This window comes from Salvelinus alpinus, chromosome 8 (genome assembly GCF_045679555.1).
Source record: "Salvelinus alpinus chromosome 8, SLU_Salpinus.1, whole genome shotgun sequence".
NCBI lineage: Eukaryota > Metazoa > Chordata > Actinopteri > Salmoniformes > Salmonidae > Salvelinus > Salvelinus alpinus.
Genome location: NC_092093.1, coordinates 24,423,351 through 24,711,708, shown reverse-complemented (window position 1 = coordinate 24,711,708; position 288,358 = coordinate 24,423,351). Strand labels below are relative to the sequence as shown.

Sequence of the window (288,358 nt, the reverse complement as noted above, 5' to 3'; positions counted from 1 at the left end):
TGTGAAAAATGGCTAGATTCTTTATAGTGTTGTTTGCCGTAAAAATGTCCACCAAATGTTAAACAGTTAGCAAATCAAGTGACATTGTGAATACTGAATAGTGTCGTTAGCGTTGTTGTCAGTTTGTCACAGACAACAACCCAGTAGATATTGCCATCTAATGTAAAGCATTCTATCACAATTCATACATTTTTAAGCAAATACATATGTTAACATATTTACCGCCCCTATTTGCAAACGTCTCATCAGGAGATAATCTCCCAGCATTCAACAGCATCCCATGGTGGCCATCCATAATGGCTAGGAAGGAAATGGTCCTCGTTATGAGCAGAAATCTACCACGTCGCCTGGCACCCACCGCAGACTTCATCATTATTATTTATCAAAGGAATTGATTGCGCCGCGTGAGGTTCTGCCATTATAATATGTTACAAGAGGAACGGTCTGAGTGGGAAATGAGAGAACAACTGCATGGTGGGAAGTAATTAGACAAGGAATCCAGCTTCCTGCCTCCCAGCCCGTGCAGTCCACAGTTACGCTGTACCACGTTACATACTTCTTTCACCAGAGTATTACTCACATCCAGAAGCATTCATCACTTATTCCCCACACCCTTTATTTAAAGAGTATGTGATATCCTATTCATGTTCATAGCCAACAACACCATAAATTAGATTTCACTTGTGAATTCATTAAAGTGGCACTGAAACTGTTCATGTATACTCATTGCTTTTTACTGTACACCAATATGTGTATCATTTTGAATAGTGAGATTAGGTTATCAATTACTCCTGTTTTACTTCTTTCCTTCCCTTCTTCCATTGAAAGGTTAGTATGATAGATTCAAAACTCTGTCAGGTAAAAGCAGCATGATGGAAACCTAACCACTCGTCTAATTCCCCTCACCAATCTCTTCCAGCACAGTGGTCCACCATAGGAAAGGAGTACTCAGACTTTAACATTACTCAGACGGACCCCTTGATCATTTCCGTAAAGGGATACTTCGGAATTTTGGCAATGGGTGCCTGCTATCATGCTAGTAGATACCCATAGACTTCCAGTCATTGTGCTAAGGCTAGTTAGCATTGGCTCGCAAAACTACCTTTAACTTCCTTCATACTGGTCACAGAGACATAAAAATGGTATCCATGAGTACATCTGACTATAGGGAAGTAGATACTGGACATTATTGTCAAAATCTCAAAGTATCCCTTTAATCTTTTTGTAGAGCGGCCAGCACGTAGCTCAGTCACTAATTAGTTTCAGTAGTGCAGCTAGACTGGATGAGTCTGTGCTTCATCTACAGTGACACTACTGGCCAGCCTTCTTCCAACAGTTCAATAATTCAACAGCAGCCTACATGCAGTACACAGTAAGTGGAGCAAGGGGTGAGTCTGTTGATTTCTTAGACACTTTTTAAATCGATATATTTCTTCCTCTGATGTCTCAGGGGTGTGTCAAGTAGTGAAACACACCCAGTTTGTACCCCAGTGATGTTCTCACTTGTAAAGATTAATTAATTAATAAGTAATGAACTTGTCTACCCAGAGGAGGCTCTTCACTGGAATATACAGTTTCAACACAGACTGAAATATCTACAGTAAGTATAGACCGAGTTATATTCAAATATATGTGGTCCCTTGTGGTTCAGTTGGTAGAGCATGGCACTTGCAACACCAGGGTTGTCCGTTCGATTCCCATGGGGAACCAGTATGAAAATGTGTGCACGCACTACTCTAGGTCACTCTGGATAAGCATGCCTGCTAAATAACTAACATGTAAATGTAAGTAATGATATGATCACCAGGGGATATGAGAATCGAAGACAACATGGTTTTAGAACTAATTGATTCACCTTCATGTGCAAAACCTACCATTTCTTGATCATATGTTATACTGCCTCATTAGAAGTACCTGCTTTCAGTATCACTGACCGTTAAAAGGCAGAGGCGTAGCAGGAACAACTTACTTAGTATCCATGGTTCCTCTGAATGCATGTACTCGGACCAAGGTGTGCCAACTTTGAGTTTGATAGTGGATTTGCTCACGTTTCTTTTTTAGCTGTTCAAAGGTCACCAAAAACATCTTACCATCCAATCTGAAACTAAAGTGCCAAAATGTTCAATGTCAGCCTTGGAAACATGCTTTGACCTTTCTGCCAAGGCTAAACTAGCTATTACTAGCTATGACCCTGATCTGTTTCACCTGTCTTGTGCTTGTCTCCACCCCGTACCAGGTGTCTCCTATTTTTCCCCATTATTCCCTGTGTATTTATACCTGCGTTTTCTGTTTGTTTGTTGCCAGTTCGTCTTGTCAAGTCGTCCCAGCGTGTTTTCCGTGTGTTACCTTATCTCTAGTTCTTGTTTTCTAGTCTTCCCGGTTACGACCTTTCTGCCTGCACTGACCCTGAGCCTGCCTGCTGGTCTGTCCATTTTTTACTCTGCCTTGAACTACGAACCCCTGCCTGCCCTCGACCTGTCCTTTTGCCTGCCCCTTTTTCATAATAAATATTCGGAGAACCGAACCATCCGCCTCCTGTGTCTGCATCTGGGTCATATCCTGAGTCGTGATACTGACGTCCAAGGATGAATACCTCATGCTCACATAGTACAACAGTGTAGCATTGCAGTAAGCCTGGACCAGTCATAATCCGCTAACTGGTAGTTCCAGTGGATTGTAGTGCTGCTTGTACTTTAATCTGTCATGGTGTAGCATAAAATCAGCTTGGCAGTTAGATCAATCATCAGCCTACATCATCATCTGAATCGCTCAATAAGAAGCTCTACTGGGCATCCAAACAATAAAAGGCTCATTTAATTCCTTATTCTCTTCCCTCGTGTATCACAATCTGTTTGTACTAATTGTCTTTTTTACTGAGTAAAACAACAGCAAAACAACAATCCTCTCAGCTTTTACCTCAACTCCCTCAGCTGTCCTCCCACGGGCTTGCTGTGAAGTGGCCGGTCGTCATTATGGATCCAGCACAGGGGACAGGACGGGGGAGATGGGTCGTTTTTTGGACCCTGCGTGGTGTGGCTGGCACGCGGGACCCCTCTGCCCGTCTCCTTTGAGCAGATGCCTGGCAACGGTGTGTGTGTGGTGGCAGTGGTGGTGGACGGGCAAGGATATGCCTCCTGGCACGGAGGAGGGACAGGGAACAGATGCAGAGAGAGACGGGGAGAGAGGCTGGCTGGCCATGACGACGCTGGTGTGGGCCGGAAACCTGCAGGATGGAGGAGAGAGGGAGGGAGGGGGGTGGGGGTTACATAAGGAAAGAGGAAGTAACAGAGGGATGGAGAGAGACGGGGACACTATACAGTGAGACTAAAAAAACTGTGTAAGAGTGGGAGGGAGAGAGATGTGGAGATGGGGAAACTTTAAAGTCCCTTAATCACCTTAAGTGGCTAAGTATCTTAATGTGAAGTTCCATATGATCACTTACTCTGCAAAGAGATGGTACATACTGTATCTAAAATCTGTTGACTATAGAGCAGCGGTAGCTTTAGCTGCATCTTTGCCTCTCCCTCTTACTGTACTGTATGGGAAAGTGCTGTTAATGGATCTGGGGTCAACACTGCCCTGAGGATGAGGCTGCCTGGCGGGCTGCTACACACAGTTTGTCCTATAGTCAGCATGTTTAGCTAAAGGCCTTAAGTAAAGGGAGGGGGGCTGAGATATGGAAAGGGGAGGAGAGGGCACTACACCTCCCTTTCTTCAGATATATCACGGCTGTCTAATGCACTTCATTAACACTCTCACTAATATGACAGAGTGCTGGCTGAGAGTGCCAGGCAGGCACAGCCACCACGCTGCTGCTTTAACATAAATCGCACTCATCTGCTCATCTCTCCCTCCTCTCATTCACTCATTTTCATTTCTAGTACATCTTTCTCCTTTCTCTCTTAATTAATGTTCTCTCTCTCCACACCTCTCGTGCTTTTTCTCCTTAACGCGTTTTTCCTCAATGCTCTATCCATTTTCCCATTCTATTTCACCTCTCTCTCTCTCCTCTCTCTACTGTGCCCTCAGATTCACACTCTACCGAGCAATTAGCGCTAGCAATCATCCACACATTTATTATCCATCTTTTACAACATGATTGGATTGCCCCTTTGTGTGTGTGTCAATCCCTCTTTCTCTTCACACCTTCCCTGCAGCCATGACAGATCAATAGAGGTTTCTAACACTGTTTAGTTCTGGTTCTACTCCTCTTCTCTTCTGTCACGGCTCTTTCCCTACCGCCCAGCACAGCCCTGGACCTAATGGGGGGAGACAAATAGAAATCAGTGTGTCGGGGGTGGAGGTATTTGGGAGAGGTGCTGGGATCAGTCAATATCCCCGTATTGCCATTACAGTATGGGTCGTTAGCTACGGTCTGATCATCGGCATTCACGGTGCTAAGAGCCCTGCCACATCGCTAGCATGAGCAAATCACAGCAATAAACAACAGGCGATTATTTACTTTCTGTTTATTCCAATTTTTACCCTTCTGTCTTTCCAGGCTGCACAGGGTGAACTGGGCCTGGAGGTACAAACTTAAACATTGACTGACATGTCTTGTTCTATTTTTACAATAGAAAATGATTCAGGCAAGTAATTCATAATTACCCTAATGGTTCAGTGAACAATAACATTATTGATAGCTTACATATGATTGATGGCAACACTTTGTATTAAGTTCTGAGAATAATTATTCAAACTTTTAACAAGTTTTGTTAAAAGTGACTGTCTTGTGTTTAGTCCCTGGGGTCATGTTGGCAAAAACAAAGTAAATCTAAAAAGACAGAATACAAAACTATTGCATTCCCTAACAAGTTCATCTGCATAATATATACTATTAATGTTAGCAGAAGGCCTGCTGCTGTCTTCTAAGGCAGATGTGTTTAACCACACACCAATGTAGCTATGTTGGCCCTGTGGGTGTATGAATGAAAGACTCTCTCACTCTCTCTCAATTCAATTCAATTTAAGGGGCTTTATTGGCATGGGAAACATATGTTAACATTGCCAAAGCAAGTGAAGTAGAAAATAAACAAACGTGAAATAAACAATAAAAATGAACAGTAAACATTACACTCACAGAAGTTCCAAAAGAATAAAGACATTTCAAATGTCATATTATGTATATGTGCAGTGTTGTAACGATGTACAAATGGTTAAAGTACAAAAGGGAAAATAAATATGTGGTCTGTCGTACGATAATTTGGTAAAAAGCCAATTTGGCATTTGCTCAGTACATTGTTTTCACTGAGGAAATGTACAAGTCTGCTGTTAATGATAATGCAGAGGATTTTCCCAAGGTTGCTGTTGACGCGTATCCCACGGTAGTTATTGGGGTCAAATTTGTCTCCACTTTTGTGGATTGGGGTGATCAGTCCTTGGTTCCAAATATTGGGGAAGATGCCAGAGCTAAGGATGATGTTAAAGAATTTTAGTATATCCAACTGGAATTTGTGGTCTGTATATTTGATCATTTCATTGAGGATACCATTAACACCACAGGTCTTTTTGGTTGGAGGGTTTTTATTTTGTCCTGTAGTTCATTCAAGGTAATTGGAGAATCCAGTTTGTTCTGGTAGTCTTTAATTGTAGATTCTAAGATTTGTATTTGATCATGTATATGTTTTTGCTGTTTGTTTGTTGTTATAGAGCCAAAAAGATTGGAGAAGTGGTTTACCCATACATCTCCATTTTGGATCGATAACTCTTCCTGTTGTTGTTTGTTTAGTGTTTTCCAATTTTCCCAGAAGTGGTTAGAGTCTATGGATCTTCAATTACATTGAGCTGATTTCTGATGTGCTGTTCCTTCTTTTTCCGTAGTGTATTTCTGTATTTTTTAAGTGATTCACCATAGTGAAGGCGTAGACTCAGGTTTTCTGGGTCTCTATGTTTTTGGTTGGACAGGTTTCTCAATTTCTTTCTTAGGTTTTTGCATTCATCATCAAACCATTTGTCATTGTTGTTAATTTTCTTCGGTTTTCTGTTTGACATTTTTAGATTTGATAGGGAAGCTGAGAGGTCAAATATACTGTTTAGATTTTCTACTGCCAAGTTTACACCTTCACTATTACAGTGGAACATTTTGTCCAGGAAGTTGTCTAAAAGGGATTGAATTTGTTGTTGCTTAACTGTTTTTTGGTAGGTTTCCAAACTACATTCCTTCCATCTATAGCATTTCTTAATATTACTCAGTTCCTTTGGCTTTGATGCCTCATGATTGAGTATTGCTCTGTTCAAGAAGACTGTGATTTTGCTGTGATCTGATAGGGGTGTCAGTGGGCTGATTGTGAATGCTATGAGAGACTCTGGGTTGAGGTCAGTGATAAAGTAGTCTACAGTACTACTGCCAAGAGATGAGCTCTAAGTGTACCTACCATAGGAGTCCCCTCAAAGCCTACCATTGACTATGTACATACCCAACGTGCGACAGAGCGGCAGGAGTTATAACCCACTTTTGTTGGTTATGTTGTCATAGTTGTGCCTAGGGGGATATATGGGGAAGGGAATGCTGTCACCTCCAGGGAGGTGTTTGTCCCCCTGTGTGCTGAGAGTGTCAGGTTATTGTCCGGTTCTGGCATTTAGGTCGCCACAGACTAGTACATGTCACTGGAAATTATTGATTTCCCCCTCCAGGATGGAGAAGCTGTCTTCATTAAAGTATGTGGATTCTAGTGGGGGGATATAGGTAGCACACATGAGGACATTTTTGTCTGTTAAGATAATTTAATTTTGAATTCCTAGCCAAATTTAAAATGTTCCTGTTTTGATTAATTTAGTAGAGTGAGTTAGGTCTGCTCTATACCAAATTAGCATACCCCCTGAGTCCCTTCCCTGTTTCACACCTGGTAGTTTGGTGGATGGGACTACCAGCTCTCTGTAACCTAGAGGGAAACCAGTGGGTCCGTCTACTCTATACCATGTTTCTTGTAGGATGACAATATCTGTATTTCCGATTTATTTGGTGAATTCCAGGTTCCTGCACTTTAGGGCAAAGGCAGATGACCTCAGGCCTGGGATATTACAGGATGAGATAGTGAAGGCTTTGTGTTCCATAAAGTGTCAAGTGTTGTTGGTTGTGTGGTTTGGCCTCAGGCCAGTAAGTGTGAGGAGAGCATGCTGGGCATCTGGTACATGCAATTGGCTTGGGCTAGTGTAAGAGTCGGGGTTGGGCCTGTTTGCCTGCTCACGGCCTGGGCGTATGTGTGACTTCCATTTTGAGGCCCTCTTTGCTGGAGTGGGGGGCATGGGGTGGGCAGGAGGGGCACAGGTCTGATCCGAGGGGGCCTAAATGGGGTATGGGCATGGTTGACTTGGGGGGGTTGATTGGTTGGGGTGGGGGTGTGTATGTGGCTGGTGGCGTTGTGGTCTGGATGTAGGTCCTCTCTCTGTTGTTTCTGTGTGAAGTGTTGTGGCTGCGTTTGAGAGCGATGTCCTTTAGGGTCCAGGCGAGGATGGGCACCGCTGCCTTTAAAAAAAATATATATTTCACCTTTATTTAACCAGGTAGGCTAGTTGAGAACAAGTTCTCATTTACAACTGCGACCTGGCCAAGATAAAGCAAAGCAGTTCGACACATACAACAACACAGAGTTACACATGGAATAAACAAACATACAGTCAATAATACAGTAGAAAAAAGTCTATACAGTGTGTGCAAATGAGGTAAGATAAGGAAGGTAAGGCAATAAATAGGCCATAGTGGCAAGGTAATTACGATATAGCAATTAAACATTGGAGTGATAGATGTGCAGAAGTTTAATGTGCAAGTAGAGATACTGGGGTGCAAAGGAGCAAAATAAATAAATACAGTATGGGGATGAGGTAGTTGGATGGGCTATGTACAGGTGCAATGATCTGTGAGCTGCTCTGACAGCTGGGCACTGCTGCCTTGTATAGGTGGACCTGGTCATAAAGGGTGGAGCGGTGGGCCGGGTAAACATTTGGTTTTGAGGCACAGTCACGGGAAATACTTGTGTTTACCCTCTCTCTCTCTCTCTCTCTCTCTCTCTCTCTCTCTCTCTCTCTCTCAACGTTAGGGCATTTCATATTTTTTTTCACCCAACTTTTAACCTAAATGACATGGTAAAATGTTTGTTGACAACTCAACCAAATGTAAATCAAACCTAGATGTTGAACTGACATCTGTGCCCAGTGTGCTGTGACACTGACAGGGTATTTGAGCTTTTTGTTGGATGAATATGGTTCTAAACTTTGAGAAATGGAAATTGGTACTCTGGCTTGTTGCAAAGGGTCATAGAAAGGTTTGCCTTGTGTGTAACAGAGATCGCAATGGCTGAGAGGGGAATAGAATGGAAGAGAGGTAAGCAAGCAGGGGAAATGGCTGAGAGTGGAATAGAATGGAAGAGAGGTAAACAAGCAGGGGAAATGGCTGAGAGGGGAATAGAATGGAAGAGAGGTAAGCAAGCAGGGGAAATGGCTCAGAGGGGAATAGAATGGAAGAGAGGTAAGCAAGCAGGGGAAATGGCTCAGAGTGGAATAGAATGGAAGAGAGGTAAGCAAGCAGGGGAAATGGCTGAGAGGGGAATAGAATGGAAGAGAGGTAAACAAGCAGGGGAAATGGCTCAGAGGGGAATAGAATGGAAGAGAGGTAAACAAGCAGGGGAAATGGCTGAGTGGAATAGAATGGAAGAGAGGTAAGCAAGCAGGGGAAATGGCTGAGTGGAATAGAATGGAAGAGAGGTAAGCAAGCAGGGGAAATGGCTCAGAGTGGAATAGAATGGAAGAGAGGTAAACAAGCAGGGGAAATGGCTGAGAGGGGAATAGAATGGAAGAGAGGTAAGCAAGCAGGGGAAATGGCTGAGAGGGGAATAGAATGGAAGAGATGTAAACAAGCAGGGGTAATGGCTGAGGGGAATAGAATGGAAGAGAGGTAAACAAGCAGGGGAAATGGCTGAGGGGAATAGAATGGAAGAGAGGTAAGCAAGCAGGGGAAATGGCTCAGAGTGGAATAGAATGGAAGAGAGGTAAGCAAGCAGGGGAAATGGCTCAGAGTGGAATAGAATGGAAGAGAGGTAAACAAGCAGGGGAAATGGCTGAGAGGGGAATAGAATGGAAGAGAGGTAAGCAAGCAGGGGAAATGGCTGAGAGGGGAATAGAATGGAAGAGAGGTAAACAAGCAGGGGAAATGGCTGAGGGGAATAGAATGGAAGAGAGGTAAACAAGCAGGGGAAATGGCTGAGGGGAATAGAATGGAAGAGAGGTAAGCAAGCAGGGGAAATGGCTGAGTGGAATAGAATGGAAGAGAGGTAAGCAAGCAGGGGAAATGGCTGAGGGGAATAGAATGGAAGAGAGGTAAGCAAGCAGGGGAAATGGCTCATAGTGGAATAGAATGGAAGAGAGGTAAACAAGCAGGGGAAATGGCTGAGTGGAATAGAATGGAAGAGAGGTAAGCAAGCAGGGGAAATGGCTGAGGGGAATAGAATGGAAGAGAGGTAAGCAAGCAGGGGAAATGGCTGAGTGGAATAGAATGGAAGAGAGGTAAGCAAGCAGGGGAAATGGCTGAGAGGGGAATAGAATGGAAGAGAGGTAAACAAGCAGGGGAAATGGCTGAGAGGGGAATAGAATGGAAGAGAGGTAAGCAAGCAGGGGAAATGGCTGAGTGTGGAAGAAATGATGGATGAGAAGAAAGTCAGAGGAAAGTGTGGAGGGATTGGTAAGAACTAAAGAAAGGGGAGGGTGGAGCAGAGAAAAGGAAATAATCAAGCTTTGAAGAAGAGAGAGAAAGAGAGAGAGAAGTGGCACCCCACTGACTGCCTTAAAGCCTATCTGAATCAGTCTTTTTGTGTTATGACTGAATAGTGCAATCATACCATTTCTTTGAAAAACGGACTTGACACTAGAAAAGCCGGGCCTCGAAGGACCCTCCTTTGAGCCAATGAGCAGTCATTTTGACTTAAACATTCTAACAGTCTAATAAATACATTTCATAAATGCTATCGGAAAAATAATCCTTTGGTTGTGTTTATGACGGCTCGGGTAACATCAGAACACAATAGCATTTTCATTAGTTTATGTTACTGTAGGCAATCTGTTGCCGCGATCTCACGTGTGGAGCGCATGGAACAATGATTATCCTTGGAAGATCTGCTCTTTTTATGATTCTACAGTATAGGGGAAAACATGACATGTCTTCTTAACTGCTTATTACACAAATTCTGTTTGAGATATTTAAATTCTGACAATATTCTTCGGTTGAATAAACGTATTATTAAGGAAAGTCAAGGACGAAGGGGGACATGACTTTAAAAATGGCAGAGATATTTGATTTTAAATTCATATTGAGTCAAAACTACTCACTCGGCTCTTCTAGTGTTAAGCGAAACCTTCCTCTTGCATTTGAAAAATAGTCTGGAACAAGCCTTTCAACTGCATCACCATAATTGTTTCCCAGTCTGCTAGGCATTCTGCCTGCTCTGTCTGTCACATATTCATTAATCCATCCATCTACTGTAACTCTTGACCCTGATGGTACTACTGCTGTTCTCTCTCTCTCTTCCCCCCCCCCCATTTTTTATCTTTGTAAACCATTCTCTCCTTCTCTTTCCCCTTCTTTCACCATTACAGTCCATGTCTCCCTCCTTTACTCCATGTCTATATCCCAGTGTTTAGTAACAAGGCTGATGGCCTATATCATAGTATCACAGTGTATGGCTCTCATAAACGACTGTAATCTCTCTTCTAGTGGTGTTTCTTCTTACACTCTCCTAACACTCCCTGAGAGCAGCAATTCTCTTAATCTTCTGTTGATATCAATCTCCCATTCCTTTCATTCTCATTCAAAGAAGGAGGAGGGAGAGGAGAGGGGGAAGAGGGTGTGGTGGGAACCTGAAATAAAAAGGAAATCTCTAAGTTAGCAATAAGTTTCCCATATTGACTGTGTCTCCTGCTGTTCCATTATTCATAGTTACAGCAGTTGCCAGGAACACTGCTGCCCCACTTCCACTGCACCCCACTCCACTCCACTCTAGTCAGCATGTGTTGAGAGGGAAGTGAAACCTATTGAGTAAGAATTCACTCAGTCGAGCCCACTCCTCATTACTTCACTTCTCTAAGCAATTCCATTCCATCTGAATGGCTTTCATGAGAATATATGCAAACTGACTGGAGTTAGAATCATTAGAGGTAAACCAGGTTATCGATTCACATGAAAAATAGATATGACACTTCTCTGTCCCTAAATCCTCAGTGTGAACACAGTGTGTGGAGGGGAAAGTTGGGCTTATGGAGCGCCTCTTCTCTCCTCCTATCTATTGTGAGCACTCTGATTTCTGCTGACTCGGGACGCGCTAAAGTGGAGCAGCACATGACTACATATAACAATACCCTCTATACTGCCAGATATTTAATGAGTGCTGCAGTGTGTGTGTGTGTGAGTGTGAGTAAGGAGAGGGAATAGCTTGGGACCTGGAATCGACCAGAATATTCCACACATCCTGTTTGATACTACGCTCCTACTGTGACAGAGCTGGGAAACCATTTAACATATAACATTGTAGGATTGTAGGTCCCATATTTTTTGAACCGTGAGTAAAAACAAACACATTATAAACTCATTATAATCTAGCCATGCTGTAGCTTAAAGGGTCAATCTACAGTTGAAAGAATAACAAAGTGTACTCCCTGCCCGTTTTGGTAAAAAGCTGAGGGATGGAGCTGGAGAAATGTAACCACTCTCAAATTCATAAACAGAGCTATGGATACAAGGACTGACCATCCATGATATCAGTGTTAGTGTTTGTTTACATTTACTTTGTTTACATACATTGGAGCTTATGTTTGGGTTCTGATGGGGTATGACAGTTTAACTAAGCTCATGGGGCATGTATAACTTATGTTCTTTAAGAATCAATGGGCACATATCATTAATTTATATCAGAAAATGGATGAAGCACCTGCAGATTGCCTCTTTAAAAACCTATAGTCCGCAACTAAGGCCCAGAGTTTTTCCTGGTGATATCACATGGCCAATTATTTATTTAACTAGGCAAGTCAGTTAAGAACAAATTCTTATTTACAATGACAGCCTACTGGGGAACAGTGGGTTAACTGCCTTGTTCAGGGGCAGAACGACAGATTTTTACCTTGCCAGCTCGGGGATTCGATCCAGCAAACTTTCGGTTATTAGTCCAACGCTCTAACTACTAGGCTACGTGCCGCCCCAAAGACAAACTCCTGGTCTTACACATTTTGTACATCAGCCGTTGGTCTGCAAATGTTCACTGAAGTTCAGGATTTCTTGAGAAACGTAATATGAAACATGATTCAGTTAATCAGAATTTCATTGAGTAATGATGCAAACAGAATTTTGGTAAAGGTTCATCTACAGTTCAATACCAAAAGGTCAGACTGTTTATACTGACTTTGTATACTTTGATTTTACATCAAATTGAGTGGAAATTGAACCAGGAAGTTAAATTGTAACATCAAAGTGTGAAATGAAACGCAACTAATGAATTCATCATTCCATGTCTAAATTAACAAGCACCATGAGTAGAGAAGGTCTAATTGAGGTGAGCTCGTCAAAGTGAACACACATTTACATCCAGGAAATAGCAACAAACACATAAAAGGAGCATAAGGTGTATTGCTTCCAAATGAGCACACACACAGCAGCCGAGTGATCATTCTGTAGATGACTCTGCTTATTCTCTTTAACAATGACCTCAGAGAGAGGGAGTGTGTGTGTGTGTGTGTGTGAGACTAATTTCTAAAGCATCCTGATTACCATAGTTCCTTTGTGCCTTTTTCTCTCTCCAACCATACGGTAAATGGCTGCTGGTGAGTTAGGAAGCTCTGAGAGTCTGATTGGGAAGCATAAGAGCAATATGCTAATGGTTCGTATCCATCCACAACATTAACTTCTCTCTCTCTTTGTGCACTTTGAGGACGTATGTCTTCCTCTCCTAACAGCAATGAAACACACTCCTCCTCCTCCTCTGCCCAGAACATAAAAAGTAGCCACTGATGTTGAAAGGCACTCTCTTTTTATTTCTCTAAGTAAACAGTCACATCGTTCACTGTGATTACAATTGCAGAGGAACACAATCAGAAGGTTGAGTTTGATCAATGGCTTGCACTACCGTTAGATCAGGGGTTACCAAACGTTTCACTCAGGCCCCCCTTGCAGCATTGGGGAATGGGGAACACACCTGCAATTCTACACATTTTTTATTTTTTAATTTCACCTTTATTTAACCAGGTAGGCTAGTTGAGAACAAATTCTCATTTGCAACTGCGACCTGGCCAAGATAAAGCATAGCAATTCGACACATACAACAACACAGTTACACATGGAATAAACAAAACATCGTCAATAATACAGTAGAACAAAAGAAAACCAAAAGTCTATATACAGTGAGTGCAAATGAGGTAAGATAAGGGAGTTAAGGCAATAAATAGGCCATGGTGGCGAAGTAATTACAATATAGCAATTAAACACTGGAATGGTATCCTAATGGTTCGTATCATCCACATTTGGATGGGGTGCACAGAATCTTGCTGTTTTAAAGCAAATGTTCGTGCAATTCTATACATTTTGCCATGTCTAATGTGTATTCATGTGATAATTGAGTGACTCAAACAGTAGAACAAAATCTATGGGCAAAAAATTCTAGCTAAAAAACGTTAGCTGACATGGGATAGTTGATCTGGACATTTACAAATAGCTCTATAAGGTATGCAATGACTGACATGACAAGAGGAACTGATGATGCACTACCCTATTACAACTTTCAAGAGTATTTCATTTTTTTATTTTGTATTTAACCTTTATTTAACTAGGCAAGTCAGTTAAGAACAAACTCTTATTTACAATGACGGCCTACAGTTGAAAGTAAGTTGAAAGCTGGACTGTGTTCCTTTAAAAAAAAGTTTGGGAACTGCTTTAGATTTTGTGTTGGCATGGCGTGAGTGGGGAGAGAGGAGTTGGAAAGTAGATTCTCCAATGAGAAGTTCGATCCGGTGTGGCTTTGTAACACGTGAGTTATCTAAGCTGCACTGAAAAGTAATTCAGTTTTGGAGAAAATACTGCAGTTGTTTAGACACGGCCACCGAAGAGATTTGAGGTACAGTAATACAGTATGTGAGAAATCAATACTTTTTTTTGCCATTATGTCCAAAGATATATCTATTTATGTCAGTCAATTCTACACTTTGTGACATCAATCAAGTTATAGTACGAGATATTCTGCTAGTAATGTCATTGTGACAATGGGGTTTTCTGTGTATCACATCAACAATGCATCGAAACAATTAATCATTTTGTCACATCTATCCGATAATGGAATCTTGCTTTTGTGACATCATACTTAAATGAATTATTTTTGTGACCTTCGTTTAATAATTTTTCTGCCATTATGGAATGCCGTTTGGGTCTTTGCGTGTCAAAAAAGATACGCATCAAATAAAACTATATGACACGTCAAATAACACAATTCTATTATAGAATATTGTGTGTGCTGTATTTGCATGTGCAAGCCAATCGCAGATACAGATGTTATTAGCAACTTCTGGGGTAGCTAGCTAGCTTAGGCTTGGTACCTAGCTAGCACCAATGCAACCAGCCTGAAAACAACATTTTCAATATTCTTAGCAATGATTTAGGAATCCTTGTGAGTAAGTATTAGCTAGGTAGCCACTTGTTTTTCTCCGATCGAAATCGAACTTCAGTTAATGAAAATAACTAGCTAGCCAGCTACTTACTTAACCCTGTTGCCCAAAGCTAACGTTATAAACAGCAAGCTAGTTTAATATAGCTAGTGAGGCTTGACCGGACATGCTGTGAAGCTAGCCACAATAAGGATTAGCCACACTAGTGCAATTTGCGGTTCGACTTCAAAATAAAAGTCCATGTTGAAAGTGACGCAGAAGGTTACAATTGCTCGAATCATGACATATTTAGACGAGATAATGTTGAACAAGTTTGAAGTGTTGGAATGTGGAGCAATGAAATTGGGTATCAGTCTACTCATTGACACCCACAGAATATAACTGAAGAGTTTATGTAAATATGAGCATTGTAGCTTTTATGGGAACCATAGTACCCTTTCAAGCTCATCATTAAGCTCGGGGCCCAGGGTCGGAACCCCACCCTGTGCAACTGGGTCTTGGACTTCCTGATGGGCCGCCCCCAGGCGGTGAAGGTAGGAAACAACACCTCCACTTCGCTGATCCTCAACATGGGTCCCACAAGGGTGCGTGCTCAGCCCCCTCCTGTACTCCCTGTTCACCCATGACTGCGTGGCCATGCACGCCTCCAACTCAATCATCAACTTTGCAGACGACACAACAGTAGTAGGCCTGATTACCAACAATGACGAGACAGTCTACAGGGAGAAGGTGAAGCCCCTGGCGGAGTAGTGCCAGGAAAATAATCTCTCAACGTCAACAAAACGAAGGAGCTGATCGTGGACTTTAGGAAAAGGCAGAGGGAGCACGCCCCTATCCACATTGACGGGACCGCAGTGGAGAAGGTGGAACATTTCCTCAGCGTACACATCACTGACGATCTGAAATGGTCCAACCACACAGACAGCGTGGTGAAGAAGCTGCAACAGCACCTCTTCAAACTCAGGAGGCTGAAGAAATTCGGCTATGCTCCCAAAACCCTCAAACTTTTACAGATGCACATTTGAGAGCGTCCTGTCGGGCTGTATCACCGCCTGGTATGGAAACTGCACCGCCCGCACCCGCAGGGCTCTCCAGAGGGTGGTATGGTCTACCCAACGCATCCCCGGGGGCACACTGTCTGCCCTCCAGGACACCGACAGCACCCGATGTCACAGGAAGTCCAAACAGATCATCAAGGATATCAACCACCTGAGCCACGGCCTGTTCATCCCGTTATCATCCAGAAAGCGAGGTCAGTACAGGTGCAACAAAGCTGGGACCTCATTTCATATGTATATACTGTATTTTAGTCAATGCCACTCCAACATTGTTGGTCCTAATATTTATATATTTCTTTATTCCATTATTTTACTTTTAGATTTGTGTGTGTTGTTGTGAATTGTTAGATACTGCTGCACTGTTGGAGCTACAGTAGGAACACAAGCATTTCACTACACCCGCAACAACATCTGCTAAATATGTGTATGTGACCAATACAATTAGATTTGATTTGTAAAGTCCTCCTCAAAGTTATCAGACTCCAAAACATCCACGTTGTATTGTTTTCCTCTGGAACAGGGTTCAATACATAGTGGATTAACTGGTACAATACATAGTGGGTTGACTGGTACAATACACAGTGGGTTGACTGGTACAATACACAGTGGGTTGACTGGTCCAATACACAGTGGGTTGACTGGTGCAATACACAGAGGATTGACTGGTACAATACACAGTGGGTTGACTGGTACAATACACAGTGGGTTGACTGGGACAATACACAGTGGGTTGACTGGGACAATACACAGTGGGTTGACTGGTACAATAGGAAAGGCTGTACAGTGAAATAAGTATGTCCCCAATGCAATTCTATAGTCTAATAGATCCACAGTGTGATTTCAACAGATTGTTGTCAAATTAACAGATTGTTGTCGTTTGTTGAATTTATATAACAACTTTCCTACCTCGTTTAGCTTGATCTATTCCATTTTGGCATGATTCCACTATTCAAATTCATTTGCATCGCTTTCAATAAGATACCTTTATTTTGAAGGCACATTCTCAAATTCCACTATTGTGGCTAATCCCTCTAGTGGCTAGCTTCACGTAGGTGGGTCCGACCAACATTAATCAAATAAGAACGGTTTTATAAATTAGGGGTATTTTAGATGATGACACCTAGCTCGATAGTTAGAAAGCTTTCTATAGCTACTGAAACAGATGATGTCGTTTTGCTATAGTTTTGGGGAAGAACATCGTTTGCATCCATCAGCCAGCTAATTTTTGGGGGACCAGCAGTGTCCTAGAGTTTGGGGAAGTGTCTGCGCTCATGCGACAGCGGCAGGTGCGCGATACAAAACTTTACCAGCATCATAGCATACGTATCGATGAATCGTTGTGACATGTGAAATACGAGTGATATGGTAAACAATGTGTGATAACCACGTAAAACCTTTATGAACGTGTTACACTATTGTGTGACGTGCAGTCATATTCAGGTCCTGATTGGTCAACAAGTTTATTTGACATCTTTTTTGACATGCAAAGACCCATAATTAATGACACAATATAATTTATATTTGTGACACCATAATACCACAGTATTAACGTTGCATTTTAAAGGCCTTAGTGTGTCTAAGCAAAAGGTGTAGTTAAAGAATTCTGCTCTGAAAGGTAGATAGATCCCTGGTGACTTTGTCTGCTCATGGAAAGACTGGGTCACTATTGATTCTCTGTAATCCTCCTGAATTGGTAGGATTATCCGTATCTGACACTGTATAAACCACTGTTTACAAAAGACAGCACATCAATGAAAGTCTTTTTTTTCTTTTTACTGTATTTCAATCAGCCTAGCAGCTAAACCGATCCATCCTAATCCTAATTGTAATCCAGCCAATGACAGCACGGCAGAGGGAACAGGTCGTTATGGACACAGGGTTTAGGTTTTATGATTATGGGATGTTTTGACTGGTCCTGTACTGATAGTGTGTTCTGGCCATGGTGTATTCTCTCCACCAGTATTCTCCTTGTCCCGCTCTGGGCAGAGCAGCTCGCTCCACTCCTAAACATTGAGAGCTGACGGAAATAACAATAGACTAGGCCTCTGAGACACATACAGGGACAGACTGACTGGAGCACAGCCATCTGAACAGTCCATTAGGGTTTACAACAACAAGAGGAGAGGGACTGGTGCTCTACACACACATCAACACACACAATTGATATATTCCCGTAATTTAGAATGAATGCTGTTTTTATTTCTGTACCAAGTGAGCAGAAAGTTGTTTTATTTTGTGCCACACACACACGGGCTTGTTGGTATGCATTGATGTGTGTAGCCTATGTTTGTTTGTGTAGTGTAGTTCTGTTTTCAAGTAAATGAATAGTACTAGCAGCTAAACCGATCCATCCTAATCCTAATTGTGCTTCTACACCTGCTTCTACACGTGCTTCTACACCTGCATTACTAGCTGTTTGGGGTTTTAGGCTGGGTGTCTGTACAGCACTTCGAGATATTAGCTGATGTACGAAGGGCTATATAAAATAAAATTGATTGATTGATTGATACTAGGACAATGGCCTGGGGATCAGCCCAGTGTGTGTTGTGGGAGGCTGGGATGTGGTCTGTTCATTTTGGTGGTTCCAGTACGACTATTTCATGCTAATGTGGTGTGGCAGAGATGGATGGATGCAGCACTCCTCTGCTTCCTCATTCCCTCTCTCACTCTAACAGATGTCCGTGGGCTAATGACTTGTTTTGACTTGTTTTGTGTGTGTGTCTCTGTGTGCGTGTGTAGATATGCACCGAAAATTATGTTTTACTCTCCCCCTGCCCTCTATTTCTGTGAAATTGGTCAACTTGTTTGTGTGGGAGCAGATCTGAGCAAAGGCCATATTTTTCATAATGGTTTTATATCTTGACTTAGTAATCACACAGATGATGGTCTTCTAATGAAAGCTCCCAAAAGACTAAGACTATAGCAATAATAAAATGCAGCAATAATGCAAACGCCCTGCAATGTACGCTGCGATTACCATGGTGATAAATACTGCAGCAGTGCTGAAAGCTAGCAATAGGCCTATAGTAATATGATGGAGGGGCTACTGCTGGAAATATGACTTTAAACATGTCAGGACTGTGAATGACAAGGGAAAATGACAGGACTGTGAATGATGTACCTTAAAAAGTCAAATCATGATAGAGCTCATTGCAAACCCCCCCCCTCCTTGCAGTGATGTAAGCTGTGTAGGCTCTCTCTACTGGAGGTATACAGAGCCTCTGGGTCCTCCAGGTTCAGACAAAAATGATTCCTCATCTTTATACAGACAATTATTTATACAGACAAAGGCGAATCCCAGGGGAAGCATAGACAAAAATACATGTTGAGTGACCTTTGTCTCGCTCCCCCAAGATTACCTGTCAACTGTGTCAAGAATGTGTTTGCGCGTGCGTGTGTGCCTGCGTGTGTGTGTGTGCTTAATTTCTTGCGCGTGTTCCCGTTTGTGTGTTTGCTACTGTACGTGCAAATGTGTGTGCAGTGGTGTAAAAAGTACCCAATTGTCATACTAAGGTTAAAAGTAAAGATACCTTAATAGAAAATAACTCAAGTAAAAGTCACCCAGTAAAATATTACTTGAGTAAAAGTCTAAAAGTATTTGATTTTAAATATACTTAAGTATCAAAAGTAAAAATATAAATTCAAATTCCTTATATTAAGGAAATCTTTTTAATTTACGGATACCCAGGGGCACACTCCAACACTCAGACATAATTTACAAATCAAGCATTTGTGTTTTGTGAGTCTGCAAGACCAGCGGCAGTAGGGATGACCAGAGATGTTCTCTTGATTGGTGCGTGAATTGGACCATTTCCTGTCCTGCTAAGCATAAAAAAAATGTACAAGTCAAATTCTGAAACCACTGTGAATTGAGCCACATGTATTGTACCAGTCAATCCACTATGTATTGTACCAGTCAACCCACTGTGTATTGTACCAGTCAACCCACTGTGTATTGTACCAGTCAACCCACTGTGTATTGTACCAGTCAATCCACTATGTATTGTACCAGTTAATCCACTATGTATTGAACACTGTTCCAGAGGAAAACAATACAACGTGGATGTTTTGGAGTCTGATAACTTTGAGGAGGACTTTACAAATCAAATCTAATTGTATTGGTCACATACACATATTTAGCAGATGTTGTTGCGGGTGTAGTGAAATGCTTGTGTTCCTACTGTAGCTCCAACACTGCAGTAGTATCTAACAATTCACAACAATACACACAAATCTAAAAGTGAAAGAATGGAATTAAGAAATATATAAATATTAGGATGATCATTGTCGGAGTGGCATTGACTAAAATACAGTAGAATAGAATACAGTATATGCATATGAAATGAGTAAAATAGTATGTAAGCATGATTAAAGTGACCAGTGATTTCATGTCTATGTACATAGGGCAGCAGCCTCTAAGGTGCAGGGTTGAGTAACTGTGGTAGCCGGCTACCAACAGTGACTAAATTCAGGGCAGGGTACTGGGTGGAGGCCGGCTACTAACAGTGACTAAGTTCAGGGCAGGGTACTGGGTGGAGGCCGGCTACTAACAGTGACTAAGTTCAGGGCAGGGTACTGGGTGGAGGCCGGCTACTAACAGTGACTAAGTTCAGGGCAGGGTACTGGGTGGAAGTAGTGATGGCTATTTAACAGTCTGATGGACTTGAGATAGAAGCTGTTTTTCAGTCTCTCGGTCCCAGCTTTGATGCACCTGTACTGACCTCGCCTTCGGGATGATAACGGGGTGAACAGGCCGTGGCTCGGGTGGTTGATGTCCTTGATGATCTTTATGGCCTTCCTGTGACACCGGGTGCTGTCGGTGTCCTGGAGGGCAGACAGTGTGCCCCCAGTGATGAGTTGGGCAGACCACACCACCCTCAATGAGAGCCCTGCGGTTGCGGGCGGTGCAGTTGCCGTACCAGGCGGTGATACAGCCCGACAGGATGCTCTCAATTGTGGGTGGACCATTTCAGATAGTCAGTGATGTGTACACTGAGGAGCTTTTTACCTTCTCCACTGCAGTCCCGTCGGTCCCGTCGAGTATTTTGGGTGTCAGGAAAAATGTATGGAGTAAAAAGTACATACTTTTCTTTAAGAATGTAGTGAAGTAAAAGTTGTCAAAAACATAAATAGTAAAGTACAGAGACCCCCAAAAACGACTTAAGTAGTACTTGAAAGTATTTTTACTTAAGTACTTTACACCACTCTCTGTGTGTGTGTGTGTGTGTGTGTTTGCATGTGTGTGTGTTGGGCATTCTTGGTCTCAAGCATTACATAAGCACCTAAGAGGTTTCTTGGAGACGGAGGAAGAACATGTTGGGTCTAAGGCTTTAACTGGGAGTTTGGTAACACTGTGCTTCAGTGTGTAGAACCCCCAGGGTGCTAATGTTTCTAAATGAATGGCCTCCTATGCTGCCTATTCTGAAACATGACCCAATTCCTCACGAACACTCAAACTGACTTAGGGCTCTGATCAATCTGCGTTGCGGAAGTTCAGCTTTACAGCGTGATTGAATTTTAAAGGAAATGTTCCCGCTTTAGTGGAGGTTGCATTCACGGTAAATGGTGCGTATGTTGGCTCAATTGGAAATTACCTTTACATTTATATTGCGGAATCTGTAACGCTTCAGCTTCACAGATTGAATAGAGCCAGGGTTGCCATGTCCGCTGTTTTCTGGCAAGTTGGGCTACTTTGAAAACAATGTTGTGTGTGAAGATGTTATTGGTTGCAGGTTTTTGGGCTACTTCTAAATTGCACTGCGGTCATCATGGCATACATAAAAATAAAAATAAATATATAAATAAAAATGTCTGTTATTCGCTGCTGCTGACTATCAGGCAGTGAGGCAGGCTGTTGTGTGTTGAGAGAGTGCTGAAGTCAGCAGGGTGCTGAGTGAGTGAGAGGAGAGCAGCGCCAGCACGTGCGCACGTTGTGACAAGTGATGTGTGAACAATGAACTAGCTAAAGTGCCGTTAGAAACTATTCTTACCCCTTGACTTATTCAACATTTTGTTGTGTTACAGCCTGAATTCGACATTGATTAAATTGTTGTTGTTTTTCACCGCTCTACACACACTACCCCATAATTACAAAGTGAAAACATGTTTTTAAACCATTATTTCCTCCCTCTCCGGCCAATGAGTTAGGAACGACGCCTGTATCTGTGTAGTGACTGGGTGTATTGATACACCATCCAAAGTGTCATTAATAACTTCACCATGATCAAAGGGATATGTAATGTCTGTATTTTTATTTATTTTTTCAAATCTACCAATAGGTGCCCTTCATTACGAGGCATTGGAAAAGCTCCCTGGTCTTTGTGGTTGAATCTGTGTTTGAAATGTACAGCTCAACTGAGGGACCTTACAGATAATTGTATGTGTAGGGTACAGAGGTAAGGTAGTCATTAAAAAATATATGTTAAACACTATTATTGGACACAGTGAGTCCATGCAACTTACAGTATTATGTGACTTGTTAAGCAAATGTTTACACCTGAACTTATTTAGGGATGCCATAACAAAGGGGCTGAATACTTATTGACTCAAGACATTTCAGGTTTTCAATTATTTTGTAAAAATGTGTAAAAACATAATTCCACATTGACCGTATAGGGTATTGTGTGTAGGCCAGTGACACAAAATCTCAATTTAATCCATTTTAAATTCAGGCTGTAACACAACAAAATGTGGAAAATGTCAAGGTGTGTGAATACTTTCTGAAGGCACATCTACCTCATGTGGCAACTCCTCTCTTGCTGGGCTAGTTTCCTGGCCTTGTGGGTGGGTTTTGAGTTGTCGTTGTATTAGGGATTTTAGCTAGACCTGGCAACCCTCAATAGAGCCCTTAAACGGAGAGAGCATGAACATTATGCATAAAGATGGAGCCGTCTTGAATGCACCACCAGTACCATTTCACACAAGCCAATGCACAGAAGGGAGAAGGGAAAAAACACTCCACATCTCTCACTTTTCTCGCTGCCTTTTCTTGTTCTCTCAGGTTTCTCAGCTTTTTAGTATTCAAATGATGACACAGACACATGAATCATTGTAATTCAAATTCACAAACGCCTCCACTAAACAATAATCATATACAGTGTATTCATAACAGATGATGGAGAGCGTCTGCTAAATTATTGTTTAGAATTTTTGCCAGTGTCGAATCAATTCCTTTTAAACCCAAATTCCGAGGGTTCAGAAGTTCAAAGTTATTGTGGGGATACCGCTTACAGACTCCCCTTTTGTTTTGGATCACTTAAATATAACAAATTATGCATTTTGGAGAACATATGAGATGGGACCTATGAGGTTAGGTCTGTAGGGAAGAGAGTGCTTTCTGGAAACCCTGAGGTATAACCCTAACAATCCAATTTACTGTGGTGGATCAGCACCAAACTACGCAAAACACTGATTGCTTTGTGTCATTTTGTTTCTCCTCCTCCTCCTCTCTCTTAGTCTTCCCTTTCATCACAATAATGAGGATTTTATCCGCACAGCCTCAGATCCAACATTTGTTGACACTGTATTACAGTCTCTAAAACAATCATTCCAAGTCACTCTCTTTTGTGGGAATCTACGCACTGTTTCTCTAAACTACGTGGACATTTTCTGTCTTTAACCCCAGCTGGCGAACCATGTAATGGGCTGTTACTGTCTAAAACAGGCAGCCAGGCGGAGACCTCAGAACAATCCTCCATCTTGTCCAAGCCAGACAAACCTAGGGAAACAGTATAACTTTAGACCGTCCCCTCGCCCCGACACGGGCGCGAACCAGGGACCTTCTGCACACATCAACAACAGTCACCCACGAAGCATCGTTACCCATCGCTCCACAAAAGCCGCGGCCCTTGCAGAGCAAGGGGCAACACTACTTCTAGGTTTCAGAGCAAGTGACATAACTGATTGAAACGCTATTAGCGCGTACCCGCTAACTAGCTAGCCATTTCACATCCGTTACACTCACCCCCCTTTCAACCTCCTCCTTTTCCGCAGCAACCAGTAATCCGGGTCAACAGCATCAATGTAACAGTATAACTTTAAACCGTCCCCTCGCCCCGACACGGGCGCGAACCAGGGACCTTCTGCACACATCAACAACGGTCGCCCACAAAGCATCGTTACCCATCGCTCCACATTAGCCGCGGCCCTTGCAGAGCAAGGGGCAACACTACTTCTAGGTTTCAGAGCAAGTGACGTAACTGATTGAAATGCTATTAGCGCGTACCCGCTAACTAGCTAGCCATTTCACATCCGTTACAACAGCACCCCTGCATTTCTTAAAGACAGGCACATTACACACAGGACAGTTTTAGCCAGTTGTTATTCCAACCAATCTGTGACTCAGAGCTCCAATGGTTTGACTTCATATTTATTCTGCAGTGCATGCTTATCTTCTCTATGTCCTCCAATCCTCCGCCACCTGCTTCTGATAGCATGGTTAAGTTGATCACAGTGTGTGAGATTACTGTGCTCTGAACTCACCCTTTTTAAACAGGGGTTGATGGTTTCATGTTAGCCTTCACAGTGCAATCCCCCAGACTCCTCTAACATTCCAGTGATGGATGGTGTTTTGATGGCCTCCTCATACCCTGTAGCATCCCACAGTGCTCTTCAGACTGTACGAATGAATCTCTCAAGCCATTACTCTTGATGTACTAAAGCATACCGTGTTATTGTGGGTCAATAGTGTGCTAGCTACATCATGTAGTGTCTTTATTTTTGACCCAAAGCGAAGGCAGGATAGCATTAGATCTATGTAGAAATGGTTGTGCCTAGTGCCTACACACTGGGCACACCACATCATTTCAACGTGGATAATTGGGTAATATTTTGTTGCGAGTTGATCAATGAGATTACAAGCTATATTCACCCAGTCAGAAAGACAGCCAATAGTTAGTTGAATGTTCACTGTGTTATCGCTATGCTTTCAACCGGTTAAAAGCACAGCAAAGTTCAAATAGAAATACAATGTCAGATATTTTGTTTATTTATTGAACAATTAATGTGTTATCACTGCTCTAATAGCAGAACCAAATGACCTGGATTGCAGTTGAGATTACATTCAAATTACATGGTGCAAGTGATCAATGCCGTTTGAGATTCTGCGCACATTATTACAGCACTGGTGAAGATCTCCACAGACGTGACGACCTATGCATGCTATCTTGAACATGCATGGATAATATGATTACATAACAAGACATTTAAAGTTACAGTAACCTCAAAATGTGGCCATGGATGTGTTACTCATTTTAAGGTTGAATGCTACATTATCTTGTAAGATATATTAGAAAAGTAAAATTGAATTGTGTTTGGTTGACAATGCCTTAACTTTAGTCTTTATTGTACTATAAAAGTATTATTGAGTTGTGCTTGGTTGACAATGCAACCGAATATCAACATTTAAAGGAGATCTATCTTTTGCTTGAATAGTTCCATCTGTGCCACTTATTTAGTCTGGCTTTAATTCCAGTTTGTCTACAAATGAATCATTGATATGTTGGATTCAAGTCTCCATCTCAACCAAAAATGTAAGTTAAAGAATAGGACTAAATTAAGTTAAATCATACTTAAAATGGACTTTCAATAAAGTTTGTTTTGATTTAGTCCTATTCTTTTACTTTGATTTTTGGTTGAGATGGAGACATGAATCCAACATATCAATTATTAATTGACCACCAAGCACAATTCAATATCACTAAATATCATTCCATTTGAAATCAACCAGAGCATGAAACCCTAGGTCTATGTGTTGTCTATTTTTAGTTGAATCCTGGCTTGAATTGAAATAATAGCTGTTGATGACTTTGTAACTGCTGTATAGGCCTTAACAGCATCATTGATAATAGATGAGTGAGAAAGTATCATCAAATTTCATTTGCTCAGTTAAACCTACCCTTTGTAATGACTTCGATAGCAACAATGAATCTACTTAGATTTCTCAACAATCATTGTCACAATAGCACATTGGTAATAGTCAGCGACAAATATCATGGCTGGGCTTGGTTAAAACCCATGGATGGGAGACCAAAGGATGGCTGTAGATAGATACATTCTCCAGAAGGAGGTGCTGGCCAGCATATCATTTTTTTTCTTCTAATAGTGTTTATAATGTTGTTTTAAAGGTACAAATTCAACATATTTTATACAAGCTTTGTTTATGTTGAGATTTGGTTACCATGATGACATAATCCTGTGGTTGAAATGTCAGTTGACGTTGATTACTTTTCTCAAATCCAATGTACATTTTCCATGTATATTCCACGTCACAACACATTGACAAATTACGTTGAATAACATTGAATCAACCAGTTTGTGCCCAGTGGGTAGTGCCTACAACAACTTGATACCATGAAATCAGGAAAAACAATGTGATCTATTTAATATGATAATGTACCTTCAAACACAACAAAGGGACACATCATAATGCTCTCAAATGTCTACCCTCCAGAATGACTGTTTACCTGTCATGTCCTGTTGAAAAGGCCACTGCTTTGTCCTCAGAGTTAAGTATGTACCGCAGGGTGGACGGTCGATAACTGACACAAACAAAAACAAAGGTAAATGTCTTCTGTTTCTGTCCACTCCCTTTATTGAGCCGTTTGAAGCCATTTTTCATCTGTTTAAGCCCCTCAAATGTCCCTCATCATCTACTGAAGCGCTGGCATTACCATACACTCAAAGAAAATATTTTTCTGTTTACGTCTGGTTGTATTTATTTCTATATAAATCCTTGGCAGCCATTTTATTAGATGTGGGAGAGTGGATGAATGGCTTCCATTAGATTTCATGAATAAATAATTAGGTTTGATGGTGCTGTGCTGGAGGTTTCCTCAGGAAATTGGATAAACATGAGTGTGTTCACACATGCACGTACACACACACACACACACAGCAGGTTATTACCAGTCTAGGGTTATGGTTAGGGGACATCGCCTTAGGTTTAGGGCTATGGGTTAGGGTTAGAATCAGGACTAAGGTTAGGGTTGTTACTGTTATTTTGATGTTGATGATCACTATGTTGTTGGTAATCCTAACCATATGATTGGCCTTAACTCTAACTCTAAACCTAGATTCATGTCCACATCCTTGCTCAACCCTATCTCACACACACACACACTGCCCCACAGTAAGAGGCCTACTAGAGTGGAGATAATCAAAAGACCTTGTGACGGAGCACACGTCACTCTCACCAACGACAGCATCTCTCACATATCTAACAGATGTTAGGAAAAGCTAGAGACAAATGTCACCCGGTGGTGTTCTCCGTTTAAGGGCCAAAAGTAGACCATCTGACAACTTAACGAGATTGCCATGGATTGGCTCCACTGGGGCTAGACAGGGTCGTCCACCCCTGTCACCTAGAGCCTGGCCAGGGATGGGGTGAGGCAGAGAAATAAAGGCTGGGGGTTTTCACAAATAGAATGAAACCTTTTTTACTGTGACTGCCAGCCATTTGGATGAATGGAATTAGATTAGCGTGTCAGTGGGCTGTAATAAGAGTGTGTGTGTGTGTGTCTCACAGCAGATGCTCCTGATCCCACCGTGGCCAAATAAAGTCAGTTCCTACCCCATATGAATCATATGAATGCTCTCACACACCAATCTGATATTCATGTTCATATTCATCATATTCATAGGATGAAAACCAGCCAAGACTAGAGGAGAAAAAAAACTTTAAGGAAATGTCAGCCAGTGCTGAATTCAATTTACTAAAGGTGGTAAAGGCCAGATGATAAACAGACCAGCAGTGTATTAAATAAAACAATAACCATCTGTTTTGGTTGCAGTTTTTTCCCCTTCCTTGATTAGGAAATTGGGACATTTCAGTGGTGGAAAATTGTGAGATGAATGATATTGAAAACATGTAACATGATTCCTTGGAAACAGTGGAAGCAACAGGTGTTTTCCAGCTTAAGGCTGATGAATGCGTAAGGCTGATGAAGGCTTACTGTAATGTTACACACCTCTTTAGGGCCCTACCTTACCTATTATAGCTTATTCAGGTTTTTTCATCTCCAATATTGTGTGCGTGCGGATCTGTGTTGAGTTTTGGCTGCGCCCGTATATAAACAGTAGATGTGTCTATGTCCATATAATGCTAGATTTGGTTGTGGTTCATAGAGAATGAATAAGAAGTCATTGAAGTGTCTCTGGTCCAAACAAATAAGAAATTGATTTTTTGTTAAGGTCCTTTACTGTACCTCCAGAGTGGTTTTGGATATCTCCTGGAACTTGTCCTTTCCTACAACAATAACAAAACCTCACCAACATCTGGTAAGCAAATATAGTGTAGCCTTAACACAAGCCTTCAAGATTTATCATGTACAATCTTTTAGTAAAAGATATGGGTAGTGAATACTACGTGCGCACGCACGCACATTTAATGGATGTCACGCTGCTTGATTAGCGAGTAGCACTTCCTCCTGTGCGCGACATTCATCCCTCAAACTTACTCAACAGCGACCCCAGTGTTCAGCTGAGTGCAACTGCATATTCGAGTCACAGCACCATCATAATGGACGTCACACTGCTTGCTTAGCGAGTACCACTTCCTCCTGATCCGACTCACTCTGAGGCTCAAACTCAGGACCTCTGCCTTGCTAGCACACGTGACCACCCTCCCGAGGCCTCTTACCAGTTGGCACCACCGAGAAGTTCCTGCTGGTTGCTAGCATTAGTGGATCATATTAAGCAATAATTGTGCAATAATTTGCAGCCTATTGTAATCATTATGGAAGTCAGACCACGTAACAGGTTAAACCTGGAGCCTGGCGCACGGTTCACCACGACTGGACTGTTATCATACAGTTCCATGATTAGTGAGAATTGGGGTTGATTTACAGGACTATTGTAAAAGAAATTCCACCTTCCAATATTTCAAGGTGGAACTTGAAATTGACAACTTTCAGGATGAATCAAACCACTCTATTGTTTATTAATCAATATATTTTGTGAGTAAAGGCTCTCCAAATGTGTTTTTTATGATTCATACATACTTTCCTAACTATACAATTTGCCTAAATAATCTACAAGATCAGAGTATTTTTAAATCTACCAGTTGGTGCTGAAACGGAGATGAAGATGCATAGATGGCATTCTTTCATTGATCCCTATATTCTGAACCCGTTCTCTCCATGTATTCTATTGTCTGTCGGCAAAATTTGAGTTAAAGTTACACCGTATTTAAAGGGATGGCTTAAGATAAATTAACTGAAAACCCTATTGAATGAAAACTGCAATAGAATCTGTTGGCCAGCCAGTGGGAGGGTTTTCAGTGGTTGAATTAAATGTATTCAGAGAGCGCAAGGGTGCCACACCTGCAGAGAGTATTACTCGACTGAATAAGGTAAGTCTGAATACCAAGTATGGAGAAGTGCATAGGAAAGGCATGAATTCCTGTCGGAATCGGCCCCTTAACGAGTACCACTTACTCAAGATTCGGCTCGAACTCAGGACCTCTGCCTTACTAGCACACGTGACCACCCTCCCAAAGTGTCTTACCAGTCGGCTGCGCAAGTAGCAAAACTGCAGGCTGAGGAGTAAGTTTCACACATCCCCACGTGCCACGCACACACACACACACACACACACACACGTCTTCTGTCTAAGATACATTTACAGCAAAGCACCTGTACATATTTCTATTAAAAGTGACAATGTCAACTCTCACTCTGACTTGTTCTGGGCGGACTGGCTCTGAGGCAGATGTCAGTTTGAACAGGGAGAGAATATCAAATGAGTCAGGGACATTGCCATGATGAATATTAGTGACAACAGCAGGAGCTGGAGGGGAGAGCAGGGAGAATTGAAAGTGGAAACTCTGGAAGTGGAAAATCTTAAGTCTTTCCTACTATGTGGTCCTGCTGCTGGAGAGGATGCTATGCTATGATGAGGTAGGCAGATCACACGGAAGAGTTGGGCCCTTTTTAATCAATCTGTTTCTCTCTGTCTATCACTGTGCTTTGGTCTGTCTCTCCCATCACTTTCTTTGGATCTACCCATCTGTCTCTCCCATTACATACTCTGGATCTGCCCGTCTGTCTCTCTCCATGACTTTCTTTCCTCTGTCCCTCTCTGTCTCAGTCTACATTTTGCCCGTTGGTGTGAGGGCAGTGTGAGGAAGTAACCCCAATGCCATCCATCTACCCCCTCTCAGAGCGATCCTGTCTTAATGAACACGGCCACTCGTTAAATCTTGAGAAATGGACGCTCCAGCTCTCAACGAGGAGAGGGGTCCGCATTCATTACCAGCCGCGCATATTCACTGAGCTAATGCTAATATGAAGAAGGCTTTAATGAGGGTTGCCTTGACAACTTAAAGGCTGTTATACAGCGTCCAGTAGCCCGACATGAATTCATAACAAGGCTGATCACCTCTCTTTTTCTCTTTCTCTCCCTCTCTCTTTCTCTCAGGTTCATCTTGTGTGAATTTTAGACAATCGTGCAAAAAGCACAACCAATGCATGTCATTTTCTCTCCATCTATGCCATGAAGCAGCATTTCATACAAACCAACCCACTTTACCTTCATGATTAAAAGTCAAGCTCACAGGGTCATACCGCCCTGAATCCTTCACACCCACACAAAGCCCTGACCCGCACAGTTATTCAGGATGAAATTAATTAAAGTGGCCCTCTGATGAAACTGGCACAGAGTTTGAGCCAAGATGATAATCGCTGGTACGGAATGAGAAGTAGGGCAGCAGCTGGACGGAGGGAGAGGACTAGAATAACAAGATCCTGCTCTGGGTCCCGGGGAGGAGAATGGATCCACCCTCCCTGAATGGAAAGGCTGTCAGGGGGACGGGAAGCTCCCTTCTCCTCTCATTTGGGTGTTGAGAGAGGGGGAATGGACAAGGACAGGGAGTCCGGCATAAAGACTTGAAAGGAACCTGTCCAATGGGGGCCATAACACCAACTTCTCCCTAACTAACAAAGAGAGTCACCTAGCTATATCCTCTCTAATTAAGTAGCTCTCCAACCACTCATACTGAACGTTAGTGATTCATACTGATCAGTCTTTTAAATGCAGGACCTTAATTACAGCAACTGGCATTTTCTCTGCTACCAACACTGTCTAAAAATGAGCTTTTAGTCACTAAAGTCATTGGTTTTTAATGAGTGACTGTAATTCCACTGGCCTTATTATGTATCTCAAACATCACCTAATCAGCCCTATCAGACAGGACTGTTTAATCTAGTAATTACTTAAAGTTGTAGCTGCTTTTTAAGAATTCTGCAGCCAGGAAACAAGGACTAAATTACCATTTGAACCTATTGTAATATATTCATAAAACTGCCTTGAGCAAATGAGCACTGATAGCCTTAGGGCCTCTCTACCTCTGTGAGGCACTCTACCCTTGCCTGCCAGTAACATCACAATGAACCCAGTGTGGAAGGGACAGCAGCCAATTAGAAAACAGTATTATGCATCTCTAAGGCCTTTTAAAGATAGAGTTGGAGGGAGAAAGAGAGGAGAGAGAGAACAAGAAAGAGAGGAGGAGAGAGAGCAGCAATATTTGTGTCTTGTTGCCATGGGAAAATGGCAACCAGTGGAGCACAAACAACATTGTAAATACAAACTATATTTATCTGTTTATTTAACTACTTGCAAATTGTTACAACACTGTACATAGCCAATATTATAACATTTGAAATATCTATTAGTAAACTTTTGTCATGTTTACTAATGTTTCCCTTGCTTATTTCCCTTTTGTTTATTGTCTATTCCATTTGCTTTGGCAATGTAAACATGTTTCCCATGCCAATACACCCCTTTGAATTGAACTGTATTGAGCGAGAGAAAGAGAGAGAGAGAGCACGCTATAAGTGGTACAGTGTGTTCCTTCCAGCTGTTGTAATGATTCATTCAGCGGGAAATACTCTGAGTGTCTTATGTAGTACTGAGACCACTTAATGCAGATGGCGAGACTTGCTGTGTTATGGCGTCTCTTTATGATATATGAGAATATGGTGGGTAGGTTATGTCTCTAAGGTAAATAACACAATAGGACACTAATCTTTGTTTGTATCCACACTACAAAATGGGTAGATCAGTGTAGCAGTGAAGCAGTGTACAGTAGCATAACTTGTAGCTTGAAGTGATATTAAAGGCAGTAGAGAAATAGCAGGTTTAACTTTATAATTTTTTCCGTTGATTGATAATGTAAATCAGTAGAGATTGGTGTGACTTTTTAAAATTGCCCTGGCTATTCATGAGGGCAGTACAGTAAACTCCTACACCAAAACCCTAATTGCTCATTGTAAGTTGCTCTGGATAAGAGTGTCTGCTAAATGACGTAAATCACAGGAGGTTGGTGACACATTAATTGGGTAGAACGGGCTCGTGGTAATGACTGGAGCGGAATTAATGGAATGGTAAAATATAAATCAAACGCATGGTTTTCAGGTGTTTGATGTCATCCCATTTGCGCCGTTCCGGCCATTATTATGAGCCATCCTCCCCTCAGCAGCCTCCTGTGATGTAAATGGAAAAATACTTTTGCAAATGGTAAAAGTGGGGAATACTAGATGCAGAAGAACATATGCAAACATTGGATCAGCTCAGTGATGGCCGGAGTTGAATGTCCACTCATAAATAACCCAGGCAGTGCAGTAATGATAATTGTCCATTACTCTGCACAACACAAAAGGTAGATCGATGTCTTGTATGATGTCATAATTGACGCCTATCGACCGGGTGCGGACTCAGAGCAGTGTCATTAGGACAGAATCCCCGGTAGGGGCACAATCGCAATACCATTAAAACGCAATTGTCCTAAATTAAAATGGGAAACACGAGCTGCAGTAGCCAAATAGGCCTGTCTAGCAGACAACAATCTGAATTGGATGCCTCCCTGAAGATAAGCCATTTTACTGCAGAACATGATGATGTCTTTATCGGCATGACGATAAACAATAGGCTTTTCACAGCCAGGGGACGCAGACTAATTCAAGTCTTGAAGAAACACCAGGAAGATGTGCAGTGCTGCAAATCCCACAGGGACCAGAGGGATGGGCCTTTAAAGGGGTTCTGCAAGTGAACATGAAAATAAGGATATGGCCCAGGCCAAACAAAGGTGACATTCACTGTTGTTGTGTACAATTTACTATCATTGTGTTTTGCCTATTTTTGTTTCCCCAGCATTGCAGTTATCATGTAAAGTATGTACAGTCCTTGGGAGAACAGTCTCTTCAAGGAGACCAAGAGCAGTGCTGAACAATAAAATATGTTTAGTGGTAAATTGCAAGGTTTGTGTTAAATCCACTCTCCACTCCTTTAAAGGAGAAAAAGTTCCTTCCTTTCTTGTCTGTTCTTTCCCCACCAAGGTCAATTGTTTCTGTGAAGTGATGTTATGCCATTGTTTCCTTGTACTGTGCCTTCCACTGAATCCCTTCAGTACATCACTCTGATATCAAACCGTTTTTTTCAGTGACATTTAAACCACAATGATAGATAAAATCCTCGGGGTTGTCTTGATGACATGTCTATTCAGATCTATTCAACTCTTGACAGGTACAAAATATGAGTACCAATAGAACAAATAAATTGCACAATTGTGGTGACGTGGTTGTATTGTGAGGTCTGTCTTTAAGAAGAAGTTCTCATCCATCCGACCAGGTGTCATGCTTCGTAAGCACTTCAATTAAGTAGTACAGGCTTTGTTTTTCTTAATCCTCTTCCTCTTCCACCATCTCTTTTCTGCTTACTTTATAAAATTCGATACTCGTTTTGGAAGCCTCTTGCTAAGTACTCTTGTGAAATGCTATCAGCCAAAGATAAGTTTATCGAAGGGGGAGTATTTGGAGGGGGAGGGGGGTTGTTGGAGTACAAAAACAGTGATAAAGGCAAAAAGCACTGTTTGTGTGTGGTCCAACTTGATGAGATGAAATAGGGGGTTGGAGGAGGAGTGGTGCACGTGTGTACTTGTGTGTGTTTGTTGCAAGCTGTGTTATACATTGGTAATGGCCAGTCTAGTAATGGGTAGCTGCTTATGTGGTGTATTTTGGGGCCTTTTCTCCTGAGGCCATTTGGTCTGTGTAATTAAAGAGCCCTGTGCTCAGAGCACCTAAGTGGAACGCTTTGCCATATCCAAAGCCAGGTGCCATTAATCTTGCTGCTTCGCTCTCAGACGGTGTATGTGTGTGTATGCTCATTTGTGTGTGTTTAGTATCATGCTGTAGAAGACTAGCCGTGACACCCCCCTTCCCCTCCTCACACACATAGATACAACAATACCATTAAGCAGACTCTCATTACGCACATACACAGACACACTCTCTCACACACACACACATACACAATCACGCACACACACACACACACACACTCCTCCTGAAGTTATTACACCTCTATGGCCAGATGGTCTCAGTAAGGGTGACCTTCCTCCCAGCAGATACAATTAGGATTAAATGTATTTCTCATCTTCCTCGCCTTGCTCCTGCAAGCAGAATCACTTTGCTACCACAAACAGAATATTTACAATATTGGTTTACTTCCACAGATAATTCCTTTACAAATTGTAGAATTATACATTTTCTCTCTTTCCATCTCTTGCAGATTAGTGATCTCATTGTATATTTCATAATTGTTTTTACATCTGTGCTGCTGTTTCTCAGCACAAACTAATTATTCTCCTTTCTATACGACTCTGTAATTTTTTGTGAAATGAAGACAGTGAATTGTATTCCGCCGGTATGTTTCAGTTAATTGCGCCATGTTACATTTAATTATGCAAATCAGCCAAGTGGAATTTAGTTTTTTAGAATAAATCCATGTTTGTGTGTTGGTGCTTTGCAGTGCTTGGTTCTGATAGTAGATGTGTCCGTAACAGTGCATATTAACACAGTTACAACAACATGTAGGCCTGGAATTATTTATAGACACACATATGATCCAGTCACACAGAATTATAGCAGCCAATGGGTGTAAGGTGGGTTTGAATGTATACTAGTAGTGGGGGTAGCGTAGTGAATCCCAGGTCTGACGGTAAAAATCTTGTGGGAAGTGAGCTGGCAACCGGGAGTGAGCTGGTAACTGGAGGGTTGCTCGTATCCTAGATGCCATTGCCTGCTGTTGTGCTCTTGAACAAGGCACTTAAGCCCCACAACAACAGCTCCCTGGGCGCCCAGTGTGGCAGCCCTCTGTACCTCTCCACCCCCCCCAAAAATCCATCTCGGTTGGACAATAAAGTTATATTCTATTCTATATGTAAGTGTCTGTACAGTAAGTCTCAAGCCTGTCTCAAGACTGTCTCAAGACAGAAAAAATGCTCTTTACCTGACTCGCTTTTCAAAGAATGCCTAGAAATGTACACGTTTGTGCTCTTGTAGGAGGCAATCACTCCCCTATTGCTGACTACAAATGATCTATAACTAGGTTAATAACTCATTAACTAGCATAGGATATGAACAAAATGTGCACAGGTGGCTACATGCAGGTCTCACTTTGATCTCAAAACAAGCGCATCTACTCACAACCACTCATGCTGTAAACACAGTCCAGCTCAAAGTAAATGGCACAGATCCATATATGGCAATGGTCTATTTACATATAGGCCTACTGCAGCTGTGATTGTTTATACCGCACCGGTCTGTGTAGATTATGAGCTGAGTAGTGCGTGTCAATGCAATAGAATCCTACTCCGATGCCAGGTAGGTAGGACTGGCCCGCCGGCCAGCCAGGTAGGTAGATCCGGCCAGCTGGACAACCAGGTAGGCAGGTTTGGCTAGATAGGACCGACCGGCCGGCCAGATGGGATGGGCAGGCCGACTGGCCAGGTAGGCGGGTCCGGCCGCTGGCCTGCCAAGTAGATCCAAACATCCGATTTGCCAAGTAGGTAGGTCTAGCTGTCTGACTGGCCCAATCTGGTCGGTTGGGCCAATCTACCAACCTGACCTAATATACCTGGCCAGCCGGCCGGAACCAATTGGCCAGCTAAGTAGGCAGGTCCGGCAGGCCAGCCTGCCAGGTATTTAGGTCCAGCCGACCAGCCAGAGAGCTAGGTCCGGCCGGCTGGCCAGAGAGCTATGTCCGACAGCCTAGCGGGCCTGAGAGCTAGGTCCGGATGGCCGGGCAGAGAGCTAGGTCGGGCCAGAGAGCTAGGTCCGGCCTGAGAGCTAGGTCTGGCAGGCCGGCCAGAGAGCTAGGTCCGGCCGGCTAGCAAGATAACTAGGCTAGGTCCGGCCAGAGAGCTAGGTCCGGAAAGAAAGCTACGTCCGGCTGGCTGGCCAGAAAGCTAGGTCAGGTCAGAGAGCCGGCCAGATAGCTAGGTCCGTCCGTCCTGAACTACCCGTCTGGCCGGCCTGCCGGACCTACCTATCTGGACCTAACTGTCTGGCCGGCAAGACAGGTAGGTCCGTCCGGCCGTTCAGATAGCTAGGTCCAGCCAGCCGGCAAAAACACTTAGCTCTGGCCAGCTGATCAAATAGGGCATTGCGAATGGTGATATACGGCTTGTGTTCGGCTGCTCGGTCATGGAAACCCAATTTATGAAGCTCCCGACGAACAGTTCTTGTGCTGACGTTGCTTCCAGAGGCTGTTTGGAACTCGGTAGTGAGTATTGCAACTGAGGACAGATGATTTTTACCTCCTTCAGCACTCGGCGGTCCCATCATGTGAGCTTGTGTGGCCTACCACTTTCCGGCTGAGCTGTTGTTGCTCCTAGACTTTTCCACTTCACAATAACAGCACTTACAATTGACCGGGGAAGCTCTAGCAAGGCAGAAATTTGACGAACTGACTTTTTGGAAAGGTGCCACGTTGAAAGTCACTGAGCTATTCAGCCATTTTACTGCCAATGTTTGTCTATGGAGATAGCATGGCTGTGTGCTCGATTTTATACACCTGTCAGCAAAGTGTGTGGCTGAAATTGTCGAATTCACTCATTTGAAGGGTGTCCACCTGGCACCCTAATTTGAAGAGTGTCCACATACTTTTGTATACATAGTGTATATCGTGTGCCAGTAAAAAGAGCTACAGTACTATTAGGCCTATGATATGAATTGCGGTGCCCTCTGTCATTATTGGGACAGTGAAGCATTTTTATTCTTTTGGCTCTATACTTCGAAAGTTTGGATTGGAAATCAATGATAACTATGAAGTTAAAGTGCAGACTGTCAACTTTAATTTTAAGGTACTTTCATCCATGTCGGGTGAACCATTTAGCAATTACTGCATTGCTTTGTACATAGTCCCCCATTTTAGGGGAGCAAAAGTATTGGGACAAATTCACTGTTCGTTTTGGTTGTGTTTCAGATTATTTTGTGCCCAATAGGAATGAATGGTAAATCATTTATTGTGTCATTTTAATTGTACATAAGAATATAATATGTTTTTAAACACTTCTACATTAATGTGGATGCTACCATGATTACGGATAATCCTGAATGAATCGTGAATAATGATGAGTGAGAAACTTATAGATATATAATATCATACCTCAAAGAAATGCTAACCTCGACTGTTATTGTAATGGTGAGAGGTTAGTCTAGTTCTTTCCGGTGGGAGGTAACAGAGCTAGCTATGGGAGCACTGCCTCAGCTAGGTAATGATAGGGGAAACAGTGCGTGTTGCGGGTGGGATGACTTTGAGAGCTGGCATTCTTCTTCACCAGATCCAGGACTTCATTGGTGAGCAAGAAGAGTTGGGGACGACAGCGAGGATATGTTCATCATGGCTCAACGTTAAATAATGTACAGTATGTGCAGGCCTGAAGTACAGTACACTGAGTATGCTTCCTCAGTAACTGTCCCAGTAAGCGTGGTGTGGTACTTTAAATACCACACACTCAAAATACAACATTTGGTTGAGTGTAACTCTGTAACTAAACATACCATTGGTTGGGTGTAAATTAACATACCATTGGTTGGGTGTTACTCTGTAACTAAACATGTTATTGGTTGGGTGTAACTCTGTAACTAAACATACCATTGGTTGGGTGTTACTCTGTAACTAAACATGTCATTGGTTGGGTGTAAATTAACATACCATTGGTTGGGTGTAACTAAACATGCCATTGGTTGGGTGTAACTCTGTAACTAAACATGCCATTGGTTGGGTGTAACTCTGTAACTAAACATGCCATTGGTTGGGTGTAACTCTGTAACTAAACATGCCATTGGTTGGGTGTAACTCTGTAACTAAACATGCCATTGGTTGGGTGTAACTCTGTAACTAAACATGCCATTGGTTGGGTGTAACTCTGTGTAACGTAACATGCCATTGTAGTGAACATGCAGTACATGTGATTGATGTCGTGGAATGGTCTGAGGAGTTTGAGGGAACCTGTCTGAATTATAGTGTGTATGTGATTGTTTGTGTATAAGGTGTATGAGTAAGCTGTGTTAGCTACCTGTCTAGGCTGGTCGGGAAGGCAGGGATGGCTGTAGATATGTTTTAAAGGCTGAACAATCTTTATACCTCCTAGGTCAGCCCTCATTCCCTTCACCTTCTGCAGAGCCTCATTCATAGTCTTCTGGGTGTACTCTACACTCTTACTGACCGCCAGAAAGACACACACAAGGTCAAAGGGTCATCACGATAACATATTCCAAACCCACGCCATGCACATTTGATTATTTTCCTTATTTATTACTTGGCCGGCCGACTGGTCCCATCTAGCCGGCCAGGCGACTGGTACTATCTGGCTGGATGACTGGTACTATCTGGCCTGCTGACTGGTTCTATTTTGGCCTGCTGACTGGTCCTATCTGGCCAGCCAACTGGTCCTATCTGGCCGGCCTACTGGTCTTATCTGGGATGCCGACTGTTCCTATTTGACCTGCTGACTGGTCCTATCTGGCCTGCTGACTGGTCCTATCTGGCCTGCCGACTGGTACTATCTGGCCGGCTGATCGGTAATGTTCCCTCAAACTTGAACGTTGTGAAAATTCTGTGCAACTTCCAGAGCTGTGAACACAGAGGCTGTACCCGCTTTAAATAATAGCTGTTCTATCATTCAGCCTACAGAAGCAGCCAATGTGTGGTGTTCAATGTAGGCCTACATTCCATGAGACTTTTGAAAAAAAACATGCAGGGTTTGGCATGAACCTGTTTATCCACCTGTCCTTCAGACAAGGAGATGCCTGAAAATATTGTTGTGTTGTTTGATGCAAGAAACCACTTTACAAAATAAAATACATTATTGTTCCTATACCATTATTAAAGAAAATCGGCCAAATTATGTTACCCTTTGCCCATTTCCAATCCCCCATATATATTTTTTGTAAATGTACTGTGCTTCTGGAAAATATTCAGACCCCTTGATTTTTTCCACATTTTATGTTATAGGCGTATTCTAAAATTGATTAAATAATTGTTTTCTGCAATCTACACACAATACCCCATAATGACGAAGCAAAGACAGTTTTTAGAAATGTTTGCAAAAAATTAAAAAAATAAACAGAAAAACCTTATTTACATAACTATTCAGACCCTTTGCTATGAGACTTGAAATTGTGCTCAGGTGCATCCTGTTTCCAATGATCATCCTTGAGATGTTTCTACAACTTCATTGGAGTCCACTTGTGGGAAATTCAATTGATTGGACATGATTTGGAAAGGCACATATCTGTCTATATAAGGTCCCACAGTTGAAAGTGCATGTCAGAGCAAAAACCAAGCCATGAGGTCGAAGGAATTGTCCGTAGATCTTGTCGAGTTACAGATCTGGGGAAGGGTACCAACAAATTCCTGCAGCATTGAAGGTCCCCAAGAACACAGTGTTCTCCATCATTCTTAAATGGAAGAAGATTGGAACCACCAAGACTCTTCCCAGAGCTGGCCGCCCGGCCAAATTGAGCAATTTGGGAGAAGGGCCTTGGTCAGGGAGGTAACCAAAAACATGATGGTCACATTGACCAGAGCTTCAGAGTTCTTCTGTGGATATGGGAAAACCTTCCAGAAGGACAACCATCTCTGCAGCATGCCTTTATGGTAGAGTGGCTAGACGGAGCCACTCCTCAGTAAAAGGCACATGACAGCTGCCGTGGTAATTTCCTGTATTACTCAATGATGAGAGAGCCAACCACACACAAGTCAGAGTTATATTATAAATTCCATCTTTAATAATATATAAGCTTCACCATAGCCCTTTTTGACTCTCAGATCAATTCAGTGTCTATAAATTAATTCTCTGAGTCCTTACAAAACAATTCTTAGTTTCATTTATAGCCAAGATACACCCCTCTCAACTTACAAAGAACCCTTTACTTGAAAGAGGAGTATCCCATAGCTAGATAGCATTAGCTATAAATTATCGTTCAGTTTGGTCTCCTAAGACGAGGTTTCAATCTCATGCTTGGTACCACAACATTACCTCATCCAATGGCATATATCAATTGTCAAGTCTAGATACTCCGATCTAAAATACACCCCTTCCTGGATAAGCTCAGAAAAGACAGTGAGCCTCTTAGGTCATATACTAGGTCAAGATAAGGGCAACCTCAGAGGGGACATACAATGGTTCCAGACACTGCCATACTCCTTCCCCCAATGAGAAAAGTAGGGAGTGACTGGCGTACAGACATTGTATGAGATAACTAACTGGTTCCCCATTAATAACGCCATCCCTTCACATGGTTTAGGAATAGTTACAGACACATTCCCATAAGAAAACAATGTTCCATTCTGTCCCCCTCCCCTTCTGATATTCTACATAGCACCACATGGTTTAACAGATACATTGACAATTGAAGACAAGCCTGACCTCTCCCCTCTCTGGGCCCCAAGTGACTAAGCCCTAGCTCAGAAGGGGAAAATGCACTGCCAACCCTATAGTCCAAAAGGAACCATTCTAATGACAAGTATCTCACAAGCATATGATGAAAATAACATCTTATCTATCTATGTTACCTAACTAATTATGATTCAGCCACGACACAGCCCACTTGGAGTTTGCCAAAAGGCACCTTCAGGACTCTCAGACCACGAGAAACAAGATTATCTGGTCTGATGAAACCAAGATTGAACTCTTTGGCCTGAATGCCAAGCGTCACATCTGGAGAATACCTGGCACCATCCCTACGGTGAAGCATGGTGGTGGCAGCATCATGCTGTGGGGATGTTTTTCAGTGGCAGAGACTGGGAGATTAGTCAGGATTGGGGGAAAGATAAACGGAGCAAAGTACTGAGAGATCCTTGATGAAAACCTGCTCCAGAGCGCTCAGGACCTCAGACTGGGTCGAAGGTTCACCTTCCAACAGGACAACAACCCTTAACACACAGCCAAGACAATGTAGGAGTGGCTTCGGGACACGTCTCTGAATATCCTCGAGTGGACCAGCCAGAGCCCGTAGCCATAAATCTGTTTATGGTCCAACAACATATTTAAAATAATCATTCTACCTTGCGGATCTGTTTGAACTATTTGCACATCCAGATCAAAATGACTGTTCATTAATATCATCACCCTTTTTGAGTTTCTTTGCCCATGGGATAAGTATTTCTTAAGAGAGAACTTGATGTGCGAATGCATATACAGTTGTAGCTGTTTGAGAAAGAATGCAAAAATTAAGCAAGAATGGGAAGATTTGATTAACCAATGTCAAGTCCTAGCTGATGGCGCTCAGATACACCCCCCTACCCTGAAACACACACACGCTGGTCCCCCGTTTTGACCATTTTCTCAAGCATCTCTGTGCAATCAGACCTTTTGATTATTTTGTGCTACCAGGGCCACAATCATTTGCCCCCTCTCTGATTGTCTGAGTGTGACCCTCTCCCCATGGGTTACTGCAGCTAGTGTTGCTAGTACTGCCATTACCTGGGTGGGGGCACTAGGTATAAGGTCATCAAGGTTCTCATTAGCAGCTTTGAGAAATCCCTCGTATATTATGTTCACCCATCTGGGTGCTTTGGCTTTGTTGGACCAACCCTGCCAGACAGGCTCAGGCTCTTGAGGGGGCAGTGCTGCTTTAGTGGGTCTCTGACCGCATTAATCTTTCTGTCTTGGCTGCATATAGGCTACTTGCAGTAGGCATATAAAACAGATAAGGACTTCTCCTTAGTGTGTGGGTCGCTCAGGTGGGTGTCTAGGGTATATGTTTGGGGACCCGTTCCATCATGATTGGACAATAAATAAATAAACTATATTTATAATCTATTTTAAAATGTATATTCCATATCTGGCTCCCGAGTGACACAGCTGTCTAAGGCACTGCATCTCAGTGCAAGAGGCATCACTACAGTCCCTGGTTCGATTCCAGGCTATATCACATCCGGACATGATTGGGAGTCCCATAGGGCAGAGCACAATTGGCCCAGCGCTGTCCGGGTTTGGCCAGGGTAGGCCGTCGTAAATAAGAATTTGTTCTTAACTGACTTGCCTAGTGAAATAAAAGTTCAATAAAAATAAAAAATCTGCACAAAATTTAAAGCTCTCTCTGTCACAACTCCTGCTCGCAGAGACACACACATGGGCTCTGGCATTTGCAACCATTTTCCCTTTTCACTCACTTAACTCCACACTTTTCCAAACACCAAAACACACCCCACCTTCCATCACAATACACCCGCACATACCCACATAATGTGCCTTCTACAGTATGTCTTCTGTTTGCTGTGTTTTTATCCCAATCATGTTGATTCCTATCTAATTTCCAGCTTTTAAGTACTTTTGTGTTCCAGTTCCTTATGTTTGAAGATGTACTGTATTATTTCAATCATTATCCTTTCTTCTAATGCTGTCTTTTATCTATTTATAATACTAGAAAGTCGAATACTATTTATTTTACAACATTCCCAATCTTGAATGCTATCGTGTATTTCTAGTTTATTTCCTTAATAATTGTTGTATTTTATTGTTTTCCTGATTTTTTTTTTTATTACAATCCCTACCATGGATAGTATTGGGTGTTTCATTATTCGACTACTCTATGGAAACATTGTTTTATTAAGAATAACCATGGAGTAGTCTTTGTGTCTTGGAGCAGTTGGTTATCAATGTACAGTTTATTGACTAGGAGAGCTACACGTTTCCCTTTAAGTCTATTCACCTTGAAGTGTGGGTACAGAACTTTCATTCATTGTTATTTTTGTGCCAGCGAATCTTTTGCCCAGGCTTTTAACCATTCTTTTATCTTTAAAGAACGCAAATTTGCCAACGATTGTCACGCCCTGACCATAGAGAGCCCTCGGGGTTCTCTATGGTGTAATAGGTCGGAGCGTGACTAGGGGGGTTTTCTAGTTATTATAGTTCTATGTTGGTGTGTGAGTATGGTTACCAATTGGAGGCAGCTGAATATCGTTCCCTCTAATTGGGGATCATACTTAGTGTGTTCCTTTTCCCACCTGCGAGGTGGGATATTGTTTAGAGTTAGTGCCTATGTGTGCTACGTATTTGCACATTCGTTAATCTTTGTTCTTTTGAAGTTTCACTGTAATAAATATGTGGAACTCTACTCACGCTGCGCCTTGGTCCACTCATTCTTACGACGAACGTGACAGAATATCCCACCACTACAGGACCAAGCAGCGTGCCCAGGAGGTAAAGGAGAGTTATATAAGGAAATACAGGAAATACTGGGTGGATGCGAGACCCTTCCTTGGCGGGAGTCGCCAAAGAGTATAGGAGGACAGCGATGACGCCGGGGTCCGCGGCCACAAACAGCCCAAGGGCAACCCCAAGATACTTTTTTTGGGGGGTGGCACAAGGGGCGGTCGGTCGAGCCAAGGAGAGAGCCAGAGACCGTCTGGGAGTCGATGGAGCAGCGTGAGGAGGGATATCGGAGAGAAATGTATGCTGCAGCGCAGGCGTCCTGAAGAGCGTGTCATCAGTCCGGTGAAACCTGTGCCGGCTCCACGCACCAGGCCTCCAGTGCGCCTCCCCAGCCCGGTACGTCCTGTGCCGGCTCCCCGCACTCGCCCTGAAGAGCGTGTCATCAGTCCGGTGAAACCTGTGCCGGCTCCACGCACCAGGCCTCCAGTGCGCCTCCCCAGCCCGGTACGTCCTGTGCCGGCTCCCCGCACTCACCCTGAAGAGCGTGTCATCAGTCCGGTGAAACCTGTGCCGGCTCCACGCACCAGGCCTCCAGTGCGCCTCCCCAGCCCGGTACGTCCTGTGCCGGCTCCCCGCACTCGCCCTGAAGAGCGTGTCATCAGTCCGGTGAAACCTGTGCCGGCTCCACGCACCAGGCCTCCAGTGCGCCTCCCCAGCCCGGTACGTCCTGTGCCGGCTCCCCGCACTCGCCCTGAAGAGCGTGTCATCAGTCCGGTGAAACCTGTGCCGGCTCCACGCACCAGGCCTCCAGTGCGCCTCCCCAGCCCGGTACGTCCTGTGCCGGCTCCCCGCACTCGTCCTGAAGAGCGTGTCATCAGTCCGGTGAAACCTGTGCCGGCTCCACGCACCAGGCCTCCAGTGCGCCTCCCCAGCCCGGTACGTCCTGTGCCGGCTCCCCGCACTCGCCCTGAAGAGCGTGTCATCAGTCCGGTGAAACCTGTACCGGCTCCACGCACCAGGCCTCCAGTGCGCCTCCCCAGCCCGGTACATCCTGTGCCGGCTCCCCGCACTCGTCCTGAAGAGCGTGTCATCAGTCCGGTGAAACCTGTGCCGGCTCCACGCACCAGGCCTCCAGTGCGCCTCCCCAGCCCGGTACGTCCTGTGCCGGCTCCCCGCACTCGCCCTGAAGAGCGTGTCACCAGCCCTGAGTCTCCAGCGACGGTCTACAGCCCGGAGCTTCCAGGGACGGTTCACAGTCCAGAGCCTCCAGTGACGGTCAACGGCCCGGAGCTTCCGGCGCCGGTGCCATGGCTGGAGCCTTCCTCTGCGCCGGTGCCCAGTTCAGGCACGGCGTCCAGTCCAGCTCCATGGCCGGAGCTTTCCTCTGCGCCGGTGCCTAGTCCAGGCACGGTGTCCAGTCCTGCTCCATGGCCGGAGCCTTCCTCTGCTCCGGTGCCCAGTCCGGGCATGGCGTTCAGCCCGGCTTCATGGCCGGATCCGCGGTCTGAGCGGGTGCTACGTCCCGCACCGGAGCCGCCACCGACGCTAGTTGCCCACCCTAACCCTCCCCATCTAGGTTCAGGTTTTGCGGTCGGAGTCCGCACCTTTGGGGGGAGGCGGGGGTACTGTCACGCCCTTGTTATTTTTGTGCCAGCGAGTCATTTGCCCAGGCTTTTAACCATTCTTTTATTATCTTTAAAGATCGCAAGTTTGCCAACGATTGTCACGCCCTGACCATAGAGAGCCCCCGGGGTTCTCTATGGTGTAATAGGTCAGAGCGTGACTAGGGGGGTTTTCTAGTTATTATAGTTCTATGTTGGTGTGTGAGTATGGTTCCCAATTGGAGGCAGCTGAATATCGTTCCCTCTAATTGGGGATCATACTTAGTGTGTTCCTTTTCCCACCTGCAAGGTGGGATATTGTTTAGAGTTAGTGCCATTGTTCGCTACGTATTTGCACATTCGTTAATCTTTGTTGTTTTAAAGTTTCACTGTAATAAATATATGGAACTCTACTCACGCTGCGCCTTGGTCCGATTTATTTAAACGACGGACGTGACAACGATTGGGCGCTCATATCGCTGTACTCTCTGTCCGAAATGGTGTACACGTTCAAGTTTGATTAAATTTTGATTTTGTCGACAGTATCATCTGGGATCTGTTGCACTTTAAAGAGGAATTCTTTCACCATGCTTTCAGGATCTTCACCCTCATTTTCTTTAATACCAGTAACTACCAGATTTTCTCACATGGATCTAGTCTGTATTCCAAGTAAGGCTTCTTTCAGAAAGATGTTCTCCTTTTTAAGTTCTTTAATGTCCATTTCAATAGTATTGACTGTATCTTTTAGCTTGTTTGTTTCTTTCTCCATTGTAGCAGCTTTTTCGTCACTAATTCTATATTTCTTTACTGACAAGGTCAAGTACAACCAGGTTATACGTTATTGATTTTAGCAGGTTGGTTTCCATTCTTACTGTACCAGGTTGTGAAAAGCATAAATCATTGGTGTCTGCCGAGGAATCTCATAGTTTTCTCTTGGAGTTTTGTTCTCCTTTTTCCCCCTGGTTCCACACTGACATGTTTTGACCTTGACTGTGTTCCTAATATTTATCAATGAACTTCTGTAGCCTTATATGTTTTTGGGGGTTATTATCCAGCTTGAATGTTATTGCCCACGAGTAAATGGAAATGCTACTATTTAGTCCGTTTTAGAGATAATTAATATTGCGATTTCTCATGAGGCATTCTGCACCACCATCTTCAGTCCTCCAACACACTTTCTCTTCCTCTCTGGCTATTGGCTACTTAGCTTATTTAAGCCTTTCTCAAAATAAAACACTGCCCCTTTAAGACAAAAAAAAAGCTCTTTACCTGACTCGCTTTTCAAAGATGTCTAGAAATGTCCACGTTTTGTGCTCTTGTAGGAAGCAATCACTCCCCCATTGCTGACTACAAATGATTTATAACTGGACTATTAACTCACTAACTAGCAAAGGATATGAACTAAATGCGCACACGTGGCTACATGCATCTCTTGCTTTGATCTTAAAACAAAGGCATGTACACAAGAACACAGCTGTAAACACAGTCCAGTTGAAACTAAATGGCACAGATCCATAAATGGGAAAGTTCGATTTGCATATAGCCCTACTGCATCTCTGATTGGTAATGCTGCACCGGTTTGTGTAGAGTACAGCCTGAGTCCTGCCCAATAGAATCCTACTCCGATGTGTTTTGCCTACAACAAAATCTATTGCATAGTTTGTTTTGTTTCGGTATGTTGAAAGTGGCTAACACTGCGTTGATTCGATCACAATTGCCACAGTAGAGGGAAACATTGATAGTGGTGTTAACTAACAGGGAAAACTCTAGAAAGTTGAGTGAAGTTCAATCTTGTGCTTCTCTCCATGGGCTGATATTTCTTCTGCGCTCTGCACGGCAGTCTTGGGAGCTGCATGGCATCCTCGGGTTACTGCTTGCCCAAGCACAGGAGCAGCTTAGAGGGAACATTCTATCTGGCAAGCCAACTGGTCCTATCTGGCCGGACAACAGGTCCTATCTGGCATGCTGACTGGTCTTATCTGGCCGGCCGGCCGACTGGTCCTATCTGGTCAGATGACTGGTCCTATCTGGCCTGCCGACTGGCCTTATCTGGCTAGCCGGCCAACCAGTCATATCTGTCTGGCCGACTGGTCCCATCTGATAGAACCAGTTGGCTGGCCAGATAGAACCAGTTGGCTGGCCAGATAGAACCAGTTGGCTGGCCAGATAGGACGAGGACTGGGTTGTAAGCTCCACTGTGGCTCCACTGTTATTACCTGAGTGATCTGTGAAATTATATTCAACTGATTTCCTTCATTCATAAAACTTCCTCTGCACCTCTCACGATGACTGTGTAGCTTGTAAGTCTTTGCAAAATAGATCACTCAGTCAAGTAAGAATCAAATACAACTTAATTAAATATCACAGAATGCTTTTGTATTTGAGTGTTATCTCAGTGAACGTTGCTACTCGCTAGCACTGTCACATAACAATGTTATTGTCATATCTCTCTTGTTACAGGTGTCCTGCTTAATCCTGATATTAACATATGGTGTCTCAGTGACACTACTCATGTTGCCATGTGAGTGAGGGCGGCTAGCACTGTTACATGCTGATGTTATTGTCATATCTATAGGAAACTTGTTGAATAGGTTTTTCCTGTTCTCTTGTATTGTTACAGATCTCCTGGTCCAGCCTGATATCTCCCTGACTCAATGGGAGGGGTCTCCAGGGGCCACCAGGAGCCTGAGGTGTTCAGGGGCCACAGCTTCACCCTCACCTATTCCACTTAGCCACAGTACCCAGGAGGCTCCTTCCTCCTCACGTTCCCCGGCTCCAACAGAACCCAGACAGCTGTCAATCACTCTGCTGCCTTCCTCTTCCCCGCTGTAAATGACTCCCACCAAAAGAATTACAGCTGTGTTTATGAGAATTATGTTTTCTCTCATAACTTCTACTCTGAGAGTTCCTCTCCCTCACAGGTAACTGAATTTGAATCAGACTTATAACTTTTTCATTGACAGATTTCCCACAGATCTATCTGATGATGATCAGTCCCTTCATTAAACGTGCTTCCGTTTGCAGCCTCTCCTCTGCCCACCTTCATCATCAGACATGTTGTAGTGCTGCTGATCCTACTGACAGCCATCACTGCCTTCTACTTGTACTTCAAGGTAATGACATTTACTCAGACGTGACAAGTCATTTGAACTAGAAGGGGGGGGGGGGGGGCATGGGGAGAGGGAGAGGGAGAATGAGAGGGAGAATGAGAGGGAGAGGTCTGACTCTTGGTGCTGTGTCTCCCTAGACCACCAGAAGGCAGAAGAGTGAGTGACTCACAGCAAGGACTGACCAACACAGGAGGAAAAACAGAATACACAAATATCAAAAGTCCTATTTTTTTATTTTGTTTTTTTTAAATACAGAAATCCAATAGAAATCACATTGGAACCCAAATAAGAGAGGGGAAAAATATGTAAAGGGAGAAAAAATAAGAAAAAAAGAACAGAAAACATTTGCCACTCATACTGCACTCCTGGTAACCTTTTGACCTCTTGTCACCGTGGGAAACAGGCTTCATCTGATCTTTTAAGGAGCTCCTCTGATTGGCTGAGACAGAGTCCAAGCAAAGAGAAAGCATGAAGTATTGACCAATTCCATATCGAGATGCGTCACAAGATGGCGGGTACGCCCGAATGGTTGTCAGACTTAGAGATGGAGTCAGGGGAACCCATAGAGGACGGTAAGAAGATGGGAGGAAAAAAGGAAGAAAGTGGAGCATAATAGGATGAATTAACTGCGGTGGCAGGTGCAGTGAAGAACGCTGAGTTTGAGCCTCATTCAGATGGTGATAAAGATGATTTTTCCCCAGTGGGAGTGAGATTTTTGTAGAGAATGGGTCCTTGCCTTCTGGCTGATCTATATGTGGTGTCAGGTTGGTTGGGGAATGTTGGGTCGGTGAAAGTGACTCGAAGTGGAATCGTGTCGATTTTTGCGTTTCTGCCGTCCAGAGGGAGTATGTGCTCCACAGCACACCACTGGGGGACTGTGACTTGCTTTCCTCTCCGGAGCAGGGCACCATTGAAAGCACTGATAACTGGAGTGGCGTTAAAGGGGAATTTCACCCTGGGGAATCTGGCCTTTTTTCATCGTATGAGGCATTTCTAGGTCAGTGAAATGTGTTTCACACATAATTGCCCAGGAGGAAGGCACGTCTGGCTTTGCACACTGAATGATACACCATAGGCGGCTTCCGGTGTATTGATGGGAGGCTTTTTTGAAAGGGAGGGGGACACTAACAACACAATCCATTGGGAAAAACTGAAAGTACTGACCAGACCACATGACTTCAAGTGATACCTCTCATCAACACAAATTCGAAGATGACATTCAACCATACATGTTTCAACCTGAATATAGTGAAGAAGATTCGAAACAAAGAGTTGGATTTAGCTAGAAGCTCAGCTAAAGCTTATGCCAGTACCTAGAGGGCAGATGACAAATAAGGTGGCTAGCTAAGTACGTTATTCTTCCTGGAAGCCACCTAGATAGCTAGCTAACTTGAGTTTATTTACTGAAACCTATATTGTGTATTGCAGGCTAACATACTACTGCGTTACAGTGGGGATAAATCTATTTCTAGGTAGCTAGGTAGGTAGGTAGCTAGCTAGTCTGGCTAAGTTAGCTAAACAACTACAGGTAGCCATATCTAGGCCAAAAAATAGAAGGGGTTTTACAATCAGAGATCTATTGTATCTTGATTGTAAAACCTCTTCTCTTTTTAATTGTAGATATGGCTATTAAACAGCAAGCTATAACATTACAACCAGCCACCTAAAGCTAGGTTACCAGTAAATGTTAGCACATGACTGGAGTTGGCTAGCTAGTTAGCACGTTTGTAACTTTTTAGCAAATGTAAATAGTCAGCAACTGTAAATAGTTTTACTAGCTAGCTATGTAACATAATTGACAAGGGTTGACATTGATTATGATTATGACCGTGGATGCATTTTAAAATCACAAAATTATAGGCATGACGCAATATAGGATTCCAAACAGATGTAAATAACAATTATTGACTATTCAGCAAGCTAGCTAGCTAAGTTAACCATCTAACAGTGAGGAGAAACAATAATACAAACATTTAACTGTTGTAAATCTCTAAAACTGATAAGCTGGTTTTACTATCAAATATTTACCTATGCATGCCTGTTAGACATGGCTGTAGCTAGATATTGTCTGCCTACCTACCTAGGTACATATGTCCAGCCTGGTCACTGTGCAAAGCTTGAGGGTTATGCCATATTTCTTTCTATTAGGCTAGATATTGTTCTAAATGTCATCTCTGTGCCTATGCACATGTATGCATGTTCAACTAGTCTACCCTAATGGTGTTACGCTGGCACAGTTCAACTGTCGTTCAAACCTTGCAATGGATATCATTTATCTTTTTTGTCTTACAGACAATAATGTGTGGTGCCTGGGTTTCTTTCTGGAGTGGATTCTTGGAGTGAAACATAATTCATTTACCTACGTGTCATTGTAGCAGAACTGTGAATTTAGAAAATGTTCCGTTATTAAAATAAATGTTTTTCTCCATTAAGTAATCCATCACCATCTTATCTGTTTCTTCTCTCAATGATCAAGACAGGTGAGTGTCCACCCCAAAGTGCTGCATGTCATGATGACAGACACCTGTCTCGATCAATAAAATACTTTAAATAGACAAGATGGCGGCTTGGAGCAAAACAAATTATTTCTCAAATCAAACTGACCCCCTGCAACTGGACACAGACATTTTATGAGATTCCTGTTTCCAAGACAGCGTCGCCAAGCTAAGGTTGGTCAAATTCTTTGTGCTACACCAAACAGTACCCATCCTGTAACTCCAATTAACTTCTCTAGGGTATGTGGGACGCTAGCGCCAAATTCAAAACAACAGAAATCCCATAATTTAAATTCCTCAAACATACAAGTATTTTACACCATTTTAAAGATACACTTGTTGTAAATCCAGCCACAGTGTCCGATTTCAAAAAGGTTTTACGACGAAAGCACACCAAACGATTATGTTAGGCATGAGCCAAGTCACAGAAAAAGACAGACATTTTTCCAGCCAAAGAGAGCAGAAACAAAAAGCATAAATAGAGATAAAATGAATCACTAACCTTTGATGATCTTCATCAGATGACACTCATAGAACTTCATGTTACACAATAGATGTATGTTTTGTTCGGTAAAGTTCATATTTATATCCAAAAATCTGAGTTTAGGCGGGACGCTACTGTCTCACTTGGCCAAAATTCAGAGAAAATGCAGCGCCAAATTTAAATAAATTACTACAACAATCAAACTTTCATTAAATCACACATGAAAGATATCAAATTAAAGCTACACTGGTTGTGAATCCAGCCAACATGTCAGAATTCAAATAGGCTTTTCGGCGAAAGCAAACGATGCTATTATCTGAGGATAGCACCATAGTAAACAAAGAGAGAGAAGCATATTTCAACCCTGCAGGCGCAACACAAAACGCAGAAATAAAATATAATTCATGCCTTACCTTTGACAAGCTTCTGTTGTTGGCACTCCAATATGTCCCATAAACATCACAAATGGTCCTTTTGTTCGATTAATTCCGTCGATATATATCCAAAATGTCCATTTATTTGGTGCGTTTGATCCAGAAAAACACCGGTTCCAACTTGTGAAACGTGACTACAAAATATCTCAAAGGTTACCTGTAAACTTTGCCAAAACATTTCAAACCACTTTTGTAATACAACTTTAGGTATTTTTTACGTAAATAATCGATAAAATTGAAGACGGGATGATCTGTGTTCAATACAGGATTAAAACAAACTGTAGCTAGCTTTCTGGTCATGCGCCTCTAACAAACAGGACACTTCGAGTGACCCTCGTTCAAGATGGCCGTACTTCTTCATTACACAAAGGAATAACCTCAACCAATTTCTAAAGACTGTTGACATCCAGTGGAAGCGGTAGGAACTGCAAGAAGCTCCCTTAGAAATCTGGATTCCCAATGAAAATCCATTGAAATGAGAGTGACTTCAAAAAAATTCTGAATGGTTTGTCCTCGGGGTTTCGCCTGCTAAATAAGTTCTGTTATACTCACAGACATGATTCAAACAGTTTTAAAAACTTCAGAGTGTTTTCTATCCAAATCTACTAATAATATGCATATCTTATCTTCTGGGGATGAGTAGCTGGCAGTTTAATTTGGGCATGCTTTTCATCCAAACTTCCGAATGCTGCCCCCTACCCTAGAGAAGTTAATGGATACTAAAAATCTTAGGTTGAATTACATTATCTTTTGTAACAATCTGTAGCGACAGTTCTCTGCACTTTACTACACCTGAGACGCACTGAACTGTACTGCACAGTTCATACTGTATTTTTGTATGTTACTTTTACCATATAACATCCTTGTTGAGTACCCAGTTATTTTTCAGTTGGCATTAAATATTGTAGATACACATTCTTTGGATATCTCTGCATGGCTAACATCTGTTTGATGCTACAGAACCCTGTACGGCTTATATAAATATCTTCTGTAAATCCATAAAGGCAGACACATTTTGAGTATTGATCGAAAATATCCATTTACATTTTTTTGGTCCTTTTTCGGCCAAGGGTGGGCTGTGGAAGCAGAGTGCTTGTGGCGAATGCTCTTGTCCCGTCTGAGGTGTACGGCCAACTGGATAAGACTGCCGAAACCGGTGTAGGGCTCGTAGACCTTAACCACCAACTGTTTGGATCTCTTCCAGAAGATTTGCTGGTACTGCACGTGTCCTGGAAAGACATGGTTGTGGTGTTACCATTTTACACTTTTTGTGGAAGGGTAGTAGGGCAAAACACCTTTGTTGGTAAAGATGTCAACCGATTGGTACCTAAGTGTTTAGATAGACTAGTGCATTGTTTAGGGACAATGAGGGACATTGGGAGCTGCTTTGAGAGGAAAGATTAGTCAACAAAGCGAATGGGCTGAGGGACTGCAGAAGTCATGAAAAGTCTTAGGAGGGCCTTTCTTACACATGATGTATTGCTGTGTATGGAACATTTAGATGAAATGGCACCTTTAAATTGTTCTCATAGACAACAATACACTTACTATTGTTAGGGGTGTGTACGGGAGGCAAAGTCAGGTGCAGGAGAGCAGAGTGTAGTAAACAGGCACACTTTAATTCCGTTCCAAAAACGACAGCACATAAAAACATAAACGTGCCAAAAACACAAAAAAGTATGGCGCCTGACAATATCCACCTAACAATAAACAATTACACACAAAGACATGGAGGGGAGCAGAGGACTAAATACATGCAGTGTGATTATGGAATGAAAACCAAGTGTGTATGGAACAAGACAAAACAAATGGACATATGAGAAATGGAGCGGCGATGGCTAGAAAGCCGGTGACGTCGATCGCCGCCTGAACAAGGAGAGGAGCCGACTTCGGCGGAAGTCGTGACATCTATCTCTAAGTACAACCCCATTCCTCATCTCAAAGACCTATCTGTAAATCTCCCCCAGCTCATTGACTTTGACAGATCATTCTTATCAATAGTAGCAGGGGATGTTTGTAGACATGTCTTCCTATTGTCTTTTGAGAATCTGCAGAGCAAATAATGAGGTGGTTGTGTCATTGCTGTGTCTTGATTTTATACCTTTTGGTGTCTCACTTGTTTTTGACTCACAATTGTGTTGTGCTCCATAACCGCAAGGTGGGTCCCCTCCCTCATGCCGCCACTTTGGAGTATTTTTCAGCAGGGCCTGTGGAAGGACTCCAGATAACCTGAGTGTTACAAAGGGAAAAGGTAAGAAGAGAAAAGGTGTAGACTAAATTGATTACATGTTCTGGAAGGTACTCTGTGGTCCTCAGGCTACATCTAACCACCTGTAACCCCATAACACAAAACAACAACTTACAAATACTACCCAAATCACGTTTATGCCATGCTTACTTTTTTTATTTTTTATTATTATTCTATATATTTTTTTATCCCATTTTCTCCCCAATTTTCGTGGTATCCAATCGCTAGTAATTACTATCTTGTCTCATCGCTACAACTCCCGTACGGGCTCGGGAGAGACGAAGGTCGAAAGCCATGCGTCCTCCGAAGCACAACCCAACCAAGCCGCACTGCTTCTTAACACAGCGTGCCTCCAACCCAGAAGCCAGCCGCACCAATGTGTCGGAGGAAACACCGTGTACCTGGCCCCCTTGGTTAGCGCGCACTGCGCCCGGCCCGCCACAGGAGTCGCTGGAGCGCGATGAGACAAGGATATCCCTACCGGCCAAACCCTCCCTAACCCAGACGACGCTATGCCAATTGTGTGTCGCCCCACGGACCTCCCGGTCGCGGCCGGCTGCGACAGAGCCTGGGCGCGAACCCAGAGACTCTGGTGGCGCAGCTAGCACTGCGATGCAGTGCCCTAGACCACTGCGCCACCCGGGAGGCGTTTATGCCATGCTTACAGTAAATTTAGCTATTTTAACCGTCAGCTTGTAAACATTTTTACCAACTTACCTTCACCTTGTGCAGAGCTTCAGGTTGGAAACGCATGTTGGTTGAATCAGATTATGTACCACTTCCAATACAACAAAACACACAACAATACACAATTTAAGCACCCCTTAGCATATTTAACATGGACATTTCAATATTTTCAGCTTGCTCTTAGCTAGTTAGCGTCATTAAATTGGCAGCAAGATTGCTAGCCAGCTGAGAACCAACTAACCAACCATAGACAATATATACAGATTCATCATTACTACCGTCACACCAAGGGTGTCACACCCTGATCTGTTTCACCTGTCTTTGTGCTTGTCTCCATCCCCCTCCTGTCACTCCCTGACCTTAGAGATCCTTTTTATGTCTCTATTTTGGTTTGGTCAGGGCGTGAGTTGGGGTGGGTATTCTATGTTTTGTGTTCTATGTTTTCTATTTCTGTGTGTTTGGCCGGGTGTGGTTTTCAATGGCTACCAGATTGAGTTACTCATATTTGTTAAAATTAGCCAGCTTACTTGGGCTAACGTTAGTCAAAGTTATAACGAACAGACAAACATGTTTACTCTGCTGAAGGTAGCTACTGTACCAGTCTAGCAGTGACTACCAGGACTGTAACGTCAGCTAACATATCTAATTTACCTAGTCCAGCTAACATGTTACATCTAACTGAGAATTGCATCACTTCTCAGCTGTCATTGTTTATAATTAGCACAGCCAAACAGAACACCACACAGGCATGATGACAAACATTAGTGAAAAACAAACATTTTCTAAATAAATTGCTTAGAGAAATTATGAGATTACTATGTGCTGGTCGTTTGAACTAAACAATGCCATGAACCAAGATTGTGGTTCATGGCAAACTGGCTCTCATTAGGATCGCCACAGGAATGGAAGACCCAGAGTTACCTCTGCTGCAGAGGATAAGTTCATTAGAGTTACCAGTCTCAGAAACTGCAGCCCAAATAAATGTTTCACAGAGTTCAAGTAACAGACACATCTCAACATCAACTGTTCAGAGGTGTGACGCTCGTCGGAAGGATGAGACCAAGGTGCAGCGTTGTACGTGTTCATGATTCTTTATTAAAACCGAACACCAAACAACAAAAGAACAACGAACGTCACGTCTTGAACGCTACACAGAGCTAACAAAAAACAACATCCCACAACCTAAAGTGCCAAAACAGGCTGCCTAAGTATGATTCCCAATCAGAGACAACGATAGACAGCTGTCCCCGATTAAGAACCATACCAGGCCAAAACATAGAATCACAAAACCTAGAAATAAAGAACATAGAATGCCCACCCAAATCACGTGACAAGAGGAGACTGTGTGAATCAGGCCTTCAATTGCTGCAAAGAAACCACTCCTAAAGGACACCAATAATAAGAAGAGAATTGCTTGGGCCAAGAAACAATGGACATTAGACCGGTGGAAATTTGTCCTTTGCTCTGGAGTCCAAATTTGAGATTTTTGGCTCCAACCACCGTGTCTTTGTGAGACGCGGTGTGAGTGAACAGATGATCTCTCCATGTGTATTTCCCTCTATGAAGCATGGAGGAGGAGGTGTTATGGTGTGGGGGTGCTTTGCTGTTGGCACTGTCTGTGATTTATTTAGAATTCAAGGCACACTTTACCAGCATGGCTACCACAGCATTATTTTTTGGTTACTACATGTGTTATTTCATAGTGTTGATGTCTTCACTATTATTCTACAATGTAGAAAACAGTAAAAATAAAGAAAAACCCTTGAATGATTAGGTGTTTTGACCGGTAGTGTATGTGTTGTGATAATTGCGTTGTTTGATCTGTAACAGGGGTTCCCAGACTTTTTTGGCCTACGACCCCATTTTTATTTCTGAACATTTTCACGACCCCAACCACAGCTCCCTGGGTGCCCAGTGTGGCAGCCCTCCGTACCTCTCCAAAAAAACAGAATGTATCTGTATGTATCTGTGTCTTTCGGAGGGGTTGGGTTAGAAGCGGAAGTCAAATTTTGTTTGTAAAGTAATTTTGACTAGTAAAGTAATCTTAGTGTTTGTTGTAGAGCTGCTGAGCAACGTTAAATGGGTGTTTGTTGTTGGTCTTCCTATTCTAAGAGCTATTCAAAGACATACCAACCACTGATGGTTATTTACATTTAGAGCATAAACACTCGTTAACCCTGGTATTGTATTAATAAGGAAACAGTCCCCAGGTTGCTAAATATAGAATTATCTCTAAATTATCTCATTTGAAAATAATAATATTCATACACACCTTTGGGTACAACCCACTGGGCACACACTGGTTGAACCAACGTGGAATAGAAGTTGAATTGTCTGTGCCCAGTGGGAAGGTAGTCTACATCACACTGCAATAACTGTATCAGACATGGACTGTCTGTCTGGCTGTCTGGCTGTCTGGCTGTCTGTCTGGCTGGCTGGCTGTCACTTGTTCTGGTATGGAGTAATATATGCTGACCAATGACGGCACATGTTGTTAAATCTACTCTTTAATCTCTCTTATGCACGTTACACTGTTTTAAAGAGTCGATTGACCAGCCCGCAAGTCAATCTAATGAACATAATTACAAAAATCCCCATTGAAATCCGTCTGATTAAGCTAGAGATACGTTTGTTTGTATAGGCTGCATCTCAAGGCCTATGTTGGCCTACCATGTCTGTGGTGGAAGGTGGCAGAGCTAGCCTGGAGCTCCGTTTGTCAGATCAGTACACTTCCCGGAAACTTCCCTTCTCATGAAAACCTCTGTAACATCTGAACGGTTTGGGCTACACGCTAATATTGCACCCTGTTATTGCTGCTGTTATCTTACCTGTTGTTTTAGCTAGCTCTCCCAATCAAGACCTGCAATCACTTTATGCCTTATTGTATGTCTCTCTCAAATATCAATATGCCTTGCATACTGTTGTTCAGGCTAGTTATCATTATCATTGTTTTGGTTTGCAATGGACCCCGTAGTTCCACTCTCCGTACCTCTGATACCTCCTTTGTCCCACCCCCCACACATGCGGTGACCTCACCCATTGAGACCAGCATGTCCAGAGATACAACCTCTCTTATCATCACCCAGTGCCTGGGCTTGCCTCCGCTGTACCCGCGCCCCACCATACCCCTGTCTGCACATTATGCCCAGAATCTATTCTACCACGCCCATAAATCTGCTCCTTTTATTCTTTGTCCCCAACGCTCTAGGCGACCAGTTTTGATAGCCTTTAGCCGCACCCTCATCCTACTACTCCTCTGTTCCTCGGGTGATGTGGAGGTAAACCCAGGCCCTGCATGTCCCCAGTCACCCTCATTTGTTGACTTCTGTGATCGAAAAAGCCTTGGCCTCATGCATGTCAACATCAGAAGCCTCCTCCCTAAGTTTGCCTTACTCACCGCTTTAGCACACTCTGCCAACCCTGATGTCCTTGCCGTGTCCGAATCCTGGCTTAGGAAGGCCACCAAAAATTCTGGGATTTCTATACCCAACTATAACACTTTCCGTCAAGATAGAACTGCCAAAGGGGGCGGAGTTGCAATCTACTGCAGAGATAGCCTGAAAAGTTCTGTCATACTTTCCAGGTCTATGCCCAAACAGTTCGAACTTCTAATTTTAAAAATTAATCTCTCCAGAAATAAGTCTCTCACTGTTGCCGCCTGCTACCGACCCCCCTCAGCTCCCAGCTGTGCCCTGGACACCATCTGTGAATTGATCGCTCCCCATCTAGCTTCAGAGTTTGTTCTGTTAGGTGACCTAAACTGGGATATGCTTAACACCCCGGCAGTCCTACAATCCAAGCTTGATGCCCTCAATCTCACACAAATCATCAAGGAACCCACCAGGTACAACCCTAAATCCGTAAACATGGGCACCCTAATAGACATTATCCTGACCAACCTGCCCTCCAAATACACCTCTGCTGTCTTCAATCAAGATCTCAGCGATCACTGCCTCATTGCCTGTATCCGCCACGGGTCCGCGGTCAAACGACCACCCCTCATCACTGTCAAACGCTCCCTAAAACACTTCTGCGAGCAGGCCTTTCTAATCGACCTGGCCCGGGTACCCTGGAAGGATATTGACCTCATCCCGTCAGTTGAGGATGCCTGGTCATTCTTTAAAAGTTACTTCCTCACCATATTAGACAAGCATGCTCCGTTCAAAAAATGCAGAACCAAGAACAGATATAGCCCTTGGTTCACTCCAGACCTGACTGCCCTCGACCAGCACAAAAACATCCTGTGGCGAACTGCAATAGCATCGAAGAGCCCCCGCGATATGCAACTGTTCAGGGAAGTCAGGAACCAATACACGCAGTCAGTCAGGAAAGCAAAGGCCAGCTTTTTCAAGCAGAAATTTGCATCCTGTAGCTCTAACTCCAAAAAGTTCTGGGATACTGTAAAGTCCATGGAGAACAAGAGCACCTCCTCCCAGCTGCCCACTGCACTGAGGCTAGGTAACACGGTCACCACCGATAAATCCGTGATAATCGAAGACTTCAACAAGCATTTCTCAATGGCTGGCCATGCCTTCCTCCTGGCGACTCCAACCTTGGCCAACAGCCCCGCCCCCCCCGCTGCTACTCGCCCAAGCCTCCCCAGCTTCTCCTTTACCCAAATCCAGATAGCAGATGTTCTGAAAGAGCTGGAAAACCTGGACCCATACAAATCAGCTGGGCTTGACAATCTGGACCCCCTATTTCTGAAACTGTCCGCCGCCATTGTCGCACCTCCTATTACCAGCCTGTTCAACCTCTCCTTCGTATCATCTGAGATCCCCAAGGATTGGAAAGCTGCCGCGGTCATCCCCCTCTTCAAAGGGGGAGACACCCTGGACCCAAACTGTTACAGACCTATATCCATCCTGCCCTGCCTATCTAAGGTCTTCGAAAGCCAAGTCAACAAACAGATCACTGACCATCTCGAATCCCACCGTACCTTCTCCGCTGTGCAATCCGGTTTCCGAGCCGGTCACGGGTGCACCTCAGCCACGCTCAAGGTACTAAACGATATCATAACCGCCATCGATAAAAGACATTACTGTGCAGCCGTCTTCATCGACCTGGCCAAGGCTTTCGACTCTGTCAATCACCATATTCTTATCGGCAGACTCAGTAGCCTCGGTTTTTCTAATGACTGCCTTGCCTGGTTCACCAACTACTTCTCAGATAGAGTTCAGTGTGTCAAATCGGAGGGCATGTTGTCCGGTCCTCTGGCAGTCTCTATGGGGGTACCACAGGGTTCAATTCTCGGGCCGACTCTTTTCTCTGTATACATCAATGATGTTGCTCTTGCTGCGGGCGATTCCCTGATCCACCTCTACGCAGACGACACCATTCTATATACTTCCGGCCCTTCCTTGGACACTGTGCTATCTAACCTCCAAACGAGCTTCAATGCCATACAACACTCCTTCCGTGGCCTCCAACTGCTCTTAAACGCTAGTAAAACCAAATGCATGCTTTTCAACCGTTCGCTGCCTGCACCCGCACGCCCGACTAGCATCACCACCCTGGACGGTTCCGACCTAGAATATGTGGACATCTATAAGTACCTAGGTGTCTGGCTAGACTGCAAACTCTCCTTCCAGACTCATATCAAACATCTCCAATCCAAAATCAAATCAAGAATCGGCTTTCTATTCCGCAACAAAGCCTCCTTCACTCACGCCGCCAAACTTACCCTAGTAAAACTGACTATCCTACCGATCCTCGACTTCGGCGATGTCATCTACAAAATAGCTTCCAATACTCTACTCAGCAAACTGGATGCAGTTTATCACAGTGCCATTCGTTTTGTTACTAAAGCACCTTATACGACCCACCACTGCGACCTGTATGCCCTAGTCGGCTGGCCCTCGCTACATGTTCGTCGTCAGACCCACTGGCTCCAGGTCATCTACAAGGCTATGCTAGGTAAAGTGCCGCCTTATCTCAGTTCACTGGTCACGATGGCTACACCCACCCGCAGCACGCGCTCCAGCAGGTGTATCTCACTGATCATCCCTAAAGCCAAAACCTCATTTGGGCGCCTTTCCTTCCAGTTCTCTGCTGCCTGCGACTGGAACGAATTGCAAAAATCTCTGAAGTTGGAGACTTTTATCTCCCTCAACAACTTTAAAAATCTGCTATCCGAGCAGCTAACCGATCGCTGCAGCTGTACATAGTCCATCTGTAAACTACCCACCCAATTAACCTACCTCACCCCCCATACTGCTTTCATTTATTTACTTTTCTGCTCTTTTGCACACCAGTATCTCTTCTTGCACATGATCATCTGATGATTTATCACTCCAGTGTTAATCTGCTAAATTGTAATTATTCGATTTATTGCCTACCTCATGCCTTTTGCACACATTGTATATAGATTCTCTTTTTTTTTTCTACCATGTTATTGACTTGTTTATTGTTTACTCCATGTGTAACTCTGTGTTGTCTGTTCACACTGCTATGCTTTATCTTGGCCAGGTCGCAGTTGCAAATGAGAACTTGTTCTCAACTAGCCTACCTGGTTAAATAAAGGTGAAATAAATAAATAAAATAAAAAAATATGACCACTCTATGGAAAGATGAGACTGTCACAAACACAATGGTGTTCTTTGTTTTGCTCACCACAAGTGACATGGGACTCTGAAGTCAGAAGTTCTGAAGGTCAGTAGCGTGGGTAAAATCACTTGGGATGCCAAGGCAGAAGAAAAAGCCATATTACAACCTGTGATAATTGCGTTGTTTGCTCTATAACAGGGGTTTCCACATTTTTGGGGCCCACGACCCATTTTGATATCTGAAAATTCTTGCAACCGCAACCATGTGAAAAGAATAATGTAATTAACAGCCCATGTTTAATTTCTTATTTGGTGTTATGGCAGTCAATTGAAAACCCTTCTAACAGCATTTCTGACTGTCTTCTCAACTCACCATCACATGCTTTTAATGTGGGGCTATGACAATCAATTGCAAATTAGTCTGACATGGTATATCTTATCTCACCACCACTAATGAGATGGGTGTGTTTGATCCATGTCACTTCAGAGCTTCTCTAAGTCAGGGGGCGTGGTTGACATTGCGCACCTTATATCTGCTGTCACATCCAACCTGGTTCGATATTTGGTTTTAATGCAGACGAGAGCACCGAGGGTGCTTTCAATACAACTGGGAACTCTGAAAAATACGAGGTCAAATTATAACATGAGTGATCTTCAGGTCGGAAAGTTGGCGCTCTAGAAAGAGGCCTGAGTTCCCAAGTTGGATGACCGTTCAAAACGAGTGCCCAGTTGTCTCGAACGCACTGAAGTTGAAAGTCTGAGATTTCCAAGTTCCCAGTTGTTTTAAAGGCAGCATTAATGCTCAGAGGGAAAAGGCAGGGTATTATTCCCTTTGAGTCAGGAACCAAAAATCCTCCGCAGTGACCCTTGAATTCATTTGGTCACATGACAGCTCGATCAGCTTTTCGATTTCACTTACCGCTATGTCAACTGAGCCAGGATCACAGTCAAACAAATCAAAACAATCAGATTTTGGTTTGGGAAGTAGTAGTGCTCTTCCTAGCGTTGGAGGTGAGCAGTCATCACTCGTGTGGGACACTTACTGATGCTGTTATCTGTTAGAAACATGCACAGCCGAGGGAAGGGGGCATAGTTCGCTTTTGAAGACTCTCTCCAATAATAATTTTTTCATCTGGATGCATGATTTGGTCACTCATCTGTAGAATGTTTTTGTATTTGCCCTGCATGTTTGTGTTCAGTTCGTTCAGTTTCCCAAGTACGTTTATTACAATGGTAAGGAGACACATTTTCTGTTCATTACACAGAAAGTCAATCAAGTCTGTTTTTTTCTTTTTACATCCATTGTGAAAGAAGCTGTTGTCAATCTCAATGCGAAAAATCTTTCCAACACTCCCCCTCGAGTGAAAGAGAACACAGTTATTTTGCCTCCAGTTGCTCTCAGTGTATCATACAATAGAGAGGGAGACACATTCATATCCAGAGTGCAGAGGTCTCTTGCTCCCACCCTCTCTCACCCCTGTCTAATCATGGCCCATCTTGTCTCTCCTCTCGTCCAGATTACTGAAATCAATCAGGGGGCTTGTTCAAGAGATCTCATACCACTATCACCACCACCACCACACAGATGGGTCTCGCTTTTTCTATATCACCTTACTGTGTATCTCTATATGAACCATCCCACAGATACATGTTGCTGTTCAAGTCAATAAATACATGTTCAAGTGTGGTAATTCATAACCGTGTAATACTTTTTGACACTTTTATAGTGGCATATTTGTTATGAGAGATGTCATCCTACGTACATCAACAGAACTTCTGATAAACTCTCGAGTTGTGACGTCTTGAGTGTATCTCCCATCAATCTCTCTCCCAGCACAATACATTAAGTAATTGAAAGCTTCATAGAAAGTAGTCAACAGGCTTCAGCTGTAAACTCCAGATAAAGATCTGTGCTCAGCTCCCCCACTCTACACCTATGGTGTCTATCTAATTGGAAAGAGGAGGCGACAGTGGCAGCATGCTTTTAATATAGCCTAAAACGTTGTTTCTTATCGAACGCTGCTCTGTTCTGTTTCTATACATCCCTCTCTTAGAGACATATAGTTGTGATTAAAGACCATCCTCAGTTCCCACGACAACCCTCCATTGTGCTTCTGAATACAGTTAAGAAATACAGCAGCATGGGAAATACAATCACTTACAGTGCTGTCTGGGTCTGAAGCATGGGGCTGCATAGGCGGCTGGTCTGGTTACATTCGGCTGTTTATTAAATAAAGAGAGACGGAGTAGAGGCCTGTTCGTGATGGTTATGTAAGGCCTTGGATCTCCAGAGCTCTTGTTTAAGTGCCCAGGGCTCTGGGCTGTAAAGGGCTGAGGAGCGTCTCCCTCTAATGTGTTTGTGACGTTGTCACAAACTCTCTCTCTGTCTCTGTCTCTCTCTCTGTCTCTCTCTCTCTCTCTCGGGGTGGGGGCGTTAGATTGGAAGAGCTGGAAGAAGGGCCATTGGTGAGCAGAGAGAGGATGAGAAAAAGAAGTGGCTGTCAGAGCAGAGCACTGAACCAGCCAAACCATTCCTCAGCGCTGGAAAGGAGATGGCTATTAGAGTGAATAAGTGCCAGGTCACTGCTGAACTGTGACAGGCGTGCGGGAGGGCTGAAGTGTTTACTGGCCTTTATAGTCAGGCCCACTCACAGGACGCTCCGGGGTCCTCACAGGGATGACTGTTCAAATTATAAGAGACAGATTTACTACGTGTTTACACTGGGCAAAGTTCTCACCTGGATTTTTCGGTTGGAAATATATCAAATGTGTCATTCTAAAATGATATATTAAGGCTAAGAGAAGGATTGAGACCTCAAATGGAGGTAAGACTAAAGAATGGTTTGGCTTTGTTTTTTCATTATTTTTCATCTCTGAAAACAAACTTTGGACTGGTGCAAAAGCTTAATGTTCCTATTGGTAGTTTGGAAGAGAGAGGATTTTGGACAGAGACTGTTCTGAGAGTACTTTGAGTCTTCTTAAACTTGGCTCTCAAAGGTCTTCCGCTCAGAACGATCATTCATGGCTGAAGTAAACACATCTATTTTCTTACAGTTCTTGTCAGGGAGCTTCAGTTGGGTGCAAATTATTTTTGGGTACCAAAGATTGACAGGCAGGCTTTTATAAAGAAACACAGCGGATATATCTAGCCCTCAGAAAGGGGTAGGATATTGTGCCAAAACATTGCATAAGAGACAAGGAAAGGAAAACATGTTTATTGATGTTGAAATGTTTGGGACTGATTGATATTGGTGGAATATCAAAATTGTATGTACAAGCTGGTAGTAGAATTCTAAGTGTTGTTTTCCATTAGTTTACTCCAATTAGGGGAGGGGTGGTAGGGTTAGGGGGAAATATATATATATATGGGGGATAGGAAATGATGCAGATAATTACATTGATGGAAGCCACAATCTATCTGTAATATTAAAGCTGATCTACCCCCTAAAATAGTATTTGTGTTATTTGTCCACCATGAAAGAACAACTCATGGTTTCATATCCGAACACTGAACTGAGGTCTCTATTCATACTCCTTTAATTTGCTGCACATCACTGTTTTAATCTCTCTCTTCCCCCCCATTAGTTAACGAGTTCAAACACAGCCTCTCTCTTGGCAAAATTGCAATAGTTTTTTTGTGTCACAGCCCTTTCTTTTCTGAGTGTGCCAAAGCGTAAAGGCTTTATCGGCTTCTACGATCACATGTGTCCTAAGGCCCATTGTGTGAGGAAGATGTGCCATTTATCGTGCCCGCTGAAGCATGGCACCAAACACATTCTAATTTTCTGCCTGTGGCGATGCCAAACTAAATTAACCGCAAATACACAAAACAAGACAGTCATCAGCCGAGCCATTTTCTAAAGCAACCAGCGTTCTTGTGTTTCCTCTTTGTGGCTCTGCTCATCCCTAATATGTTTTATAAATCATGGTTGTTTTCAGAATACACTCTGAGAACAGAGAAGCCAACAGCCAAACATTCAGAGTAGAAGATGGAGTGAAGTACACCAGAGGTGGAGAGGAAAGAAGGAGTGAGAGAAGGACTAAAAGGAGAGCCAGGATAGAGAGAGTGAGAAGAAGAAGAGATGATGAGGGGATGTTAAGAGTGAAGGGGAAGGAGAGGTTAGAGAGGATGAGGGGATGTTAAGGGGAAGGAGATGTTAGAGAGGATGAGGGGATGTTAAGGGGAAGGAGAGGTTAGAGAGGATTAGGGGATGTTAAGAGTGAAGAGGAAGGAGAGGTTTGAGGGGATTAGGGGATGTTAAGAGTGAAGAGGAAGGAGAGATTTGAGGGGATGTTAAGAGTGAAGGGGAAGGAGAGGTTAGAGAGGATGAGGTGATGTGAAGGGGAAGGAGAGGTTAGAGAGGATGAGGGGATGTGAAGGGGAAGGAGAGGTTAGAGAGGATTAGGGGATGTTAAGAGTGAAGAGGAAGGAGAGGTTTGAGGGGATTAGGGGATGTTAAGAGTGAAGAGGAAGGAGAGATTTGAGGGGATGTTAAGAGTGAAGGGGAAGGAGAGGTTAGAGAGGATGAGGGGATGTGAAGGGGAAGGAGGTGTTAGATAGGATGAGGTGATGTTAAGGGGAAGAGAGGTTAGAGAGGATTAGGGGATGTTAAGGGGAAGGAGATGTTAGATAGGATGAGGTGATGTGAAGGGGAAGGAGAGGTTAGAGAGGATGAGGGGATGTGAAGGGGAAGGAGAGGTTAGAGAGGATGAGGGGATGTTAAGAGTGAAGGGGAAGGAGAGGTTAAAGAGGATGAGGGGATGTGAAGGGGAAGGAGAGGTTGGAGAGGATGAAGGGATGTTAAGAGTGAAGGGGAAGGAGAGGTTAGAGAGGATGAGGGGATGTTAAGAGTGAAGGGGAAGGAGAGGTTAGAGAGGATGAGGGGATGTTAAGAGTGAAGAGGAAGGAGAGGTTAGAGCGGATGAGGTGATGTGAAGGGGAAGAGAGGTTAGAGAGGATGGGGATAAATAATTGGGTAGGAGGAAAAGAGCGTGGCAAAGGAGAGAATGAGTAGAAAAGAGGAGAGAGATTCAAAAGAGGGAAAACAGAAACAGCGAGTTGGGAATAAGAGATAAGGAGAGTGAAGAGAAGGAGAATGAGGAAGACATTCTAGAGTCTGAGGAGAGAGAACATGGCATTGGTGGATTAGAGGAGAGAGAGGATGAGGAGAGAGAGGGAATGAGTAGAAAACAGTGGGGAGAAAAAGAGAGAAGAGAGTGGAGAATGAAACGTGTTCTAAGATGCTAGAGGCCCAGATTAGATCATTGATTCTGCTGAGGGAAACGAGAGTCTCATCTGAGCGATCTGAAATGTGACCAGAGAGACAGTACAAAATACTAAATTAAACAAGGGAAGAGGGAGGTGACAGAGAGAAGAGAGGAACTAGAGAAAATGAGCAGAGAAGGAAGTAAGAAAGGATGCAGAGGAAGAGTAGGATGAGGGTGAGAGGAGGAAAATGGGGCGAGGAGAAGAGAAGTGGAATTTTTTGGGGGACAGGTTTAATTATGACATGCCAAATCTGTTCTGGAAAGAGACTCACGTGGTGGTAGACCATGTGCAACCTTGACGATAATTTGATGTTGGCTGACCGTTTATGCAGTCTGGGTTTTGGTACACGGATGGTTCAGGTTTGGTCAGGTTTGGTCTCTGCCCGATTTGGACTGGTTAATGCGTTTTTAAATGAGCCTTGGTCTGGTTCGGTCTGGTGTCCAGTTTGGCCAGGGAGATCTAGCCTGGTGGATATGCCACAGTTCTGTTATGTGACCATGTCTCTCTGAGCCCAACTACAAACATCCAGACAGACAAGAGGAGATGGGCTGAACTTTCAACACTACAGCTTTTATTTAACCTCTTTGGGCTAGGGGGCAGAATTCGGAAGTTTGGATGACTAACGTGCCCAAAGTAAACTGCCTTTTACTCAGGCCCAGAAGCTAGGGTATGCATATAATTGGTAGCATTGGATCGAAAACACTCTGACGTTTCTAAAACTGTTAACTTCTTATGGCTGCAGGGGCAGTATTGAGTAGCTTGGATGAAAAGGTGCACAGAGGTGCCCAGAGTAAACTGCCTGCTCCTCAGTCCCAGTTGCTAATATATGCATATTATTATTAGTATTGGATAGAAAACACTCTGAAATTTCTAAAACTGTTTGAATTATGTCTGTGAGTATAACATAACTCATATGGCAGGCAAAAACCTGAGAAGAAAATTTTCCAGATGGATTCTCGTCGGGTTTCTGCCTGCCATATCAGTTCTGTTATACTCACAGACATTATCTTAAAACTTCTTATGGCTGCAATCCCGTTAACGGGATCGATATGACAACAGTCAGTGAAAGTGCAGGGCGCCAAATTCAAACAACAGAAATGTCATAATTAAAATTCCTCAAGCATACAAGTATTTCACACCATTTTAAAGATACACTTCTTGTTAATCCCACCACAGTGTCCGATTTCAAAAAGGCTTTACAGCGAAAGCACCACAAACGATTATGTTAGGTCACCGCAAAATCACAGAAAAACACAGCCATTTTTCCCTCATGGACCCTCATGGAGTCTGTTTCTGACCGTTTGAGCAGACACATGCACATTTGTGGCCTGCTGGAGGTCATTTTGCAGGGCTCTGGCAGTGCTCCTCCTGCTCCTCCTTGCACAAAGGCGGAGGTAGCGGTCCTGCTGCTGGGTTGTTGCCCTCCACCGGCTCCTCCATGTCTCCTGATGTACTGGCCTGTCTCCTGGTAGCGCCTCCATGCTCTGGACACTACGCTGACAGACACAGCAAACCTTCTTGCCACAGCTCGCATTGATGTGCCATCCTGGATGAGCTGCACTACCTGAGCCACTTGTGTGGGTTGTAGACTCCGTCTCATGCTACCACTAGAGTGAGAGCACCGCCAGCATTCAAAAGTGACCAAAACATCAGCCAGGAAGCATAGGAACTGAGAAGTGGTCTGTGGTCACCACCTGCAGAATCACTCCTTTATTGGGGGTCTCTTGCTAATTGCCTATAATTTCCACCTTTTGTCTATTCCATTTGCACAACAGCATGTGAAATTTATTGTCAATCAGTGTTGCTTCCTAAGTGGACAGTTTGATTTCACAGAAGTGTGATTGACTTGGAGTTACATTGTGTTGTTTAAGTGTTCCCTTTATTTTTTTGAGCAGTGTATCTCTGAGCAAATTTGCGATTAAAAAAATTACACTGAACAAAAATATAAAGTCAACATGTAAAGTGTTGATCCCATATTTCATGAGCTAAAATAAAATATCCCAGAAATGTTCCATATGCACAAAAAGCTTATTTCTCTTAAATTGTGTGCACAAATTTGTTTACATCCTTGTTAGTGAGCATTTCTCCTTTGTCAAGATAATCCATCCACCTGACAGGTGTGGCATATCAAGAAGCTGATTAAACAGCATGATCATTACACAGGTGCACCTTGTGCTGGGGACAATAAAAGGCCAAATTGCATGCTGACTGCAGAAATGTCCACCAGAGCTGTTGCCAGAGGATATAATGTTAATTTCTCTACCTTAAGCCGTCTCCAACATCGTTTTAGAGAATTTGGCAGAATGTCCAACCGGCCTCACACCCGCAGATCATGTGTAACCACGCTAGCCCAGGACCTCCACATCCGGCTTCTTCACCTGTGGGACCGTCTGAGAACAGCCACCCGGGCAGCTGATGAAACTGTGAGTTTGCGCAACCGAAGAATATCTGCACAAACTGTCAGAAACCGTCTCAGGGAAGCTCATCTGAGTGCTCGTCGTCCTCACCAAGGTCTTGACCTGACTGAAGTTCGGCGTCATAACCGACTTCAGTGGACAAATGCTCACCTTCAATGGCAACTGGCACGCTAGCAAAGTGTGCTCTTACCGGTTTCAACTGTACCGGGCAGGTGGCAGACAGCATGTATGGAGTTGTGTGAGCGAGCGGTTTACTGATGTCAACGTTGAGAACAGAGTGCCTCATGGTGGTGGGGTTATAGGATGGACCCATAAGCTACGGCAATGAACACAATAGCATTTTATAATTTTTTTCCCTCCCCAAATTCGTGGTATCCAATTGGTAGTAGTTACAGTCTTGTCTCATCGCTGCAACTCCTGTACGGACTCGGGAGAGGCGAAGGTCGAGAGCCATGCGTCCTCCGAAACACAACCCAACCAAGCCGCACTGCTTCTTGACACAACGCACACCCAACCCGGAAGCCCCGCACCAATGTGTCGGAGGAAACACCGTACACCTGGTGACCTGGTCAGCGTGCACTGCGCCCGGCCTGCCACAGGAGTCGCTAGTGCGCGATGAGACAAGGATATCCCTGCCGGCCAAACCCTCCCTAACCCGGACGACGCTGGGTCAATTGTGCGTCGCCCCATGGACCTCCCGGTCGCGGCCGGCTGCGACAGAGCCTGGTGGCACAGCTAGCACTGCGATGCTGTGCCTTAGACCACTGGCAGGCCACAATAGCATTTGATCAATGGCAATTTGAATGCACAGAGATACCCATTGAGGCCCATTGTGTGTGTGACGGTATACCCTCCCCTATGTTCATGCAGTGATGAACTGACTTTAAAAGTCAGCAGGGAATGGAACATTCTCTCCGGAGTGATTGAGCATAACATCAGACCTCTCTTTACAGGCTGATTTGCAAGGGGGTAATGGACTCCTTACATATTTGCAGAGTGATTGGCAGGGTAAGTAACTTGTACTTTTATTAAATACTTTATGATTTTGTGAACAGATTTACTCTCTCAACTTAGTCTGACAGAAAGCATCACACTATCCATGGTGGAAGTATAGCTGACCGGGTATCAAGCCTGTTGAGCTAAAGCCTCTAGAAGCTTACACGTTTCAGGACTCAGGTAAGGTTGTCATATCAAGAGAACATTGCCCAGTAAGCTACTTCCACCACAGAAGCTTGAAAGACATTGACTGGTGTCCAATGGGCATGGAGTGGATGGATGAGTTTGTGTTGTGACTGGGTATTGAAGACATGCTTGGTCCCCAGCAGTGGAGGAAAAAGTACCCATTGTCATACTAAAAGTAAAGATACCTTATTAATAGAAAATGACTCAAGTAAAATACTATGTGAGAAAAAGTCTAAAAGTATTTGGTTTTAAATATACGTATCAAAAGTAAAAGTATAAACCATTTCAAATTCCTTATATTAAGCAAGCCAGACGGCACCATTTTCTTGTTTATTTGATTTACTGATAGCCACAGGCTATCTCCAACACTCAGACATCATTTACAAACGAAGCATCTGTGTTTAGTGAGTTCGCCAGATTAAAGGCAGCAGGGATGACAAGGGAAGTTCTCTTGATAACTGCATGAATTGGTAAATTTCCTGTCCTGCTAAGCATTCAAAATACAAAGAGTACTTTTGGGTGTCAGGGAAAATACATGGAGTAAAAAGTAAGTAATTTTTATTATGAATGTAGTGAAGTAAAATTAAAAGTAGTAAAAAATATAAATAGTAAAGTACAGATACTACAAAAAACTACTAAAATTGTACTTTAAAGTATTTTTACTTACTTTACACAACTGGTCCCCAGCCTCTGGATGAGCCTCATCTCCTTTCATATGTCTATGTATGACGGGCCAGATGTGCTGTGGATGAATGATTATGAAGGGTAGGACAGATAGAGAGATAGCATATCAGTTAGTATACTTGAATCACGCCATAATGCTAAGCTATGCTAAGCTATCTCTCTATCTGTCCTACCCTTCATAATCATTCATCCACAGCACATCTGGCCCGTCATACATAGACATATGAAAGGAGATGAGGCTCATCCAGAGGCTGGGGACCAGTTGTGTAAAGTAAGTAAAAAATACTTTAAAGTACAATTTTAGTAGTTTTTTGTAGTATCTGTACTTTACTATTTATAGGCCCCCAGAGGCCCCCAGAGAGATACAGTGCTTTTGGAAAGTATTCAGACCGCTTAACTTTTTTCACATTTTGTTACGTTGAAGCCTTATTCTAAAATTAATGAAATTGTTTTTTCTCTCATCAATCTACACACAATACCCCATAATGACAAACCGAAAACAGATTTTTACACATTTTTCTAATTGATTAAAAATAGACAACAGAAAGACCTTATTTACATTAGTATTCAGACTCTTTGCTATGAGACTCGAAATTGAGCTCAAGTGCATCCTGTTTCCATTTACCATCCTTGAGATGTTCCTAAAACTTGATTGGAGTCCACCTGTGGTACATTCAACTAATTGGACATGATTTGGAAAGGCACACGCCTGTCTATATAACGTCCCACAGTTGACAATGCATGTCAGAACAAAAACCAAACCATGAGGTCAAAGGAATTGTCCGTAGAGCTCCAAGACAGGATCGTGTCAAGGCGTGGGTCTGGGAAAGGCTACCAAAATATTCCCTCAGCATTGAAGGTCCCCAAGAACACAGCGGCCTCTATCATTCTTAAATTGAAGAAGTTTGGAACCACCAAGACTACTTCTAGAGCTGTCCGCCCGGCCAAACTGAGCAATTGGGAGAGAAGGGCCTTGGTCAGGGAGGTAACCAAGAATCCAATGGTCACTCAGACAGAGCTCCAGAGTTCCTCTGTGGAGATGGGAGAACCTTCCAGAAGGACAACAATCTCTACAGCACTCCACCAATCAGGCCTGTATGGTAGAGTGGCCAGACGGAAGCCACTCCTCAGTAAAAGGCGCATGACAGTCCGCTTGGAGTTTGCCAAAAGGCAGCTAAAGGACTCTCAGACCATGAGAAACAAGATTCTCTAGTCTGATGAAACCAAGATTGAACTCTTTGGCCTGAAATCCAAGCGTCACGTCTGGAGGAAACCTGGCACCATGCCTACGGTGAAGCATGGCTGTGGCAGCATCATGATGTGGGGATGTCTTTCAGCGGTAGGAAATGGGAGACTAGTCAGGATCGAGGGAAAGATGAGCGGAGCAAAGTACAGAGAGATCCTTGATGAAAACCTGCTCCAGAGCGCTCAGGACCTCAGACTGGGGCAAAGGTTCACCTTCCAACAGGACAACGACCCTAACCACACAGCCAAAACAATGCAGGAGTGGCTTCAGGACAAGTCTCTGAATGTCTTTCAGTGGCCCAGCGAGAGCCTGGACTTGAACCCGATCGAACATCTCTAGAGACCTGAAAATAGCTGTACAGCAACGCTCCCCATCCAACCTGACAGAGCTTGAGAGGATCTGTAGAGAAGAATGGGAGAAGCTCCCCAAATACAGGTGTGCCAAGCTTGTAACGTCATACCCAAGAAGACTCAAGGCTGTAATCACTGCCAAAGTTGCTTCAACAAAGTACTGAGTAAAGGGTCTCAACACTTATGTAAATATGATATTTCCGGGTTTTTTCAAAGAAATTTGCAAAAATCTGTTTGCGCTGTCATAATGGTGTAACGTGTGTAGATTGATGAGGGGAACGTAACGTAACAAAATGTGGGAAAAGTCAAGGGGACTGAATACATTGTGAATGCACTGTAGATGCATAAAATTAGGCTGTGTCTAGACTTGATAGTTCATGCAGCTTTTGTATTGCTGATAATGGAGTTCTGATCATGGAATTCCAAACACGTCATGCATCTACTTTACATTTAAATGTAAATGACTACTGTAGCTCTGTAGCTAGCTAGCAAGCATTGCTAAAGGGATTGCAAACGATTTAGCAAAAGTCTAACCAAACATTTTTTTATAAATGTTTTTTATTTGCTAGCTGGCTAGCATTTATGAGGCCAGCAAACATGTTCCCCGCACGCTAGGAATGTATTTCCTCCAACGTTATAATGAAAAGGTGTCTCTCGATCCTAAAACACTTGTGGGAGGAGTGCTGATGACGTCGTCCACTGTTTGCACTTTCGGTATCCTGATTGCGCCAAGACTAAGGAGAAATCTGCACCCAATGCATCCCTGACCCCCTCCACAATCAGACCACAAAGCGACTTTTGTGCATCTAGACCCGTCTTTTCAATGTTAGCTTCGTATTCTGATAGCAGAAGTCGCATGTACTGTAAGTGTCAAGTGTAGACACAACTTTAGAGACCAGAGTTTCCTTGACAGGCAACCATATCCCTACCCCAATTTGTTCCTATTCCTGACCTTGATAATGTTACCTATTAAGCAGTGGCAGCTGCTGATTGGCTGAATACCCGGGACGCGAGGTGGTTGGAGTTGTCAACAAAGCAGTGTAACCGGTGTAGATTGCCTCTGCATTGTGTTTTGATTGGCGTACATACTGTATGACCAAAGGATCAGGGTTGGTGTTAATCTTTTATTCTCTGATAAAGAAACAAACATCATCCATAAATGAAATGTTGTGCTGCCCCTATGCACCAACTCCTCTCTTCCACATGGATACAGTAGACAGGACAAAAATAAGAATACCAATCGTCTTGTTTGATAATGATACAATAGTGGAGGCTCCTCAGATGAGGAAGGGGAGGACCATCCTCAGTGAATTTCATAAAAATAGTGAAACATTAAAAAAAAGTTATAATTTTTAGATTAAACTAAATATATTCACGTCACCAAATAATTGATTAAAACACACTGTTTTGCCATGAAGGTCTATAGAAGCCTCAGCAGCAGTCTGTAGGGTAGCACCATGGTGTGGGCGGAGGACAGCTAGTTTCCGTCCTCCTCTGCATACATTGACTTCAATACAAAACCTCATGGTTCTCACCCCCTTCCAAAGACTTACACAGTAATTATGACAACTTCTGGAGGAATCCTGTGGAGAGAGAAAGACAATAGTTGAACAGTTTCCAACAAACACATTTCTTTCAAAAATAAGGAGAAGGAAGGAAGGAAGGAAGGAAGGAAGGAAGGGAGTTAGAGAGAGTGAGAGAGAGAGTGAGAGAGAGAGAGAGAGAGAGAGAGAGAGAGAGAGAGAGAGAGAGAGAGAGAGAGAGAGAGAGAGAGAGAGAGAGAGAGAGAGAGAGAGAGAGAGAGAGAGAGAGAGAGAGAGAGAGAGAGAGAGAGAGAGAGAGAGAGAGAGAGAGAGAGAATGTACATGACGTGCACTTGCGAACTAACAGTAAAACATAGTCAAAATATTACAAAAACACATGACAAAGAAATTGCCAATCCCAACGTCCCCACACTGGGACCTCTTTGATTATTGGATGCATCATCCAAAGACACATTAAATATTCCAAATGACCTTTTAATGGCATCGACTACCAAATATTCCTCCGTTTCTCTCCTGACTCATCCGACATTGCTCACCTAGCAAAACCCACAAGATGATGATTTGGAAGCAAATAAGCTATGTGTAGCAATTCTCTGGGCCTATTGCACTTCCCAAACTGCAACACAAAAACTGCCTTTTACCTTTTCTGTGTTGAGTGTCCGCCAGCTTTGTATCAGATCATGTTAATGTAGTTATCACATTACACCTGAAGAAGCCCATTCAGCTGGGACCACTCTCAATATTTCTCCCATTATGTTCAGTGGTTCATTATCTGTTTAGCCCCTTGCATACCATGGAGATGGTTAGCTGCACAGCATCAGGTTTGGGATTTCTCTGTGCTGATGTCTATAGCCCCAATTATACCTGGTGCCAACACACGTCCTGTGTTCTGATCTTGTCCACATTCTGATTGTGCCCACATTTTCAGAAATGTGTCTACACATGGCATTAACATGTGTCTCATATCCGTCCATTGTGTCTGCACCGTGACCATATTTCCTGGTCCTTCCCTGTATGCGAATTATTTGACAGCTATTCTTTCATAATAATATTTAATTATTTATCTCAAAACACTTATTGATTCTCATAAGTCAATGGTGTCACCTGCCAACGATTTTAGAGGGCGGGGTAATGACGATTTAAATTGTTTTACTGTTCAGATCCATCTACACACAATGCGTGCCTAATTACCTCCAGAGGTGGTCAGGAAGATCTGATCACAATCAGATGACAATGCGTCTTTGTATCATCTAAACCTGTGTAAAAATGAGGGCACAATCAGAATGTGGACAAAATCAAGACAAAGTTTGCATGTTAGCACCAAGTATAAACAGGGCTTATGTGTCAGTGGTCCAGAAAACAACATTGACAGTGCTACCTCCTGTGAAGCGGTGCTGTGCTCATCTCTACTGTGCAGAGTGTTATCAGCATTGGCAGGGTCTCTGTGTTTAACACACTGACGGCGAGTAGGGTGAAAGAGGGGGTGAGTAGGGTAAGGAGGAGGAGGGAGGGTGAGGAAGCTCCAAGTCCACTCTCTGTCCCTGTCAGGGTTCCTTACATCTCACTGTCTCCGCGGCCTCCCAACTCCATCACTGACAGGACAGCAGGGAGAACATTGGGACATCAGACTGACTGGGGTCACAAGGTGGGCATCTTAGTTCCCTGAGGCTCTATCTCTGTGTGACACACATCCTGCTTGACAGGAAGTAGGTAGGTGTTGAGGCAAGAGAGACTACACTTTGTTTTGTGTGTGAGATTAGACTCTGGATAAGAATATGACAGAATATTGGATAGATAAATGCACTTTTCAAATCTAACCAGGATCAGAGGTCAATGCTCCTTTCATTCAATAGGATGTGTGTATACTTTATAGTAACTATTATTAGTTTATTATGAACATTCAATAGGATGTGTGTACACTTTATAGTAACTATTATTAGTTTATTATGAACATTCAATAGGATGTGTGTACACTTTATAGTAACTATTATTAGTTTATTATGAACATTCAATAGGATGTGTGTACACTTTATAGTAACTATTATTAGTTTATTATGAACATTCAATCACTTAACATAAGCTCCTCCTAACCAGTGGTACTTTTAAAGCTAGTGTTTTAAAAGTCTCCATGCTGACTATGATATACAGTGCATTTTGGAATTATTCAGACCCCTTGACTTTTTCCACATTTTGTTACATTACATCCTTATTCTAAAATTGATTAACTTGTTTTTTCCCCCTAGCAAAAACAGGTTTTTATAAAACAAATCAAATTTATAAAAACATGAAAACTGAAATATCACATATACATAAGTATTTAGAAGTATTGGACAGTCCAACCAATTGAATTTACCACAGGTGGACTCCAAAAAAGTTGTAGAATCATCTCAAGGATGATCAATGGAAACAGGATGCACTTGACCTTAATTTCGAGGCTCATTACAAAGGGTCTGAATACTTATGTAAATAAGGTATTCTGTTTTAATTTTTAATACATTTGCAAAAATGTCTAAACTTGTTTTCACTTTGTCATTATGTTGTATTGTGTGTAGATTGATGGGGTAAATGTTTTATATTATCCATTTTAGAAAAAGGCTGCAACGTAACAAAATGTGGAAAAAGTCAAGAGGTCTGAATAGTTTCCAAATGCACTGTGTATCTTATTTTAGCTATCCCCTATGGAACTATAGCAGGATGATGGACGTCTCTCTCATTGAATTGTTTAGCTCCCATTGATCTCATGATTACCATATTAACCGAGCTGTCAGCTCTGGCATCTGGCGTCAGTGCAGGGCCGTGCACAACTTTCAGAGGGCAGGTGCTCAAAATGAAAATATTTCGAAATTCATAACACACTAACTGCCTCTGTAGTGAACATGTTATACTTTTTTAACATAGGCCTATTTATTTATGCAACAACACACTCACTCATCACAAATTGTAAGTAAGCTAGATATGGTGCTTTCTAAAGACAGGAAAAGGGGGTAGGCTGTCAGTTGATCATTGATGTTCATGAGTGATGTAAATCCGCTAGTTAGCTAGCTCGTTTAAAAAAAAAATGATTGTGATTTATCTTCAATGCTCTTAATTAATAACTTCATAGTCATCATCTTCTAACTCATCATATATCGCTAGTGGCTTGTGTGGATATTTTAGTATATGGTGGTTAGCTAGAGTTTACAGTGATTCAGCCAGGGAGAAAGAAAGAAGAGAGGTAAACACAGCCATGCAGCCTCTCTCATTCCTCCTCTCTGTTTCTATACCTCAGCCAGCTCAATTACCTGGTAAAAACAGGCTAATGCTCCCAGAATACATGTGGGTCCAATTGTAATGTTCACACTTGCATTTTTAAACTATTGTAGGGCCTAGCTGAACATTGAACAATGATGTGGAAAGAAACACACACACACACTAGCATTTTAGTCATTTAGCAGAAGCTTTTATCCAGAGCGACTTACAAGAGCAATGAGTTAAGTGCCTTGCTCAAGAAAGCGAGAGAGAAAGCAAGAGTGAGCCCACCCACACCCTTGAGACATGTTTAATATGTCATTAAGATCCTGTGTGATGTTCCCAGCCATTGTGTTCCTTCCCAGGAAGTAGTGTGAGGATCAGCGGGACAGACAGGCCACAATATACCAAAATTAAGTGCAAAATTAAAATGCGAGAAATGATTTAGAGAAACATGACTGATGTGTTTTGATAAACCTGTCAAACGTCCGCCTCTCTCTCTCGCCGGGGCGGATGAGGCGAGGAGTTGTTTGGATTGGTAGCAGCAATAACAGTTTAATGATACCAACTTATAGCATCCTGTCACGATCGTTATAATGAGTGGACCAAGATGCAGCGTGGTATGGTTCCATCCTCTTTATTTGGAATTGAAACTCAAAGAAAACAAACAAATGCAACAACAAAACGTGAAGCCGCTGTAGTGCTCACAGGCAACTAACTATACATAGTCAAGATCCCACAAAGCACAAAGGGGAAATGGCTGACTAAACATGATCCCCAATCAGATAAACAGCTGACTCTGATTGGGAACCATACCAGGTCAACATAGAAATATAATCACCTAGATGACCCACCCTAGTCACACCCTGACCTAACCAACATAGAGAATAAAAAGCTCTCTATGGTCAGGGCGTGACACATCCAGGGCTTGGGATTTACACAGTAGTAAATCCAAAAGGCCTATAGAGAGCTAGCACCTGATTCATTAAAACATCTTTAAGGCAGCCCTATTTGATTAACATTACTGTAATTTAAAGCCAGTTTTTAGTTGGATTAAAATGCAGAAAACAATGCACGTGGTTTGCTGTAATTTTGTCAAATTGCCCTTCACTGGAGCCCAGTGTTTTGTTCTCTGAAACACAGTATGAGATAAAAGCAACAGAGTATTTCATTAAAATAATTACCTTCTCCTCCCTCAGCTAATGTTTTTCTCTCAAGCCAATGTTCCAGCCGGCACCATTTCCGCTACACTCTGGCTACTGAGCTGCTCGCTTTCAAAATAAAAAACAATGAATAATTCACTTCAAAATTCTTATAGGAACAAAACGCGTCGCCTTTCAAAAATAAAACACCATCATCCCAAGCTTGAAATTTTTATTTGTTTCAAGTAAATAACTGATAAGGATTACCTAAGAAATCAAATCCCAAAGCACTTTGAGGACGCATATAAACTTTGTTTTTAATGTGTTACCTGTTTCATTCATTTAATTGATTACAAAAGCATGGACTGCATAACATCCAAAGACAGATCTTTGATAGAAGATTGAGTGCCATTGAGTGTCAGTGTGTTCCACAGTTGCCCTTACAGGTCTCAGTTCTCTCTGAACACTCCATTAAGGTCAACTGGAGGTCAAGGTAATCATTTCTGAGGTCACCCTTTATCTTTACTTCCCTGTCTGTCTCTGATTGGCTATTTAGCCTTTTCCACCACTCAGGTCACAGAGAGAGAGCAGTGACTCAGAGGTGCCATAGTCAACAACATCAGCAGCAAGCTTTCATCAGTTTATGGCCCTTCTTTTACAGGAGAAATTCAATAGCTTTGATAAACACCGGGCGGCCTTACGATCCACAGGGAGCAGAAGATGTAACGTAAGACAATAATAAACAGAGGACTCTGGGTCGTATAAACTGTACAGGGAGAGGAAGAGCTAGTACACTTATTGGATGATGCCAAATACATTTATGGCTCCCAGGTAAGAAATGGAATTAATCGATTCTTGATACATCTTTATTTTTAGAGACCAAGGTCAATGAACTGCAGCACAACCTGCAAAGTGAGAGTGCTGTCTAATCTGGCTTGGTGAGGACAAATGACATGTCAGCCAGAGTGAATGAAAATGTGATTCAACATAGCATAATTTCATTTCTCATGCAAACTGTATACAGCAGGGGAAGGGTGATTTATCTAAATCTAGAACACGTGTCAAACTCATTCCACGGAGTTCCAAATGTCTGCGCTCCACCCTTGTGACTACTACAGTTTTTTTAATAGCATCATTTTTTATATTTGGGCTTGGGGAGGGTATCAAGTCAGGTCGAGTCATAAGGCTCAAGTCCAAGTCAAGTCACGAGTCATTGGTGTTAACGTCAAAGTCGAGTTGCAAATCATCATATTTGCGACCACACCTCTGGTAACTGCTGTCCAAAACTGAACTAAGTAGATCCAAATACTTATTTTTTTTATTGTGGACAGCTGGAGATGACAAGTTCAGGGCCCGGTTTCCCAAAAGCCTCTAAATTCATTTTAGAAACATATGGTTCTAAGATTAACTTAACCTCAAGATGCTTTTGGGAAACTGGGCCCAGGCACATAATATTCTGTCTTTCTGCCTAGGAACTTCAAAATACATTTCTCTTCTGCATAACAAATGACAGGACCTGTTTTCTAAAGAGGACCATTTGTGAAAAATATTACAGCAAAAAGTCCAACACAAAGGATCCATTGTTGAAAAATACCTTTTCTTTCAGGTTTTCAGAATTTTTATGCTGCCAAGATTATTTTCATTGCTCAAGTGCTCAGCTCGTTTGAAATACATAACTGTTCATCAAAGGAAAATGAAAGAGAGTGGTAGAATGGGGGGATAAATAGATAGAGCAAGTTATTTTCTACCCCCAATCAGTGGCTGACTGCTGTCAGTCCCAGCTAGGCTCCTGTGGAGAATCTGTCTTGTCAATAGCTGTGTGTGGTTCAATAGCTGTCTGTGGTCCTCTTCGTCTTACACAAAATGTCCTATATGGACGTGAGAGGCGACTGACTGATCCCTGCAGTTTGCAGTGACTAGTGTGTTTGTGTTGTGCCTACGTAAGGGTAGGTGTGTGAGAGTGTGTGTGTTTTGTGTGTTTTTAGGAGAGAGATTCTTTATGTGTTGTCACGAACCGGCTCAAAGCCCGTAACAAAAGGGAGACGACGTGGAGATAAGGAATAACAAAACATATATTTATTAAATAAAGTAAACTAAGTACAATATACAATGGTGTGTGTAATCAGTAATGTAAGGGAGTGTTTAGCATGCATGAATGTGATAATGCAGGGTGTTGAAAGGTGCCAAAGCAAACAACCAAAAACCACCAAGATACACAACAAAATCTATGAAGGTGTCTGCATGGAGAGAGTCTCTTCCATGAATGGGGAAGTGGTGTATTTATCCTATGACACAGCGGGCCCAGGTGTTTCCCATGTAGCTGACGACCCTCCCAACTCCGCCCACCGGCATCCTAATAAGGAAACAAGAACAAAGAGAGAATACAGCAGACAGAGTGGGAGGGTCGTCACAGTGTTGGCTTTAATGTGTATTTTGAGTGTAATGCGTATGTGAATTTACAAACACACAAGTGTCTAGATCAGGGGTGTCAAACTCATTCCATGGAGGGCCGAGTGTCTGCAGGTTTTTTCTTTAATTAAGACCTAGACGACCAGGTGAGGGGTTCCTTACTAATTACTGACCTTAATTCATCAAACAATTAATTAATTAGAGGAAGGCATCCAATCAGCCAACATCAGAACAACAGAAAATAAGTCAAGCTGAGGTAATGTAGCTAATGTTACCTATCTAAACCAAAATCTAGTTAGCTAGCTTTCATAATATGCTGGCTAGACATTCCAAAGCATATCAATGTAATTAGCCAGCTGCTATCTGGGGATGTGATTTGTAAGTTTGCAAGCTAACGTTAGCATCGTTAGGTTACATTAGCAAACTGTTAGCTAGCTAGGTACCTAACTACCGCAGAGGCTAACGTGACTACTTTCTGCTTTAGTTTTTGCTGGTAAGCAGGAATAAGGAGAATATAATTATGGTCAGATTTGCCAAATGGAGGGTGAGGGAGACCTTTGTATGTGTCTGTGTGTGGTGTAAAGGTGGTCTTGACATGATGGTATAAATTAGGTAAAACAGATTTATTTTGCCTGCATTAAATCAATCAATCAAATGTATTTATAAAGCCTTTTTTACATCAGTCGATGTCACAAAGTGCTGTACAGAAACCAAGCCTAAAACCCCAAACAGCAAGCAATGCAGATGTAGAAGCACAAAGTCCTCAGCCACTAGGAGCGCTGCCGTTTCTGGATGAGCATTTCCTCGTTTGCTTATGGCCTTACACAGCTCGTTGAGTGCGGTTTTAGTGCCAGCTTCGGTTTGTGGTGTTAAATAGACAGCTACAAAAAATATAGATAAACTCTCTCGGTAGATAGTGTGGTCTACAGCAGCGGTCCCCAACCACATTAGCTGCCGGGCCGCACGGAAAGGATAAATATATATATATATTTTTTACAGATGTATTAAAAAAATTATAGGCTATTTGTGCAGTAATTACATTGAACTTGGTGCAGTCTGTTGGTCCTTTTCTCACCACTCTAATATCTCACGCCCACAACAGTTTACAGATTTTGAACTTGAGTAATGTGCACGCCGCGAGTTCATCACGGTCTGCGTGAGCTGTGTTACCCGACAACTTTGTACTAGCTAGCTATGTTAGCTGACATGAATAAAAACAAACAAACGTCACTGGAGAGCTTCTTCAGGAAGGGGTAAGGGAGATAAAAGTCCCAACAACGATGTTGATAATGCAGAGACAGCAGAGCCAGAGACTGCAAAAAAAAAAGCCTCATTCAAATATGATGAGTCCTACATAAAATATGGATTTATTGCGACAGGTGACTCGCATGCTCCAAGCCCCCTATGCGTAGCATGTGGAGATAGGCAATCTAACGAGGCAATGAAGCCCTCAAAACTGCTTCGGCACATCGAATCCAAGCACCCTGCACTTAACGACAAACCTGATGAATTCTTTGAACGAAGAAAACGTGAACAAGAAGAACAGAAGCAAGTCTTGAAAGCCACCGCATCAACAAATGTGGCTGCACTGAGAGTGTCATACTTAGTGGCTAGCCGTATTGCTAAGGCCAAGAAGCCTTTCACTATTGGCGAGCAGTTGATTCTACCTGCTGGACATTTGCTGTGAACTCTTAGGAGAGGCTGCAGCTAAAAAGATAGCACAGGTTTCTCTTTCGGCTACCACCGTCACTAGGCGAATTGATGAAATAGCGGAGGACGTTGAGGCATAATTGTTAGAGGCTTAACGAGTCACTGTGGTATGCAATCCAGGTTGACGAATATACCGACGTCGACAGCAAGGCAATACTGCTTGTTTATGTGCGATATATATTTCAGGATGATGTGCATGAGGATATGTTGTGTGTGCTTCCCTGCCTACTAACACAACGGCCACAGAACTATTCAAGTCTTTGGATGACTACATGTCAGGAAAATTGGATTAGTCATTCTGTGTTGGTGTATGCACAGATGGGGCTGCTGCCATGACTGAATGGTTGTCTGGTTTCACTACCTGGGTTAAATAGGTTGCGCCTGAATGTGAGTCTACGCGCTGTCATTCACAGAGAAATGCTGGCTAGCCGAAAAATGTCACCTGAATTTAACTTCGTATTGAATGATGTTATTAAAATTATCAATCACATCAAAGCACACGCCCTTAACTTGCGTCTGTTTGGGCAGCTTTGTGAGGAAATGGACGCAGAACACAAACGCCTTCTCTTATACACAGAAGTCAGACGGCTATCCACGGGGAGATCGCTTGCCAGAGAGTTTGAGTTACGAGAGCCACTGCAGAGATTTCTTTCAGAAAAAAAGTCACCGCTGACTGTGTCGTGAACCCAATCCCCCCCACCCCTCGTCTTACAAATAGACACACCCCCACCCCTCGTCTTACCGGACGTAGCTGTTCTGTCCTGCTGATGCACGGAAAGTCCAGCCAACTGTATATTATTGGTCGGTAGGATAGTCTCAAACGGAGCTCATCCAGTTTATTCTCCAGTGATTGCACGTTGGCCAATAGAACAGATGGTAGAGGCGGGTTACTCACTCGCCGACAAATTCTCACAAGGCACCCCGATCTCCGCCCCCTGTACCTCCATCTTTTCTTCACGTGAATGACAGGGATTTGGTCTCAGAGAAATAGTACATCCTTCGCGTCGGACTCATTAAAGTTCACTAAAGTTCGAATCTCTGTGATGAGATTCGAACTTGCAACCTTTGGGTTGCCAGACGTTCGCATTATACGGTCAACCACCCACCCTAATTTCGATTTTGCCTTAAGTAACCATCTGTCTTATGTAACCATATGAAACGTAACATATCACACTAAATGGAGTGTCTCAGATTTACGTACAGAATTATACAAAATGAGACCAGGTTGGTCACCACAACACCGCTCTCCAAACACACACCTTAGGACATACATGTGGGATCACTGAAGCAATAAGACCGCTTTATAATCGATTCAGGAGTCCAGAAGTTAATGTGATAAATATATAACATGGATGGCTTTTTGAGCGACAGGCAAGGAAGAGCCATTGCAGGTACGAAAGCTCTACCTCTCGTGATGATGAATGACTGTCCCACAGAAGACAGACGCAAGCTAGAAGAGCCCACTGAAAGATGAATGAGACGATTGTGAAAAGCTCATACTACCCAGCTGAAATGACCCAAATGCCCGTCAACAAAATATACCTTTCTCCTTAAAGTCAGACTGAGGTTAAAATTAGAAAGAAACATTCACGTTTCATAGTATGGCAGCACCTTATACCATTGCTGTGTGACATATAGCCTATTATGTTCATTTGGTGGGTTAAGAGATCATTGATTTGTCACAGAAAACCTTTGAAATCCATCTTGTATTTAGTCTGCCTGTCAATCTCACAAGGACTGAGGACTAGAGGGTGAAAGAATGAGATAAGAAGTTAAACTATGGGCTGCTGAGCCATTGAAGTTAGTGGCTGGCTGTACCTTCCTTTCACACACAGGCAATGTGGTTCCCCTCAGGCGAATTAGTTTTCTGATTTGCTGGTCGGTCTACAGCTTGAAAGAAATTAATACTTCACCAGCAGGTAATGACTGTATAGCCTAGGCCTATCCGCTGGCCAAGTAGTTATGATTCTATGGATATATAATTTGTGAAATTGAAATTGTCATGGGATGAGAAGTCCTTAATTTAAATAGACCTACTGTGAAGGCATATATATATTTGTATAAATTTGCCTGCCACGAAACTACAAACCGTGCTACAGACTTTTGTTTTTCTGAGACCATCGGTCGATGACAAAGTTGTTTTGTTTCACATGACATTTAGGCTATTTAAAGATACATGACAATATTATCGTCGACTTTGAACACAGTCTGTGTTCTGTCTGAGAAATGCAACCCTGTTAGACCAGTGGTTCTCAATCCTGGTCCTGGGGACTCAAAGGGGTGCACGTTTTTGCGATAGCAGTACACACCTGATTCAAATCATCAACTCATCATCAGGCTTGGATTATTTGAATCAAGTGTGTAGTGCAGGGTAAAAACAAAAATGTGCACCCCTTTGCGTTCCTAGGACCAGGATTGCGAACCAATGCTGTAGACACATTTAAGAAAAAGTTTTGTTCTATTTTGACCAATGATCAAAATTGAAATATAAACATGATCATCCTATACATGTTAATGGTTGTGATATAAATGCATAAGATTCCCTTGGGCTATCGTTGAGAATAAAGGTCAATTTCAACCCTCTATCTTACCCTCCCGTCTAGGAAATATCACCAAGCCCCCGTAAACGCTGCTGGAGGGTTTGATTGGTCCATAAACTGTGTATTTGACCCAGTGGGTGTTTTCCGTCTTGAATTTGATTTAATAACATTTTACTGGAGCGCGAACAGGAAAGGATCCATCTTCACTGCGGCTCCACCACTAAATCATTTGGAAGGCGAATTAGAAGAATGGATCTGTGTTATGGATTAAATCACATAAATTAATGCAGAAATAATAAATACATGCTGATAGCTGCCAGGGACAACTGCCTAGAACAGGCAACAGAAACAAGATAAACACAAACTCTTAATTTAAGCTATTTATGGATTAAATTTCACGAAAGCATTACTATGATTTGCTCCACGCTGTCTCTCGCCCTCACAAACACACACAGCTTTTTAAATTCTAAATGTTTCTCTTGGCTCTCGCCCTCACAAACACACACAGCTTTTTAAATTCTAAATGTTTCTCTTGGCTCTCGCCCTCACAAACACACACAGCTTTTTAAATTCTAAATGTTTCTCTTGGCTCTCGTTCTCACTCACACACACTTCTGACCACTACAGTAGCGATGCTTTATGGCCCTATAACAACTGGTCTAAGGTTTTACTGTATAGCTTGGTATGGGTAAGGTATGGTCTAGGTAGGGTCACCTGGGCTGCATTCAGTATGTTTTTAAGTTCTGGAATGTTCAATTGAATGAAAGCGATGCTGTATGGAACAACCAGTTGAAAAACGGGGATGGGTTGGGTTGTGGAACACTGACAGCATGGCCACTGCCCATTTAATACACCACTCATTGCTTCAAGCCACATCTCGCCAGACCCACCAAACGGGAAGAAACGTACCTCAAAGTCTGTTCAAGAACGTCCCAAAAACATTTTGGGAAAACGTGTTGTTCAATACAAACCGTTCTGCAACGTAGAAAATGTCCAAACAAACTCAACGCACCTCTGTTGTTTGTGCGTTCTGGGCACCAAGTAACCACTCAGTAAAATAACATTCTGTACCACAGAGCATTATGGGTAAACAACAACATTCCGCCCGTGGCGGCATCATGGGAGAAAGTTGGCTGCTTCAAACCTATCCAGCACTCTCAGCTCCTTTGAAGTTGGCCACAGAGAGGCGAGTCTCCACATGAACTCAGTTCTTATTATGCATGCATTAGAAGTGGTCTGGAGGAAATGTTGTTTTGTTACTTACACATAAGGACCTGAATAATATTGCATTGTTGGGATATGTAAACAAATATGACTTCTAAAAAGAAGTTTGGAGGAGTCTTATTCTTCCTCTGGCAGCAGCCTCTTCCTTCAGACGGAGAGGGAGAGAGAGAGAGTGCAGGCTGTCTTTTTATTTATTTTTATTTTGCAGGAAATTACATTTTCCTATTTGCAACAGCATTAAGGCTTATACATAACAAAAGCAACCATCATTTGTATTTGCAGGGAGCCACCATTGACTATGAAAAGACACAATTTCTCTCAGAAGGTAGCGGAGGTGACACAGCAGTAATCCCTTCTTACTGAGGAGTATAATGTAGAGAGAAGATAGGCTGAGAGCAAAAGAGGAGCAGTTTATATTTCTCTTCTTTCCTAAACTCACCCTCATGACAGTGAAATTCTCACCTTGCCACCGACTTTGTGCCTGACCCAGTTTATATTTACTGTTGTCTGGATCCGCAACTCAGGCTGGATCCTGCAGGAGCTACAAGCCTCAGTCAGTCATAAGTATTCCATTAGCAGCTCTGCAGTCACCACAACAGCTTCAAGGTGCCTTTTTGAAATGTCAGCTCTGTTCATTGATTAATAAAAACAAGGGTTGAACAAAAGGTCCTTCTAAAACCCCAGCAGACAACAACAGAAATCTACAGACAATGTTCTGGACTCAACTGCCTTTTCACGACACAATTAGAAATAATACCAACCCCAAAGCTACAAAACAAACACATCACAATGAGAAGTATTAATAGCTTTCTGAACCTGTTGGCAGCAGCTAGTAGAATTCCCTCCGGGTTCCTCGTCATTGGCCAGTTTATGACAGCCACTCAACTAAACTGGTCATTTGCATTGGATCAAATCAGTGCAGAGGTTGATATTCACTTAAGTTATTTCACCTTCTGGCATCTTCCGCACAAATCATGCCGGGTGTACAGATGATTAATGCAGTACTTCAACTAAACATATTTTCTCCACTGTCTCTATGGCAGACTGGCAGACAGCCATGCACAGCTAGGCAGCAACACTCCACACCACAGGGGGCTCTACCCTCATGTTTGCGGGTAGCAAACAGAGGTGCGCAGGCGTCCAAACTTCTGCATGAAGTCCTCCTGGGCATTTACCAGTGCCTCCTCGTCGATGTACACCGCCGCCCTCCTGGCTGTGACAAAGTACTGCACCTTCCTCTTGCTCCAGCCCAGGACGTACATGAGAAGACCGCACACGGCTGCGGTGGAGCGCCCAACGCCAGCATTACAGTGAACGTAGACCGTGTGACCGTTCTCCAGGAGACCGTGCAGCAGGAAGACAGCCTGGGGAAGCACCCTAGTCCGGCCTGCAGGGGGCGACATACAAAGATATGTCAGAGGAGGGCTTTCTGACTATTCTTTACTAATCCTGGACATTTCCCAGATCCATACAAGGATCCATAAATGAGGGCTTCATGACTGTCTACTTCACTCCTGGAGAGACACAGTTGCAGTCCTGAACCTACCCCAGACCCCCCTCTCCTTCCTCACCTTCAGTGCTCATGTCTGGTGTTGGGATCCACACGTACGCTAGGCCACAGTCCCTGTACAGGTGCATCATGGTCTCTGGGGTCATTTCTTGCCCGGGGTCGCGGCGGCAGCCGGACGAGTTGTTGACCATATCCCCCTCCGTCTGAAAGTTCATCACTGCGGTAACACCCAGCTCTTCCTTCAGCTTGAGGGTCACATGCTCCACCTGGCGAGGGCAGCTACCCAGAAACACCCGGGGCAGGACTCTGGAAAACGAGCAGAGGGAACAGTGGGGTGAGGGAGACAAAGAGGGGGTGACAGAGTTGGCTTGATGCTCAGCCATACCCGGTGAAGGACCCTGGTAGCAGATAGGGGCACAGGAGTTGAGGGAGTGGGGTTGATTGAGTTGATGTGGTTGAGGGAGTGGGGTTGATGAGGGAGTGGGGTTAGGGAGTGGGGTTGATAGGGTTGATGTGGTTGAGGGAGTGGGGTTGATGGAGTGGGGTTTATGGGGTTGATGGAGTTCAGGGAGTTGGGTTGATGGGGTTGAGGGAGTGTGGTTGATGGAGTGGGGTTTATGGGGTTGATGGAGTTCAGGGAGTTGGGTTGATGGGGTTGATGGGATTGAGGGATTGAGGGAGTGGGGTTGATGAGGTTGAGGGAGTGGGGTTGATTGGTTGAAGGAGTGGGGTTGATGAAGTTGAGGAGGTTGGGTTGATGGGGTTGATGGGGTTGAGGGAGTGGGGTTGATGAGGTTGAGGGAGTGGGGTTGATGTGATTGAGGGAGTGCGGTTGAGGGGGTGAGGTTGATGGAGTAGATGGAGTGGGGTTGATGGAGTTGGGTTGATGGGGTTGATGTGGTTGAGGGAGTGGGGTTGATGGGGTTGAGGGAGTGTAGTATGGGGAGGTAAGAGAAGCGCAGAGGGTTGAGGGGTTGGAATGTGGAAGGTAATATGCCCAGGGGGTGAGAGAGAGCTAAAAGGCACTAGTCTGATTCCTGGGGAGAGCGGGGGTATTTTTTAGAAACTCTCCCAGACAGACCACAGGCAAGTGATCTAAAGCTGTTTTCGCTCATCAAATTTCTTTCTCCACACAAAAGATACAAAAATTCCCCACTTCTCGGAAAAGCGATCTCTGTCCTTCATCTCATCGCTCTGTCCCTCTCCTGTCATTTTCCCCAGCTGTTTTTGTCCCCTGACCTCCTCCCTTCATTTTGTGCCCTGTCACTCTCAGCCAGACTCCATTTAGAGCTCATTAGCATGCTTCAAATCAACAGTCAGTGGGAGGAGGTGACACATAAAAGCATGGACAGCTTCACAGAGTGATGTCCTCGAGTGACACCAAAGATGGTGGATAAATGAAGATAGTTCACACAGGCCGTTAACCATTGAAAGAAAAAGTCAGTTCTGGTCTACTTAACTGGGTGTGCCTCCCATAGACACCAATGCAATAGCAGCTGGTCTGGTCTACTTAGTTCATTGACTTTTATTGAACCAGAAAAAAACAGAGTGAGGTGTCTCGCTTCCTCTTTCGTCTCTGATGACATCACAGGGATGGCTCTAGTTGAGCCAGCAGCTGGTGGCTGGTGCCCACAGACCTCTGGGTTTTAATGGAAAACCAGGGCTGTGGCACTCAAAGACAGATGCTGCTGATTTGATTAAGAGCTCAATGGGGATTATTCAGGAACTTTTGCCTCCACATTAGATTTAGAGCTGGTTGTTTTTCTAAGAAAGCCTCTCTCTACATCCGGAAACTCTATTCGGTTCTGCTAAAATCCAGTGGAATTGAGTGATTCACATCTCTCATAGAAATGGGCATATTGATTCAACACAAGGGTACAGTGTAAATTTCTCAAAAAAATCCCAAGTGTGTATTTTTGTATTTAGTAGCATCTACAGTAGGTTTTCGTGTTCTCCTCACTGTGAATCAGCTTTAAAACATGGTTTAAAGGCTTAACTGGCCCATTTGGTACAGATGAAGGTGTGGGCTGGTGTGAGATCATATTCTATCCCACTGGGTAAACTTGGCCAGCCCTGGCATGGCAGTAAACAGAAGATTACAACAGAAACAAACATATCTAAACTATTGAAATAGCCCAACTGTACAAACATGTTTGAATTTCATTAGCAAGACAACAGTAAAGTCATTGGGAGTCACCTCTGATCAATGCATAGCAGACATTGCTCCTGTAAAGTGCATGAACCTCTCTTTCAGATAAACAATGATACATGTATTAGAGAATGAGGTGTATATGATACCAGTGGCTACACTGATACCAGCCTGGAATTCTCATTTAAAAAGCTAATTTGCCTCCTGCAGCACAGAGGTCCTTGACAAAATCTTGTAAGGTCATGGGCCACAAATGACAAATGAAAGCCAGCTGGACCTAGCCAGTGGCCACCCTCTCTCTCATTTTCATGCAAGGTGTGTGTCCAGAGCTTCAGGGGGACCAGGCTAATTTCCGCTGTGTCCTGCAGCTCAGCGCAGGGTGTGTGTGTTACCTGAGCAAAGAGGGCAAATGTGTGTGTGCGTATTTGCTACTGTAATGGGTCTTTGTCATTTATTTCACCCCACTTTTTCCTATTGCCCGTATTCAGAGGGGTTGGGTTAAATGCAGAAGACACATTTCAGTCGAATACATTCAGTTGGACAACTGACTAGGTATCCCCCTTTCTCTTTCACCCATAATTATCAAAGTCAAAGAATCACACATCCAGCACAAAAATGTACTGCTCAACTCTATTTCCAATCAGAACATTGAATGACTACATTGAATACAACCTCTCAATCTGCTGTTAGTAAATTACTTAATTTAGTCCAACGTGCCACTGAATTGTTATGACACAGCCAAATGAAATGACTCGCCATCTCTCTCACAGTTTGTGAAGAGAAGGAGGGAACAAAAATAAGAAAATAAATGATGGTGACAGTCTGGCTGTCACATTGGAAAGGATTATTATCAGTGACCTCCCCTAGGCTTTGCCCTCCTCTTTACAACAATCTATTTAAGGTCTTTAACACTTTTAATCTTTCATTACTCTAATGGATTTGGCAAGCTATCGTTAACGAAATGAGCTATCTATGAGGTGCCCAGAGGACATAACTAAATATTGACCTCCCCATCTCTCCAACAAGTGAAAAGAGAAGGTCATGGGGTTGATGCGATACAACCACTAATGGTTTAACTTCTGAAAAGCCCTTGAATGCGTTGTCCCACTGAATTAATTGCTGAGTGCCTTACAAAACCCAGTTCCCATAGTAATTAAAATGGTGTGTGAGAGAGCAAAGCTTAAAAAGGAAGGAGGAGAGTAATCATGGCTGGCTGTCGCTGCTTGGAGATTGAAGAGGGTGAAGCATCACACTCATGACATGAGGATGTGGTGGGAGGAGCCATTCACCTCAGGATAAATACAGGTAACTGACAAAATAAAGGAAACATCAACAAAGTGTCTTAATTTTAATTTAATTTTAACCATTATTTAACTAGGTAAGTGAGTTAAGAACAAATTCTTATTTATAATGACGGCCTACCAAAAGGCAAAAGAACTCCTGCGGGGACAGGGGCTGGGATTAAAAATAAAAAATAAATAACATATAAATATAGGACAAAACACACATCACAACAAGAGAGACAACACAACACAACACTACATAAAGAGAGACCTAAGACAACAACATAGCAAGGCAGCAACACATGACAACACAGCATGGTAGCAACACAACATGACAACAACACGGTAGCAAAACAACATGGTAGCAGCACAAAACATGGTAGAAACATTATTGGGCACAGACAACAGCACAAAGGGCAAGAAGGTAGAGACAACAAGGCATCACACAAAGCAGCCACAACTGTCAGTTAGTGTCCATGATTGAGTCTTTGAATGAAGAGATTGAGATAAAACTGTCCAGTTTTCAGTGTTTGTTGCAGCTCGTTCCAGTCGCTAGCTGCAGCGAACTGAAAAGAGGAGCGACCCAGGGATGTGTGTGCTTTTGAGGACCTTTAACAGAATGTGACTGGCAGAACGGGTGTTATATGTGGAGGATGAGAACTGCAGTAGATATCTCAGATAGGGGGGAGTGAGGCCTAAGAGGGTTTTATAAATAAGCATTAACCAGTGAGTCTTGCGACGGGTATACAGAGATGACCATCTATACAGAGATGAGGAGTATAGAGTGCAGTGATATGTCCTATAAGGAGCATTGGTGGAAAATCTGATGGCCGAGTGGTAAAGAACATCTAGCCGCTCGAGAGTACCCTTACCTGCTGATCTCCATAATCTAGCATGAGTAGGATGGTCATCTGAATCAGGGTTAGTTTGGCAGCTGGGGTGAAAGAGGAGCGATTACGATAGAGGAAACCAAGTCTAGATTTAACTTCAGCCTGCAGCTTTGATATGTGCTGAGAGAAGGACAGTGCACCGTCTAGCCATACTCCCAAGTACTTGTATGAGGTGAGTAACTTGAGCTCTAAACCCTCAGAGGTAGTAATCACACCTGTGGGGAGAGGGGCATTCTTCTTACCAAACCACATGACCTTTGTTTTGGAGGTGTTCAGAACAAGGTTAAGGGTAGAGAAAGCTTGTTGGTCACTAAGAAAGATTTGTTGTAGAGAGTTTAACACAAAATCTAGGGAGGAGCCAGCTGAGTATAATACTATCATCTGCATATAAATGGATGAGAGAGCTTCCTACTGCCTGAGCTATGTTGTTGATGTAAATTGAGAAGAGAGTGGGGCCTAGGATTGAGCCTTGGGGTACTTAATAGGGTGTTGGGGCACCATAAGCTGCCAGAATAGCTTCAGTGCGCCTTGGCATATATTCTACAAGTGTCTTGAACTCTATTGAAGGGATGCAACACCATTCTTCAACAAGAAATTCCATAATTTGGTGTTTTGTTGATGGTGGTGGAAAACGCTGTCTCAAGCACCGCTCCAGAATCTCCCATAAGTGTTCAATAGGGCTGAGATCTGGTGACTGAGACACACACACCCTTTAAACCCCCTATGATCCTTTGAGACTCCTCTCAAAGTCACTGAGATCTCTTCTTCTAGCCATGGTAGCTAAAATAATGGGCAACTGGGCATTTTTATACATGTCCCTAAGCATGATGGGATATTAATTGCTTAATTAACTCAGGAACCACACGTGTGTGGAAGCACCTGCTTTCAATATAGTTTGTATAACTCATTTACAACGTGTTTCCTTTATTTTGGCAGTTACTGCACTGAAGTTACAGGGAGCACATTTTTGGGAACATTAAGTTAATAGTCATAAATTATTCCAAGACAAAATAATACCAAGACAAAATAAAATCTACATCTTATTGAAAGAAGCTCTTTTGCTTTGAAAGGGGCAACTTAAATTGGCAGAATGTGGAAGAGAGCTCCATTAAAAAAGCTGTCCCACTTACCAGGGAAACACACCCCCTCAGGGGAACTCATTAACTTTTACAGCATTATCAAATTATGTACACACCAGTTTTCACATCACAAAAGGCAGGCAAACAATAACTTACAACAAGCGTCTCATTTCATTACTGGGGGAAGGGGTGCTGTAGTTAAACTCACTAGGATACAAGTCTGTCTCTAGTGTTTGCTTGGAGGCACAGCTATCCACTGATGCCTCAAAGAAAAGAAGGAGGAAACTGATTATTTGAATAATGCAAATAGCCAACTCTCTCTCGCACGTGGGATGGCTACAGACAACCTCAAACACTCATGAGCGTTGCAAAGGAGTCATGCCACCTGTGGGAAGACAATGGGGTCAGGTATTATGTTACCTGTTGAAATGCATGGCCTGCTGGCCGGCCACACCAAAGTAGAAGTCAGTCGTGTGCTTCATCTCGTCCGTATGACCTGTCTCCTCGATCCAGTGGCCAATAGGGTGGCAGTACACCCCGTCCACCAGGTTGCTCTGGTCGTACACACAACATCTGTCGTGGTGGGAACCGTTGCCTGGGAATAAAGCAAATAAAGCATGTTTGTATTAAAGGCAAAGATGATCTATTATATTGACAAGATAGCCAGTGACCGCTCTAACAAGGTCGAGATCAGGTGGGACCATTGTAGCCAATGAGAGGTCAGATACCTGTGTGAACAGGCACAACTAAGTTGTTTTTCTCAAAGTTGCCAGAATACCACGTGCATCCACTTATATTAGTACATTTGTAACAGCTTAACATTACGAAACTTCTATTCGATCAAATAAACCTAATGTAATTCGACACTCTCATAGAATAGACCTCTATACAAAAACAGGCTTGTATCACGAAGACAGATTTTGGGCGGTGTAAATTCTCTTCTCACTTTAAGGTGATGTGTGCTGGTAGGTACTGTAATAGCCCTTCAAGTAAGCTTATAAAAAAAGTTATTCATGAAGTTATTAGTCCTATTCACTGTTAATCCAATCATTTGCAAATAGGCCTAGAGGACTTCGAGCTAGGCTTCATGGAAACCATTCACATGTGTATCTTTATCAAGAAGATATAGCAGGTGCCGGGGGCTGATCTACTGGTAGTGCTGCAACGGTTAGATCCCCCACTCACTTTCTGAACTGTCCCTCTCATCCATCTCATATTCTAATCTATCTTCCAACAAAACTTCAAAATACCGCCCCAAAACATATTTATTTAAAGAAGATACAGCAGATGAGTGAGATTGCAGGGAATGATGGACGAGATATTGCAATTTGGTGGGCCATTGTAAGACGTTCCTTCCGTCCTGGTATTCATTAATGTGGTAATGGGACAAGCATGCTATAATCACCGTGCGCCGCCCTTTCTGTCAAAAAGTGCCAACCCCCTGAGCCTGTGCAATTCAAAGATGTGCCTTTGCCACCATCAAGTGGTTAAATGGCTTATTACAGATGAAAGAGGCAGAATAATTCATACTGAACTTGTAGTCATCTAGGCAATAACTTGGTAAAAGAAAATTACATTGGATACTTTGAAGAATTTGTTTAACACTTTTTTGGTTACTACATGATTCCATATGTGTTATTTCATAGTTTTGATATCTTCACTATTATTCTACAATGTAGAAAATAGTACAAATAAAGAAAAACCCTTGAATGAGTGGGTGTGTCCAAACTTTTGAATGGTACTGTAAATTGAATGGTACTGATTTTGATTTCAATCTTAAATAGGTCTTACACAAAGCATTCCATGACTATGAAAATTATTCTGAATCAGGGAAGGATGGAGATTTTTTTCTGTTGTAATAAACAAGCAACAATATATATACAGTGGGGAGAACAAGTATTTGATACACTGACGATTTTGCAGGTTTTCCTACTTACAAAGCATGTAGAGGTCTGTAATTTTTATCATAGGTACACTTCAACTATGAGAGACGGAATCTAAAACAAAAATCCAGAAAATCACATTGTATGATTTTTAAGTAATTAATTTGCATTTTATTGCATGACATAAGTATTTGATACATCAGAAAAGCAGAACTTAATATTTGGTACAGAAACCTTTGTTTGCAATTACAGAGATCATACGTTTCCTGTAGTTCTTGACTAGGTTTGCACACACTGCAGCAGGGATTTTGGCCCACTCCTCCCTACAGATCTTCTCCAGATCCTTCAGGTTTCGGGGCTGTCGCTGGGCAATACGGACTTTCAGCTCCCTCCAAAGATTTTCTATTGGGTTCAGGTCTGGAGACTGGCTAGGCCACTCCAGGACCTTGAGATGCTTCTTACGGAGCCACTCCTTAGTTGCCATGGCTGTGTGCTTTGTGTCGTTGTCATGCTGGAAGACCCAGCCACGACCCATCTTCAATGCTCTTACTGAGGGAAGGAGGTTGTTGGCCAAGATCTCGCGATACATGGCCCCATCCATCCTCCCCTCAATACGGTGCAGTCGTCCTGTCCCCTTTGCAGAAAAGCATCCCCAAAGAATGATGTTTCCACCTCCATGCTTCACGGTTGGGATGGTGTTCTTGGGGTTGTACTCATACTTCTTCTTCCTCCAAACACGGCGAGTGGAGTTAGACCAAAAAGCTCTATTTTTGTCTCATCAGACCACATGACCTTCTCCCATTCCTCCTCTGGATCATCCAGATGGTCATTGGCAAACTTCAGACGGGCCTGGACATGCACTGGCTTAAGCAGGGGGACCTTGCGTGCGCTGCAGGATTTTAATCCATGACGGCGTAGTGTGTTACTAATGGTTTTCTTTGAGACTGTGGTCCCAGCTCTCTTCAGGTCATTGACCAGGTCCTGCCGTGTAGTTCTGGGCTGATCCCTCACCTTCCTCATGATCATTGATGCCCCACGAGGTGAAATCCTGCATGGAGCCCCAGACCGAGGGTGATTGACCGTCATCTTGAACTTCTTCCATTTTCAAATAATTGCGCCAACAGTTGTTTCCTTCTCACCAAGCTGCTTGCCTATTGTCCTGTAGCCCATCCCAGCCTTGTGCAGGTCTACAATTTTATCCCTGATGTCCTTACACAGCTCTCTGGTCTTGGCCATTGTGGAGAGGTTGGAATCTGTTTGATTGTGTGTGGACAGGTGTCTTTTATACAGGTAACGAGTTCAAACAGGTGCAGTTAATACAGGTAATGAGTGGAGAACAGGAGGGCTTCTTAAAGAAAAACTAACAGGTCTGTGAGAGCCGGAATTCTTACTGGTTGGTAGGTGATCAAATACTTATGTCATGCAATAAAATGCAAATGAATTATTTAAAAATCATACAATGTGATTTTCTGGATTTTTGTTTTAGATTCCGTCTCTCACAGTTGAAGTGTACCTATGATAAAAATTACAGACCTCTACATGCTTTGTAAGTAGGAAAACCTGCAAAATCGGCAGTGTATCAAATACTTGTTCTCCCCACTGTATATATATCGAAATTTAAACAACAATAAAAGCATTGGATTTTTCTCCAACCTTCCCTGATTCAGAATATATAATTGTCATAGTCCTGGCACACTTTATGTATTGAAGATTGAAATCCAAAATATAATTATAATTATTATTATTGTTATTACTATTATATATTTTTCCGTGTGGATTGTTCTGCATCCACTCCTGTTTCAGAATATGCCATCTTCATAGTCATTGCAGGCTTGGTTTAGAGGTCTGTGCTGCCATGAGGTCGAAGGAATTGTCCGTAGAGCTCCGAGACAGGATCGTGTCGAGGCACAGATCTGGGAAAGGGCACCAAAAAATGTCTCCTGCATTTTAGGTCCCCAAGAACACAGTGGTCTCCGTCATTTTTCAATGAAAAAAGTTTGGAACCACCAAGACTCTTCTTAGAGCTGACCACCCGGCCAAACTGAGCAATCGGGAGAGAAGGGCCTTGGTCAGGGAGGTGACCAAGTACCCGATGGTCAGACTGACAGAGCTCCAGAGTTCTTCCGTGGAGAAGGGAAAACCTTCAAGGAGGAAAGCCATCTCTGCTGCACTCCACCAATCAGGCCTTTATGGTAGAGTGGCCAGATGGAAGCCGCTCTTCAGTAAAATGCACATGACAGCCCGCTTGGAGTTTGCCAAAAGGCACTCAGACAATGAGAAACAAAATTCTCTGGACTGATGAAACCAAGATTGAACTCTTTGGCCTGAATGCCAAGCGTCACATCGGGAGGAAACCTGGCACCATCCCTATGGTGAAGCACGGTGCTAGCAACATTATGCTTTGGGGATGTTCTTCAGCGGCAGGGACTGGGAGACTAGTCAGGATTGAGGGCAGGATGAACGGAGCAAAGTACAGAGAGATCCTCGATTAAAACTTGCTCCAGAGTGCTCAGAACCTCAGACTGGGGAGAAAGTTCACCTACAGGACAACAACCCGAAGCACACAGCCAAGACAACGCATGAGTGGCTTCGGGACAAGTCTCTGAATGTCCTTGACTGGCCCAGCCAGAGCCCGGACTTGAACCTGATGAAATATCTCTGGAGAAACATGAAAATAGCTGTGGAGCGACACTCCCCATCCAACCTGGCAGCGCTTTAGAGGATCTGCAGCGACAAATGGGAGAAACTCCCCTATATCCGGTTGTGCCAAGCTTGTAGCGTCATACCCAAGACACAAGGCTGTAATTGCTGCCAAAGGTGCTTCAACAAAGTACTGAGTAAAGGGTCTGAATATTTATGTAAATGTGATACGTTTTTTATGTTTAATACATTTGCAAAAAATTCAAAAAAAATATTTTTGCTTTGTCATTATAGGGTATTGTGTATAGATTGTTTTTTCCCTCATCAATTTAATCAATTTTAGAATAAGGCTGTAACATAACAAAATGTGGAGCAAGTCAAGGGGTCTGAATACTCTCGGAATGCGCTGTATATTAGGCTGTTTGCATTACTGGGCTATATCAGCCAATATACTAGATGTAGTTTGAAGAGAGCAGAGTTGGAGAGACTTGCACTCTCTTGAGCTATTTTTATAGCCTACCTTTTAGTAGTGGAACAGAGAAATATGGGTGATCAATATTTATTTTCAGGCAATGTAGTAAACTATAGCCTAGTCATATTTAGGGAGTACATTTTCTTGGAAAGACAACTGCCCCTTGCATCTGCACCCATGTATAGGCTATAGCCTACTCTATTTAATTGAGACCACATGCACACCTGATCTGGCAGGTATGGCTACTGAACAAGAAGCAGCAAGAATGACGACAGCGACACTTGCTATGTTTTGCATATAGGATATAGCCTACCTTTTAGGAGGACAATTTGCAGGCAGAGACAAATAGGTAATCAATAGTTATTGAAAATGAAAAAGCATTGTACCATTGCCTTTTTGATTGCACTTCAACTCACGTTGGTTGAGCGCCCACCACTTCTTTCTATTGTCAATATGTATTTACATATTTAAATATTGTAGTTCATTTCATATTTAAGTTAATTGCCACGTGATTGCCTGCCCATGTAGGTAGCCTACTCTATTTCAATGAGACCACACATAGGCACACTTGAACTCGCACCCCCAATTCGGAACCGAGGTAAAGACAGTTTCAAGTTGGATATTCGAAGGATATTCACATTTTCAAACCACTTGAGCCACAGTCTCCAAATAAGTGTCATGATGTTGGAATAATTGCGCACAACATTGCACAGGTCTTATTTTCATGATTTGGACATTCATTCGCTTTCCAAAGCTAATAAACACGTGGAAATGTGAGCAGCATTTTGTATTCCTAGATGAAAGTACAAACTTGTTTTACATTCAAATTTCAATAGCTTCCTTGGTCATGTGACCTAATGACTTCAAACAAGGTTCAGAATGTCCACTGATTTACCCTTCTATATTGCACACCCTTTAGTTTGTTCATTTTCATCTCACAAGATTTTACATGTATTTTTCAAAATGTAAAATTTCAATAGCTCCTTGGTCATGTGACCTACCTCAAACAAGGTTCAGAATGTCCACTGACTATACCTTCATATCGCACACTCTGATGTTTGTCTACTTTCATCTCATGCTGTTAGACTTAAATCTGTAAGCTTTGCAGGCCTTCATTTTACATGGGTGTTAAATTTATTTTTTTAAAGTTAACAAACGTTCCAGCCTCGCAATAACTATCTTTCACATGGACACTGAAAAGATCCGCGAATGGCTGTATGTGGTATGGATCAAGGACAGGAGAGGTGTTCGAACAGAGGTGCTTAAAGGAAGGCGCACAGGTAGGCCTCATGAAAAACACTGTTTCATATGCTCTTTTTAATCACAGTAATAGGCAGTGGTTTGTCAGTCAGAGTGAGCTTGATAAGGTGAAAGAATGCTTTTCATAGCATCACTTTCATATACTGGACATTAGGACAAATCCTTCTACGTTGAGTATTAGAACGCAGTTTACATAACCTGATAATGCCTTGATATTTGAGTGCATTCACAACAAGCCACCTGCAGACAACTTACAAAATGCAATAGTGCATTTGAGGGTTCGTTTTTCTGATAAATAGTTATTTGATGCATGGCCTAGTATTTCTAACTGGAAAAATAAATTCCTACGTCTTTTGTGAGTAAAATCCTTTTTCCAAAATTGATTTAGGTACATTTTTGTGAAGAGGTATGAGGGTTGTGATATGGGTCATTTAATAGTAAAATCATTTAAGGGATCAATACATTTCTATATTGCTTCCCCAGTATCTGCATGAACCACCAGGCCAAGTGTTTTTGGTTGAAAGAGAAAGAGGAGGAATCTTAAGACGCTGCATTCAAATTCAGGTCTTAGTTATTCCATTGTACTGGATCTAATACCTTTTACATACATTCATAAGTGTAATAATGTTTTAAGACATACTGTGAAAAACACTCTTGGTTGCTGGCTCTGTCACTTTCAGACATGCGCAGAGCAGACTGAAAAGGGAAGGGTAGCTCTTGACTTGAACCACAGGGGTTCTCTGTAAAGAGAGAGTAATCCAAAAGGCACAGACACACCCCTTGACTTTCAATTGGCACCCTTGACCTGTATGTATTCTCTCCTGATTGGCTCTGTTGTGCACAGTCTGGCAGTCTGACTAAAGTGCCAGAGGTATGAGGAGAGACATCCTCCTTTGTATTTATGGGAACAAATATTTCCTAACACTTTGGATCCTATTCTTGGACAGTTAGAAGACACAATGCATCAATGCAAAAAAATAATAATACTAATTACTGTCCATGAGTAACCTCAACCTTGTGGGTCTGTGGGCCAATAAAGTGCCAACTCAATTCTACCACTGACTAGTCTCTCATGCCCCTATGAACGGGGACACATGGCAATAGTTTTTAATCTAAACCAGCCCTTTTTTACTGGAGTACACTAACCCCTAATTGGGGCTCTTTTCTTGACACACAGTAGCAGTTGACCAGATAAGTGGTCAAGAAGATCAAAAAGTAGATTTTTGTAAGGGTGTATTACATCCTGTGCTGGTCCCATTGTCATATCCATTCTGGATTCTGAGTGGTAAAATCATAGCTGAAAAATGCCTCTATGTATGTGTATACATTTTCCGACAAGACAGAATTGCCAAAGGAGTGGAGTTGCAATCTACTGCAGAGACAGCCTGCAGAGTTCTGTCATACTATCCAGGTCTGTGCCCAAACAGTTCGAGCTTCTACTTTTAAAAATCCACCTTTCCAGAAATAAGTCTCTCACTGTTGCCGCTTGTTACAGACCCCCCCTCAGCCCCCAGCTGCGCCCTGGACACCATTAGTGAATTACTTGCCCCCCATTTATCTTCAGAGTTTGTTCTGTTAGGTGACCTAAACTGGGATATGCTTAACACCCCGATCGTTCTACAATCTAAGCTAGATGCCCTCAATCTCACCCAAATTATCACGGAACCTACCAGGTACAACCACAAATCCGTAAACTCGGGCACCCTCATAGATATCATCCTGACCAACCTGTCCTCTAAATACACCTCTGCTGTCTTCAACCAGAATCTCAGCAACCACTGCCTCATTGCCTGCATCCGTAATGGGTCCGCGGTCAAACGACCACCCCTCATCACAGTCAAACGCTCTCTAAAACACTTCAACGAGCAGGCCTTTCTAATCGACCTGGCCCGGGTATCCTGGAAAGATATTGACCTCATTCCGTCAGTAGAGGATGACTGGTTATTCTTTAAAAGTGCTTTCCTCACCATCTTAAATAAGCATGCCCAATTCAAAAAAATGTAGAACCAGGAACAGATATAGCCCTTGGTTCCCTCCAGACCTGACTGCCCTCGACCAGCACAAAAACATCCTGTGCCTTACTGCATTAGCATCGAATAGCCCCCGCGCTATGCAACTTTTCAGGGAAGTTAGGAACCAAAATACACAGGCAGTTAGGAAAGCAAAGGCTAGCTTTTTCAAACAGAAATTTGCATCCTGTAGCACAAACTCCAAAAAGTTCTGGGACACTAAAGTCCATGGAGAATAAGAGCACCACCTCCCAGCTGCCCACTGCACTGAGACTAGGAAACACTGTCACCACTGATAAATCTACGATTATCGATAATTTCAATAAGCATTTTTCTCCGGCTGGCCTTTCTTTCCACCTGGCCACCCCTACCCGGTCAACAGCTCTGCACCCCCCCACAGCAACTTGCCAAGCCTCCCCCATTTCTCCTTCACCCAAATCCAGATAGCTGATGTTCTGAAAGAGCTGCAAAATCTGGACCCCTACAAATCAGCTGGTCTAGACAACCTGTACTCTCTCTTTCTAAAATTATCCACCGCAATTGTTGCAACCCCTATTACTAGCCTGTTCAACCTCTCTTTCGTGTCGTCTGAGATTCCCAAAGATTGGAAAGCTGCCGCGATCATCCCCCTCTTCAAAGGGGGAGACACTCCAGACCCAAACTGTTACAGACCTATATCTATCCTACCCTGCCTTTCTAAGGTCTTCGAAAGCCAAGTTAACAAACAGATCACCAACCATTTCGAATCACACCGTACCTTCTCCGTTATGCAATCTGGTTTCCGAGCTGGTCATGGGTGCACCTCAGCCACGCTCAAGGTCCTAAAAGATATTATAATCGCCATCGACAAAAGACAATACTGTGCAGCCGTATTCATCGACCTGGCCAAGGCTTTCGACTCTGTCAATCACCGCATTCTTATCGGCAGACTCAACAACCTTGGTTTCTCAAATGACTGCCTCGCCTGGTTCACCAACTACTTCTCAGATAGAGTTCAGTGTGTCAAATCGGAGGGCCTGTTGTCCGGACCTCTGGCAGTCTCTATGGGGGTGCCACAGGGTTCAATTCTCAGGCCGACTCTTTTCTCTGTATACATTAATGATGTCGCTCTTGCGGCTGGTGATTCTCTGATCCACCTCTATGCAGATGACACCATTCTGTATACTTCTGGCCCTTCTTTGAACACTACGTTAACTAACCTCCAGATGAGCTACAATGCCATACAACTCTCCTTTCGTGGCCTCCAACTGCTCTTAAATGCAAGTAAAACTAAATGCATGCTCTTCAACTGATCGCTGCCCGCACCTGCCCGCCCGACTAGCATCACTACTCTGGATGGTTCTGACTTAGAATATGTGGACAACTACAAATACCTAGGTGTCTGGTTAGACTGTAAACTCTCCTTCCAGACTCATATGAAGCATCTCCAATACAAAATTAAATTGAGAATCTGCTTTTTATTTCGCAAACAAAGCATCCTTCACTCATGCTGCCAAACATATCCTCATAAAACGGACTATTCTACAGATCCTTGACTTCGGCGATGTCATTTACAAAATAGCCTCCAACACTCTACTCAGCAAATTGGATGCAGTCTATCACAGTGCCATCCGTTTCGTCACCAAAGCCCCATATACTACCCACCACTGCGACCTGCATGCTCTCGTTGGCTGGCCCTCGCTTCATATTCGTCGCCAAACCCACTGGCTCCAGGTCATCTATATGTCTTTGCTAGGTAAAGCCCCGCCTTATCTCAGCTCACTGGTCACCATAGCAGCACACGCTCCAGCAGGTATATTTCACTGGTCACCCCCAAAGCCAATTCCTCTTTTGGCCGCCTTTCCTTCCAGTTCTCTGCTGCCAATGACTGGAACGAATTGCAAAAATCACTGAAGCTGGAGACTCATATCTCCCTCACTATCTTTAAGCATCAGCTATCAGAGCAGCTTACAGATACTTGCACCTGTACATAGCCCATCTGTAAATAGACCATACAACTACCTCATCCCCATATTGTTATTTAGCTCCTTTGCACCCCAGTATCTCTACTTGCACATTCATCTTCTGCACATCTATCACTCCAGTGTTTATTTGCGAAATTGTAATTATTTCGCAACTACGGCCTATTTATTGCCTCACCTCCCTAATCTTACTTCATTTGTGCACACACTGTATATAGACTTTTGTGTTATTGACTGTACGTTTGTTTATTCCATGTGTAACTCTGTGTTGTTGTTTGTGTCCCACCTCTTTGCTTTATCTTGGCCAGGTCGCAGTTGTAAATGAGAACTTGTTCTCAACTGGCTTACCTGGTTAAATAAATGTGAAATAAAAAAATAAGAAATACTGTATGTGGGAATTTCTTATGTCCATCCTACATGTAGTGTTGGTACATGGAATATTCCTCAACTGCATATATCATAAATTGCTATTGCAAATAGAAGTATTATGTTCAACAACTGACATTTTAAAATATTATTTTGACAAACACTTTGGTGCTTACAATTCATTCTCTGTTGTCATAGATTTGGTGGGCACTGTCATCTGTGATATGACTTTCTTTAAGCATGTACTGAGGAAACTGTCACTTAATATTTTTTTCTTACAGTCTACAAACCCTCTACATTTATTCACACTGTGATAGGGTTGGATCCTATATGCTACTTTTATTACTGTCCTGTAAATGGGTCAGTGCCTATAATTTAGGCTGTGTGTAGAATGGGGCATAAAGGAAATTACTTCTACTACTAAATTACTACTAGATTATAGTGATAAGGAAAACAGCATACAAATTTGGCCTGTGTATTCATTTGCCTATAACTAATCAGAATTCCATAATTTTTACATAAAAATAAAAAAATACTTCGAAATGAGAAGATCCTGCCATGGAAAAGACAACTGGGTGGACATAAAGTGGAAAGGAGGGGAAATAACACACCTTCAGCTGCAGGGTCTTTGTAATGCAGGTTTGATAGATATATTTTCAATAATGAATGGGTTAGCTGTTATGTGACAATTAGGTCAAAAACTCTATTTAATTGTTTGGTGTAGATGGCCAAGGAAGTTGCACAGAACTTCCAAGATCCCCCTCCCAAATTGATATGGAACCTTCAAAAACACATGGAGCAACTGCGAAAAGAAATGGCTGAGGATATACTAAAAATGGCTGGTATGTAATGACATTTAATTCAAAGTAAATGTAAATTCTTTATTTTTATGTAGTAGTGTGGGACAGCCATATGTTCAGTTCATGCCTATGATTTCAGAGTTCAACAAAGCCAACAACTGCTTCATGTGTGCCACTGATAAAGAACCTGGATGTGGCCCAAAGACTGACTGGGTTAGTAATTTAATTTAACATGTTTATAATCTTTTGACAACAGTGACGGCATGTAAGACAATTTATGATATAACACAATGGATGGCTGATTCGTCATTCGTCATTGATATTATTTCTAACGCGTTACGCTTTGTTTTAGATTGAATGTTTTGCATGCCAACTGTGGTTCCATGTGCTGTGCCTAGGAATGAAGACAAGAGTTCAACAGAGTAAAGAACACAAACTGGAAGTTCAGTCTTTGTTGTTGAAAATGTATGCTATACCCCATCCACACTGAAGAGGCTCTGAAATGTACATCAACCAGGGATAAAGAGAAAGTTAACACGGTGAAATGTTTCATACTTATTTGAAGTTAAGTGTCTGGTGACATGTTGGAAAAGACAAAATCTACAATTTCTGTTTAATTTGTCAATATTACATTTTTATTCATTTATTTACTGGCCACCATTACTGTGGTTACATGTTCAGTATATGTATTGACCAGCAAACCCACTGCAGCATACCTCACTAGCTCACTCTCCATCCCTGCTTTGGACAATTAATAACATGACACTCGTACTTTGCCCTTTTCCTTTATGGTTGATATTAACGACGAAAGGAGATATTATCTGTTTCTCTCCTATTGTGTAGCCCTGTTAAATACGGTGGAAAAATAAAAAACAGGGAAAATAAGTACTTAGAACTACCAATTATTATAGTTAAATATTAAAGAAAAGGGTAAACACAACACTGGACTGAACCCCCTAATTGTCAAACTAATATTAATGTACAACAATATAGAAGATACATGACTAGAGGTTATGCAATATGGCTGTATATCCACTGCATGCTTCTTAGGTTTGTAATTGACATGACCAAGGAGCTATTGAAATTTTACATTTTGAAAAATGTATGTAAAATCTTGTGAGATGAAAATTGACAAACTAAAGGGTGTGCAATATAGAAGGGCAGTCAGTGGACATTTTGAACCTTGGTTGAAGTCATTAGGTCACATGACCAAGGAGCTATTGAAATTTTGCATTTTGAAAAATGTATTTAAAATCTTGTGAGATGAAAATGGACAAACTAAAGGGTGTCCAACGTGTAGGTCCACTGAGTGGACATTCTGAACATTTTTTGAAGTCACTAGATCACATGACCAAGGAGCTATTGAAATTTTACATTTTGAAAAATTCATGTAAAATCTTGTGAGATGAAAATTGACAAACTAAAGGGTGTGCAATATAGAAGGGTAGTCAGTGGACATTATGAACCTTGTTTGAAGTCACTAGGTCATATGACCAATGAGGTATTGAAATTCAAAAATGGAAATAATAAAAAATTGTGCGAGATGTAAATCGACAAAAAAGTGTGTGCAATGTGTGTCTATGCCATCGGGTTAGCTAGAACCAGTTTAGAAAGTTTTAGGAGTAATGGTTAAAGAGCTATTGAAATTTGAAATGTTTGATTTGTCACTATGTTGACGGTCCCTAACTGCTGTTGGTGGATGTAAAAGGAAAACTACAGGCGAATATCCGTCGAATATCCAACCTGAAACTGCCTTAACCTCGGTCCATTAGGAGGAAAGAGGCTACTGAAGTTGAAGCAGAGAATTCTGATTGTGTGTGAATTATGCGACATGTATGTACTTTTAATACAATGGGTAGGTTTAGGCTGACGCATACAAAGCAGAAAGTCAACAGTTTCCAAATAATCTGAGGGACAACTAAAATATTTTCATCCCTACATCGTCTCGCAGCCGACTGAGCTACAATGATATCCGCAGGTATGCTACCCTCTAGCTTGGTTCAATAGCTATTGACGAGAGAGAACCGAATATTCAGCAAATATCCAGTATAAAACAAAATTTACCTCGGTCTAGGTAAATGGCATGGAAACAGATGGAAATAGTTCAGCATTGAGTATGGCCTACAGTAGCCTAAGTAATTCGATTATCTTAAACAGTTGTTGGCTATAAACCCAATCACTGACTAAATTGTTACTATTCATTTTATAATACCTTCCCAGATGAAATTGCCCCCCACTCGTTTGATGAACTTCAACCACAGGCTCTCTTGGCAAGGTTCTGCCAGATGCACGTCGGCGATCCAGAGGCAAGGTTCGCGCATGGACAAAACCACCTGCGTCCGTTTCATCAGAACCGCATTGTTTGGGTCCCAGTGACCCATCTCCGGACGGGACCCTAACACAAACACCTCTACGTCCGGGCACTCCGGAGTGAGAATGACGCCGAACCTGTATAACATCCCCCTAAATTAAAAGGTCACTACGAGATACAATATTGTCGCGGTTTAGTAGCCTACTGGTAAATTACTAGGCTAAATCGCGGCGCTTTCATAGCTCACTCCCTTTGCGATAAAGGCTGCACAGCAATGCCATTGCGTACAATAGTTTCCAACGTGTAGGCTATCTTTACTTGACATTACCACTGCGTTGAATTTTGGGCAGACTATCATATTCATTTGCCCTAAAAATAAACCTAGGTTGAAAAAACCCCAGCTGGGACTACCTACAGTGGCTGGGTGAGGACAATTTTCCTTGGTGCGCTGTGTCATGTAAAGGTGCATGCACCGCATACAGAACCAATCAGTCGATATAATCGATAACTATTATCAGAAATCACGAGATATGAATCAGACAGTGGGGCGCCGCTTGACACACTAGTTGGTCAGAAGGTTCAAATCAACGTTTCATATCGTACTTTACGAGTAAACAAAAAGCATCAACCACTGCTGTTTTACACCCCCGTATACGTTGGTGGCGGTAACGATCATTTTTATTGTGCTGCAACTAAAACGTGTAACTAAAACTAGAAGATCTTCTACATGATTTACAAAGCTAATGTAATGATTTAAATACATGTTTACCTCTGGATAGCCCGCAAATATGACCCATAGTAGGGGAGAATATTTATTGAGTGCAATTCGATCTGAATATATAATCAATTTAAAAGGATTTGCAATTTTGCATTAGCAGTCTTTTCGGCTTACCATGGCACGGTGTCATTTACCGTTTTCGGTGCTAAGCTGCGTCTAAATAATTTTGCTGCGTCTCCTGTCTGTCTCATGAATCTCCATACTTTTACCGATGTGAGCACTAGTTCACTTTCTTGCATGGATTTAAACTCTCCAGCCAATGCTTACACCATTCATATAACCAGGAACCAATATCCAAAGAGGGTACTTAGAAAGACAAATTTCATATGATATGCCTACATTTAAAATGCATATGGGGGATACTATGGGCAGAGCAAGATGTGATTGGGCCTACAATAACCCCAAAAGGTTGAGAACATCTGGACTAGGCAGGTATTAGATTGTACATTATAGCAATTCCAACTATAATCATCCATGAGCCAAGATGCCCAATATATTCCTGTCCCATGCTTGTTGAAGCCAAAAGATGTCATCACCTGTCTGGAGCCATTTCAGACTACTTAATGTCCATGCGAAGCACAACTTCCTACCCATAACTGCCTTTTAGATTCCCAATAAGAAAATAATTGCATTTAAGCAAAGTAACTCCACTAGTCATGCATTATGATACAGTTGATAAATATGTGTCATATGTATCAGATCATTTAAATGTAATTAATATTATATCTTAATTTAGAATGAATCAAACTTAGTTGTTATTGTCTTGTTTTTCTTTACAGATGCCATCTTTTAGAAGAAAAAGAGCCACGCTGGTTTACAGAGACCTGACTAGAGGCGTGATAGCGAGTACACCCCTGCCATCAACAGAGAAAGTTGCTCTGTTCAGTTCAACTTAATTTAACCAGGATAGTCTACTCAGTAACAATTGTCACTACTCTCTAGTCTAGGGAGTACTGGGAGAACAGAGCTGGTTCCTTCTGCAGCAGAAGTTGTGCCCAGCTGCAGTGATGCACCTCCTCCATCAGAAAAATCAATTAAAGGAAGGCAGCAATGTTGAGGGAGCTACTGTACATGCCTGCAGTGGAGCTGGAATGTCCTCCACCCAACTCCATTGTGTGTGTAGTTTTGGCGGAGGCTGAGCTACTGTATGGCCCTTGGGGATTGTGGCTCAGATAAATATTTCTGTGAGAACACACAGCACTCTTAACATTCTCCACTAGTTGGAGTTATGAATGGTAATGCATGTCAACAAACCTGTCAACTTCTTGCTTCCCAGTCAAAAATGTTGATCATGTACATACAGTTCAGTTTCTATAAAAGTTAGGGAAATGTGACAAAATCTGTTGTGCCAAGCACATAGTTGGTTTTGGGGTTTTCTAACAACTTCTGCAATTAAATATCCCCTTGATAGTGTAGTTTCAAATCTGCAGCTATTGTAGTCTGTTCTACAACAACTTTGTGTGTCTGTCTGTCTTAGTCAGGGCTTTTCATCCCATGTGTCCCGGTGGGCCTACGATTGGAGTGGGGGAGACAAGATGACCATGACTGTCACAGCCAGTACAACCGTCTTCTGACTGTTGTTGACGTTAGAGGTAGGCCTTATATCAAAATTGTAAACTAAGACATGTCTTGACGTTGTCCTCTTTGGGTACAGCGAGCACTATTCCCCCCTCCCTCTGCACCAGCCCTTTTCTATTCACCATCCCCCTACCTCTGTCTCCCACACCCAGGCTGCTGTGGTCAGAAGAGGTCGCAAATTCCTAGGGAAGATCCTGCCTCATGGCCAGACAGTATAGAGAGAGTGAGTTTTCATAGAGAGAACAAAGGAATTTCTTCCACCTCACAGAACTGGAGGTCCGAACAGTATTTATGTTCTGGAGAATGTATAAAAGATCGGTGAAGAATCCAGCTACGAACTGGTCCGTTTGGTACAATTTTGCGAAACTCATGAGACAATACGGCCACATTACCATAACGCTGTTTATACAATACATCTAATTGTTGTATAAAATGAATGAGTGAGGATGGAACTGTTTGTGAAATTGTGTAATGTGATTTTGGACTGTTTAATGAAGGAAACTCCAATTCCCTTTGGAGTTTAACTAAATCAGAGGACCACCCATGATCACAGTTATGGTCTGGCGTCATGGGACAGGCCCTTTTCTGCTCTTCCCGAATAAAACCCCCATCCGGGTTTTCTATCACCAGACCAGCTTACCTCGATAACGAGAGGGCCAAGGTTTCGAGGGGGCTAAGGGTTGAGACGAGACCAGTACCTCTATCATAGAGGTAAATAAGGTTTATGTAGATTTCTGAATCTGTTAACCATCCCATGTGGTTAAACTCTTAGACTATCGATACCGACAGAATAAGAACAAGTCTTTGATATTAATTACTAGTCTGCAGCTAGGAATTCGGTATCATTGAACGCGAAGACCGACAACCGCTGAAACATCTATTCTATAACGACATGAATGAATGTCACTCTGAACTATCCATTCTAACCACGACAGAGAGAGGGCGAACAAACTCTCCAACAGAAACAAACTTTTCAACAGAGATCCCGACGACACACTGAGCATAAATATATATATTGATTGCAATTATTCCCGAATGAGTGAGCGTTCATGTGCAAAGGATTAGCATTTCAATTGTTATAATTATCAACTTTGTAGTGTCTCTTATCTTTGGCGCCCTTATCAGTCCCTCTGTCTAACAAGCCGCCATGCCGGTTTAGCCCACTAGGGCACATCCCCCTACCATTTCTTTGTAACCATATCTACTTTGTTTGTGTTATGCATTTCTGTGAGTACTTAGTTAGCAAATAAATTATTTGAAGACAATTGATGACTCATAGTGAAGACTGGGTTCGTGCAGATAACCAACAATTTACGACGTTTTGAATGAGACTAACGTGAGGTAAAGAATAATTCATTAATCAGAAGACTAAGTGATCAGATATTAAAATACCTGAAAGTTATATTAGGAAAATTATAACTTTGTAATCTGAATATTTTCCTTGGTGCCCCGACTTCCTAGTTAATTACAGTTACATGATTAAGTAGTTTAATCACGTAATAATAATTACAGAGCATTTTTGATAAAGATTCATCTTCAGTTTAATGATGCCAAAGACAACAGACATCTGGCTCCTTTAACATCTTGCAAACTGTATCAGAGCATCAAGTGTAGCAGCACCATGCTCAGAGACAGTTTCTCCCTCCAAGCCATAAGACTGTTGATGAAAACTGAACTGAATCTTTGCTGCTTTGGCACCTACTGCACTGTACTTAATATCCAGTAGTTATCTACTTCATGAAGCTGGTTGAGAGAATGCCAAGAGTGTGCAAAGCTGTCATCAAGGCAAAAGGTGGCTACTTTGAAGAATCTCCAATATAAAATATATTTAGATTTGTTTAACACTTTTTTTTGGTTACTACATGATTCCATATGTGTTATTTCATAGTTTTGATGTCTTCACTATTATTCTACAATGTAGAAAATAGTAAAAATAAAGAGAAACCCTTCAATGAGTAGGGTTGTTCAAACTTTTGACTAGTACTGTATCTTAATTCAGTGTTATATATGGATCAGTATTCATATCACAGACTTCATATGAGAAGTGGACCATAATCAGCTAAGAAATCACAAAGGCATAATACAAGATTACACACAAGGCAAGCCCTGTGGCAGATGATACTGACTTCACATTATTCACATCCAGTCATAGATGCAATAAGGCATGTTTCAGTATAAGCTTTGTGCCCTTAGCCATTAACACACTAAAAACCTACTCCACTGATTATTGTTAGGACTTCCCAAACCAGAAACCGTGGATTGACGGCAGCATTCGCGTGAAACTGAAAGCGCGAACCACTGCTTTTAACCAGGGCAAGGTGACCGGAAGCATGACCGAATACAAACAGTGTAGCTATTCTCTCCGCAAGGCAATCAAACAGGCTAAGTCCCAGTACAGAGACAAAATCGAGCAGCAATTCAACAGCTCAGACACAAGAGGTATGTGGCAGGGTCTACAGTCAATCACGGATTACAAAAAGAAAACCAGCCCCGTCGCGGACCAGGATGTCTTGCTCCCAGACAGGCTAAACAACTTTTTTGCCCGCTTTGAGGACAATACAGTGCCACTGACACGGCCCCCTACCAAAACCTGCGGGCTCTCCTTCACTGCAGCCGAGGTGAGTAAAACATTTAAACGTGTTAACCCTCGCAAGGCTGCAGGCCCAGACGGCATTCCCAGCCGCGTCCTCAGAGCATGCGCAGACCAGCTGGCTGGTGTGTTTACGGACATATTCAATCAATCCTTATCCCAGTCTGCTGTTCCCACATGCTTCAAGAGGGCCACCATTGTTCCTGTTCCCAAGAAAGCTAAGGTAACTGAGCTAAACGACTACCGCCCCGTAGCACTCACTTCCGTCATCATGAAGTGCTTTGAGAGACTAGTCAAGGACCATATCACCTCCACCCTACCGGACACCCTAGACCCACTCCAATTTGCTTACCGACCCAATAGGTCCACAGACGACGCAATCGCAACCACACTGCACACTGCCCTAACCCATCTGGACAAGAGGAATACCCATGTGAGAATGCTGTTCATCGATTACAGCTCAGCATTTAACACCATAGTACCCTCCAAACTCGTCATCAAGCTCGAGACCCTGGGTCTCGACCCCGCCCTGTGCAACTGGGTCCTGGACTTCCTGACGGGCCGCCCCCAGGTGGTGAGGGTAGGTAACAACATCTCCACCCCGCTGATCCTCAACACTGGGGCCCCACAAGGGTGCGTTCTGAGCCCTCTCCTGTACTCCCTGTTCACCCACGACTGCGTGGCCATGCACGCCTCCAACTCAATCATCAAGTTTGCGGATGACACTACAGTGGTAGGCTTGATTACCAACAACGACGAGACGGCCTACAGGGAGGAGGTGAGGGCCCTCGGAGTGTGGTGTCAGGAAAATAACCTCACACTCAACGTCAACAAAACAAAGGAGATGATTGTGGACTTCAGGAAACAGCAGAGGGAGCACCCCCCTATCCACATCGACGGGTCAGTAGTGGAGAAGGTGGAAAGTTTTAAGTTCCTCGGTGTACACATCACGGACAAACTGAATTGGTCCACCCACACAGACAGCGTTGTGAAGAAGGCGCAGCAGCGCCTCTTCAACCTCAGGAGGCTGAAGAAATTCGGCTTGTCACCAAAAGCACTCACAAACTTCTACAGATGCACAATCGAGAGCATCCTGTCGGGCTGTATCACCGCCTGGTACGGCAACTGCTCCGCCCACAACCGTAAGGCTCTCCAGAGGGTAGTGAGGTCTGCAGAACGCATCACCAGGGGCAAACTACCTGCCCTCCAGGACACCTACACCACCCGATGTCACAGGAAGGCCATAAAGATCATCAAGGACAACAACCACCCAAGCCACTGCCTGTTCACCCCGCTATCATCCAGAAGGCGAGGTCAGTACAGGTGCATCAAAGCAGGGACCGAGAGACTGAAAAACAGCTTCTATCTCAAGGCCATCAGACTGTTAAACAGCCACCACTAACATTTAGCGGCCGCTGCCAACATACTGACTCAACTCCAGCCACTTTAAAAATGGGAATTGATGGAAATTATGTAAAAATGTACCACTAGCCACTTTAAACAATGCCACTTAATATAATGTTTACATACCCTACATTACCCATCTCATATGTATATACTGTACTCTATATCATCTACTGCATCTTGCCATCTTTATGTAATACATGTACCACTAGCCACTTTAAACTATGCCACTTTATGTTTACATACCCTACAGTACTCATCTCATATGTATATACCGTACTCTATACCATCTACTGCATCTGCCATGCCGTTCTGTACCACCACTCATTCATATATCTTTATGTACATATTCTTTATCCCTTTACACTTGTGTGTGTGTGTAAGGTAGTAGTTGTGGAATTGTTAGGTTAGATTACTTGTTGGTTATTACTGCATTGTCGGAACTAGAAGCACAAGCATTTCGCTACACTCGCATTAACATCTGCTAACCATGTGTATGTGACTAATAAAATTTGATTTGATTTGATTTGATTTGACTTACTAGTGAGGTAGTTTCCATGATATGTTGGCTGATGTGGTACACTATTGTTCTGTTACTGTGTTGTTATTGACATGGTGATTTTGCTTCTTTTGGTAAATAACCTTGTAACAATGGGCTGTAAAATCAGAACATTGAACAAACAGAAATTTGACCTGGTGACATGGTGCTGATATACAGTATATAGATGATAAGAACATTATAACAATATTACAAGGGCGTATGTATTCAAGTATGTTGTACTGGAGTAGGGTGATGTTCAACTTGTGAGTTGCACCAAAGAGCTAGAGAAGGAGCTTGAAAATCAAATCAAATTTTATTGGTCACATACACCTGGTTAGCAGATGTTAATGCGAGGGTAGCGAAATGCTTGTGCTTCTAGTTCCGACCATGCAGTAATATCTAAGTGAGTACAATGCAGATGGCTATATTTTGCCACCCTGCTCCCCAGCTCTACCCTCACATTTTTGACAATGGATGTTGCCTTTAACGGAATGTAGATATGAAGCCACAATTTTACTCCTCAAAGACATGCGAGATCCATCGCACCACCTTTACGACCTCCCTCCACTCAGAGAGCACTGACAGTTCACAGCTTCTCAGTTCCACCTGCTATAGGACAAAGTCATTCCAACCATTTCCTATATTCTGCTATCAGACTATACTGGTAGAGATACATTTAACTTCTACATGATTCTATGATATATTCAAATCAAATGTTATTGTTTGCATACACATATTTAGCAGATGTTATTGCAGGTGTAGTGAAATGTTTGTTTTCCTAGCTCCAACAGTGCAGTAGTATCTGACCATTCACAACAATACACACAAATATCTAATTAAAATTATGGAATTAAGAAATATTAGGACGAGCAATGTCAGAGAGGCATTGACTAAAATACAGTAGAATTGAATACAGTATATACATATGAAATTAGTAAAACAGTATTAAAGAGACCAGTGTTCCATGTCTATGTAACATAGGGTAGCAGCCTCTAAGGTGCAGGGTTGAGTAACCGTGTGGTAGACGTCTACCGACAGTGACTAAGTTCAGGGCAGGGTACTGGGTGGAGGCCGGCTAGTGATGGCTATATAACAGTCTGATGGCCTTGAGATGGAAGCTGTTTTTCAGTCTTTCGGTCCCAGCTTTGATGCACCTGTACTGACCTTGCCTTCTGGATGATAGGGGGTGAACAGGCCATGGCTCGGGTGGTTGATGTCCTTGATGATCTTTTTGGCCTTCATATGACATTGGGTGCTGTCGGTGTCCTGGAGGGCAGGCAGTGTGCTCCGAGTGATGCGTTGGGCAGTTGCGGGCGGTGCAGTTGCTGTACCAGGCACTGATAAAGCCCGACAGGATGCTCTCAATGGTGCATCTGAAAAAGTTTGAGAGAGTCTTAGGGGCCAAGCCAAATTTCTTCAGCCTCCTGAGGTTGAAGATGCTCTGTTGTGCATTCTTCACCACGTCATCTGTGTGGGTGGACCATTTCAGATTTTCACTGAGGTGTACGCCTTGGAACTTGAAGCTTTTCACCTTCTCCACTGCGGTCTCGTCTGTGGATGGGAGCGTGCTCCCTCTGCTGTCTCCTGAAGTCCACGATTAGCTCTTTTGTTTTGTTGACGGAAAAGTTATTTTCCTGGCACAGCTGTATAATGTTAGTTTTTTTCATGTTGCTGTTCTATATTGTTTTGTCTCTTGCAATTCAAGAGTCTATGCAATTCATAATGTGCCTTAAAATGTTCTACTTATCTACTAATAAATTCAAACTTTGTGGGAGTTTTTGCCTATCATGCTATACCAAAAGTAATTACCACCAACTCTGTTTGGCAATAAAGTCTTGCTGCGACCAGTGTAACAGACAAATCTAAAGACACTACACACAGACGAGATGGGAGACCACAACCAGTCCGTCACATCATTCCTTTTTATCTTTCATGTGAGCAGTGGCAGTCTGTCTGAATTCATAAAGTTCAATCTGGGTCGGTCAACGACCAATGCGGGAGACTGCTCTCTACACAAAAACAAAACTGAAAGTATAGAAGTGCAAATGAGCCGTCGTGGGGCAGTGTGTCCACAAAAGCCTGGGACTTGGTTGGAGGCAGTACAGGGTTGTATTCACTAAGCACTAAACAGAATGAAAACAGACTGAAACTGCAAGGGACTACCTGAACTTGTCCTATATGTTTTTAGTTTTCCATTGCAAAAGGGAGTTTTGCTACGGTCCACACCAATAAATACAACCTAGTACTTACATCATTTATTTTTGATTTTACCTTTATTTAACTAGGCAAGTCAGTTAAGAACAAATTCTTATTTTCAATGACGCCTAGGAACAGTGGGTTAACTGCCTTGTTCAGGGGCAGAACGACAGATTTTTACCTTGTCAGCTCGGGGATTCGATCTTGCGGTTACAAGTCCAACGCTCTAACCACTAGGTTACCTGCCGCCCCATAAGTTACAATAGAGCTACCTAACCCTCTTCATGGAGATCTACCATCCTGTGGGTATTCAGTCCAACCCTAACCTAACATACCTGATTCAGCTAGTCTAGGGTCATGTTCCAGGCCCTGACCAAATTGCAGATAATGCATTGCATCAATCAATAGTTACATAGTACATCATTTGCATGCCACGTCATCGACTGCGCAGTCAAGCATTAGATTGCTATACCGCTATATCATATGGGTGGCATTCCTGCCAGACTACATTTCAGACACCTGCCAGATCTCGCAAAGCTTGGATAGGTGTTTATTTTACCTTTATTTAACTAGACAAGTGAGTTAAGAACAAATTCTTATTTACAATGACGGTCTACCAAAAGGCAAACTACGGGGACGGGTGCTGGGATTAAAAATAAAAATATAGGACAAAACACACAACACATCACATAACATATCAGCTAACCACATCATATGATATAGTGATGTAATGCCCGATAGTCAATGACGTGGCGCACAACAATTGGTTGATGCAATGCAACGTCTTCAATGTAATCAGGCAGGAACAGTGATGCCAATTTAGCAACTTTTCAGACTACCCTGGCAACTTTTTTTTCAAACAGCACCTAGCAACACATTTAGCTACTTTTAAAAATGTATTTGGAACTTTTAGCAACTTTTGAAAAGTGACTCAAATGCTAAAATGCACGCATTTTCCCTCTAAATGACACAAAAACGATTTTCTCTGTCACACATTCAGTAACAACACACGTGCCTGGCTGCAAAAGTGCATTGTGAGTGACGTCAGCAGCAGGTGCTCAGCTCTTACACAGGCAGCAGCAGGCTTATATCCAAATGTATTGATAGTGAGTGTGTTACTACAAATATCTGTACTACTCCCCTCACAGACCATAGGGCCATTTACATTGGTATCAAAATATTTACCCCTGATACTAACCTTGGCAGAGCATCTTACTGGAAGCTAAATAGCTCATTATTAAATAATGATATAGTTAAATTTGAGGTTAAAGATCTGCTCTCACACTTTTGGGAAAGGGCTTGTGAAGAAAAATCGTATTGCAAGAACTGGGAGCTCTTTAAATTTGAGGTAGTAATCTTGCTAAGACCAGAAGAGCTGAGGAGGAAAAGGTGATCATTAAGATAACTTCCCTTTCTCAGAGGTCCCCAGCCGGCCTCTCGGGGGAGGAGAAGATGGAACAAATTGAGTTACAAAATAAACTGGATAATATACACTGCTCAAAAAAATAAAGGGAACACTTAAACAACACAATGTAACTCCAAGTCAATCACACTTCTGTGAAATCAAACTGTCCACTTAGGAAGCAACACTGATTGACAATAAATTTCACATGCTGTTGTGCAAATGGAATAGACAACAGGTGGAAATTATAGGCAATTAGCAAGACACCCCCAATAAAGGAGTGGTTCTGCAGGTGGTGACCACAGACCACTTCTAAGTTCCTATGCTTCCTGGCTGATGTTTTGGTCAATTTTGAATGCTGGCGGTGCTTTCACTCTAGTGGTAGCATGAGACGGAGTCTACAACCCACACAAGTGGCTCAGGTAGTGCAGCTCATCCAGGATGGCACATCAATGCGAGCTGTGGCAAGAAGGTTTGCTGTGTCTGTCAGCGTAGTGTCCAGAGCATGGAGGCGCTACCAGGAGACAGGCCAGTACATCAGGAGACGTGGAGGAGGCCGTAGGAGGGCAACAATCCAGCAGCAGGACCGCTACCTCCGCCTTTGTGCAAGGAGGAGCAGGAGGAGCACTGCCAGAGCCCTGCAAAATGACCTCCAGCAGGCCACAAATGTGCATGTGTCTGCTCAAACGGTCAGAAACAGACTCCATGAGGGTGGTATGAGGGCCCGACGTCCACAGGTGGGGGTTGTGCTTACAGCCCAACACCGTGCAGGACGTTTGGCATTTGCCAGAGAACACCAAGATTGGCAAATTCGCCACTGACGCCCTGTGCTCTTCACAGATGAAAGCAGGTTCACACTGAGCACATGTGACAGACGTGACAGAGTCTGGAGACGCCGTGGAGAACCTTCTGCTGCCTGCAACATCCTCCAGCATGACCGGTTTGGCGGTGGGTCAGTCATGGTGTGGGGTGGCATTTCTTTGGGGGGCCGCACAGCCCTCCATGTGCTCGCCAGAGGTAGCCTGACTGCCATTAGGTACCGAGATGAGATCCTCAGACCCCTTGTGAGACCATATGCTGGTGCGGTTGGCCCTGGGTTTCTCCTAATGCAAGACAATGCTAGACCTCATGTGGCTGGAGTGTGTCAGCAGTTCCTGCAAGAGGAAGGCATTGATGCTATGGACTGGCCCGCCCGTTCCCCAGACCTGAATCCAATTGAGCACATCTGGGACATCATGTCTCGCTCCATCCACCAACGCCACATTGCACCACAGACTGTCCAGGAGTTGGCGGATGTTTTAGTCCAGGTCTGGGAGGAGATCCCTCAGGAGACCATCCGCCACCTCATCAGGAGCATGCCCAGGCGTTGTAGGGAGGTCATACAGGCACGTGGAGGTCACACACACTACTGAGCCTCATTTTGACTTGTTTTAAGGACATTACATCAAAGTTGGATCAGCCTGTAGTGTGGTTTTCCAGATTTGTGACTCCAAATCCAGACCTCCATGGGTTGATAAATTTGATTTCCATTGATAATTTTTGTGTGATTTTGTTGTCAGCACATTCAACTATGTAAAGAAAAAAGTATTTAATAAGAATATTTCATTCATTCAGATCTAGGATGTCAGGGTTGTGTGCAGAGATGTAGCGGAGTCAATCGCAGGACACAAGTGTTGAGCAAAATTAACGGCGTTTACTAAAAATTTAAGCAAAAATTCCACAATGGGAATATAATAAACACACAAGCACAAACAACAACCACTAACGAAATAAACAATCACGGACAGAACAGAAATGAATGCCAGAGGGTTAAATAGGGAACATGATAGGGGAATTGAAACCAGGTGTGTGTAATACAGACAAAACAAAACGAAACAGAAAAATGGATCGGTAGTGACTAGAAAGCCGGTGACGTCGACCGCCGAACACCACCCGAACAAGGAGAAGGGCCGACTTCGGCGGAAGTCGTGACATAGGATGTGTTATTTTAGTGTTCCCTTCATTTTTTTGAGCAGTGTATATAGATTAAAAGCAGAAGGAGCCTTTACTAGATCTAGGAAAAAATTGATTGAGGAGGGAGAACAGAATTCATCCTATTTCTTTAGACTTGAGAAATGTCATTCTAAAAATAACACTATCCATAAATTAAACATTGATGGTGTTATTACAGATGACCAAAAATTAATCGCTAAATACTGTAGCAATTTTTACAGAAAATTGTATAGCTCTACGTACTGTCAGGAATCCACAGATATGTTTTTTAAGTCACTGAATAATGTTCACTCTATCAGTGATATAGAATCTAAACAGTGTGATGAACCCATCAAAGTTGAAGAGATTATAGAGTCTATCAAACATCTAAAGAACAATAAATCACCAGGTGTTGATGGAATTACATCAGAATTTTACAAATTATTTTCTGAACAAGTAGCTCCCTTCCTATTTGAAGTCTTTTTAGAGAGTATTAAAAACAATGTTCTCCCTCCTACAATGAGTCAGGGGTTAATAACACTGATACCTAAGCCTAAAAAAGAAGTGCTGCTCATTGATAACTGCCGTCCAATTTGTCTTCTTAATAATGACTATAAGATATTAGCCTTACTACTTGCAAAAATAATTAAAGAAGTTCTGGATGCAATCATTGATGAAACACAGTCTGGCTTCATGAGGAACAGACATATTTCTAACTATGTCAGACTAGTATTAGACATACTTGACTACTCAGACCTAATAACTGAGGATAGCTTCATATTATTTTTGGATTTTTATAAAGCATTTGACACAGTAGAGCATCAGTTTCTCTTCCACTCCCTTGAGAGACTTGGCTTTGGGGATTTTTTCTGTAAGGCTATTAAGACTCTCTATGCAAAAGACTCTCTATGTAAACTCTCTATCAAATTGAAATATGGCACCTCACCTAGATTTGAGTTAAAGAGAGGAATTAGGCAAGGTTGTCCTATCTCCTCGTACCTGTTTTTATTAATCACCCAACTTCTTGCAAATTCTTTAAATAGTAGTCCTGTACAAGGTATTTCCATAGCTGGTAAATAAATTATTATAAGCCAGCTGGCTGATGATACTACACTTTTTCTGAAAGACGCTAACCAAATTCCCATATCGATCAATGTGATGCAATCCTTTTCCAAAGCGTCTGGTCTATATCTTCACATTAATAAATGTGAACTCATAGCTGTCAAAGATTGTGTGACACCTTCATATTATGGTATTCCAGTAAAAGAAGAACTTACATATTTAGGCATAACCATTACAAAGGATCAGAAGTCTAGAGGCTTACAAAATTTTAACCCTCTTATTAAAAATACCCAGAAGAAGCTAAATCAATAGCTACAGAGGGACTTATCTTTAAAAGGTAGAGTCCTAATAACCAAGGCCGAAGGTATCTCTAGACTAACATATGGCGCTCTATCTTTATATCTTGACAGTAAAATAAGCAAGGAGATAGACCAGATGCTTTTCAACTTTCTTTGGAGAAACCGTACCCATTACATTAGGAAAACTGTTGTAATGAACACTTATGAGAATGCTGGACTGAATTTTCTGGACTTTACTACTTTAAATAATACTTTTAAGATCAATTGGATAAAACAATTCCTAAGAAGACCCACTTCTATCTGGAATTTTATTCCTCATCATGTCTTCTCTACTTTTGGTGGCCTTAACTTAATGTTGTTTTGCAATTATAATATTGACAAAATTCCAGTGAAACTTTCTGCTTTTCATCGGCAGGTTTTCTTGTCATGGTCCTTAATTTATAAACACAATTTTTCTCCACACAGATATTATATATGGAATAATCGGGATTTTTGTATAAAAATACTATTTGTTTTTAGAATATTGGTTCCGAAATAATATCCTATTGGTGAGCCAACTGGTTAATGCAGAGGGTCTTTTACTCAGTTATAAGGAATTCTTATCACTTTACAAGGTCCCTGTAACACCTAAAGATTGTGCAATTGTTTTAGATGCCATTCCCTCAGGTGTTGCTCTGTTATTCAGGATCGTGTCAAGACCTGAGCCTCAGAGCCTACCTTCTATTGACCCTGTGTACTCATCAGTAGGAAATATTTGTTTCTCTTTTGGTCCATTCAACAACAGAGCGATACGAACCTTGTTTCAGCAGAATGTTGCATCTATACCTTATGTCATGCCTTATTGGAATGGATTTATTGATAATATCTGTTGGAAAAAAGTTTGGATGTTGCCACACACATACCTACTTGTTAACAAAATTAAGGAAGTTTCCTTTAAAATTATTCATAAATACTATCCTGCCAACCACTATATGAAGAAGTTTAAGGAAAACATCAACTCAAATTGCTCCTTTTGTAATGACCACCCAGAAACAGTGTTGCATATTTTTTGGCATTGTATTCATGTAAGAGAACTGTGGCAAGACATCAGTAGATTTATAATTGAACACATTTATGAAGATTTTACACTATTGTTGTCACGACTTCCGCCGAAGTTGGCTCCCCTGCCTGTTGGGGCGGTGCTCGGCGGTCGTCGTCACCGGCCTACTAGCCGCCACGATCCCTTTTTCGTTTGTCTGTTTGTTTTGTCTTATTAGTTTCACCTGTGTCCTGTTGTATGTGCTTAATGAGCTTCCGTATTTTAAGGACGTGTACCCGCCCTTGTTTTGTGTGGGATTGTCTTTTGTTACGTGTGTGTGCGCGTTTAGGTAGAGGTGGTTATTTTCAGGACTTGACACCCTGTGTTTTGGGTAGTCATATTTTCTTTACGCGCCCTGTGTTGTTTGAGGCTTGTCTATTTTGTGCCATATTAAAGAGCACTTTTTCCCAGTGGAACTCTCTGCGCCTGATTCCTTCCTCACCCACCTAGTCCCGCGTGACAATTGTGGAGTACTGCTTACTGCTTGGATTCTTTACATGCGATAGAAATAAGCTGAAACATTTTTATGTAATTAATTTCATTATTCTTTTGGCCAAATTTCATATACACAAATGTAAATTTACAAACAAAAAAACAAATTTCTTACCCTACAAAAAGAAATTGAACTGTATTTTAAGACAGTTAAATACTCTACTAACAAAAAAGCTGTTAGAATTGTAAGTGTATGTATGTCCCTTAAGGTGCTTGTGTAATTGTAATGTGATATTGTACCCCCTAGCTCGATTGTCCATTGTATATAATCTATATATACACTTGTGTTCCCTCATGTACTTTCTGTATTGATTTGATGTTAATAAAAAAAATACACAAAAAATAGGCAGCAGCAGGCCAGCAGAAATTTCAGCAAATTGCAAATCATTGTTGGCTGACTGCAGCAGCAGTAGTACGGATTCGACGAGCCAAACCCAATGAATATACTGTAGTTGGTCACGAATGTTTGATCTTGAACAAAACTTACAAAATAAATCAACATGAGTCAATCAAAATTGTACAGCCAGGAGTACAGAAAAGAGTGGGAGTCTGTACCTGGACAAATCATATTTTTTGCCGAGATGGCCAGTCACTTTGAGTAACATTATTGTGTATTCTACGTAATGACGCAGTTTTACGTTATCGTAATGACATCACAACGTTATTTAGCAACTTTTAGCAACAAATCAGCCTGCCTCTAGCAACTTACCCTGAAAATGAGTTGGCAACACTGGGCAGGAACACCACCGGTATGTGGTTAGTTGAAATGTTCAACACTAGCCTTGCGTGGCCATCCTTCAAAATCTTGTCTCGTTGAATTGTGTTGGAAGTCTGGAGAAATCCAGTATAGGATTCTGGGTTTGAATGAGAGTGTAGGTTTTTGTTCAAACCTTTATCTAGCGCACCTAACTAACTGGTTGATAAACTGAATCACGTTAGTTGCTACTGGGTTTGGAGCAAAAACCTACAGGATGGTAGTTCTCCAGGAACAGAGTTGGTCAGCCCTGCAATAGTGATTTGGGATTTGTAAAAAATAAAATTAGAGGCCAATAAATCATCAAATAATCAGAACGATTTATGATATGTTATGTTACATTTTCAAGCGTTGTAATACACGCATAAATTAAGAAGCAATCTGCAACGCGCCCGCAGCCTAGCAATGAATGCACCCATGTTGAACTGCAACGCGCTGGAGGGCTAGCAATGTCAGTCAAGATAGCCAGCTGGGCCACGAGTTGCCGGATCTCATTCAGAGGTGACATGTTTTTATTAATTTAGGAGCTGCAAATGCAATGCTCACTTATTTATCTATTACCGTTTTGCTTCCATTGGCGGCCAAGCTGGAAATATGATCTCGCGTTATTGTGTCAGTCAATACAGTACATCTACACCACGTTATGAAACGTTGATTTGAACCTGGCGTGATTTCTGATAATAGTTCTAGATTATATCGAATGATTGCAATTTTATGGGGTGCAAGCTCAGCCATCCACACAACGGTCGCGCGTGCAATTAATTATTGAACTGGGAACATTTTCACGCTGTGAGAAAAGTTACAACATGACGTCATAATCACAACACAGTCATTTGGATGGGAACTATTTCACACTGGGAATATTTTTGCAAGATACAACAGGCACACCTGGGTGTGTTAAGAACTGCAACACTGCTGTGTTTTCACACTCGTAACAGTTTCCTATGTGTATCAAGAATGTTCCACCAACCAAAGGACACCCAGCCAACTTGACACAACTGTGGGAAGCATTGGAGTCAACATGGACCAGCATCCCTGTGGAACTCTTGACACCTTGCAGAGTCCATGCCCCAACGAATTGATTCTGTTCTGAGGGCAAAAGGGGGTGCAACTCAATATTAGGAAGGTGTTCCTAATGTTTTGTACACTCAGTGTGTATATATATAAAATAATTAACCTACTTGTATTACATTAGCTTCCATTTTCAATAGGCTACAGTCCTTAAAGGTATAGTTCACCCAAATTACAAAAATGACACTTTGGTTTCCTTACCCTGTAAGCAGTTATGACACTAAAACAAACATGCTTTGTTTTAGTTCCCCTGAAACTGTTTGTGGCACAAATTTAATTCAAGTCATGGGACCGATGTTAGCATTTTTTACACATGTCTAAATCATCCGAAAGTATCTCAAATGAATTGTGAAGCTCAACAAAGTCACTGTTTTGAACATGATGTGTGAAAAATGCTCATTTCGGTCCCATGACTTGAATGGGATTTGTTCCATTAGCATGTGGAAACACGTACTGCCAAGGACACTAAACTAGAGCATGGACATCTGTCATAACTTGTCCATAGACTGCTAACAGGGTAAGGAAACCTATCCCTAAGGACCATAGCCTACTGTAGTGTGCTTGTCCTCTTGCTCAGTTGTGCTCCGGGGCCTCTAACTCCTCTTTCTATTCTGGTTAGAGCCCGTTTGAAATTCAGTTTCTTGGCAATTTCTCGCATGGAATAGCCTTCATTTCTCAGAACAAGAATAGACTGACGAGTTTCAGAAGAAAGGTCTTTGTTTCTGGCCATTTTGAGCCTGTAATCGAACCCACAAATGCTGATGCTCCAAATACTCAACTAGTCTAAAGAAGGACAGTTTTATTGCTTATTTAATCAGGACAACAGTTTCAGCTGTGCTAACATAATTGCAAAAGGGTTTTCTAATGATCAATTAGCCTTCTACAATTATACATTTGGATTAGCTAACACAACGTGCCTTTGGGACACATGAGTGATGGTTGCTGATAATGGCCTCTGTACGCCTATGTAGATATTCCATATAAAATCTGCCGTTTCCAGCTACACTAGTCATTTACAACATTAAACATTTCTACACTGTATTTCTGATCAATGTGATGTTATTTTAATGGACAGTTTTTTTGCATTTCTTTCAAAAACAAGGACATTTCTAAGTGACCCCAAACTTTTGAACGGTAATGTAATTGTTTCATGATGCTTGCACAAGCCCCTGTTCAGGATTTACCCACCAGCATTAAGTGACAACAGCAGGCTAGTAAAGGAAACTGAACACCATTATTTAAAGCATTCTCTAACACAACTCACTTGCCCAGACAAGAAGAAGTTGTTTCTGCAAGACCTAAAACTCTTGGAAATACTGGAATAGGGGAAGGACACATCCCCAAAGGAATTTGGCTGTACCCATCATTACATGCTGTATTGGTGATGAGCTCAATACGCATTGTTTTTCTGTTCTGGTCTTGGTGATATGCTACATTCTGGATTTAAAAATAGATGGATTGTTGATTGTTTGTACATTATCAACATTTGCACACAAAATCCGCTGATTCTAACCGAGGAAACAGTTAGACCAATGCGGTCCGCTGGTTCTAACTGAGGAACCTGTTTGACCAAGGCAATCCGTTGGTTCTAACCGAGGAACCTGATAGACCAATGCGGTCCGCTGGTTCTAACCGAGGAACCTGTTAGACCAACCTGTTAGACCAAGGCGATCCGCTGGTTATAACCGAGGAACCTGTTAGACCAAGGTGAGGGGGCAGCCCTTAAAATACAGTACAAGTAACCGGTGAGACAAAGTCCATACAGAGAGCGAGAGAGAGAGACTCCATAATCTCCATTCATTGATAAGGTATGCTGACTTTAAAATATTGCATATTGCTAAAAGCTTGTATGTAGAACCATACCATAGGCCAGTGGTTCTCAAACTTCTCCTGAGGACCCACAGCCGTCCCATGTATTTGATCTACTCCAGAGCTAACACATCTGATTAAAATTGTCAACTTATTATCAAGTCCTTGACTAAGTGAATCAGGTGAGGTAGTTCAGGGCTACAATAAAATTGTGAAACGTCTGGGGGTTCCGAGAACGTCTTCATTTGGATATTATCTAGAAAACAATGCTTGTGGTATACTCTATAACAAAAATCACAAATTCCAGTATCTCAGAAAATATTGTAATGATTATATTGTTTGGCAAAAAGTGTTTATTGCATTGAACAATAGAACCTCTTTGTCTGTGTTAAGTATTTTTTTGGCCTTTTCCAGTTTTCCTGTTGGCTCACCATGGTTGAATACAAAGTAAAGGTGACTACAGGGGACGGTCTATTCTCTGGCTCATCTGACTACATTTATGTCACACTGATTGGAACAGAGGGGGAAAGTGAGCGCACTAACCTTGACAACTATGGCCTAGATTTCATGACTGGGATGGTAAGTTACCAGTGAGCAATGAGGGGAAATGCTTAAAGCTGCAATATGTAACTTTTTGCCAACCTGACCAAATTCACATAAAAATGTGAGTTATAAATCTGTCATTCTCATTGAAAGCAAGTCTAAGAAGCGGTAGATCTGTTCTATGTGTTATAAATCTGTCATTCTCATTGAAAGCAAGTCTAAGAAGCGGTAGTAGATCTGTTCCATATGTTCTATTTCTATGCTTCCCGTTCTTAAGTTTAGTTTTAGCCTCTTACTTTGTGTTGTACACCAGCTTAAAAAGGCTGAAAATACTATATTTTTGGTTATTGAAAATATATTTCACCACGGTTTAGACAGTACAATGATTCTCTACATTATCTATGTTTATTTTTTCACATAAACTTAAATTAGGTGAATTATTAGAATTTTAGCAACCAGGAAATGGATAGCAATTTATGCGTAGTGCACCTTTAATATAGTTAATGAATAAATATTTTATAATAAAGTATCAATTAATTGATTAATAATAATGTATCCCCTCAAAACAAAATGTTATATATATATATATATATATATATATATTACAGTACCAGTCAAAAGTTTGGACACCTTCTTTAATGCCAAGAGTGTGCAAAGCTGTCATCAAGGCAAAAGGTGGCTACTTTGAAGAATCTCAAATATAAAATATATTTTGATTTCTTTAATACTTTCTTGCTAACTGCATGAATCCATATGTGTTATTTCATAGTTTTGTTGTCTTCAGTATTATTCTACAATGTAGAAAATATGTAAAAATAAAGAGAAACCTTTGAATGAGTAGGTGTGTCCAAAGTTTGTCTGGTACTGTATATACAGTGCATTCTGAAAGTATTCAGACCCCGTCACGTTTTCCACATTTTATTACGTTACAGCCTTATTCGAAAATAGATTTTTTTAAATGATGATTAAGTGAAAATGATGATGAAGTGAAAACAGTTTTTTAGACATTTTTGCAAATACCTTATTTACATAAGTATTCAGACACTTTACTTAATACTTTGTTGAAGCACCTTTGTCTCGCACCTTTGTCTCGAGCCTCGAGTCTTATTGTGTATGATGCTACAAGCTTGGCACACCTGTATTTGGGGAGTTTCTCCCCTTCTTTTCTGCAAATCCTCTCAAGCTGGGGCAGCAGGTTAGAGCGTTGGACTAGTAACTGAAAGGTTGCAAGATCAAATCCCCAAGCTGACAAGCTAAATATCTGTCGTTCTGCCCCTGAACAAGGCAGTTAACCCACTGTTCCTAGGCTGTCATTGAAAATAAGAATTTGTTCTTAACTGACTTGCCTAGTTAAATAAAGGTAAAATAAAAATAAATTTAAAAAAGCTCTGTCAGGTTGGATGGGTAGCGTCGCTGCACAGCTATTTTAAGGTCTCTCCAGAGATGTTCGATCGGGTTCAAGTCCGGGCTCTGGCTGGGCAACTCAAGGACATTCAGAGACTTGTCCCGAAGCCACTCATGCGTTTTCTTGGCTGTGTCCTTAGGGTCGTTGTCCTGTTGGAAGGTGAACCATTGCACCAGTCTAAGGTCCTGAGCGCTCTGGAGTAGAGGTCGACTGATTAATTAGGGCCGATTTCAAGTTTTCATAACAATCGGTAATCTGCATTTTATGGACGCAGATTATGGCCGATTACGTTGCACTCCACGAGGAGACCACCTGTTACGGGAGTGCAGCATGGAGCCAAGATAAGGTGCTAGCTAGCATTAAACTTATCTTATAAAAACAATCAATCTTAACATAATCACTAGTTAACTATACATGGTTGATGGTATTACTAGATTAACTAGCTTGTCCTGCGTTGCAAATAATCAATGCGGTGCCTGTTAATGTATCATCGAATCATAGCCTACTTTGCCAAACGAGTGACGATTTAACAAGCGCATTCGCGAAAAAAGCGCTGTCACCGTTGCACAGTTGGAATATCTACATAGGCGTACAGAGGCCCATTATCAGCAACCATCACTCCTGTGTTCCAATGGCACGTTGTGTTAGCTAATCGAAGTTGGTCATTTTAAAAGGCTAATTGATCATTAGAAAACCCTTTTGCAATTATGTTAGCACAGCTGAAAACTGTTGTTCTGATTAAATGAGCAATAAAAGGGTAGTGGATGTAAATAAGTTTTTTCTGCAAACATTTCTTAAAACCTGTTTTTGCTTTGTCATTATGGGGTATTGTGTGTAGATTGATGAGCAAGATGTTGTATTTAATCAATTTTAGAATAAGGCTTTAACGCAACACAATGTGTAAGAGTCAAGGGGTCTGAATATTTTCCGAATGCACTGTATATATATTTACATATTTTGTGTTTTTTATCGATAGATACAGTGGATAAATGATTGAGATGAGGAGAGAATGGAACATAGAATGGAACATAGAATGGAACATAGAATCATATCAAAATCAAATCAAATGTATTTATATAGCCCTTCTTACATCAGCTGATATCTCAAAGTGCTGTACAGAAACCCAGCCTAAAACCCCAAACAGCAAGCAATGCAGGTGTAGAAGCACAGTGGCTAGGAAAAACTCCCTAGAAAGGCCAAAACCTAGGAAGAAACCTAGAGAGGAACCAGGCTATGAGGGTTGGCCAGTCCTCTTCTGGCTGTGCTGGGTGGAGATTATAACAGAACATGGCCAAGATATTCAAATGTTCAGAAATGACCAGCATGGTCAAATAATAATAATCACAGTAGTTGTCGAGGGTGCAACAGGTCAGCACCTCAGGAGTAAATGTCAGTTGGCTTTTCATAGCCGATCATTGAGAGTATTTCTACCGCTCCTGCTGTCTCAAGAGAGTTGAAAACAGCAGGTCTGAGACAGGTAGCACGTCCGGTGAATAGGTCAGGGTTCCATAGCCGCAGGCAGAACAGTTGAAACTGGAGCAGCAGCACGGCCAGGTGGACTGGGGACAGCAAGGAGTCATCATGCCAGGTAGTCCTGAGGCATGGTCCTAAGGCTCAGGTCCTCCGAGAGAGAAAGAAAGAAAGAAATAAAGAGAGAAAGACAGAATTAGAGAGAGCCTACTTAAATTCACACAGGACACCGGATAAGACAGGAGAAATACTCCAGATATAACATACTGAAACATAGAATGGAACATAGAATGGAAAGAATGGAACATAGAATGGAAAGTTGTGCAGTCTGTGTTTCAACCCATGCCTCCAGGAGCAATGTGTTATTTTGGGGCGGCAGCGCTACTGTCAGTACCGGGCACATTCTAGGGATATTTACATGTGAATAGATATTTTGAAGTGATCTTATCTTGAGGTGCTATGGCTTATCTTTGAGGACCAGCAGAACCAGTTTACACTGCTCACTGGTTTCCCTTTTAAGAACATTCGTTTGTCCAGATTGTTAAAAAACACACTTAAAATCCTTTCTGTCAACTTACCTGTATATGTTCTTATCTGTACATTACCCCCTAAACATTCCATTTAATGTTTAGGGGATAATCATAATGAATGTGATCTTGCTCTTCAGCCCAAACATGTAGCTAGCTATTCAACACCCTGTACTTCTCCATTCTCTACAGACAGGGACCTACACTGTGACCAACCCATCGTCTCTGGGGCGCCTCCTCCTGGTCAAGCTGGAGAAAGAGCAGTACCTGTTCCTGCCGGAAAATGAGTTGTTCTGCTCCAAGGTTGTCGTGACGACGCCGGAGGGTGACGTAATCCTTTTCCCTTGTTACAGATGGGTGTCCAGAGGGGAAGTTGTGGAGCTGAGAGGAGGAAAAGGTGTGTCCTGATTCAGCATTTGTTCTGAGGATACTCTAATGTTATTTATAATCCTGCTGCTACTATAAGTGTGTAATACATCTTGTCCTCTCCACTTCACAGCCAGGAAGATTTTTGAGGATGAGCTCCCTCTACTGGTGGACCATCGTAAAAAGGAGCTGGAGCGTCACAAGAAACTGTTCCAGTGAGTGTTTTTACCAGTTGTTTTTTGTTGACAGTCAGTCAACTTGTCTGTACAACACTTTTAGATTGATTGTGTGTGTGTCTTCTTGTCTCACCATTAGGTGGCTTGTGTATGCCGAGGGAGTCACCCACATCAATAACGCCACTGAAGTCTCAGCCCTCCCTTCTGAAGTTACATTTTCTTTCTCCAAAAAGTCAGAGTTTATCTACACCAAAGCTGCAGCGTAAGTTCAAAGCAGACGGCACACCTAAAGCAGTTTAAATTCCCACAACAGTACCAGTGTAACATACTGTATGTTTGACAGAGGAGGCTGGTGAGGGGAGGACAGCTCATAATAATGGCTGAAATGTAGTGAATGGAATGTATAAAACACATGGAAACCAGGTGTTTGATGTGTTTGATTCATTCCATTCCAGCCATTACTATGAGCCTGTCCTTTGATTTTAAGTGCCACCGCTGATGCTCATCCAGATGCACAGAACTTTTCCTATGACTGTGAGGGAATAAGCATGGCCTATAACCTGTCTCTTCCCATCTTCCCCTACCAGTATAGCTGAGCTCAAACTGAAATGCCTGTTGAACTCCACCGAGCAGTGGAAAGACCTGGAGATGATGAAAACAGTTTTCTGGAAAAATAGAACACCCATTTCAGGTAAGAGACCTGATCCATTGAATTGTATATCAACTATAAGGGTCATTTTGAGATATCAGTAAAAAGTAACTCCTACAAAAATAAGGGATTCAAAAAAAAATCCTCCCTTCTAGAATATGTGTCTGAGCACTGGAAGGAGGATGACTTTTTCGGGTCCCAGTTTCTGATTGGAACCAACCCCAATGTGATCCAGCGCTGCACAACACTTCCCCCCAACTTCCCTGTCACAGATGAGATGGTACAGCCCTTCCTGAAGGATGGGAGTTCCCTGGCGATGGAGATGCAGGTATGAATTATGAACAGTTAGATTGTAAGTTATCTTGCAACTCTGAAGTGGGATGTGATGTTCCCTAAGGTTCAGTGCTTGGATCCCTTCTGTTCACTTTATACATGCTACCCTTTTGTAACATCATCCGTGAACATCCGTTCTTTTTTTTCTTCGTCCTGTTATAGCATGAGCTACTGGTTAACTACCCACAGGGAACAGACGTCAGTTCAACTTCTACCTTTGATTTACATTTGGTTGAGTTGTCAACTAACGTGAAATCAACAAACAATTTCACCATGTCATTGGATTTAAGTTGCAAGTTGGGTGAAAAAATACAAAAATAGCCTATGTTGATGACTTTTCACGTTGGTTCAGGGTCATCCCACTGAATATTTTTGTTGAAACAACATTTATTCAACCAGTTTTTGGCCAGTGGGTACTTTAAATTCTATGTTCCCACAAAGTCTTTACCTCTGTTTTCTTTCCTCCCTACAGGAAGGAAACATATTCCTTTGCGACTACAAGAGGCTTGAGGGTGTGCCAACCCGGGTGGTCAATGGTAAACCATTGCCCCTCACGGCTGCCCTCTGCCTGTTCTACAAGAACCCAGAGGACAAACTGCTGCCTATCGCCATCCAGGTACAGTACACATACCTGGAAACAGGGGCAGATGTTACAATGTTGCAAATGCTTAGTAAATATGTTGCTCAGAAGTGATGATTACTTCTGACCTCTGGGTTTTTCTGTTTTGGTCCTGTATGGCTCAGTTGGTAGAGCATGGCGCTTGCACCGCTAGGGTTGTGGGTTCAATTCCCAGGGCCACCCATACGTGAAATGTATGCACACATGACTGTAAGTCACTTTGGATAAAAGTGTCTGCTAAATGGCATATATTATCTCACAGCTGGAGCAGCAGCCCTCTCAGCAGAACCCTATATTTCTGCCTAGCGACTCGAAGCACGACTGGCTGCTAGCCAAGATCTTTGTGAGGAACGCAGATTTCTCCGAGTACCAGATCAGCTACCATCTACTGGGCACTCATTTACTGGCAGAGGCCTTCACTATGGCAACCTTCCGGAGCCTTCCTATCATACACCCTCTCCACAAGGTATGACAACCTGACACAGACTGGGGTCCCACCAAACAATGAAGAGCAAGAAAATGCACGTTATAATCCCTGAGCTGTAAATTCAGTCATGAAACAAATTGTTCACCTTCTCTTTGCTTATTTTTCTTTTGTTCTTTCTATTTCCCCTCTGTTTCTGCATAGTTGCTGATACCCCACTTCCGTTACACCCTGCAGATCAACCTTCTTGCGCGAGAAAGACTGCTTAGTCCTGATGGACCCTTAGCAAATGTACGTACCTTAAATGCATTGATTCAGCCGATACAATTCCATGTTTACCACTTGGCGTGCTGTATTGACGTAAACTTTTCCTTTCTTTAGGGTGCTATGGGACAGGAGGGGTTGAGGGAACTCATGAAAAGGGCACAATCAGAAATCACCTACAGCTCCCTCTGTCTGCCGGAGAACATTGTTGCACGAGGACTGGAGTCCATCCCCAACTTCTACTACAGGGAGGACGGCCTGAAGCTGTGGAAGATCATCAACAGGTTGCACTATTTATTTGAATAACCCCTAATGGCAAAGTTTTAATAACACTTCTCTATTATTCTAAATAACACAACAGTATGGGCTGAAGCTTGATATCAATACTGTTAGTAGCTAGCTTGGTTTACTGAACATGCCATTAAAAATGTGTTGTGATGTGAAGCTTTGTCCAGGGGATGGTGGAGCACTTCTACTCCTCTGACAGTGAAGTGTCCAGGGACTCTGAGCTTCAGGACTGGATCAACGAGATCTTCATCCATGGGTTCCTTGGAAACAACAAGTCAGGTACTTTACTTATGAAGTATCAGTCAATAAAACCAAGAAAGCTACACTGTTGTGACGTGTTGTATTACCTATCCTTCTCATCCACTGATGTTGCCTCCACAGGAATCCCTAAGCGATTTGACAAAGTGGAGGAAGTTGTCAAATTCATTACCATGATTATCTTCACTGTGTCAGCTCAACATTGTGCCCTCAATATGGGGCAGGTAAGTTAAGGAAGAGAGCAATTAAAGTAGCCACCTACACACTATAGTGTGAATTTAGGCTATAATCACATAGTTCATGTTTTGTTTTAATATAGCTTTGTTACTTAAACTCAAAGTTACTTATTTTGCCTTCTGACCATTGGTTTATACAAGGATGTCTCTCTTTCCTAGTTTGACTACGGTGGTTGGGTACCCAACAACCCCCTGTTACTGCGCAAAGCTCCTCCCACCATGAAGGGGAGATCTAGCATGAAAACCATTTTGGAAGTACTGCCAAACATCAGCACTACTGTCAACAACATGGCTTCCACATGGCTGCTCAGCAAGAGATACTCAGACACAGTGAGTTTGTCCCCTAATTGTTTCATCTTGTAAGTCAAGATCCGCTATGTTTTTAGAGTCGTGTCTGTAATATGGCGCAGTCACTGTTGCTTTTGACAAACCCATTCATAAATACGAGTCTGATTTGTTCACTTCTTCTAATCTAAAATATACGTCACTTAAATCATGTTTGTTCTGTCTTCCTTAGATTCCCCTTGGTACATACCCAGATCAACACTTTGATGAGGCTGTCCCAATGCAGATTATTAAGCAGTTCCAAGCAGAGTTGTCCTACCTCAGTCGATCAATCATTAAGAGGAATGCCACACTTACACTACCCTATAACTACCTGAACCCTGCCGAGATGGAGAATAGTGTATCCATATGATTGAGCTTATGCCCATATCATTGCAAATTGAATGTACAACTGCACTGAACAGGGTATTCAAATGATTACTGTTTACTTAAACAAATTATTAACATATTGTACTGTTGGGTTCTGAGATAATGAAATATACTTATTCATGTCACTGAGGGAGAGAGGGTAATGTATAACGTAAACATTATATCAGGTATCCTATTTAAATATTGAGTGCAGGGAAGCGATCACATGTGGCAGGCATCGATAAGGGGAGAGAGCCATGGATTAGTGATGAAGGGGGGTCGAGGTCAGGTCAGGTCACTTTAAGGGAGAAATACAAGTTTATCACTTAGTGTCCTGCCTAACAGTAAAGATACAATGTTTGTACAGATGTGTAGGATGAGACTCAGCCCAGGAGGAAGGGTTAAATATCAGTGCTTGTGTGAAAATGTTTTTGTCTAATGCAGCTGTATTGATCCTCTGGGAAGAATTAAACTTGGTTAAGCTTTCATAGTGTCCATATGGTTTTTTACTCTGAGAATTAGAATGTAACAGTACAAATTTTATTGAAGAAGGCACTGGTTGCTATACCCATTAAATGTTTGGGAGCATAGAGTATGCGACTTTCTTTTAACGAATTGTACAAAACATAACATATCATAAAAAATGTCTGGCGTAGTAAACAATTTGATGACGGAGTACACGAAAAATGGGACCTGTTTTGTCTTGTGAGCACCTCTTTCAAAACTACTGGCTGAAATTATACAGAGGCTCTGGAGCATCACTTCAATCATCAATGATAGCCAAAATGGATAACCAAATTGAATATCTAGAAGGCAGCTGAAGTCCTGAAGTCACTGAGTACCACAGAGTCCTGGATTAAAGTCGCAAGAAGTGGCTACCAACTTTAGAAAATGGAACTTTGCAATTAATTGTCTTTATAAAGAATGCATTAATAAAGTGGATTACAAATTCAATTTGTCCTCTTTGTATCTCATTCCATACTGAGTAGCCAAGGACATTGAAGATATGGAAAGTTTTGATAGATAATCCTCATGCTATAATTTGCCCTGTCCACTTGCATGGAACCATACTCCTGTTTGATTCAGACACACCCCCTTAAGTTGGTCAAATGAATGTTCAGCGAGAGAGCAAAAGAGAAACATAATGCACCTGCACTTGTCTACATTCACTAAAGAGTGGTATATTTTCTAGTACATTTTTGCCTATCTCAGGTTTGTTTGTTTTTGCCATTGACTCACCATGGCAATACTAGTACAACACCAGTACAAAATAGATCTGAATACTGGTGACTTTCTGCACTCTTCTACCTCTGACAGTATATATGCCACACTGATCGGAACGGACTGGACAAGTGAGCGCACAAACTTGGCCAACTCTGTCCTAGATTTCATGACTGGAAAGGTGAGTTATGAGCTTTGCGTACCTCACGTTGCTTGACAGTGACAGATTGTCTTTTTTTGTCTGTCTTTTTTGCATATTTTTTTTAAACCCTGCAGTGAAACAAATATAAAAGCGAATTAATAACTGAGTTGTTGCAGTTAAGAATTGCAAATATGTGTAATAACCCTTTACTGAAAGTATAGACGACTGATTGTGGTAGAGGCACCATAGAGATGGCAGACCTTCCTAAAATATCACTTTCAAGGCTGCTTTTAAAAGTGTGATTTCACCTAAAACAAAACTGGCAACTTCAAACAATATACAGGATTATACATAATGTTGATAGGAAGATGTTCACAGAATTGGTAAAATAATTTATGTTCATTCATTAGAGGTAGACTGCAGTATGTATGTCAAATATTGATACGGTGAGACATTTGGGTATCTTAAGCACATGTGGGACATTTGCATCAGCCATTTTCTCGGACCGTGACTGGAAATGAAGATTGTCATGCAAGTGAGTTGGAGTGTTTTTCATATTCACTCACCATCATTTTAGTGTCTCGAGGATGATGGCATTCTATACTAGTAGTGACATGTACAATGTGACAGGCCTCAAGGAGGATAGTCTCCTAAAACATTTTTATAGTATTTTTAAAAGGTTAGTTCACTTCCAGGTGCCACCTTGACAGCCACAAAAGTGAACTTTTTTGCTCATGTGGATTTTTACACTCTTTGGCTCTGCTGTAAAATAATGGCATGTGGGACAAACAGGCTTTTGGGCAAAATACAAAATATTTTGGTCAAAACGACTTGCCTGATGTAAGCTTAAACTGCCATGTCTCCATTCTCTACAGACAGGGACCTACACTGTGACCACCCCCTCAACTCTGGGACGCCTCCTCCTGGTTAAGCTGGAGAAAGAGCAGTACCTGTTCCTGCCAGAAAACAAGTGGTTCTGCTCCAAGGTTGTCGTAACGACACCTGAGCATGATGTCATCTACTTCCCCTGTTACAAATGGGTGTCCAGAGGGGAGGTTGTGGAGCTGAGAGGAGGAAAAGGTGTGGGAATAAAATACCCTAGTCAATGTTATTTATCATATAACTTCTGCATAGCTGTATAACTTATATTACAAGAATGTAATTAAGATGTGATACATTTGCCTACTTTGACCTTCTTTGCTCATCCTCTGTCATCCTATGCCACTCCACTTCACAGCCAGTAAGGTTTTTGAGGATGAGCTCCCTCTACTGGTGCACCATCGTAAAAAGGAGCTGGAGCGTCACAAGAAACTGTTCCAGTAAGTTTTCACTTCCCAGCTCAACACACTGACATACCTGTCCATCTGTATAATGCTATAGATTACTGTGAGTATATGTACACATGCCTGTGTAACTGTTCACATTTCTTTGTTTCAATAAGTGTGTGTTCTTGTCCCACCCTCAGGTGGAATGAGTTTGCTGAGGGACTTCCCCACATTAATAGTGCCAAAGAACTCTCAGCCCTTCCTGCTGAAGTTCTCTTTTCCTTTTCCAAAGAGGTAGAGACAATCTACACAAGAGAATCAGGGTAGGTTCAAAGCAGTGCATAAAACCCACCAATATAAAACCCACCAATATAAAACCCACCAATATAAAACCCACCAGTGTAGCATTCTTCCATCTGAAGATGCAAACACAAAACCATCCCTAAGACTGTGAGATGGTAATAACATAACATGAAGGAAATATCCCTGTAACCTTTCACCTTTCGCCTTTAACCCCATCTACCCTCTTCCAGAATGTTTGAGCTCAAACTGAAGGGCCTTGCAGACTCCACCAAGCAGTGGGAAGACTTTGATAAGATGAAAAAGGTATTCTGGTTCAGAAAGACACCCATCTCAGGTAAAAGAGCAGACCCCTCAAGTTACAACATCAAACATAGTGTGCATTATTAAATGTAATTGCAGTAAACAGCAACTTGCTCTTACATCAGTGGCAACTTGCTCTTACATTACCAGCTTAAAAATGATACCCAGGTCCTTGCTCTTCAAAACCATACACTTATTAGGATAGTGCATACTGCCATAACTCTGTCCTGGTAAGACTTGTTTGTTGAATCAATCTAGAGATTTGTTTAAGCTTACATGAACATAATACCTCCATCCTAGAATATGTCTCTGAGCACTGGAAGGAGGATGACTTTTTTGGGTCCCAATTTCTGAATGGAACCAACCCCAATGTGATCCAGCGCTGCACAACACTTCCCCCCAACTTCCCTGTCACAGATGAGATGGTACAGCCTTTCCTGGAGGACGGGAGTTCCCTGGAGACAGAGATGAAGGTATGAAAAACAAGTTGGTAATAGCCACGCCTTGTATCTCTATATATGCTGTATAGATTTGTATATTATCACAGGTGGGTGGTGCTAGTTAACAATACAATGGAGTTAGGGGAACGTTTCTTCCTCTAAACTGGTGGTAAAATTTTATTTGGTGTTCCACAGGGTTCATTGCTTGTGCCCCTGCTGTTCCCTTATACAGCCCCTTGATACCTTAATACTTTAAGTAAATTAAATGTAGACCACAAATGCCTTAACTTCCATCTTCTTTTGTCCTCCCTACAGAAAGGAAACATATTTATTTGTGACTACAAGAGGCTTGAGGGTGTGCCAACCCGGGTGGTAAACGGTGAACCACTGCCTCTCACTGCTGCTCTCTGCCTGTTCTACAATAACCCAGAGGACAATCTGACACCTATCGCCATCCAGGTACATACACCTGCACCAATGGCATACTTAAGTGACATAGACATTAGGGTCAAATGGTAAACTAAAACATGCAACTGTCTTCAGATTTGTTTTTAGACAATTCAGCATAAAGCTAAAAATACAGATATAGGATCTTAATTTGATCACCCTGTTGCAGGAAAACTTTTAGTGTATTTGAGGTTTAAAAAGACTTCTGAAGTTTGTAATTTCCACTCAGAAATTTCAGACTGGATTTTCCCTTACCAAAAATGTATCAAACCCTACAAAAATGTCCATTAATTATAATCCACATTTCCTGTTGCTGAAGGATTATTTTCCTCCCTGCAGCAAACTCGCTCAAATTAAGATCCTACATCTCTAGTACCATCCTAACTGTTCCACAAAACTCAACCAAATGTTGAGAAGAATAAGAAGAATAAAACAACCATAAAAAAATTATTTAAAAACAAGAGAAAGAAAGTCTTGTTAACAGAAAAGAAAGGAAAAAATATGTAAAACGCTTCTACTCAAAACAAAGCTACTTTCCACAGTTATCATTACATCACAGCCCCTAATCAATATCATGTATGTACAGTATTCAAGGCTATTTAAATTATAGATCTGAGAAGGGGGGAGTATGTTTGGATCCATATTTGAATGTTGATATGACATTAATATGTTTATTTGCTAAAATGCTACATGTTTGTGTACTGAGAATTGTACCTGAACAATGTTGTCACAAAAGTTTTGTTTTTGTTAAAACTTGCCTTTATTCCTTTGGTTCTGGGTTTCTCTGACCTCACAGCTGGAGCAGCAGCCCTCTGAGCAGAACCCCATATATCTGCCTAGCGACTCTGAGCACGACTGGCTGCTAGCCAAGATGTTTGTGAGGAATGCGGATTTCATTGAACACCAGAATAGCTACCATCTGCTGGGCACTCATTTACTGGCTGAGGCCTTTGCCATGGCAACCCTCCGGAGCCTTCCTATCATGCACCCTCTCCACAAGGTATGACAGCCTGACACAGACTGTGGTCCCACCAAACAATAACACTATCACAAAGTGTCTTGTTTCAAGATGGAATCCTCATTAGGGGAAATAGCACCACTGTCCGCCCCAGCACCTTTGTTATTGTTTTTGTTTTGTGGACGAAACGGACGCGAAGTGCTCGATCAGTGTGGTAAAAACAAATTGCAGTACATATTCTTCTGTTATGTCGCGTGTGCAATGATATTCGAGGGAAAAACACAGTGTTTGTTGTTTGCAGTAACTTCTTTGTTGTTATAATATCCCAAATGCATGTGGCAGTTTCACCATTAATGATTCCATTTTTTACTTAAATTTACTATGTTAGAATAATGGGATGTCAATATGTTAAATGTGGCCGGGGCCAGTCAAAAACATGATTATCCTGTCTTTTATATACAGTGGGGAGAACAAGTATTTGATACACTGCCGATTTTGCAGGTTTTCCTACTTACAAAGCATGTAGAGGTCTGTAATTTTTATCATAGGTACACTTCAACTGTGAGAGGCGGAATCTAAAACAAAAATCCAGAAAATCACATTGTATGATTTTTAAGTAATTAATTTGCATTTTATTGCATGACATAAGTATTTGATCACCTACCAACCAGTAAGAATTCCGGCTCTCACAGACCTGTTAGTTTTACTTTAAGAAGCCCTCCTGTTCTCCACGCATTACCTGTATTAACTGCACCTGTTTGAACTCGTTACCTGTATAAAAGACACCTGTCCACACACTCAATCAAACAGACTCCAACCTCTCCACAATGGCCAAGACCAGAAAGCTGTGTAAGGACATCAGGGATAAAATTGTAGACCTGCACAAGGCTGGGATGGGCTACAGGACAATAGGCAAGCAGCTTGGTGAGAAGGCAACAACTGTTGGCGCAATTATTAGAAAATGGAAGAAGTTCAAGATGACGGTCAATCACCCTCGGTCTGGGGCTCCATGCAAGATCTCACCTCGTGGGGCATCAATGATCATGAGGAAGGTGAGGGATCAGCCCAGAACTACACGGCAGGACCTGGTCAATGACCTGAAGAGAGCTGGGACCACAGTCTCAAAGAAAACCATTAGTAACACATTACGCCGTCATGGATTATAATACTGCAGCGCACGCAAGGTCCCCCTGCTCAAGCCAGCGCATGTCCAGGCCCGTCTGAAGTTTGCCAATGACCATCTGGATGATCCAGAGGAGGAATGGGAGAAGGTCATGTGGTCTGATGAGACAAAAATAGAGCTTTTTGGTCTAAACTCCACTCGCCGTGTTTGGAGGAAGAAGAAGGATGAGTACAGCCCCAAGAACACCATCCCAATCGTGAAGCATGGAGGTGGAAACATCATTCTTTGGGGATGCTTTTCTGCAAAGGGGACAGGACGACTGCACCGTATTGAGGGGAGGATGGATGGGGCCATGTATCGCGAGATCTTGGCCAACAACCTCCTTCCCTCAGTAAGAGCATTGAAGATGGGTCGTGGCTGGGTCTTCCAGCATGACAACGACCCGCAACACACAGCCAGGGCAACTAAGGAGTGGCTCCGTAAGAAGCATCTCAAGGTCCCGGAGTGGCCTAGCCAGTCTCCAGACCTGAACCCAATAGAAAATCTTTGGAGGGAGCTGAAAGTCCGTATTGCCCAGCGACAGCCCCGAAACCTGAAGGATCTGGAGAAGGTCTGTATGGAGGAGTGGGCCAAAATCCCTGCTGCAGTGTGTGCAAACCTGGTCAAGAACTACAGGAAACGTATGATCTCTGTAATTGCAAACAAAGGTTTCTGTACTAAATATTAAGTTCTGCTTTTCTGATGTATCAAATACTTATGTCATGCAATAAAATGCTAATTAATTACTTAAAAATCATACAATGTGATTTTCTGGATTTTTGTTTTAGATTCCGTCTCTCACAGTTGAAGTGTACCTATGATAAAAATGACAGACCTCTACATGCTTTGTAAGTAGGAAAACCTGCAAAATCGGCAGTGTATCAAATACTTGTTCTCCCCACTGTATATTTCGAAACTATGAGGTTGGAATAATACCGTGAAAACAGTGATAATGCTCTTTAAGTGTAAGAGGTGTTTGAAAAGACAGACTGAAATTTCAGTTTGTTTTGATGGGAAGGAGTTTCGACCTGCCTGGTGACATCAAGTGGTAAATTAATTAATAGACCAATAAGAAAGAGCGTTCCAAACCTTTTAAGTTTCCCCCTCCCCACTCAGACCGCTCCCAGACTGTCCTAGTAAAATTCTTGCTTGAGAAATTGCTCCTTGCTAAAAAGCTACTTGTGTTTCTTTTTGACCATTTTAATTGAAACAATCACAGTAAGGTACTTAACTTCTCATGAACAACAACACAGAGTTACACATGGAATAAACAAACATACAGTCAATAATACAATAGAGAAAAACTATATACAGTGTGTGCAAATACGTAGCCAAAATGCACAAAATTCAGGCCCTACACCCAAACAAAGGCACTGCGTTCATCCACCTCTGGCCTGCTCGCCTCCCTACCTCTGAGGAAGTACAGTTCCCGCTCAGCCCAGTCAAAACTGTTCGCTGCTCTGGCACCCCAATGGTGGAACAAACTCCCCCACGACGCCAGGTCAGCGGAATCAATCACCACCTTCCGGAGACACCTGAAACACCACCTCTTTCAGGAATACCTAGGATAGGATAAAGTAATCCTTCTAACCCCCCCCCCCCCCCCTTAGAGTTAGATGCACTATTGTATAGTGGTTGTTCCACTGGACATCATAAGGTGAATGCACCAACTTGTAAGTCGCTCTGGATAAGAGCGTCTGCTAAATGACTTAAATGTAAATGTAAATGTAAAATTCTCCGGATATATTTTGGACAGTCACCTAATCTAATCAAATAACTCATCATAAACTTTACTAAAAAATACATGTTGTACAGCAAATGAAAAATACACTAGTTCTTAATGCAACCGCTGTGTTAGATTTAAAAAAATAACTTTAGTACGACATACAGCTTACGTTATAGCGAGACAGCGCCCGCAATGAGGGCGGAAAATAGGAATAAACATTTTCCACAGAAATACGAAATAACATCATAAATGGTTCCTACTTTTGCTGAGCTTCCATCAGAATCTTGTACAAGGAGTCCTTTGTCCAGAATAAATCGTTGTTTGGTTTCAGAATGTCCTCTTCTCCTGTCGAATTAGCAACCAAAGCTAGCCAAGTGGCGCGAAGTTGTCCATCGTCACCAAACGCAGAGAACGGAAAACGCCAAAACTCCCGATAAACGTTCAATAATCTGATAAAACTATATTGAAAAAACATACTTTACGATGATATTATCACATGTATCAAATAAAATCAAAGCCGGAGATATTAGCCGTCTATACCGAAAGCTTTTCAGAAGGCAATCCAGGGTTCCTTCCCGCGCCTTGCTGGACAAAGGAAATTTGGGGTCACGTCATTCCAAGAGCTCTTGTTCGACCTCAGATCAAGCTAGACACCCCATTCCACCTCCCACTGCCTGTTGACATCTAGTGGAAGGCGTATGAAGTGCATGTATATCCATAGATTTCAAGCAAATGAATAGGAAGGCCCTGGAACAGAGCCTCGATTTCAGATTTTTCACTTCCTGACAGGAAGTTTGCTGCAAAATGAGTTCTGTTTTACTCACAGATATAATTCAAACGGTTTTAGAAACTTGAGAGTGTTTTCTATCCAATAGTAATAATAATATGCATATTGTACGAGCAAGAATAGAGTACGAGGCAGTTTAATTTGGGCACGATTTTTTACAAAGTGAAAATAGCGCCACCCTATTGACAAAAGGTTAATTGTTACCCAGAAATGATTTGATATTGAGATAAAATGGCTGCGTTGGACTGTTAATAAAAGGATCCGCCCCTTTTTTTCAAATTTCACCTGAAATTACATACTCAAATCTAACTGCCTGTAGCTCAGGCACTGAGGCAAGGATATGCATATTCTTGGTACCATTTGAAAGGAAACACTTTGAAGCTTGTGGAAATGTGAAAGGAATGTAGGAGACTATAACACATTAGATCTGGTAAAAGGTAATACAAAGAAAATAAAACTACGTTATTTTGTATTTATTTTGTACCATCATCTTTGAAATGCAAGAGAAAGGCCATAATGTAGTATTCCAGCCCAGGTGCAATATACATTTTGGCTACTAAACTGCAGCAGTGTATGTGCAAAGTTTTAGACTGATCCAATGAACCATTGCATTTCTGTTCAAAATGTTGTATCAAGATTGCCCAAATACGCCTAATTTGTTTATTAATAACTTTTTATGTTCAAAATTGTGCACTCTCATCAAACAATAGCATGGTATTCTTTCACTGTAATAGCTACTGTAAATTGGACAGTGCAGTTAGATTAACAAGAATTTAAGCTTTCTGCCAATATCAGATATGTCTATGTCCTGGGAAATGTACTTGTTACTTACAACCTCATGCTAATCGCATTAGCCTACGTTAGCTCAACCGTCCCGTAGAAGGGACACCGATCCCGAATAAGTTTTTAACAAAGATTTTTCAATGTATATTTGTAACTTTCTTTACTTCCCTCTTCCTAATTGTCTGTACTCGGTCCAGTTGCTGATTCCCCACTTCCGTTATACCTTTCCGGTAAACACCATTAGCCGTGAAATACTTTTTGGACCTGAAGAAGGCTTAACTAAGGTATTTAAATACAGAAAAAGTATACACAGCTTAAAAGCTAATTCAATAGACATTGCTACCCTAACGATAACAAATGCATATTTTATTGAAGTGTCCCAAAAAATTACAAAAAAGCGAACATTTATCCAGGACACCACTTTAGGACTGGAGGGGTTGAAGGAACTCTTGAAAAGGGCACACTCAGAAATCACCTACAGCTCCCTCTGTCTGCCGGAGAACATTGTTGCACGAGGACTGGAGTCCATCCCCAACTTCTACTACAGGGAGGACGGCCTGAAGCTGTGGAACGTCATCAACAGGTGGAGCTATGGCTACACTGATGGACGTATCAGTAATACCTTAGTAACCTTAATGGCCAATTAAATAATTGTATTGTAAAAATAACACAAACATAGATAAGTGCTTAATTGTTGTGATGTGAAGCTTTGTCCAGGGGATGGTGGAGCACTTCTACTCCTCTGACAGTGAAGTGTCCAGGGACTCTGAGCTTCAGGACTGGATCAACGAGATCTTCATCCATGGGTTCCTTGGAAACGGAAAGTCAGGTATGATGACTCATCAAATTAACAGATGAAATGTCGCTGTTGTAGTTCTATTATTTAAGATCCTTCTCCTCATCCACTGATGTCTCCTTCCCAGGAATCCCTCAACGATTTGACACAGTGAAGGAGGTCATCAAATTCATCACCATGGTGATCTTCACTGTGTCAGCACAACATTCCGCTGTCAGCATGGGACAAGTGAGATGAGGAAGAGAGCAAAACAAGTTAACAAATTACATTGCAGGACTGATAAGTGTATACATATATTTTTTAAAACATATTACTTCTTTCTCTTTCCTAGTTTGACTACTGCAGCTGGGTACCCAACAGCCCCATATTTCTTTGCAAAGCTCCTCCCACCACTAAGGGGTGCTCTAGCATGAGCACCATTTTTGAGACACTGCCAGATGTTGGCTCAACAGTGAGGGGAATGGCTTCCATATGGCTGCTCAGCAAGAAATACTCAGACTTTGTGAGTTTTGACCTCAATGATTTGACCCTCTTAGATATGGTATTTTTAGAGTCATGTCTGTGATATGCTGCGGTCACTGTTGCTGCAGTCATTGACCCTGTTCGAATACAATTACATCCTTCCTTTCTCCCTTCCCACCCTATTTGCTTGAGGTAATCACAGGTCTGTGTGTGGGTTAGGTGAAAACATTGTCTCCACCAGAGGAGGCTGGTGGGAAGAGCTATAGGAGGATGGGCTCATCGTAATGGCTGGAATGGAATGGATAGAACGGAGTCATGTGGTTTGCATATGTTTGATACTGTTCCAATTATTCCATTCTAGCCATTACAGTGAGCCAGTCCTCCTATATCTCCTCCCACCAGCCTCCCCTGGTTTCCACCCCATTGCTTTCACCAATCTTACAGTTACAGATCAGCTATTTCCTTAAGGAAATAAGAAAAGAAGTGTGCATTTTGAAAGTATTCAAACAGGGACATTGTTGCTCAAGTCTAGTCTATACCCGACACCAATGAAGTGGTGGGAAAAGTAGAATTGTCATACTTGAGTAAAGATACCTTCATCGAAAATGACTCAAGTAAAAGTGAAAGTCACCCAGCAAAATACTACTTGAGTAAGAATGTTAAAGTATATGGTTTTAAATATACTTAAGTATCAAAAGTAAATGTAATTGCTAAATATAATAGGCAAACCAGACGGCATGATTTTCTTGTTTTTTTATTTAGTGATAGCCAGGGGCATACTCAAACAGTCAGACATAATGTACAAATGAAGTATTTGTGTTTAGTGAGTCCGCCAAGTCAGAGGCAGTAGTTATGACCAGGGATGTTCTCTTTATAAGTGTGTGAATTGGACCATTTTCCTGTTCTGTTAAGCATTCAAAATGTAACGAGTACTTTTGGGTGTCAGGGAAAATGTATGGAGTAAAAAGTACATTATTTTCTTTAGGAATGTAGTGGACTAAAAGTAAAAGTTATCAAAAATATGAATAGTGAAGTAAAGTATAGATACCCCAAAAAATGACTTAAGTAGTACTTTAAAGTATTCTTACGTAAGTACTTTACAGCACTGCTCCAATGACCCAACAGGCCTAATCATCACAAATACATGACTCACTCATTTGCTTCTTCTTATATCTGGAGATTTTCTTCTCCCACAAAGTAATAAATTGGAATATCGTCTGTTTTCCTCAGATCCCCCTTGGCTCATACCCAAATCAATACTTTGACGAGACTGATGGATACTTTGACGTGACCAAGCAGATGATGAAGCACTTTCAGGCAGAGTTATCCTACCTCAGTGAGTCAATCACTGAGAGGAATTCCACATTTACACCACCTTATAACTACCTAAACCCTGCCGAGATGGAGAATAGCGTATCTATGTGAGCTGGTTCATGTTACCATAATGATTGAGCATGCAAAGATGCTTGCAAGCCCTGTAGTACAGGGCGTAGTAGTGTGTCCAAGGAATACAGTATACCCTGCTGCCAATGACCAGAGCTATGCAAATCTGTTACTAATTATGAGCATTCAAGTGAACATTTTATTTAACCTTTGGAAAGATGGAGAATGTAAATAGACTCCATCTTGTCTTCTTTGATCTCAATGACCATGTTTTATTGCACTTCCTCTCAAGTTAACATGTGGTAGTGAGCAGCTTTATGTACTTTTAATTATCAAATAAATTAAAGTTTGTCTGATTCACTGAAGCGCTATGGTGCTGATAAAAAAACAAAGAGCTAGACAAACACAAGGAAGATCATGAAAGGTGTTATTGAAGATTCATTTTATTAAACAGCAACAAAATCACATGCATTGTTGGGACAGCTCCATGTGACCACGCATGACTTCTCTTCCTTTGTTTTGTGTGTTGTGGTCACTTTCTGGTCCAACCCACTGGTCCTTCAAGTCCAGTTTGCAAATATCACATATTGATCCCCACCATATTCATTTAAATGAGGATGCTTTTGGTACATTGGTGTAAGAGTGACCAGGGACTTGCACATTTCATTAAAGTGCTATATGGAAAATAACTCGCTGAAAGGCAAGACAGTGAAAATATTTATATTTCTTTCTATGTATAGTCAGTATTTGTCCAAGAAAATCATGTTACCAAAATAGGGACACAATTTAAACACCAACAACCCATGCAAGTTAAATTGTTAAATAGTACTAATTTACATCTAGTATGGATACACTGCAGGTCAAGAAACCTACTGTAACCGTGTGTCAAGCAGATCAAGTATTATTTCATACATTAAGGCTCTTCTTCAACCGTCATACAACACGGGACACAGGGAGAACCTCAATTGCATACTGCTGACGTCCTCTCCTCCTCAAAACCCATTGGATGAGAAAGCCAGAGGTCCCTCCTCTCTGACCTACTCCTCCAATGGGTTTTGAGAAGGCGAGGAGAGGACACGAGTAGTATGCAATTGAAATTCTCCCACATTCTTTTTCAATATAAAAAATACATGTAACATCAAAACCTATGGTATTAAATTACACAGTGTAGCTAACTGAGGTTAGGTCATGTGTTGCTCCTGGAGTTTCAAGATGGAGAGGAGGGATCTGTCTCTGGCTGTGCACATGGACGGCAGTGGAACGGCCTCCATCTTGCGCTCTACGGTGTTGTAGCGGCACGTCCTCAGGTGGTCGGACATGCTGGAGACTTCGGCAAACCGCCACTCACTAACGGGGCTGAAGGCAGTGCTGAATCTCCACACCTGCCCAAACAGAACAAGAGAGTATTGATAAGAGGGCAAGAGAGTTCAATCCAGTAATATTAGCCTATACATGCAAACATTTAAATGGGGTATAGGCTAAGGGATTTAACATCAGTGCTATTGTACATGTGTCAGTGCCGAAATAAGAAGACCCTATCGTGGCAGTGGCACGCTAAAATCCTAGACTGGGAATGTAAATCCTCAGATGTGGTTGTAAATATGTCTGTAAACTATAATACTGGCGGTCTAAAAATCTAACTTTTGCACATCTTACACCTGGTGGTCCAGTTTCAGTCAACAAATGTGAGTTATTTACCCTGTCTTTGATCTGCCATGAGAAGGTTCCGTTTGGGTACTGCCTCCTCTCCCACCGTAGTTCCACTATCCCCCGGGACTGCAGCAGGCTAGCACACACGTCCCTCATGGTCCGCGACACCACGGACAGCTGGCACAGGCTGAAGCCGTCTAGGAAGCGGGCCACATGTTCCAGCACCTCAAAGGGAAGCCCACTGAACTGGTCTGATTGGGACTCGCCCAACGGTTCCCCCCCAACGGGGCTTGGCTGCACCCCAAATGACCGAAGGTTCCGGTCATGGATGACCTTTGAACCCTGGGATGAGGGGCAGAACCTGCGCTGGGAGTAGGTGCAGCCGTAGTAAGCCAGGGGACAGCGGTGCTCCATCCAACCGTTGAGGCCCGCGTGGATGTCCTCGTGGACGTTCTTGAAGTGGGAGGAATACTCATCCCTGCGGAACAGCTGGCCACAAATGAAGGAGAACATTTGCTGGAGACGATTACATGGCATGTTCCGGATCTGTGGAACCTCCTCTAGAACCAGGTCCAGGCGGAGGGTGCGGAAGGGGCTGGGGTAGGATAGTTGGGGCGCGTGGTCGCAGGCAGCCGCAGACGCTACGTCGCCCACCCTTGTGCTGGTCACCAAGATGGCCGCTGGGAAAGTGAAGGTCTGCGTGCCGAAGTCGACGTGGAAGCCGTCTACATAGGTCGTTTCAGAGATCCTGCGGCACTTGCGAGACTCCTCCAGGCAGAAGAGGAGGGCTGCGGTGATCAGGTCGATCTCCCCCAGGCCCATGGGGTCGTCCTCCTGCTCCAGGTCTGACGTATCCACTGCCTTGTCCTCCATTTTGGGTCTAAACCTAACCCGGACCCTTCGTCCATTGGACAGAGCAAACTGGCCCAAGCCTCTGAGCAACTGGTGGTTCTGGAACTTCCTCTCCAGCCCTCTGTCCTCTAGGACCACGTGGCTGGCCCTGTGTGCAATACCCTGGTGGATATGCAGGGGTGGTGCTAGTGGAGGGTCTGGGTGAGACTGGGGTTGTGGCTGTGACTGAGACACACAGGACCCTTGAGGCACAGGTGACAGATTCAAGTCATCTTGCACCTTGACTAGGCATACTGTTTCACTGGAGGACCAACTGGTTCCAGGCTGTTGCTGGTCTGCTGAATCTGAACCTGAACCTAAGACCTGCTCCTGTGGCCTCTTCTGGGAGCCTTTCCCACTCAAACAACCATTACATAGGCTCTGTCCATCCATCCCCTCAACACTCTTTGAGGCCCTACCTAAAAGCTCCATTTGCATGTTGCCAGCAGCAACAACATTCATGGCAACCTCACTGTCGGTTCTGCTGACCACTCTCAGCGGTCCGACTGATGATCCTGCCTCAGCATCTTTCATCTCAACATTCATTGAGTCTGCATCTTCCAATTGATGGAAGCTGCTGTTAGGTTCCGCCTGAGGGTGAGAGGGGGCTCCGTTGATTGGGTCTGTGTATTTGACTGTGTTGCCGAGGTCACCCAGGGCTGTGACCAGGCTCCTCCTTAGCTGGACTGTAGCCTGGTGGAGTTGGTGCAGCTGTCCATAGCACTCCTTCAAATTCACACCCTCAGCTACAGGACCTTTGACCTCCAGTCTGTTGTGAAGCAGCAGCTCCTCATTCCTGTCACTGCTGTTCTCGCTACGCTGAGGCTCCAGCACTGCTCCTCCGTTGATGTGTTGCTCTGTGTTGTTGTCAGAGGTGCTGTTAGCGCTGTTGAGGACGTCCAACGCGGCGGCAAGGCTCCTCGCCGTCTCCACTGTGGCCTCGTACAGCTTGCTATACCGCTCCTCGTTCAAACCGTTTATTCCGTTGGCAATTTTATCCTTCGCTGAGCCCAGCGGTGGTGTCAATGGTGGTGGTGAATGCGTCGTCAATGGTGGCGGTGACTGCGGCGTCAATGGTGGCGGTGACTGCGGCGTCAATGGTGGCGGTGACTGCGGTGTCAATGGTGGCGGTGACTCAGAAGTGGCAGCTATAGGGTCGGCCACCACCAGCACAGCTGAGTCCGAAGCAGTGTCCTTCTCGCTCTCTACGGCGACAACCGTTGGCTGTCTTTCGACCGTGGGCGCCATGGCGACCACCTTGAGGGACTCGATCAGCGTGTGCTGGTCCTGCAGGGCGAGCGCCATGTCCAGCTGCTCTGTCTCCTCCACCCCCCAGCTCAGGCTCTCGTATGAGGTGTAGTCCAGGCAGCTGATCGGCCACCTGTTCCACTCCATGGTGCAACACACCACGCCCGCTGGGCACACCTCCAGGTGCGCGGGAATCCGGGTCCGCACCAGGGTGGCAGGGCAGCCAAAGCCACTGTTCAGGCAGGGCACCCTCTCCAGGGGGCAGAGGAGGCGGTGCTCGGGTCCTTTGCAGGTGTGGAAGATGGCCCCGCAGAGCAAGGGGCAGGTGACCAGGTCACAGGAGATACCAGGTTCAGGCCTGGTCATACACCTCTGACTCAGGCAGGTCACACAGTGGGTATGTTGCAGCTCCATCTTTAAAAAGATGGGCAGTGGAGTTTCTGGAGGGGTGTAAGGTGGAGCAGGAGGGTGTGGTGGTGGGAAGGGGAGAGTCCACAACACTGAGAGGGAAAAGGAAACAATATACACAGGAATGAATGTTAATTCGTGTGTACAAGCAGATGCATACAATACAGTACACTAGTCATTTCAATTTGGTTGAAAAATATCAAACCCAGCCATTCATTCCTCAAGTAGCAACAGTGTAGCAAGTAATAACTTGGATAGGAAATGGGTTATCTACAGTAGCTTAGCTCAGTTCAATACCTAAGCTAAAGAGCGAGCTAGCTTAGCTATGTTGAGTCATTTGTAACACCAATAGCCTAATAATAACTTGGCTGACCAGCTACTTAGCCTAAGTTAGCCGCTAGCTAGCCAGCTTTGTCAGCAAAGGAAAACAAGCCAGCTAGTAAGGTTCAGCTTGATAAACCAAAAGCAAACCTAATGAATGAAGAAATACTATTTGAGGGACTGATTTCACAGACTGGTCATGCTGATGGTAGGATTCTGTGTAGCTGTTAAGACAACTCCTAACATAGCAAGAAGACCGTGTCGCAGTCTGAGTGACGAAAGAGCCACTAACTTTCAGCTGTCCCATGAACAACAACTCAGCAAGAAACTTCAATTCTTGGCTAATTACCGTAGCGTTGACGTGACTCGATTGCTCAAACTCCACGACTATAGTAATCCAGCTACTTGTCCGTTTATATTAAAGTTACAAATGGATGTAAAGTACTTTTTTCCTATACATCTCTCCTCTTGTCTTTCAATCAACCTCCCTATGCGTTGTCCGCTGTTGCTTCTCCCTCTATTCTAAACTGAGAGATGATCCTAGGGATGTGTGTTCCCATTGGACAATGGTTGTCATGTGGGTCGGGGTGTTCCTTCCTTCCTGTAGAAGTTTGCGAGATAGGTCAAAAAAATTAATACATCTTCAACCTGGGAAGTTTGGCCAGTGAAGTTTTCATAAAACTACTCTTATTACATCTCTAAGTAATCGTATACCATATCTTCATACTACTTTTTGATATTAGGTAGTAATGCGATTCTTGATTAGCAACATGAAATTAGCAACTTGTATCATTTTGATATCGTTAGCTGAGACGCTAGTTGATGTCGTCATCACGCAGCAGGCACGTAATGATAAAATCGTCAACAACCGATTCAGGAGCGGGCATGGCTTTTTGCAATGTAAGTACAGTGATCAATTAATTATACATTGCAAAATCAAATATAATTGCACGTCGAACTATCAATCTACCGACAAATAAATTCATTTCGAAGGATTAAGAAAAAATAAAGGTTAGATCTACACGATAGTAATGAATGCAGCTTTCTATAGTCTTGAGAACGAGTCTGTCTGCTAAACGTTAGTCGAGCAAGCCAATTCAGAAAAGCCAGCAGCCCAATTGCAGACTTTCATAGTCAATCTCTACAGAATAGCCATTGGATTTTAAAACATCTAATTCTATATTTTTTTTGTTTTCTAGCGGTATACCAGACCACGTGATAGGCAATACCACCTCCAGAGAAGAACAGATATAGCCCTTGGTTCACTCCAGACCTGACTGCCCTCGACCAGCACAAAAACATCCTGTGGCTGACTGCAATAGCGTCGAATAGTCCCCGCGATATGCAACTGTTCAGGGAAGTCAGGAACCAATACACACAGTCAGTCAGGAAAGCAAAGGCTAGCTTTTTCAAATAGAAATTTGCATCCTGTAGCTCTAACTCCAAATCTTGGGACACTGTAAGGTCCATGGAGAACAAGAGCCCCTCCTCCCAGCTGCCCACTGCACTGAGGCTAAGTAACACTGTCACCACCGATAAATAAACCACAGAGAATTTCAATAACCATTTCCATAAGGCTGGCCATGCTTTCCTCCTGGCTACCCCAACCCCGGCCAACAGCTCCGCACCCCCCGCAGCTACTTTCCCAAGCCTCCCCAGCTTCTCCTTCACCCAAATCCAGACAGCAGATGTACTGAAAGAGCTGCAAAACCTGGACCTGTACAAATCAGCTGGGCTAGACAATCTGGACCCTCTCTTTCTAAAATTATCCGCCGCCATTGTTGCAACCCATATTACCAGTCTGTTCAACCTCTCTTTCGTATCGTCCGAGATCCCTAAAGATTGGAAAGCTGTCGCGGTCATCCCCCTCTTCAAAGGGTGTGACACCCTAGACCCAAACTGTTATAGACCTATATCCATCCTGCCCTGCCTTTCTAAAGTCTTCGAAAGTTAAACAGATCACCGACCATTTTGAATCCCACCGTACCTTCTCCGCTGTGCAATCCGGTTTCCGAGCTGGTCACGGGTGCACCTCAGCCACGCTCAAGGTACTAAACGATAAAAGATTGTACTGTGCAGCCATCTTCATCGACCTGGCCAAGGCTTTCGACTGAATCACCGTATTCTTATCTGCAGACTCAACAGCCTTGGTTTCTCAAATGACTGCCTCGCCTGGTTCACCAACTACTTCTCAGACAGAGTTCAGTGTGTCAAATCGGAGGGCCTGTTGTCCGGACCTCTGGCAGTCTCTATGGGGGTGCCACAGGGTTCAATTCTCGGGCCGACTCTGTTCTCTGTATATACAGTGGGGACATACACTGCCGATTTTGCAGGTTTTCCTACTTACAAAGCATGTAGAGGTCTGTAATTTTTTATCATAGGTACACTTCAACTGTGAGAGACGGAATCTAAAATTTTTAAGTAATTTTTAAGTAATTAATTTGCATTTTATTGCATGACATAAGTATTTGATCACCTACCAACCAGTAAGAATTCCGGCTCTCACAGACCTGTTAGTTTTTCTTTAAGAAGCCCTCCTGTTCTACTCTGGACGGTTCTGACTTAGAATATGTGGTTAACTACAAATACCTAGGTGTCTGGCTAGACTGTAAACTCTCCTTCCAGACTCATTATAAACATCTCCAATCCAAAATTAAATCTAGATTGGCTTTCTATTCTGCAACAAAGCCTCCTTCACTCACGCCGCCAAACATTCCCTGGTAAAACTGACTATCCTACCGATCCTCGACTTCGGCAATGTCATTTACAAAATAGCCTCCAACACTCTACTCAACAAACTGGATGCAGTCTATCACAGTGCCATCCGTTTTGTCACCAAAGCCCCATATACCACCCAGCACTGTGACCTGTATGCTCTAATCGGCTGGCCCTCGCTACATATTCGTCGCCAGACCCACTGGCTCCAGGTCATCTATAAGTGTTTGCTAGGTAAAGCTCCGCCTTATCTCAGCTCACTGGTCACGACAACAACACCCACCCGTAGCATGCGCTCCAGCAGGTATATCTCACTGGTCATCCCCAAAGCCAACACCTCTTTGGCCTCCTTTCCTTACAGTTCTCTGCTCCCAATGACTGGAACGAATTGCAAAAATCGCTGAAGCTGGTGACTTATATTTCCCTCACTAACTTTAAACATCAGCTATCCGAGCAGCTAACCGATGGCTGCAGCTGTACATAGCCCATCTGTAAATAGCCCATCCAATCTACCTACCTCATCCCCATATTGTTTTTATTTAATTTTCTGCTCTTTTGCACACCAGTATTTCTACTTCCACATCATCATCTGCACATCTATCACTCCCGTGTTAATTTGCTAAATTGTAATTACTTGCTACTATGGCCTATTTATTGCCTTACCTCCTCACGCCATTTGTACACACTGTATATATAGACATTCTTTTTTTTGTATTGTGTTATTGACTGTAAGCTTGTTTATTCCATGTGTAACACTGTGTTGTTGTTTGTGTCGCACTGCTTTGCTTTATCTTGGCCAGGTCGCAGTTGTAAATGAGAACTTGTTCTCAACTAGCCTACCTGGTTAAATAAAGGGGAAATAAAAAAATATATATCTATTTTTGTAATCACTGCATTAAATCTCTGCAAGTCATTCTATTTTATTTATTTATTTAACCTTTATTTAACTAGGCAAGTCAGTTAAGAACAAATTCTTATTTACAATGGCGGCCTACCGGGGAACAGTGGGATAACTGCCTTGTTCAGGGGCAGAACGACAGATTTTTTACCTTGTCAGCTCGGGGATTCAATCCAGCAACATTTCTACCCTTTCTAACCACTAGGCTATCTGCCGCCTCTATAACTCCAACCTAGCTATGTATTTGAGGTATATGGTTATTTTATGACTTGGGGTTGTTGGTTATTGTTTTAATAGACTTTACGTTACATTACAGAAAGAAAGCACACTGCACCCAAAGGAAATATCTTAAGTTGACCGATTGTGGGAAGTACTATAGTGACTACTGTTAGCTCAAGGGACGAAGCACTCTTTACCTCTCCTCTAGTCACCCGCTACTTTAAACTCCTTGATGTGACCCTAGAGTCATATAATTTAAAGCTTAAACCCAGACAAATCTATAGCTGTAAAGTATGTTGTCTCCAGATGGGCAGAGGTCAAGCAGACGGGGCAAATGTTCACTAATGGCCTGCTACAACGCTGCTGCAGATGCTATACCATCCAGCGTCTTCTTCAAAGTGTCAGACCAAATGTCTAACCTCAACTTATTTGATTCAGCTTACCCTGATGAAGTGTTCCACTACTCATCTGAAACTGGGGATTTGGACAAAACATTTTTCAAAGGGTGGTATCATTTATTTATTTTTTCCCCGTGAAGGACTGTCCGCTTGTGCTGTTTGTCAAAGGAGAAACAGATCTACTGGACTCTGATATTATCAATGAAGCAGGCAGTGATGGTGTGATATTGTTCAGTATCTACCTGCCACCAGACTTTCCCCCTGTCCTGCAGCCACTAACCATGGAGTTCTTTGGGCTCTTCAAGGCTGAGTTTTTCAGGCATGCTTGTGACATCCCCCCTTCTTATAGGGACTTTGCCAGTTGCCACAGTGTTGAAGCAGACATAGGATGCTTTTGAAACTGAGAGGACTGTGAAGGATGGGTTCAGGAGGACAGGTATCTTTCTATTTGACCACCATGTCATGGCTAGGTCCGTATGGTGTGGGAGGGAAAGATGAGGCCCGAGGTCGGTTCTGCTGGACCCTGTGATGATGGGCCAAAGGAAAAACGACCCGAACTTGTGACAGACAGTACTTATGACAATAAGAAGGCATTAAAGGCAAGTTCTCTATAATAATTACTTTGAGTCTCGGAATATCCCGTGATTAATTTACACAAAGTGAATATAACATCATGTCACCATTGTATTGGTACATGTTGATCTTATGATTTACAGGTGGAATCTGACGCCAGACCGGTGCTGCCTTGGTCGTTTCTGCCATCAGAGTATGTTGTGAAGAAAGAGAAGATATTAGATGTGGTGGTAAAAAAATAGGAGGAAATTAAGGAGGAGTTGAATGTTGTCAGACATATCTGCAATAGACCCAAATATTTTGAATAATGCCAATAATCAACATTAGATGATCATTATCAAGGAAAGACTGTCATGCTCCACTTTTCATATACCCACCCAGATCACAAGAGCCAGCTATAGTTCAATTGAAGTGTGTTTTTCATTTCTATTATGTTAGCAGTTTGTAATTAGAAGTTTTACATTGAAGCCTTCATAATTTTTCTGTTTTGATGACTTCATTGCAGCAGTTTCCAAGAGATCACAGCCATGACTCCATTGAGAGATGGGATGAGACTTCGGGTCCTGACTATATATCGGAAGCGTTACAGGAGATAATAAACGATTCTTCAGACTTATCAGACGGCCCTGATAAGAAAAATCGAAAAATCGAATGAGTCAAAAGAAAAGTTATCCTACAGCTGACGAAAGGTTATGAAATAAATAATGCGTAGTTGGGCTTGGCCAATTTTCATATTATATCAATGGGCAACCTACAACGCATATAGTAGCCTAGGCAAAAATGTGAATCAATTTATAATTATCCAGTTCTGAGGACAGCACAATTGCTCTGGAGCCCACGATGATTTACAACCCATAAGACACACTGACTGAGTCACTCGTTCCATCTGCGACCTCTTCAGCACACATACACACAGATAGCCAATGCAACCTGGTCTCAGAGCATTTTGTATTATTCTGTACATAAATCCGAAACATTTGGATTAGTGTGATATGTTTCGAATGGTATGTATTAACTTGTGATTACAATTCGTATGATATGTTACGAATTGAAATTCGTACAATATGTAACATTCGTATACATTTTGCTATAAATTTGTGAAACTTAGGACATGTTACGAATTCCAATTTATTGTTGCTTTGGTTAATTATAGGGTTAAGGTTAGGGGAAGGGTTAGTTAAAAGGGTTATTGGAAGGGTTAGCTAACATGCTAAATAGTTGCAAAGTAGTTTAAAAGTATTTGTAGAGTTACAAAGTTGCTAATTAGCTAAAATGTTAAAGTTGTCCATGATGAGATTCGAACACACAACCTCACGACAATTTCATAAATGTGTCAAGTGCAGCGTCTGGTTGCTCTTCATTACACACCACAGACCAACAAATATTCTTTACATCTACAACATATGAATCACTACAAAACTTGTATGACCTCTTAAACACTATATTAGGCCCAGTATTTGGAACTTTGGTTTTCATAGACATGGCTACTATATTCTGATCACAACATCTGATGGATTTGGATGCTGCTTTAAAGTACATTTCTGCAGCGTTAGTAAAGATGTGATCAATACATGTTGATGATTTCATTCCTGTGCTGTTTGTAACTACCCTGGTAGGTTGACTGATAACCTGAACCAGGTTGCAGGCACTAGTTACAGTTTGAAGCTTTCTCTTGAGTGGGTAGCCTGATGTAAGCTAGTCAATATTTAAATCACCCAGATAATATACCGCTCTGTTGATATCAGATACCTTATCAAGCATTTCACATATGTTATCCAGATACTGACTGTTAGCACTTGGTGGTCTATAGCAGCTTCCCACCAGAATGGGCTTTAGGCGAGGCAGATGAACCTGTAGCCATATTTCTTCAACATTATTTAACATGAGATCCTCTCTAAGCTTTACAGAAATGGGGTTCTAAATATTAACGGCCACAGCTCCAACTTTGGCATTTCCGTATTTTCTGTAGCTCTTATAACCACTGTATCATCTAAGTGAGTTTCAGAGATTGTCAGAATATGAATGTCACCTGTTACTAGCAAATGATTGATTTCATGAACCTTGTTTCTTCAGCTACATATGTTAACATGGGCTATTTGTTGCACTTTTCTTGGATGCTTGATTGTTTTTATTGCTTTACTGGGAAGCTTAGCAGAGGTAGACATGCTCATGTTATTTATGTTAGTGCAGGGTGAGCTGCACACAGTGGACTTCCTACTAGGGTACACCGCCTCAGTGCTAACAGTATCACTCTGGTTCATAAGCACATGATTACTGCATACATAAGCTGTGGGATCAGCAGAGGCATTCAGGGCAGTAAGAGGGAAATAAATGAGGTTACTTACATTGTGTCTTCCAACACCCCTGGGATAATGTACATTTGCTGTAGCATTATGACAACTAGTCTCGAAGCCAGTTATGGAGGGCTAAAAGTCTGCTGAACCATTCAATGCCACGATTTAGGCAGCGAGACAGATATTATGGGCCATTTGTTGGTGTCAAGTAGTGGCCCAATCAGTTCTTTAAAATCAATTTTCAGCTGTTCTGAGCTGCCCTTCATAATGTCATTGAATCTCACGGGAACTATGATAGACTCAATTTCCTGACGCTGGTTTAAATTGTTTGGGAGCAGCTTATTGATGTCCTGTACTCACGCTCATGGATAGCACAACGTGTTTGCTCCAGGGACTGAGACATTAAACTGCCCAATACAATGGCCGGAGAAGGGAATGGTGAAATCTGCACATTCCCACCCATCACACAATTCGTTGAGTATTTCACGAGCCCACGAGCGGCAGGATAGCGTACGTAACATGCGAGCTCGACTTTTTTTTGTACAGAAATAAAATAAAATTGGAATGGCCGCTAGAGGCGATAACATCGTCAATGGGCAAGCCCAAAAAATTATTTCAGATCCCTCCTATGTACTTCACTAATTTTCAGTCACCCTTTTGGCTGTTGGCATTACAGACCTTTTTTTTCTTTGGGACAAGTAATTTCAGCTTTTGTCCTACTTGTCCGATGGACAAGTGGCTAAAAAAGTTAATGTCAAGCTCTTGACATATCCCCGTGTCAGTCAGAATACAGTGCACATCCCATCTAACATTTTCCCCTTGTAATCTCAAATAAGGGGACTTTGTCCCATCCCAGGCCAGAGCCAGGCGTGCTTTGTAGGAATTAGGATTAGGCCTGTGATTTAGAAACTATGTTACAATTTATGAATTTGCAATCTAATTTGATTTAATTATGTAATTTGATAATCAGGCTTGGTGGATGAGTCTGGTGACAGCTCAGACGACGAGCCATTGGTTAAGATGATCAGGAAGCCTCCAACAGACTGCCAGCTGAGCGAGAGAGTGAAGACACTGCTGAAATACACAGACCTGGCGGGTGTGACAATGAAGCAAATCTACAATAGAGTAAGAGGACATATATCCAACGTTATTCAAATTTCCAGATTTGACTTAAAATCACTTTCTGCACACCAGATGATGTAATCCTTCTCTCCGGATGATGTCATCGGAAACACTTATCTTCTATCATTTTTTACTCCAAAACAGAAATCCGCTGTTGGGGTGGTGCTGGAGATATGTTAATGTTGGGGTGGTGCTGGAGATATGTTAATGTTGGGGTGGTGCTGGAGATATGTTAATGTTGGGGTGGTGCTGGATATGATATGTTAATGTTGGGGTGGTGCTGGATATGATATGTTAATGTTGGGGTGGTGCTGGATATGATATGTTAATGGTGGGGTGGTGCTGGATCTGATATGTTAATGGTGGGGTGGTTCTGGAGATATGTTAATGGTGGGGTGGTGCTGGAGATATGTTAATGGTGGGGTGGTGCTGGATATGATATGTTAATGGTGGGGTGGTGCTGGATATGATATGTTAATGTTGGGGTGGTGCTGGATATGATATGTTAATGTTGGGGTGGTGCTGGATATGATATGTTAATGTTGGGGTGGTGCTGGATATGATATGTTAATGTTGGGGTGGTGCTGGATATTATATGTTAATGGTGGGGTGGTGCTGGATATGATATGTTAATGTTGGGGTGGTGCTGGATATGATATGTTAATGGTGGGGTGGTGCTGGATATGATATGTTAATGGTGGGGTGGTGCTGGATATGATATGTTAATGTTGGGGTGGTGCTGGATATGATATGTTAATGTTGGGGTGGTGCTGGAGATATGTTAATGTTGGGGTGGTGCTGGATATGATATGTTAATGGTGGGGTGGTGCTGGAGATATGTTAATGTTGGGGTGGTGCTGGATATGATATGTTAATGGTGGGGTGGTGCTGGATCTGATATGTTAATGGTGGGGTGGTGCTGGATATGATATGTTAATGGTGGGGTGGTGCTGGATATGATATGTTAATGGTGGGGTGGTGCTGGATATGATATGTTAATGTTGGGGTGGTGCTGGAGATATGTTAATGTTGGGGTGGTGCTGGATATGATATGTTAATGGTGGGGTGGTTCTGGAGATATGTTAATGTTGGGGTGGTGCTGGATATGATATGTTAATGTTGGGGTGGTGCTGGATATGATATGTTAATGGTGGGGTGGTGCTGGATATGATATGTTAATGGTGGGGTGGTGCTGGATATGATATGTTAATGTTGGGGTGGTGCTGGAGATGATGAATTTGATGTTGAAAAAGGGTGGAATTGTCCTTAAAATATTTTTGTGTAGATCATTATCTTCCATTGTGTGATCTCTTTTAGGTGTTTGAGATGTGCCCCCGGTATGACCTGTCTAACAAGAAGGACATCATCAAGCAGACAGTGAAAGAGGGGATTTCTTTACAACCCAGGGTTTTAATCAAGCCATTGTAGTGATGGGTAACGATGCTTCGTGGGTGACTGTTGTTGATGTGTGCAGAGGGTCCCTGGTTCGCGCCCGGGTCGGGGCGAGGGGACGGTCTAAAGTTATACTGTTACACCATATTCATAGCTTTGACAGATAACATTATAATCAATGATCTCAGGAAAACATAGTTCATATCGTGACAAAGACTCTGGGATTCCTGTATATGCCTTTCCTGGACCTTTCATTGATATTTTTTACATACATGTTCAGACTGTTTAAATACTATACAATTTCATACAATTTATTTGTTTTACTTGCCTAAGTTTTGTAAATAAAGTATTTATTGTACTGTACTGATTTGGTTTATGGTGCTCCTCTCTACTGTACAGTGTACACACATTGCATTATTTATAAGCACTACCCAAATAAGATTTAGAGAAATCCCCACAGAGTGAATTTTCATTGTGATCCACAGAATGTTATAGATGTTTACTAATCAACTGGAAACGACACCTTTCGAGACTCAATTTGGATTTGTTGTGGATAAGTACAGCAGATGAGACAAGGCAATTAGCTTGCCCAGCAGCCCTGCCCTTAGGCCCCTCTGCTTGGAGTAATGCTCCTTTGCTCTCCCTTCATCTCCCCCTCCTCCCATAACAAGATGACGGACGCATTCTCTTCATGTCGTCAGACGCCATGTTCCCAATCTAAGAGCAAACTGACTCACTCTTCATTTGCATATGATAATACAAATGTTTAATGCTTAACTCATGTCCTCTTGACTAGGACGAAAGGCGGTTTCACCAAAAGAGCTGGCAGTACCTCTGGAGCACTTTCTGGCATGGCAAGCAGAGGTGGTATGCCTACTATAAAATGCATCGAATGTTGTCACCGCCAGCTAATTCAAAAGGAACAGGGAAGGCTGTCAATGATATCAGTGCATAACTACCATGAATGAGACAGAATGTCCATATAGGTTTTCTCTTTTTGTGTGTGCTTTTCATATACATAGCCTTTGATTAAAATAGCCTCTAGCCTATAGATTCTCATTGACAGGAAATTCCTAAAGTTCCCAACAACTTTTTAAAGTTTTGACTTCATGCAAACTGCAAACTTGCACTCGAACGGTTTTGTTGAAATGTTAGGTTTGCCAACAGCGTTTCATTGATTTCATTGACTGCTGAGTTTTCAGTTGACTTTTAAGGCCACTGACGGATGGAGGCTACATTTCAGTAATCACTGCAGCGGTCGCGTGCATAATGACTTCACAGCGGGGAGTTGCTCCATTTGATTTCATCCACTGTTACAATGTATCTGGTAGGCCTACCAGTAGCGGTGCGTGGGGAAGCCAGACAAAAAGCCATATGACAAATTATGTGTTGTGATAGTTGCATTGTTTGCTCTATTACCTGTTAGTTCAAATGCCTTGCGACCGTGATATATAGGCCTAAGGCTGAGACAATAAGGAGACACAGTGGCATAATAAATTCAACCACACCTTTATTTCATCACAAAACCGCAGAGCAAACTCTGTCCAGTGAAGTCCACAAAGCATATTGCATGTAACAAACATGCATGTAACAAACAGTTACAAACAGTTACACCTACAGCATGGTCAAGTAAGTTAATGTTTCCGACATTTTCACAACTACTAAATAACTATTGATTTAGAACCACAGAGTTACCGCAAGTCCCAAAGAAAACAGGAGCTGCCTCCACTATTCCAGCACCATTTCAACTTCAACATTTCAACATCATCAAATCACCAATGCTTAATCTAATACAGTGACAACTAAAAGATACCGAAAACTATTTAGTCCAATTGACGTAAGCTACGCTGATCAAAAATATAAACACAACATGCAACAATTTCAAAGATTTTACTGGTTCATATAGGGAATCGGTCAATTGAAATAAGGCACTAATCTACGGATTTCACATGACTGGGCATACAGATACTTTTATAAAAAATAAGTAAGTATCTGGTGTGATCACCATTTGTCTCATGAAGCTCGACATCTTCACATAGAGTTTTTTTTTTTTTGGGGGGGGGGGGCACTCTGTCCACAACACCATCAGCAAACCGCTCGCCTACTTGACACCATACACCATGTCTGCCATCTGCCTGGTACAGTTGATACTGGGATTCATCCATGAAGAGCACACTTCACCAGTGTGCCAGTGGCCATTGAAGGTGAGCATTTGCCTACTGAAGTCGGTTACGAAGTCGAACTGCAGTCAGGTCAAGACCCTGGTGAGGATGACGAGCATGCAGATGAGCTACTTGAGACGGTTTCTGACAGTTTGTGCAGAAATTATTCAGTTGTGCAAACCCACAGCTGTCCCGGTGGCTGGTCTCAGATGATCCCGCAGGTGAAGAAGCCGGATGTGGAGGTCCTGGGCTGGCGTGGTTATCCGTGGTCTGCGGTTGTGAGACCGGTTGGACGTACTGCCAAATTCTCTAAAAAACGTTTGGAGGTGACTTATGGTAGCGAAATGAACATTCAATTATCTGGCAACAGCTCTGGTGGACATTACGGCAGTCAGCATGCCAATTGTACGTTACCTCAAAATTTGAGACATCTGTTGCATTGTGTTGTGTGACAAAACAGCACATTTTAGAGTGGCCTTTTATTGTCCCCAGAACAAGGTGCACCTGTGTAATGATCATGCTGTTTAATCAACTTCTTGATATGCCACACCTGTCAGGTGGATGGATTATCTTGACCAAAGAGAAATGCTCACTAACAGGGAGGTAAACATATTTAAGTGCAACATTTGAAAGAAATAATATTTTTGTGCATATGGAACATTTCTGGGATCTTTTATTTCAGCTCATGAAACATGGGACCAACACTATACATGTTGTGTTTATATTTGTGTTCAGTGTAAATATGTGGCTGTCCATGGTTATGATTTCTCTCTGTGAGTGTGTGTGTGTGTGTGTGTGTGTGTGTGTGTGTGTGTGTGTGTGTGTGTGTGTGTGTGTGTGTGTGTGTGTGTGTGTGTGTGCGTTCGTGCAAGTAGAAAAAAACATGTTGACTCACCCTACTTGTAGAGAAACTTCAATGCCATCCTCCTCTCTTTCATGTTGACGAAACGGCCTATGACTCTGTCATACAGTACAAGTTGAGTCAGCTAGTTAAATTAACATCAGCCTTCTACATTTTGCTACATATTGAACTTCCATCCTACCAGGCCAGGGGCACAATGTATGAATTTATGGTTGGACCAGAATCGCCATTATAATCATTGGCCAGTACGGATAATGAAGTGAAACCACAAGTCCAAATCCCTATCTCCATCCATGGCTAATTTAGGAAATATCCTATTTTAGCTAGCTAGTTATCCACCGGAGGACAACAACACAACAAGGTGCAACAATTCAAGTTGTTTCTGTCAATGATGTTTGGCTCTTGATGTGATTGGAGTAAAGCCAAACCCAAACTGTCTTCCCTTGACACTATTTTGGTGTACCAGGACTGTTTATAGAGCTGAGCGCACTCATTTTAGCTCAATGCTGATTGGCTATTATTTTACACTTTTTTATAAAGTGAGGCCAAATGCTCGCTGGCTTCCCTTGCGTTCAATGCCATACTTATTTTGACCAGACAGCATCAGATATATGGCCTACACATGCAGAGACATATGCTTTCTCTGTTGAGATACATTCAGCCTCTTGGGAAATTATGAAACGCAGTGAGACGAAAGATACGTTTTTTATTTGTTTATTTTTTTTATTCTACATTTTTGGGTGGAAGCATGGCTTTCCTTGGCATCCATGAATACACGTCACTGCGGCCTTACATAGGGACACAGCGGTAAGTGGGGTCGACTTCGAAACGGTGGTTAGATCTAACAACTCCTTGTTTGTGCAGCTAGCACAGTACGTGTTCTGTCTGGCCACGATGCTTGAGCAACAGGCCGTCACTTGGGCATTTATTATTCTGGAGATGGAACTAAAGTACCCTTAACTCGTTTTGAGATCACACCATTTGTCACAATGTCCGGTCATGATAGTGACATCAATATTGTAGAGGGATAAAACACTACCAAGGCTTGGCAATAACATTCAGTTGTGCATTCCCTGATGAAGGCACTCTTAGCTATTATCCTTGGACATAATTTGCACCTTGCAGAGACCGCATATAGCCCAAGCTATAGCAGGAGAATATTTAGGGAGACCCTTCTAAATAATAGGACCTGTATCTAGGCTACGTCCGACTTATATCTCTAATTAACTCTACGATAAACACTGAGGTCCCCCCAAGCACCTACTGCACGACGTCTCCCTACCCCTCAAAATGTCACTGTTAGTCTGGATCAATATCAGCTTCACAATCCTGGGGCAGCAGCAGTGGCAGTTTCATAGCGTCTAGTCTCCATAAATGTTTATTTGTGTTGTGGAGCGCCGGACGAAGTTGACTCACACCTCGACCCTATAATGTAAAGAGGAGGCCGCGGTCATGCCCCAGGGTCCGGGTCGCATCTGTCTAGGGTCTGCGTGGGATGCTCGCGCGGGATGCAGACTGATGTACTGATGTAGCCTAAAAATATAAATATTAAAAGTTACTTTGTTAACTTGGTCGAGACAAACCACAGACCCAGAGTACCTATCAATAAGGACTAGCAAGCAAAGAACTATCTGTCTGTAGTCTATTTGATGTTTAGGCGTAGGCCTACTTTTCAGTAAAAACTGGTTTAATTCGACCTCACACATTTTCATGACATTCATAGGCTAGGCCTACATAGGCTGCGTTTACATAGGCAACACAGATCTGTTTTTTTGCCCAATTATAGGCAAAATATCAGATCTGATAGGTCAAAAGACTAATGGCAAACATAGCAAACATAGACTAGTGGCAAACATATCAGAATTATCCTGCCTGTGTAAATGAAGCCTTAAACACCTGCAATGTCAGATAGTGAGACCTATGATGATTTTTTATCACGTATCATGCTGGTTGAAGCTATAACCACAAGAGGGCGAAATTGTTTCATAAACGATTCTTTGCTCAGACAAGTTGCACTACAAAGTTACTAGACCTACAGAGCCTTCAGAAAGTGCACCACTTGACTTCTTCCACATTTTGTTGTTACAGCCTGAATTTAAAATGGATTATGTAGATTATTCTGGTCACTGGCCATACACACAATACCACATAATTAGTTATTTTTTTTACAAATTCATTAAAAATGGAAAGCTAAAATGTCAATAAGTATTGAGCCCTTTTGTTATGGCAAGCCTAAATAAGTTCAGGAGTAAAAATGTGCTTAATTAGTCAAATAATACATTGCATGGACTCACTCTGTGTGGAATAATAGTGTTTAACATGATTTTTGAATGACTACCTCATCTCTCTACCCCACTCATACAATTTTCTGTAAGGTCCCTCAGATGAGCAGTGAATTTTAAACACAGATTCAACCACAAACACCAAGGTGGTTTACCAATGCCTCGCAAAGAAGGGCACCTATTGGTAGAAGGGTACAAATAAAAAAACAGACATTGAATATCCCTTTGATCATGATGAAGTTATTCATTACACTTTGGATGGTGTATCAATATACCCAGTCACTACAAAGATACCGGCGTCCTTCCTAACTCAGTTTCATGGAGAGGAAGAAAACCACTCAGGGATTTCACCATGAGGCCAATGGTGACTTTAAAACAGTAACAGAGTTTAATGGCTGTGATCGGAGAAAACAGAGGATGGATCAACAACATTGTAGTTATTCCACAATACTAACCTAATAGACAGGGTGAAAAGATGGAAGCTTGTACAGAATACAAATATTCCAAAACATGCATCCTGTTTGCAACACGGCACTAAAGTAATACTGCAAAATAATTTGGCAAAGCAATTCACTTTTTGTCCTGAATACAAAGTTTTATGTTTGGGGCAAATCTAATCCAACACATTACTGAGTAGAACGCTCCATGTTTTCAAGCCTAGTGGGAGCTGCATCATGTTATGGATATGCTTGTAATCGTTAAGGACTGGGTAGTTTTTCAAGATAAAAAATAAACAGAATGAGCTAAGCCCAAGCAACATCCTAGAGGAAAACCTGGTTCAGTCTGCTTTCCTAGACACTAGGAGATGAACTCTACCTACATGTAAATTGTTCTTAAAACTTCTTAAAGCATTGTTGGTTAATGGATTGTAAGTAAGCATTTCACTGTAAGGTCAACACATGTTGTATTCGGCGCATGTGACAAATACAATTTGATATGATTTGAATTCACCTTTCAGCAGGACAATAACCCAAAACACAAGGCCAAATCTGCACTGGAGTTGCTTACGAAGAAGACAGTGAATGTTCCTGAGTGACAAAGCTACAGATTTCACTTAAATCTACTTGAAAATCTATGGCAAGACCTGAAAATGGTTGTCTAGCAATGATCAACAATTAATTTGAAAGAGCTTGAAGAATATTGAAAAGAATAATGGACAAATGTTGCACAATAAAGGTGTGGAAACCTCTTAGAGATTTACCCAGAAAGACTCACAGCTGCAATCGCTACCAAAGATGCTTCTACAATGTATTAACTCAGGGGTGAGAATACTTATGTAAATGAGATATTTCTGTATTTCATTTTCAATACATTTGCAAAAATGTCTAAAAACATGTTTTCACTTTGTCATTATGGGACATTGTGTGTAGATGGGTTAGAAAAAATAAATATTTAATCCATTTTGATTTCAGGCTGTAACACAACAAAATGTGGAATAGGTCGAGGGGTATAAATACTTTCTGAAGGCACTATAAGAATGTTTAAAAAGATATTCGGCAAACACCAGAGGGCAGTCTGTTGCTTTAAAAAAGAAGGTTGGTTGGAGTCACTGTCCTTGGTGCTGAAGCTGTCCAACGCATGATGCTGTGTGCCACTTATTTGAATTTGTGGATACGTTTATTAATTCATTATTTTTACCATTGACGCAGGCTATATTTTCCCATCAAGTCTATGTGAATTTATTTCTGATTGAGGGGGGTTGCAATAGGCCTACATTGCTCTCTGGCTCAACATACAGTACCAGTCAAAAGTTTGGACCCACCTACTCATTCACAGGTTTTTCTTTATTTTTACTATTTTCTACATTGGAGAAAAATAGTGAAGACATCAAAACTATAAAACAACACATATGGAATCATGTAACAAAAACATGTTAAACAAATCAAAATATATTTTATATTTGAGATTCTTAAAAGTAGCCACCCCTTTGCCTTGATGACAGCTTTGCAAACTCTTGGCATTCTCTCAACCAACTTCATGAGGAATGCTTTTCCAACAGTCTTGAAGGAGTTCCCACATATGCTGAGCAGTTGGTGGCTACTTTTCCTTCACTCTGAGGTCCAACTCATCCCAAACCATCTCAATTGGGTTGAGGTCGGGTGATTGTGGAGGTCAGGTCATCTGATGCAGCACTCCATCACTCTCCTTCTTTGTCAAATAGCCCTTACACAGACTGGAGGTGTGTTTTGGGTCATTGTCCTGTTGAAAAACAATGCAAACTAGATGGGATGGCGTATCGCTGCAGAATGCTGTGGAGCCATGCTGGTTAAGTGTGCCTTGAATTCTAAATAAATCACAGACAGTGTCACCAGCAAAGCACCTTCACACCATCACACCTCCTCCTCCATGCTTCATGGTGAGAACCACACATGCAGAGATCATCCATTCACCTACTCTGTGTCTCACAAAGACATGGTGGTTGGAACCAAAAATCTAAATTTTGACTCTTCAGACCAAAGGACAGATTTTCACCGGTCTAATGTCCATTGCTCGTGTTTCTTGGCCCAAGCAAATCTCTTCTTATTGTTGTTCTTTAGTAGTGGTTTCTTTGCAACAATTCGACCATGAAGGCCTGATTCACACAGTCTCCTCTGAACAGTTGATGTTGAGATGTGTCTGTTACTTGAATTCTGTGAAGCATTTATTTGGGCTGCAATCTGAGGTGCAGTTAACTCTAATGAACTTATCCTCTGCAGCAGAGGTATCTCTGGGTCTTCCTTTCCTGTGGTGGTCCTCATGAGAGCCAGTTTCATCATAGCACTTGATGGTTTTTGTGACGCCCTTGAAGAAACTTTCAAAGTTCTTAACATTTCCGGATTGACTGACCTTCATGTCTTAAAATAATGATGGACTGTTGTTTTTCTTTGCTTATCTGAGCTGTTCTTGCCATAAAATGGACTTGGTCCTTTACCAAATAGGGCTATCTTCTGTGTACCACCCCTACCTTGTCACAACACAACTGATTGGCTCAAATTCATTAAGGCAAGAAATTCCACATATTAACTTTTAACAAGGCGGACCTGTTAATTGAAATTCATTCCAGGTGACTACCTCGTGAAGCTCGTTGAGAGAATGCCAAGAGTGTGCAAAGCTGTCATCAAGGCAAAGGGTGGCTACAAATATAAAATATATTTTGATTTGTTTCACAATTTATTGGTTAATACATGATTCTACATGTGTTATTTCATAGTTGTGATGTCTTCACTATTATTATACAATGTAGAACATAGTAAAAATAAAGAAAAACATTGGAATGAGTAGGTGTGCCCAAACTTTTGACTGGTACTGTAAGGGACTCAGGTTGTCTTGACTGATAGGCATATTTGGATATGGTTGAGTGGGACAGTCAGTGACTTATAATGTTATTTTAGTGCATTTTCACACGGTTCTGTCTGGCCTATGGTCACGCTTGTCATTGTGCTCAGGTAACATCTGCTATAGCCTTCAGTATCTTAAATTCCATTCAGTGGTGGAAAAAGTACCCAATTGTCATTCTTGAGTAAAAGTAAAGATAACTTAATTGAAAATTACTCAAGTAAAAGTGAATGTCACCCAGTAAATTACTACTTGAGTAGAAGTCTAAAGGTATTTGGTTTTAAATATACTTAAGTATTGAAGGTATAAGAATAAATCATTTCTAATTCCTCATACTAAGCAAACCAGACGGCACCATTTTTAAAAACATATTTACGGATACCCAGGGGCACACTCCAACACTCAGATATAATGTACAGACGAAGCATCTGTGTTTAGTGAGTCTGTCAGATCAGAGGCAGTGGAGATGACCAGGGATGTTCTCTTGATAAGTGCATGAATTTGACCATTTTCATGCCCTGCTAGGCATTACAAACGTAACGAGTACTTTTGGGTGTCAGGGAAAATGTATGGAGTAAAAAGTACATTATTTTCTTTATGCGTCTAGTGGGGTAAAAGTAAAAGTTGTCAAAAATATAAATAGTGAAGTATAGATACCCCCAAAAAACGACAAGTAGTACTTTACAGTATTTATTACATAAGTACTTTACATCACTGATCCCATTGACTGTTCTCGGTAGGCTATCAAATAGGGTTTTGACTATGTGGTATATCGCTACGACCAGAAGTGACTTTTTCATAGCAGATTAGGATAATTAGAATAGTATGTTAGGATAATTAGGTTAAGGTTAGGAAAAGGGTACGGGTTAGCTAAAATGCTCTCCTAACCTGCAACGAAAAGTAACTTCCGGTCGTTGCTAGTCACAACCACCAAAGAGGTAGGCAGGCTACAACAGTAGGCTAACGCCGTGTGTCAACCATTCCTAATAAGTGTTCTCGCTCTCTCTTTCTCTCTCTCAGACACACACATAATTATGCGCGGTCTCCATATTCACACTCCACGGGGTGCGTGTCAGGGAGACATGTCCTAGTACACGCTCCGATTGTTTACTGATTAAACGCCTTCTGCTACTGGCTCCCCGCGTGCCCACGGAACAAGCCCCTTTCTAGCTTCGTGAAGTCCTTGTTAGTTCTAATTATTTTTCCAAACGCTGTTTGATATTATGTACAGTTCTTCCTCTGCTGTCGCCCAAACCCATTTGGGCACAGAAATGACCCAACTCTAAACCAAGCACCCCTCCAAAAATGGCAGAACTTTCGCATTTGCAAAATACCAGTTGACTTTTACCAATTAACTAAATCTACCTCTTCTGCTTTACCAGTTAAGGTATTCAACTTCAAATATAGGTGGGAAGCCCAGATTTTTCGATCCTTGAGGTGCTTCCTTAAAAGGTTACTACTTCGATTTAAGTCAGACTGCAACCAGCAGGCATTTCTGGCATCCATCCAGTGCCCTCCGCTTTTAAAGGTCAGATAGTGTGGATCAAAATGTACAATGTATAGCCTATAGGTGGATTAGCTAGGGTGGACCACGATGATGGTCTCTCAACCCTTAATAGAAAAAATAACATTTGATTGATGATTCCTCCATTGCCTGGTCAACCACTTACAAAAAAATGGGGGTATTCTCAATGTGTGTTTTTGTGAATGTGTTTCTGCTGTGAGACGGGTCCCGTTGTGGCATGGGGTAATGGCAGGGTCACAATTCTGTAGACAAATACCATTTATCTTACCTGTCTAGGCGGCTCGCAGACCGCTCAACTCTCCAATGCGGCACCACTGTTTGAGGCTGATTAACCCTCGTGTGAAGAATGATACGATTGTCTATTGTCTAAGAATAAGTGACATGTAGTGGGGTTTTAAACGTTCAGCGTTTTGCCCTATTAAGGCTGCAGCTTTTATGACCCGGTTTATGAAATGTGGTGAGAAACTGTCAGAGCGAGAGAAAAAGAAGAGGAGGGGTGGGGGGCTCTCGTGCTCTCACTGGAGGAGCGAGAAAAAAACGTCCGTTCGAGCGATACAAACTCAACTATCAAAGCCAAGGACCGCGCTGCACAGAAGACCGAGCAAGACACGCGATATGTCTCGCGGATTCAGGTACGTCCCAAGTTTTTCTACCAAATTATTTTATGAAAGAAGAGATGTACAGGTTAGGGCAGGTGTCGGTTTTGATATGCTCGTGACAAGGACAGCTAAAGTGTAAGGACTATGTATCGGCTTCTCTCCTGTTCGATAATGAAATATCATTGAATGTTTGGAATCAGGCCACTGAGGTTTGTGAGCAATGAATTCGGGCAGATGAGGGTGAAAAATATTGCATGCTGCGCGTTGGATCGTACAGAGCATGATATATGGCTTATATACCTAGAGACAGCGTGGAAATCTGATGTATGTTCAAATATAATTTCACACCACTCAGTGCAACGATGTTCCATGTCATCAGACTGGGTATCAAGGATTTGTTCAGTAGTGACTAATGAAGGGAATATAAATTAACATTGATTGGTTTAGGAACTCAATTAGATACTTTCTAAACCGTGGAAATACCAGCACATAGCTTCACTAGGCAGTAGCCTACATCAGCAGCACCTGTACGAAGCCGTTTCTTCAATTATCGTAGGAGTTCGTTAGTGCGCTGTCCATTGTGCTGAAATGGCCTTCTCGGCAACTCGGTTTGTCAATGGACGGAGGGAGCGATGCCATATGCTCTTATGGGGAAATGGGGGGAAACGATGATAAACTGCCTCGAATTTTAAGTATGCTATAATTTATGTTACCTGTCTGCGACAATCGAACGACAAAAAAAAATTGACTTCAGTGTTATTCTCAATGAACGTGTAAAGATAATTGCCCCCTGTGGGATAAATAAAGTATATTGAATTTAATCGAATTCTTGTTTTATGTTCTGCAGTTCATGTTTGCAAAGGGATACTGAATTAGCCTTATTTCTAGTAGGCATGTTGTGTTTGGGCTATGAACCTAGTCAATTTAATAAGAATATGCTCGTGTTTATTGCGAGGGACACCATTATTTTCAAACCCATGTAATTTAGAGACTATATGATAACTGTAAGACGTTGCATATCTGTTGCTGCCTTCACAATCTTGCTTGATCTTTTATGATCTCTCTCCAGGTCTGTTTGGATATGCTCAGGGCGCTGTGTTTCCAAACTATGGTCACTGGGTTAAACGTGGATATACTGAGAGACAGTCAACGTTTCTGCTCAACTGCCCGGAGCGAATAGTATGCCCGTGCAGCTGGCACCGCTCACGCGATGTGGAATATGGCACGTGTAAATATGGGTTTCCTCGCGATCCTGTGTCTTCCGACGCTGTTCTTCGACGTCCTCGTGCTGTCCCACAAAAGCAACATCTATGAGAGGTCGGCAGTCCCGCGAGCCGCACCCCGCTCCGTGGCCCGGATGGATGGAGATGTGATAATCGGTGCCCTCTTCTCCGTCCACCACCAGCCGTCTGCTGAAAAAGTGGCTGACCGAAAGTGTGGGGATGTTCGGGAGCAGTACGGCATCCAGCGGGTAGAGGCCATGTTCCACACCCTGGACAGAATCAATGCCGACCCTTTCCTGCTCCCCAACATCAGCCTGGGCTGTGAGATCCGGGACTCCTGCTGGCACTCCTCCGTGGCCCTGGAGCAGAGCATTGAGTTCATCCGGGATTCCCTCATCTCGATCCGGGATGACAAGGACGGCTCCAAGTGGTGCATAGACGGCACGCCGTCCAACCAACCCCCGCCCTCCAAGAAGCCTATTGCGGGGGTGATTGGGCCGGGTTCCAGCTCCGTTGCCATCCAGGTACAGAACCTCCTACAGCTCTTCAACATTCCCCAGATTGCTTACTCAGCGACCAGTATCGACCTGAGCGACAAGACTCTGTTTAAGTACTTCCTGCGGGTCGTGCCCTCTGACACGCTCCAGGCCCGGGCCATGCTGGACATAGTCAAGCGCTACAACTGGACCTACGTGTCTGCGGTACACACGGAGGGTGAGTCACTCAACCCACTCAACACAGGGGTCCTGAAAGCTGTGTGTGGGGTAGGATAGGATTAGGCCCAGTAGGCATAGGAGGACTGGCTCGGCTTTGGAGAGGGTTTTTACATGCTGTCAAGTTGATTTTGTCTCGTATGTGTTTGGGTTTGAGATAAGAAATCAATGCTTAAGATAAATATGCCTAGCTATAGAGGTGGTGGATAAATTGTTAATGTGGTTTGTACACAGATAAGTACTTGCTAGCAAGTATGTGTGTCCTCCTCCCTGTCCTCCTCCCTATGGGTGTGCTCCTATGTGCAATATTGCATTGGAGGGAAACTTGCTGTGTAATGGAATTCCCTCTCTCCAGACAGAACTATACATCTGGTGCAGTATAAGTATTCACACACCACAGGCAAAGTCGGTTCTTTAGCCGTTCATCACACCCACACCCCAGAAACACATCCAATCTCTCAAGCCACAATTCAGTCAAATTGTTGTCAAAATGTTATCAGAATGGAAATGCATTTTGGTGTTTATTTGTATCTATTTATATTAAAAGGGAATTAGATGGGATGCTAGATGTTCTGTCTCCCAGGATGTTACATTTGATGCTAATTCTATTCCATTAGAAAATAACAGGCATGCTCTATCATCTTCATTATTCCTAAGCATGTCTTAATTAATCAATCAGCCTATCCATATTCAACAGGGGCACTAATGGACTGTTTCCCCTCTGCTCTGTGCGGTGTATCCTACTATCAGGCTGGGGTTACAGGTGGTGGAACCACATCATTAAATAGTCATTTAAAGTATCTCTGGGCGGAATCATAGAAATAGAATCCCGCTGGTCCATCCATACTAGTAATTCTAATTCTATGTGTGTAACTAATACATCCAAAATTCCCCCGTTATGTGTATTGATAGAAATCAACTCCCATCTGTGTTATTGCTATTCAGATGTAGCGGAATTACTGTGTTGAGTGTGTTTCCATCATATCTAACCCCTGGTTGGGAGGGATGTGTAGTCTAAGCACAGCTTGCAAAGGGGTTCTGGCAATGCCCCTCAATACCTGAAATACCAGCACATCAATACAGCAGCCCACATAGCTTCTCAGCAGCACCTGTCTGAAGGTGTTATCGGCTGTGTGTGAGTGCGCTGTCCAGGGTGCTGAACTTGTTAATATACCAGTAGAGTACTCCACAATGCAAACACACACCATGTAACTCAATCACATAAAACTCTTTAACCAGTTTACCACTATTGTCAGTGGAAGAGGGTAGAATGAGATGTGGAGATAGCTAAACTGTAGTTACTACAAGTAAATCTCTGCCATTAGCAATTAGCCAAGGCTCCTCAGCGTAAACCTCAATGAAATGTACCTAATGATGAGAGTAGGTAATGATTGACAGGCGGAGTGTATGGCCACTAAGGAATTCTGGGAGTTGTTAGAGGGATATGTGATAGACAGGCCCTAAATGGAGGGTCGAACTTTGGATCAGCTTGTAAAGGTGGAACCTAGAAACCAGTTAGTCTGGAAAACCAGACTCTAGGCAACACAGTGACTAAGGTCTGGTTTCAATGATGGACTCTTTTGCATAGAGGAACTACGTCACTGCCTACGTTACTACTTTATCTGCTTGAATAAAATACAAAATAGTCGCTAGCAAGATGGAGATCACAGAGGTTATTTTTAATGAGTGCTTTTCACAAGTGGCTAGTATGCATCAACTATCTTAACCAAAACCACTGTAAAGGTTGTGCCTGAAAACGTCGCTTTTGAATCATGACGTTCTGGCATGTCTGCATCGTGATTTGTCTGGAGATTCCTCAGAAGGTTTTTATTCCCCTTATTGGCGTAGCATTGAGGCAGTGATGTAGTTCCTCTATGCCAAAAGAGTCCATCATTGAAACCAGACCTTAGTTACTGTGTTACCTAGGGTCTGGTTTTTCAAGACTAGAAACCTGTAGGGGAGTCACAAAGTTCACAGGTCACGGTCAGGTTGAGGGGCAGGCAGGGCCAGAAGAGAGTGGAGGTGAAGTGCCATGAGGCTCAGCTAGGGGGTGCCAGGTATCTGACTGTCACCAGACCCGGTAGGTAGCAGTCCACTGGGAACAGAGATAGGAGTGTTGGCATAATAAGGGTGTTGTATGCGAAGGAAAACAGTGGAGGATAACAGTATGTGTAGTAGCCACAGTCAGAGTACAGGACCACTGTTTTGATCTCCTACATGGACGATTTTGCCCAATGTGATGGCCACGACATTGGATTCATTGGATCTAACTAAACACATCTCTTCAGTTTGAACTATAGGCCTACTTGCCTATTTGACGTTTAGAATATTAAGTGTATTGGGTAAATGGTGTTTCTGCACTTTGGGAATGCTTTTGGATTGGTTAAAAGTGTGGTATCTGCAGTGAGATGAAAATTGAGTGAATGTGTTAATTGATATGAAAAATTTGACTGAAATACAACACTGAAATGCTTACATTGAAATGCTATGAATCTAAGGGGTTTATAATTGATCAACCATTATGTGAATTCACCTGTTCAGATAGAACTGCTATACTGGCAAACTAACAATTGGGGCCTAGTCTATAATATCATGCCAGAGTAATGCATTAGTGTGCTGCCAATTCAGCCCTTTCTCATTTTTCAGAATAAGACAGGTGTGTATGAGGACAATGATTGTGTAAACAAAGGCACTGCATTAACATTGCAGACACATCTTTGATTGAAGCCAGCACTTTGAATATACATAATCCTCTATGCAGCATCCTCTATGCACTACTAGGACTATGTCCCAAATGGCACCCTTCCTCTACAGTGCACTTATTTTGGCCAGAGCTTCATCAGCTCTGGTCAAAAGCAGTGCACTACATAGGGAACATGATGCCATTTCAGACACAGTCTATGTATGTAAAATAAGACAGCATTGCAAAGCTTGTACAACTGATTAGGATGTTATCATGGGAAAATGTAGCGCAGTCCTCTCCACCCCATTCAGCATCCCTGATTGCAATCAGTAGGCACTAGACTATCTGGCTATATCAGAAGATGGATCAGGACAGCAGCACAGTCACAATACACTCACGGCCTGACGACTCAAAGTCATCAGACTACCACAGTTGTTAGTATGGCTGAATCCAGTCACTATCAGCCTGGAGGGACTTGAGCATTTTCTGTTCCAAAATGGTGACTCCTCGTTGGCCATTTTGTGTCTGCAGTGGTGACTTACCCCTCTGTTTCTCTCTGAACCCTAGGAAACTATGGGGAGAGTGGCATGGAGGCCTTCAAGGAGCTGGCCACCCAGGAGGGTTTGTGCATCGCCCACTCTGACAAGATCTACAGCAACGCTGGAGAGAAGCACTTTGACCGCCTGCTTAAGAAGCTCCGTGATCGTTTGCCCAAGGCTCGCGTGGTGGTGTGTTTCTGTGAGGGAATGACTGTACGCGGCCTCCTAATGGCCATGAGACGTCTGGGTGTGGCTGGAGGAGAGTTCCTCCTCATTGGCAGGTAAGGCACAAGCCTTTAAGGCACTGATTTCTGGGTAGTTTTGGGCGAAGGGTGGCTTTGTGCCGCCTGCTTCCAGACACGCATGTCACCAAGGCAACTAAATCAAACCAAAGTTTATTTGTCACGTGCGCCGAATACCTTACAGTGAAATTCTTACTTACAGGGTCTAAACAACAGTGCAAAAAAGATATTAGGTGAACAATAGGTAAGTAAAGAAATAAAAACAACAGTAAAATGACAGTGAAAAATAACAGTAGCGAGGATATATACAGTAGCGAGGCTATAACAGTAGCGAGGCTACATACAGACACCGGTTAGTCGGGCTGATTGTGGTAGTATGTACATGTAGATATGGTTAAAGTGACTATGCATATGTAGCAGTGTGATGTTGTTCCCCTAGATTACGCACCAAATTGCACACAAGGACCAATTCAAATAGGCCAGGTCAAGAGGGGATGTTAATAATTTGATAATAATAATAATAATTCAGTGTATTTTTTTATTTAATTACAGCTGCATAGCTAATGTTTTTATTTGGTGTACAAACACTTTTTCATACCAATATTGTACATACAAGTGATTGTAAAAGTTTTGTATATTTTGGTTTGGCCCATCGCGGGTTATCTGTATTCCCATACCACTTTATCGTTCCCTTTTGCCTGACCCTCGGCTAGCAAGGTATGTTGTCCTTGGCTCCGAAACTGTTTAATATAAAACCGTCATAAGGTTATACAATGTACTGTTTTGCAACCATACGTTTGTTATAGTGTGGACAGTGTAGGAATTTATGTTAACAAGTTTCACAGAGCTCACTGACTGGGGTATCTGTTGTAACTTCTGAGTACTTGTGACAGTGGTTGAGTGAGTGTCCATGTGCTCGCGCAGGTGCCGGAGAGCTGTGACTGCACCAAGGGTAACGTGTGTGTTGTCTCTTCGTGTGCAGGTATGTCTTTTATTTTGTCAGAATTATGTTCTGTATAGTTTTACTTGTATATGCTGTTGTGCAGCGAGTGTGTGCACGCAGCACCTGTTAATTCCTTTTGGCGCCCTTTTGCCTGACCCTCGGCTAGCAAGGTGCCGGAGAGCTGTGACTGCACCAAGGGTAACGTGTGTGTTGTCTCTTCGTGTGCAGGGCAAATAAAAAGATTTCAACGAGCAGACCATCAGTTGTGGCAGCGTCCTAATTAAAAAAATACACAACGCAGAATGAACCACGCTACACATATATGATAAACAGAGAGTAGCAGTAGCGTAAAAGAGGGGTTGGCGGTTGGTGGGTGGCGGGACACAATGCAGATAGCCCGGTTAGCCAATATGCGGGGGCACTGGTTGGACGGGCCAATTGAGGTAGTATGTACATGAATGTATCGTTAAAGTGACTATGCATATATGATTAACAGAGAGTAGCAGCAGCGTAAAAGAGGGGTTGGGGGGGCACACAATGCAAATAGCCCGGGTAGCCATTTTATTACCTGTTCAGCAGTCTTATGGCTTGGGGGTAAAAACTGTTGAGAAGCCTTTTTGTCCAAGACTTGGCACTCTGGTACCGCTTGCCATGCGGTAGTAGAGAGAACAGTCTATGACTGGGGTGGCTGGGGTCTGACAATTTTTAGGGCCTTCCTCTGACACCGCCTGGTATAGAGGTCCTGGATGGCAGGCAGCTTAGCCCCAGTGATGTACTGGGCCGTACGCACTACCCTCTGTAGTGCCTTGCGTTCGGAGACCGAGCAATTGCCGTACCAGGCAGTGATGCAACCAGTCAGGATGCTCTCGATGTTGCAGCTGTAGAACCTTTTGAGGATCTCAGGACACATGCCACATCTTTTTAGTTTCCTGAGGGGGAATAGGCTTTGTCGTACCCTCTTCCCGACTGTCTTGGTGTGTTTGGACCATTCTAGTTTGTTGGTGATGTGGACACCAAGGAACTTGAAGCTCTCAACCTGCTCCACTACAGCCCCGTCGATGAGAATGGGGGCGTGCTTGGTCCTCCTTTTCCTGTAGTTCACACTCATCTCCTTAGTCTTGGTTACGTTGAGGGATAGGTTGTTATTCTGGCACCACCCGGCCAGGTCTCTGACCTTCTCCCTATAGGCTGTCTCATCGTTGTCGTTGATCAGGCCTACCATTGTTGTGTCGTCTGCAAACTTGACGGAGTTGGAGTTGTGCCTGACCATGCAGTCGTGGGTGAACAGGGAGTACAGAACGGGACTGAGCATGCACCCCCGAGGGGCTCCAGTGTTGAGGATCAGCATGGCAGATATGTTGCTACCTACCCTCATCACCTGGGGCTGGCCCGTCAGGAAGTCCAGGATCCAGTTGCAGAGGGAGGTGTTTAGTCCCAGGGTCCTTAGCTTAGTGATGAGCTTTGAGGGCACTATGGTGTTGAAAGCTGAGCTGTAGTCAATGAATAGCATTCTCACGTAGGTGTTCCTTTTGTCCAGGTGGGAAAGGGCAGTGTGGAGTGCAATAGAGATTGCATCATCTGTGGATCTGTTTGGGTGGTATGCAAATTGGAGTGGAATTAAACCAAGTGGAACCAAGTGGAATTAAAGCAGAACCACTAGTGCCAGTGAGAAATGTTTACCAGTAATTCATAATTTGTATCTGTTAAAGACACAAAACTGGAGAGGAAGCACTGTCTCCTCATATGTTGTTTCAATGTGGAGCTTTTGGAGACCTTAATAATTGGCAAGGGCATTGTAGGATAATCACCTATATCCACTACATAAAACATTCCACAGACTACGAGGAACTACCAGTATCACATACTAGGTACATACTGTAGCTATATGCGTACCGGTATGAAAATAAAGATTTTTTGAAAGTGATCTTTACAAGTACATCCACAAAGCCTTCAAAGGTGTTACACGGAGTGGAACAGGGGAACCCAAGAGCAGACTCACATGAGGAGACTGGGATGAAGTAACCAGGGTATTTATTGACACACAGGGGGGAGATGGAGTGCAGGTCAGGGGAAGCTCGGGCGGGTTGCTGGAAACCAGATGCGGAGGCTGAGGCTGGAGCGAGAGGGGTTGAGACAGGGTAAGCAGGTCCGGAGGGGAGTCCAATGGAGTAGTAGAGTGGGGAATCCAGGACAGAGTAGGAGGATGACGAGATGTGGGACAGGAGACAGGGACCAGAGTCAGAGCGGGCTGAACTGTAGCGGAGAGGAAAACAGCGTCAGGCAAGGAAAACAGGCACAACAGGATCTGAATAGTAACAAACAGCTGGAAACAGAGACTGACTGAGCAGAGATTATGATCTGTCAGCGTGGAAGTGGCAGGGCTGAGTATTTGTAGAAGTCTTGATTATGGAACAGGTTGCAGCTGGTGGGGATCTGCTCTGACTCCAGCACACCAGCACACCTGTCTCTGCCCACACAATCACACACATAGAGAGAGAGAGAGAGAGAGAGAGAGAGAGAGAGAGAGAGAGAGAGAGAGAGAGAGAGAGAGAGAGAGAGAGAGAGAGAGAGAGAGAGAGAGAGAGAGGTATAGAGTACTGGGGGAGTGGCGGCAGATCAAGGAGACACAGGATGGGCAGTAGAGGGCGTTGCAGGAGCAGATGTGACAAAAGGGCTTTCAGCTGCTCTTTTGAAGTCAAAACAAACCTTACCCCTCTCTCTCCCTCCCACTTTCTCGTTCCTCCCCCACCCTCTCTCTCTTCTGATGGGCCCATCCTGGTGGCAGAGGGCACAGCCATCGTTGTCTGAGAGGCTCTCTGTGTGTCAACGCTGGGTGACTCCAGCTGTAATCTCTCCCATTAGAAGAAGAGGAAGGGGAGAAATGGAGAGATACACTCACAGTGTGACAACCATCCAGTACACCCTCAAGACTAGGGTTGCAAAGGGAGGGTATATTACTAAAAACTTTAGTTTAACAGTAAAGTACCCAAATTTTGGTAACTTTCACGTTTTTTGGGGGGAATTTTATAAGATGAATTCTAGTAGTCTTTTTGGGTACTTCAGATGATCACAGGTGTCTGTAATTATCTCTGTCCCTTTGTGTGGCCTTATTACATGTAAAAATAGATAAATATAATAAAATAAGATGATTTAAAAAAAAAACATAGACATGAATACATTTATTAAAAGTTATTCAAGTTTAAATTACCAAAGTTACCATAGATTGCCATAGATTACATGTTAATTACCAACATTTCAGAAGATTCCGGTAACTTTGGTATATTACCGGTAGCTTTGCAAACCTAATCAAGACCTTCAAGGACAAGAACAATCCTCTGTTGTCATCAAAAGTGATGTCTCAAACCTGACCTCCACTGTCTCCTTTCATGTTGCATGACATCCTCTCTATTTATTGGGGATTTTTGGGGTGTGGAGGTTGGTTGTAGGACATTGGTTCTTCTAGCTGTCAGGCTTATGTCTGAGGAGGAGAACATTGATGAGACAGGCAGAGTGATAGGGGGGGGGCAGTAGACTCTAAGCCAGGGTAAGTTCCGTTCTTAGTGGATTTGACAAACGCTTCTCAAAACATTGCCCAAACGCTGCTCCATCATCAGGGCCATCTTCGTGGAGAGCCCTTCTGTTGCTCCTCTTTTCTCTCACAGCTCTAGAGATGGAGGCTGTTATGTCTAAAAAGCAGGGATGAAGGGAAATCAGTTGCCTTCGTCAGGTTCTCTTTGTGTTGTTTGTGTCATATCCTATTCTATGGGAATTCAGTTGTTTTTGGAGGGGAAACAGAGGCACTCTCTCTTTTCCAAATTAATTATCCATCCTAATGAAGCTCCAGTGTTTCCCACTCTCTCTCCTCGCTCCTTCCCTATTCCTTCCTTGCTCTCTCTCTCTCCTCTCAATAGGAGAGTGGGTCTTTTTTTAACTGGTGTGGAGGGAATGAAACTGGTGGCTTAGCTCCACATGCTTCTGGGTCAGAGAGAGCGAGGAGTGAGAGAGGAAGAGAGAGAGTGAAAGAAAGAAAGAGAGGAGTGAGAGAGATAGAAAGAAAGAGGATTGAGCGAGAGAGAGGAGTGAGAGAGAGAAAACAAGTGAGAGAGAGAGAGAGAGCGTGAGAGGAGAGAGAGGGGAGAGAGGAGTAAGAGAGAGAGGGGAGAGAGAGAGGAGTGCGAGGAGTGAGAGAGTGAGAGGAGTTAGAGCGAGAGGAGAGAGAGAAAGAGGATTGAGAGGAGTGAGAGAGAGGAGTGAGAGAGAGAGGGGAGACAGAGATGAGTGGGAGGAGTGAGAGAGAGAGAGGACTGAGAGAGAGGAGTGAGAGAGAGACAGGAGAGAGATAAGTAAGAGAGAGAGAGAGAGAGGAGAGAGAGAAAGAGGAGTGAGAGAGAGAGAAATATAGTGAAAGAGAGAGAGGGGAGTGAGAGAGGAGTGAGAGAGAGAGGGGGAGAGAGAGCAGTGTGAGAAAGAGAGGAGAGAGAGAAGAGTGAGAGAGAGAGAGGGGAGAGAGCGAGGAGTAAGATAGAGAGGAGAGAGAGAGATAAGTGAGAGCAAAGAGATGAAGGAAAGAGGAGTGAGAGTGAGAAAGAAAGTGAGAGAGAGAGTGAGAGAGAGGGAATGTGTGAGAGATAGAGAAATAAAGTGAGAGAGAGAGATGAGTGAGAGAGGAGAGAGAGATAGTGAGAGAGAGGAGTGAGAGAGAGAATGGAGACATAGAGGAGTGAGAGGAGTGAGAGAGAGGAGTGAGAGAGAGATGGGAGAGAGAGATGAGTAAGAGAGGAGACAGAGAAAGAGGAGTGAGAGGAGTGAGCGACAGATAAATAAAGTGAAAGAGAGAGAGGGGAGTGAGAGAGGAGTGAGAGAGAGGGGGGGAGAGAGAGCAGTGTGAGAAAGAGAGGAGAGAGAGAAGAGTGAGAGAGAGAGAGGGGAGAGAGAGAGGAGTAAGATAGAGAGGAGAGAGAGAGATAAGTGAGAGCAAAGAGATGAAGGAAAGAGGAGTGAGAGTGAGAAAGAAAGTGAGAGAGAGGGAAAGTGTGAGAGATAGAGAAATAAAGTGAGAGAGAGAGATGAGTGAGAGAGAGAGAGAGAGAGAGAGAGAGAGAGAGAGAGGGGAGAGAGATAGTGAGAGAGAGGAGTGAGAGAGAGGAGTGAGAGAGAGAATGGAGACATAGAGGAGTGAGAGGAGTGAGAGAGAGGAGTGAGAGAGAGATGGGAGAGAGAGATGAGTAAGAGAGGAGACAGAGAAAGAGGAGTGAGAGGAGTGAGCGACAGATAAATAAAGTGAAAGAGAGAGAGAGGGGATAAAGAGAGGAGTTAGAGAGAGAGAGGGGTGAGAGAGGAGTGAGAGAGAGGAGAGAGAGAGGTGAGTGAGAGTGAAGAGAGAAAGGAAAAGGAGTGTGAGAGAGAAATACAGTGAGAGAGAGGAGTGTGAGAGAGGGAGAGAGAGAGCGAGAGAGAGGAGTGAGAGAAATAAATAAATAAAGTGAAAGAGAGAGAGGAGTGCGAGAGAGAAAGAAAGTGAGAGAGAGGGGTGAGAGAAAGAGGAGAGAGAGCAAGAGGAGTGAGAGCTGTGAGAGAGAGAAATAAAGTGAAAGAGAGATTGAGAGAGAGGAGAGAGAGAAAGAGGAGTGAGAGAGAGATAAATAAAGTGAAAGAGATAGACAGGAGTAAGAGAGACTGGAGAGAGAGAGAGGAGAGAGTGAGAGAGAGAAAGAGAGAGGAGTGTGAAAGAGATGGAGAATGGAGTGAGAGAGATAGGAGTGAGTGAGAGAGAGAGTGGAGAGAGAGAGGACAGAGAGGGAGAGGAGTGAGAGAGAGATATAGATAGAGAAAGAAAGACTGGTGGAGCATCACATACGCCAAACCTTCTGTGTGTGTGTATGTGTGTGTGTAAAGCTTGGCTACAGTGTCATGGTCACAGGCTTGGAGGTTGGCTGACAGATATTAGCTCATCAAAACACAGCCTGCTATTCCATGCTAATTTGTGCCCTCGCCTGCCAGCCGAGTGAGAAGCTGTTGATGTGTATGTGTGTTTGTGAGAGAGAGAGAGAGAGAGAGAGAGAGAGAGAGAGAGAGAGAGAGAGAGAGAGAGAGAGAGAGAGAGAGAGAGAGAGAGAGAGAGAGAGAGAGAGAGAGAGAGAGAGAGAGAGAGAGAGAGAGAAATAGAGAGAGAGAGAGAGATTGAATTTAGAGTTTAGGGTTTTAGAGGGAGTGTGAAAGACGGGCAGAGATACAGAGAGAGACAGAGATGAAACAAGGTTAGGAGGGCTCATAGTCGAAATAGGGAGTGTGATAGAGGGAGAGTGACTTGAGTGAGACATAGAGAGGACAAGAAATGGAGAGAGAGAGAGACAGAGAGAGTGAGGGGGTAGAGGATCTCTCTCTATGGCTGACAGTAATACATCAAATCACAGAGTGAGAAAGAGAAATGGCCCGAGAGAAAGAAGGAGAATCAGACAGAGAGAGATACAGACAGGCAGATGGGCAGGTATAGAGTCTGAGAACTCTTGTTTTACATCTCTGCTGTTGAACACTCGCCTGCTCTTCAGACGAGGGCCAGGTGCACTCTCATACGGGAACACTTTATTCCTGCAGCCCTAGGCCTGCCCCACAACCCTATCTCTGCAACTCACTCTCCTCTGCTCTTCTATTCTATTCTCAGTCATATGGCTCGTCCTTTGTCTCCGTCTCTCTGTGATGTTGCAGAGGGTAGCTAGCGGGGGAAGGAATCAGTCTGTTGCAGATTGATCGTCTCCATGGTTTCACTACAGAGCGTTGTATCTTTTGCTCTGGCCATTTATGTCAATCTTTTGAGTCCTGTCGCAATCTGTGCATGACAGGTCTGTCTGTAGAGATCTCTGGGGATTAAACAAATGCCTTGGTCTGTACTTTGAATCAAAGTGTTTTTCATGACTTCAGCCAGTTTCATATCAGCATAGATAGATAAATGTATTCAGAAAGAGAATGTGATTTGTAAGCCATTGTATTATGTGTCAAGGCACAGCTAAGCAAAAGTGGAAAGTAGTTAGGTTGGGTGTGGTGTTGCATGCCATGTCACTATGGTGAATGTCTCTCATTGTCTGGGAGCTCTTTGTTACGTACTTAATATCCCCTTCTATCTCTCTGTTCTGACTGTCATACACTTATGCAGCACTAGATCACAATAAATTAGCAATTTTTCATTGATGACGTCCGACAGTCCAGAAAATGAGTCATCCCCCTTTCTTTTTGGCTGAACATTAAAACGTTCCTCAGGATCATCTTAGGTAACTCAAGTATTTACTTTATTAAAAAATGTTTAGTGGAGCAGCGTTTACATGCAGCGCTTTTGCTGAAAATGTGTCACCCATGGATTTCCCATTAAAAGTGGGTTGTCTGGGTTGTCTGGGTTGTCTGGGTTGTCATTGTGCCTAGCAATAGCATGAACAAGTGATTCCTTCAAATAAAATGAACCAAAACAACTCTCTCTATCTTACAAAACACAATCCTCAAAAACGCTCACAGAGGTTAGTGAGTTTGAGCCGATATTGAAGCGAGGAAGAAATTTGTGAGTTGCAGGCCATTGCAGCATTCAGGATGCTTACAGGTTTCCATTGAGCTTAAACAAGAATGAATGCTCCTCTCTCGCTGAATGGATGAAAGTATATTACTTGCAGCATTATTTATTCAATTACATTTTGTTCCCTGGCCGTCAGTAGAAAGAAAAAGAATGAATTTGATGCTGCCTGCTGTGTGGTTGGTCTAAAGAGATGCATGGTTCAGTAGTAGTTCTATCACAGACATGGGTCCCAGGTTCAGACCAGACCTTCGGGGTTTAGGGTTCTGATTAGTGACTTGGCGTTAGATTTGATGACTGATGGCGTGATGTCTTGGGTGGTGTTGGAGGCGTGTGAGAGGACCTGTATATTTGAACCCAGGATGTGGTTGGGTGTGAATACTGAACAGATGTCGCATCACAAGGAGGCACTAACACCTCATGTCAGGACAGGGGACGTCCCGTAGATGGAATCCTAGATCTGGGGAGAAGGGACGGACGTTGAGCTCTGACCCCGGAGTGAGCTACAGACACTGGTCTACTCTACACAGCCTCCCAGCATAGCGGACTGAGCTGTGGAGAGAAGAACATCTGTGACTCTAGAACCCTTGCGAGCTGTCTCCTCTCACTCATAGTATATCTCTTTCTTGTATAGAATAATATGCCTGACCTTCTTACTGATTTTACTTTGTTATCCATGGGGTAAAGTACAGTTCTGTTAACTCAGCGGTGAATCTGTCTGTTTGATCATGATTGACACACAAAGTAGCGATTAGTGGGGTGAGGAAACACTGCTAAGAGACTATTCCCCTCAACAGTGTTGACTGTTAGTCGCATCATATCTACCTTTAGTCATCACCACCAGCGCCTGTTCCATCCATTACCCAACCTCCCCCATTAGAATGACTGTATGGGGAGCCGAGTCAGTCCCACCCACCTGCTCGCAATTAGTACCATTCATCTCCTATATCTACCCCTCTAATGCTGCCTGCCTCAATGCTGTTATTACTACAGACATTTGCATAAGCTGCTTTTCCACTTGTTGTACTCACTCATTTTAGCCCCAATCTTTTTTACATTTAGATTTTTGTCTGTTTCCTATTTTGTGTGGCAACCATAAATTCCTCACTCACTTCAATTTTATTTTGCAAAATGGAGATAGGCAGGCAATGAGACAGACAGGAAGACAGGCACATTAGCAGCCCAGGGACTTTTGTGTCTGAGAGATGGAGGTGAATCAGTATTTTCTGTCTCTCTCTTCTCCCTCTGTCTCTCCCCTCTCTCTCTTCTCCTCTCTCTATGTGAGGCAATGCCTTTTCCATTTCCTTAACGACTGGACTCTGGTTTTTCTCCCAGCTTAAATAAATGAAACATTTAAGGAGCCAGAGAGAGGGAGAGAGAGAGAGGAGTACGACGACATATTTAGCTGTGTCCTGCTTTTCACAGGCTTTTATCTCTCCTCTTCCCTATCTCCATCTCTGAGGAATGAAAGAACAGGAAGTAATTCCTGCATTTTCATTATTGTACAGCCAGAACAGAATGGAGTGAGCAGATTCATTATCTCCCTAAATTAATAGGCTACTTTCTCACTAGATTAGGACTTGGCTCTGCAATCACTGATAATGGTTCAGATTGAATAAGGACCTAGGTAGTCAGGTAATGTAGGGCTACATTATGAACATTTGATAGGGAGACTTCTCACCTTCTTGGTGGATTTACTCCTGTACTGGCATCCCTCATCCCCAGTGTTGCTTGGGTATGCCTAGGACAGCCTAGGACAGCCTGGGACAGCCTAGGACAGCCTGGGCTACCAGCATGGGGTGCATTATAGTGAAGTAGGTCAGTATAGTGGGACAGAGGAGGCCTGCCTGTGATTCCTGCCTTACAGCTTATATTTATACCCTTTTCTCAGAAAAGGCTGTGAAGTGAAGGGTGCTGTTTTTCCTACAATTTCCTACAATTCTACACATTTTGCCATGACTTATGCCATGTTAATATGTTATCTGAGTGAGAATGATTAACAAAATCAATGTGGGCCCCCTGGAGGTTAAGGCCCCTGGGCATGTGCCCTGTGTGCCCGGTCGGTAATTCGGCAATAAGTTCGGTAATACGGTAATAAGTTTAGACAGCTGGCTAGATTAACTAGACTTATTTAACAATCCAACATTTTTTAAAGGTAGACTCAGCAGGCCCCCCGAGTGGTGCAGCGGACTAAGGCACTGCATTGCAATGCTTGAGGCATCACTACATATCCGTGTTCGATCCCGGGCTGTGTCGCAGCCGGCCACAACCGGGAGACCCATGAGGTGGCGAACAATTGGCCCAGCATCGTCCGGGTTAGGGGAGGGTTTGGCCGGCCGGGATGTCCTTGTCCCATCATGCTCTAGCGACTCCTCTGGTGGGCCGGCAGCATGCACACTGACACGGTCGCCAGTTGTACGGTGTTTCCTCTGACACATTGGTGCGGCTGGCTTCCAGGTTATGCGAGCAGTGTGTCAAGAAGCAGCGCGGCTTGGCAGGGTCGTGTTTCACAGGACGCATGGCTCTCGACCTTCGCCTTTCCCAAGTCCGTACGATGGGACAAGACTGTAACTACCAATTGGGGAGATGACGTTGCCAAACGACGTTGCCATGAGCAGCACCACAGATAATGTGTGAGATGCAAGACTTCACTCTCACACAGTCACACACAGTATCGCATGTGTACAGGTTCACTTCACAGTGTGGAAGCCACGGGACCAAAACAGCAGAGAAGTTGAGCCTCACTCTATTTGAAGAAATTACCAAGGTCGGGACCTAGTTGTCCTCATATGCAGCTACGGCCTGGGATAGAGGGAGAGAGGGGAGGGAGAGAGAGGGGGTGGGAGAGAGAGTGAGAGAGTGAGAGAGAGAGTGAGAGAGGGAGGGAGAGAGACAGACAGATAAATAAATATATCTCTACTCTTCTCCTCCCTGTGCCATGTTGCTACCCTTTTTACCCATTTTACAAATCTGGGTTTAGAATCTGGGTTTAGAATCTGGGTTTATATGTAGTTTATTAGGGCAAGTTGTGGGGGCGTTGGCTAGTCGAGTTATACTAGATTCAGTTGATTAGGACAAGTTGTGGGGGCGTTGGCTAGTCGAGTTATACTAGATTCAGTTGATTAGGACAAGTTGTGGAGGCGTTGGCTAGTCGAGTTATACTAGATTCAGTTGATTAGGACAAGTTGTGGGGGCGTTGGCTAGTCGAGTTATACTAGATTCAGTTTATTAGGGCACGTTGTGGGGGCGTTGGCTAGTCGAGTTATACTAGATTCAGTTGATTAGGACAAGTTGTGGGGGCGTTGGCTAGTCGAGTTATACTAGATTCAGTTGATTAGGACAAGTTGTGGGGGCGTTGGCTAGTCGAGTTATACTAGATTCAGTTTATTAGGGCACGTTGTGGGGGCGTTGGCTAGTCGAGTTATACTAGATTCAGTTTATTAGGGCACGTTGTGGGGGCGTTGGCTAGTCGAGTTATACTAGATTCAGTTTATTAGGGCACGTTGTGGAGGCGTTGGCTAGTCGAGTTATACTAGATTCAGTTTATTAGGGCACGTTGTGGGGGCGTTGGCTAGTCGAGTGATACTAGATTCAGTTTATTAGGGCATGTTCTGGGGCATTGGCTTGTCGGGTGATACTGCACAGATATGTACACTACAGCATGTCCCTTTCCTGTTATAACTGGGATTTGTGATTTTATAGAGAAAGTAAATTTTGCTCCCTGACGTTAGCATGTTGCTAACGTTACAATCACCATGGAGATTTGGTTTTGTTTGATGAGAGGCTTAGAAGGCTTGGCTGATTGGCTCTGAGTCTAGACCTGTCAGTCAAACAATAGCCTCTAAGGAAAATAGCTCAATACTCTGAAAGTCCACAGTTTTAATTCTAGCATATATCACATAAAATGTCACAGAGAAGGCAACGATAGGTCTACAGCTTTTCTGGGTGATTATACTCAATAGTAGTTCCACAAAGTTTTTTACAATTGACTTATGCATCTAAATTGCATCTCTTTATGTTTCACTGAACAAGAGGTTTTAAAAGATGAATTTGAATATTCTTAACATATCACAGACTTTAATTGAAAGTAGAAAAACATTGTCAAGGATGCCTTGCTTTCTTTTCTAGAACTGGTGAAGGACATTGAAATGATCAGAAGAGCATGCATGGGTTGGCATCTGGATGTCGTTGTGACAGAACACGCTGAGGTTGAAACAATGTCCCTGTTATGATGGCCCCCTTGCTTATTTTCTGTTTTTATAGTTTGCACACATACACAATTAAGCAATTACACACAGTTACACACAGTTACACGCAGTTACACACAGTTACACACACACACACACACACACACACACACACACACACACACACACACACACACACACACACACACACACACACACACACACACACACACACACACACACACACACACACACACACACACACACACACACACACACACACACACACACACACACACACACACACACACACACACACACACACACACAGTCTAACTGTAAAATGTTCTCTCCTTATGTGGGAAATGTGTAGAGTTGCAGAAAATTAGCTTTAAAATAGCAAAATGTTGTCTCTTCGGCCAAGAACACAGACTCTTAAATTTTTGGTGGGAGCCGCGCCATTGGCCATGCCCGCTGTCTGCTTGTGTCAAATGGATCAAAACAAGGGAACGCATAATGAATCTCTTACTTTTGAACTTTTTTGGAAACTCTTGTAAAATCCATTCTTTCCCTCAGGATACGGTGCATGTGATTAAGATTCTACCCCGCCAATTAATTCATGGCTTCATAAATATACAAATGTGTTAGCTATCCAACTGGAACTAGATCATCTGAAATAGTCAGGGGATTCGTTCGTTTGTTCTCTCTCCTGGCACTCGGCTGAAAGCTCTGTTGTGTTTTAGACATGAATTATCTAACTGTTGGTTCCGCAGCTCCTCCACAGCAATGTCTCACAAAACTGAGGATCAGTCAATCACCTAGCCAGTGTTCACACACACACTGATCTCTAATTGACCACTTGATGCATGTGGTAATTTGGACGTGAATATATTTCTGTAAGAATAAAAGGAAGGGGGCTGCCTCCAGTGATTCAACTAGCCTAGCTGTGATGTGGTGGGACTAATAGTAGTAGCAGTGGTAGGTGTTGAACAGTCTTAGTCTAACTGTGGTTAGGTCTGTGCTTTCATGATGAGGTACAGTGCATTCAGTAGTCAGACCCATTGACTTTCTCCACATTTTGTTACGTTACAGCCTTATTCTAAAATGTATTAAATGATTGCTTTTCGTCATCAATCTACACACAATACCCCATAATGACAAAGTGAAAACAGGTTTTTAGAAAAAACTGAAATACCTTATGTAAATAAGTATTCAGGCCCTTTGCTATGAGACTTGAAATTGAGCTCAGGTGCATCCTGTTTCCATTGATCATCCTTGAGATGTTTCTACAACTTGATTGGAGTCCACCTGTGGTAAATTCAATTGATTTGACATGATTTAGAAAGGCACACACCTGTCTATATAAGGTTCCACAGTTGACAGTGCATGTCAGCGCAAAAACAAAGCCAAGAGGTCGAAGGAATTGTCCGTAGAGCTCCGAGACAGGATTGTGTCGAAGAACCGATCTGGGGAAGGGTACCAAAATATTTCTGCAGCATTGAAGGTCCTCAAAAATTAAGTGGCCTCCATCATTCTTAAATGGAAAAAGTTTGGAACCACCAAGACTCTTCCTAGAGCTGGTGAAAATCTGCTCCATAGCGTTCAGGACCTCAGACTGGGGCGAAGGTTCACCTTCCAACAGGACAACAACCTTAAACACACAGCCAAGACAATGCAGGAATAGCTTCGGGACAAGTCTATGAATGTCCTTGAGTGGCCCAGCCAGAGCCCGGACTTGAACCCGATCTAACATCTCTGGAGAGACCTGAAAATAACTATGCAGCGATGCTCCCCATCCAACCTGACAGAGCTTGAGAGGATCTGCAGAGAGGAACGGGAGAAACTCCCCAAATACAGATGTACCACGCTTGAAGCAGAAACTACTCAAATACAGGTGTATCAAGCTTGTACCGTCATAACCAAGAAGACTTGAGGCTGTAATTGCTGCCAAAGGTGCTTCAACAAAATACTGAGTAAAGGGTCTGAATATTAAAGTTTTTTATTTGCAATCAATTTGCAAACATTTCTAAAAACCTGTTTCTGCTTTGTCATTACAGGGTATTGTGTGTCGATTGATGATACAGTTGAAGTCGGAAGTTTACATACACCTTAGCCAAATACATTTACTCAGTTTTTCACAATTCCTGACATTTAATCCTAGTAAAAATTCCCTGTCTTAGGTCAGCTAGGATCACCACTTTATTTTAAGAATGTGAAATGTCACAATATTTCGCACCAAAGCATCCTTCACTCATGCTGCCAAACATACCCTCGTAAAACTGACCATCCTACCGATCCTCGACTTCGGCGATGTCATTTACAAAATAGCCTCCAACACTCTACTCAACAAATCGGATGCAGTCTATCACAGTGCCATCCATTTTGTCACCAAAGCCCCATATACTACCCACCACTGCGACCTGTACGCTCTCGTTGGCTGGCCCTCGCTTCATACTCGTCGCCAAACCCACTGGCTCCAGGTCATCTACAAGTCTCTGCTAGGTAAAGCCGCGCCTTATCTCAGCTCACTGGTCACCATAGCAGCACCCACCTGTAGCACGTGCTCCAGCAGCTATATCTCACTGGTCATCCCCAAAGCCAATTCTTCCTTTGGCCTCCTCTCCTTCCAGTTCTCTGCTGCCAATGACTGGAACAAACTGCAAGAATCACTAAAGCTGAGACTCTTACCTCCCTCACTAGCTTTAAGCACCAGCTGTCAGAGCAGCTCACAGATCACTGCACCTGTACATAACCCATCTGTAAATAGCCCACCCAATCTACCTCATCCCCATACTGTATTTATTTATTTATCTTGCTCCTTTGCACCCCAGTATCTCTACTTGCACATTCATCTACTGCACATGCTACCATTCCAGTGTTTAATTGCTATATTGTAATTACTTTGCCACCATAGCATATTTATTGCCTTACCTCCCTTATCCTACCTCATTTGCACAAGCTGTATATAGACTTTTCTACTGTATTATTGAATGTATGTTTGTTTATTCCATGTGTAACTCTGTGTTGTTGTATTTGTCGAACTGCTTTGCTTTATCTTGGCCAGGTCGCAGTTGCAAATGAGAACTTGTTCTCAACTAGCCTACCTGGTTAAATAAAGGTGAAAATAAAAAAAATAAAAAATATTTCAGCTTTTATTTCTTTCATCACATTCCCAGTGGGTCAGAAGTTTACATACACTCAATTAGTATTTGGTAGCATTGCCTTTAAATTGTTTAACTTGGGTCAAATGTTTCAGGTAGCCTTCCACAAGCTTCCACCAGTTGGGTGAATTTTGGCCCATTCCTCCTGACAGAGCTGGTGTAACTGAGTCAGGTTTATAGGCCTTCTTGCTTGCACACACTTTTTCAGTTCTGCCCACAAATTTTCTATAGGATTGAGGTCAGGGCTTGTGATGGCCAATCCAATACCTTGACTTTGTTGTCCTTAAGCCATTTTGCCACAACTTTGGAAGTATGCTTGGGGTCATTGTCCATTTGGAAGACCCATTTGCGACCAAGCTTTAACTTCCTGACTGATGTCTTGAGATGTTGCTTCAATATATCCACATAATTGTCCTCCCTCATGATGCCATCTATTTTGTGAAGTGCACCAGTCCCTCCTGCAGCAAAGCACCCCCACAACATGATGCTGCCACCCCCGTGCTTCACGATTGGGATGGTGTTCTTCAGCTTGCAAGCCTCGCCCTTTTTCCTCCAAACATAACGATGGTCATTATGGCCAAACAGTTCTCTTTAAGTTTCATCAGACCAGAGGATATTTCTCCAAAAAGTACGATCTTTGTACCCATGTGGAGTTGCAAACCGTAGTCTAGCTTTTTATGGTGGTTTTGGAGCAGTGGCTTCTTCCTTGCTGAGCGGCCTTTCAGGTTATGTCGATATAGGACTCGTTTTACTGTGGACATAGATACTTTTGTACCTGTTTCCTCCAGCATCTTCACAAGGTCCTTTGCTGTTGTTCTGGAATTGGTTTGCATTTTTCGCACCAAAGTACGTTCATCTCTAGGAGACAGGACGCGTCTCCCTCCTGAGCGGTATGACTGCTGCGTGGTCCCATGGTGTTTATATTTATATTTGATACAGTGTTATACAGGGACCTCCAATATGTGTCCACACAGAGACGTGGATTAGTGCAACGGCAGGCTGTGGCAGAGACAGATTGGGTTTGGGAAATAGACTTGTGTGCGTGTGTACTTGTGTGCGTTTAGGAAATAATAGTTTGTTCACAATAGTTTGTTCACAAGAAATTTGTGGAGTGGTTGAAAAACTAGTTTTAATGACTCCAACCTAAGTGTATGTAAACTTCCGACTTCAACTGTATTTTAGTTTTTAATCCATTTTAGAATAAGGTTGTAATGTTACAAAATGTGAAATAAGTCAAGGGGTCTGAATACTTTTTGATTACACTGTATTTAAAGGTATGTACAGCAGGGTACAGCGACAGCATGAAGACAGAGTGTCATTTTTGTCTTTATTGCAAACTCTGATGTGAACGTAGCAATGCATGTCTACCTTGGCAACAGCTCATTAATAATTTATGGGGGCGTTAAATAAATGCTCCACACACTCAGTCTATTTCCCAAACGCACACAAGTACACACACACACAAGTCTATTTCCCAAACCCAATCTGTCTCTGCCACAGCCTGCCGTTGCACTAATCCACGTCTCTGTGTGGACACATATTGGAGGTCCCTGTATAACACTGTATCAAATATAGCACTGCAAATGCAGTTAGCTACCTTGGCCCTGAGAATGGACTGGTGAGGGGAAGGGAGGGAGGGGTTTGAGGGTGGGGTGGAAGGCACAGTGCACAGTAATGATGGTTGTTTTGATTGTGAATATCTGATGGGAGGAAGAGTGACGGTGGTTTGGGATACGCATGGAAATGCACATAGAGCCTCAGAGGCAAAAGTAACTGTGACTAATCAATTTCACGTGTTTCTGGCCTGAACTTAATTAAGAGAGGGGAAGATAGGATTTTGTTGGCTAACCTTTCTAAAACATTGAACAAAAACACCCAGAATTCAGAAGCGAGTCAGTGGAGGATAATTAGGTGTTAACAATACTGGTGTGGTGAACCTAAGTGAGCTCGAAAACGTGGGGAGACATTTCCCTGTGTCTCTATCAGTGCTTAAAACGATAACACTACGAAACATTCAAGCAGCCAACTATATCACTCCTTATGCTTCGTTTCTCGTAGGTATAGAACCTTAAAATGGTTTGACATGGCATCCACATACACTCCTCTCATACAGACTCCTCACACACACACACACACACATACACACTGAGTAAACCAAACATTAGGAACACCTTCTTAATATTGAGTTGCACCCCCTTTTGCTCTCAGAACAGCCTCAATTTGTCAGGGCAGGGACTCTACAATGTGTCAAAAGTGTTCCACAGGGATGCTGGCCCATGTTGACTTCAATGCTTTCCACAGTTGTGTCAAGTTGGCTGGATGTCCTTTGGGTGGTGGACCATTCTTGATACACACGGGAAACTGTTGAGCGTGAGAAACCCAGCAGCGTTGCAGTTCTTGACACAAGCTGGTGCACCTCACACCTACTACCATAACCTGTTTAAAGACACTTAAATCTTTTGTCTAGCCCATTCACCTTCCGAATGGCACACACACACACACAATCCATGTCTGAATTGTCTCAAGGTTTAAAAATCCTTCTTTAACCTGTCTCCTCCCCTTCATCTACACTGATTGAAGTGGATTTAACAAGTTACACCCATAAGGGATCATATCTTTCACCTGGATTCACCTGGTCAGTCTATGTCATGGAAAGAGCAGGTGTTCTTAATGTTTTGTACACTCAGTGTTTGCTCTTGTCAGGGGTAATTGGCTACTGGCTGACTCACTCTCTAATTGGAGGATAGCTGTCAACAGTACAGGTATTCAAGGATGCTGCAGCCAGCAGCACAGAGAAAATAAGAGCCAATGAGTCTAGCCACATTACAGATGGAGAGAGAGACAGTATAGCCACCACCCACAAACACGGACAGCCAGACCAAAACGAACACGCCAGAGAAGAGAAGAGCACAGCTTAGAGGAGCACTGTATATCTAGTCATTTATTTTCTTCGTCTCTGTCTCTAGTATTTCTTCTTCATCCCTCTAAGGGTCTCCAGGCTTCAGATGCATGTCTAAATGAGCTTCATTTAATGGGGAAACTAACACAGAGGGAAAGAAAACAAACAAAGAGGCACATTGGGGGACTGTAGTAGACAGTGGCGGTCAGTGCCGTTTAAGATGGAGGATTATTACATTTTTAATGAGCATGGCCTGTTTCTATTACAGCGTGTTGGATGACTGTCATTCATATTCCATTCACCCAGTTCAATGTAAGATAGGTTTAGGCTACTACATGACATTCAAATTTCCCCTGTAGCCATCATGAGGTTGCTACAACCTAGCCTATGACTGAACGTTTACAACGTAGGTGCACAGGTCGAGAGAATTTTGAGTAATCAATGTGACAGTGAAACATTCAATACCACCTTGCACACACATGCCTGCACCTAGCTGATCTAGGGTGCAATCATTAGTCCAACAGCTGCAAACAAACATTTATATTTGACAAATTCAGGTGTGTTTACCCCTGTTGTGTTCTGTTAGAGATTTTTTTTTAACCAAAATCGGCGCAATGAATACACCCTTGATCACACACCCACAAAGTTAACTTTCATAGCAACCACATACAAACAGCTCGTTGTATACAGTCCCTTCGGGAAGTACTCAGACCCCTTGACTCCCCCAAAATGACGTTACATCCTTATTCTAAAATGGATTAAAAAAATAATAATCTCCTCAGCATTCTACACACAATACCCCATAATGACAAAGCGAAGCAGTTCAATTTTTTTTTGCAAATGTATTAACGTTAAACAGGAACTACCTTATTTACATAAGTATTCAGACCCTTTGCTATGAGACTCGAAATTGAGCTCGGGTGCATCCTGTTTCCATTAATCATCCTTGAGATGTTTCTACAATTTGATTGGAGTCCACCTGTGGTTAACACAATTGATTGGACATGATTGGAAAGGCACACAACTGTCTATATAAGGTCCCACAGTTGACAGTGCATCTCAGAGCAAAACCCAAGCCATGAGGTCAAAGGAAATGTCCGTAGAGCTCCGAGACAGGATTGTGTCGAGGCACAGATCTGGGGAAAGGTACCAAAACATTTCTTCAGCATTGAAGGTCCCCAAGAACAGTGGCCTCCATCATTCTTAAATGGAAGAAGTTTGGAACCACCAATACTTTTGATAGAGCTGGCTGCCCAACCAAGCTGAGCAATCGGGGGAGAAGGGCCTTGGTCAGGGAGTCTCTGTGGAGATGGGATAACCTTCTAGAAGGACAACCATCTCTGCAGCACACCACCAATCAGGTCTTTATGGTAGAGGGGCCAGACGGAAGCCACTCCTCAGTAAAATGCACATAACAGCCTGCTTGGAGTTTCCCAAAAAGCCTCTAAAGACTTTCAGACCATGAGAAACAAGATTCTCTGGTCTGATGAAACCAAGATTGAATTCTTGGCCTGAATCCCAATCATCACGTCTGGAGGAAACCTGGTACCATCCCTACGGTGAAGCATGGTGGTGGCACCAGATTTCCTTCCCTATATCTGTCTCTTTCCTAGCTCTGTTCCCTGCTTCGGGATTGTTTGTCATATGTCCTTGTTTTCCCGTGTGCTGACGCTGTTCCTGTCGGGTTCTATGTCCGTTCCTGAATAAACGTTTGACTCCCCGTACCTGCTTCTCCTGTCCGGCGTCACTCCTTACAGAATCCCGAAGCCATCACACAAAGCATCGGAGAGTACTGGCGTTCCGTTTGGTGGTGACGTCGGTTCTGGGTCGCCGCCGATGGAACCCAGGGGTGCCTAGCCAGCTCGTTGGGCTTCCACTCCCTAGCTGGCTCAAGAGGTTTCCTTGCCCCGGTTGGCTCGGAAGGAGCCCATCCCACGTCGGACCTCAGCCGGATCGTCAGGTCCTGTTCTCCCAGCTGGCTCGTCAGACTGTCACGTCTCCGTCGGATCATCGGGCTTCCACGTCGCAGCGGGATCGACAGGCGTTCATGCCTCAGCCGGATCGTCAGGCTCCCGTGCCTCAGCCGGCTCGCAAGGCTCCCACGCCCCTGCCGGTTCGTTGGGAGTTTACCCCCAGCCAGCTTGCCCGGCTCCCATGTCTCGGCCGGCTCGCCCAGGTGGGAGGCCGGGTGGCGCCCCTAGAGGGGGGGGGTCCTGTCACGCCTGCTCCCGCTCTTCCTTCCTCTGGTGCTCGAGGGCGCCAGACTGCCCAACATTACGCACTCAAGCCACCTTCAGTACGCACACCTGCCTTTCCCCATCACGCGCATCAGCGCTCATTGGACTCACGTGGACTCACGGTGACTCAATTACTTGTGTAATTTCCTTCCCTATATCTGTCTGTTTCCTAGCTCTGTTCCCTGCTTCGGGATTGTTTGTCATATGTCCTTGTTTTCCCGTGTGCTGACGCTGTTCCTGTCGGGTTCTATGTCCGTTTCTGAATAAATGTCTCCCCGTACCTGCTTCTCCTGTCCGGCGTCGGTCCTTACACATTGGGGTTAATCAATGGCCACAGAGCTAAAGCTAAGGGGCTAGTGATCCCTACAGAGACCATAGAAACTATAGTAGACTTGAAGGTCACTGCCTATTAGCTTGAAGAGCAAAGGATGGATCTTTGCAGTGGAATCTGATTGTTGGGAAGATTTGACACATGGCCTAAGCTCTGCTACACTTTTTTCCCATTCTCTCTTAATGTGGCCTGGTCTGAAAGGATATTGTCAGTGAACGTAACAATGACAAGACAGTGAGACTATTCTAAATTGTTCACCTCAGAATGGTAAGCAGCCAGAATTTAGCAACACCATTGCTACGGCTAGCAGTGTCACTGGATGAATGCCGGAAGTCTTCCTTATGAATTAATGTGGAAATGTAACACAGACATAATTCTTTAGTAAATTATTTTATTGGTTTTCTGTTGGGGTTGAAAGCTTTTTTCTTCAGAATGAACTTGCTCTTCCCTCTCCAAAATATTGAACTGACTGTGCATCGGGGCCCTGATTGAACTATTACATTAAACATTCATTATACTGTAGTATAAATAGCCTTTCTTGATAATTGATTAGTTAACCATGCACGATTTAAGTGTAATTGGGAGTTAAGTGAAATGGGGTTTTACCAATAAGTGCCTGATCAGCGCCATTTTCATTGTTTTACAAAAGTCTCTCTCTCTCCCTCTCTCCCTCTCTCTCTCCAGTGATGGATGGGCAGATCGTGATGAAGTGGTAGAGGGGTATGAACAGGAAGCTGAAGGTGGGATCACGATGAAGCTGCAGTCAGAGGAAGTGAAGTCATTTGATGACTACTTCCTGAAGCTGCGTTTGGACACCAACTCACGGAACCCGTGGTTCCCAGAGTTCTGGCAGTACCGCTTCCAGTGCCGGCTGGCCGGACATCCACAGGAAATGAAGAAATACAAGAAAGTCTGCTCCGGTGAGAATCACTAATAAACTACATTACCCAGAGTCATGAGGAATTAGCAGGGTTTACATTGGGACGAGGAAGGAAATACATCTTTAAATCAACCAAAGCAATCGGAAGAAAAATATCTAAAATCATCACAAAAAGGAGGTTATATATTGACTGCAATTTCAATACATGATGAGTTAGGCCGGGATAACATGAATAGTTAATCTTAATGTTTTGAAATAGCAATTGTATGATAATGATATTGATGTCTCCCTTTTTCCCCCTTTCCAAATACTCTCTCTGCTTTCGAACAAAAGGTGATCTAGGTAAACTGAGTTGTTGCCCCACCAAAATCACTAACACATTTTTTAATGGATATTATTCACAACAAATCACAATTAACATCCCGATTAGATGTATCACCTGAAACAATGCTCAATAAGCATGCTTTCAAACATTTTGTTAGAAAAGCTTTTCCAAGTATCGATGCTGTTGTGAGTATATTCACCTCAACATTTCGGTGTTATACATGTACTACTTTCTAATACCTGACTCTCTGAAGACTTATTAAACCAATATGGGTTGATCTATGATAGTTTGCTGTATCTCATGTTATGTTCTCTTCCTAAAGATCTCCAAGGTGGTAAGTGTATATTTCAGGATTAAGAAGATGATGACTTTTCCTGCACTTGCATCGTACTGTATAAGCACATCACTTCACTTCGGCAAGACTTGTAGAGTTTGACTGGTGCCATCTCTGAGGATCATGTTGGCCCCTTGTTCTACCTCCAGACCAGTGAAATAGATAGAAAGCTTCAAATTGGCTGCTGTGTTCGGAGAAAGCCTAGGGTAGGGTCAAATCAGTCAAACTCTACTGTACAAGCTCTTGGGTCGGTTTTTTGAAAGTACTGCAATGTGGAGGGAGCACAAGGAAGAATGAGTCACTGAAACACACTGTTCACGACCCCTTTCAGTAGAACACCAGAGTATGAGAGCGATGTGTTCTATATAGAATACCCCATTGCTGCCTATCTGCATGATCACCACAGACAAAATACGGCCATTTTGTAAATGAATAAAGAAACAATAGGAAAATAGGGCGAGAAAATTGTTTGAGATTTAAGCAGTTAAACATTTCATGGAGTAGCACCTCAGGTACAGTATGATTATAAGGTGAATTAATGTATCTTTAAAAAAATGTCACTATTAGTGCTATGGTTGCCCTATTCCCTGTGCTTTGTTAATGTCCACCTTTGATTTGCCAGTTGTATTGCCTGACAATGCTTTCAGCTGGCTGACCAAAAATGCCTGTTACACAATATGGTGTCCACAGACTTAACTCTTTCTCCCTCAAGATTCCTCCAAGTTCTGTATCCTTTGGAAAAAATAAGCCTTTGGACACCTTATTGTGATTTACTGTATGGTGTGTGCCAATTCTATTGTGCTGCAAAAGAGAGAGATGTTTTTCTTGTACGTTTTGATCCAATTATAATTCAAAACTCAGTTCTTCATGGGTTGGAGAAAGAAGTTGTATAATTCTCTTTTAGAACAATATTCTGTGTGATAAAATGTTCACATTGATACGACACTGTAAATCCAGCACAAACAAACAAAATGTTTGCCTCCTTAGAAAAACAACATCAACCAATCCCCCATTTTGACTTTCTGTAAATTTCTCACCAATCCCTAGGCAACGAGAGTCTTCATGAGAACTACGTCCAAGACAGTAAGATGGGCTTCGTCATTAATGCCATCTATGCCATGGCCCACGGTCTCCATGACATGCACAGTGAGCTGTGCCCTGGCCAGCCAGGCCTGTGTGAGGCCATGGACCCCATCGATGGCAGTAAGCTGCTGGATTACCTGCTCAAGATCACCTTCAGAGGGGTATCAGGGGAGGATGTGTACTTCGACGAGAACGGGGACACTCCGGGCAGGTGAGGGCGATGGATGGAGTAGGAGGAGAGGAGGAGGAGAAGAAGGATGTAGGGGAGGTGGAGAAGGAGGAGGAGGAAGAGGGGGATGGGGGTTGCTATGGAGAATTGTTGGCGAGCAGATTTTGTTTGAAATAACTATGAAAACATATGCATGGGCATACGTACACACACACACACACACACACACACACACACACACACACACACACACACACACACACACACACACACACACACACACACACACACACACACACACACACACACACACACACACACACACACACACACTCCTTAACCACTCAGAATGAATACATGAACTGTTAACCTTTGAATTGTTTTTATTTTAACCCTGTAACCACACGGATTTAACCCTTTAACCACGTGGAATTAATGCATCGAAAATAATACGTTGAATTTCGAAGGGAGAATATGAGATCTTGTTGCCAGCCAGCTACAGACAGTCCCTAAAAGACAGGTGAAAAACACCCCCAGTCATCTGTTTTTCAGCCAGAGGTCAGAGCTAGTACTTAGGCATGGCCTCATAATCAAAATAGATCTGGGTTCTAAGCCCAAAGGTGATGTTCTGTACCCCTCTGAGTGGCTTTACCTGAAATTGCTTGGCAAAACTTCCAACTATATAGTCTGTAAACTGTTAGTGATTTTGAATAAAGGGGTCTGCTCTAAGCAAGGTATTTAGGGGTTATCATTAAAACACCTACCACTAACTCACTCTTAATGTCTTCATTTCTCTCTTTCTCCATTTTGTCCTTGCTCTGTCTTTCTCTCTCTCTCTTTCTCTCCCTGTCCCTCTCCATGTCTCTCCCTCCTCACTCCCTCTCTCTCTCACCCATTCACCCTCTCCTCACCCCCTCAGGTATGACATCATGAACCTGCAAAGTGTGGGAGACGGTAGCTATGACTACCAGCAGGTGGGCTCGTGGCACGAGGGCATTCTGAACATCGATGACTGGAAGCTGTGGATGAACAACAGTGACATGGTCCGCTCCGTCTGCAGCGAGCCCTGCTCCAGGGGACAGATCAAGGTACAGACACTGAAAAACCACGCTGAGCCAGGCTGGGCCAGGCTGGATTGGGATAGGTCCTGAACCAGTCAGTCAGGAATACCCAGAACTCAGTTTAGTGCACAACTACTTTGACTATTTTTCTGCTTTAATGCTTTTGTTTAATTTTATTTGAACTAAGTTTGCTCTGTAAATTGATCCCTAGCTTAGGAATTGATGAGCAGATTCCATTCCTGGTTGAAAAGGTATACTCTCATTGTGTATTAACAAAATGCAGTGGAGCCTATATTATCTTGACGAAACACAAATCAAATCAAATCAAACCAAATGTATTTATAAAGCCCTTCTTACATCAGCTGATATCTCAAAGTGCTGTACAGAAACCCAGCCTAAAACCCCAAACAGCAAGCAATGCAGGTGTAGAAACACCTTGAGTCTCTTCAACCAGGGCCAGTATTATTCAGCCTGGCCATAAGCCCACCATAGGGAGCATGCACACTCTCCTGTCTGCTTAAGTTGGGCCTGCTACAGCTTTGTTTACAGCCCTGTGCTGTGCATCACCCTGTTTTACATATCACTGCTCTGGTAACATACACTCTGGGAACAGGACAAAGTAAATGCAGCTGAGCTTGTCTTTTGGAATATAATTTGTGTACCGCTAAGGAAAACTGTTATACCATATAGCTTCTTATAAAATGGGCTCCCGAGTGGTGCAGCAGTCTAAGGCACTGCATCTCAGTGCTAGAGGCATCACTACAGACCCTGGTTCGATTCCAGGCTGTATCACAACCCTGCTGTGATTGGGAGTCCCATAGGGCAGCACACAATTGGCCTAGCATCGTCTGGGTTAGGGTTTGGCCGGGGTAGGCCGTCATTGTAAATAAGAATTTGTTCTTAACTGACTTGCCTAGTTAAATAAAGGGTAAAAAAATAAAATAATAATAATAATTATGCACCTGACTTGACTTATTCATTTTAGCTCCTAGTGGTGCAAAGGGCCTAAACTTGCACCATCAAGGCCATATTAGACACTAATACCCGTTAGTGGTGTGGGGGTTGTGATTTGTTGTGGTTTGGGTATTGTTACTGTTTTGACTGATAGCCTGTGACCTCTGACCTCTGTGTGATCAGGTGATCAGGAAGGGCGAGGTGAGCTGCTGCTGGATCTGCACTACCTGTAAGGACAATGAGATTGTCCGGGATGAGTTTACCTGTCAAGCCTGTGACCTGGGCTGGTGGCCCGATGACGAGCTGGAAGGTAACTAACTAACTGGGAACTATGTATTTATGAGCCATGATGACTGACTACATGGATCTACCTGGCTGTATTTCCTCCAGGTCCAACCCTAACATCTTCTCTAACCTGTATGTCCGTCCCAGTCACTATCCCCTCTATCTATACCTCCCCCAGCCTTGGCCCGTCCTCATCTACTCTAACACCCACCTCCCTAGTCTCCCAATCCACCACAACATACTGACAATATATCCCAGGTTTCTGCTTAAACCCAGTCCCCAACTCCCTGCAGCCTGCACTCTGCTTTGTTCTCCCTGTGAAGGGACTGCCAATGTCTGTCTATTCTTCCCCATTCCTTGCTGATATACTGATTTATTTTGTGACCAAATATTTTTTAATTTAGTCATTTTCTTGTTGGGGGGGCTACAGACAATACACAAATTCATATAATTTCATAGCTTGCACCCACCCGTGAAATGCCACTCAAAAATAAGAAGTTTTAAAAAGTACACAAATACAAATGATCATACCACAGAGCCAAAAAGCAACAATACATTTAGTATGTAAAGAAAAAAAAGTGACATTCTATTCATGACAAAATACATTATTTACCATTCATTTATTTTGGGTACAAAATAATCTGAAACACAACCAAAACAAACAGCACATGCATTCAACAAATTTGTAGAGTCACAAGCTTGATGTTGTCATTGTGTGCTATGAATATGGGACCAAATACTTACGCTTTTACTACTTTAGTACACACAAATGAATTTGTCCCAATACGTTTGGTCCCCAGTTACATTGTTTTTAAATTTTCCACCGAATAGAGATTGTGTAAGCAATAATAGTACCAATCTGTAGTTTACATTGTTTAAGGAATAGATCAGTGAAGACCACTGCTCCCAGGGCAATAGGAGACACCATACTTCTTGCTATACTCAGCCAGGGGGTGGAAGGATCATGTCTAAACCAATTCAGGATGGGATTAAATGCCTGGAAACAGATTGAAAATGTTGGTACGGATTTTGGCTACGTCTTTCCCTCTTTGTAAGTTTGTTAATTTTATCCGGGATCACTTACTTTGACATATACATTTTTTAAACCTAACTATGGATTTTATCCCAATAGCCAGAAGGGGGAGTCAAGGGAAACATTGAACTACAGAAATTCAGGCCGTGGCAATATATTCATTTTGACAATAGATATTCTGCAGGTTAAAGCAACTGGGATGTTATCCCATCTGCCGAGGTGGGATTGAATTGATTTGAGCGTTCTGTTAAAGTTTCTAACAATGGTTTATCTAAGATCTAGATAAAGTAAGATATTGTCAGCGTATAATGAGATGACGTGATCTGTAGAATTTAGAGATATTGGTGTAATTTATTTTGATTGTCGAATTAACTGGGCCAGGGGCTCCAGAAACAAAAAAAAATAGCAGAGGTGAGATGGGATCACCTTGCCTGCTACTTCTAGTTTTTCTGAACGGAACAGAGCAGGTATTGCCCGTTATTACTATGGCTGAGGGATTGGTATATAGTATTTTAATCATATTAAGGAAATTGAAGCCAAGTCACATAGGTTCCAAAACCAACCAAAGATATGAACATTCTAGTCTATCAAAAGCTTTTTCTGCATCGAGAGATAGAACTGCCCATGTCTATATGTAATAGACAACAGAGTTTCTGAGAACAATAGCTTTTTACCAATTTGGGTTAGTAAGTTTCAAGAAGGGATGACAGAATTTTTAAAAATATTTTAATATCTAATTTCTATACTCTTATCACCTAAAGAAGACATTACTCTCTCCGTCATGTGCTCTGCCTTCCCCAACTCCTTTCATCTCACCTCCTGCTCTCTTACCTGCTGTCTATCAGTCTGTCTGTCTCATCTTCCCCTCCCTCTTGCCTTCTCTTCTCAGCTCTCTCTCTCTCCACTGTCTTCCCCCTTCCCCTCGGTGCCTTCTCCCTGACCCAGGAGTTGTTTTGTCAGCGATTCGGGCTGAGGGGAGCTCTCTTTTCTCACAGCTGCTAGGTGAAAAATCCCATTAGCTATTTTAGAGGACACAGATAGATTTCCAACAGTTTGTCGTCTGAGATGAAATTGCTACCTTTCCTGTGATTTCCTAAGCATGTCTGGGGAATACTAATGGGGAATATCATTCCCACATCTGAATGGAAAAGTGGAAAGGTGGATATTTTTATGACTCGTTGTTTTGGTCCCATAGCTCTGTCATTCTTGTTTACTGGGGAAACCAACATTTAGAGAAGGGAAGGTGTTGTGAACTTGAGAAGCGAGGAGGGAGTGAATCTTTTATGAGTAATGTTGGAATTATTCAAAGGTCTTCTTAAAGCTCTGACAGGATTGTGTAGGGAAGAGAAATATGGGATTTGAAGATTTTTGAGAGAGAGGATGATGATAAGTGCATTTCATATTTGCCTCCCTTTTCCATTGGCGGTGTGTGAGCCTGATTAACTAAGCTTGGAGGCCAGAAATGTTAAAGTTCTTGTGATTTGGGTTTGAGGACTAAATTATGCTGGTTGTGGTGGCATAGACGTAGGCAGGCCTAGCCTGTGGTGGCGCTGTAATGCTATTAGCTAGGAGCACTGTGTAATACAGGGGTTTTAAGCTGAGTCTGGGGACGTCACTTTCCTCCCATTAAGCCCTTGCGACTCTCAGTGTGTGTCCGATGACAAATCACCACCAATGAGGCATGATGGACAGCCACACACCCAGAGACACACCCAGGGACACACCCAGAGACACACCCAGAGACACACACACACACACACACACACACACACACATGCACACACAATTTACGCTGCAGCATAAGCATGGGAGGAAAATCTGACAGATTTGGAGCGTATGTGTGTGTTCTTGAGTAATTCTTTAGTCTACCCATGTTCCCCTCTTTTCCATTTACAGAGCTTCCTATTTCTTTTCCACAATTTACACGCTTCAATGATTAGATAGACAACAGCATCTCTCCTTTCCTCTGTCATCTGCAGGTTGTGTGCCCCTGCCTCTGAATTACCTGGACTGGTCAGACGTGGAGTCCATCGTGGCAGTGTGTTTGTCCTGCGTGGGCATCCTGGTCACCCTCTGGGTCATCTTAATCTTTGTGGTGTACCGCGACACGCCCGTGGTCAAGTCGTCCAGTCGTGAGCTGTGCTACATCATCCTGGTGGGCGTCTTATTGGGCTACATCTGCCCATTCACCCTGATCGCCTATCCCACTGTGGCATCCTGTTACCTGCAGCGCCTCCTAGTCGGCCTCTCAGCCGCAATGTGCTACTCCGCCCTGGTCACCAAAACCAACCGCATCGCCCGCATCCTGGCTGGCAGCAAGAAGAAGATCTGCACCAAGAAGCCCCGCTTCATGTCGGCCTGGGCCCAGGTATTCATTTCCTTCTTCCTCATCAGCCTGCAACTCATCCTGGAAATAACCCTGATCATCCTGGAGCCTCCCATGCCCGTCAAGTACTACCCCAGCATCCGCGAGGTCTACCTCATCTGCAACACCAGCACGGTGGGCATGGTGGCCCCGCTGGGCTACAATGGCCTGCTCATCATGAGCTGTACCTACTACGCCTTCAAGACGCGCAACGTCCCGGCCAACTTCAACGAGGCCAAGTACATCGCCTTCACCATGTACACCACCTGTATCATCTGGTTGGCCTTCGTTCCCATCTACTTCGGCTCCAACTACAAGATCATCACCACGTCCTTCTCCGTGAGCCTGAGCGTCACCGTGGCGCTGGGGTGCATGTTCTCGCCCAAGATGTATATCATCATCGCCAAGCCAGAGAGGAACGTGAGGAGCGCCTTCACCACGTCCGATGTAGTCAGGATGCATGTGGGAGACGGCCAGGCGGCTCAGCAGAGCAAGAGCATTCTCAACATGTTCCGTAGGAAGAAGAACGGAAACGGAAGCACCAAGTGAGTAACCTTCAGTGACGGTCAGAACTCAGGGCCTAAAGAGGAGGGCATATTGAAGGATAGAATAGGGCCTGCGCACGTATTTGGATCCAAAAGTTGTCTTGTGACTACAATTAACAATTTTTTTGTAGACCCTACTCTTTCATTCTACAGTTTTCTGCCCAAATATGATGACATATAATGAGTGTTTGACTATACATTTTTTTGGTAGATTAGCCAATTATAAACAGAATGTGATAGATATTAAAATATGTAATCTTTAGGTAATATATGTTGATTTAACTCAGAACTGGGCGTATCTTCAAAGTCCGATTGCAAGATTAGCACTAAATAATGGTAGCGTATACTTTATGTGTGATGATTAAAGAATAGATTGTATAGATTTAAAGTGGATTCCTAATAGGCGTTCCACAAAGACACTGACAGTAAGGATTGAGACGGAAGATGAGAGAATGTTGTCTTTGAGTGTTGTCTCTCACCATTGCCCTAATATGCTCCTCTCAAACTCTTCCAACGGACAGAGGGTGACTCTGACAGGCTAATGTTTAGACACAGGGCGTGGCAAACTCCTATCCTTGAGGGCTGCAGTGTCTTCGGAAAATAAGGTATCAGTGGTTAGTAGGAGGGTCTACTAATCTTTCTTTATAGCTCCAGACTGGTTGGTGATTACAAGGTATGAATGACAGCCAGTAGACACTGCAGCCTTCAAGGGAAGAAGATGTGCACACCCCTGGTTTAGGTGCTTTAGGTTTATCCTGAATTGCCCTCACATTTATCCCAGTGTCGAAGCATGAATGCCTCTCTGTCTCCCTCACTAATCACATAAGAGAGACAAATCTAACCTATGCACACCACTAAAACCTTGTGTCATTACTTTGTGTCAGACAGTACAGGCACCACATTTTGCAAGTGCATGTTGCCCATCTCAACTTGATAAGCACTTACTGTAGATAGACAGGTCTACATTTGGTGGATGGCTCAAAATACTTTGAATTCAGCCATCTAGGGTTCATAATTCTGTTCAAACAGAACATTATGAAATGATGAATCAATAAGTATTTAGTTAAGTGCGCAGAATGATTATTAAAAGCATTGGCTCTTAGAATGAATGAATGACCCACAGCATTGTTGCCTCTTAATGTCGTTAAAAAGTCTTTACAGTATTTTAACATGCATAGAGAAATGTTGAAATGCTGCTGCTATGTTCTATTGTGCTATGTTGTTGTTGTTGTTGTTGTCTAACCCTTCCCCCGGGTTGTCTCAGTTAGTAACTGCAGTCTTTATCTCGTTCATAGTTCTAATGGCAAGTCTGTGTCATGGTCTGAACCAGGTGCAAGACACCCTCAGAGGGGGGGGAATGTGTGGCACAGACTGTCTGTGCATGTGAGGAAACAGGAAGCCGGCTCGAATCAGACGGCGGTCATCAGGCCCCTAACTAACGCCACCGTCGACCCCCACAGCTGCGACCCCCACAACCACCACCATGGCCCTGGCACAGACCCCCACCTCCCCCATCCCCACCCCGGCACCAAGGCTCTGTACAACCTGGCGGAGGAGGAGGACGAGGGGGGGGAAGCACGCCCTCTCTGTACTCCCTCCCACTCCCACTCCGGAATGCTCCACGGGCAGGACTCGGAGGAGCCACCCTCTTATTCTCACTTAACGGACTGTACCACTGAGCATTTGCAGGGGGCGATGGTGGACACGCACGGCTCCAATGTCCCTGGATTTAATGACACAAAGGGTGCCTCCGGCATTCAGGCCAGCTCCACCAACCAACCCCAAAGCTTCACCTTCTCTCAGCTTTCCCATCCCCTGCAAGGGGTGGCTTCTTTTGGAGAGGAGGACCTCATCTCCTCCCTGGAGGGTGCTGAGGGGGAGGCACTGGACCTCCTACACAGCTACACAGAGGAGGAGGAAGAGGACGATGAGAAGGAGGAGCTGGCTCAGAGTAAGCTGACTCTGGAAGACTCCTTGGCTTTGACTCCCCCCTCCCCCTTCAGGGACTCAGTGTGTTCTGCCGGGTCGGTTCCCGGCTCCCCTGTCTCTGAGTTGGTCTTCAGCAGCCCCCCGAGCTCTGTTTACTCCTCCGTCATCCTCCAGGACTTCAGACAGAGCTCCTCGACACTGTGAGAGCTACCAGGCACTGACACACACACAGACTCACACACAGAGACACCAAGTTACTAAGAGGTAACATCAACAATTTTATTATTTATTTATTTATACATTTCTCCATTTGCTCTGTCATTCGCTTGCTTGGATTATACAATACTTTTTACATCAAGGGGGAGTCTAAGTGAGAGAAAAAAATAAATAAATGGAATAGTAGCAATCATGTTTCTGAAGGGCTGTGAGTCCCCACCAGCCTTTCAGCAAACTTTGAGACTGGGAACAGTGCCCAAACTACTTGGTTCTTGAGCCAAATGGATTGGCAATCACAATGATGGCTGTAGCTATATGGTTTGGTTTTGCTATTGTTGTGCATTTAACATATCCTATGAGACAAATGGAGGGAAGCCCTATTGCTGTGTATAAGGTGCTTGGGACTTCTATGATTTCAGTGAGATACAGGGACAAAGCCGGCTAAAGACTACAGATCACAGAATGCACTGCCTGTTTGGTCCAATACTGTACCTGTGCAGTTCATAATATAATGTGTAGCAGACGCAGCTGTTTCAAGACTCTTTGCCTTTTTCATAGACTTAGTCGTCAATAAGAAGCATTCACCTCAGCTTACCAGTACTTTTACTACTGACCTCATTGCAGCTCAAACATTTGCTCTCTGATAGGAAATAAACTTTCTTTATGAACCGCAGGATATGCTACAGTATTTGATATAAGACTGATGTTTTCATGCAGTATTATGTGTCTCTGACAATGCATACAGGGCCCTAAGGTACTGTAACATAGTATACTTTAATTGGAGATTGAGTATTTGCGCTGTGAGATACTTTGCAACATGTTTTGTTATTGTGCCAATGAAAGTAGTTTTCCAGTTCTCTGCATTAATGTTTACTGTATAGCTCTTTGATCGCACTTTGCAGAGACTGGTGATAAGGCATCTTCAGGAGATTCTGAGATTGTGTACAGTATTCTACATTATATGGTGGGTTTGATTGTAGGCGACAGTAATGTTATGATATAAGTTTAAACATATTCTATGAAATCCTGAGACATGTTTGGTTCACACAGAACGCTATGAAGATGTGGTTCTGTTTTCCATACTGTGTAGGGTGTCCACCCACATTGCCCAGAGTGTTTGAAAACATGTTTTGGTAATGACATTTAACTTCCTTATGTTATAAAATACATTTTACCAAGACAAATATTATTCTTCATGTTCTGAATCATTCAGTGGGGTCTGTCTCTAACATATCATTAACATTATTACCAAAAAGCCGGATTTCTTAACCTAATACATTCGATAATAAGCACAGAGCTCCGTTGACATACAGTAACGTTGCAAGTTTCTCCTAACAACTTTTGAGGATTTAACATTTTGTGGTCGTCGTCTTCAAAGTTGTTTCCGCGGGTCGCAAAAAGCAAAATATGCATGACGAGCTGAATTAAACGTAAAGGGCATTGAAAATAAAAAGCTTGGTATACGCTCTGTGCTTCATTGACATTTCACAGAGATAAGCATGTTTTGGTGACAAATCTTTAAAAATTACAGGAATTTTGAATTCATATGTAAAGCGTATACTAAAATATGAAAATACTACATGACATGTCTCAAAATCGATATCCATCTTACCTCTATATTTTTTAAAAGCCCTGCAGATTCGAGAAGAAAAATGACGAGTTCAACAGGAAAGTGAACCTGTCAGGTAACCATAGCCTTAATTCTTGCACATAATCCAGCCTATCTGACACAATGTACATTTCCTGATTTTTGTACCACTTTTTTCTCTAGCCTCCCTTGATCTGGTCACCCTAATTCTGGCCATCCTATAAGGGTAAATACTACAATAACATTTGAACAGATTATGATAGAGATATGAGGTTTGGACCATTGGTTTTCTTTGAGGATTATCTACACAATTAACACATTTTACCCATTGGTCAAAAGATGCGTTTCTGATTGGACACCCTATACTGTGTGTGTGATGATAGGTCGCTGTGTCATTGTAATGGGAATCTACTTGTGTATGTTTTCAAAGTCTGTAATACTGTTGAGCCATCTCTCGTTTTTTCACACGGATGGTATGTTTGTAATATCAGTAAATGTTTATATATTTAGAATGTTAAACTATTTATACATTTTAAAACTTGTCTTACAGATGCTTGTGGAAGAGCTGTGTGTTGACATTGATTCTGGGTAACTTTTCAGATAAACTTTACAAGTCAACTGTATCCACTTGGAAATATTAAGATGTAAAGCTTACCAATGGGTAGTTAGTTGCTTCTTGTGGTAAGATTATACACGCTTCAATCTCGCTTAGATCTTGTACTATAAAATTGCAGTTGGTTTACTTGATCATAAGTTTATTAGTACTTTATCTGTAAGAATGAAAATCCAAAGTATATAAACATGAATATACAGTATGTATAGTACTATAGTATTGTAATTGTTATTACAAAATGTTATATTTAGTCTATTAGTGTAAGTTGATTGAAGATTTTAACATTTCTTAAATGTAAAGTAACAGAAAGATCACGTTTTACACAGTCTCAGCTTGAATGAGATAGGCCTACATGTTTTTGGCAAGGTGAACAATGCTGTAAAATAAAAATATTTTATAGTAAGATGACTGTTGATTGCATGATTTCATTGTGCTTTAATTTGGGTTAATCGGTGCATTTTTTCACCAGTTAAATGGCAGTCCCGATACACTTTATAATGCATTTGGTCCAAATAGGTCCCTACCATTTGTTTGGACGTTTTGATTACAGGTCAAATGTGCATGAACAGAAAACATAATATATTACGAGCAATTAGTGCGTTTGAGGAATCAGCATGAGCAGAGCCGCACAAAATAAAAATAAAAGTGAAAGTGCGTCTCTCTGTCAGACTCGCCATGGTTACCATGTAAACACTGGAGTAGAGAAAAAAAAGTTGAACCGAAAATAAACATTTCCGGGTCCTATGACTTATCAGGTGGTTTTGAGCAACTAGGAGGAGGGAAGTAGAGCGCTTTCTATTGTAGTTACCATATTTCCAAACAACACAGAAACAGAGAGGACAGTTTCATATTTTCCTCATCTAGTGAGAAAAAAAGGAAGTTGTTGAGTTTGAGAAAGTTGTCACTGTCACTCAGAGTTTACACCATGGCAGGCAGCTCGGTATCGGAGTGTAAGGAATACTTGTTCAAAGTCCTAGTCATCGGGGAGTTAGGTGTGGGGAAAACCAGCATCATCAAACGATATGTCCACCAGCTATTCTCCCAACACTACAGAGCGACTATTGGGGTAGATTTTGCACTCAAAGTGATCAACTGGGACAGCAAAACGTTGGTGCGGTTACAACTATGGGATATCGCAGGTAGGACATGGATGCACATTTTCATTCATCAATATTTGTTAGATTATGTTACAAAAATTTTAGAATTAAATGTTATGCACTGAAAAGTGATTGAGTGCAGTGACTGCGCACTTCTAAAGGGGAAGTTTTGTAAATCACAGGCGCTTGTGAAATCACGATGTTCACACAATCGCAATACGTGTATTTGTTTAACTTTTTACCTAAGTACGTAGGAGAACATTCAGATTGAATTTAAAATTCCTGTATAGACTGGTCTGTTTTGTCCCCCCCGTGGTATGATGATCAGGTTAGCGCATATAATTGACAACGGAATGTAGGTCATGGGCTGATCGCCTGAGTGCCCACCCAGTAGGAGAGAGGAATCCAACCTTTGCCAATTGGCATCATATTTCTACAGGTTGAGTAAGTTTCAGTTGGCCCAGTCCACATACAGAGTGAGAGAGAAACTTAAGAATAGCCTACAATCTAGTCTGTGGGGTGTTTTCCAAACTCAGTCATGCATGCCAGCACATTTTCTCTGTTCTCTTTCCAGTCTCTCTAACCCTCCATTCTTCTTTTGTCAACCTTATGAAAACCCATTTTGGAAACCTCATTCAGGATCTTAAAATTAAGATTATAAAATTAGATTGGGAGGCAGATTGCCACAGGCCACTTGAAACTGTTTACACTGTGTTTAAAAAGATCCTCATCACACTTTTGAGTTGTGACTCTGCAAACATTTACAATGGGTTTTGGTTCTATGACCTCAAGGCACTTCACTGCCATATGAGGCCTTACTTCTAGTGGGGGGCATTCGGTCAGGGATTCATGGGAAGAAATCATCATCATCCATCATCACAATAAATCAATTAGTTTGACTTAAAGGCCAACCTCGGCCTCCTACCGTGACCAATACACAGCTCACATGAACCTATATGTAATTATATTTCTTCTCACATATTTCTCCCCCCCAGTCCCAGATACAAAGACTCTTCCGAATTTACGGTAATGCAATCTGCCAACAGGACTCTCAATGAATGGATACATTTAGTATTGGCTTCCACTATGCGTCACATGTGAGTCATTTATTAGGCCAGGCAGGAATACAGGCAGCCATATGGGCACAGCTGACTCTGTTATACACCTAGCAGCTGAGAGAGAGGCTACAAGTTAATCATTAGCCAGCAGTCACGGTCAGGCCAGGAGTAAAAGCTCCGTGATTCAGTCTTAAAAAGGGGTGTGTGAGAGAGAGATAACGGGAGAGTGATCTATTGGTTTTATAGCCAATCATGAGGTTGTGGGATTGGGATCAGGACATGCACTATAGTCTATAACTGTCATGATTTGAATTTGTGAATTATGTTGTGACGGATGTGAAATTTATTATGAATGAGGTTGAATTTGAAACTAGATAGAGGACTAGGGAAAACCACTCTGAGAAGACAAGTCTGACATGTAGGGTGGCAGACTGACATGGACAGAGACAGACCAGACACAGTCTTCACAATAAAACAGCCTTCAACAGTCTTTGTGATCTCATCACACACTGGCAGCGCTATGAGACAGGTCGTCACAACCACCATCGTCTTTCACTAGCTCTGATAGGTGACACCATTGTCTCAAATCAGATGGCGTCACTCCTCCGTGACGCTGGTCCCTCAACTGATCTTTCTTCTAAGACTTTGAACTGACATTCAAATATTGAGCATCCACCATTAAAAAATTGCAAACATCGTTCCACATTGTTGATATCACTGCGCTCGTTTGAAATAGGCAGAATAACTAGCTTGCTAAATGATGTGATTTAATAGTTTGCAATTGTGAGAAAATAAAAACGAACGAGTGGCTATCTCCTGCACAAATTCTGTGCAGGGACGTTGGTCGCCAGTGCAGTGGCTTGATCAGCTGTGTAGCTAACTGTTGTAGCTAGCTAGCTTACTGACATAGATAGCTAGGTAGCTCTTCCTTCACTGACATAAAAAGCTTGCTTAGCCTGTTTAAATTACCCTGAAGTTGTAGACGTGCAGCCCATGCACAATTAAGAGGCACGGGCAGTTATCAGAAATCAGTCCGTAGATCAGCATGTTTCTCCACGATCGTATCGTTGGGTCAGCTGAGCACAGCAGTTGACTCGGGAGGCTACTGTAATGCCTCGTGGCAGAAGATCATCTGCTTCATGAAAACCACTAATAATGTAAGCATTAGCACTACTAGGTACAGTAGCTTGCTAGCTAGCTTTTGTTGGAAGATTCAACATTGTGTGTACAGCACTAAGTAGGTAGCTAGTTGGTCAGCAGCAGCATTTCAGTTAAAGATGATTTCAGTGACTGGCTCAGCTGTTAGACATGTTTATGCTAACTTCCGCACCCATAGTCAAACTTCAGAAATACTGCTATTTGAATCCTTAGCTAGATGTAAAATGGGGTGACACTTTCTCACCCAAAAAACATAATTATTGACATTTTTATTGTTTTAACATAGATTCATTCAAACAGTTTTGAGGCAGAAATCGGGTTCAGCAGACGATGTCACCTAGGTAATATTTTCTAATGTTATGGCAGCCCATTTTCGCCAGACTACTTTTTGTCTATCCCATTACCCTTTGCGAGATACGAGACAGTGCAGGCAGAATAGACGTGCTATCTGATGTAAGACAATGAGGTGACACAGAGAGAGAGTAGGACAGCGTGCAGATAACACCCATGTCGGTGGGTAGCTTGTACCAGGAAAGGCGGCCTGTCACAGCTTGACCGCAAAGGAGATTTGCGGGCAAAACACACACACACTTCCTCATTCATATTTACTGATTGTATCATTGCTAGAGACAAGCTGTGAGAGAGAACAAACTCACACCCACAGATATCACATCGGATGAGCTCTGAGGGGGATCACACACACACATACACAATTATATACATTATACACACCCTCCCGCACACAGACATATACACACCTATACACCAAGGCCTACTCTGGAGACATTGAGGATGACAATGAGTCAGAGAAGAGAAGGAATGAGGGAGTGAAATGGAGAGAAAGTGAGAGTTGTATTGCCATTTTTTTTACCTTTATTTAACTAGGCAAGTCAGTTAAGAACAAATTCTTATTTACAATGACGGCCTGAGAACAGTGGGTTAACTGTGTCATTAAGAACAGTCGTTAAGCCTTTTAATTGTGCAGAAAAAAGGGGTGGGCTTGTCCTCATGGCAACGATAAGGACCAACCAACGTCAAACCAACATCGTCTTTACTCTCCCATAATGATTACAATCTGGGATGGAATGATGGTAATCAGGGCCTAGTGGAAGATGGATGTACGTTGGAAGTCAGCGTGAAGCCAGGGCCTCGCCCGCCCCTGTGGCCCAGAATAGCTGCCCCTTCTCTGGGCTTGTCTGATCTTGGGGACAGGATAATTACAACCATGAGGTGATGGTGGTGAAGTAAATAAGCCAGCACCTTGTGCCAAGGATTTAGACATCCTGAGAGAAGGGCACCTCACTGGTTCACTAGAGGGGGGAGGTGAGGAAGGAAAAGCAGAATGGGTGAAAGGGAGGGAGGGGCAATTGTCCAACAAGGGTATTACCAGTATTGGATTATGTGGCAATGTTCATAGTCTTAATGACTGTAGAGAGTAATGCTTAGGTTTGCATGCTCCATAGTGGAATGTGACTGTGAGTCATGTGGTTTAGTTATGGTCTTTGTTTTACAGCTTCTCCTATGCAACTCACTCTGCATGTTGCAACTTCCTATTGGCCCTAGCTGTCTTGTAATAACCACCATATGTACAGTATCTCCGCCAGAGAAATGTTTGGCTGGCATTTGAATATAATTCTGTGGGGGTTGGTTCACAGCCCCGAGCCTCCAAACAACTAGAAAGGGTCTGTAATGGAAAGCAGCCATTTTATGGGCTCCTGACCAACTCTGCTGTTTTGTGTTTTTTTGCGCTAATCAAATTTTTGGGGGGGACATAATGTTTCCATCATGACCGAAAGAGCTTCTGGACATCAGAACAGCAATCACTAATCTTGATTTGGATGAAGATTTCTACTTCAACGAGTCGGAGGCGCACTTCATACTGCTCACCCCGGACCAGGCCCTAATCCCGTAGACTCAAAAAAATAATAATTGTTTAATAGGATAATCTCGAACGGAGCTCGTCCAGTTTGTTCTCCAGTGATTGTACGTTCGCCAATAGAACTGAGGGTAGAGGCGGTTTATGCACTCACCAACGTCGTTTCCTCAGCGTGGCCGCCATTCTCTTAACAGGACCTGAAGTACTGTAATATACTAGGTTTCTTGGAGTCGTGGCTGAACAAGGACATGGATAATAAACATCTAGGTGCTTTTTCTATGCATCGGCAGGACAGAACATCAGTGTCGGGTAAGCTCAAGGGGAAAGGTGTGCGTCTCTTTGTTAACAGTTGGCGCGCCATCTCTAATATTAAGGAAGTATCAAGGTTCTGCTCATCTGAGTTAGAATACCTCATAATAAGCTGTAGACCATTTTATTTACCAAAAGTGTTTTCATCTATATATTTTTTTGCTGTCTATTTACCACCACAAACTGATGCTGGCACTAAGACCGCACTCAATGAGCTGTATAGGGCCATAAGCCAACAAGTAAATGCTCACCCAGAAGCAGAAGCGCTGGTGATGGCCTGGTGATTTTAATGCAGGAAAACTGAAATCCGTTTTACCTCATTTCTAACAGCATGTCACCTGTGCAACTGGAGGCGAAATAAACTCTAGATAACTTTCAACCACACACAAACGCATACAAAGCCCTTCCTCGCCCTCCATTTGGCAAATCTGACCATAACTATATCCTTTTGATTCCTGCTTACACGCAAAAACTCACAGGAAGTACAGTTGAAGTCGGGGGTTTACATACACCTTAGCCAAATACATTTAAACTCAGTTTTTCACAATTCCTGACGTTTAATCCTAGTAAAAATTAAATTTCTTAGGTCAGTTAGGATCACCACTTTTATTTTAAGAATGTGAAATGTCAGAATAATAGTAGAGTGATTTATTTCAGCTTTTATTTCTTTCATCACATTCCCAGTAGGTCAGAAGTTTACATGCTACCAAATACTAATTGAGTGTATTGGCTTTAAATTGTTTAACTTGGGTCAAACGTTTCGGGTAGCCTTCCACAAGCTTCCCACAATAAGTTGGGTGAATTTTGGCCCATTCCTCCTGACAGAGCTGGTGTAACTGAGTCAGGTTCGTAGGCCTCATTGCTCGCACACGGTTTTTCAGTTCTGCCCACAAATTTTCTATAGGATTGAGGTCAGGGCTTTGTGATGGCCACTCCAATACCTTGACTTTGTTGTCCTTAAGCCATTTTGCCACAACTTTGGAAGTATGCTTGGGGTCATTGTCTATTTGGAAGACCCATTTGTGACCAAGCTTTAACTTCCTGACTGATGTTGCTTCAATATATCCACATAATTGTCCTCCCTCATGATGCCATCTATTTTGTGAAGTGCACCAGCCCCTCCTGCAGCAAAGCACTCCCACAACATGATGCTGCCACCCGCGTGCTTCACGGTTGGAATGGTGTTCTTCTGCTTGCAAGCATCCACCTTTTTCCTCCAAACATAACGATGGTCATTATGGCCAAACAGTTGTATTTTTGTTTCATCAGAATGCGTCTCCTTCCTGAGCGGTTTGACGGCTACGTAGTCCCATGGTGTTTATACTTGTGTATTATTGTTTGTACAGATGAGCATGGTACCTTCAGGCATTTCGAAATTGCTCCCAAGGATGAACCAGACTTGTGGAGGTCTACAATTTTTTTTCTGAGGTCTTGGCTGATTTATTTGGATTTTCCCATGATGTCAAGGAAAAAGGCACTGAGTTTGAAGGTAGGCCTTGAAATACATCCACAGGTACACCTCCAATTGACTCAAATGATGTCAGTTAGCCTATCAGAAGCTTCTAAAGTCATGACATCATTTTCAGGAATTTTCCAAGCTGTTTAAAGGCACAGTCAACTTAGTGTATGTAATCTTCTGACCCACTGGAATTGTTATACAGTGAGTTATAAGTGAAATAATCTGTCTGTAAGTAATTGTTGGAAAAATTACTTGTGTCATGCACAAAGTAGATGTCCTAACCGACTTGCCAAAACTATAGTTTGTAAACAAGAAATTTGTGGAGTGGTTGAAACACAAGTTTAATTGACTCTAACCTAAGTGTATGTAAACTTCCGACTTCAACTGTAGCTCCCAAAAAATGATCTGAGGGGAAAAAGTTGGTCACTCAACAACACATCCAATGACATGACACCATCCTAGCAGCTAGTTAGCTAATGTTAGGCTCTGTGTTTTTAGCTTGCTAAATAATTATATAAAATAATTTTAGCTTGCCTAGTTAATTATTTAACAAGGCAAGTCGGTTAAGAACAAATTCTTATTTACAATGAACAGTGGGTTAACTGCCTTGTTCAGGGGTAGAACGACAGATTTTTACCGTGTCAGCTCGTGGATTTGATCCAACAACCTTTCGGTTACTGGCCCAACGCTCTAACCACTAGGCTACAGCATTGCTGTATGGTGGACTCAATGTCTTGTACTGTAGTTGAGTAGCCAGCCTAGGCTACCGCTCAGTTGTCGCTGTAATAGGCCTACATGTTTCTCCTTTGCATGGTGTTTTGATGCAGGTTTAGTTTTTTTGTTATTAATTGTCAAGCAAACCGAAGCCAGACTGCAACATTTTAGTAGCCTAGCTAGGACTGTGGTATGTACACATTCCCTCTACTTCGCGCTGTAAACGGGACACATGAAAGCATCACAATTGAAGTTGAATTCACCACATCAGGCTGTAATTTCATAAACCTTTGACTAATTTATACTGGCTTGTGTGTCCTATTGCCCTTTAGTAGTAATTTACAATGCATTCAGAAATTATTCAGATTCCTAGATTTTTTTCCTTATTTTGTTACGTTATAGCCTTATTCTAAAATTGTGTAAATCGTTTTTTTCAATCTACACACAATACCCCATGATGACAAAGCAAGAACTGGTTTTAATTTATAAATAAAAAAACTGATGTCATGTTTACAACCTGTACCTTTGCACATTGACTCGGTTCGGTACCCCTTGTATATAGCCTCGTTATTTTGTGTTTTTATTTTATTTTCTACTTTTAGTTTATTTAGTAAATATTTTCTTAACTCTATTTCTTGAACTGCATTGTTGGGCTTGTAGGTAAGAACTTCACGGTAAGGTCTAGCTACACCTGTTGTATTTGGCACATGTGACATACAATTTGATTTTATTGCATTTTCTGTAGGCTACAGCAATGAGCTGTTGGAACCCGAAACTTGGCATGGACGTTTAGCCTACAACATGTTTAAACTGTAGAAGTTTCGGTCAGTGCTATTCGTGATGATATGATACAGTGCACTGGCTTGCTCATGTGTTTGTGGCTCTGGGAGGAGGGTTGTGTGTGCGTGTGGCAACGCACTGCCGTTGGTGTGCAGCATGTTGGCAGTGCTTGCTGTGACTGTAGTGCAACGCTGGCTGTATGGTAGGGGGCCAAAATGAATTGACAACCCAAATCATTGTGCGGGCCGGATAGAAATGTGTCACGCCTTGTGTTTGACACGTGCGCTAGACTATTACCCATGTTGTGACTGACTTGTGATCCTTGCCCTTGCTAGTTTGATTGTATTGACATTCCCAGCCTTAGTTACAGTTGTCCGTTTTTATTCTGAATATTGAGTCATTAAAACTGAAACAGTGCATCATCCTGAATGGGTGGAGGTAGCAAAAAGTGTACCAGGTCAGCTGTGATTTGCAACCTGATAGTAATATTTTTTGGACTATCAAGAAATGTATTGGTGAATTATATTAATCATGCATTGAACTACATCCATCTATTCTGCCAACAATGCCTTAGTGTACGTCATGGAATTTTGAGCTAAATATAACCTATTTTTATAAAGTTGGTTTTGAAGCATAAACTGGGAATTTGATGTTTTTTACTGATATTATGATTATCTGTTTGTTTCATATCTGCAAATATGTTAAAACGCTGTCATTTCCGCTATAAAATATATTAAATTACTGACATTGATGCTTGGAATTAACATTGTGTAAGTTCTATGAGAATGGTCTCATAGGATCTTAAGCAATGAATGCTATTTTATTTTGCTTGAGTTTTATTAATATCCATCATCTCGTAGAATTTCCCAAGCAATGCAGTTTCAGTTTTAATTCCTTAATGATATTCTCTCCTCGCTGTATGTTGACTTGGCATTCATTCCTTCACTTCAGCAAGTGATAAACATAGTGTGTGTGTGTGTGTGTTTTATTAGTAAATGGCAAAATGGCCGACCTGTCTTAACTCACTATTGTCATTACTGTCTCCAGCTTTAATGTAGCCTACACAGCGAGCCACTCATACCCTTTGCCTGTTGAATGCTAATTAAGTTAACATTACACACAGAATTTCTCTTACAGCACATGATTCTTATTTCTCCCCATAAGCTCACAGTGTTATTAGGGGGAATTTTGGGGAAAATTCAGAAGTGGAAACTTTCCGTGTGAATTAAAGGGAATATATGGGTATTACCTGGAATATATGGGAATTAACGGAAATATATGCAAATTAATATTAATACCATTTAAATGTAGATGCTTTTTGCAGTATATATATTTACCATATATGGAAAGAAACATAAACCTTTTACCTTATCATAAGTAGAAAATTGCAAATGATTAAATCCTTCCAATAGAAATAACTATTTAGTTACAAATTTAACATTAATTAAAAGAGTTGACTCTTTACATGGGATGATTTCACTGAACAACCAAAGAAAGGGTATATGGAAGGATCCCCAAGGATCCATCACATCTCCCAAAAACATTTTCAACACATTGGTAAAATGATAGTCTAGAAACTAAGGCTTTGGTTGTCTTCCTCTTAGGCTTCCATGTCTTCTCCCTGGCCCTCCTCAATGTCCACCTCTTGAACATCAGACTCTGAGGCCTCATCTTCACTGTCACTGTCCAACCTTGTTGAGGATGGCTCATTGTCAGGCTCTAAAAGCCTCAAGTTTGCCCAGATTTCCACCAATTTTTCAACCTTTGTATTGGTCATCCTGTTGCGTGCTTTGGTGTGTGTGTTCCCAAACAACCAGTTGCGCTCTGAGGCGGCTGATATTGGTGGGATTTGGAGGATGATGGAGGCAACAGGGGAAAGAGCCTCAGATCCACAAAGTCCCTTCCACCGGGTGGCTGATGAGATATGTTGGCACAACTGCCACATTGCATCTCCATCCCAAAGCTCTTGCTTGGAAGTGTACTTCGTCAGACTGCCAAGAACCTTGCCCTCATCCAGGCCAAGGTGGCGAGACGCAGTAGTGATGACACCATAGGCCTTGTTGATCTCTGCACCAGACAGGATGCTCTTGCCAGCATACTTGGGGTCCAACATGTATGCTGTGGTGTGTATGGGCTTCAGGCAGAAGTCTTCACGCTTTTTGATTTATTTCAGAACTGCAGTTTCCTCTGCTTGGAGCAACATTGAAGTGGGCAAGGTAGTACGGATTTCTTCTCTTAGGTCTGCAAACAGAGTCTGAACATCAGACAGGAAGGCATTGTCTCCCTCAATCCGTGCAATGGCTACTGCTATAGGTATTCATGATTTTCAGACTGCTTACCACTCTCTCCCAAAACACATCATCCAGGAGGATCCTCTTGATGGGGCTGTCCATATCGGCAGACTGTGATATGGATTTTTTTTTGGAGAGACTCCTTCCCCTCCAGGAGACTGTCAAACATGATGACAACACCACACCAACGGGTGTTGCTGGGCAGCTTCAATGTGGTGCTCTTATTTTTCTCACTTTGCTTGGTGAGGTAGATTGCTGCTATAACTTGATGACCCTTCACATACCTAACCATTTCCTTGGCTCTCTTGTAGAGTGTATCCATTGTTTTCAGTGCCATTATGTCCTTGAGGAGCAGATTCAATGCATGAGCAGCACAGCCAATGCATGTGAGGGTAGGACTCCTCCACTTTAGACCAAGCAGCCTTCATGTTCGCAGCATTGTCTGTCACCAGTGCAAATACCTTCTGTGGTCCAAGGTCATTGATGACTGCCTTCAGCTCATCTGCAATGTAGAGACCGGTGTGTCTGTTGTCCCTTGTGTCTGTGCTCTTGTAGAATACTGGTTGAGGGGTGGAGATGATGTAGTTAATTATTTCTTGCCCACGAACATACAACCACCCATCAGAGATGATTGCAATACAGTCTGCTTTCTCTATGATTTGCTTGACCTTCACTTGAACTCTGCATCCAGCAAATGAGTAGCTAAAGCATGTCTGGTTGGAGGGGTGTATGCTGGGCGAAGAACATTCAGAAATCTCTTCCAATACTCATTGCCTGTGAGCATCAGGGTTGAGCCAGTTGCATACGCAGCTCGAGCAAGTCATTCTTCAGCATTTCTCTGACTATGTTCCTCCATTGAGTCAAAAACACTTCTGATTACAGGAGGACCATGAGCTGTTTCTATCGATAAGGTGTCTTATTCATCATTTTCACCTCCAATAGAAGTAGAGGGACTTTTGTCAGAGGTTGCTTGTTGTGAGGGCGGAGGGAACTTGATGCCTTGGCCAGATGATTCTGCATCTTTGTTGCATTCTTCACATTATTTGGCACAGTATTTGCAAATGTACACAGCTTTTACTTCAACATTAGCTGCAGTGAGATGTCTCCACACATCAGATAGTGCCCGTGGCATTTTCCTGTAAAGATTAGAAAAATTAGTAAAGTTAGAAAATATTTAAACACACTTTGCTGTAGGCTACTATTTACTAAAATAAAATGTATGTCATATAAAATATATTCACCCTACCCAGTATTGTAATCAGAATTTACCAGAAAGCATGTAGTTCTTGGCTCAGACAGTGTAGTAGTGTGGGTTCAATAGCATCTCATTAGTGTGCAAGATCTTGAGAATCAGCTGTAGGTGTGATGGAAGAATACACTGTGCATGCAGGGTTGCAATTCCATCGAATTAGGGATAATTTAACTAAAATATGCCACAAGACCTAGAATTGCCTTATGTGTATCCCACAAAAAAGGTTCACTGTAATAAGCTAACGTTTGAATTTAAGCAAAATTCCCCAAATTCCCAGGCTCAAATTCCCATGGAAAAGTTACCGGAAAGTTTCCGGCCCTTTGCAACCCTAAGTGTTATCCTGTTCTACCTTAACAATGTTGAATTGCTGCCTACATCGAAGTAATGCCATTGGGGATTAGAGCTATTTACAAGACTGCCTTGGAGGTTGCAGTATAATAGATAGATAGCAAGTCGTCTATTGTCTAACCATTGAACCTCATCCTGCCTCTAATGGCCTAACACCTCAGCACAAACTAAAATCATCACTATGTTGTGTGTGTTGGATTTATTGAACGCTTTAATCAATCTCTATGAAGCGTTTTGACTCTTCCCCCCCCCCCCCCTGGGAAGGTGAGGGCTACTAGTCTGGCTAGCACTTAACTAGAAGTCCTCCTGACTTCAGAGTTTTGAAAGGCTGTTTTGATGTCAGCATGATGCATTGATAATGAAAGGGGGTTGTGATTTTACATGATGGTTCTCCTTTGTGTCTTTCTCAATCAAACACCCACAGGCACAGCCACATACAGCCTCCAAGTGCTGCCCCCTTCCATTACAACGGTTGGATTTTCAATTCCAAGCAACGAGAGGTCTCAATCCGAGAAAAATGTTTGAGAGAACCAATCAATGCGTCCGCTCAATTTCTGCACAAATATTGCGTTAACAAACATCCTTCTGTCCAGACCAGTGAGTCACAGCTCTTCCTCGCTGTGTGGTCACATGGGTTGTGTCAGCAAGGCTAGAGGGCTACTCCAGCGGAAAAGCAACGGTTACATATCGAACACACCATCGGAGTGGCACTGAATATTGAGCCAGGTGTTGAAGGAAAAAAGTGACATTTCCTTCTGACATCGTCTTCCCCTAAGCTTCTTACCTCATTTTACGATTGCATTGAAGAAATCAATTTCCAATGGCTTTCAATAAAGTGAAGCTTATTAAGTCGGCTCCAGGTTGATTCCATGCCAGCATGACACCTTCAGTGTGTAGATACAAACCTTTTTCAGTAATATTTGTCAAATACAAAATAGTTTTTAGTGAGCACTAGTTGCGCAATATACTTATGTCATGCAATAAAATGCAAATTAATTACTTAAAAATCATACAATGTGATTTTCTGGATTTTTGTTTTAGATTCCGTCTCTCACAGTTGAAGTGTACCTATGATAAAAATTACAGACCTCTACATGCTTTGTAAGTAGGAAAACCTGCAAAATCGGCAGTGTATCAAATACTTCTTCTCCCCACTGTATATATATATATATATATATATAATTTGAAGACACAAGGCTTCCGTGGTTGGAGAGGAAGAATTTGAGGGCCTCCATCATTCGTAACATCTGCTCACCTGACTTAGAATTCCTCATAATCAAATGTCGACCGCATTATCTACCAAGGGAATTCTCTTCGATTATAATCACAGCCGTATATATTCCCCCCCAAGCAGACACATCGATGGCACTGAACAAACTTTATTTGACTCTGTAAACTGGAAACCACATATCCTGAGGTTGCATTCATTGTAGCTGGATTTTAACAAGGCTAATCTGAAAACAAGACTCCCTAAATTCTATCAGCATATCGATTGCGCAACCAGGGCTGGGAAAACCCTGGATCATTGTTATTCTAACTTCCGCAACGCATATAAGGCCCTCCCCCGCCCTCCTTTCAGAAAAGCTGACCACGACTCCATTTTGTTGCTTCCAGCCTACAGACAGAAACTAAAACAAGAAGCTCCCGCGCTCAGGTCTGTTCAACGCTGGTCCGACCAATCTGATTCCACGCTTCAAGACTGCTTCGATCACGTGGATTGGGATATGTTCCGCATGGCGTCCAACAACAACATTGACGAATACGCTGATTCGGTGAGCGAGTTCATTAGAAAATGCATCGGCGATGTCGTACCCACAACAACTATTAAAACATTCCCAAACCAGAACATGGATTGATGGCAGCATTCGCGCGAAACTGAAAGCGCGAACCACTGCTTTTAACCAGGGCAAGGTGACCGGAAACATGACTGAATATAAACAGTGTAGCTATTCCCTCCAAGGCAATCAAACAAGCTAAGCGTCAGTATAGAGACAAAGTAGAGTTGCAATTCAACGGCTCAGACACAAGAGGTATGTGGCAGGGTCTACAGTCAATCACGGATTACAAAAAGAAAACCAGCCCCGTCGCGGACCAGGATGTCTTGCTCCCAGACAGACTAAATAACTTCTTTGCTCGCTTTGAGGACAATACAGTGCCACTGACACGGCCCGCTACCAAAACCTGCGGACTCTCCTTCACTGCAGCCGACGTGAGTAAAACATTTAAACGTGTTAACCCTCGCAATGCTGCAGGCCCAGACGGCATCCCCAGCCGTGTCCTCAGAGCATGCGCAGACCAGCTGGCTGGTGTGTTTACGGACATATTCAATCAATCCTTATCCCAGTCTGCTGTTCCCACATGCTTCAAGAGGGCCACCATTGTTCCTGTTCCCAAGAAAGCTAAGGTAACTGAGCTAAACGACTACCGCCCCGTAGCACTCACTTCCGTCATCATGAAGTGCTTTGAGAGACTAGTCAAGGACCATATCCCCTCCACCCTACCTGACACCCTAGACCCACTCCAATTTGCTTACCGCCCCAATTTGTCCACAGACGACGTAATCGCAACCACACTGCACACTGCCCTAACCCATCTGGACAAGAGGAATACCTATGTGAGAATGCTGTTAATCGACTACAGCTCAGCATTTAACACCATTGTACCCTCCAAACTCGTCATCAAGCTCGAGACCCTGGGTCTCGACCCCGCCCTGTGCAACTGGGTACTGGACTTCCTGACGGGCCGCCCCCAGGTGGTGAGGGTAGGTAACAACATCTCCACCCTGCTGATCCTCAACACTGGGGCCCCACAAGGGTGCGTTCTGAGCCCTCTCCTGTACTCCCTGTTCACCCACGACTGCGTGGCCATGCACGCCTCCAACTCAATCATCAAGTTTGCGGACGACACTACAGTGGTAGGCTTGATTACCAACAACAATGAGACGGCCTACAGGGAGGAGGTGAGGGCCCTCGGAGTGTGGTGTCAGGAAAATAACCTCACACTCAACGTCAACAAAACAAAGGAGATGATTGTGGACTTCAGGAAACAGCAGAGGGAGCACCCCCCTATCCACATCGATGGGACAGTAGTGGAGAGGGTAGTAAGTTTTAAGTTAATCTGCGTACACATCACGGACAAACTGAATTGGTCCACCCACACAGACAGCGTTGTGAAGAAGGCACAGCAGCACCTCTTCAACCTCAGGAGGCTGAAGAAATTCGGCTTGTCACCAAAAGCACTCACAAACTTCTACAGATGCGATACAATCGAGAGCATCCTGTCGGGCTGTATCACCGCCTGGTACGGCAACTGCTCCGCCCACAACCGTAAGGCTCTCCAGAGGGTAGTGAGGTCTGCACAACGCATCACCGGGGGCAAACTACCTGCCCTCCAGGACACCTACACCACCCGTTGTCACAGGAAGGCCATAAAGATCATCAAGGACAACAACCACCCGAGCCACTGCCTGTTCACCTCGCTATCATCCAGAAGGCGAGGTCAGTACAGGTGCATCAAAGCAGGGACCGAGAGACTGAAAAACAGCTTCTATCTCAAGGCCATCAGACTGTTAAACAGCCACCACTAACATTGAGTGGCTGCTGCCAACATACTGACTCAACTCCAGCTCACTTTAATAATGGAAATTGATGGAAATTGATCAAAAATGTATCACTAGCCACTTTAAACAATGCCACTTAATATAATGTATATGCATATACTGTACTCTATCATCTACTGCATCTTGCCATCTTTATGTAATACATGTATCACTAGCCACTTTAAACTATGCACTTTTATGTTTACATACCCTACATTACTCATCTCATATGTATATACTGTACTCGATACCATCTACTGCATCTTGCCTATGCCGTTCTGTGCCATCACTCATTCATATATCTTTATGTACATATTCTTTATCCCTTTACACTTGTGTGTATAAGGTACTAGTTGTGGAATTGTTAGGTTAGATTACTCGTTGGTTATTACTGCATTGTCGGAACTAGAAGCACAAGCATTTCGCAACACTCACATTAACATCTGCTAACCATGTGTATGTGACAAATAAAATGTTATTTTATTTGTATAATGATGAGACACAGAATGACTGGCAAATTTCCTTCATTAATAACTGGTATAACTGGTGTCTTTTTTTAACAGGATGGCAACTGCATGTTGGCAGGATGTTAAACATGCTTTTTACATTTGTATCACAATTTCTTTTTTTTGAAAATCATTCAAGTTTGTCTGACGACACACTGAATTCTTCCACTGCTCCATCTACCGCTACATCTGCCATCATTGAAGTCGTTTGTGTTGACGAGGGGCGTTGTACAAAACAGTCATCAGCGATTGAATCGTCTAACCAATCTGAGTATCAGAATTTTCTAAACGTCGCTTTACTTACGTGTGTTCTGGCTCTGGTCCAACCCATCAGTTTCTGGGACCAATCAGACAATCCATTTTCCCATTCACTGTTTTGGTGGTGCTCATAAAATGTATCAGAACTTTAAAAGTAGCAGAGAGCTCACTGTAGTCTGACTACAGTGAATAGAGAGACAAGGCCATGTGCAGGGAACATTTCATAACATCTTAATTGACTTTTGCACAGTGGTGAAAAGAGGAAGAACAATGAAAAGGAGAGTTTCACTGCTTTGTTGTCACTCACAACCTGGAAACAGGTTCACATACTATACATACCAAACTTAGAAAGTTATGTTTTTGCGAAAACAGACTTCTAAAGTTCGGTATGTACAGTATGTGAACCTGTTTCGAGGTTGGGAGTGAAAACCACATCAAATCAAATCAAAATGTTTTGTCACATGCGCCGAATACAACGTGCTCTTCCCAATAATGCAGAGGACAAAAAATAGTAACTCAGAGGAAAAGCATACACAAGAATGGGGCTATACAGGGTGTAGCAGTACCAGATCAATGTGCAGGGGTATGAGGTGTAGCAGTACCAGATCAATGTGCAGGGGTATGAGGTGTAGCAGTACCAGATCAATGTGCAGGGGTATGAGGTGTAGCAGTACCAGATCAATGTGCAGGGGTATGAGGTGTAGCAGTACCAGATCAATGTGCAGGGGTATGAGGTGTAGCAGTACCAGATCAATGTGCAGGGGTATGAGGTGTAGCAGTACCAGATCAATGTGCAGGGGTATGAGGTGTAGCAGTACCAGATCAATATGCAGGGGTAAGAGGTGTAGGTAGTACCAGATCAATGTGCAGGGGTATGAGGTGTAGGTAGTACCAGATCAATGTGCAGGGGTATGAGGTGTAGCAGTACCAGATCAATGTGCAATGGTATGAGGTGTAGCAGTACCAGATCAATGTGCAGGGGTATGAGGTGTAGCAGTACCAGATCAATGTGCAGGGGTATGAGGTGTAGCAGTACCAGATCAATGTGCAGTGGTATGAGGTGTAGCAGTACCAGATCAATGTGCAGGGGTATGAGGTGTAGCAGTACCAGATCAATGTGCAGGGGTATGAGGTGTAGCAGTACCATATCAATGTGCAGGGGTATGAGGTGTAGCAGTACCAGATCAATGTGCAGGGGTATGAGGTGTAGCAGTACCAGATCAATGTGCAGGGGTATGAGGTGTAGCAGTACCAGATCAATGTGCAGGGGTATGAGGTGTAGCAGTACCAGATCAATGTGCAGGGGTATGAGGTGTAGCAGTACCAGATCAATGTGCAGGGGTATGAGGTGTAGCAGTACCAGATCAATGTGCAGGGGTATGAGGTGTAGCAGTACCTGATCAATGTGCAGGGGTATGAGGTGTAGCAGTACCAGATCAATGTGCAGGGGTATGAGGTGTAGCAGTACCAGATCAATGTGCAGGGGTATGAGGTGTAGCAGTACCAGATCAATGTGCAGGGGTATGAGGTGTAGCAGTACCAGATCAATGTGCAGGGGTATGAGGTGTAGCAGTACCAGATCAATGTGCAGGGGTATGAGGTGTAGCAGTACCAGATCAATGTGCAGGGGTATGAGGTGTAGCAGTACCAGATCAATGTGCAGGGGTATGAGGTGTAGCAGTACCAGATCAATGTGCAGGGGTATGAGGTGTAGCAGTACCAGATCAATGTGCAGGGGTATGAGGTGTAGCAGTACCAGATCAATGTGCAGGGGTATGAGGTGTAGCAGTACCAGATCAATGTGCAGGGGTATGAGGTGTAGCAGTACCAGATCAATGTGCAGGGGTATGAGGTGTAGCAGTACCAGATCAATGTGCAGGGGTATGAGGTGTAGCAGTACCAGATCAATGTGCAGGGGTATGAGGTGTAGGTAGTACCAGATCAATGTGCAGGGGTATGAGGTGTAGGTAGTACCAGATCAATGTGCAGGGGTATGAGGTGTAGGTAGTACCAGATCAATGTGCAGGGGTATGAGGTGTAGGTAGTACCAGATCAATGTGCAGGGGTATGAGGTGTAGCAGTACCAGATCAATGTGCAGGGGTATGAGGTGTAGCAGTACCAGATCAATGTGCAGGGGTATGAGGTGTAGCAGTACCAGATCAATGTGCAGGGGTATGAGGTGTAGCAGTACCAGATCAATGTGCAGGGGTATGAGGTGTAGCAGTACCAGATCAATGTGCAGGGGTATGAGGTATTGGCGGGGTAAAGTGACTAGGCATCAGGACAGGTAATAATAAGAGAGTAGCCTTCAGAAGCTTCTCAATGTACCAATCCTCTCTCGTCTCTCATCAACAAATAGCTGACATTTTGAATATATTAGAGTACTTCTGTCAATATTTGACTCTATTGACTACCCAGACTACAAGTTCATTCCATTCACACTGAAAAGTATTTTTTCCTTCGAGGTCGGACTGAGCCTGTGCCTTAAGTGTGTGTGGAGCCTGTCGAATAAAAGCCGATAAATGGTAACACTTTATTTTAAGGGTACCTAATTAACAATTTATAAGGCATATATAAATGGTGTATTCACCGTTTATTAATCAGTACTCCCACAAACAATTTACTAATCATTTAAGTATTTTTGCAGTCCCTAATCTAAAGTGAGTGCTTTATACTTTATAAATACTTTATAAATGTTTTGATTAACCAGTGTGATTTCTCACAAAAGGATGGGCATGTCATTGGGATACATTCCTGCAGTATCTGTATATACATGGGTGACTAACTAGCTTACTGACATTTTACAAATGTGGGAGTAATGATTAATAAATGGTGAACACAATTTATAAATGTGTTTATAAATGGTTTATTAGGTACCAGGGGTGTCATGCACCCCAAAAATCTGAGGGGGCACAAAGTATGTGAGGATGGCTGGGGGGTGGTTCGACAAGGGGCTAGGTCTGGAAGTTGTAGGAATTTAGCATTTTTCGAACACCTGAAACACATTTTTACTGCAATCTAGAGACATAATCATCGTGCTTAATTCTATGTAAAAAAATGTTTTATTTTTCTGCATATCTAAGCATACCTCTTGAGCCGTCTGTATCCACCTGACGTGTGTGTGTGTGTGTGTGTGTGTGTGTGTGTGTGTGTGTGTGTGTGTGTGTGTGTGTGTAATATATATATTTTTTTAACTGAATCTGCTTCTCTGAATCTGGGTAAAAGATTGAAAGGAATGTGAGTCTTATTTAGTAATTGCTTTCTTTTCTAAAGTCGTTGCCAGCAGGCATGCCAGCTAAAATAGTTAGACAGGCTAGCTACTCTAACTTGATTGATAGCCTGAAATGGCTTCTTGGTAGCTAGTTATGAGGTTGGTACATTGGGAGTCTCTGGGCAAGCTAAAGCCAACTTCATAAAATGGCTAGGTGGCTAGTGGTATTACAGAGAAACAACAATTTATTTACAAAAAAAGTATATTTATTTTATAAAGGACATCTGAGGGCTTGACACCTGTGTTAGTTACCCTTTAAAATAAAGTGATACCCAAGAAATATGCTCAGAAAACGTTTAATAAAGTGAGGTTATTTTTTTCTGTGTTTTTTATTTCTGTATTCCTCTTCTAAGATTTCTTCTCTTGGATCTCTGGGCACCAAAAGGCCTGGAAATGAAAGCCTTTATTTCAATCCATCATCTCGCCTTCCCACTGTGCCGTGTCCCCAGTGAATTCACCTGGGGTTAAACCGACTAAATTTAGACCGTCAATTATGAGCAATTACTGAGCAGGCCTGTAGGCCCCTCAGTGTATTGACTCCCTCATTCACACCCGCACTGCGACACGCCACTCAGTTTCCATACGTAGCTGGGTAAGTACCTGTAATGAAGTGAAACTGCAGGGGGAGAAACTGCCGTCACGGTTCCTGAAACAGCTCTCTTTATTCAGTGTTTAACTTGGATGCAGTGGAGACTAGTGCTGTGCAGTGAGGTGAGCTACTCCTCATTCTTTAATTGGATTGTGTGCTGCAGCAGCAGCAATGTCCATTTCTGTTGTAACTTACATGTGTTCAGACAGTGCAACCATTTTTAAACACTGCCATGGCATTATCCTTCTAATTTCATGTCCACATTCCAACACAAAGTTATTTCTTGGATGGTAATTTTAGAATTAGGTGAGTAGGTAACCATGAGTCATGCAACCCCTTAAAATATCTTGGCATTGGCCACCTGCTCTCAGAGCTGGTACATACTCGTTTATTGTTTGTGGAACTGGCAATTTGACCATAAATCAATCATTCACCAGGCTCAGTTAGATGTATCAAAACCAACTGAGCTGTTGCCATATTAGCATAGCAGCCTGCCAGATCTCTTCTATAACATAACATGGGTGCTCTGTCATGTTCTAATGAGACTCTTCTGTCATAGTGAAAGGGTAAAGAACCCAGAGTGATCTCATTAGAATAGATAATCTCTGTCTGTCTCCTCTCTCTCTGCCTGTCTCTACATCTGTGCCCACATGGTTTTAAACATCCATACAGACACTTGGACATGGTTTTAAACATCAGTACAGACACTTGGACATGGTTGTAAACATCCCTACAGACATGTGGACATGGAACTGAGAGCCTTCTAGCATTCTAAAAATGATTCCTGAACATTCTGGGATGCTTGAACAGAACACCCCAGAACAATCTGAAGTCTTGTATGTTCCATTCCGACTAAGTATTCTGCTGAGAGACGGCAGAGGTGTGGATTCGCAAGAGCTCAGATATGGGAGGATGATCACAGCTCTGTCTGTTCCACTTTATTCCTCTCTTTTTGGACTGTGTCTGTGAGGCAGTGGGGCAGGCAGCAGTGTTCAGGGTTCAGTGGAGTGCAGAAGCTCTTTCATCCCCTGATATGGCTGTCAGTCTCACACACAACCTGCCTGACACAACTGTAGGAAGCCTTATGATCTGCAAATGACGTAACATGTAGAAGAGGGCTGGATCAGAGAGAGAGAGAGAATTGCTGCATGGGTGTGATCCTGGACCCCAAACAGGTAAAGCAGAGGTAAAGTTCCCATTAATCCCCCGACCAAAGATTCACCTTTAATTGAGGTATGCCTCAGTGAACAATCACTCACAGGTTGATTGATTTCAGCAGTCTTGAAGGTTCTATAAATTCTTGTCCTGGAAATAGTTTGTGGAAGATGGGACTCCACCTCAAATCTGTTTGCTCTAAAGGTTTTGTCCAGTGCTCATTAATGTAATTTGACGGAACTTTGTGAGAAATCCCAAAAATTGTTAGGGTAAATTTTGTTGCAATATCCCAAACAAATTGCCACATATACAATAGAGGAAATGCTTGAAAGCATAATATCAATTTTATTGTACTTGTCATCTGACACACATAGAACTGAACAAACTACAAATTAAGGTATACATAGAAATGAAGTGAGAAACCGAAGGGTATGATTTAGATAGGAGAATCATCCTCATATTATTGACATGGAGCATGGGTGGGTTGTACTCAACTAAAGCTTGCAGATCGAAATCCTATGCATGCAAATTGTTAATCAATGCCGCAGGCTTTTGGCCATTCATTATCAGTGTTTGCATTTTCACTCCTTTCTGAGATTAATAGCTAATACACAGACTGATAATATGGCTATGGAATAATAGTCTTGCCATCGTTGTGACTGTATTATGAGTAGTGCCTTGCTTAGATTGATAGTGACACCCAGGATCCTGGTGGTAATTCCCCTTGCTTTCACTTTGTAAAGCATCATTCCAGATTTTTCCCAGTAAGACTGGGGAGAATGGGTTCATTATCGAGGAGGCAGATTTCTTCCTTGGCTTGAGTCTTTGGATTAGAGTCATGACAAATTAGAAAATGTGGGTCAAGATCCGTTTTTGTCATTTGGTGGGGAAGGGGAACCAAAATGAAGGCAAAACACTACTCTCACACAGCACTTTAGAGCAGGAGAATAAAATATGTTCGTCTTCTGAATGCAGCCTCAAGATAACACATTTATTTTACCTGAGACAGACTTACCTTCCTCTGTCATCTGATGAAACACTGGCTAATCCTCACTCAGTTTTATATCCATGTCTAAAACATGTACATATTCCTGGTAAACTGGGCTAATTCTCCCCAAACTGGCACCTTTAAATGTCTCAAATGGGAGTGTGGTGAGTGATTTAGTGGAGTAATCGATCTCACAAGTGGTCATTGTTGTGCTGTACTCACTGCGCTGGGTAATGGGGCTTGTGGAATGTCCTGTCACAGGCCTATCTGTGTGTGTACAGAAGGAACAGACCCTGCTTTGCTGTCTCATTAGCAACACTCAAAGGCTAAGTCGCTTCCAACCCTCTATAGGCCTGCTCCTGTGTTTTGTACATTCAGATGTCTTGTTTTTCCTTGACCCCTTTCTGATGTCCTCTTATGGGCTGTAACATAATCTCTGCATCTGGTAACCCATTGAGCATTTGACCCAACAGCCTTTTGTTTACTAACTAGTCCATCTCCTTAGTTACTTTGACGCAGGCCTACTAGGTTTAATTGTGTACTGTACCATTGAGTTACTGATTGTGTTGCTTCTCTGTCCCCATGCAGGTCAGGAGCGATTTGGGAACATGACACGGGTGTACTACAAGGAGGCGGTGGGGGCATTTGTGGTGTTTGATGTGACGAGGGGCTCCACGTTTGAGGCCGTGTCCAAATGGAAACACGATTTGGACAGCAAGGTGAAACTGGCCAATGGGAGCCCTATCCCCTCGGTGCTGCTGGCCAATAAGTGTGACCAGAAAAATGAGACCTCCAACAACACTTCCCTCATGGACAACTTCTGTAAAGAGACTGGCTTTCTGGGCTGGTTCGAGACCTCGGCCAAGGCAAGACACACACACACACACACACACACACACACACACACACACACACACAAATATGCCTACACCATAAGACTATAACACAGTGGTGGCTGGTGGTACTTTAAATGGGGAGGACAGGCTCATAGTAATGGCTGGAATGGTTTCAAACACATCAAACACCTGGTTTCCATTTGTTTGATACTATTACATTCACTCCATTCCAGACATTTATTATGAGCTGTCCTCCCCTCACTAGCCTCCTCTGCTATAACACTGTGCTTTTGTTGCCATTAGATCTCCCCTAATCAGGAAGCATTAACTACAGTGATAGTACTACAAATACTATTATAGCTAGTGTGTGCATTAGGCTTTTTTTATCAGCTTGAATGGAAGGTAAATGTAGGTCTTTGTTTCCAAGGTTGTTTCCTAATGTTTTACAGGTTGCTTTTCAGTAAAAAAGAAAGAAAGTTGATTGTCAAATAAAGTCTTATTGGTCACATGCTCCGGTACCACTTACCTTAGAAATAAATATAGAAAATATTTACTAAATAAACTAAAGTAAAAAAAAAAAAAAAAAAAGTAACAAGAAAATGACATAACAATAACGAGGCTATATACAGAAGGTACCGGTACCGAGTCAATGTGCAGGGGTACAGGTTAGTCAAGGTCATTTGTAAAGTGACTATTTATAGATAATAAACAGCGCGTAGTAGCAGTGTAAAAACAAAGGGGGGGGGGTCAATGTAAATAGTCCAGGTCGCCATTTGATTCATTGTTCACAGTCTTATGGCTTGTGGGTAGAAGCTGTTAAGAAGCCTTTTGGTCCTAGGCGCCCCGGTACCACTTGCCGTGCGGTAGCAGAGAGAACAGTCTATGACTTGGGTTACTGGAGACTGACAAATGTTGGGCCTTCCTCTGACCATGCCTAGTATATAGGTCCTGGATGTCAGGAAGCTTGACCCCAGTGATGTACTGGGCTGTACGTACTACCCTCTGTAGCACCTTACAGTCAGATGCCAAGCAGTTTCCATACCAGGCGGTGATGCAATCAGTCAGGATGCTCTCGATGGTGCAGCTGTAGAACTTTTTGAGGATCTGGGAACCCATGCCAAATCTTTTCAGTCTCCTGAGGCGGAAAAGGTGTTGTCGTGCCCTCTTCACAACTGTCTTGGTGTGTTTGGACCATGATAGTTCGTTGGTGATGTGGACACCAAGGAACTTGAAACTCTCGACCCGCTCCACTTCAGCCCCGTCTATGTTAATTGGGGTGTATTTGGCCCTCCTTTTCCTATAGTCCACGATCAGCTCCTTTGTCTTGCTCACATTGAGGGAGAGGTTGTTTTCACCTCCTCCCTATAGGCTGTCTCATCATTGTCGGTGATCAGGCCTACCACTGTTTTGTCGCTAGGAAACTTAATGATGGTGTTGGAGTTGTGCTTGGCCACGCAGTCGTGGATTAACAGGGAGTACAGGAGGGGACTAAGCACCCACCCCTGAGGAGCCCAAGTGTTGAGGATCAGCGTGGCAGATGTGTTGTTTTCTACCCTTACCACCTGGGGGCTGTCCGTCAGGAAGTTCAGGATCCAGTTGCAGAGGGAGGGGTTTAGTCCCAGGGTCCTTAGCTTAGTGATGAGCTTCGTGGGCACTATGATGTTGAATGCTGAGCTGTAGTCAATGAACAGCATTCTGACATAGGCCTTCCTTTTGTTCAGGTGGGAAAAGGCAGTGTTGGACATCGAACACTGAATAGATGGGGAAAAGTCAAAGGCAAGAATAGCATGAAAAGGTAATGTAACACACGTGTTAAGTCACTGGTGATTTAAGCCCTGACTGGGGGGAGTTAAATCAAAACATTTGGTAGCAGTACTCCTCGTGCTACCAAATCTAACTATTTGTCCTGTGGGTCATTGTGCTGTTGAAAGGAGCAGAGTTGGGAAACACAAGCATACCCCATCGTGCCACTCTGAGCACTTTTAGTTAGGAGAGACAGAAGCATGCTCGCCAACAGTTCCAGCCAGCATCACAATAACAACGAAAATGGAAGCTGTCTTCAAGGCCATTCCAAGATATGTTAAAGGCCTTCAATTGAGTGTTTTTCCTCATCTGAAAACACTTTTGTTTGACAACTTAAAGCTTTTATTGGAGGTTGTTAGGCAAGGTCTTTAGGGAGAAATTAAATTAGGGAGCAGGATTTAGTTTGTTTGTGTATGTATGTTCAGTATGTATGCGAAACAAAAATATAAACGCAACATGTAAAGTGTTGGTCCCATGAGCTGAAATAAAAGATCCCAGAAATGTTCCATATGCACAAAAAGCTTATTTCTCTCAGATTTTGTGCACAAATTTCTTTACATCCCTGTAAGAGAACATTTCTCCTTTGCCAAGATCATCCATCCCCCTGGCATATCCATCCATGTGGCATATCAAGAAGATGATTATACAGCATGATCATTACACAGGTGCACCTTGTGCTGGTTACAATAAAATGTGCAGTTTAGTCGCACAACACAATGCCATCCATTTTCACTTTGTCATTATGGGGTATTGTGTGTATTGATAAGGAAAAATATATAATTTAATCCATATTAGAGTAAGGCTGTAATGTAACAAAATGTGGAAAAAGGGGTCTGTATACTTTCCGAATGTACTGCAATCGGCTCTCTGTGTGAAAATTAGGTCAACTGGGGTCTGCCTGTCATGAAGCATTGGGGGGAACTCTCTCTCTCTCCCTCTCTCTCTCTTTCTGTTTCTGTCTCTCTCTCTTTCTGTGTGTGCGCGCCTCAATTCACTGGGTCTTTAGGTTTCTGCTTGCCCCTGTCACCTCAATTCTAATGCCCCCACGAGCCCCCAACCCTGGGTAAATGACAGGTACCTCTCTCACATGTCCCCCTGCAGTGCCCCTGTCCCCTACACACAGTAGCACCATTCCAGACAGACACTGTACCAGGTCTGAGCAAGGGGTCACACACACCAATGAAACAATATGGTGTATGTGTTTGAGCAGGGTTTGTTTAGACAGTTGTAGCATTTACGCATGCGCGCACACACACACACACACACACACACACACACACACACACACACACACACACACACACACACACACACACACACACACACACACACACACACAGACACCAGGGACATCCCCATTCCCTAGCCCAGTGGTTTCCAACCTTTTTAGGTTACTGTACCACCAACAGATGTTTTTCTCTGCATGGAGAACCCCTGAAGTACCCCTTCCTGTGCATTTTACCAGTAGGTCTATGGCCTCATGAGTCTTCTCAAGTACCCCCACTGGATAGGTAGTCCTGGTTGGGAACCACTGCCCTAGCCCATGGGGAGACCTTTTAGAGCCACACAAACTCTGTGTCTTTATCAGCTTTGAGGATGTGATACCCTCAGCGTTTCCCAGCTCTAATCCTGAGCTGTTAGACCTGTGAGAGCGTAGACATGTCCTTTGACTGATCATAGCGTGTGCTACTAGAAACCAAAGCAGGCCAATGCTATTTCAGCCCCATCTCTGCTATAGGAGAGAATTCCTCCCTGCAGAATCGGTCAAGTCCAACCTTATACAGATACTCATAATAGGCCATCATGTGTTGAATCTTGTAGCACAATCCATATTCATATCCAATGTAAAATGGCCTTCATAAAGCCACCCTGCTTGTTGCAACAGCTTGATGGTCAAATACTGATGTACTGTAGAAGGTTCTGTGCTTTAAACTTGATTTCCTGTGTAATTTCTCATAGGATCACCTATTAACCTTCATTGTGAGAAAGACTTTATCTATGTTTGTTCAAAGCCTTGAGAATTGTGTGTGTGTGTGTGTGTGTGTGTTTTAGTGTGTGGGATTGTATGCAGTGAGCACTTCTGTCAAACAGTTCAACAGAATGGCAAACATTAGCCTTCAGGAAATCTCAGCCTTCGTGAAACGCAAAATGTCCCTGCTGCTGAATTTACTTTTCTGTCATTACCTGCAGCTGTGCATACGCATGTGAGTGTGTGTTCATGTGAGTGACAGAAGGTGTGCTAGTACCCAGCATGCACCAGCACATGTTCCTGAGATAAATAACTCTATTAGGGGACATAACTCAGATGGTTGGCATGGAGCTCTGGCTGTGAAGGCGTGTGTGTGCACGTACCACACGTGTGTTTTAGAGACATGTCTGCTCTTATTTTGTGCTGAACCTCTATTCTAACAACCATCTCCTTAAATATGAGACTCAAAGGAAATATCACTCTCTTTCTGCTTCTCACTGTCTTTCTCCATTTACCTCTCTCCATCGGTCCCCCTCCTTCTCTCCCTTTCTCCTTCCCTTCCTCGGCTTTCTTTCTTTTGCTCTCTTTCTCTCCCGCTCTAACATGAAAGGCTCTCTGAAGAGCTCACCGGCCTCATGTTTCTGAATTACTGAGGAATTCTGAAAAAACTACTTGGCTCTAGGGAACCGACCAGCTACACAGCAGATATACTGTAGCAACCAGGAAAAATAGACTCAAAACAACAAACAAAACGCTAGTTGAACTTGTTACAAGACAAAGTATACCACCCCACATTCATTGACACACATGCAGTTTGCACAATCATTTGCCCTAGACATTCACACTTCAGTTGATGCTCAGTAATGCGTTGGCCACATTAGCCATACAGGATTAATCTTTTTATTATATATTTTTTTGTATTGAATTTTCAAAACATACAATCTACCTGCCACTCAACAATTACATTTAGTCATCTAGCAGACACTCCCATTCAGAGCGACCCACAAGAGCAACCAGGGTCAAGTGCCCTGCCCAAGGGCACAACCAGGGTCAAGTGCCCCCCCCCTACACAGTTCACAGAGAGATGCCCCTCAACCATCCGAGACCCCCCCGAAAAAATCTCCCCCTCCATATCTATATGGACCTCGCTTTGTGCACGGGGTCATGCTGAAGCAGAAAGGGCCTTCCCAAACTGTTGCCACAAAGTTGGAAGCACAGAATCGTCTAGCATGTCATTGTATGCTGTAGGAACCAAGGGGCCCGAACCATGAAAAACAGCCCAGACCATTATTCCTACTCCACCACTCTGTACAGTTGGCACTATGCAGTGGAGAAGGTAATGTTCTCCTGGCATCCGCCAAACCCAGATTCGTCCGTCGGACTGCCAGATGGTGATGTGTGATTTATCACTCCAGAGAACACGTTTCCACTGCTCCAGAGTCCAATGGCAGCAAGCGTTATAACACTCTAGCCGATGCTTGGCATTGCACATGGTGATCCTAGGCTTGTGTGCGGCTGCTCGGTCATGGAAACCCATTTCATGAAGCTCCTGGCGAACAGTTCTTGTGCTGACCTTTCTTCCAGAGGCAGTTTGGAACTCGGTAGTGCGTGTTGCAACCGAGGACAGACAATATTTACTCGCTTCAGCACTCGGCGGTCAAGTTCTGTGAGCTTGTGTGGCCTACCACTTCATGGCTGAGCCGGCGTTGCTCCTAGACGTTTCCACTTCACAATAACAGCACTTATAGTTGACCGGGGCAGCACTAGCAGGGCAGAAATTTTACAAACTGACTTGTTGGAAAGGTGGCATCCTATTACAGTGCCACATTGAAAGTCACTGAGCTCTTCAGTAAGGCCATTCTATTGCCAATGTTTGTCTATGGAGATTGCATGGATGAGTGTTCAATTTTATACACCTGTCAACAATGGGTGTGATTGAAATTGGCAATTCCACTAATTTGAAGAGGTGTCCACATACTTTTGTATATATAGTGTATCTTTCAACAATGCTGTGATTTTTAACATACAATTTGAATCTATCAAATAATAAATCTCCCAACAATGCTATTTCTACGGTCAATTTTACATTTAATATTATGCTTTTTCAGTCATTCCTGAACCTGAAACCAGAAACAGGCTACCTGAGGGCAATACCAGACAAATGGTCTATTGATTCAGTACAACAAATTCTGCAGAACTGCGATGATTCTATGCCCCAAATATTCAAGAATTTTCTAGCAATAGTTTTAGCTGAAAAGTACGAAGTCTTGAATCTTGCGTTGTTTTATATATCAACTCATACACCCTGTGCCATGTAAATCGGTACATCAAAAATGTCTTCCCAGCTATTTTGCAATTTGTATGGCACAGCCGTCAACATCCTGGTCCTCAAAATGAAACCGGTATACTTTCCTATTTATTATATTTTTGTTCCTCTGACAGTTTTTTGGGGGGTAGTACTGTAATCAGTTGATTGTAATCTTGGATTGAGCAGACCTTCCCATACAATTCTGATAGCTCCATGAAAGACAGAACTCTACCATTCTAATATCATTTAAAAACAAAATAATTATTTGTTAAAATATATTTTCTGGGGGATGAAATTGCTCTGCATTGCTGGTTTGAAAAAGAGATACTTTGAACAAGGTTTCATTTTCAATCAATCAAATGAGACATAGAAATCTGCACAAAGGCAATTTTTAAACAAGGGATGAGCTTTTCTTAGTATCTACTTGAGAACCATTTTGGGTTAAAGTAAAACTTTTGTATAAGTGAAGCTTTTAGAGGTTTAGTGCTTTTACATTTAATAATCTCAGCCCACCCAGTTCATATTCATTATATAGATAGGCACGCTTCATCTTGTCTGGTTTAGCGTCCCAGATAAAGTTAAATATGATTTGAAAAACTAATCAGGAGTAGGCAGCGCCATAAGTGAGTAAACAGATATGACTAAGGAGTTAATCTGTTTAATTTTCCCATAGACAGGTATTTACCTCAGGATCTTGTCTATTTTTACCAGTTTTCTATTGAAATTCATTGTAGAGAGCTTATTTATAGCTTTTGTGATATGAATAGCAAGTACGTCTACTTCACCGTCAGCCCATTTATAGGTAAGCTGCAGGGTAATATAAAAGTTGTGTTTTTTAAAGATACAATAGATAATATGGTGCACTTATCATAACTAGGTTTTAGTCTAGAGAGGCCAGAAAAGTTATCTCTTCAATGAGACATTTCAGAGATCTTGCTTGCAGACTTAATATAGAACTTCAGTCAACGGCATACATGGACACCTTTGTTTTCTAATCCTCTAATATTGTTATTTGATCTGAGCTAGCATTTTGAAGGCCATAACGAATAGATATGGTGACCACGGACACCCTTGTTTAACTCCTCTTCACAGTTCAAAACTATCTGAGAAGTAGCCGCTATTTACTATTTTACACATGGGTTTGCTAAACATTTGAAGATGAGACTCACCAAGATTAGAAAAAATCCAGGCATTTATACATAAAATCCATATATAAAAAGCCTTTTCGAAATCTTCTATGAATACCAGGCCTGGCTTCTTAGATGTTTATTTTTCTAGTAGTTGTCATATATTGTCTCCAATGTATCATTAATGTAAAAAACCTGTCCGATCAGGATGAATAAAACCTGGTATAACCTCTAATTCTGAGTGTTAGGCATTTTGCTACCTTGAACATTGTGAAAATTCTGTGCAACTTCCAGCGCGCGTTTACTATGAACACTGAGGCTGTACCCGCTTTTAAGTTACAGTTTTAACAGTGGCCAAGTAGGCGACTGTGGCTATTTGATTATAATGTAGGCCTACCAGAGTGTTGCCTACCATTAAAAACAATGGCTAAAATGCATCCCATAACATTTTAACATGGAAATAGCTGTTCTCATTCAGCCTAAAGTAGCAGCCAATGTGTGGTGTTCAATGTAGGCCTACATTCCATGAGACTTTTGAAAAAAAAAACATGCAGAGCTTGACATTAACCTGTTTATTAACTTGTCCTTCAGACAAGGTGACAAAATGTTGTGTTTGATGCAAGAAACCACTTTACAAAATAAAATGCTTTATTCCCATACCATTATTACAGAGAATCAGACAAATTATGCTAACCTCGTCCCATTGGCTACTTAGCTTATTCAAGCCTGTCTCAAAATACAACACTGCCCCTTTTAAGAAAAAAAAGCTCTTTACCTGACTCACTTTTCGAAGATGTCTAGAAATGTATATGTTTTATGTTCTTGTAGGAAGCAATCACTCCCCTATTGCTGACTATAAATGATCTATAACTGGGCTAATAACTCACGAACTAGTAAAGGGTATCAGCTAAATCTGCACATGTGGCTACATGCAGCTCTCGCTTTGATCTTAAAACAAGTGCATCCACTCACAACCGCTCATGCTGTAAACATAGTCCAGTTCAATGTAAATGGCACAGATCCATATATGGCAATGGTCTATTTGCATATAGGCCTACTGCAGCTCTGAATTGTTTATGCCACACTGGTCTGTGTAGACGAGTATGGGCTGAGTAGTGCATGTCAATGCAATAGAATCCTACTCCGATGCGTTCTGCCTACAACAAAATCTCTTGCATAGTTCAATTGTCTTGGTATGTTGCATTGAAAGTGGCTAATATTGCGCTGATTCGATTACAATTGCCACAGTAAAGGGAAACGTCGATTAGTGGTAACAGGGAAAAATAGAAGTGGTCACCAACCTTTTCTGAGTCAAGATCACTGAGTCAAAATGCAAGCCGAGATCTACCACTCAGATTTTTTTTAACATGATTAAAAACGTAAGCCTATGCAACATTAACTAATTAATAACAGTACTGTTGCAATGAAGTTTGTGCAGTAACCTATAGGCACAATACATTACCACCGCATATTGGCTTTGCTTGAATTGCCCTGCCAATGCATAGTTGTTCGGGGCTTTGAAAAAATTATATTACAACATTTGAGGTAGGCTATATGATCACACCAGTAATAGATCTGATGTTGTATTACTTGTGAAGCACAGCTGAGTCAGCATACATTTAAATAATTAGCTTTTTATTTTATTGGGCTGATTGTGCCTGTATCTCAGCAGAGGGTGAGAGCAGCAGACTGAGGGTCCACCTCTCAACATCCCTCCGCTCTCCCTTACCAAAATGGAACACCGTCTTCCATATGATGGTGAAACTCGAGTCGCACCGCATTATTTCTGCCTATTTCTGCACCGCATTATTTCTGCCATGCAACTCCTCCTATTGAACAGAGAAAGTTAAATATTCCTCCATATTAAAAAAGACCCAAGTCGCTAATAATAACAACAATGCAAGCATAAAATATACACTTTACTACTTTCATTACTGCTGCAGTGCTTGTTGTAGTGCTGAGTGGAAATAGGAAGAATGTGCATTTTATGGTTTTTAGCGTGATCGACCGGTTGGTGACCACTGCTCTAGAAAGTTGAGTGAAGTTCAATCTCGTGCTTTCTCTCTGTGGCAGTTCTAACTTGTATGGCTCCCTGGGCAAAGCCCTTCTTCAGCACCCCCCACCCCCGCAAAAAAAATGCCCCTTTCTGCATTAACTGTAACTTTTATTCAGACATTTGGAACACAAATAAATAATCATAACATTTAAAACGATAAAAATATATACATAAAGACTCCTATCAAAATTAAGTATCAAAGACAAATAGAAACAAATTGTAGTATATAAATACAAATAAAAAAGCGAATCGAATTATGACACTATTACCCTATTGCTAACAAAAAACACACATAAAACTAAATTGCACAAATCCTATAGAATAACACACTTATAAAGAAGAGAACCTGATTATTACACTATTGCACTTCAAACAAGAAACACAAACTAAATTGCACAACTAATTGGATTACTAATTGCATTTGTACTGTACAAAGTTAGAGGTGCGCTATTTAATAGATTCCCCCGCTCCCCCACCTCGGGCTTCCAGTGGGGAGACCTAATGTCAACCTATCGCCGCCCCCCCTCCCCATCTCGTACTTCTGAGTGGGAGACCTTCCCAGGCAGTAGCCTGCCTAGCTCACAAACTAGAATCAGGGCGCCCATTCCGACAAGGTTAATTGATCCACAGTCCCACACGGTGACATGATATCATTGACGTGACATGCAAATGAGCAATAGAAAACCGATCGAGCAAATTTTTTGTGCGGGCGCCCCGTGCCGCCCCCGGCAAGATGCCACCCTGGGCGGCTGCCCATGTCGCCTATACCTAAATCCGCCACTGCTCTATGGGCTAATATTTCTCTGCGGCAGTCCCGGGGGTGCGTGCACAGCTTAGAGGGAACATTGGTCACCATGTGAAGCGTTGGCCAAGCATTCAGAAGCACGCCTCGGGCTACGGTCCCTAAAGGTTGGGGAAGGCACACAGGTCACATGACTTTCTGTGACATCTTGTGGTCAGGACATCAACTGTTGGACAGCTCAGAGAGACCCTGCATCGTTCCATAATTTTTACATTTCCTCTACCATAAACTTCATTCATATGTCATGGGGAAGGCGGTCATCTTGAGTTGACAGCAGAGAACATAACCTCTTTTGCTTGGGTAGAGGAGAAAGCTAGAGAAATATCCAGTGGTTTATATATTTTTTATAGACTAATGTTCTGTGTAACAAATGGATGCGGCCAAACCGGTTTCACCAATGTTGCACCTCGTTAGGTAACTGCCTAAACCAATATCCCCCAGCAACTGTATTCGTGTTTTCATGTGAATTGATATGACCTTTAACCTTAAGCCTGTTGATTTTTTTAAACCTTTCCCAGGACAACATCAACGTGGATGAGGCAGCTCGGTTCCTGGTGGAGAACATCCTGCTGAATGACAAGGGCCTGCCGTACGAGGAGAGCAACGGAGACCGCATCAAACTGGACCAGGAGACGATGGCTGCCGAGAGTAAGTCAGGCTGCTGCTAGCAGTGAGGACTCCTACTGCGTCCACCCTCCGGCTCGCACCCCAGCCCGCCTCACACAGAAGGCCTAGAGGTCAAGGACTGGGTCTCCGAGTCCCCACCCCACCGTAGCCCCCATCTTCTGTCTCTACTATCACAAAGGGGCTGCTATTCAGTGAGGGTGTGACTCTGAACCCAATATCTCACTCCAAGCTGTCGTTACCATGGACTTCCTAACTTCTAACCCCCCGATGCGGAAGGGGTACTGTCCAGAGAGTGGGTCCCAGCAGACCCCAACCCACTGACTCTGGACCCTGCCAACCCCATTCCAACACCCCACGTTTCCCCCCTCCTTTCCTCCAGACGTGATCTAGTGCCCTCCCTGATGCCCTGTGTTATCAGGCTCTGGTTGTGGAAGACAGAGGAGCACCCTGATGGAGGTGACACACTAGATATAGAAACTTACCCTCTTACCGTTACCACTATGTTCTCATTGTTCTCACACTGTTGTCACAATCACGCATGTAACTGTCATGTTTCATAAATGGTGCCAAGAGGTTTAAAAATATATATATGTTAAGGTGTGAACAAAGGTGGGACTAAGGCTGTGCCATAACTAATACGTTTTTGTCTGTTTTTTATCATGATGATCTGTGTATTGTTTGAGTGTTCTAGACAATGCTAGTCACAGACATGGACACAAAAATAAGTCTTGAAAGAAAAAAAGAACATAGAAGGTACCATAGGATAGATCAGTTTTAATATTGCAGATCATTTGATAGAACCTAAAATCTAATAGTTTGCGTCATTTCTAATCCCCTTTATTTTTACCCAACACTACCATCCCTCCCCAGATTGGAGTAAACTAACGGACAACAATACTTCTACTGCTACTTACAGCTTCCACATGTATGGTGCATGTAGTTAACTAATTATACATATATTACTAATTTCCTCTTTCTGCAATTGCTGGATTTTCACTTGATGTCTTTGTGATAGATGTACTCTTTTGTACTAAGAGGTGTATTTTTTTAAACATTGTGTTTGATCATGGATGTATAATTCCTTGTGATGTATAAAAAGCATCAGGTGGGGGAGTGAACCCTCCCTCTGCCCAAGAAGTTGAGTATCATAGGCAAGTGTACATGCTTTTTTAAAGTGCTGGGTCTATCAAATGTATGTGACAATATACATTGAATCTACTACAAGAACAAAAAATAAAACATTTTAATTGCATATTTTGTCGTCTTGGCTTACTCCTTTATTAGTGACAATATTTAACAGAATGGAATTGAAAGTGTGTTAATGAAAACACTAGTAGGAGGTGATCCCTCAAGGCTCAACATAGGAGGAACTGAATGTGATCAGAGAAATGGAAATTCACGTTATAAAATGTTTCACAACATAATTCCCTGGTCTCGTGTGTCTGTGTGTGTCAGGCATGGCCATGCGGTATCACTTAGGGGAGGCTGTGTGTGTGATAGTCATCAGACTGTTCTGCTCACCGCTGCAGCTCGTGCTCTCCCATGCTCCTATTACCAGAAAAGAAACCAACATCACAAAGGCCTCCAGGACACAGACACACTCAGCAATGTCTACTACTGCCCATTCACTTTCACACTACTGACTTCCGCTCATTTATACTGTAAAACAGTATAAATATGCAATTTGAGTACTGGTCTATCAGTGCCAGTTCAACAAAACTAAGCCACTGATTACTTTTATAAAGTGGACACAAGTGGAATTTAATAAAGGCAAAATGTACAGTATGTCTACTTGCTACTTCCCCCATATACAGTAAAGCTGTTTTCACCTTATGCCAAGTTGGCTGATACTTAAACACACTCCAGCAGTGTCCCTTAATTTAGTAATAACAATAATGCTTTTAACTACCCAATGTAATGTATACCAAAGGAAAAGTTGCTACATTCCCTTCTGTTGGGATTTGAATGCATAGCTTTGGCTACTCAAATAGTCAAGGTTATCTTTATAGGATATGTTTTAAGTAGCCAATTAACTTTTTATTTAAGAAATAGCAACAGTCAAATTTCTCATTAATGACAATACCCAGAAACAGACAAGGAAACACTCTTTCTATTTTGACCAGTGGCATTACTTTAGTCAGCAGGAGCCAAACATAAATGGAAAATTAGATTAGGCCTGCACACAAGTACAATAGGCCTATATAAATCTGATTCAAATACAGCATTTTAAAAAGCAATTTTATTTTAATGCACACTTCTTTTCTTCTCAGTGTATCTAATTGTCAGTGTATGAAAAGTAAAGTCCCCCATAAATGGTAAAGGGATGAGTGGAAAGGGATATTGCTGAGTTTTACAAAAATGTAAATATGCATGAGGGCAGATGCAGGTCATTTGACAAGACTGGGTAACTGCATCCTAATATGGCAACCGGAGTATGGACAAGTGGGTGTGTCGAAAGGAAAGTTGTGGGTGTGTTGAAAGGAAAGTAGTAGTGGGCGTGTGGAAAGGAGTGGGTGTGTTGAAAGGAAAGTAGTAGTGGGCGTGTGGAAAGGAGTGGATGTGTTGAAAGGAAAGTAGTAGTGGGCGTGTGGAAAGGAGAGGGTGTGTTAAAAGGAAAGTAGTAGTGGGCGTGTTAAAAGGAAAGTAGTAGTGGGCGTGTGGAAAGGAGTGGGTGTGTTGAAAGGAAAGTAGTAGTGGGCGTGTGGAAAGGAGAGGGTGTGTTAAAAGGAAAGTAGTAGTGGGCGTGTGGAAAGGAGTGGGTGTGTTAAAAGGAAAGTAGTAGTGGGCGTGTGGAAAGGAGAGGGTGTGTTAAAAGGAAAGTAGTAGTGGGCGTGTGGAAAGGAGAGGGTGTGTTAAAAGGAAAGTAGTAGTGGGCGTGTGGAAAGGAGTGGGTGTGTTAAAAGGAAAGTAGTAGTGGGCGTGTGGAAAGGAGTGGGTGTGTTAAAAGGAAAGTAGTAGTGGGCGTGTGGAAAGGAGTGGGTGTGTTAAAAGGAAAGTAGTAGTGGGCGTGTGGAAAGGAGTGGGTGTGTTAAAAGGAAAGTAGTAGTGGGCGTGTGGAAAGGAGTGGGTGTGTTAAAAGGAAAGTAGTAGTGGGCGTGTGGAAAGGAGTGGGTGTGTTGAAAGGAAAGTAGTAGTGGGCGTGTGGAAAGGAGTGGGTGTGTTAAAAGGAAAGTAGTAGTGGGCGTGTGGAAAGGAGTGGGTGTGTTAAAAGGAAAGTAGTAGTGGGCGTGTGGAAAGGAGTGGGTGTGTTAAAAGGAAAGTAGTAGTGGGCGTGTGGAAAGGAGTGGGTGTGTTAAAAGGAAAGTAGTAGTGGGCGTGTGGAAAGGAGTGGGTGTGTTAAAAGGAAAGTAGTAGTGGGCGTGTGGAAAGGAGTGGGTGTGTTAAAAGGAAAGTAGTAGTGGGCGTGTGGAAAGGAGAGGGTGTGTTAAAAGGAAAGTAGTAGTGGGCGTGTGGAAAGGAGAGGGTGTGTTAAAAGGAAAGTAGTAGTGGGCGTGTGGAAAGGAGAGGGTGTGTTAAAAGGAAAGTAGTAGTGGGCGTGTGGAAAGGAGTGGGTGTGTTAAAAGGAAAGTAGTAGTGGGCGTGTGGAAAGGAGTGGGTGTGTTAAAAGGAAAGTAGTAGTGGGCGTGTGGAAAGGAGTGGGTGTGTTAAAAGGAAAGTAGTAGTGGGCGTGTGGAAAGGAGTGGGTGTGTTAAAAGGAAAGTAGTAGTGGGCGTGTGGAAAGGAGTGGGTGTGTTAAAAGGAAAGTAGTAGTGGGCGTGTGGAAAGGAGTGGGTGTGTTAAAAGGAAAGTAGTAGTGGGCGTGTGGAAAGGAGTGGGTGTGTTAAAAGGAAAGTAGTAGTGGGCGTGTGGAAAGGAGTGGGTGTGTTAAAAGGAAAGTAGTAGTGGGCGTGTGGAAAGGAGTGGGTGTGTTAAAAGGAAAGTAGTAGTGGGCGTGTGGAAAGGAGTGGGTGTGTTAAAAGGAAAGTAGTAGTGGGCGTGTGGAAAGGAGTGGGTGTGTTAAAAGGAAAGTAGTAGTGGGCGTGTGGAAAGGAGTGGGTGTGTTAAAAGGAAAGTAGTAGTGGGCGTGTGGAAAGGAGTGGGTGTGTTAAAAGGAAAGTAGTAGTGGGCGTGTGGAAAGGAGTGGGTGTGTTAAAAGCGTTCTAGACGGTTTTGATTGAGTTATATTTATTTTTACCATACTGCAAGAGTTTGTCATCTCTTTTGAGACTAGAGACGAGAGGATGAGTCTGAGTACTGTTAGTTTTACACATAATTGTAAATGTCCAGTCATAAAACAGACAATATAATTTAAAAAAATAAAAACTACTGATGGGTTTACTGTTGCTTCATGCGTTGTATGCATGTGCTTACTGTGACTGTCACCCATATTGCTTATGGGCTACTACTAGGTAGCTACTACTAGGTAGCTACTTCCCTCACTGTTTCCGGACAGTAGTGCTTGTCAAGTGGGAGCGAAGGGCACTGTGTCCTGGTGTTGTTGTTGCCCTCCCAGTTGAGTAGTAGACTGTATGCATGTATGTACTGTAAGAAAGGTGAAAAATATAAACACAACATGCAACAATTTCAACGATTTTATACCTGTGGCCTAATCTGATTGACTGTTACCTTAAATCTAAAGCATTGTAACAACAGATTTTTTGGTATTTTATTAGGATCCCCATTAGCTGTGGCAAAAGCAGCAGCTACTCTTCCTGGGGTCCACACAAAACATGAAACATAATACAGAATTACATAATACAGAACATCAATAGATAAGAACAGCTCAAGGACAAAACTACATGCAGCTGATGGACATTGCGATATCAATTGTGATCAAGGTCACAGTTCTAACTTCCAATTTCATTAACTAAACATGGCCATTAATAATTGCTTAATAACACAAGGCTACAAGAACAATAAACTGAAGTTATAGGCTTTTTATTCAATCTGTTTGCCAGCTCCAGGTAGGCTACACAAGTGGCACAAATTGATTTGCAATGACTCCAGTGATCGTCATTTCAACGTATTTATTGTATAAAATGGAAGACTACAGTACTCTACATAAGCATATAAATAATAGGATAATTGATGGACAACGGATGTAAATGTATAAATGTCCACATTTAATGTCAGTTTCCTTGTGGACTTTTCCCCATAACAGGGAGTTCTATAACTTCTATTTTAAATTTCCACTCGCGCAGCGCTCGAGGCCTAAGAACTAAGCATGCGTAAAACCCATGGCTTGATATGGTTTCCATAAGCAACGTCGATGTTAGAATGCAGTTTAAACCACCTCCGAGCGAATTTATGTAATGTGCTCTAGAGTGCCAAAATCGCTTTTCTGTGCTTTGTCACCGTTATTTCTTGATGTGCATCAGTTCTAGAGCATTAATATGTTTTATCGAAAAAGGGTTGGAAATAGGTTTCTCCATAATGACAATTTAAATAGCCTACCTACAACTTGGTAAAAGGTTGTCACGACGTGCGCTCGTGCTTCTGTTTCCTTTCAATTCAATTCAATTCAATTCAATTGACTTTATTGACATGGCAAGTTATTATTACTTACATTGTCAAAGTATACATATCGAAAAATTTAAATAAAATATATATGTATATATATACACAAAATATATATATATTTATATATAAATAAATGGTGGGACTAACAGCAATAATAATAGTAGTAGTGGACATGGTATTACCATTAATAACAGCTACAACAACAATATTAATCAGAACAACAATACATTAAAGCAACAGTAGTAGACCAGTGTCAACATGACTGAGAAGACACATGACCTGGTACGAAAGACAAAACAAAACTAAGCTAAATGGGAAATATTATCAACATTACTTTGCATTTTTCACTGGCTGTCCCTTTCACTCACGAGACTAAGCTGCCTGCTGCAAGCCCAGTCTCAACACACACATCCGTCCGGGCCTCCCGCCCTCCACACCTACTCACTCACTCACTCAGAAACAGGCTGACTCACTGCCTGATAGCAGCAGAAGGGCACAGTGAAATTTCCATGGCGGCCGGGATGCCACATAGAAGTACACCAAAACCTGCAACACGCGACCAATGCATTGTGGCTGTGGTAACTAGTGACAACCTAGGGACCAGGGAGGATCCAGCCCTAGCTAACACTGTCACTTATTTTAGGTACTAGTTCAGGAGAGACAGCCGGAATGTCAAAAGCTCCACCAAAGAAAAATGAGTAGTCCTCCGGCCGAGTCACATCACACAATGACAGACACCAAAAAGAGTGAGGGTGTGTTTGTAAATTTCGAGTATTGTCAGCTTGTCTATTCATAAATTCAGAGTGTTTCGCTCTCGAAGCATTCAGAGCACACACTGGACACTGGAGGAGGAGTAGGGTTGATCCAAGCGTTCGGACCTCACAATGGCAGTCAAGCACCCAAGCTAACCGGCTAAAGTTGGCTAGCTTGGTAGCTAATGCCAGACAAATGAGAGAACACCTCACTCTGACCGTTTTACTTTCTCTAGCTGAGCTGGTTAGGCTGTTTTCATGATATCTAGAGCATTGGTGACTGTAACTGTGCTGCTGACAGTATTTTATCAAACGGGTGGCAACCCTAAGTCTAAATATTGCTGTTACATTGCACAACCTTCAATGTTATGTCACAATTATGTAACATTTTGGCAAAATAATTACGGTCTTCGCACATTTCGCAAACGAGCCAGTTGGAAATTCCCTGACTCTGCTTGCACTGAACGCAAGAGAAGTGACACAATTTTCCTAGTTAATATTGCCTGCGAACATGAATTTCTTTTAACTAAATATGCAGGTTTAAAAAAATATACTTCTATGTATTGATTTTTTTTTTAAAGGCATTGATGTTTATGGTTAGGTACATTTGTGAAACAATTGTGTTTTTTTTTCACAAATGCGCTTTTGTTAAATCATCACCCGTTTGGCAAAGTTGAAGTATGCTGTGATTTGATGATAAATTAACAGGCACTGCATTGATTATATGCAACACAGGACAAGCTAGTTATCCTAGTAATATCATCAACCATGTGTAGTGTTACTAGTGATTATGTGAAGATTGATTGTTTTTTATAAGATAAGTTTAATGGAATAAGATGTCCACATTCACACACACATCTGACCACTCAGGGTTCAGATAACAGAATCATGTCCAGTGAGAACTGACATAAACTATGTGGTCCTGAAAGAAAAGAGGTGAAACAGGCCATAGCACTTCTATAATATGAATGACATCGCTGTATAAGCTAGCACAGGTAACTATAAAACAGCAAGGGGTAGACACTACAGCAGGCATAAGGCCTAGTCACATGGCAATAGACTAAACAACCTATTGAACTCAGGCAAATGCGCTCAAATAAACATTCATGTTGAAATGTAAACATAATATAATTGCAATGGGCATGTGTGATATATATAGAATAGAAAATAGCCTAGCATCATAAATGAGCAATGCTAATAAACGGCTAATCACTAACAGTCATGCTAAAATGCTCATGCATTCCAATGCAAAATGCTAACAATAGTGCTAACGCTAGAGGGAGCGCGAGCTAGCTAACTAGCTCAACACACGGTAATTGTACACAATAAACCACAAAACTTAGCTCCACATAATTACACAGATCGCAAGGCACGTACGTTTAGATGCACGCACAATTAAATATCAAACATACAGGGACTCAATCCACAGGAGGAAGTTCAGCAGGATGGGAAAACTGCGGAAGTGCTCATCAGCATGGGGAAAGCAGTTTTCTGACCACACAGCGTGCTGGGGTCATATACTAACTGAAATTGTAGTCCCGCAAATCAAGGCCACTGATAGGCTGAAGGAGATGTCGTGATAATTATTTGGCATGACCAATAAGATGACCAATAAGACACTAACAAATGTGGGGGTCCTCTGAATTTGACAATTTGGAACAGCGCATCCTACGCATTCAGGCTTGCGCATTTTCAATCTGCACATGCTCAAACTCAAACAGTCTACTTGTGCACATAGACCAGATTCACAGACTAGTGGAAATTAAACTTGAATAAGGATTTGAATGCCCACTCTCCATTGCTATTCAATGCAGATCCTGCCTTCATTCCGCATTGATCAACCTTTTTTTGACGCTGTGTGTGAATCCGGGCCAGTGATAGGTCACTTTGTTTTATAGAGGAGCTGGTACACAGTTCCGCCAAAAATTGGAGGTGCCAGTACTGCTCTGGACAGCTCCAGCATAAGTCAAGCACTGGTAACCAGCAGATCCGACCCGCTTACTTACAGCTGCACTATGGTCAGACAGCATTCCTGTGTAGATTAAGACACAGCGGAGCCGGCGCAAGGCTCTGAAACATATACCTTAATCCAGGGATGAGAAATGCGTTGAACTCCGAATTGTCCCATTATCCAAACTGTTACACCTAGAAGATTTAATGACTGCTAGTTAAGTAAACTGCTGTTTTTGTCCTCATATGAGCTAGTACTAGCCACAGCATCGATTATGGAATGGCACTTCGTGTTGAACAATAAATGAGTTGATTGGCTGACTGCCATTCCAAAATGGCTGCTTTGGCTTCTGCTACCTAGTAGTGATGTGGGGAAAAAATCAATACAGTTACGTATCAGGATATTATTTTTGACAATGTATCGTATCGTTTTGACAATATCTCAATATTGTTTTTGCCTTAGTTGGTTGTAACATGCACCAAAACTCCAATATTTTCCTTCATAGCTTGTTCTCCTTTTTAATTAGGGAGCCAATTTGTTTTTAGCACTTTTATTTTGATGACTGATCAAAACTAGTTTTGTCATGGCTCTCTCTTGTCACTCTGCAGCAGACATATGGTGAGAAATATGTTTGGACCATTGAATCGCAATATAATCACAGTATTTGTAACGGCTGTCGTAGTCGTTCTCCTCCTCAGACGAGGAGGAGCATGGATCGGACCAAGATGCGGATTGGTAAGTATTCATATTTTAATGGGAAAACAACAAACACTACAAAATACAACAACCAACAAACGTGACTAACCTGAAACAGTCCTGTGTGGCCCAAACACTGACACAGGAACAAACACCCACAAAACACAGGTGAAACCCAGGCTGCCTAAGTATGATTCTCAATCAGGGACAACGATTGACAGCTGTCTCTGATTGAGAATCATACCAGGCCGAACACAAAATCCCAACATAGAAAATCAAACCTAGACCAACCCACCCAACTCATGCCCTGACCAACTAAAACAAAAACAAAACAAAGGAAAACAGGTCAGGAACGTGACAGTATTGAATCGCAGTACATATAGAATCGTGAGAATTGCAATACATATTGTATCGGCACCTAAGTATTGTGATCGCATCGTGAAGTTTCTGGCAAATCTCAGCCCTACTACATAGTATGAGGACGAAAATGGTGCACCCACACAGACAGTGTGGTGAAGAAGGCGCAACAGCTCCTCTTCAACCTCAGGAGACTGAAGATATTTGGCTTGGCACCTAAAACCCTCACAAACTTTTACAGATGCACAATTGAGAACGTCTTGTCGGACTGTATCCCCGCCTGGTATGGCAACTGCACCGCCCGCAACAGCAGGGCTCTCCAGAAGGTGGTGCGGTCTGCCCTACACATCACCGCGGGCAAACTACCTGCCCTCCAGGACACCTACATGTCACAGGAAGGCCAAAAAGATCATCAAGGACAACAACCACCCGAGCCACTGCCTGTTCACCGCGCTATCATCCAGAAGGCGAGGTCAGTACAGGTGCATCAAAGCTAGGACTGAGAGACTGAAATACAGCTTCTATCTCAAGGCCATCAGACTGTTAAATAGCCACCAGTAGCATCTTAGAGGCTGCTGCCCTATATACATAGACTTGAAATCACTGGCCACTTTAATAATTGGAACACTAGTCACTTTAATAATGTTTACTTATTTTGCACTATTCATCTCGTATATACTGTATTATATTCTATTTTACTGTATTTTAGTCTATGCCGCTTCGACATTGCTCATCCAAATATTTATATATTCTTAATTCCATTCCTTTACTTTAAATTTGTATGTATTGTGTGTATTGTTGTGAAATTGTTAGATATTACTTGTTAGATATTACTGCACTGTTGGAGCTAGAAACACAAGCATTTCGCAACATCCGCAATAACATCTGCAAAACATGTGTATGTGACCAATACAATTTTATTTTATTTGAAAAAGACCGTTTTACGTAAAACTAGCATTATTTCAACTGCTCGTGTAACAGTTAGGATATGAGGACAATTCAGAGTACAAGTCATTTTTCATCCCTCGATTGAGGAACGTTTGTCAATCAATCATTATGTCCCCCTCAGTTAATGTAGTGTGGGAGGGGCGACCGGGGCGGGGACTCCAACCACGCTTACTGCTGTACGTGATTCGTCACTTTCGTCTTCTTTGCGCTTAAGCCCTTGAAATTTGAACCTCTGCCAGAAGAAATGTAGTTAAAGTTGTGTAATTTTAGACACAACAAGTTTAGACAATTTTCAGCATCTTTCTCACTAGCTAGGTAGCTTGCTCTAAAATAACTGCTTCTTGTTATTTTGGACATGTAGCAAGCCTGCAAGCTGCCATTAGTTTTCTCTAGCTTCAGGGTTCGCTTTGCTCTCGATTTCCAAAACGCCAAACCACTGAATTCATGCACCAGCTGTACAGGGGGCAACTTGCCAGGGTTCTGCTTTGAAATCCCTGCCCATCGGCTCTTCCCATCCAAGCTACTGACTGTGTGGGGAAGGGGTCAGATTATTGTGTCAATACCACCACCAAGGAAAATGTATCAGTCTATATCAGAAGTAATATGCATAGCCTAAACAGTGCTGTGGGTAGAATTTCAGCAACTGTGAGGTCAGAGGAAAGCTATTCATCATCAGTTGAAGATAGGCCTATGCCCTGCTTCCACAAAGCACTGGAGGCCTATGCCAGCGAAGAGAGGAGTTACTTGAGCAGGATGGATAAATATAGGCATCCCTTTTCTTTCATCTTGGGTTTATGGATCCCACAGCATGGCTGGCCTGGCACTACACACACGCACACACGCACACGCACACGCACACACACACACACACACACACACACACACACACACACACACACACACACACACACACACACACACACACACACACACACACACACACACACACACACACACACACACACACAGCTGCTGCTGCTGCCACTCTGTTTATATCCGGTTTCCTAGTCACCTTCCCCCTATACATATCTACCTCCATCACTCCAGTATCACTGCACATTTTAATATGGTATTGGAACTGACCCTGTACATAGTATGCTTACTTACTTATTGCGTTCTTCATATTTCTTGTGTTTTTTCTAGTATTACATTGTTATGGATTATTGCATTGTTGGGTTTTGAGTTTGCAAGAAAGGCATTTCACTGTACTTGTGCATGTGACATTAAAGACATGAAACTTGAAACTACTCAAGCAGAATGCCATAGATAACCAGGCCACACCACCATGTAGTGAGCAGGAATGTGTGGCTGTTAACAAAGAGTAATTCTTTCCCACCCTGTAACATGGCCTAATTAACAGAATCTTCTCTCTTTGTCTCTCTCAAATGTAGTCCCACTGTAGTGACATCTCTCCACTTTCCTCTTTACCCCCTCTCTTTCTTGCTTTCTTTCTCTTCTCTCCTCTCTCTCTCTCTCTCTCTCTCTCTCTCTCTCTCTCTCTCTCTCTCTGCTCTCGCTCGTCTCTCTCTCTCGCTCTCTCTCTCTCTCTCTCTCTCTCTCTCTCTCTCTCTCTCTCTCTCTCTCTCTCTCTCTCTCTCTCTCTCTCTCTCTCTCTCTCTCTCTCTCTCTCTCTCTCTCTCTCTCTCTCTCTCTCTCTCTCTCTCTCTCTCTCTCTCTCTCTCTCTCTCTCTCTCTCTCTCTCTGTGCAACACTAAGCAATTAAGCTTCCTGCTCTTTGAATTAGTGCTTACCAGCACAGGTCATGGGGCGTCTTCCACTCAGCGATGTCAAAAGGGTTTCATGAATTTCCTATTAAAAGGAAATGCACAGGAATAATCACAAACGCAATCAGGCACAGATACTGTTCCGTCTCTTACTTCCCCTTTCCACGAGCCGCATTCTAGAACCCCTTAATTGGCGGAATGAATCAAGGTTTTGGCTTTTATGTACGGTTGCCATGACAATGGAAGGGCGCTCCATGAAGGGAGAGAGAGTGTGAGAGAATTTTTTTATAAAAAATCCCTCTTGACCCAAAGCGATAGGTGATCGGTGGGGTCTTTAATTCGTATTTGATTAGTTGCCTTTTGGAGTCTATTAACTCCCTAATCAAATATTCATTGAAAACATGCCCTCTTGAGGAGTCCTGGATAGATTCTGGCAGACTCTTTAAGAGAAGCATATTTGAAAAGTAAGATTATTGAGTTTCATGAATATTTCAATTTTAAACAGGTGACCTGTTTATCAGAGGGTAATCTAGTAAACTTCCCAATGCCGTTTGACAAAGATTGTCTGTGTCATGTTGCATTTTGAAACAGATTATGCAGTTCAGTAACATTCAGAGCATCATCGACTGCACAGAGCCCAATGAGCACCTGCTCTGCAATGAGGTGAGCTCTCGCCACACACTGTTGTAGTCTACCTGTGTGATATAGAGACACAAAACGGCCTAGGGTACTCTCTCTTTCTCCCCCCTCGCTCCTTTTTCATCTCTCTCTCTCTCTCTCTCTCTCTCTATTTCTCTCTCTCTCTATTTCTCTCTCTCTCTCTCTCTCTCTCTCTCTCTCTCTCTCTCTCTCTCTCTCTCTCTCTCTCTCTCTCTCTCTCTCTCTCTCTCTCTCTCTCTCTCTCTCTCTCTCTCTCTCTCTCTCTCTCTCTTTCTATATATATACAGTAAATCTATCTTTCTCTATTCCCCTCTCTCTTTCCCCCTGCCTCTCTCTTTACCTCTTCTCCTCTCTCTCTCTCTCTCTCTCTCTCTCTCTCTCTCTCTCTCTCTCTCTCTCTCTCTCTCTCTCTCTCTCTCTCTCTCTCTCTCTTTCCCTCTCTCTCTCTAATGTTCTCCCCCTCTCTCCCCTCTCTCTCGTCCCCCCCTCTCTCTTCTTGTTTATCTCTCTCTCTCTTCACTTCCCTCCCGCTCTTTCTCTCCTATACTCCTATGCATCTTTCCCTGTCTCTTAATGAAGTTAGCTCCTTCACAGCACGTCCAGTCTCATCTGCAGAGAGGTTGAGCAGCTCCTTAGGGTGATGATTAGGATGGGGGGAGGAGAGAGACAGAGAGAGCAAGAGAGAGAGAGAGAGGCACAGCTGTGATCAGTCAGTCAAATTACAGTGTGCGTCTAAAGACTGAAGCTGCACATCACTGTATAACACTGTGTAACTCCCAAAGACAACCAGTGGACATGGAGAACATACACTGACAGTCTGCCACTGGTTGGAAGGGAAAATATGGATGCCTTGAAGCAGATAGGCAGGGTAAATGGAATGGTGGGAGTATGAATCTCCTTCATCAACATCTATTTAATAGGCTAGCTATAGGAATGAAAAATATATGGGGTAAAAAGGACAATTTTCACTTAGCAACAGTGCTGTCCGAAAGAGTCCCAGCCCACCACTTCTTCATCTCTTCCCTTCTGTATTTAGTAACTGTGGTGGTGCTCTCAGGTGTGTGTGAATCAAACTCAAGGGTGCTGCAATCAAATACAGTACTTACATGACAAATGGACAATGGATGTAATAACGACCGCTTATAGGGCTCCGTTTCAAAAAGCATTGCTTACACAGCGCTCTTACAGAGCAGGTCACTATTGGTCCTTGATGTTTTAAACAGCAAATCTATTGAAGTAAACACTTCCATATTATGTTGTCATCTCAATGTTAACTGCCTGGCCAGTGGAAATTAGATTATATGTAGCTATTAAACTAATCAAAAAAATAAAGAACGATACATTGCAAGTATTGCTCCTGTAATGGTCTGGGAAATAAAACTCCCTGTTCTCACTTTGTCAATTTCCAATTTCTCTCTATCTCTCCCTCGCTGTCTAACTCCCCTCCTCTCAATTCAATTCAAGGAGCTTTATTGGCATGGGAAACATATGTTAACATTGCCAAAGCAAGTGAAGTAGATAATATACCAAAGTGAAATAAGCAATAAAAATGAACAGTAAACATTACATATACAGTGGGGCAAAAAAGTATTTAGTCAGCCACCAATTGTGCAAGTTCTCCCACTTAAAAAGATGAGAGAAAAAAAAAAAAAAAGATGTAATTTTCATCATAGGTACACTTCAACTATGACAGACAAAATGAGAAAAAAAATCCAGAAAATCACATTGTAGGATTTTTTATGAATTTATTTGCAAATTATGGTGGAAAATAAGTATTTGGTCAATAACAAAAGTTTATCTCAATACTTTGTTATATACCCTTTGTTGGCAATGACAGAGGTCAAACGTTTTCTGTAAGTCTTCACAAGGTTTTCACACACTGTTGCTGGTATTTTGGCCCATTCCTCCATGCAGATCTCCTCTAGAGCAGTGATGTTTTGGGGCTGTTGCTGGGCAACACGGACTTTCAACTCCCTCCAAAGATTTTCTATGGGGTTGAGATCTGGAGACTGGCTAGGCCACTCCAGGACCTTGAAATGCTTCTTACGGAACCACTCCTTCGTTGCCCGGGCGGTGTGTTTGGGATCATTGTCATGCTGAAAGACCCAGCCACGTTTCATCTTCAATGCCCTTGCTGATGGAAGGAGGTTTTCACTCAAAATCTCACGATACATGGCCCCATTCATTCTTTCCTTTACACGGATCAGTCGTCCTGGTCCCTTTGCAGAAAAACAGCCCAAAAGCATGATGTTTCCACCCCCATGCTTCACAGTAGGTATGGTGTTCTTTGGATGCAACTCAGCATTCTTTGTCCTCCAAACACAACGAGTTGAGTTTTTACCAAAAGGTTATATTTTGGTTTCATCTGACCATATGTAAGTCGCTCTGGATAAGAGCGTCTGCTAAATGACTTAAATGTAAATGTAATATGACATTCTCCCAATCTTCTTCTGGATCATCCAAATGCTCTCTAGCAAACTTCAGACGGGCCTGGACATGTACTGGCTTAAGCAGGGGGACACGTCTGGCACTGCAGGATTTGAGTCCCTGGTGGCGTAGTGTGTTACTGATGGTAGGCTTTGTTACTTTGGTCCCAGCTCTCTGCAGGTCATTCACTAGGTCCCCCCGTGTGGTTCTGGGATTTTTGCTCACCGTTCTTGTGATCATTTTGACCCCACGGGGTGAGATCTTGCGTGGAGCCCCAGATCGAGGGAGATTATCAGTGGTCTTGTATGTCTTCCATTTCCTAATAATTGCTCCCACAGTTGATTTCTTCAAACCAAGCTGCTTACCTATTGCAGATTCAGTCTTCCCAGCCTGGTGCAGGTCTACAATTTTGTTTCTGGTGTCCTTTGACAGCTCTTTGGTCTTGGCCATAGTGGAGTTGGAGTGTGACTGTTTGAGGTTGTGGACAGGTGTCTTTTATACTGATAACAAGTTCAAACAGGCACCATTAATACAGGTAACGAGTGGAGGACAGAGGAACCTATTAAAGAAGAAGTTACAGGTCTGTGAGAGCCAGAAATCTTGTCTGTTTGTAGGTGACCAAATACTTATTTTCCACCATTATTTGCAAATAAATTCATTAAAAATCCTACAATGTGATTTTCTGGATTTTTTTTCCTCATTTTGTCTGTCATAGTTGAAGTGTACCTATGATGAAAATTACAGGCCTCTCTCATCTTTTTAAGTGGGAGAACTTGCACAATTGGTGGCTGACTAAATACTTTTTTGCCCCACTGTATATACAGTGTTGTAATGATGTGCAAATGGTTAAAGTACAAAAGGGAAAATAAATAAACATAAATATGGGTTGTATTTACAATGGTGTTTGTTCTTCACTGGTTGCTCTTTTCTTGTGGCAACAGGTCACAAATCTTGCTGCTGTGATGGCACACTGTGGTATTTCACCCAGTAGATATGGGAGTTTATCAAAATCGGGTTTGTTTTCAAATTCTTTGTGCATCTGTGTAATCTGAGGGAAATATGTGTCTCTAATATGGTCATACATTTGGCAGGTTTGGGAATCGCTTCCTTTTAGGTGGTTGTAGAATTTAACGGCTCTTTTCTGGATATTGATAATTAGAGGGTATCGGCCTAATTCTGCTCTGTATGCATTATTTGGTGTTTTACGTTGTACACGGAGGATAATTTTGCATAATTCTGCATGCAGTCTCAATTTGGTGTTTGTCCCACTTTGTGAATTCTTGGTTGGTGAGCGGACCCCAGACCTCACAACCAAGTATTTTTAGCCAGATCTTAATTCTCTCTCTCTCTCTCTCTCTCTCTCTCTCTCTCTCTCTCTCTCTCTCTCTCTCTCTCTCTCTCTCTCTCTCTCTCTCTCTCTCTCTCTCTCTCTCTCTCTCTCTCTCTCTCTCTCTCTCTCTCTCTCTCTCTCTCTCTCTCTCTCTCTCTCTCTCTCTCTCTCTCTCTCTCTCTCTCTCTCTCTCTCTCTCTCTCTCAATTCAATTTGCTTTATTTGCATGACGTAACAGTGTACATATTGCCAAAGCTTATTTACAATATAAAAAAAGAGAATCAAAATTGTCAACGGGACAACAGTAACAACAATAACCAAGTGTCAAAATAACCATACATTGAACAATAACAATAAACATACAGTAGAGTACATGTGCAGGTTGATTAGTCTGTCAGACACTGTCCCTCAACTTATGGCAGGCAGCAATGTAGTGCGCTGCCAACCCACAGCTCTCTGCGTCCTCCCCCAACAGGACGGGTAGCCTATCCTCATCAGAGAGGTCTTTGAAACCTTGAATAAGAGTTTCAAATTTGGGGAAATGACACTCTCTAATTGTTTTGTATTTTTTACATTTTGTCAGGAAATGCAGTCTCTCTCTCTCTCTCTCTCTCTCTCTCTCTCTCTCTCTCTCTCTCTCTCTCTCTCTCTCTCTCTCTCTCTCTCTCTCTCTCTCTCTCTCTCAATTCAATTTGCTTTATTTGCATGACGTAACAGTGTACATATTGCCAAAGCTTATTTACAATATAAAAAAAGAGAATCAAAATTGTCAACGGGACAACAGTAACAACAATAACCAAGTGTCAAAATAACCATACATTGAACAATAACAATAAACATACAGTAGAGTACATGTGCAGGTTGATTAGTCTGTCAGACACTGTCCCTCAACTTATGGCAGGCAGCAATGTAGTGCGCTGCCAACCCACAGCTCTCTGCGTCCTCCCCCAACAGGACGGGTAGCCTATCCTCATCAGAGAGGTCTTTGAAACCTTGAATAAGAGTTTCAAATTTGGGGAAATGACACTCTCTAATTGTTTTGTATTTTTTACATTTTGTCAGGAAATGCAGTCTCTCTCTCTCTCTCTCTCTCTCTCTCTCTCTCTCTCTCTCTCTCTCTCTCTCTCTCTCTCTCTCTCTCTCTCTCTCTCTCTCTCTCTCTCTCTCTCTCTCTCTCTCTCTCTCTCTCTCTCTCTCTCTCTCTCTCTCTCTCTCTCTCTCTCACCCTGATCTGTTTCACCTGTCTTTGTGCTTGTCTCCACCCCTCTCCAGGTGCCGCCTATCCTCCCCATTATCCCCAGTGTATTTATACCTGTGTTCTCTGTTTGTCTGTTGCTAGTTCATTTTGTTTGTCAAGCCTACCAGCGTTTTCCCCTTGCTCCTGTCTTTTTCTAGTTCACTTTTTCTAGTTTTCCTGGGTTTGACCATTCTGCCTGCCCTGAGCCTGCCTGCCGTTCTGTACTTTGTCAACCCACCCTGGATTATTGACCTCTGCCTGCCCTGACCCCGAGACTGCCTGCCGTTCTGTACCTTTTGGACTTTGATCTGGATCACTGACCTCTGCCTGCCCTTGACCAGTCGTTTTGCCTGCCACCTGTTCTAGTAATAAACTTTTGTTACTTCGACACTGTCTGCATCTGGGTCTTCTCCTGAAACGTGAACTATTGTTCTCTCCTAATCTGTTATCTCTCTTTATCTCTCCCCCCCACCTCTCTCTCCCCCTCCTGCATCTCTCTGTTCACATGCCCTGAATTCAACAGGTGTAGACCTTACCGTGAAATGCTTACTTACAAGCCCTTAACCAACAATGCAGTTCAAGAAATAGAGTTAAGAAAATATTTTCTAAATAAACAAAAGTAAAAATAAACTAAAAAGTAACACAATAAAATAACAATAACGAGGCTATATACAGGGGGTACCGGTACTCAGTCAATGTGCAGGGGTATAGGTTAGTCAAGGTAATTTGTACATGTAGGTAAGGGTAAAGTGACTATGCATAGATAATAAACAGCGAGTAGCAGCTGTGTAAAAGCAAGGGGGGGGGGGGGGGGGGTCAATGTAAATAGTCCAGGTGGCCATTTGATTAATTGTTCAGCTGTCTTATGTTTTGGGGGTAGAATCTGTTTAAGGTCTTGCTCACATCGCCTATGGAGAGCTTGATCACACAGTTGTTCGGAACAGCTGGTGCTCTCATGCATGTTTCTGTGTTTCTTGCCTCGAAGCGAGCGTAAAAGATATTTAGCTCGTCTGGTAGGCTCGCGTCACCGGGCAGCTCGCGGCTGGGATTCCCTTTGTAGTCCGTAATAGTTTGCAAGCCCTGCCACATCTGACGAGCATCAGAGCCGGTGTAGTAGGATTCAATATTAGTCCTGTATTGACTCTTTGCCTGTATGACGATTCATAGCAAGCAGGATTAAATATAAGTGTCCGGATTAGTGCTCCACTAAAGCTGCAACTCTAGCCTTTAGCTGGTGCAGATGTTGCCTGTAATCCATGGATTCTGGTTGGGATATGTACACACGGTCTCTGTGGGGACGACGTTGGCGATGCACTTATTGATGAAGCCGGTGACTGAGGTGGTATACTCCTCAATGCCATTGCATGAATCCCAGAACATATTCCAGTCTTTGCTAGCAAAACAGTCCTGTAGCGTAGCATCCGCGTCATCTGACCACAATACGATATAATCAAGATAATTAGGTGCCGATATGTTTTCCGATTCTCAAAATTCACACGATTCTATATGTATTACAATCGGATATTGCGATTTTATTGCGATTCGATGTTCCAAACATATTTCTCATCATATGTCTGCTGCAGAGAGACAAGAGAGAGCCATGATACATTTTTCTTGATCAGTCAGGGAAAGTCAGGGAAAGTGCTGAAAACATGTTGGCTCGCTATTTAAAAAGAAGATACCGGCGTTTTGGCACAGGTACAGCTGACTAGATCTAGCTAACTCTACCTAGCAAAAAACAAATCTAGACTTTGAGTCAAAGTATCGATATAATATCATTGACAATGTTATTGCGATATGTAACTATAGATTTTTTTACACCATCACTAGCTTACACAGGACTTTAATACTGTATTCCAATTCAGAATACTGTAACGGCAGCCTTCCTCCTCTTCGTCTGAAGATCGGACTGATCGGACCAAGACGCAGCGTTGCTCGTGTTCAACATGACTTTAATAAACAAGACGAAACTGTGAACACGAAACTGTGAACACAACTAACAAAATAACAAACGTGGCAAACCGATACAGTCCTAGCTGGTGCAGCGAAAACACAGAGACAGGAAACAACCACCCACAAACCCCAACACAAAACAAGCCACCTATATATGATTCCCAATCAGAGACAACACAAAACATCTGCCTCTGATTGAGAACCATATTAGGCCAAACATAGAAACAGACAAACTAGACACACAACATAGAATGCCCACCCAGCTCACGTCCTGACCAACACTAAAACAAACAAAACACACAAGAACTATGGTCAGAACGTGACAAATACAAATTATTTATTGTATTTTAACAGCAACAGTTACAACCTAGATTTTACATGTACATGTACAGCAGGCCTTTTCATCTGTACTGTTACTTATGGTTGCACTGTCAAAACTGAAAATTATTTATTATATTTTAACAGCAACAGTTCCAACTTAGACAGTGTTTTTAATGGGGTAAAATAACATGAATAGCTATTTATATTTAATTTAATTGTTATTTGTCCTTATTGCATTTGTTTTAGACTGGCATCAGGGCAATGAAATGTACCGATTGTCACGTGTGCTCCCTCTCCGGCCTCTAGGTCGTTATGGCGCACACCTGTCACCATCGTTACGCGCACCTGCACGTCATCAGACTCACCTGGACTCCATCATTTCCCTGATTACCTTCCCTATATATGTCACTCCCTTGGGTTCCTTCCCCAAGCGTCATTGTTTCTGTTTCCTGTCTGTGTGCTGTTAGTGTTTCTTGTTTTGTATTATGTTCCGCTTATTTTATTAAAACACTCACTCCGTGAACTTGCTTCCCGACTCTCAGCGCACATCGTTACACCGATATTTACGTATAGTTGCATGTTTTCATACGCTTGGGTCCCAGGAAAACAAAGAATTTCTAATTTGGGTCCCAGGCTGAAAAAGTTTAAGAACCCCTGTTGTACATGCTGGGGAAGGAACGTTAACAAAGCACTACAGCAGCACATACTCAGACAGTCTAGTCACACATACACACACACACTCTCTGCTGGGCTCCTTTCCTAACATTGCAAAAACAGATACACCGGGTCGATTTCCCAGTCTGTCACTTTATAATTTAGTGACTTGTGTGTGTGATTATTGGATGTACACTACCGGTCAAAAGTTTTAGTACACCTACTCATTCAAGGGTTTTTCTTCATCAAGGCAAAGGGTGGCTATTTGAAGAATCTCAAATCTCAAATATATTTTGATTTGTTTAACACTTTCTTTGTTACTACATGATTCCATATGTGCTATTTCATAGTTTTGATGTCTTCACTATTATTATACAGTGTAGATAATAGTAAAAATAAAGAAAAACCCTTGAATGAGTGCAGTGTCTCGCAAAAGTATTCACCCCCTTGGCGTTTTTCCTATTTTGTTGCATTACAACCTGTAATTTAAATTGATTTTTATTTGGATTTCATGTAATGGACATACACAAAATAGTCTAAATTGGTGAAGTGAAATTTAAAAAATAACTTTTTCAAAAAATTCCTAAAATTTTTTTAACTGAAAAGTGGTGCATGCATATGTGTTTACCCTCTTTGCTATGAAGCCCCTAAAAAAAATCTGGTGCAACCAATTACCTTCAGAAGTCACATAATTAGTTAAATAATGGGTTAGGGTTAGGGTTAGGCTAACCCTAACCCTAACCCTAACCCTAACCCTAACCCACCTGTGTGCAATCAAAGTGTCACATGATCTGTCACATGATTTTAGTATATATATCTTGGCCAGGTCGCAATTGTAAATGAGAACTTGTTCTCAACTTGCCTACCTGGTTAAATAAAGGTTAAATAAAAATATATAAAATAAAAAATAAATATACACCTGTTCTGAAAGGCCCCAGAGTCTGCAACACCACTAAGCAAGGGACACCACCAAGAAAGCGACACCATGAAGACCAAGGAGCTCTCCAAATAGGTCAGGGACAAAGTTGTGGAGAAGTACAGATCAGGGTTGGGTTATAAAAAAATATCAGAAACTTTGAACATCCCACGGAGCACCATTAAATCCATTATAATAAAATGGAAAGAATATGGCACCACAACAAACCTGCCAAGAGAGGGCCGCCCATCAAAACTCACGAACCAGGCAAGGAGGGCATTAATCAGAGAGGTAACAAAGAGACCAAAGATAATCCTGAAGGAGCTGCAAAGCTCCACAGGAGAGATTGGAGTATCTGTCCATAGGACCACCTTAAGCGGTACACTCCACAGAGCTGGGCTTTACGGAGGAGTGGCCAGAAAAAAGCCATTACTTAAAGAAAAAAATAAGAAAACACGTTTGGTGATCGCCAAAAGGCATGTGGGAGACTCCCCAAACATATGGAAGAAGGTACTCTGGTCAGATGAGACTAAAATTGAGCTTTTTGGCCATCAAGGAAAACGCTATGTCTGGCGCAAACCCAACACCTCTCATCTCCCCGACGAGAACAACATCCCCACAGTGAAGCATGGTGGTGGCAGCATCATGCAGTGGGGATGTTTTTCATCGGCAGGGACTGGGAAACTGGTCAGAATTGAAGGAATGATGGTTGCCGCTAAATACAGGGAAATTCTTGAGGGAAACCTGTTTCAGTCTTCAAGAGATTTGAGACTGGGACGAAGGTTCACCTTCCAGCAGGACAATGACCCTAAGCATACTGCTAAAGCAACACTCAAGTGTTTTATGGGGAAACATTTAAATGTCTTGGAATGGCCTAGTCAAAGCCCAGACCTCAATCCAATTGAGAATCTGTGGTATGACTTAAAGATTGCTGTACACCAGCGGAACCCATCCAACTTGAAGGAGCTGGAGCAGTTTTTCCTTGAAGAATGGGCAAAAATCCTAGTGGCTAAATGTGCGAAGCTTATAGAGACATACCCCAAGAGACTTGCAGCTGTAATTGCTGCAAAGGTGGCTCAACAAAGTATTGACTTTGGGGCGTGAATAGTTATGCACTCTCAAGTTTTTTTCTCTTATTTCTTCTTTGTTTCACAAGAAAAAATATTTTGCATCTTCAAAGTGGTAGGCATGTTGTGTAAATCAAATGATACAAACCCCCAAAAAATCAATTTTAATTCCAGTTTGTAAGGCAATAAAATAGAAAAAATGCCAAGGGGGGTGAATACTTTCGCAAGCCACTGTAGGTGTTCTAAAACTTTTGACCGGTAGTATAGAGTCGTGGCCAAAACATTTGAGAATGACATAAATATTAATTATCACAAAGTCTACTGCCTCAGTTTGTATGATGGCAATTTGCATATACTCCAGAATGTGAAGAGTATGAATATGAAGAGTGATCAGATGATTGCAATTAATTGCAAAGTCCTCTTTGCCAAGCAAATTAACTGAATCCCCCCAAAACATTTCCACTGCATTTCAGCCCTGCCACAAAAGGACCAGCTGACATCATGTCAGTGATTCTCTCGTTAACACAGGTGTGAGTGTTGACGAGGACAAGGCTGGAGATCACTCTGTCATGCTGATTGAGTTCGAATAACAGACTGGAAGCTTCAAAAGGAGGGTGGTGATTTGAATCATTGTTCTTCCTCTGTCAACCATGGTTACCTGCAAGGAAACACGTGCCGTCATCATTGCTTTGCACAAAAAGGGCTTCACAGGCAAGGATGTTGCTGCCAGTAAGATTGCACCTAAATCAACCATTTATCGGAGCATCAAGAACTTCAAGGAGAGCGGTTCAATTGTTGTGAAGAAGGCTTCAGGTCGCCCAAAAAAGTTCAGCAAGCGCCAGGACCGTCTCCTAAAGGTGATTCAGCTGCGGGATCGGGGCACCACCAGTACAGAGCAGCAGGCAGGTATGAGTGCATCTGCACGCACAGTGAGGCGAAGACTTTTGGAGGATGGCCTGGTGTCAAGAAGGGCAGCAAAGAAGCCACTTACCTCCAGGAAAAACATCAGGGACAGACTGATATTCTGCAAAAGGTACAGGGATTGGACTGCTGAGGACTGGGGTAAAGTCATTTTCTCTGATGAATCCCCTTTCCGATTGTTTGGGGTATCCGGAAAAAAGCTTGTCCGGAGAAGACAAGGTGAGCGCTACCATCAGTCCTGTGTCATGCCAACAGTAAAGCATCCTGAGACCATTCATGTGTGGGGTTGCTTCTCAGCCAAGGGAGTGGGCTCACTCACAATTTTGCCTAAGAACACAGCCATGAATAAAGAATGGTACCAACACATCCTCGGAGAGCAACTTCTCCCAACCATCCAGGAACAGTTTGGTGGCGAACAATGCATTTTCCAGCATGATGGAGCACCTTGCCAAAAGGCAAAAGTGATAACTAAGTGACTCTGGGAACAAAACATCGATACTTTGGGTCCATGGCCAGGAAACTCCCCAGACCTTAATCCCATTGAGAACTTGTGGTCAATCCTCAAGAGGCGGGTGGACAAACAAAACCCCACAAATTCTGTCAAACTCCAATCATTGATTATGCAAGAATGGGCTGCCATCAGTCAGGATGTGGCCCAGAAGTTAATTGACAGCATGCCAGGGCGGATTGCAGAGGTCTTGAAAAAGAAGGGTCAACACTGCAAATATTGACTCTATATCAACTTCATGTAATTGTCAATAAAAGCCTTTGACACTTATGAAATGCTTGTAATTATACTTCAGTATTCCATAGTAACATCTGACAAAAATATCTAAAGACACTGAAGCAGCAAACTTTGTGGAAATTAATATTTGTGTCATTCTCAAAACTTTTGGCCACGACTGTATGTAGTTGATGTGGTTGTATGGATGTCAAAGGTTGGGACATAAACGTTTAATCCCAGGCAGGAAATCTTATAGCTCAGAGTGAAGGTTCAGAGGAGACAAAGCTCTGAAGGAACTTTCACCATGTCTGTCTGGACAGCTCCTCATAAAAAGCATTGTCTAAATCTGGAATCTTCCATATCCGTTTTGGTTGGTTTCCTTTTTATAGAAATCACAGTGAAGCGCAGTATGGAGTTTTTGGATGGTTTATAGTTTTCAGTGTTAGATATTGAGTAAGGCCATACGGTAAACATCGATCAACTTCCATTTTGCGATTCATTACCGTCTACTGGACAGGTTGGGCACAGTGTCCCACGAGGTGCAATTAGACCCACGACCATCTGTTTCAGTACAAGAACACTACCAGGACACACACACACACACACACACATAGACTCAGACGCACGCACACAGAAAGACACAGACACACACATGCAGATCATATGATAGAGTTTCTCTCATATCAACTTCTGTTTGTGTATTTCATAAACAGTCAGCATAAAATTACATTGTTTTCCACTGTATGACTGAGAAGCTACTGTCCATCTCTGACTATCCCTTCTAATAGCTGCTGTGATACTGTGTGTGTGTGTGTGTGTGTGTGTGTGTGTGTGTGTGTGTGTGTGCGTGCGTGCGTGCGTGCGTGTGCGTGTGTGCGTGCGTGCGTGCGTGCGTGTGTGTGTGTGTGTGTTGGTGCGCACTACAGTAGTACAATTGTGATTTACTCTAATGTGTGTAATGTATATTGTGGTGTAATGTGTGTGTGTTTGTGTTGCAGTGTCGTGTCAGGACTGAGCTGGGAGAGTTTACTGTCATCCACGCTCTGACCGGATAGATCCAAGGACATATAGCCACTACATCAAGAGACACACTTGCAGCTTTATTTTTTCACAGCCATATTTCATTAGATGCTTGTTTTATACAATAGAATGTGTTCTCAACTATTGCTGTTGTTGCTAAAAAAACATGTAGTCCATTTTGCCCTATAATGCCTGGTACCTAAAGGCCTGGTATCCAAAGGCCTGGTGCCTGCAGCCTAAAGTGGATGCAGTGAGTTTTAACTTAAAGTGGAGAAACTGTGTTTGGGGAATTAGGAGGGTGTTGTTCTCTCTGCCTCGATCAGCCAACACAGTCAGAGAGGGTGTGGGTGTGTGCAGGGGCGGACTGGGACCAGAAATTGTCCCTGGCATTTCTAACACACCGGCCCATTTTTTGCCTCGAGGTCCGACACCGGCCCATTTTTTCCTTGAGGCCCCTATTATTATTAGCCAAATAATTACAATTTCTCTCTCACTTTGTTCTATCACAGACAGACAAACAGACACCCACCAGGCGAATGTTAGTGCAGCAGCTCTACAGGGGGCTGTGGGAGGTCCCATTGTAATTTACTCTATGTTAAATCTGGTTCGGGCTGGGAACACACTGCCAGCTAACAGTACTGTGGGGTTGGGGACACGTGCATGTACACAAGGACACACACATGCACACACACTAGGGCTGACTCCAATTAGTCAACTGGCCGATTGTTTGGTCGTTCGGCTGTTGGTCGACCGAGATTGTTTTAGTCGAGCAGTAAGAAATATATATATATATACACACACACATATATATATAGATTGTTTTTCACCCATCTCAGTCAACTAATCCATTTCGGAGGCCTAGACTAAAATACATTTTATGCTTGATTCGAAAATGTGGTAGGAGGCTCCACATGGAGGGTGTGACACAATAGCGGAGCCTCCAGAGGCTTGCAGAGGCATAAACGAGCTCCCCTCCGACATTTCTGTAACAATGCAGAGGGCTCTGTAGAACACCACATTGACATGATTTTTTGACGGTAGATGGGGGCGGTACATCTTGTATAAACACAAACTCACTTCCTTGACAACAGCTCTGCACTGCTCTGCGAAGCACAAGAAGTTTGAATGGCCTGACTTCTGCTGAGGACATATAACCATAAATCCTGCATGGCCAATGCAGACATCGGATTCACCATGTGCCCAGATGCACAATGCCCTTCTATCTCCAGAATTGTTTGCGTTTGATTGTTGGTGTATATCATTTCCCCATTACATATATCATTTACCAACCTCTTAAGTAGTACATTTACCAACCTCTTAAGGAGCTGCCCATTTATTTCAATTTTCGTCTAAAATGAGATACCAAAATCTAAATGTCTGTAGCTTAGGACCTGAAGCAATGATATGCACATTATTGATACCATTTGAAAGGAAACACTTTGAAGTTTGTGTAAATGTGAAATTAATATAGAAGAATATAACACATTAGATCTGGTAAAAGGTAATACAAAGAAAAAACCAACAGTTTTTTTGTATTGTTTTTGTACCATCATCTTTGAAATGCAAGAGAATGGCCATTACGTATTATTCCAGCCCAGGCACAGTTTAGATTTTTGCTACTAGATGGCAGCAGTGTATGTGCAAAGTTGTAGATCCAATGAATCGTTGCATTTCTGTTCAAAATGTTGTATCAAGACTGCCCAAATGTGCCTAATTTGTTTATTAATAACGTTTCAAGTTGATAGCTGTGCACTCTCCTCAAAAAATAGCATGCTATTCTTTCACTGTAATAGCTACTGTAAATTGGACAGTGAGGTTAGATTAACAAGAATTTAAGCTTTCTGCCAATATCAGATATGTCTATGTCCTGGGAAATGGTCTTGTTACTTGCAAGGTCATGCTAATCACATTAGCCTACGTTAGCTCAACCGTTCCGAGTGTGGGACACCGATCTGTAGATATCCTTAATTATTCATTTTAATTCCTGTAATTTCTAATCTACAATGTTCATTACTTTGGTTAAGGTAATTTCTTTTAATGCATTCAATATTATTATTCCAGTTTTCCCGTTCTCATTGTCAGAGTGGACACATTGTTTGCAGAGTGCACAACCTATGCTACACTTGTTTTGTCAATTTAGTCATTGTCTTTTGTTTGGAGCGCTCCTGTCAATTTTGAGTAAGTACGCGCATGCATAGAAGTAGGCCTATAGGCTACCTGGCCTGCACTCAAATGTAGGCATAAAAATATGCCAATTTGGGGATCTGATAGTATTTCTGATTGGCGTAACACACCACAACTAATGACCTGTGGAACATCTCAAAGTAATGTTTTCTTCACCTCAAACAGCAAGCAAACAAAGTCTGTTTTTACATCTATAGAGAATTACAATAGGTCTTCAATGTACTTCCAGCTCTCTCCCTTTCGATAACCACAGCGTGAAAGGGAAAAATGTAATACTCTGATCCAATAGAAACGTCATAAAATACGCCTACCTGATTACTTCTTATCAGTGCTTGACTTGGACTGAAATAGGTTCCGGTATTCATTTTGGGTGCTGGTACTGTTTATATTTAAGGTGCAGGAGCTCCACAATACTTTTTAGCTATCAATCAAATCAATCAAATGTATTTCTAAAGCCCTTCTTACATCAGCTGATATCACAAAGTGCTGTACAGAAACCCAGCCTAAAACCCCAAACAGCAAGCAATGCAGGTGTAGAAGCACGGTGGCTAGGAAAAACTCCCTAGAAAGGCCAGAACCTAGGAAGAAACCTAGAGAGGAACCAGGCTATGAGGAGTGGCCAGTCCTCTTCTGGCTGTGCCGGGTGGAGATTATTACAGAACATGGCCAAGATGTTCAAATGTTCGTAGATGACCAGCAGGGTCAAATAATAATAATCACAGTGGTTGTCGAGGGTGCAACAGGTCAGCACCTCAGGATTAAATGTCAGTTGGCTTTTCATAGCCGATCATTCAGAGTATCTCTACCGTTCCTGCTGTCTCTAGAAAGTTGAAAACAGCAGGTCTGGAACAGGTAGCGCGTCCGGTGGTCAGGGTTCCATAGCCGCAGGCAGAACAGTTGAAACTGGAGCAGCAGCACGGCCAGGTGGACTGGGGACAGCAAGGAATCATCAGGCCAGGTAGTCCTGAGGCATGATTCTAGGGTTCAGGTCCTCCGAGAGAGAGAAAGAATGAAAGAAAGAGAGAAAGAGAGAGAGAAAAAGAGAGAGAATTAGAGAGAGCATACTTAAATTCACACAGGACACCGTAAAAAACAGGAGAAATACTCCAGATATAACAAGCTGACCCTAGCCCCCCGACACATAAACTACTGCAGCATAAATACTGGAGGTTGAGACAGGAAGGATCGGGAGACACTGTGGCCCCGTCCGACAATACCCCCGGACAGGGCCAAACAGGCAGGATATAACCCCATCCACTTTGCCAAAGCACAGTCCCCACACCACTAGAAGGGATATCTTCAACCACCAACTTACCATCCTGAGACAAGGCTGAGTATAGCCCACGAAGATCTCCCCCACGGCACAACCCAAGGGGGGGCGCCAACCCGGACAGGAACCCATTCAAGTATTCTATAAGGAAGTGTTCTACTATTCTATGAGGAACAGGAGCTCCAGCAGTAGAACATTTGAGGTGCCGGTATTCAGCTCCTACCCAAGTCAAGCACGGCTTCTTATCCCTTGTGCAAATAGCCTACAGCTGTGTCTGTCCCGAGCTCACTGGTGCAGGAAACTGAGGGCCCAGAATATTTTATACAATGTTGCAAGTTCGCTAGCACAAGCTTCGGGCTGGACCCACAGCAGGAGCGGGAGGAGAATAGTTGGGTCAGGTTAAGTTTGTTTTCTTCTGATTATCTAGATACTGTATCTGCCGCCCTCTTGAGGCATTTGTCTTATTTCATCAAACCGTAAGCTTTAAGCATCAGACAAGCACAGTACGTACAGTATAGATCATTTTATTAAAATGTCTGTCTATGTAAAAATACACGTTTAAAGATGTCGACCAATGGACAGACGACTTTCAGTCAACCAAGATTTTTTTTAGTTGGGGACAGCCCTAACACACACACTGCCAGCTAATGTTACTGTTTTAACTCCAGGCACATCTTCACAGCAACTCCAGAGCAGGCAGCCAAGGCAGGAGGAGACAACAGTCAAAAGGCTTTGTATAACCAGCATTTTACTGTCAATGAGTCATCATAAGCATAATGACAACCAAATCATTCAGTTAGCCTAATTAAAATGCCTGGGTTGGAATCACCAGCAGGAAGTCTCTAAATAAAGCCTGTAATTAATTAATATGGAACATGTCCAGAGCTAAATAACATTGATCACCACTCACAACACTCATCTATTTTTACATGTATTCTGTATCATTGTGGCTAATCGACAGGACTAAAACTACATAGAAGACACAAATAACATTTGAATTAGTCAGAAAGTGCTTTAATCAGCACACTGTACCTTATGTTCCAACCCAGCACTAGCATGTCTAATTCTATAAATCTAACACACTTGGATAGGTGTTCGTAAGTGCTTTATTACAATGTGATGTCTCCCCTCTCTCAGGTCCCGGGACCTGGGAAAGGTGTGGGATTTCCTGAAGGACACCATAAATAAGAATTTGATCTTAACTGACTTGCCTAGTTAAATAAAGGTTCAATATAAAAAGTATGTGGAGGAGAGCTTGGTGGAGAAGGACCTGACCACGGAAAACACCCGAGGTAGGGGATCCAGACACAACCAGGACCCCAGAGAAAAACTCTCTCTCTTTGTCAGATAACAATTACACATGCACTGATTAAACTGCTTTGATTACACACCGTCTAATTGAGAGAGTCAATTAAGTCATCGATTAGATTAGTATCACTTGTGTGTGGGAGGGGGGGGGGGGGGGGGGCTGTTTTATCTAATCGAGTGTAGAGGGTTTGAGTTAAGCAACTGATCAAAGGATTGACTGAACTGTCTCTGGGAGAAAATCTAGGTGCTGTGGTAGACTGAGCTTACCTTTTCCCACAATGGAAATTATGTTTTCCATCTTCCTATTCACTCAGGTATTTAGTATGTTTTCCTTTTGAGTGCTATGTTGGTGTCAGATTCAGCCAAGAAGAAATGGAAAGATATGGACAAGGACAGAATGTCATCCCAGCCCAACGCTGTCCAGACCAACACTATAGACAGTAAGTCACACACACATACTGTACATTAGGGCCGTGACGATGCCAGTATCGCAATATTTTTTTCCATGGCAAAAATGAAAACACAAAGCAGACCAAAGTCTTTGGTCCTTTAAACACCTGCTGTATGTAAAATATTGTTCGCTATACCTTGGACAAGAGGGGCGGTTAGAGCGTTGGACTAGTAACCGAAAGGTTGCAAGATCGAGGTGACAAGGTAAAAATCTGTCGTTCTGCCCCTGAACAAGGCAGTTAACCCACTGTTTCTAGGCCTGACTTGGCTAGTTAAATAAAGGTTAAATGTACATGTGACTGGATGACAACATAATGATGTTTGTTTCCAACATTAGGAAAGCCTACGCTCCAAAATGCAATGTGGTTCAACGACAACACTGACATTTTGCCATGGCAGAGATTAGTTGCCGACACCGAGACACGCGTTGACAGCGTGGGCGTATCAATTCGGGCCTAATGACAATCGCCAAATGTCATTAGACCTTTTGGTGTGTGGTGTAGAAGATGTCTCTTTCCATTCACCACTGTTTAGAGGTTGGAAATATGTTGCGAGTGGATGAACATGCATGGGGAGCCTAGTAAAGGAGACCTTTGAAGTGATTGTTTGACAATCAGATGAAGACATCATGACTGGTTGAGTTGATGCTACGGTAAAAGGTAATACATTTTAAAAGTTAAATGACAAATCTTTAAGACTCACAGAGATCCTATTGAATTAGTAGGGATTCTATATGTAGTTCTATCATCAAGGTCTCTCACCATAGGTCTCTCACCATACAGTAGGTCTCTCACCATAGGTCTCTCACCATACAGTAGGTCTCTCACCATAGGTCCCTCACTATAGGTCCCTCATCATAGGTCCCTCACCGGGAAGAAACATGCATACAAACACGTACACATACAGTACATACAGACACATACAAAAACCTTTGTTGTCTAGTGTTTCTTAGTCTAAATATGGTGTGTATGGGTAAGCATGCATCAGTGTGTGTATGTGGGACTGTGTGCTTGTATGTCAGGCATGTAAACTCAGCAAAAAAAGAAATGTCCCTTTTTCAGGACCCTGTCTTTCAAAAACAATCTAAAAACTTCACAGATCTTCATTGTAAAGGGTTTAAACACTGTTTCCCATGCTTGTTCAATGAACCATCAACAATTAATGAACATGCACCTGTGGAACGGTTGTTAAGACACTAACAGCTTACAGGCGGAAGGCAATTAAGGTCACAGTTCTGAAAACTTAGGACACTAAAGAGGCCTTTCTACTGACTCTGAAAAACACCAAAAGAAAGATGTCCAGGGTCCCTGCTCATCTGCATGAACATGCCTTAGGCATGCTGCAAGGAGGCATGAGGACTGCAGATGTGGCCAGGGCAATAAATTGCAATGTCCGTACTGTGAGATGCCTAAGACAGCGCTACAGGGAGACAGGACGGACAGCTGATCGTCCTCGCAGTGGCAGAGCACGTGTAACAACACCTGCACAGGATCGGTACATCCGAACGTCACACCTGCGGGATAGGTGCAGGATGGCCACAACAACTGTCCAAGTTACACCAGGAACGCACAATCCCTCCACTCAGTGCTCAGACTGTCCGCAATAGGCTGAGAGAGGCTGGACTGAGGGCTTGTAGGCCTGTTGTAAGGCAGGTCCTCACCAGACATCACCGGCAACAATGTCGCCTATGGGCACAAACCCACCATTGCTGGACCAGAAAGGACTGGTAAAAAGTGCTCTTCACTGACGAGTCGCGATTTTGTCTCACCAGGGGTGATGGTCGGATTCGAGTTTATCGTTGAAGGAATAAGCGTTACACCGAGGCCTGTACTCTGGAGGGGGATCGATTTGGAGGTGGAGGGTCCGTCATGGTCTGGGGCGTTGTGTCACAGCATCATCGTATTGAGCTTGTTGTCATTGCAAGCAATCTCAACGCTGTGCATTACAGGGAAGACATCTTCCTCCCTCATGTGGTACCCTTCCTGCAGGCTCATCCTGACATGACCCTCCAGCATGACAATGCCACCAGCCATACTGCTCAATCTGTGTGATTTCCTGCAAGACAGGAATGTCAGTGTTCTGCCATGGCCAGCGAAGAGCCCGGATCTCAATCCCATTGAGCATGTTTTGGATTTTTTGGATCAGAGGGTGAGGACTAGGGCCATTCCCCCCAGAAATGTGTGCGAACTTGCAGGTGCCTTGGTGGAAGAGTGGTGTAACATCTCACAGCAAGAACTGGCAAATCTGGTGCAGTCCATGAGGAGGAGATGCACTGCAGTACTTAATGCAGCTGGTGGCCACACCAGATACTGACTGTTACTTTTGATTTTGAGCCCCCCCTTTGCTCAGGGACACATTATTCAATTTCTGTTACTCACATGTCTGTGGAACTTGTTCAGTTTATGTCTCAGTTGTTGAATCTTGTTATGTTCATACACATATTTACACATGTTAAGTTTGCTGAAAATATACACAGTTGACAGTGAGAGGACGTTTCTTTTTGCTGAGTTTATATGTGTATGTGTGTATTACTATGTGTGTGCTAGTTTGTGTATGGGTGTGTATTACTATGTGTGTGTTAGTTTGTGTATGTGTGTGTATTGCTATGTGTGTGTTAGTTTGTGTATGTGTGTGTATTACTATGTGTGTGTTAGTTTGTGTATGTGTGTGTTTTACTATGTGTGTGTTAGTTTGTGTATGGGTGTACATGTACAGTATATGTGCAAAGCTCCAGCTTTCTTCCCCATCCATAATTCAGACAGTAAGGAGTGTGAATATTAATATTTTATTGTCATAAAGAAACACTCCATATTCTCTTTGAAAACACACATTCATATTTCTACCCTGTATGGTGGCAATAATAACCTTACACCCTAAATAATTTATTGATCACCCCTAAAACTCACCCCTCACCCCATCCCCATGACCATATGTGACCTGACCAAGGTCAAGGTCAGGTTACATGGTCTGTAAAACACCCTCCCCACCCCAGGTAGCAGGAAATGGCCCAGCCTGCTTTTTCACGCATCACTTCCTGTTATAGTCCTTCTTCTCATGCAATATGGATCCATGCAGCCAGCCAGCTCAGCCCAGTGTAGCTTGATCTGTTTATCACCCAGCCATGAATAAACCAGTCAGCCCCTGACAGAGAGAGCCATAGCACAGAGTCACAGAGCCACAGAGCCACAGAGCCACAGAGCCACAGAGCAGGCTGAATTATTTGGTGAGCCTGCAGGGCTAAAGATCTACCCCAGTCAAGGGTGGTTAAAGTCTGACAGAGCACTCAGAAGAAACATTCACCCTAATAATGCGGCACTTGTTGAGGTAATGACTTCTGTGGTAACTACATTTAATATATAGGGTTTTTGTTTTATGTTAGCTTGAAGATACATGTTGGACAGTATGATGCAGAAGAGGTGTATTGAAGTCATTAAATCACTGCTGCGTTGGTTGATTTGTTTGGAACTGTTCTGTCGGCTGTTCTAGCTCCTGCCCCCTCTCTATTTTTCTGTCTCTCTTGTTTTACACATGAAGAGAAGTCATTGGTGTTACTTTTGAAGCATACAAACACACAAATCAAATTAAATTGTATTGTGTAATAAATTAGGAAGAAATACACAATGAGTAATGATAACTGGGCTATATACACGGAGTACCAGTACCGAGTCCATGTGCTGGGGTACGAGGTAATTGAGGTAGGTACTGTTTGAACATATACACTACCGTTCAAAAGTTTGGGGTCACTTAGAAATGTCCTTGTTTTTGAAAGAAAAGCACATTTTTTGTCCATTAAAATAACATCAAATTTATCAGAAATACTGTGTAGACATTGTTAATGTTGTAAATGACTATTGTAGCTGGAAACGGCAGATTTTTAATGGAATATCTACATAGGCGTACAGAGGCCCATTATCAGCAACCATCACTCCTGTGTTCCAATGGCACGTTGTGTTAGTTAATCCAGGTTTATAATTTTAAAAGGCTAATTGATCATTAGAAAACGCTTTTGCAATTATGTTAGCACAGCTGAAAACTGTTGTTCTGTTAATGGAGAAAAACAAGGGCATTTCTAAGTGACCCCACACTTTTGAATGGTAGTGTAGGTAGGGGTAAAGTGACTAGGCCTGTCTCTCTGGTAGACGAGAAGCAAGTACAGGGAGTGAAAATGTTATTATCAATGGACATGGAACAGGACAGGATAGCGTCTGGACATGAAAACATAACGACATTGATGCTGACACTGGGAACCAACGGAGGAACAGACAGATATAGATGGGGCAATCAACAAAGTAAAGGAGTCCAGGTGAGTCCAGTGAGCGCTTATGTGCATAATGATGGTGACAGGTGTATGTAATGAAGGGCAGCCTGGCACTCTCGAGCGCCAGAGAGGGAGTGCAGGAGCAGGCGTGACATGCTTGTGTTTCTTGGCCCAAGCAAGTCTCTTCTTCTTATTGGTGTCCTTTAGTAGTGGTTTCTTTGCAGAAATTAGACCATGAATGCCTGATTCACGCCGTCTCCTCTGAAGAGTTGTTGTTGAGATGTGTTACTTGAACTCTGTGAAGCATTTATTTGGGGGCAATTTCTGAGGTTGGTAACTCTAATGAACTTATTCTCTGCAGCAGAGCTAACTCTGGGTCTTCCTTTCCTGTGGCGGTCCTCATGAGAGCCAGTTTCATCATAGCACTTGATCGTCTTTGCGACTGCACTTGAAGAAACTTTCAAAGTTCTTGAATATTTCCAAATTGACTGACCTTTATGTCTTAAGGTAATGATGGACTGTCGTTTCTTTTTGCTTATTTGTGTCACGGCCGTTGCTGGAAGAAGACCAAGGTGCAGTGTGGTGAGTGTACATTTTCCTTTTTATTATGGAATGTCGCCAACAAAACAATAAACAATACAAAAACGGCCGTGAAGCTTAACAGGGCTAATGCCGCAAACAAAGTTCACTTCCCACACAGAAAGGAGGGAAAATAGCTACCTAAGTATGGTTCCCAATCAGAGACAATGATAGACAGCTGTCCCTGATTGAGAACCATACCCGGCCAAAACATAGAAATAAAAAATCATAGAAAAACAAAACATAGAATGCCAACCCCAAATCACACCCTGACCAAACCAAATAGCGACATAAAAAGGCTCTCTAAGGTCAGGGCGTGACAATTTGAGCTGTTCTTGCCATAATATGGACTTTGTCTTTTGCCAAATAGGGCTATCTTCTGTATACCACCCCTACCTTGTCACAACACAACTGATTGGCTCAAACGCATTAAGAAGGAAAGAAATTCCACAAATTAACTTTTAACAAGGCACACCTGTTAATTGAAATGCATTCCAGGTGACTACCTCATGAAGCTGGTTGAGAGAATGCCAAGCGTGTGCAAAGTTGTCATCAAGGCAAAGGGTGGCTACTTTGAAAAAATCTCAAATCTCAAATATATTTTGATTTGTTTAACACTTTCTTGGTTATTACATGATTCCATATGTGTTATTTCATAGTTTTGACGTCTTCACTGTTATTCTACAATGTAGGAAATAGTAAAAATAAAGAAAAACCCTTGAGAAGGTGTGTCCAAACGTTTGACTGATACTGTACATCATTTGGCACCGATCCCTAAATCTTTTGTGCCAGAGGCAAACACACACACACACACACACACACACACACACACACACACACACACACACACACACACACACACACACACACACACACACACACTAAAACGTTATATTTATACAGTAATATTTATACAGTAGATACATTTACCTTGCATTTTCATATAGATTGTATTATTAACCTTGCATTGATTCATCACGTCATTCCTTCTCCATTCAATTATCTATGTGTGCATCTTCTACAGTATATCCGTCCCTCACAGATCCAGTGTCTGTGTATTTACCCTGCACTACTCAAATTGATTTTCCATGTTTCCAGGCCTACATACTATTCCCCAATCTCTCTTCTCTCTCTCTCTCTCTGTCTCTGTCTCTACACCTGAAGCAGAACACCTCTTTACTGGGACACATGGTACACTCTATCCAGCTGTGGTGGTTAAATAATATTTCTTATTAAATGAGCCTTTAGGTCAGTCTAAATTCTTTACATTTAAAGCACGTCCAGGTTCTTGTCACATTGTAATTCTAAGACCTGCTCATTTTAAACATTTTACACTGAAACTGATCACTATCCATGTAAATAACAATCCGTAATAACCTAGACAGTGCATTCAGAAAGTATTGACACCCCTTGACTTTTTCTACATTTTGTTGTGTTACAAGGTGGGATTAATATTGATTGAATTGTAATTTTTTGTCAATGATCTATAGAAAAAACTTTGTAATTTCAAAGTGTAAGAAATTCTAACATTTGTAATAAACATTATGAAAATAAAACACTAATATATCTTGATTACAAAATCATTCAACCACCTGAGTCAATATGTGTTAGAATTACCTTTGGCAGCAATCACAGAGAGCCTTTCTGGGTCTTTAAGAGTCTTTAAGTCTTTAAGAGCTTTGCACATCTGGATTATACAGTACAATATAAAATATGTTTTTGCACATTAACATTTTTCAAGCTTTGTCAAGTTGGTTGTTGATCATTTCTAGACAGCCATTTTCAAGTCTTGCCATAGATTCTAAAGCCGATTTAAGTCAAAACTGTAACTAGGCCACTCAAACATAACATTTGGTCTTAGTAAGCAGCTCCAGTGTATATTTGTGTTTTAGGTTATTGTCCTGCTGAAAGGTTATTATCCAGCAGCCACCACCATGCTTGAAAATATGAACGTTGGTACTTAGGACATAAAGAAAATTTATTTGCCCATTTTTTGCAGTTGTACTTTAGTGCTTTGTTGCAAACAGAATGCATGTTTTGGAATATTTTTATTCTGTACAGGCTTCCTTCTTTTCACTCTGTCATTTAGGTTAGTATTGTGGAGTAACTACAATGTTGATCCATCCTCAGTTTTCTCCTATTACAGCCATTAAACTCTGTGACTGTTTTAAAGTCACCATTGGCTTCATGGTGAAATCCCTGAGCTGTTTCCTTCCTCTCGGCAACTTAGTTAGGAAGGACGCATGTATCTTTGTAGTGACTGGGTGTATTGATACACCATCCACAGTGTAATTAATAACTTCACCATTCTCAAAAGGATATTCAATGTCTCCTTTTTATTTTTACCCATCTACCAATAGGTACCCTTCTCGAGGCATTGGAAAACCTCCCTGGTCTTTGTGGTTGAATCTGTGTTTTAAATTCACTGCTCGACTGAGGGACCTTATAGATAATTGTATGTGTGGGGGTACAGAGATAAGGTAGTCATTCAAAAATCATGTTAAACACTGTTATTGCACACAGAGTGAGGCCATGAAACGTATTATTTTTTATAACTAAGGGGTTGAATAATTATTGACTCAAGACATTTTAGCTTTATATTTTTTATTAATTTGTACAATTTTAAGGTATTGTGTGTAGGCCAGTGACACAAAATCTCAATTTAAGCAGTTTTAAATTCAGGCTGTAACACAACAAAATGTGGACAAAGTCAAGAGGTGTGAATACTTTCTGAAGGCACTAAACCAATGTACCCAGGCCTCATAACCAGCGGGTGGCGGTGGAGATGAAACGTGCCAACGAAGGATCTTGTGCTGGGGCATTTTCTGCTCTATTTGGATCATTAGCCTCTACTACGCGTCTTCCATAATTCATACACCATACTAACCCATTATAACTCTATGATTCATCCCTGGTTTTCCAGCCCTATATTCTCGAGAACTTCCCCCTCAACCACAGATCCAGTGTCAGATTTTACACATCCTCAATCCTGACGTTAACCATTGGCGACATAAAGAAAGATCTGACCCTGTATCTCCTGTGGTGTTCCAGATGGATTCATCAGAGCGGCTGAGGCACTACGGTCTGTCTCGGCTCTACAGCCACCCGGTCCTGGTGACCCGTACCCTCACCTGGTGGAGCCCCCCGAACCACCCTCCATGCCCCACTGTAAACCCATTCGATCCCGCATGGTGAGGAGAGAGAGAGGGTGAAATAGGAAGGGAGGAGAGAGAGGGAGGAGAGGGACGGGTGAGGGTTGGTTAAGAGGGAGGGCAAGGGGTGAGGTAGATGGGAGGGGGGATGATAATGCTGCGCAACAGTGGGCTAGAGTGAGGGGTGAGAGAGGGTGAAGGGAGAGGACGACGGAGACAGACGAGGGAAGGACGGTAAGAGGTAAGAAGGGGTTTAAGTTAGGTAGTTGGGTGGATGTGGGGGTCCTTAACACGTTGTTCTCTGCACAGAGCCAGCGGTGGTGAAACCAGAACAGTTCATCTAGGTCTCCAGCCCCTTCCTTAACTACAGGCTGTTGACCATGCCTGCTGCCCCAGAGCTGTACTTACTATACACAGCTACACCACACAGTGGGTTTATTCTGAATGGACAGAACGAGGCAGTCAGTGGAGTCCCAACAGACCAGATTCCTCTGCCCCCAGGGTGTGTATATATGTGTGTGTGTATGTGTGTGGGTGTGTGTGTGTGTGCACATGTATACAGTATACATGACCTGTAGCATGAGAGCATCTTGGCTAGGCTCTTTAGCAGCGTGGGCGTATGTAGTCAATGCCTTTAGACACAAATGCTGCTGGACATATCTAGTTATCGGTAGGTCTCAGATAGGAGTGCATGTGTACTGTACATCTACTAGATGAACTAGAGCCCACACATAAACATAATCTATGCTGAATGCTTCAATGCCCAACGCTCTAAATCAGCCCATATCTCAAACTACTTTCATTGGTCCCACATGAATAGTTTGTTCTATTTGTGTGTAACAGTGTTCACTGACCTATCACTGTGGTTATGGTATATATACTGTAGTGTAGTCTCTCACTGTTTGTATTAGTGTCAATACCCTTGTGTTTGATGTGTATGATGTGTGTGTATGATGCGTGTACATGATCTTATGTGTGTGTGTATGTGTATGATTTCTATACTGTGTGTGTATGATGTGTGTGTATGATGCGTGTACATGATGTTATGTGTGTGTGTATGTGTATGATTTCTATACTGTGTGTGTTTGATGTGTGTGGGATGTTCCCATATGTGTTATGTGGGATGTGGTATGATGTGTAGGATGTGGTATGATGTGTAGGATGTGGTATGATGTGTAGGATGTGTTATGATGTGTAGGATGTGTTATGATGTGCAGGACGTGTTATGATGTGTAGGATGTGGTATGATGTGCAGGACGTGTTATGATGTGTAGGATGTGGTATGATGTGTAGGATGTGGTATGATGTGTAGGATGTGGTATGATGTGTAGGATATGTTATGATGTGCAGGACGTGTTATGATGTGTAGGATGTGGTATGGTGTGTAGAACGTGTTATGATGTGTAGGATGTGGTATGATGTGTAGGATGTGATATGATGTGCAGGACGTGTTATGATGTGTAGGATGTGGTATGATGTGTAGGATGTGGTATGGTGTGTAGAACGTGTTATGGTGTGTATTTTTTTTTATTTTTTTTTATTTAACCTTTATTTAACCAGGTAGGCAAATTGAGAACACGTTCTCATTTACAATTGCGACCTGGCCAAGATAAAGCAAAGCAGTTCGACACATACAACAACACATAGTTACACATGGAGTAAAACAAACATATAGTCAATGATACAGTGAAAAAAAATAAGTCTATATACAATGTGAGCAAGTGAGGTGAGATAAGGGAGGTGAAGGCAAACAAATATATGTATAAATAAATAAAAATATAAAAAGGCCATGGTGGCGAAGTAAATACAACACAGCAAGTAAAATAAAAACTAAAAACACTGGAATGGTTGGTTTGCAGTGGAAGAAAGCGCAAAGTAGAGACAGAAATAATGGGGTGCAAAGGAGCAAAATAAATAAATAAATACAGTAGGTAAAGAGGTAGTTGTTTGGGCTAAATTATAGATGGGCTATGTACAGGTGCAGTAATCTATGAGCTGCTCTGACAGCTGGTGCTTAAAGCTAGTGAGGGAGATAAGTGTTTCCAGTTTCAGAGATTTTTGTAGTTCGTTCCAGTCATTGGCAGCAGAGAACTGGAAGGAGAGGAGTGTAGGATGTGGTATGATGTGTAGAGCGTGTTATGATGAGGTAGAACATGTTATGATGTGTAGAACGTGTTATGGTGTGTAGGATGTGTTATGGTGTGTAGGATGTGTTATGATGAGGTAGAACATGTTATGATGTGTAGAACGTGTTATGATGAGGTAGAACATGTTATGATGTGTAGAACGTGTTATGATGAGGTAGAACATGTTATGATGTGTAGAACGTGTTATGGTGTGTAGGATGTGTTATGGTGTGTAGGATGCGTTATGATGAGGTAGAACATGTTATGATGTGTAGAACGTGTTATGATGAGGTAGAACATGTTATGATGTGTAGAACGTGTTATGATGAGGTAGAACATGTTATGATGTGTAGAACGTGTTATGGTGTGTAGGATGTGTTATGGTGTGTAGAACGTGTTATGATGAGGTAGAACATGTTATGATGTGTAGAACGTGTTATGATGTGTAGAACGTGTTATGATGAGGTAGAACATGTTATGATGTGTAGAACGTGTTATGGTGTGTAGGATGTGTTATGGTGTGTAGGATGTGTTATGATGAGGTAGAACATGTTATGATGTGTAGAACGTGTTATGATGAGGTAGAACATGTTATGATGTGTAGAACGTGTTATGGTGTGTAGGATGTGTTATGGTGTGTAGAACGTGTTATGATGAGGTAGAACATGTTATGATGTGTAGAACGTGTTATGATGAGGTAGAACATGTTATGATGTGTAGAACGTGTTATGGTGTGTAGGATGTGTTATGATGCGTGTGTTTGACGTGTGTGTGTGTGTGTGTGATGTTCCCAGGGAGGCCCAGCAGAGCAATCACAGGAAGCGTACTAGCAGCTCCATGCTGCCTTCGCCGAGACAGAGGAGAGTGAGAGCCAAGAGACCCAGGAGACTGACACTGCACAACACAGCACCAAGTCACTGGAGGGAGTGGAAACAGCTGAGATAGAGTGGACACCACAGCCAATCAGCCACACTTGACATGGCATCCTAGAGAAGACAACACCTAACTCATAATCTTTGTTCCCCCTAACCCCCTCAGAGATCTCTCCTGTCAGATCTCTTGCTGTTAATGAACATACATTCATACACTGACCAAAAGCATTAGGCCTACAGAGGGTCACATATCTCTCTCCTCTAGTCTGTTCAGGCCAGGCTCTCTCTCTCTCTCTGTCTCTTTCTCTCTCTTCCTCTATCTCGCTCACTCTCTCCACCTCTCTTCTCCCCCGATCTCTCTCCCTCTTATCCTGCTAGTCTGTTTAGGGCTCGTCGGGGCAACGTTCAGTCGTAGCGACAACGCGAGACTCACGTCCCACCATCCCAATGTCACTTCTGCTGTCTCCCGGGCGACCAGTGACCAGGGGAAATCTGTACTATAGAGAGAAAAAAATAGATGGATGGAGATCGAGAGAGATAGAGATATATATATATAGAGAAAGTCAGTGGTGAAAGCGACACGTTATTACATAAAGGGAGAGGTCGTGTGCTCTGGCGATAAAAAAAGCAGCTCAATTAGATGGTAAGCCATCAGTGTCTGTCTCCTAGGGGGTTCATTACACTTCACTCCTAGCTGCTGCTTGCTGCCACCGCAGAATAAAAAAATAATAATTAATTGCCCTCTTGCATAACAATAGCCAGTTATAGAGAGGTTAGCACTGTATAGGCAGGGTAATTTGGTGTGTGTGTGTGCATGTGTGTGTGTGTTCCTGTGTGCTCAGGGCCATACGTCATTTGAAGTATAAAGCGGGTGTTTCTATATTAAACCTCCCACCCCAACCCCAGCCCAACAGAGTGAAGTGAACCTTTGTATCTCCCTTAGTAAGGAAACGATCACATGATCTCCATAATGCTCTGGAGTACTGGGCACACTAAGCCAATTAAGAGGAGAGCAGAATTAGACTCTCCTATCAAAGAGCTATTTTTACCTCAGGAATGCTAAGAATGGCGGTTCAAAACCTAAACCCACTGCAGTGACACAGGATCAGCAATACTACATTACTACAGATCCCAAAATTCAACTGACCTCTCAGTACTACAGGTCACATGATCCTGTAGTTTGGTCCACGTCACTAGCTAGTTTTCCATCAAATTGGCCACAGCTTTTCATGCGAATATTCTAACATCTGCATTTAAAAAATATGCGCATTTTCCCACCGGTGGTATGTTTCCACCACAAAACAGACTTTTTGATATAAATCAGTGCGTGATGCACACAAAATGTAAATAGCAAATGTGCATACTCTGGTCTTAGCACCTACACTCCAGCCCATTGCAGATACAGTGCGGGTAAACTGTGCGGGTAGGCTAGTCCACATTATGAGATTATTAAACTGTAGACCACACTACCAAGAGAGTTTCCATCTATATTTTTCGTAGATGTCTATTTACCACCACAAACCGGTGTTATCACTAAGACCGCACTCAAAGAGCTGTATAAGGCCATAAGCAAATAACAAAATGCTCACCCACTTGGAACTTGAATTCAGGAAAACGTAAATCCGTTTTACCTCATTTCTACCAGCATGTCACATGTACAACCAGAGGGGGAAAAAAATCCAGACCACTTTTACTCCACACACAGAGATGCATATAAAGCTCTCCCTCACCCTCCATTTGGCAAATCTGACCATAATTCTATCCTCCTGATTCCTGCTTACAAGCAGAAACTAAAGCAGGAAGTACCAGTAACTCGCTCAATACGGAAGTGGCCAGATGACGCAGATGCTAAGCTACAGGACTGTTTTGCAAGCACAGGCTAGAATATGTTCTGGGATTCATCCGATGGCATTGAGGAGTATACAACATCAGTCACTGGCTTCATCAATAAGTGCATCGATGACGTCGTCCCCACAGTGACAGTACGTTCATTGCCCAACCAGAAGCCATGGATTACATGCATCATCAAAACTGAGCTGTAGGTAGGTAACGAGTAGCAGC

At 42.8% G+C, this 288,358-nt stretch overlaps 6 protein-coding genes and 5 long non-coding RNA genes across 16 annotated transcripts; 9 read left to right on the top strand and 2 right to left on the bottom strand.

Annotated features, from left to right (window-relative positions):
- Positions 1-13,991: 13,991 nt before the first annotated feature.
- On the top strand, positions 13,992-47,851 carry LOC139582765 (uncharacterized). Its single transcript, XR_011676424.1, has 3 exons — positions 13,992-14,084; positions 47,347-47,647; positions 47,751-47,851. It is a non-coding gene; the product is annotated as an uncharacterized lncRNA (long non-coding RNA).
- A 38,003-nt stretch (positions 47,852-85,854) lies between these two features.
- epm2a (EPM2A glucan phosphatase, laforin) lies at positions 85,855-106,730 on the bottom strand. Its single transcript, XM_071413072.1, has 4 exons — positions 106,189-106,730; positions 93,006-93,180; positions 87,246-87,490; positions 85,855-87,061 (listed from the first exon to the last, which is right to left on the bottom strand). The coding sequence occupies exons 1-4, from the start codon at positions 106,433-106,435 to the stop codon at positions 86,778-86,780; spliced, it is 951 nt and encodes a 316-aa protein (XP_071269173.1). The 5' UTR covers positions 106,436-106,730; the 3' UTR covers positions 85,855-86,777.
- LOC139582764 (uncharacterized) lies at positions 105,645-110,599 on the top strand. The gene is made up of 2 exons (XR_011676423.1): positions 105,645-105,954; positions 107,845-110,599. It is a non-coding gene; the product is annotated as an uncharacterized lncRNA (long non-coding RNA).
- A 14,170-nt stretch (positions 110,600-124,769) lies between these two features.
- On the top strand, positions 124,770-134,049 carry LOC139582762 (hydroperoxide isomerase ALOXE3-like). Its single transcript, XM_071413071.1, has 15 exons — positions 124,770-125,311; positions 125,727-125,891; positions 129,450-129,654; positions 129,757-129,838; positions 129,939-130,061; positions 130,387-130,490; positions 130,604-130,776; positions 131,254-131,397; positions 131,663-131,866; positions 132,029-132,115; positions 132,206-132,372; positions 132,534-132,655; positions 132,758-132,858; positions 133,030-133,200; positions 133,388-134,049. The coding sequence occupies exons 2-15, from the start codon at positions 125,745-125,747 to the stop codon at positions 133,565-133,567; spliced, it is 2,010 nt and encodes a 669-aa protein (XP_071269172.1). The 5' UTR covers positions 124,770-125,311; positions 125,727-125,744; the 3' UTR covers positions 133,568-134,049.
- Positions 134,050-135,443: 1,394 nt separating this feature from the next.
- LOC139582282 (hydroperoxide isomerase ALOXE3-like) lies at positions 135,444-143,955 on the top strand. The gene is made up of 11 exons (XM_071412292.1): positions 135,444-135,461; positions 135,802-136,006; positions 136,164-136,245; positions 136,392-136,514; positions 136,725-136,828; positions 137,095-137,267; positions 137,550-137,693; positions 138,478-138,681; positions 143,295-143,381; positions 143,511-143,680; positions 143,805-143,955. Exons 1-11 carry the CDS (start codon positions 135,444-135,446, stop codon positions 143,953-143,955), a joined length of 1,461 nt encoding a protein of 486 aa, XP_071268393.1.
- Positions 143,956-144,017: 62 nt separating this feature from the next.
- On the top strand, positions 144,018-146,203 carry LOC139582761 (uncharacterized). Its single transcript, XR_011676422.1, has 3 exons — positions 144,018-144,121; positions 144,225-144,395; positions 145,586-146,203. It is a non-coding gene; the product is annotated as an uncharacterized lncRNA (long non-coding RNA).
- LOC139582759 (F-box only protein 30-like) lies at positions 146,164-151,053 on the bottom strand. 2 transcript variants are annotated; one of them, XM_071413069.1, is made up of 3 exons: positions 150,606-151,053; positions 147,437-150,027; positions 146,164-147,120 (listed from the first exon to the last, which is right to left on the bottom strand). In XM_071413069.1, the coding sequence occupies exons 2-3, from the start codon at positions 149,939-149,941 to the stop codon at positions 146,920-146,922; spliced, it is 2,706 nt and encodes a 901-aa protein (XP_071269170.1). In that variant the 5' UTR covers positions 149,942-150,027; positions 150,606-151,053; the 3' UTR covers positions 146,164-146,919. The 2 variants fall into 2 exon arrangements, with proteins under 2 accessions (XP_071269170.1, XP_071269169.1); XM_071413068.1 differs by lacking the exon at positions 150,606-151,053 and adding an exon at positions 150,407-150,532.
- On the top strand, positions 151,054-160,230 carry LOC139582760 (uncharacterized). 3 transcript variants are annotated; one of them, XR_011676420.1, is made up of 4 exons: positions 151,054-151,156; positions 151,456-155,085; positions 155,203-158,478; positions 159,793-160,230. It is a non-coding gene; the product is annotated as an uncharacterized lncRNA (long non-coding RNA). The 3 variants fall into 3 exon arrangements; XR_011676421.1 differs by having other exon boundaries at positions 151,456-155,748; positions 158,324-158,478; XR_011676419.1 differs by having other exon boundaries at positions 151,456-158,478.
- A 10,112-nt stretch (positions 160,231-170,342) lies between these two features.
- Positions 170,343-211,108, top strand: LOC139582756 (metabotropic glutamate receptor 1-like). Of its 2 annotated transcripts, none has more exons than XM_071413063.1 (9): positions 170,343-170,645; positions 171,682-172,549; positions 175,799-176,051; positions 198,010-198,245; positions 199,912-200,158; positions 201,036-201,204; positions 202,315-202,441; positions 205,429-206,359; positions 207,655-211,108. In XM_071413063.1, the coding sequence occupies exons 2-9, from the start codon at positions 171,823-171,825 to the stop codon at positions 208,490-208,492; spliced, it is 3,528 nt and encodes a 1,175-aa protein (XP_071269164.1). In that variant the 5' UTR covers positions 170,343-170,645; positions 171,682-171,822; the 3' UTR covers positions 208,493-211,108. The 2 variants fall into 2 exon arrangements, with proteins under 2 accessions (XP_071269164.1, XP_071269166.1); XM_071413065.1 differs by having other exon boundaries at positions 207,690-207,911.
- LOC139582758 (uncharacterized) lies at positions 176,399-177,212 on the top strand. Its single transcript, XR_011676418.1, has 2 exons — positions 176,399-176,994; positions 177,122-177,212. It is a non-coding gene; the product is annotated as an uncharacterized lncRNA (long non-coding RNA).
- A 349-nt stretch (positions 211,109-211,457) lies between the features above and the next one.
- Positions 211,458-246,193, top strand: LOC139582757 (ras-related protein Rab-32-like). Of its 2 annotated transcripts, XM_071413067.1 has the most exons (4): positions 211,458-211,844; positions 234,002-234,279; positions 235,971-236,044; positions 244,833-246,193. In XM_071413067.1, the coding sequence occupies exons 1-4, from the start codon at positions 211,631-211,633 to the stop codon at positions 244,885-244,887; spliced, it is 621 nt and encodes a 206-aa protein (XP_071269168.1). In that variant the 5' UTR covers positions 211,458-211,630; the 3' UTR covers positions 244,888-246,193. The 2 variants fall into 2 exon arrangements, with proteins under 2 accessions (XP_071269168.1, XP_071269167.1); XM_071413066.1 differs by lacking the exon at positions 235,971-236,044 and having other exon boundaries at positions 211,461-211,844.
- Positions 246,194-288,358: the final 42,165 nt, after the last annotated feature.

What these genes read in the sequence shown, in the direction of transcription:
- LOC139582756 (XM_071413063.1), top strand. Translation starts at nt 171,823, where the DNA reads ATGTGGAATATGGCACGTGTAAATATGGGTTTCCTCGCGATCCTGTGT. An exon ending in GAGTTCCTCCTCATTGGCAG is followed by an intron (nt 176,052 to 198,009) that starts GTAAGGCACAAG and finishes CTCTCTCTCCAG; the next exon opens with TGATGGATGGGCAGATCGTG. An exon ending in AACGGGGACACTCCGGGCAG is followed by an intron (nt 200,159 to 201,035) that starts GTGAGGGCGATG and finishes TCACCCCCTCAG; the next exon opens with GTATGACATCATGAACCTGC.
- LOC139582759 (XM_071413069.1), bottom strand. Translation starts at nt 149,941, where the DNA reads ATGGAGCTGCAACATACCCACTGTGTGACCTGCCTGAGTCAGAGGTGT. An exon ending in CATGGCAGATCAAAGACAGG is followed by an intron (nt 147,121 to 147,436) that starts GTAAATAACTCA and finishes CTGTTTGGGCAG; the next exon opens with GTGTGGAGATTCAGCACTGC.
- LOC139582757 (XM_071413066.1), top strand. Translation starts at nt 211,631, where the DNA reads ATGGCAGGCAGCTCGGTATCGGAGTGTAAGGAATACTTGTTCAAAGTC. An exon ending in ACAACTATGGGATATCGCAG is followed by an intron (nt 211,845 to 234,001) that starts GTAGGACATGGA and finishes GTCCCCATGCAG; the next exon opens with GTCAGGAGCGATTTGGGAAC. An exon ending in GGTTCGAGACCTCGGCCAAG is followed by an intron (nt 234,280 to 244,832) that starts GCAAGACACACA and finishes AACCTTTCCCAG; the next exon opens with GACAACATCAACGTGGATGA.
- epm2a (XM_071413072.1), bottom strand. Translation starts at nt 106,435, where the DNA reads ATGTTATACAGGTTCGGCGTCATTCTCACTCCGGAGTGCCCGGACGTA. An exon ending in GGGCAATTTCATCTGGGAAG is followed by an intron (nt 93,181 to 106,188) that starts GTATTATAAAAT and finishes CTTTATTCCCAG; the next exon opens with GCAACGGTTCCCACCACGAC. An exon ending in ACCAGACATGAGCACTGAAG is followed by an intron (nt 87,062 to 87,245) that starts GTGAGGAAGGAG and finishes CGCCCCCTGCAG; the next exon opens with GCCGGACTAGGGTGCTTCCC.
- LOC139582762 (XM_071413071.1), top strand. Translation starts at nt 125,745, where the DNA reads ATGGTTGAATACAAAGTAAAGGTGACTACAGGGGACGGTCTATTCTCT. An exon ending in AAATAGAACACCCATTTCAG is followed by an intron (nt 130,491 to 130,603) that starts GTAAGAGACCTG and finishes CCTCCCTTCTAG; the next exon opens with AATATGTGTCTGAGCACTGG. An exon ending in TGCTGCCTATCGCCATCCAG is followed by an intron (nt 131,398 to 131,662) that starts GTACAGTACACA and finishes ATTATCTCACAG; the next exon opens with CTGGAGCAGCAGCCCTCTCA.
- LOC139582282 (XM_071412292.1), top strand. An exon ending in GGAGCTGAGAGGAGGAAAAG is followed by an intron (nt 136,007 to 136,163) that starts GTGTGGGAATAA and finishes TCCACTTCACAG; the next exon opens with CCAGTAAGGTTTTTGAGGAT. An exon ending in CGTCACAAGAAACTGTTCCA is followed by an intron (nt 136,246 to 136,391) that starts GTAAGTTTTCAC and finishes TCCCACCCTCAG; the next exon opens with GTGGAATGAGTTTGCTGAGG.